This window comes from Schistocerca nitens, chromosome 11 (assembly GCF_023898315.1).
Source record: "Schistocerca nitens isolate TAMUIC-IGC-003100 chromosome 11, iqSchNite1.1, whole genome shotgun sequence".
Taxonomy (NCBI): Eukaryota; Metazoa; Arthropoda; class Insecta; order Orthoptera; family Acrididae; genus Schistocerca; species Schistocerca nitens.
The window spans coordinates 11,350,213-11,638,570 of NC_064624.1; the positions used below are offsets into that span (position 1 = coordinate 11,350,213).

The 288,358-nt window shown below is 42.8% G+C and overlaps 1 protein-coding gene across 6 annotated transcripts; it reads right to left on the bottom strand.

The window, feature by feature from the left end:
• Positions 1-2,037: 2,037 nt before the first annotated feature.
• Positions 2,038-151,054, bottom strand: LOC126213463 (uncharacterized). Of its 6 annotated transcripts, none has more exons than XM_049941236.1 (11): positions 150,699-151,054; positions 144,205-144,297; positions 121,979-122,128; positions 108,348-108,482; positions 91,814-91,891; positions 84,520-84,597; positions 69,836-69,889; positions 59,111-59,203; positions 40,799-40,900; positions 29,593-29,633; positions 2,038-6,684 (listed from the first exon to the last, which is right to left on the bottom strand). In XM_049941236.1, the coding sequence occupies exons 2-11, from the start codon at positions 144,229-144,231 to the stop codon at positions 3,120-3,122; spliced, it is 4,323 nt and encodes a 1,440-aa protein (XP_049797193.1). In that variant the 5' UTR covers positions 144,232-144,297; positions 150,699-151,054; the 3' UTR covers positions 2,038-3,119. The 6 variants fall into 6 exon arrangements, with proteins under 6 accessions (XP_049797193.1, XP_049797191.1, XP_049797192.1 ...); XM_049941234.1 differs by having other exon boundaries at positions 108,348-108,500; XM_049941235.1 differs by lacking the exon at positions 150,699-151,054 and adding an exon at positions 150,158-150,344 and having other exon boundaries at positions 108,348-108,500.
• Positions 151,055-288,358: the final 137,304 nt, after the last annotated feature.

Consider the following 288,358-nt stretch of genomic DNA (forward strand, 5'->3'; position numbering starts at 1 on the left):
GTCACTGGCTGCCGCGGTTTCCCACTCGTCGTACAAGAGAACTATATTCCTCGACTAAACCACGGTTTCGTTGTACACTTCTATTTCAGCTGAATTAATTTTGGAGGAAGGAAGTTTTCGTTTGAGGTAATGACTTTATTAATTAGTGTGTTATACAGTGATCAGCCAGAACATTACTACTGTCGATACAAACCTGTCCGGACGATACCGGCGTCACCTGGCGAGGAACGACTGCTCGTCAGACACGGGCACAGTGTACGTAGTTATCAGTGAGTGTGCTACCCGTGTGAAGAGGGGAAGGCACGCGATCCGTCTGGGTTCGGCCGAGGACAGATTGTGACGCCCGGAGGCTCGGCACGAACGTCGGAAAACTGTACGACTCGTGGGCCGTCCGAGGAGTGCCGCGGTAAGGGTCTTCGACACGTGGCAAAATGAGGTCAAACTGTGTCCGGATGTCGCGGCATCCGGCAGCCGCCCCTCGCTACAGGTGTCGGATGCCGTAGATCGGGCGGACTGTTAAAACGGGACAGGCGGTGTATTGTGGCAGAACTGACGCGAGACTTTAATGCTGGCCAGAGAACAAGTGTGTCCGGACACAGAGTGCACCGAACACTCCTACCGACGGTCCTCCGCAGCTGACGATCCGTGCACGTACCGACGTTAACACCGCGATGTCTACAACTTCGGAGACACACGACCGTCGGCAACGGACACCGGTGCAGTGGCAGAGCATTACACGGTCTGACAAATCCCGATATCTTATTCACCGAGCCAATGGGAAGGGTGCGAATCTGTCATCTTCCAGGGGGACAGCTCCTCGACACCTGTACTGCCGGACGGAGAAAAGTCGGTGGTGGCTCAATTACACTCCACGGGTGTAGTGGTGCTCGCGAGAGACACCGTGACGGCTTAGGAGTATCGTGCACCGGTTGCAGACAGCGTACCGCGACAGTCGCGTTTCCCAATGGCTGCAGCAATTTGCGACAAGATAATGTCCCGTGTCACTAGGCCAGGAGTGTGACGGAGTGGTTCGAGGAACTAAGTGGCCAGTTACAGTCGATGTGTCGGCCCCCCAACTCGTCAGATCTGAACCCGACCGAACACATCTGGGATGCGTCGGAGCTCATCGCCCCCCCTACCACTGTATTTTACAGTAATTAGATGACCTGTGTGGACAATATCCCCCACCAACCTACTGACGCCTCACTGCTTCCGTGCCTTGATGTGTCACCACTGTTGGACGTACCGGCTTATGGATACGTGACCATAATGTGCTGACTGATCAGTGTATTTTTCATTAATGTCACGAGCTAACAAGCTCTCTCCAATTCATATCTTTGATCATTTTCCTAAAATACTCAGTTTTTGGCAGATTAATTACTCACTTACACTCAAATTTTGTATACTTCAACCTGCACAGTATTTACACTTAGAACAAGAGTCGTATGTTATGGCCTGAAAGGCTGTCGATTAATGGTTTTGTGGCATGATTTTGTTCCTTTAATTTGTATATAAAGGTATTGTCAATGGCTATCTTCACTATTCTAGTTCGAAAGTTTACTGTAGGAGTTAGACTAAATGACAATGTTACTGTCAAACTTTTACTGGAAGAGTTTTGAAGAAGAGCTTCGTTAAAATCACCAGCAACCACATTTTTTTAAATTCTTAAATAGGATAGTAGGGCTTCTAGATGATTTACGAATATGTTATTTCTGGCATATACAATGTACAATATTGTTTGTATGTCACACGACACACAGACAATATTTCCATTTCAATGTTTGACACAAATGTCATACCCGGCCATATCTATCGTAAGCTTACAAACGGAAGTAAATATACAACACAAGTGCTAGTCTTTCCTGAAAGTGCAAAAAATGTCAGGCTTTGCAAATAACATATTGGGAGTGTGAGGTGCAGAGGCAGTAATTAAAAATATTTTGGGCTAAACGAGAGGAGAAATTACAACAGTCCCTTGCACAAATAATAATCTAGGAGTAATTCAGTTTTTTTTATAAAAAAGAATTTCTTTAATATATTTCTTTAATATATTTTCTTTGAAAAGATCATTATTTCTTCAGTCTCTCGAATTAGGACACGGTTGCTTCAGATATACAGATGACCGAGATGGATGTCATAAACACATTATAAGATTCCTATTCTATATCATGTTTTGATTAAATACAACATATCATTACAAGAACAATACAAAAGAGTGTTTCAAAATATATCATTTACACCATACAAAATAACTAGATCACAGTAACACAGTGAAAATTGTTTCTGCGGCAGGTTTCTACGTGTACGCATTATAAATAATTAGCAGGCACTTTACATTACAGAAGATAAAAATTAGGGCATATGCACAAGTTATGTGGAGTATAAAATGTTTCAGGAAGATCAGTATCTGGCTTAGTTACACCTGCCTTTCTCACGATCCAACTCTGGTCTCTTCCAATACAGTACAGCAGCTATCACAAACGAAAAAAAAGAAAAAACACCCCTCTGTGACATTAATTTCTTTGCAGCACCACGGCTCAGAGAGGATGTTTGTATCACATATAATTTTGCTAATTATTACTTATTTTGAAAGAGAAGAGTACTGCCATTTAAGACAGAACTGTTTTGTACACTTAATTACAATTTAAATTTGTTTTGTTTCAAAGCTCACCAACCTTGTCCAGTTTATCATAACCCTAATATTTCTTTAAAACTGTAACTCACACATTATAAGTGAGTGTAAGGAACATCATTTGTATGAACTTTTCGGTCTTTCATAAAAGCCTCAAGGAAACAGATACATATATTTCCAGCTCGACTGGTAATTTCCATTCGATGGTGTGGGAACTGCTTTAGATGAGAACATTTTAAAAGCAACACAATGCTGGCAGTGTCGATCCGTACGGACAGAGAGCGAAATCACAGAGATCAGAAATAGTAGCATTTCTTCAGAATTTTCTTCACGTATCACCATCACTCGTATTCACATTCGGTCAGTTTACAGGAACATCGACATTCACCCCGTGGCGGGAAGGTTCTCGTACAGTATCTCTGTGTGCGCAAGTGTGTTTTGTCAGAGCCCTAGAACTTCAGAACACACCGTTACATATTTTACATACTTACGAGGACTCCGGCGTATGTTTACGTTTGTGATCCCTGAGGTGACACGCCCAGCCAAAGGCTTTACCACAGACATTACATTTGTACGGCAGGCCTCCCGTATGGGTATACTTGTGCACTCTCAGATTGTCTGAACGAGCAAAAGATTTGCCACAGAAATCACACACATAGTTGCGCTCCCCCGTATGTCTGACCAGGTGTCTCTTTAAGCCCGAAAGAGAACAAAATAATTGCTGACAAAAATGGCAGGGCCATTTTTCTGTCTCTCCCGCTTTTTTATTGGATTTCTTATCACCGGGCTCTCCCGACAGAATATCAGGTACGCCATCACTTACAGTTCCCGGTGACATTTCCGGTACACTATCCCGAGGCTCTCGCAGTGGCTTTTCGGGCATTTTATCTCGAGGTTTTCCCGACGTAGTTTTAGCGTCTGTATCGGGAGGCTCTCTCGGTGTAGTTTGGGATTTTCTACACCGAGGTTTTCCCGGATTTTTGTTTTTACTTCCAGGAGGTCTTCCTCGTTTCCTTTTGGGTATGCCGTCGATAAAATTTCCCGGTGTTATTTCAGGTTTGCTGTCGAGAGGCTCTCGTGGTGCCATTTCAGACTGTCTACGGTAAAGCTCTCCCGGTGCCATTTCGGGTAGTAGAGGGAAAGATTCTCCCGGTGCCATTTCGAATAATGTTTGGAAGGGATCTGCTGATGCCATTTCGAATATTGTATGGAAAGGCTCTACTGGTACCATTTCAGATAGCCTGTGGAGAGGATCTCCAGATGCAATTTTGGATGGCCTGTGGAGGGTCTCTTCCAGAGCCATTTCGGATGGCCTACGAAGGGTCTCTCCCGGTGCTATTTTGGAAAGTGTGTGGAGAGGCTCTCCCGGTCCAATTTCGGGCAGTCCGTGGAAAAGCTCCCCCGGTGACAGTTTACGAAGAGCCTCTCCCGGTGGCGTTTCGGAGGATCTACCCGGGGTCTCTCCCGGTGCCATTTCGGGGGATCTGCGGAATGCCTCTCCCCGTGTCATTTCGGAAGGTCTACGGAGGATCTCTCCCGGTGTCATTTCACACGGACTACGGACCGTCTCGTCCGGTCCCTTTTCGGACAGTCTACGGAGCGTTTCTCCCGGTGCCATTTCGGTCAGTCTACGGTGGGTCTCTGTTGCTGCCACATCTGATAGTCTCTGGAGAGGCTTCCCCGGTGTCATTTCAGTTAGTGTACCGAAAGGCTCTCCTGATATTTTGGGTATTGGATCCAGAGGCAATCCCGGTCTAACTCCCTGACACTTAGATTCGAGGTCTGTATAGACAATCTCTACCGGAGTAATTTCGTGTAGCCTAGACAGGGGCTCTGCTATTGCCATTTTAGGTATTTTATCCAGAGGAGATTCTGGTGCACTTTCGTGCTTTCTATAGAGGATCTCTACTGGTGACATTTCACTAAGTCTGTGTACAGACTCTACCGTCGTCATTTCGTGCAATCTGTACAGTGACTCTCCCTGCGTCGTATCGTGCACTTTATCGGGAGACTCTCGTGGTGACGCACCGAAGTTACTGTCGAGAGGCGTTCCCGGTGCCATTTCGGGCAATCTGTAGTGACGTTCTTGCGGTGCCATTTCGTATAGTCTGTACAGGTGTTCTCCCAGTGTCATTTCGTGCAGTCTATCTGGGAGCTCTCCCGGTCTCAGATCGAACAGTCGATCGAGAAATTCTTCGGATCTCATTTCGTACTGTCCGTCCGAGAGTGCTCCCGAACTCATTTCGTCCGGAGGTGCTCCCCATGTCATTCCTAATAATCGATCTACACACTCTCCCGGTCTCATTTCTCGTAGTCCGTGGACAGTTTTACCTCGTGTCATTCCAGGTGTTTTGTCGAGAAGCTCTTCCGGTACCATTTTGGGTTTTTTACCACGAGGTTTGCCCGGTATTTTGTTTTTACTTCCTGGAGGCCTTCCTCGTTTTCTTTTTGGTTTGCTACCGATAAGACAATCTGGCGCCGTACCGGGTCGACTGCCGAAAGGTTCTCCTGGCATTATTCCCGATTTATTTTTGAGGGGCTCCGGTGTTGTTTCGTATTTACTGAGAGTTATTCTCGGTGCCACTTCAGACAATCTACCTACAGGTTCTTCCGGTGCCATTTCAAGTATTCTACCGATAGCCTCTCCACGTGCACTTTCCGATATTCTACCGAGAGTCTCTCCGTGTGCAGTTCTCGGCATTCTACCGAGAGTCTCTCCGTGTGCGTTTTGTAATATTCTGTCGAGATTCTGTCCGCGTACAGTTTCTTGTACACTATCGCGAGTATCTCCACACGCAGTTTCTGGTTTTCTGTCGAGAATCTCCCCACGTGCAGTTTCCGATATTCTGTCGAGAGGCTCTCTCGGTACCACTTCATTTATTCTATCGACAGACTCTCCTGATGAAAGTTTGAGTTTTTTATTGACAATCCGTCCTAATGGAATTTGAGGTGTTCTACTGACAGTATCTCCCTTTGTAATTTGTAGTACTCCATCGGCAGCAAATCCGGATCGAATTTCCGACTTCCTATCGAGAGGTTCTGCCGGTTTCATTTCGGGTATTCTTTCGACATATTCTTCCGACGTCACCGGCGGTAAGCTATTGCGGGGCTCTGCCGAAGTTATTGTGGGTTTCTTAACACGAGGTCTTCCCGGTTTTCTTCTGGGCATTTCACCCGAATTTGTTTCAGATTTTCTCTCGAAAGGTTCTCCCGAGGGTACGTCAGATTTTCGGTCCACGAGCCCTCCGACCGTAACTTCGGACTCCCCTACAATTATATCTGCATTCGAACGGAGGGCATCTCCCGACTGTATTTTGGGAGGTCTTCCCAGTTTTCTTTTGGCGTCGTTACGGGTAGTCTCCTGCAAAAGTTTTCTAGGTCTGCCCGGCTTTCTCTTAAAGTCGGTACCGGAAGGTTTTTGCCGCAATATTCCCAGAGGTCTTTCCCGTTTTCTTTCGTATTTACTACTGTGGCGATCTGCCAGATTATTGTCGATACGTACCTGAGGAATGTCACCAAATTTTGTCACCGGTACGGGCAGTCCCGTGCGGGCTGCGACGACGACCCCGACGTGACGCTCTGCCTCGTGAACTGCCAGTTGGCGTTTAGTTTCGAACGTCTGCTCGCAAGTGGTACAGAACCACACCTTCTCGAGAGTTCCCGCACGCTTTACCACTCGCACGAATGCGTAACACTGCGCTCTAGTACTCGTCTGGTGAGCTGCTACTTCTTCGTCACTAGCAAACACCTCTCCACACATGACACAGATGTGCAGAGGAGGTTCTACACCTTCGACATGAACGAACACGTGCCGGATCAGCTCGTACCTCGACGAAAACAGCTTCAGACACGAGCTGCAAGTGAGCTGGTACAGTGGCTTCCCCGCAGCCAGTTTCCGCCACCTCCCGCGAGAAGTGCCGCCGGACTGCCGCTTCCCGCAGGGCGCCGACTGCTGCGACGGTCTACTGACGGCGCTCCCCGTCACCTGTCTTCTGCGGGCACTCGTGTCCTCCGAGAGATCGGACGGTTCGGTGGCGCAGTCCTCAGACAATCTGTAGAATAAATAAAATATGTACAAAGAAACGTAGAAAAACTTAAAACACCAAAATAAATTGCCGACAGCCACTCGAGATTTCCCCGACGGAGCAAATATTTCTGAGGCACTCCGACGTCTCTCCTGTGGCGTCGCAGAAACTTTGCAGTGTTTCGACAGGGTATCCGCTCGTCACATTTGGTGCCGTCACCGACTGTCGGCGACGGTACGATTAAGTGTTCTGCGAGGACTGCCTGTGCCCCCACCTGTCTCCTGTCCACTCTCTGTCATCGAACTGAGACGAAAAGCTACGGTTCTATCAGATTATTACACAGTTTTGGATACACTGTCCAAAACTGTCCGAGAGCCTCACAAAAATCAATTTGAGCCAGCAAGCTCCTGCCTATCCGGGTTAATGCAGACCACAAGACTGCACGAACACATTATTCGAAACACACACGTAATTATCAGAAACTGCTTTTTTTTTTTTGTGTGTGTTTGCAAACTGTGCAACTTTTAAAATCTGTATTAGTTTTCCACTACTCACTGGAAACTGACAACCTATTTTGTAATATAACATTTAAATCACATTGTAATTCGTATCACTTGCATGGAGTTCACTTTTGAGAAATAACAGTCCAATTTTATCAGTTTCTGTTTCACACGGACTTTTTTACTGACGGTAGTTCTCATTTTTCAGACAACTGAAACACCTGTACAAACAAATGAATTTTGTTACGCTTATTCGAACAATAGCTCAATACACTTCAGTGTAGCAATTTAGGTGATCAAGGGGTTCCCCAATTGCCTCGTCTTTGCTTTCTATCTCTCTCACACTCTGCTCAGTGCACTCGGATCATTGTATCGTGCGACCTACCTACTCAGATCCTGGGATTCCAGTCCGTAAGCATCTCGTTTAACCACTTGCAGTATCTGGTCATCTACATCTCCACAATCACAAATTGTAATTCCAAACGAAAATGTCTGCCTGAATTACGTGGGAATACTGCAAGTTTCGATTTTTATCTTTTTTTTTTTCCAAAAACTGCCAAACAATTGCACTGATTATCTGCACCCAGACAGAGTTTGCTTTACCTGTAAGCACTGCATTATACAAGCATTATTCTTTGGAATGTTTACCAGAATGTAAACAGCAACACCACAGTCAACTGCTATTTGAGATTACAGGGCACACATTGTCAGGACAGCCTAGTTGCAAATGGCATTCAATAAGTTGGTACACTCAGCACACTGTGTAGAACATACGCTACTACTCGAAGAATTGGACTTCTATGGTGTTAGAGGTAATAGCCTTAAACTTTTTACAGAACCGTAAGCAAGCTGTCTGTGTTGGCAAAGAATTGTCCAGTGTAGGACAAGTTAAGGTAAGTGTCCCACACGGATCTGTACTGGGTCCTTTCCTGTTCCTGATAATGATTAACAACCTTCCGGCATGTATTAAATCAAAAACTGTACTATATGCAGATGATACAACTTTTCTGAACAGCAGTAATGACCTCAATAGCCTTAAAACTTGTGTTACAGAGACAATTGCTCAAGCATGATACTGGTTTAAAGCAAATGGATTTTTGCTTAATGAAAATAAAACTCAGCAGATAGTATTTAGTCTAAGACAAGCTAACATCTGATGATCCTAGTTATGTTAAGTTTTTAGGGGTATATTTGGATGACAAATTATCTTGGGGTCAACATGTCAAGTATCTTAATGGTAAGTTGTCTAGGGTGTTCTATCTGTTAAGAAGACTAATGGATTTTGTACCTAAAAATTATGTTAGAATATTCTCTCTCTCATTCTTCCAAAGCATAATAACCTACGGTATCATTTTATGGGGAAACTCCAGTTGTGTGCGTGACATCCTTCTACTGCAGAAGAAAGCTATTAGGGTAATTACAGGCTCATCATATAAGGCACACTGTAAACTTTTGTTTTCTGAGCAAAAAATTATGACGGTAGCATGTCTTAATTTATACGAAAAAGAAGCTACCCGAAGCTAAACGCAGAGAAAATATACACTGCTACAACACTAGGATGAATAGATGTATTTACACTCCATTCCACAGACACTCAAAATCACTAAACAGTTATGAACTAATGGGGCACAAATTATTTAATAAACTTCCACTAGCTATAAACGATTTACCAGAGCAACCATTCAAACAAGCACTGTACGACTGGTTAGTTGCCCACCCCATTCTACGACATAAAGGATTTCATCAGTTGTAATATTATACTGTAATAACAAACCGGTTACTCTATTGCAACAGGAGTTACATAGTAATATAAGTATGACATTGTAGGATTTCACCAATCGTAACATTACACCGTAATAACAAACCTATTGTTCTTTTGCAACATGAATTATATTGTATTATATGCATGACCTTGTCAACTGTAATATTATACTGTAACAACAAACCTATTGTTCTTTTGCAACAGGAATTATATTGTTTTATAAGTATGACTTTGTAATTTCATCAATTGTAATATTACGCTGTAATAACAAACCTATTGTTCTATTGCAACATGAATTATATTATATTATATTATATTATATGTATGACTTTGTCTATTGCCTTAATGGCCTAACGCCAATAAAATTATTCTATTCTATTCTTGCAGGGCAGGGTGGCTACTTAAACTCTAAAAAAGAAAGACAGACAAAAAGTATGAAAGAAAATCTGCGAGAATTCCCGATGTGAGGAGGAAGACTGTGTCAAGGAGTCCTGATAAATTAATGGTGAGTGGGGAGAGTGAGGGCAGCATACCCCCATAATGACTTTTCTTTCCTCTCAGCTGATCTATATATCAGACATAAGGAGAAGTTTAACTGCAGTTTTTAAACATCGATAATTTATGCAGAATAATATTTGTATAATTAACATACTTTGACATATTTAATATTTTAAAATTTGTCATTTATAAAACTCAATAAAATCCACTTGCAATGGTAGGTTAAAAAGGAGTATACCCAGAGATTTTATGAAATTTTCCCAGGTTTTTCAGAATAATTGCCACCCTGCCTCGTATCTGAAGCTATGCTGACAATTTTTACGACAAGCTTAGAAGAACATTTTTGTCGACACCTATTTCCAATTGTCTGATAACCTGCTCTCAATAACAGAAAGGTAACACTGGAACACTCTACAGGATGCTATTCAGTGTTACTAATATAAAATGTGACTACGATCAATGCTCGATGGTTAGTCTAAAACAGAAGAAACAAAAGTGAGAACTGTGATACCTTTATTTATATTTAAAGTTAATTTCCACTAACCCCAATACATTTTTGGCAAAGGGTAAAAAGCTGCTGTAAACTTTCGGTATTGGCTTCCCGTGGCCTGAAACTCTGTTACACATCTTCGGGCGTACAGTTCATCTGCAAAACGTGGCAGTTTCCTCGCCCCCATAGGAATCCTAGAAGACACTAGTCCGAAGGCTCCAGAATAAGCGGTTCAACTAATGCTGTGCTCAGCTGAGAAGCTGCACACGGGGACTCTAGTTGGGCGGTGTGCGTCATGGTGCGGGCTCCATTTCCGCAACCTGCAAAGCTCGACACATAGCAGTGAGTATTTGTCTCTTGTAATATTCAGGATTTATCATTCGACTTGTAGGGACAAACTCCCAGTGATACACACTGTCACTACCAATAAATGTGACCGACAGTGTCCCATCTTCCCGTGCCACTTCTGGTCGCACAGTCTCTAGGGCTTCCACAGCAACCGCTGAAGTACTACAGTTAATGGTGCGCCTTCATCGAGTGTGTTTTGTGCAGGTTTCTTTGTCTGTAATTTGTAATGTGGTGTGTACTTCACTACCAAATTATTTTTTATAGTCACGTGAACTCTATCCATTTAGCGAGTAATGCGAGTCGACGTGTGTCGTACTGTCATTAAGGACAATAACTCTGAATGTTGAATTGAGGACACAGTTTACAGTCACCTTCTGAAAGTCTCAGAGATCTGACAGAAATGGTTACCTGGTAGTAAACGAGAAGACAAAATTAATGTCAATTAACACAAAGATTTGTTCTCAACACACCTGACCATTTATTGCAAACAGGGTTCCTACACTGACTTTTGGGTTAACTTACTACCAGTAATACATTTTAACTAGAGGTAAAGAAACTGAAGAAATCATAAGCTGTCACACAGAATAAAATAGCTTAGTGGCAGAAATTATTGTTTCTATCAAAGAGTCAAAACACAGATGTTATATTTCAAAACAAAAAAAGTTGCACAAAAACATGAAACACCTCCCTGTTTAAATTAGAACTCACTTATCGTATGAAGAGTGAAGGAGACTCTCGATTATGACACCAGTGGTTTGACTCGCGTCAGTACGACACGACTCACGAGCCTTAATATACCTAGCGAGATACGTTCCATTCACGTACGTAATCACCGAAAGTTCTTTGGGAGAGACAACGGTAAAATGTCTCCCTTCATAAATTACCCAGCTAAATGAGACTCGATGTAATATATCCTTCAAGTGACTTTTTGTCAACAACTTCGAAATTACATTTGCTTTTCCTTTGGAGCAAATATTTCCCACTGTAAAAATGTCATGAAGACTTTAGCTCAGCACCTCGGATAATTTAACATTTTCCTAAACTAAAACAGACGCCACTGAGTTACATTTAATAGTAACACCTACTTAAATAAAAGACTTTCCATAATTTTTTAAACTCAAAGTATATACGCAAATAGGAAAAAAATTCTGGATTTACTGATTAGAAACACACTTTTTCCTGGGTGAAAATACTGCATAGCCCAGGTGCCAGTACATTTTCTTCCTGTTCTGCGACAATATACTTTCCCTCAGAGCTGTAAAACTTATCATTCTTTTGAGTGTTAAAGCTTTCATACAGTGGAATAGGTAGAACTTCCCAGCACTTTAGGAAACAAAGGCCAGCAAAAAACAACACATTTTGGCACGATCTTTGATGTGTGGCTACACGTGTCCTGCACACTTTCGTACTATGAAAGTATAAACATGAATTCCATCAAATACATAACAGTAGCTTCCAAACCACTGAAACTTGATTGTGATGCGCTTTGGTTAGCCAATTGTAGCTCAAGTCAGGTGATCTCACCATAATGACAGCAGATATTCAGACTGTAGGACACACGATGTAGTCACTGCTAATCAGTGCAAACACACAAACAGGAAAAGTTATGGTTCAATTAATACACATGCAGCGCACCTACGAGAAAAGGAGGTTAGGCAGGGCCCTAAGAGAACAGCTTAAATTACAGCACTTGACTATTTCTGACAAGCAAAATCATAAATTTAACTGCTGTGCACTGAACATTTCGTGTGTTACCTTGCCGAATACACGCTTCATCGAGCACTTCAACTTTTTCGTCGAAAATATGAAATTGCTTAAGAAATCAACTCGCATTTTTTAAAGGATAATTACATTTTTTCTCATGATTGTTGCATAATTTGTAATCTTTGAAAGAACTAAAATAAATATTAACACAATGTGCCAGTAAAATTTTATATAATGGCATAAATGGCTTCTCTTCTGAGCCCAAAACTTGTCTAAGTGGCTGGTCCTCAAACTGCTAAGTTTTTAACGAGAGTCAAATGCTCCGTGGTTTAAGAAATTCATTACACATTCTCACATTTAATATAAACATCTTGCATAAAAGGAAATTTACTTTAAAAGTAACACAATATTTTCTCACTACCTGTGAGAAATGAACACATTTGTGACACCCCGGTCACATAAAGCAGTTTGTTGTTACGAAGTAGTGCACAGTTTTCTCCCTAAGGCTTTCGGCACATTTTGCTGTTGGCAGACGCTAGTGTGTGCGCTGTGTCTCGTTGTTGCAAATGGAACATTTTCTTTGCAACTAAAAGTTCGATTTTGGTGTTATTCTCTTGTTTATATTTTATTACTACAGTAGCATGCTTAAGTAAAATTCTTTGTTAGAGCATCAGTTATTATTGGTCAAAATTAAAAAAATTCACCTGCAAATTACAATAAAACAATGAAACATTCCCAGAATTCTAAAAAATTCCCACATTTTTGCCAGATGAAAATGAAAAAATTCCCATGTTTTTATCAGATGAAAAAATTCCCATGTTTTTCACAGTTGTCCTAGGGTGTTATACCCTGAGGCTTTAACCTTGCTTCTCTGTCATTCCCCAAAACCCTCAATATGGAAACCACAGTCACACCTACAGAAGGAACTGCAATCCACCGCCTAGAAACAGATCCTGAACCCATAATCCTGTCTACAGTCAAAGGTTCCTCCCCTGTAGTTATGAATCACAGGGATTACCCTACCTGGCAGTGAGACTCCACCACCCCATTCCACAAATCCATCAGGATCTCCTAGGTCCGTACCAGAAACCCCCTTTCTCTTTTTCTAACCCCCCCCCCCCCTTACCACCACCACTCCTCACACCCCTACCTATTACACAGTTCCAAAGTACAAATACCCAATCAGCCAAAATGTTCCACTGTGGTTTGTTAGTGCACTCCAACAGAGAGAATCTCTGCCCTCGACTACCGGCACCTTCTGCTCGTGAACTGCAACCTAGCCGCCTGTGTAAAATACACTAACAATTTTGTCTTCCGTCTGTCTACAGTTCCTGTTCCTTTACCACACAGTGCCACACTTGTCACTGCCACATAGCTGCCAACCTTGAGAAGAGGCCGGAAGGAAAAATGATAGAGGGTCCAGGAGCCATACCCCAGAAAAGTTTAAAAATTAGAAGCCTGATTTAGGCCTTTAAATGCTGTATTTCAGACACTTTCTGACCCTAAATAAAAAGGATTTTCCAGGAGTAAAAACAGCTGTAAATGAAAACCATCAGGTTAAGTGGTAGAGGCTAAAAATTAGTTTGATAGACATCAAGGTGCTTAGATTAGATTAGTACTTGTTCCATAGATCACGAATACGACACTTCGTAATGATGTGGAACCTGTCAGGTTAATAAAAGGTGTCTATACAAGATATTTCATTACTCAAAATATTACATGACATTTAATATTTTTAATTTTTTTGTGGGGGTTGGGTAAATTACTAACTTACTATATCCAAAAATTTATCTAATGAGTAGAAGGAGTTGCCATTAAGAAATTCTTTTAATTTCCTTTTAAATGCTATATGGCTATCTGTCAGACTTTTGATGCTATTAGGTAAGTGACCAAAAACTTTTGTGGCAGCATAATTTACCCCCTACTGAGCCAAAGTTAGATTTAACCTTGAGTAATGAAGATCATCCTTTCTTCTAGTGTTGTAGTCATGTACACTGCTATTACTTTTGAATTCGTTCGGATTGTTAACAACAAATTTCATAAGTGAATATATATGTTGTGAGGCTACAGTGAAGATCTGTAGCTCTTTCAATAAGAGTCTGCAGGATGATCTTGGATGAGCTCCAGCAATTATTCTGATTACACTCTTTTGTGCAATGAACACTCTTTTACTCAATGATGAGTTACCCCAGAATATGATGCCATACGAAAGCAGAGAATGAAAATAGGCGTGGTAAGCCAATTTACTCGGATGTATATCTCCAAAATTTGCAGTGACCCTAATAGCATAAGTAGCTGAACTTAAACGTTTCAGTATATCTTCAGTGTGTTTTTTCCAGTTCACTCCCTCATCAATGCATACAGCTAGAAATTTTGAATATTCTACCTTAGCTACCGATTTCTGATCGAAGTCTATATTTATTAATGGTAGTAATGGTACTTTGACTTCCGCAAAGGTATAATTTACGATCGCGCACGCAGAAGAGCGGCGCCAGCGACCGATTTTATAAATAATTTTGTTCTTTTTTTTTTTTACTTTTGTGTAGTTTTTTTTGTTTTTTAAGAACTAATGGAGGTCTCTCTCTCTCTTGTCTTGATACGAAAGACGTGTATTTTTTTCGTGATGTGTTGAATGTGCTTTTGGTGAAAATTAAAATTACGTAACAAAGCGATGTTGTCTCAATAGCTAATGAGGAGAAGATAAAATAAAAGGTAACACTACATGGTGTCATTCCATTTGTGGAACTGTATGTACTGTGTTTTGTGAAAGTTTAATAAGATCCCATTCGCAGAGAACCACTTAATGATTTTCTGAAAAACATCGTTTACAATTTCACCAGTTAATTCTTGTCTGTTGGGTGTGATAGCTATACTCGTATCATTGGCAAAAAGTACCAGCTTTGCATCTTCGTGAATACAGAATGGCAAGTCATTAATATATATTAAGAACAGCAGAGGACCCAAGACCGAACCTTGCGGCACCCCATTCTCGATTGTTCCTCAGTTTAAGAAGTCACCAGTTTTTTTGCGTATTATGTGAACTGCTTATTTCAACTTTCTGCACTCTTCCAGTTAGATACAATTTAAACCATTTGAGCACTGTCCCATTCGTACCACAGTACTTGAGCTTATCTAGAAGTATTCCATGATTTACACAATCAAAAGCCTTTGAGAGATCACAAGAAATCCCAACGGGTGACTTCCGGTTACTCAGAGCATTTAATATTTCCATTAGTGAAAGTATATATAGCATTTTCCGTTAAAAACCTTTCTGGAAATCAAAATGACATTTTGTTAAAACTTTATTTTAACAAAGGTGTGAAGCTACTCTACAATACATTACTTTTTCAAGAATTTTGGATAAGGCAGTCAGAAGAGAGACTGGCCATAGTTGTTGACATCAGACGTATCCCCTTTAACAATGGCATACTTCAGTCTTTCTGGGAAAATACCCTGCTTTAGAGAGCTATTACATATGTGGCTAGGAATCCCACTTATTTCTTGGGAACAAGCTGTTATTATGCTGCTGTAAATGCTATTAATTGGAAGTGAGCTTTTATTCTTGAGAGAGTTTATTATCTTCCTAATTTCAGAAGGAGAGGTGGGTGGAATTTCAATTGTATCAAATGGTGTGGGTAGGGCCTCTTCCATAAACCGCCTCGCTTCTTTTAATGAACATTTAGATCCTATTTTCTCTACAACATTTAAAAAATGTTTATTCATAATGTTTTCGACTTCCGGTTTGTTGTTTGTCAAGTTTCCATTCGCTTTGATGGTGATGCCGTCTTCCTGTACTCTAGGTTGCCCTGCCTCCCTTGTAATAATATTCCAAATTGTTTTGATTTTGTTATCAGAGGTGCTTTAGGAACATTTCCGTAATCTTCAAATACTGCAAAATCAACACACGTACAAAATGTCCACAGTCAGTTCCAAAATGCCGTCAAAAGAGAACCGCTGCCGAGGACGATATAAGTTGACGCCGTAAGGGATCAGAATACGCACACCGACACGTGCGCGGCACACGGCTGTCTGTATTCGAGATGCCCAACGCTACTGTCTCCGTGAAGCGTCACACGAGGCTGGCAAAGTTCTTCAATGAGAACGGCCAATGCACCAGTAGCCTCGCAGACGTTTCGGATACTCGAGGGTACGAAAAAAGGCACCGGTCCAATGTCTGCTGAGGGTCTGCAGAAAATGATCACAAAATTCAAAAAGACAGGTCATTTTGTAGTGCAATGAGGCAGAGGAGGGAAAGCAGTCAGCTTCCTGCCGATCTGCCAGCAAGACACACGTCCGCTCTTGAATTTCTCGCTCGCACGGAAGTGGAAAATGAGAAGCCACAGAACATTTTGTGGACAGACAGAGCCCATTTCCATCTCCAAACTCGCACCAATACGCTCAATTGCAGGATAAGGCAACAAAATATCCACAGGCACACCAAACGGTACCGCTTCATTCTGCAGAGGTGACCGTAGGGTGCGGGTCGACGGCACCATTTATCATAGCGCTGTATTTTTTCGAGGAGACGAGTCCCGCCGGTCCAGTTAACCGTACCGTCACCGGTAAGTGCCACGAGAGGCTTTCGCTCACAGACACCCATCCGACCCTCCGACAGTGCGGGTGGGATCATTTTAATGGGAGAAGGCGCTCGTCCACACACTGCACAGCCGACAGAGCAGCCGCCGCAGAGGCACTTCGAAAACGGTAGAATTATCGGCCGTCATTTTCCTACGGCGTGACCGTCCGAATCACCTGATCTTAACCAGTGAGACTTCTGGGTTTTTTTTTTTTTTTTTTTGGGCGCAAAACTTCTATGGTCATAAGCGCCGAGCCCGTGACTTAAGAAACAGTAAAAAACCGAAATTGAAAACCAGCAGCAATGGAAACAGTCATAAAATTGGAGAAACTAAAAGCAGAAGGAATACTTAGACATCCACTACAGAAAGGGGTGCTTGTCCCCAAAAAGGCTTCAAATGACTGACGTCATTTCACTGTCACTAATAAACTGGAGAACGCGGTCGGCTGAGCGCGTGTCATCTGCTAAAATCGACGATAGATCAGGCAATAGCTGTAGACGGGAGCGTAACGGATTAAAATAGGGGCACTCAATTAAAAGGTGTCTGACCGTCCACAGCTGAGAGCAGTGGGGACAGAGTGGGGGAGGATCGCCGCTTAAAAGATGTCGATGGCTAAAAAGACAGTGCCCTATCCGGAGTCTAGCTAAAATTACCTCCTCCCGACGATGCGTTCGGGAGGAAGAGGTCCAACCGCAAGGAAGGGCCTTCACTTCCCGCAATTTATTACGGGGAAGTGTTGACCAATGCGCATGCCATAAATGAGCAACTTTGCGACATAAACCGCTCCGTAGATCGGTGAAGGGAAGCGACTGAATAGCTGGCCGAGGAAGAGAGACTGCAGCCTTGGCCGCTATATCGGCCGCCTCATTCCCACAGATACCAGCGTGTCCCGGGAGCCAGAGGAACGCCACCGAGACGCCCCCCCAGGTGGAGCAAGCGCAGACAGTCCTGAATCCGGTGGACCAGAGGGTGTACAGGGTAAAGAGCTTGGAGACTGAGGAGAGAGCTGAGAGAATCCGAGCAGATTACGTACTGTATCCGCTGATGGCGGTGGATGTAGTGGACAGCCTGGAGAACAGCGTAAAGCTCCGCAGTATAAACCGAACACTGGTCGGGAAGCTGAAAGTGATTTGGAGTGTCGCCAACAATATAGGCACTCCCTACACCTAACGATGTTTGCGAGCCGTCGGTGTAAATAAATGTGGCGTCCGTCATTTGTGCACATAGAGCAGCAAATGCCCGACGATAAACAAGTGTAGGGGTACCATCCTCGGGAAATTGACAAAGGTCACGGAGCAGGCAGATCCGGGGACGGAGCCAAGGCGGTGCTGTACCCCAAGTTGTCAAGAAGGTTTTAGGAAAGCGGAAGGAAAGAGAATGGAGCAGTTGACGGAAGCGGACTCCCGGGGGTAGTAGGGAGGAGGAGCGGCCTGCATACCCTACATCAAAGGAGGCGTCGAAAAAAAGGTCATGGGCTGGATTAGCAGGCATGGAAGACAGATGGCTAGCAAAACGACTCAGAAGGACTGCTCGCCGATTGGACAGCGGAGGTTCAGCAGTCTCAGCATAAAGGCTTTCCACAGGGCTAGTGTAAAAAGCTCCAGACACTAAACGTAATCCACAGTGGTGGATAGAGTCGAGACGCCGAAGAATAGACGGCCGAGCAGAGGAGTAGACTATGCTTCCATAATCCAATTTCGAGCGCACTAAGGCGCGATAGAGGCGGAGAAGGGCCACTCGGTCCGCTCCCCAGGAGGTACCATTCAGGACACGGAGGGTGTTAAGCGATCGCAGACAGCGAGCCGAAAGATAAGAAACGTGGGAGGACCAGCACAGTTTTCTGTCAAACATAAGACCCAAGAATTTAGCGACGTCTGAAAACGGAAGGTTGACAGGACCTAGATGTAAGGAGGGCGGAAGAAACTCCTTACGTCGCCAAAAATTAACACAAACGGTCTTACTGGGTGAGAAACGGAAGCCAGTTTCGATGCTCCACGAGTGGAGGCGATCGAGACATCCTTGAAGACGTCGTTCAAGAAGGCTGGTCCGTTGAGAGTTGTACTAGATCGCAAAATCGTCCACAAAGAGGGAGCCCGAGATATCAGGAAGGAGACAATCCATAATTGGATTGATGGCGATGGCAAACAGTACAACACTCAGCACGGAGCCCTGGGGTACCCCGTTTTCTTGGGAGAAAGTGCGGGAGAGAGTAGTGTTCACCCGCACCCTACATGTGCGCTCTGCCATAAATTCGCGAAGAAAAAGGGGCAGCTGGCCTCGAAAGCCCCAAGAGAACAGTGTGCGGAGGATGCCTGTCCTCCAACAGGTATCGTATGCTCTCTCCAGATCAAAAAATATTGCTACCGTTTGGCGTTTCCGGAGAAAATTGTTCATGATATAAGTGGAGAGAGCAACAAGATGGTCAACTGCAGAACGATGCTTTCGGAATCCGCATTGGGCTGGTGTTAAAAGACTGCGGGATTCCAGCCACCAAGCTAAACGGTAATTCACCATACGCTCCAAAACCTTACAGACACTACTCGTGAGAGAAATGGGGCGATAGCTAGAGGGGAGATGTTTGTCCTTTCCAGGTTTCGGAACGGGAACGACAATAGCTTCCCGCCATCGTCTGGGAAAGGTACTGTCGGTCCAAATTCGATTATAGAGGCGAAGGAGGTAACGCAGACTATGGGTTGATAAATGCAGCAACATTTGGACATGGATACCATCCGGTCCCGGGGCGGAGGAGCGAGAAGAAGAGAGCGCATGTTGGAGTTCCCGCATGGAGAAAACAGTATTGTAGCTTTCGTGATTTTGAGAGGAGAAAGCAAGATGTCGCACTTCCGCTGCACGTTTCTTCGGGAGAAACGCTGGCGGGTAATTTGAAGAGCTCGAAATCGCAGCGAAGTGCTGACCCAACGAGTTAGAAATTGCGACAGGGTCCACTACGGTATCATGCGCGACAGTGAGCCCAGAGACCGGGGAGAAACTAGGCGCGCCTGAGAACCGTCGAAGCCGACTCCAAACTTCCGAGGAGGGAGTGAAGGTGTTAAATGAACTAATAAAGAATTTCCAGCTTGCCTTCTTGCTATCGCGGATGACGCGATGGCATCGCGCACGGAGCTGCTTATATCGGATACAGTTGGCCAAAGTAGGATGGTGACGGAAAATGTGAAGAGCACGTCGCCGCTCACGTATTGCGTCACGGCATGCCTCGTTCCACCAAGGAACTGGGGGGCGCCGGGGCAATTCGGAGGTGCGTGGTATTGAACGTTCCGCAGCTGTAAGAATAACGTCGGTAATATGTGTGACCTCATCATCGACGCTCGGAAAGCGACGGTCATCGAATGTCGCGAGAGACGAAAAAAGTGTCCAATCGGCTTGGGCAAACTTCCAGGGTCGCGAGCGCACATATGGCAGTTGAGGCTGCAGTCTAAGGACACATGGAAAGTGGTCACTCGAGTGTGTATCGTCAAGGGCGAACCATTCGAAGCGCTGAGCTAGCGGAACAGTACCGACCGCAAGGTCCAAATGAGATAAATTTGTCGTGGAGGCAGACAAAAATGTGGGGACCCCAGTGTTGGGGCAAACTAGATCCGCTTGGTGGAAGACGTCTAGCAATAGGGAGCCACGTGGACAAGGATGTGGAGATCCCCAAAGCGGGTGGTGGGCATTGAAGTCCCCAACCAGCAAATATGGGGGTGGAAGCTGACCAAGAAGATGAAGGAGATCAGCTCGTGCCATTGGTGTGGACGATGGAATGTATACCGTACAAAGAGAGAACGTGTATCCAGAAAGGGAAAGACGGACGGCGACAGCTTGGAAGGAACTGTTTAAGGGGATTGGGTGATAATGGAGAGTATCATGGAGAAGAATCATGAGTCCTCCATGTGCTGGAGTGCCTTCAACAGAGGGGAGATCATATCGGACGGACTGAAAATGAGGGAGAACAAAGCGGTCATGGGGACGCAGCTTTGTTTCCTGAAGACAGAAGATGACCGGCGAGTAGGATCGTAAGAGGATCGACAATTCATCCCGATTGGCTCGAATGCCGCGGATATTCCAGTGGATAATGGACATAGGGTGAACAGAAAATGGAGGAATGTGACCAAGGGTGCTGTCAACTCAACGACTGCTCAGAGCTTGCGACCGAGAGCATGGAATGGCATTCAGCCAAAGGAAGAAGATCCTGATCCATAGGTTGGTCAGGAGCAGCTCCTGCCACCAGCGATTGGCCGGTTGACCGGCCACCGGCAGTGCGCCTCGGCGACACAGAAGACGGCCGAGGGTGATTTCCGCCAGGTGGTGCTGTAGAAGGGACACGCCTTGGCGGAGAAGGAGAGGAACCGTGTTTCTTTGTAGCCTTCTTGGAAGTATGATGTTTAGATGGAGGAGGAACCGATGGTTGTGAAGTTGCGGTACGTAAAAACTCTTCACGAGTATGCTCTTTTTTCGAAGACTTGTTGTCTGACTTTTGGGCTCGAGATTTAGCAGAACCCGACGAAGGGTGAGCCATAGAGTGGGCAGGCGAAAGTGGTGAGGTTGAACGGGCGATCTTTGCGCTGGCCGATCTGACGACCGTGGTACTAAAGGTGAGGTCGCAAGTCTGCGTGGCCGCCTCCTTTGTTGGCCGAGGAGAAGCAAGGACAGTGCTGTATTTTCCTGTCTGAGGCACGGTGGGCTGTCGACTGGCGAATAATTTTCGAGCGGGTCGACACCTTTTCCTTCACTCTTATTTCCTGGATGAGCTTTTCGTCCTTAGAAACGGGGCAATCTCGAGAGGAAGCAGCGTGGTCACCCATACAGTTGATGCAGCGAGGGGATGGAGGTGGACAAGCACCCTCATGGGCATCCTTGCCACACGTAACACATTTGGCCGGATTGGAACAGGACTGGCTGGTGTGATTGAACCGCTGACAGCGATAGCAACGCGTAGGGTTTGGGACGTAAGGGCGAACGGAAATTATCTCATAGCCTGCTTTGATTTTCGATGGGAGTTGAACTCTGTCAAATGTCAAGAAGACAGTGCGGGTTGGAATGATGTTCGTGTCAACCCTTTTCGTAACTCTATGGACAGCCGTTACGCCCTGGTCAGACAGGTAGTGCTGAATTTCTTCGTCAGACAATCCATCGAGGGAGCGTGTATAAACGACTCCACGCGAGGAATTTAAGGTACGGTGCGGTTCCACCCGGACAGGGAAGGTGTGGAGCAGAGAAGTACGCAGCAATTTTTGTGCCTGGAGGGCACTGTGTGTTTCTAACAACAGGGTGCCATTCCGTAATCTGGAACAAGACTTTACAGGACCTGCAATTGCGTCGACACCTTTCTGAATAATGAAAGGGTTGACCGTGGAGAAGTCGTGACCTTCGTCAGACCGAGAAACAACAAGGAACTGTGGCAATGATGGAAGAACCGTCTGTGGCTGAGACTCAGTGAACTTACGCTTGTGAGCAGACATAGTGGAAGGTGAGGAAACCATTGCGGAAGTATCCCCCACGATTACCGGCGTCTCCGATGGCGCGCTCCTCCCTTGTGAGGGCCCTCACTGAGGGCACTCCCGCCTTAGGTGATTGTTCACACCTCAGGTCACACCTCCCGACAAACGGACGGAGGGAAAATGGCTCTGAGCACTATGCGACTTAACTTCTGCGGTCATGAGTCGCCTAAAACTTAGAACTAATTAAACCTAACTAACCTAAGGACATCACACACATCCATGCCCGAGGCAGGATTCGAACCTGCGACCGTAGCGGCCGCGCGGTTCCAGACTGTAGCGCCTTTAACCGCTTGGTCACCATGGCCGGCCGGACGGAGGGACCAATCGGCACTTTCGGAAGGTATCAGCTCGGGTAATCACCCCTCCCTGGGCCTGGCCGTTACCAGGGGGTACGTACGTGTCCTACCTGTCTACCCGGGGCGGGGAATTACGCGTTACCCCGTCACCGGCTACGCATGGAAGTGCGTGGGTCGGCCTTCAGACACGCACAGGGAGGAAAAAAGGAAAGGGAAAGGAAAGAAGAGGGGGTCTCAAACGCCGCAGCGGAGAAAAGGGCAAAGAGAAGAGGGAAGGAAAAGAGAAGGACAGAGGAAGGACGAGGACTTGCAAGCGTAGAAAGCAAGGAATTTGGAACAGTTTCGAGCATCCGTCTCCGGACGTAGGCACAAACCATACTCCCAGAGGGGGAGAAAGGGAAGGAAAGAACCAGAGGTGAGAGGGGGGGGGGGCGAAGATGGGGGGGGGGGGGAAGGATGCGGAAAGGGAAGGTATGCAGCCCGGAAAGGAAGGAGGGCCACATTAGCTCGGGGTCCCGTGCTCGCTACGCACGTGTCCACAAAAGAGTTGTGGATCCCCTGGGGGGGAGACTTCTGGCTGCAGGATTATACGGAAGGTAAGCAGTGCTCCAATTATGAACACAGCTGAACTGAAGGCACACACTGCGCAGCACATTGTAGCGGGGCTTTGAATTTTGCCGCGCTACACTCGTTCCCTCAGATAAAAAATATCCCGTCGCAGCGGTATGAGCGCTCGACAGCAGAGAAAATACCAAAATTGTAACTTTTTTTGTTTTCTATTCGATTCAATTGTCTCTCGATAGCCGAAGCTAAAGGCAGACGTGATCTGATGCTGGTGTAAAAAACTTAATAGCTAGTCTTGATCTGATTTTAATGTGTAGACATATTGTGGAAATTGTTAAGAAATTCAGAGGATGGAAGTAGCAAAGTAAATTAAATTGCATACAGTATCAAGATGATTTTAATTGGTATAAATTAGTGATTCCTGGACGATTGCAAGATTTCGGAGCAGACTTTTCACGCAGAAATGAAGGAGATTTTTGAAGACCTGTACGCCGCCCGAAAGAAGACAAGTTAACCTGGTAAAGAATGAACTCAAAGCTACGCCATTTCCCCCTGTCAGTTACATTTTGTTGTTCTCTGTTCTTTTTCAAAAATTTTTGTAGTGGAAATTGGTTTAACTTTTGCTCAAAAACGCCACAAGGACCACCCCAACAATAGCTTTTCCGAATAATGAAGTCCGGTAGCTTTTCTGTAATACAAAGTCCGATTTGCTTTTCATTTTTCCCCTTTTTCACAGTCATTTACGATTATAAAACCCCTTTTTTTATTCATCATTTCTTCCCACATTTTCAACCTTTTCTTTTTCTTTTCTTCTCATTTTCTTTTTTTGTATTAACCACTACAACATTCTAAACGTGACCCCCTGCGACCCTGCGATCTCTTGTGGAACGTGCCGTTTCTCTATTTTAACTCGTGACAGGAAACGGCGGACAGCGTATCGAATGTGCCTCGCGTCAGTCTGACAGAAACGTACGACGTCGCCTTCGTCGCCCTTAATGTCTAACGACTAAGAGAGGTCATTTTGAATAGGGCTATCGGATATGTACCAAAATAGTGTAAAAAGAACCTAAAGCTAAACTAGCTTCTTAAAATCAGGTACTCGAGGTACTGAACCTTGGAGCTTAATCGAGTGAGGTCTGTGAACACATATAGCATATAGTTTATAGTTTAGCTTTATGTTCTTTTTACACTATTTTGGTACATATCCGATAGCACTATTCAAAATGACCTCTCTCAGTCATTAGATATTAAGGGCGATGGTGGCAACATTGTACATCCTTTCACGCAATTACATTCAGCCTGTCATACTAATTTAACCCTTTTCTGGTCAATAGCACTTAGAATTTATTACAGTAACTTTACACGCCTATCCGAGCGTAGTCACCAAATAGTCTCACCGATCCCAAGTAATTGAAAAATGGGTTATTCACCCCCACAGTTTTAGCCTGCTCCTAGATGATGGTATTTTGTCTGTCCTGCGTGCACGCGTTTTGACCGACCGTGTAATTTGCTATTCCACATATATAATTTTAGCCTATCCACGGTCTATAGTTCTATAAAATTGTGCTCGAGCTAGGACATTATACGTACGCACTCATTAACTTCCTGCGCCTTCGACCCTGTCATCGGATCACTTTCGTAACACATTTTATGCCAATCACGTGGAAGAAGACGATTTCTCAATTTGCGCACGCGCGTTCCTTTCCGACATTCTCACAGCCTAGCTGCCGGCGCCACATCAGTTTACCTGAGAGCCCACGGTCCACCGGACATTGGCCAGCGTGAGGAAACATGCTTCTGACGTCTCAGCTGAGTACAGCTATTGACACGGCACACACGTACCGTTTAGTTTACATTTCATGGGAGTCTTTTGCCCTTTTGGGCGTTCTGTATTAATGTTTGACCGTGCCTCTTTAGGCAGGTTGTAGTTTTAGTGTGTTCAGAAGAAGGCGTGGTTATCTGCGCCGAAACATAGGGCGACATTCGGTTTCTATTTGCAGTCGAGGCAATAATCGTAAAAATTATTCACGATTACTGACATGCTGCAATGTTAAAAGTTCTCAAAGTTCTCATTTTGTGCTAAGTTTTCCCTGACGGTTGTTTTGTATTGTCTGTCTTAACTTTGCCAGTGTTTCACAATACCTCTCTAAGGTAACTGTTGTGTCAAGTTCAAGGAAGATCGACAAGAATCACTCCCTTAGCTTCCCAAAACACGGTAGCCACAGTCTTTATTGCTAATGGCATTTGCGAACACTTCCTCAGTTTCTTGGGAGAATTTGTGTGTCCCCATTCCACCGACTGTCTCTCTGTTTTCCATATGGCACGCTTCACCCAGTCTCATCCTTTGTTATCGTACTATCAATAACTTTGTTACCATTTTTCTTGTTATCTTTGAAGGAGGTCAGTGCTGCTGCTAGCCCTCTGTTTTTGTGGTCTTCCTTTAGGATTTTGGAGCACGTCTTACACAAAATTTGTGGTAACCGAGCTTCTTCACCACAGTTTCACGCATCAAACTACACGAAATTTGGGGTACATGTAGTGTATGTTCCGTAGTTGTGAAATTTGTTGCCAATTTTCATCACCGGCCCATTCAGTCACAAGACTAGATCTACCACTGCGGCTGCATCGTGAGCATCGGTACGGACATTTTTAAAATCGACGCACCGTTGCCTCACTCTGCTTTCACTCATTATAGTTTTTCTGTACACATCACAAAGGTTGCAATAAATTTCAATCGCTTTGCAGTTTTTTGATAACAAAAACCTAATCGCAGAACGCATCTCACAAGTGGCGAGACTTTCTATCGCAGCACAAAAAGTAAAGCAGAAGAGACTCAAACGACTCACTACCACTGCCGTACGCATGTCGAGTGTAGGAATGTTACGGCACTGAGACAGCTGCTGTAGCCTCGCCTACTGCCACTATAAATCAAAGTCTGGTACCTTCTGGATAGTCCTCGTATGTTATACGGATGTGGGTCTGGAAACAATTTATCTCCACGTTAGCACAAAGATTCTACAACGCTTCAACGCGTTAATAATCTACTCTGAAATGGAGCCTCATTTCTGAGCAACAAAATGAGGGCTGACAATGCTGAATACACCATTTGCAAAAGTGAACTCTTGCGGAAAAGTCTGTTGCCGATATGTCTGCACGTGGCAAACGTACAGAAGGTTCTCGCATAGCACTCGCCAGATAAACGTGCGCGCAACATTACATGTTACACCTAACTGTGTTATACTGACACTAGCACTGTCATCAACTTCTTGAAGAAATTTCTATTACAGCTAAAATGTCTTCATCTTTCTAAGCCTGCCCTATCCGTGAGTAGTAGGCTCAAAAGATGACGCTCAACTGTTTCAAACGACGTCCTGTTGGGCCTCTGTCGTCCCGGAGATCTCTCCAGACATAAACCCTGGGCACCGTGGTCATTACCGACAGCTAATCCGTACACCAAATGGCCATCTGCCAACTCTGCGTTCGAGTAAAAACTTCCAGTGCACTGTACCGGATCCCGCATCCGTGACAAACACTAAACAACTGACGCAGCATTCTTTATACGGGTACAGCAATGAAGTTTGTCACATCTCACCCCGAGCAATGAAGTCTCGTGTCAACATTACTTTCCTCCAATTGGAACAACAAACCCTGATGGTGGACCTAAGAATTAGAGCTTACTGTACAATTTAACTGAATGAAGCCGCAATTTTATTTTAAACATACCACGTAATAGTGGTTCATTCTGTTCGTGTAATTATGAAGACGAGTAGAAAATGAGCTCTAACACAGAAATAAAGCATTTCTGGACCCGTTCCGTATAATACGTATTATTTTTCTACGCATTCCTTATAACACATTTTATCTCTTTACACACGAGGAACATTTCCCGAAAGTTTGGCCACCCTTTTCGTTGCACCCCGTACGTGGACAAAACCGCCAGCAAGCCGCCTGCCGGCACGAACAGCCACTGCCACGCCGTGGCTGAGAGACGGTCAGACCCTACTGTTGCCGAGCGAGTTGTGCACGCAATACGGGGCGCAGCCCGTGCTATCTCGATTTTCCCACGGGCACCAGTTTTTCACAATTGCACTGGGAGAGGGGGCAGAACCTTTTCTACGACATATCCTTCCTTCTTTCCCAAAATCGTCCCCGCCTCTATCTTCGCTAGTCCCTATCCTTCACCTGCCCCTATCCCTTTCCTCGCTCCCACTCCGGCCCTCCGCACGCCTCCTATACTGCCGACACTCCTGTGCAGTCCTTCCCTCTCCTTTACTTTCCTCCTCTCCTACTTTCTCCTCCCACTGCGAGCGCTCGCTGCTGCACCTAGTAACAAACCGTCGAGTTCCCGCCACATCCCGGCATGCTCACGGCCACCTTTCCCGTCCCTATCGTGCTACCTCTTCCCCCCTTCCCCTTCTGTAGCCCAAATACCTACACCAGAAGAGTTTGCTGCTACAGCTCGTGTAACTGTCGGGCCTCAAAACCCGGAGACAACTGTGTCCGTGTGTGTGTTTTGTACGTATCTGATGAGGGACTTAAGTCTGACTGCTAAATAATACAAGGTGTCCCACATAAGGCCGGTACACCTCACGTACCGGTTAATCGTCTCTAGTGAAGTGGCTACAGTGCATTTTATTGGGAAGTTGAGTGTAGCTGTACGTCCGTGTGTCAGTTGTTGTGAGAAGCTCGTATTCTCGAGTTGTTACAGAAACGGGGCAGTTTGCATTAGAATGGCAAATCGATATTACGGAGTGTTACCTAAAAACAGCCTCTTTCGAGGAACGTTTCGAGTGAATTGTCTCGGTAGGAAACTCCCCTCGACCGGAACTATTCGAGATATAACGAGACGTGGAGGGCTGTAGCATCCACTCTAAATGTGCAGAGGAATAGGTGACCGACAGTGGGGACTCCTGAAACTGTAGATAGAATTCGGACAGACATTACGTGAAGTCCTCACGAGTCGGTAAGGACGTTATCGCAGCAGACCGGTGTACATCTCGTATCTCCTGTCACCGTGTACTAGAAGATACGAAATTCCGAGACTACCGGGTGAGCGTGGTGCGAGAGTCGAAATTTGAGGAGCGGGAAAAAAATAGTTCGTCACCGTAACTGGCTGTGAACACCGATCGCTAACAGTTACTGAGATCCCTCGCTTTACTTCACATCGGGTGAGGCCCGGTTTGATTTCTCAGGTTACGTTAACTCCCAGAACTGCAGATACTGGTCGCAGGACGGCCCCTGTACTGTGCACGGAGAACCTCTACACTCGGAGAAGGCAGGTGTTCGGTGTGCGTCGTCCGGCACGCAAGTCACTGGCCCCGTATTTTTCAGTTACACCTTAAACGGTGCCGGATATCTGGAAATCTTTGATTCTTTCTGTGCACAGTTGACAGATGCAAAAGTATGGCCTAATAACCGACTTGTCAGTAGATGCCTCTGGGCCACACTGTCCCCAAACGTTACGTGATTTTTATTTACGGGGCACACTAAAAAGCACAGTGTACGCTGACAACAATTGCACAATCGACAAACTTAAATGGAACTTCACTAGAGAAATTAATGACACCGAGCCTACAGAATTACGGCGCGTTGCCGGTAACGTCGTCACGCGAAGTCGGCCGTGTCCGGAAGCCTGTAGCCACCACCTCCGGCATCTCTTATAAAAAGTAACCGCAAGTTTTTAATGATACCGTTATCTAGTATTTTTCAGTTAGTTAATTGTTACTCACATATCGTGTGTGAGGCACACCAGTTTTACGTGGAACACCTGGTATATAGCATTCTTGCCTCGTGTGCCTGTTTGCCTCTCAATGCCTCCTCATGTGGTGAGTAGCAATCTGTCGTTTTCATACTATTGTTATAACAACCCACATTCTTATTGCTTAAATTTGTTTCAATAGGAACTGAAGCCACAATTGAATTTTTTCCTCTAAAAACATCTCACTCAACCGTCCTCCCTGAAGAGTAGGAGTCTCCCGGAGAAATACTGCCTCTTCAATCTCGACGGGATCAGTTACGGCAAGCCCTTTTCCAGTTTTTGAACAAACCGTAAAAATGACCCTTCAACTCTTCATTCGTAGTCGCACTTTTTCACTGTTTTTCCAACTTTAAGTGTGCCCCTTATTGATTCACAAGTTCAACCCTTTTCAGTTTTTCCCCAATTTTTTCTACGTCTTTTTTACAGTCACTAACAGTAACACATCCGACACCGTAAAGTGAAATCAGTTTTCGAAGAGTCTTCCTCCGATCGGTCTCTTCGATACACTCCGCCCGTCTTCCGTAGAAATGGCTCGGCTTCCTTTTACTTGCCGTACTGACAGGAGACACAAAATACATCTGAGCAATACTATACCACAAAAATACACACAGGCAGGAAGCTCCCGGATTATGCCTAAGAGGTGACAATAGAAGGTGCTGTGGTATCCCGAAGGTACGGTACAGTAGGGATTCACACAGAAAGAGATGTCGGGCAATAAGAACTGCTAGATTGCTGAAAGTCACGTAACTGACACTGTACTGCAGCTCGTTGACAGTAAAAAGGTCGACACACTGACAATGATACTGTTATTTTGTAGTTTTCTGTTAGTAGAACACTCATCTGATGCTTGTGGACCAATCAGAACTATTTATGGATACAGCAAAGCTTTGTGCTGCTTTTATATATACTAATTTACTAAAAATAGAAGTGTCTCTCTTACCCTGGGCTACTACTGGATTCTCTGCAAACTGAAGCAGGCACCTGCAACAATTTCAGTGAACATTACTAACTACAGCAAAACCCAATAAACTTATCGACAGCAAAAACCTCATTCAAATCATTTTTTTAGCAGTAATTACCAGAGGATAATGACAGCTCATACAGCACAAATAGGATAAGGTGGCGTCTGAGCAGAAGACAAATTCATGCCGTCACTTCTGTTGGGGCAATATTCACTCTTCCTTTCATTCATTCATCAATCCCTAGATCCATCCATTTCTGTAGATTCCAATAAGGATATCTTTCACGGATTTGGTACAAGACAATGTATACATTAAGAAAAGAACAGAAAGAAACCCTAACAACTTAATCTGTATAGTGTATTAACCGCTACCCTCTGGGATGGAATAATGACAATATTATGAAAAGGATAGATTGCTGCTCACCATACAGCAGAAACGCCGAGTCGCAGACAGGCCTCGGCAACCGGAGACTGCGGACGCTCGTGTGTGGGTTGCATTTGCTCAGGTACATGTGCGTGTACATCGTCTAATTCCAATGAAGACCTTTTCGGCCGAAAGCTTACTTGTTTGACAGTCTTTACATTGTGCCTATCTGTGACCCGGTATCTCCGCTGTTTGATGATTAGCAATCTATGCTTTTCATAAAATTATGGTTCTATTTGTGCTTATTACAGCTAAACTGAATCGTGTAAATTAGTAAGCAATCTGCTGATCTGATAAATCTGGTGCCACCAAATTTTACTGTATAACAGCTGCTTATCTACACTCCTGGAAATGGAAAAAAGAACACATTGACACCGGTGTGTCAGACCCACCATACTTGCTCCGGACACTGCGAGAGGGCTGTACAAGCAATGATCACACGCACGGCACAGCGGACACACCAGGAACCGCAGTGTTGGCCGTCGAATGGCGCTAGCTGCGCAGCATTTGTGCACCGCTGCCGTCAGTGTCAGCCAGTTTGCCGTGGCATACGGAGCTCCATCGCAGTCTTTAACACTGGTAGCATGCCGCGACAGCGTGGACGTGAACCGTATGTGCAGTTGACGGACTTTGAGCGAGGGCGTATAGTGGGCATGCGGGAGGCCGGGTGGACGTACCGCCGAATTGCTCAACACGTGGGGCGTGAGGTCTCCACAGTACATCGATGTTGTCGCCAGTGGTCGGCGGAAGGTGCACGTGCCCGTCGACCTGGGACCGGACCGCAGCGACGCACGGATGCACGCCAAGACCGTAGGATCCTACGCAGTGCCGTAGGGGACCGCACCGCCACTTCCCAGCAAATTAGGGACACTGTTGCTCCTGGGGTGTCGGCGAGGACCATTCGCAAACGTCTCCATGAAGCTGGGCTACGGTCCCGCACACCGTTAGGCCGTCTTCCGCTCACGCCCCAACATCGTGCAGCCCACCTCCAGTGGTGTCGCGACAGGTGTGAATGGAGGGACGAATGGAGACGTGTCGTCTTCAGCGATGAGAGTCGCTTCTGCCTTGGTGCCAATGATGGTCGTATGCGTGTTTGGCGCCGTGCAGGTGAGCGCCACAATCAGGACTGCATACGACCGAGGCACACAGGGCCAACACCCGGCATCATGGTGTGGGGAGCGATCTCCTACACTGGCCGTACGTACACCACTGGTGATCGTCGAGGGGACACTGAATAGTGCACGGCACATCCAAACCGTCATTGAACCCATCGTTCTACCATTCCTAGACCGGCAAGGGAACTTGCTGTTCCAACAGGACAATGCACGTCCGCATGTATTCCGTGCCACCCAACGTGCTCTAGAAGGTGTAAGTCAACTACCCTGGCCAGTAAGATCTCCAGATCTGTCCCCCATTGAGCATGTTTGGGACTGGATGAAGCGTCGTCTCACGCGGTCTGCACGTCCAGCACGAACGCTGGTCCAACTGAGGCGCCAGGTGGAAATGGCATGGCAAGCCGTTCCACAGGACTACATACAGCATCTCTACGATCGTCTCCATGGGAGAATAGCAGCCTGCATTGCTGCGAAAGGTGGATATACACTGTACTAGTGCCGACATTGTGCATGCTCTGTTGCCTGTGTCTATGTGCCTGTGGTTCTGTCAGTGTGATCATGTGATGTATCTGACCCCAGGAATGTGTGAATAAAGTTTCCCCTTCCTGGGACAATGAATTCACGGTGTTCTTATTTCAATTTCCAGGAGTGTATTATTAGTAGCTTAATATTTACTTGATCAAAATGATATTTCTCAGAGGAGTATTTTTACACCTTTTAATACTGAGTCCTATTTATACTATATTATTACTTGTCATACAACTTCTTAAGAAACACTGCTGTTTGACTCAGAGTTGACAGAACTTTTCAATTCGTGACTCTAGGTGTGCAAATAATTTTTAGAAAGAGTGGCTAATGACATATGTTTTTAGTTTTTTTTTTTTTTAATTCATAGGGATTCACAATTTCTTGATTTATATTTGATCGGAGCCTGTTGAATTTCTTCCCACCAGAGTGTACAGCTTCATCCTGGAGACAAGATAAAGTCTAAATGGAAATTATTCTTGTGTCTTGTATTGTGATTGTGTTTATCACAGTGTAGCTGAAAACAGCTTTTCACTATCTGCAACATAAACCATTAAGGAAGTGAGTGTAAGAATTCCAGGATCCTTAGAAATAATTCTGCAAGATGTACAGTTATTTACTTTACACAATATCCTTATTGCCGAATTCTGCTGAACACACATTTTAGGTGCACTGCCCAGAAGATAATTCCATCAGACAACGGAGAGTCGACAACATACTAAATAAGCCAACTCTCCCACCTTTAGGTCACCACGATGCCAGATGCTTCGAAGAAGGTATAACATGCAAGGCAAATTTTAAATCCAACCTGAAATCACTGCTTCTGGCCAACCCCTTCTATTTGCAACAACAACACCACTTAAGTGTACTTGCAGAAGCAGAACTTAAAAAACAATATATTCATTAATGCTAACACTAATTATGTGCATATATCCAGTAAACTGACTCATTCAAATTATCTATGGAACAATTATCTAACTAACTAACTAGCTACCAAACAAAGTATCTCGATTAGTTAATCTACATATTCACTGCATTTTAACTTGTTATTCAACTCGACCCCAAAGTCTTTTACACACTTTGCTCTTAACACTTGAGCATGTGCACCAAGGTATGAAGTGTGCCAACCACAAATAAAATTGTCTTGTACCTTTCCACTATTGTTTTACAACTGTGACCCCATACCTATTTCTTCATTATTGTATCAGTTAACACAATGATAAGCTGTGTTGTCATACGTTCAAGTAAACAGTAGTAACATAAAATAAACTGCGGGCGACGTGAGAAAAAATTTACGATCCGTGCAAGAAAATGACCCAGATTAATAGCTAGCAGCACAGTCCCATAATGAGGCAGAGCACTTGTCTGCAAGATAATTAGAAATAAGTGGTCAGCTCAAATCTGAAAAATGGTTCAAAAATGGCTCTGAGCACTACGGGACTCGACATCTGGTCATCAGTCCCCTAGACTTAGACTACTTAAACCTAAGGACACCACACACATCCACACCCGAAGCAGGATTCGAACCTGCGACCGTAGTAGCAGCGCTGTTCCGGACTGGAGCGCTTAGAACCGCTCGGCCACCACGGCCGGCTAAATCTGAAGCAAATGTGCCATTTAATGCTTCGAGTGGGTCGTTACTGTGGGGCAACACTTGCACACATCAAAAGAGTGATATAAGGAAAGTTTATTCTGTTATTGTTTAAACAGCACTTTCGCCCATATAATGTAAATTTATTTAATCATTTTTGAATTAAACTAAGATTAAACTGTGATTTTGCTTATACACATTTACCTCGGTAACATAAAGAAAAATATTCTTTACACACGTACAAGGTGCGCCGCACACCGGTTCTTGTTACAAACACCGGTGCACCCTCTTGAGGGCTGATGTCTACTTTTGGTGCTAAAATGTTGTTAATTTATACTGAAATTGCACTAATATGCATACATAAACAATGGAAAACCTGGAACGGAATAACAACAATACGAATTAGGACAGATCATTTCTCGCCACACAGAGGAGGCGTCGAGTGGTAGACGAGCACATTTAGACGTACGCTCGAAAGCAGACTAAGCTATCGGCCCGTCTGCCACTCGACACTTCCTCCGAGTGGTAAGTATCAATCTATCCTCACTTGTACTGTCAATAATACAGGTGTCTGTGCGACTGAGGTTTAACCGCCTCACTCTGTCGAAGTAAGTCCTTCGAGCACCGTCACCACTGCAGCCGCATCTGTCCCGTGCGGTACAGTGCCAGACTCCCGAGGGAGAGGAGGTGCACAGTGAAAACTTAACACTCGTGCGTATGAAAATCTGTCTAATATCATAGTTACGGTGGAAGAGACTCCGTCTGTTCAAATGGCGCTTCTTCTATGACATCACGAGCTGCCTGCTCGTGACGGATCACCTGTAGGTCCATTTTTGCAGCTCGAACACCACATTCTGATGCACATCCTCCAACTACACTAGAGCATTGATTATCCCAAACAACTGGGACCGAAGGTGTTCAAATAACTGATACTTTATGACAACGGAACATCTACCAAAAAATGTTGTACCAGTATTCACTGGAATACGAGACAGAGAAATAATAGATTAGACCCAAAAATTTTGTATCGCACATCTTACAAATGGCACAGAGAACTGACCACACAGTCTAGTTCAGAACAATCCAAACGGTCATCAAAGCAGGACTACAGACCGGTGGGTCGGCTGCCAATTCGTGTGCGTCCGAAAGACATTTTTTCGGGAAAGGAAATTTAAAGTTTTATCCGACTCTAAATTCCTAATTATCTACTTCCTGAGTGAATTATGGCATAGCAGTTAACGTGTAAATGTAAACCTTTCAATTACAATGCATAATTCTACTGAAAACATTGTTTATCACACATGTAGCCTACATTATTAAACATTTTAGGTGGCACGAGTCTACCTGAATGATCCTTTTGCAATTCACCCCCACTTTCCGACCTTCTTCCAACACAGTGTCCCTCATACCTTCCAATCTTTTCAAACCGTGGAACTGTAGCAGTCACATCCGTATTTGTACAATCTTTAACAAACACATCACATCGTTTTAATCTCAAACCAGCACAAACCCAATAGTACTAATGTTTCACGTGCGGCAGAGCACGGAGCACACGAGTAATCGATGTTATCGGGTGGTGGTAGCACGCCTGCCTGCCACGAGTGCTCGGCTGTACACCACTCGATTTCCGAGGCGCTTAGCAGGTCAGTTCGGTGAAATAACATTCACTGCTCTCCGAGTGAACTACTGAACTGAGAACCACACCACTAGTCGGATACAAAGATCTGCTAGCCTAGCAATGATAAGAAGTAGTGTCAGTCCAGATTTCAATTTTTGTGACTTATGCCACACGGTAGCAAACCCACCCGGTCAGTTGTCCAAAATACGGTTTTGCCCCCCGAGCTTTTACTTGTTACTTTGCTGCAAAATCTCACGAACATTAAAGACGGCAAATATACAGCATCACACGGTTCGTACAGTCTGCATCTACATCTATACTCTGCAAACTTCCGAGAAGTGCACGGCAGGGTAAACATCCCTCGTGTATGGAGTCAGGGAAGAATGACTGTTTGAATGCCTCTGCAGCTGCAGTAATTATTCTAATAATCTTACCCTCACAATCACTACATGAGTAATACGCAGGGGGTTGTAGTATATTTATAGAGTCATCATTTAAAGCTGATTCCTGAAACTTTGTTAATAGACTTTCTCGGGATAGTTTATGTTTACCTTCAACAGTCTCCCCGTTCAGTTCCTTCAGTATCTCTGTGACACACTTCCACAGATCAAACAAACCTCTGGCCATTTGTGCTGCCTTTCTCTGTACACGTTCAACATCCTCTGTTAGTCCTATCTTGTACAGGTCCCACACACTTGAGCAATATTCTAGAACCGGTCTCACAAGTAATTTATAAGCAATCTCTTTTGTAAACTGACGGCACTTCCCCAGGATTTTACTAATAAAATGAAGTCTACCACTTGCTTTACCCACAACTGAATGTATGCGATCAATCCATATTGTATACCTACGAAGTGCTACACCCAACACAATAGGATACTACATTTTTTCATTTTGCAAACTGCAGTCCTGACCACTTTGCAGCCATCTTAAAAAAATGAATAGCTTCTTCACGGCACGGTTCCTTTTCAATATAGTCACCATCACCAGCCTCGTCCTCATTCTCGTGAGAATCTCTCTTGTTGACGACACTGGCAACATTTTCATCGTTCATCAATATTTGACTTTCGGGACAGTCTAGAATATTTTCACGACTGCACTGAAGATTCTTTAATCACCCATCCATTTCAGATACAAATACGCTGTTTGGTGATAGAGAGTAACAGCTTATTCTGAACTTCACACAGTACCTAAATCCTATTCATCATCATGTTTAGCCTCAAACATTTTGTACTACATCACAAAATGGCGTTTTCCAATTTTGGGTTCCCACTTGTCTCTACCATTTGTAGCAAGTTCCTGATTATTGAGATTAATGTGGACCTTAAATTGCACGGATAACCAAAAATCCAGTAATCCAAATTGGGCACAGTTTTACTGGAAACTGTCATTTACTGCATTCAGAGTACACATTTGAAAGTCCACTGCATTACTGTCACATTATTCGCAACGAACTGGCAACTTATTTAAAAGCTCACATTTAAAACACACCGTATTTTGTATTAAACAATGTAAAATACAGGATGGAATGTAACAATTGTATTTTGTATTACTTGCTTTCATTTCACTTTAGAAAACAGTCATCCATTTTTTTCCGTTTCGGCTTGCATTCACTTTTTCCCTGACGATAGTTCTCATTTCTCTGAGAAAATCAGTATATTCAAACGAGTGTTGTTTTGCATACTCTAACAACTGGTTGACACATTTCAGTGCCTCAATGTGCGCAACAAAAATTTCATAAATAACTCATCTTCAGTTACCTCTACTGAACACACATTGCTCAGCATACCTGCATCACTTAGCTGATCGAATTCCTCTCCACTGTCGTTATTGTTTAATCAGTCTGTGTTTCCACAACCACAAATTGGTTTCACAATATGTCAGACATGTAACAGCATAACATTCCTCGCTACTGTAGCTCCCAAAGACACTTTCAGTAGAAGCTGCTGCAAAACAGTGGGAGATGTTGCAACAGAAAAATATTTCAGTGATGTCCGAAGATAGGATTGGGGCCAGCTTTGTCTTCTAGCAACAAATCGTGAATCACATGTATGATAGTGTATTCTAAATGAAAATATTTCCTCAAACTGTATTAAAATACTTCAGACTTCATATATCTTCTTTGCAATTCCCGAATTATGTATGCATAATCTACAAACCAGGTAATTGGAAGCTTGTTGTATAAATGATCTGCCATATCATCCGAAAGCTGGAATAGTTATCTTTGCTGATGATGATGCAAGTATTAAAATTTAGTCCAATGGAGAAACTTCAACATTATGAAAAATAAATAACATTTTCTTCTAAATTATTAACTGTTTCTCAGCATATGGCCCATAGCTCATATAAAATACAATGCATAGAATTTCAAGGCCCTGGCAATACCATTATAAATAATGCTGAGGGTAGATCAATAAATGACAGAGAATATTCCGAACTCTCTCGTCTTTATCCTGACACGAACCTAAACTAAAAGATAGATATCATCTGGAATATCTAAGCTCTGCAAAGTTTGCCATAGCTGACTCTGAAAAAGTTATAAAGCTGGGGTTGTTGAGGACGAAAATGCTTGTTGCACAGAAGCAAGTAATAAGGATAATACGCTGTGTCTACACCGGAACCTCTTGCAGATAGTTTTTTAAACAGCAAAGCAAGCCTTCTGTATAACCTAAAATCATTTCTCCAAGACAACCTCCTCCTACTCAATGGGCGAACTTCTATTTAAAAACTGATAGTGGATAGTCCTGGTTTTTAAGTGTAGTTGCCTAAGTAGGACTAATAAATAAAGCATTTTTAAATCACAAATGATGTCTCCATACCCTGTAAACTGACGCATTCTACATCATTTCGATAAAATAGGTGCTCAAACGTCGAGCAACAAGTTACTAATTAATTAACTACTGACATCAGCCTTATTGACATCAGCCTCACAGTACATTTATAGTCTCGCTTATGATGTTTGTCAACAATCAATCAGAGTCTGAAAATAACTGTAAAATTCATAAATATAATACTACAAGGTGAAATGATTTACACAATCTGTGCCTCAGCTTTAGTGTTGCACAGAAGAGAGTGAGGTATTCAGCCTTAAACCCTCTGGCCACTTACTTGCCCAGGGATGTGAAAAATGTAATAGATAATAAAATTATCTGCAAATACAACTACTATTCCATAATATATTTTGTGTGTGTGTGTGTGTGTGTGTGTGTGTGTGTGAGAGAGAGAGAGAGAGAGAGAGAGAGAGAGAGAACAAAAATACAGGATTGCCACAGAAAGATAAATGACTGCCAAATACAGAGAAACAGCCTTGCGCAGTGGTAACACCAGTTTCCAGTTTCTGTCAAATCACCACAGTTAAGCACTGCTGTTGGCAAGTGGGATGCACTCAGCCCTCGTGAGGCCAACTGAGGAGTTACTCGGCGTGGCTCTGGTCAGAAAAACTGACACGAGTCAGGGCAGTGGTGTGCTGAACACACGCCTGTGGAATCTGCATCCAGTGGCGCCTGTCGACTGAGGGTGACACGGCGGTCGACCGGTTCCGTTGGCATTCTGAGCCCTGTTCACAAAGAATTTAGAAATAGAGGAAAATGAGGGAATGTATCCGATCCGATAAAATGAACAAAGAGGAAGTCTAAGGAAGAATGTAAAATTAGGCTTCGCTTACAGTCCAAATGGAACAGGTACGGCAATCGAGTTATATCCTATGAGGCCGAAACTGAGCGTTATAATTCATTTATGAAACCGGAACAAGTCTATGCTTTGGAGTGTCTTATTGCAAATAAGAAGGGATAGTTGGAAAAGCAAAGAAGGGAAAGCAAAAAGGTGGAAGGAGTATATAGCGGCTCTATACAAGGGCTATGTACTTAAAGGACAATATAATGGAAATGGGAATGGGAGATACTGCGTGAAGAGTTTGACAGACCACTGAAAGACCCAGGTCGAAACAAGGCCCCGGGAGTAGACAATATTCCATAGGAACTACTGACGGCCTCCGGGGAGCCAACCATGACAAAACTCTACCATCTGGTGAGCAAGATGTATAGTATCAGTTTAAAAAGTCATTGCTGCAAAATACTAACACGAATTCTTTACAGACGAACGGAAAAACTGGTAGAAGCTGACCTCAGGATAGATCAGTTTGGATTCCGTAGAAATATTGGAACACGTGAGGCAATACTGACCCTACAACTTATCTTAGAAAACAGATTAAGGATAGGCAAACTTGCATTTCTAGTATTTGTATACGTAGAGAAGGCTTTTGACAATGTTGACTGGAAAACTCTTTCAAATTCTGAAGGTGGCAGGGGTAAAATACAGGGAGTGAAAAACTATTTACAATTTGTACAGAAACCAGATGGCAGTTATAAGAGTTAAGGGACATGAAAGGGAAGCAGTGGTTGGGAAGTGAGTGAGACAGGGTTGTAGCCTCTCCCCGATGTTATTCAATCTGTATATTGAGCAAGCAGTAAAGGAAACAAAAGAAAAATTTGGAATAGGAATTGAAGTCCATGGAGAAGAAATAAAAACTTTGAGATTCGCCAATGACATTGTAATTCTGTCAGAGACAGCAAAGGACCAGAAGAGCAGCTGAACGGAATGGACAGTGTATTGAAAGGAGGATATAAGATGAACATCAACAGAAGCAGAACGAAGATAATGGAATGTAGTCAAATTAAATTGGGTGATGCTGATGGAATTAGATTAGGAAATGAGACACTTAAAGTAGTAAAGGAGTTTTGCTATTTGGGGAGCAAAATAACTGATGATGGTCGAAGTAGAGAGGATAGAAAAGTAGACTGGCAATGCCAAGGAAAGCGTTTCTGAAGAAGAGAAATTTGTTAACATCGAGTATAGATTTAAGTGTCAGAAAGTCATTTCTGAAAGTATTTGTATGGAGTATAGCCACATATGGAAGTGAAACGTGGACGATAAATAGTTTAGACAAGAAGAGAATAGAAGCTCTCGAAATGTGGTGATACAGAAGAATGCTGAATTTTAGATGAGTAGATCACATAACTAATAAGGAGTTACTGAGCGGAATTGGAGAGAAATTTGTGGCATAGCTTGACTGGAAGAAGGGATCGGTTGGTAGGGCATATTCTGAGGCATCAAGGGATCACCAATTTAGTATTGGAGGGAAGCACGGAGGATAAAAATCATAGAGGGAGACCAAGAGATGAATACACTAAGAAGATTCAGAAGGATGTAGGTTGCAGTAAGTATTGGTAGATGAAGAAGCTTGCATGGCGAGCTGCATCAAACCAGTCTCTGGACTGAAGACCACAACAACAATAACAAATAGTTGAGAAAATTTGAAAAGAGTTAAAAGAATACACTCAGGAAAACTCTGGCTCACCAGAAAACTTGGAAGAATATAAAAAACGAGGAGGTCCACAAGTACACTGTAAAGGTTGCAGAAACAATTTGTAAATAACTGTAAAAATTTTATGGACAACTATTGCGAAGGGACTAAAACTTAGTGAGCAAAAGATGTTCAATTGCATCACATTATTGCAGTCCAAGTGGGCAAAAGTAGTCAAAAGAGATGCACAAGAAACTGGCATTACACTACAGATGATTCAAAACAGAGAAAATTCAGAAGCAAAGTCAACAGCATAAAATCATTTGAAGAGAAACAACTAAAAAGAAGGCCCACACATCACATTTCTGAGCAGGAGAAAAAGGAAAGAAGTGAAAGAATGAGGAGGTTCTGGGAAGAAAGGAAACGAGTGGTCAAAAAACTTACGGGTCCGCACGGCCTGTAGTTGGCCGAGAAAAAAAGAAAAATAATAGGGCAGAAAGTCTGCGCCTTACAACTTGTAGGTCTTAGTGACTTGCCCTTTTTCTAGCCTTCTCCACCTTACCATTTTTTTCCTTACTATACGAGACTCTTAACTAATTACAATACGAACCTCTCTATTTGTCGTCGGTTCCAGAATCACGATGTCGCCCACTTCCTCTCTGTCTCTCTCGTCTGTCCTCACGACACAGGTAACGTCTGGGTGGTCAGCTCCCTGGAAAAAGACAGTAAAATGGCAGACAGAAGATAAGGCTCACGACTGACCTACATCTGATACCACCAGGTTACAACTGTTACCATTCTGACAATCACTACGAAGAAGTTTGCACAGTACAATCACGAGGCAGTCCACCTCACCGCGTGTAGTTTTTTCGTACTCTTACAGTTGCTCAACTGGTAGGGTTTCATTTAGCGTTTATGGCTGGCACTTAACCAATCTGTGTACTTGGTTTAAAATTATGAGCAAAAGTTGCTGATGTCAGTTACTTTCGAGAGATAATATTTCAGTATATCAAATACAGTGGTCAAAATAAATGTTGAACACTGGTGAAATTTTAATACTGGACACTGCGATCCACAAATACGCTACGATATCAGTACACCGGTTCCTCTGTAATGTAATTTTTGGCAGAAACCGTCCATATTTCTGCCAGGAGGGTGCATTACGTGCAGCCTTCGGCAACTGTGTCACCTGTAAACACTGCAGAACTCGTGCCGTCACTTCGACTCGGCTCGGACGACAGTGCCAAGTGGCTCAGAGGCTCCGTATACCCTCTCTAACGGAGCACGGACGAGACAGGTGGATGCCGCAGTGAATGTCACCGCAAATCGAAGTGACGTCTCGAGAATCTGAAACGAGTTTCTAGCGACAGGATCGGTCGACGACTATCACGTAACCGGCAATGGAAGAAAAATGGCAGCCGTGTTGGACGGATATCTGCATACGGTGGCAAGCGGACATTCTGTGCACTACACTACACACACGTGTGGCAGTTCCGAACGATTACAGGAGTGCAGGTGTCGACACAAATGGCACGGAATAGGCCCCGTGAGCAGGGCTTACGTGCCGGAAGGCCTCTCCGAGCTCCTCCTCTAAATTAGGCTCAGAAAGTGGCTCGTGTCGGACAGAACACTCTCTGTGGACGAGACGGCAGTGGGACACGAAGCACGTTTCCGATGAGACGCGTATCGCCGTCCTGAAAATAATGATATGCTTTTTTGAGTGGTGTTGCCACCATTTGACTGAAATAATTTTTATTTTACTGTTATGTGATACAGATTCCAGCTTAGGGCATTTTCAAGTACAAAAACTTATTTACATGTCAAATGAGATCAGACTGGTACGAATTACGAATCCTCGTCAAAAAAGCGTACCTGATCGTATAGGCCAATTTGTCATTAGTAAAAGTGAAATGTGTCTAAAACATATAAATATATTGCAGACTTTCATTTCGAGCACTACAGCACAACTGTTAAATGAAACTGCTAACCGATAAGACAGGTACGTGCCGTAATACTGTGTCTCGAGCGAGGATCAAATGGATCGCTGTGTCGAGAAGAAATGTACAGATACCACTGACCGAAGGCTGCCCCTATTTTGATTGTACTGAAGCTGGAAGTCTTCCTACATGTTGGTCAGAGAGCCTGAAGATGGCGTAATGTAACACAAACTGGTAGCACAAATAAAACAAAACTGGAAATTTACACGGCTGAAGGTCTTTTGATTTGACACTTTTTACTGAGATGTTCCACTTCCCTGCTCTCCATCAATTTACAAAAGATGTTCACAAGTTAGGGTATTTGGTAACTGGGAAGCACTCCACTTTGAGGCAGCGTTTTACAGTCTGTGCGGATCGGAGTTGTACCGATCCCGTGCTACCGCCGAGGCAGGCTGCGAACGGACACTTCTGCCTTCCGGGTGGAGTCATCTGTTCTCAGGTGCTGCAGACGAAGGGCACGGAGAGAATGTGATCTCTGTGACGTCAAAGAAAATACTCGCCAGAAAACAAATAACATCAAAATATACAAGTATTTGTAACGAGTGTTACTGTGGTGACGGACTCTCGACAGATATATATTCCCTCGCCGACTGATGTAGTCAATCTGGCACAGTCTAGAATTGTATATTATAGGCAAAACATCAGTTCGAGCTATCTCAGTTTGTTATTCTAGTCGATACATCGAATGACGGAAATCTCTTTCGGCAGATTTTGACGCAGAAGTAGTGGTAGTCCACTACGAAGAGCTGATCCGCAGTTAGAGGGGCACTGATTAGCAGTATCCTTTCGGCACGAGAAATACGGTGGCCCATACATACATTGCAAGTACTTTGAAGAATTGACCTACAAAAATTCTACAGATCAACTAATGAATTATTTTACATATCAACACCTATTACCAGGAAGAAACGTTTTAGACAGAATGTTAACGTTGCCTGGTTTGTGGGTGTTCCCGAAAGACTGCGGAAAGGACTTGCCTCTACCGGGCTGCCACATCACGGTAATAAGCCCGGCCACACATCTCTGTGTATCTGTGAGTTTCTGGTGAAACATAATGTGGCAACGCCACTCCACAGTCCCGACTTCGCAGGACACCTTTCAGACAGCGACGAGGCTGTCCGAACGGCTGTGACTCGAAAGAGATCCACAAAACGAGGCTTTCGAGGGGGAGCGCCGGGGACGTGCGAGTCTGTGGAAAAAATGCGTAGATGCTCGTGGACAGCACTCTGAAGAATGTTAATCATTTGTACACAGATTGTTCGTAATATTACATTAAAATATATATTTATCGAATTTCGGGACTCACCTCACCGAGGCCCCAGGATGAGGGGGGAACACCTGTAGCACCCGTAGTAAGGACGAGGAGACACCTACTGGAGAGAGCAAAGAAAAATAGAGCAGGGTGAACGGTTTCTGTAGACAGCCAAATTGGACACCAAAAGAATGTCAAGAAAACAACAGGCAAGTGTGCCATTAAATATACTGTCGAGAGCACCGGACACAAAATCGGACGGGAAGGAAATGGGAGTCAATCACTAAATAAGGAAAACGACACACTTTACGTTGGGGGCAACTGTAATAATGCAAACCTATGACAACAAGATAGAATAACAAATTAGTAGTTTAAGGCAATTGTACTTTAGTGGCATATACAGAGCACAACTTTCAACAGCTGAATTCAGTGAAGTTGCAATTATTGTAAACAAACATATTGTAGGACTTCCGATCCAGTCACAGTGTGCCGAAACACGTCAATCGTACTCTAGTAGGGAGGAAATATTGTCAAATTCTTCCTCCGAGCTCTGTTTCTTCTTACGCAGAGAACTAGAAGACAGTAAGCTGCTTCACGTTTTACTTTAGCACGAAAGCTGACTTCAGCATTATTGTGTTCATAAACACATGTCCTGACACTGTAGATGGACGTATCAATTTTGAGTAAACCATTATTACCGTCTGTAGTTGTCGGGTGTAATATTTTTTTCAGCAACACTTAAAGTTGTTCGACAATTTGCTGCTACACGTACGTTAAGTTCTTTAATCTGATAATTGTAGCAATTCAAGTCTGACAGCTAGCTGTTTACTACCATAAAAAAAATCTGCAAATTATTGACCAACTTTTAAGTGTTGCTGGAAAAAATATTACATCCAACATCTACAGACAGCAGTAATAGTGTACTCGAAGTTGACATAGGTCCATCTACAGTGCAAAATGGAGATGAAAAGATCGCCCCCCCCCCCCAAAAAAAAAAGAAAAAGGGGGGGGGGGGGGGGTTTGACAAATAAAGAAAAAAAGTTTCATCTTCGAACCATCGGTTACCTCTCATCTCGTGATCTGAAGGAACTGCCCTTCCTTCTAAATTTTCTCCACTGCAACCCTCTCTCCTCCCCAAAGAAGGAACTATTCGTTCCTAATTGTAGGATAGAGTTTACACACTACTGAGGCAGAACATTACAACCACTTGCACAATTGTGTAACACACCTTCGGAACGTAATACGGCAGCATTTCTGCACGTCACGAATTCGACGAGTCCTCGGTATGCTGTCAGAGGAATGTGGCACCACACGTCTGTGGTTTTTGAGTGTGGACCTGGTACCCGATAATGTACCAGACGTAGTCGATCGTGCTCAAACGAGCCAAATTTAATGGCCGAGATATCTGTGTAAGTTTAGTAATGGTGCTCCTCAAACCACTGCAGCACAATTCTGGCTTTGTGAACTAGACAGTTATAGTGCTGGAATAGGGAAGACACCTAGCACGAAGGTATGCTGGTGGTCCACAATAATGTTCACTTATAAGGAGAAGTCCTCAGCAGTGGGATCAACTGAAACAAACTACATGCTGATGTATGTTAGTCCCACCTATCACACCCTGCAGCCTATCACCCTGTGATTACTCTCAAATGAGACCTCCCCCCTTCTTGTATGCAAGTAATCAATGGAAAAAAATTTCACGATTTTGTTTGATGCTCTACAACAGGGGCGTTCAACCTTTTAGCTTAAATGGGTCACTTTCGAAGAAGATGAGTATTTTTGAGCCAGTTAATATACTTAACACTAACAATAACAGCTGGGAAAGGGGGGCAGGGAGGGAGGGAGGAAGAAAGAGAGAGACCCTCCTTTTGTCCTTTCTTTTGTCATTCACATGATAGATGCTCACTACTTGGGCTGCATATGGGCCATGGACTTGACAATGGACACCCCTGCTCTACAGCTTTAAGGAAGGAACATTTAACAGGCTGGTTGCACAGCATAACAGTTGAGGTACAGGCTTTCTATGCAAAAAGTTGTGGTTTTAAATCTCATCAGGTGCTTGGAAATTTTTTATTTTTAAATCTTTATCAAAATGAGTCTGGTCATTACTTTTTGTCAATGAATTAGGTTAAGTGTAATATTTTTCTTATTTCTATTCCTGTGTCACATCATTTTTATCACTGTAATAACTTTTTCAATTGCTCTTAGTTTTTCTTCCTCTCATTTTTCCCCCTCACTTTGAATTTTTGCGCTTGTGATAGTAATTTTTTTACCTATCATAACATTTAAACATTTGAGACTGCTAATGTATCCAGTACTTCCTGTCAGAAGGCTGTTGCTGATGGCTGAAATGTTTCACTTCGATGGAAATGGTGGATTTTTTTATCGATTCAGATGTGATGTGTTACAGATTTATTGATACTGCGGATGAGTGACACTATAACAGTAAAGGTGCATGAACTTGAAAATGCTGGAGCCCTAAAAAGAGAAGAACACTCTTGAAATTTATTAGTTCTGTCAGATGCAATATAATACAAAAAGTCGGTTGAGTGATGATTGTAAATAGGGGTTGCTGAGATACAAATGGAGAGAGGCAAGTTTGGAATTAGTAGGACACATAGGAAAACCAAAAATAGTACATAACATAATAGCATGCAGTTCGAGATGTATTTATTTATCTATTTATCCGTGTACTTCACCTCACAAGATTAGGGCATTGTGAACTTCTCTTACATCTAGCCACAGTGAGTCAACATTGCAATTCGTACAGTACATGAGTAACATAAAATGAAGATAATGTTGTTGTTCTTGTTGTTGTTGTTGTGGTCTTCAGTCCAAAGACTGGTTTGATGCAGCTCTCCATGCTACTCTATCCTGTACAAGCTTCTTCATCTCCCAGAACTTACTGCAACCTACTTCCTTCTGAATCTGATAGTGTATTCATCTCTTGGTCTCCCTCTACAATTTTTACCCTCCACGCTGCCCTCCAATACTAAATTGGTGATCCCTTGATGCCTCAGAATATGTCCTACCAAACGATCCCTTCTTCTGGTCAAGTTGTGCCACAAACTCCTCTTCTCCCCAATCCTATTCAATACTTCCTCATTAGTTATGTGATCTACCCATCTAATCTTCAGCATTCTTCTGTAGCACCACATTTCGAAAGCTTCTATTCTCTTCTTGTCAAAAGTATTTATCGTCCATGTTTCACATCCACGCATGGCTACACTCCATACAAATACTTTCAGAAATGACTTCCTGACACTTAAATCTATACTCGATGTTAACAAATTTCTCTTCTTCAGAAACACTTTCCTCGCCATTGCCAGTCTACATTTGATATCCTATCTACTTCAACCATCATCAGTTATTTTGCTCCCCAAACAGCAAAACACATTTACTACTTTAATCGTCTCATTTCCTAATCTAATTCCTGCAGCATCACCCGATTTAACTTGACTACATTCCATTATCCTCGTTTTGCTTTTGTTGATGTTCATCTTATATCCTACTTTCAATACACTGTCCATTCTGTTTAGCTGCTCTTCCAGGTCCTTTGCTGTCTCTGACAGAAGATAATATTAATTAATTTGTTTCTAGAGCTCCAGAATTTTAAGTTAATACATATTTGCTGTCAAAGTGTCACACATCTGCAATATAAATGAATATGTAACACATCAGATCTGAATTGATACAAAACCTGCCATTTCCATTGAAGTGAAACATCTCAGCCATATTAATAATTAATATATTATTATTATTATTATTATTATTATTATTATTATTATTACTGTAAGATAATGATAACAGTAATAATAATGACAAGTGAGAAAACACCCAGACAACTACCAATGGGAGGTACATTGGTGATATCACAACATGTGTGGCAGTGACGCAGATGCACCGTGAAGCCTGCAGGGGGCTTTATCCGATACGTATCGTCAGAAGCCAGTTGCTGACGGCTGAGATGTTTCACTTCAATGGAAATGGGAGGTTTTGTATCAATTCAGATCTGATGTGTTACATATTCATTTATATTGCAGATGTGTGACACTTTGACAGCAAATATGTATTAACTTAAAATTCTGGAGCTCTAGAAACAAATTAATTGATGTTCTAATGACTTACTTTGAAGGACAGTCAAGTAAACACTGAAATGTCACACAGTCCACAATCATAATAGAATTTGTAAAATGTGCCTTTCAGGACACGAATAAAGGATTTAAGTTTTAACACGATGGTGTGTTCGCCACTGACTTAACTAGTTAAAATAATAATTTCTACCATTGCAATTTTGACTTCTGTCATTTTCTAGTGGTTAAGGTGCTGAAAACATAGCGATTGTAAACATTATTAATATAAGTAAAAAGGATGTGAGCTTGTGTGGCTGATGTCAGCATTCGTCACATACAGAATAGGAATGTGACAGATGGAATTAAATCTCTTGAAACTGGGTTTGTCGTCTCTACCCATCATGAACACACACAGTGAACCAGCTTATAATTCTTCACACAATGAAGCAAGGATACATTATCGATATATACGGAAAAATATAAATTTATGTCCACTTGCAAAGATTCAGGGAACAAGCAGTGCACACTATGAAACAGAAGTTTCCTGGATATGAGTATATGCTGTCCCTTAAAGGCATTCCAAAATTTTGTGGCTGTAATGAAATGTTAATAAATTTGTCCTTCTCTTGTCAGCACTCCACATTCCACATTGTATCCATGCCACATTAGTGGGCTCTACAGTTGCCTGTGTTCTAACTTTTGCCCACTCGTGCACACTTGAAGCGGATGCACTGTCCACTGCAACTACAACAATTTTAATAAAACTGGACAATTACCTTTAGCATTTCACTGGAAAACCGTGCATTTTGAAAATTCGAAGAACACAATATAATTCCTTATAACACTAAAGCAAGCCAATGTAACATTAGATGGGAATGTCCAATATAGTCGGATCTACTTTGCGTTACGTGAGTGTAGGGGAGTCGAAACAAGTAGTGACCCAGGACGTCATATCAACTTGAGATTTTTTATATATGTAATTCATTTCTAAACTTTATTGATTATTTGCAGAGTAAATAATTTAATTATGTACATTTAATAGGTAACGAGTTTTAATGAGATAGATATAAATATGTTTTGGCATAGAAAATCACCTTATTGCGTTATGCAAGAACGAAAACTTCTGTGTTGCTCGAGTGCGCGATCGAGTAGTCATCGAATGCGGATCTTCTGTAACTTTCATGAATGGGCATAGAATTGTTAATTTACAACCCAGAGTTGATTTAAAAATTATTTAGGGAACCACGGCCCGACTTTGGAGCAAACAAATCGCGTGCAAACTCTCAAATATTGGCGTGGCGTTTAAGATACGCGGCTGGATATCGGGCGTTATCGTCGCGTGTGCGATTCAGTAACATTAACCGCAATTTGCGGACATTAGATTCATAATAACTATCAAAGATTTACACGAGCGGCACAGTAATTGTCTTGACGCTCAAAGCAAGAGAGAAGCAATTTACTGTCTGGGTACGACAAATATTAATCATTGCATAGCCAGCTCATTCGTACGTCACTTAGCAACTCGTAAACAAACAGTGATAGAATTACTGAAACAATCTTTTAAGTATCGACGACCACTACACACACATCAGAAACTAATTGCTCTAACTGTGAGTGACTTCTGGATTGGACGAGTTTTCTTTTATTTCAGTTAATTGGTATTAATAAAGTTCATTCGAGGTTGAAACTTCATCAATGGTGTCGTGCTTGTTCAGTTTAGTAGAGCAATAGATAGTACTAGCTATGCTACTATTTATAGTTTTAAAAGAAAAGAGAACACATACCTGTTTTCCTTTTGAGAAATGTTCGTACTTCAGTCACCAGTATTCTCAAACCAGAGGCACGAGTGATGCTCCCTCACAGCACTACAATATCGTGAATCACCGCACACGTGTGCCCCTTTTTCACTACATTTCTGCATTGAAAATCCTGAGATATAGCCGCGGTACGAAGAAGGAAGAAAGAACAGAAAAGATCAGCGAAAGAAACGGAGCAACGAGAGAAGAGGAGGCCACAGCGATACTTTCTATGTACGAAAAAGTACAGTATTTATAATCGTGATGTGGCCAATTATCCTACAATTTTATTGATCACATCACTATTAAATCTACCTGACCTTACGTTTGTTATCACCTGACTTTGCTTCAGCACATCACTATGTAAGCTACGTTTTTCTTCTTCTCCTTCTTCGTCTTTTCCTGTACTTTTGCTGTACATATTTAAACTTAAAAGTTTTCCACACTCAGATCCTACATTCTTGTCCTGTAAATTATTTAAATATTCATAACACCACTATGTACGACTTCTTGTGATATTTTCATTGACACTTCCAGATTTCAATAGAGAATGGCTTTAGTAACAAAGCTGGTTTCAGAGTGGAGTAAAATAAAGCAACTGGAGCAGTTATTTATCGATTCCAAACAGCTTGTCCGTCCCCCCCCCCCCCCCCCCCTCCCCCAGTACAAACTGATTTTTCATTTGGTATTTTGTGTGCACTTTCGATACAGCAGTTACCAAATTAGTACTGTGCGATTTCTGATCCGGTGGTGTACGTTTATACTTTAGAGGGACAGCAGAAGAGGAAGGGAAACCAGTTCTCCTGCAGCACTGACAGGCGACGCAGCACTCTCGACAGTACGGCACCGGAGACGGGCCCGGTCAGTCGGGCGAGATGAGACAAGCAGCTGTTTACCGATCCGGTGGGTGCTAGAGGACACTGTAGGACGTAAAGTTCAATTTAAAAGAACACGATCGATATCTGCACGTAGGTGATTAATAAAGTTGTGACAAGAAGTCTGTTGTTATTTCACGAGCCCAATGTAACAGTCTATCAAAGTGAAAACGGATTACCGACATATCGACGGCATGAGAAAGTGAAAGTCGAGGAAGTGACGTTACCCTGAAAAATTAGACGCCGATCATTTATTCCCTCGCTCCCTGCTCACGTGGAGTACGACCGAATTCGATCGAAATAGTGTCTGACCTCTGACGGTACATAAATCGCTGTGTGGCCGGTACTAATAGTTACTTCGTGAATGCACTTGCGGGGTGTCTATTTGTGCCGATGTGGAGTGGCCGTATCAGCTTTGGACACGGGCTTCTCTGTTCCCATTGCAGAAGCTATAGTGAAAGTTGGTCTGTACCGATCTGGCTAGTTTCTGTATCTAGGTATATTTCGTAAATGGTAAACTCGAGGTCATTCTGTAACGGCTGGACTCGAATTGAAACAACCTTCTGCCGGCTGTCGAAATTATGTCAGTGGCAAAGCAGAACTGTGTGCGAGGGATTTGAAGTTTTACTGCACCGTTGCAAATGAGACTACTTAATGCACAAAATTTTCTATTTGTGGCTGTTACTTACTTTGTTAGGTCCTTCCGACCACTAAGGAGTGCCACGTGATGCAGTTTGTGCTCTGTCAGTTTCATATTGAGGTAGCGTAGTCTAATAAAAATTTGTGCCCATTAGAATATTTTAATTATCTCTAGTGGCAGACGAAATGTCCTAATATCGTTAAAAAATATTGTTTCTCTTTAGACAGAGTGTCAGTCCCATTAATTTCACTGAACAGGAGCTGAAATTCTGAGATCTGTTGGTCGGTTTAAAAAGAAGGGGAGGAGGGGGTGGGGGGCAAGGTCCAAACTGCTAGGTCGTCGGTCCCTAAGAGATCTGTTGCATTCACTTGTCAGATAGCACTTAAAACTTCCTTGTGATAGAAAATCCAGCCATCCGTATTCTGAGAGGGACACCAGTGTGGGGCAAAGCAATTCGTTCGACAATCGCCAGTCGGTTATCACATTTGGCAGCAAAATGTGCAATATAAGCTGCCAGATGCCTGAATCTTCCTGCAGAGCTTGTAGAACATTATGACAAATGTTTAAACAAATATGGAAACCACATAGAAAATTAGAACAACATTTTAAGGAAATAAATGAAAACAGTCTTTTGAAAACACTGTGACGGTTTATGTTTGATAAGAAATTGGACCTTACTTTACAAATAACCCTTGTAATTTGTACACGTGATGGGGGACATCTGAAAAACCCACACTCTTTTTTTTACATTCTGTGAATTCAGGAAACATGAACTGATATTATCAATAGGCAGTTCGTTCCAGGCACATCGACTGTCAGGCCCGTGTTCAGAAATGACTGCAACAACACTGCAATGTATCTTATGAAGCGACGAATCTATTAAGTTTAGCACCTTCACTGTCATCTGAAATGAAGTCCATGAACCATAACAACAGGCACTTTAGTTTTTGTGGGCCTACAACAGAATCCTCGATTTCATCAAATGTCACATTTCCACTGACGTTCATTTCATCAAAACACACACACACACACACACACACACACACACACACAGACAATGTCAGAAAATGGCAGTCTCTTAGCTTTCGTCAAATTTGACGCATCATGCAACATTCCAGTTCCACAATGGAACAAATGCAAGGACCATGTCTTTAAAGTGGAAATTTCAGGGACTGGAAAATTGAATTTGTCCCTTAAAAAGGTATAGCACCAACTACAGAGAGGGTGAATAGTCACTGCTTTGCATACGTCCTCTCTTTTCCACTCAGCTTTCTTCTTTCAAAAGAGTGAACATTTTATTTGAGTTCCAGAGGAAACCTTCTTCAAAACATCCTTCTCTTCATTAGATATATAAGGGGCGTTCAAGAAACAAGCCAGAGGCATAATTACAGAAACCAGTACATGTACGTTAGAAGTACTGACCCTGGCTGTTGAGACACTTGTCCCACTGTGAGACAAGGCAGTGAATGGCTGTCTCATAAAATTTCCGGGGCTGCGATGTTAATCAGTTCCGCACGTACAGCCGGACGTCGTCGTCCGAGGTGAATCGTTTGCCCCTCAGAGCCTTTTGAGGGGACCAAAAATGGCATAATTGCAGGGAGAGAGGTCCGGACTGTACGGAGGGGAGCCCAGAACCTCCCATTTGAATTTCTACGAGAGTGACTGTGTTGGCCATACGAGGCTTTGCACTGTCGTGGAGCAGAATGACCCCACGGGTGAGATTGCCCGGTCGTTTCGCTTCGATCGCTCGACGGAGGGTGGTCGAGGGTTGCGAGTAATGCTGGGCATTCACTGTTGTCCCGTGCTGCAGGAAGTGAATCTGAAGGGGGCCATCTCGACCCCCTCAAAGAGGCTCTGACGGACAAACGATTCACCTCGGACAGCGTCATCCGGCTGTACTTGCAGAACCGGTTAACACCGCAGCCCCAGAATTTTACGAGACAGCCATTCGGCGTCTCGTGTCACAGCGGGTCAAGTGTCTCAACAGCCAGGGTCAATACTTCTAACATACAGGTACTGGTTTCTGTAATTATGCCTCTGGCTCGTTTCTTTTTGCACGCCCCTTATACATTATTTGTAGCCAATCGACTCTCCCTTTGTCTGTGATGAAAGACTTTCAGTTTCTCTCTCGTGTCTCTCTCTCTCAATTTCAAAACAATGCTCACAGTTTCAAGTTTTTTGTTCTTATCCTCTAATTGTTTCACTCGACCCCGAGTTGATGCAATTCTTCATTTTCCAAATTCGGCAAATCGGTTAACATATACTGATTGACCTTCAGTTTCTTGGGTGAGAAGTTCTCAAGTGTTTCAGTGTGCTTTACAGACTCACTATGCCTGACACCTGTCTTCCCTGCTTTCTTTTAATTGTATTTTAGCACGTGCACCAACACTGACACCAAATGGAAGATTCACACACAGTACAACACCTGGTTTCAGAACTTTTCTGGCAGGTATATCGACAGCTCTGCTCACGAGTCCCAGACACAATCATCTGACTGAAAATGCTGTTAACAAACAGTACCATTTGATACATTAATATGGTCTTTTTGGTAGCACTTTACTATTCACACTTGTTGAAATAACATGTCCCTGTGGAACTAACGGTAGATAATTTAATTTGTCTTCCTCTTTGTAAGACAAGCAACCGCTGACAACATACCCCAGCATTTTTGGTGTGAAACACGTGAAAAATGAAACAAAACTTTTCTGTGCACCACAGACAGGATCTAAGCTTCCAAAATAGCAGTAGCTTCTGTATTACTACAGCCACTCGCTTCAGTGACGGCACTGCACAACGATTTTCTCATTCAATCTGAGCCTTTCATTCTGGCCCCAGGGCCCCAACACCCTCCCCTGGGGCACACCAAAAGTTACTTCTAGGAAATACAGGCGGTTTCAAAATGAAGGCTTCGTAGCACATATTACATTCATCTTACAATTATGAATAATACAATAAATGAAACACAAACACAAACAGTTTCTCTTACGATTATTCGGTGTAAACACCGATCACATATCGAGTCGATAGGCGAAGTTGTTACGAAATCTTGAGAAATGTGTCTCGCGCCCAATCCGCCGGTCGGATACGACGTCGTTCGACCGGACGCGTACCGAGTTACGCCAGTGAGGTGGTGCACCACCTCGCTCCCAAATAAAGATGTGTCGTTCAGCTTCTTCCCATCGAGAAACGGGCCACAGCTGTAGCACATCAGGATAAGAAACATCAGTTACAGTCGATTCACTGAAAAAGAAAGGCCCACAAACTTTCCACGGGGATATTTCTCGGGGCTAAGCGTGAAAGACTCGCACTGGTCTGACACGTTTCTCAGTCACTCTTTGTCACTCTGTACTCTTCCCATTGCACACGGGTATACAAAGTAAACTGTTTCAGCTGCTCTTTCATTTGGTGTATTATTTACAATTGTAAGTTGAACATAATAAATGCTACAAATGCCTTAAAACCGGTACGTTCATTTTGAAACACCCTGTATAGTGCATCTATCCGACTGTCTCGATCCAAAGCTTTCAGTACATCGTATGAAAAATGTGTGAACTGGGTTTCAAGTGATCGACGTTTCTGCAATCCGTGCCGGTCGGCATTGAGGAGGTCGTTCTGTTCGAGATACCTCAGTATGTTTGAGTTCAGAATACGATCTAAGATTCTGCAACAAATCGATGTGAAGGATGTGGTAGTTTTGTGGATCACTTCTACTACCCTTCTTGTAGACGGGTGTGACCTGTGCCTTTTTGCAAAAATTGGGCACGGGGTTTTATTCGAGGGATCTACAATAGGTTACAGTTAGAAGAGGGGCTAATTCGACTGCAAATTCAGTATAGAAGCTGACAGGAATTCCATCGAGCCCAGGAGCTTCGTTCAATTTTAACGATTTAATCTCGTTTCTCGACACCACTGACAGTGATACTCATTTCATTCATCTTTTCGGTGGTGTTAGGATTAAACTGGGGCAATTCTCCTGGGTTTTCCTTTGTAAAGGAATGTTTGAAAAAAGACTTAATAATTTCAGTTTTTGCTTAGCTACCCTCAATTTCAATTCCTGTCCGATACGCTGGGGACCGATCACTAACTTCGGTACCACTAGCCAGAATTTCTTCGGGTCCCGTGAAAGATCACTCGACAATATTCTTGTACGTTAAGCCGATGAAGGCGTCGCGTATTGCTCTCTTGACAGCCTAACACATTTCGCGCAGCACATCTCCGTCTACGCTTTGTGTTACACCTATTGTGCACCAATTTGTTTCTTTAGAAATTTCTTTACAGGGACTGTAAATCACAGAAGGTTCCTCCCCTTATCAACTTCTGTACAGGGTGCATATCTATCCAGTGCGTGGTCAACTACTCTTTTAAACTTGAGCCACAGCTGCTCTACGAGCTCCTGCCCTGCGCTGAAAGTTTCTAGTTCCTCACTGAGATATGGCACTACTGATTTTTTATCTGGTTTACTCGACACTTATATCTTCGTGCTTGTTTCAGTTGTTGCCACAACTATATCACCGACACTGATACCATTTTCAATGCGGACATCCTCAAAGAGATCAGGTCTATTTGTTGCCATTAGGTCCAATATATTTTCATCGTGAGTGGTGTTCCTAACAATCTGTCCCAGGTAGTTTTCAGAGAAGGCATTTAGTAACATTCACAAGATGTCTTATCACACCCACCACTAACAAAACTAATTTTACAAATTAACTGTTGGATGACTGAAGTCTCCACCAATGATTACAGTACGATTGTGGAACTTGCACACGTATGATTTGAGATTTTCTCTAAATTTTTTGTTACGTCAGGAGAAGAATCTGGTGGGCGATAGAAGGATCCAATTATTTTATGCTCACCCCTGATACCGAGTCTGGCCCAAACAATCTCACAAGGAGCTTCAATTTCTATCTCAATGGATTAGAGTTTTTTGTTTATTGTGACAAATACATCAGTTCCATTTCCCATTTGCCTATTCTTTCGATATACACTCAACTTTTCCCCAAAAATCTCACTGCTATCGATTTCAGCTTTCAACCAGCTTTCTATACCCATTATTATGTGAGCTCTACTGCTTTTCAGGTACACTTCAAACTCTGTCGCTTCTATCCCGCAAATACCTACTAGCAAAATTTCGAGAAATAGTATCGAATGAATTTAGGAACGTATAGTATTAAATGATGAGTCTAGGAATATACTGTAGCTCTCTACATAGCACTCCCATAGTGATCGTGAAGATAAGATCTGACTAATAACAACACACACACAGAGGTGTTTAGGCAGCCCTCTTCCTACGTTCCATGTGAGACTGGAATAGGTAACAGGGCTTATAACCAGTATAATGGGACATACCCTCCGCCATGTGCCTCACATTGGTTTGGAGGATACTGATGTGGATAAAAAATCTGATGTGTATAGACAACCGGGAGAGCTGAGATGGATACATTCTTGAATGCTCTTGGCTTGGCAGACTTCCCAATCACAACTAGTTTTAGTTTGTGGTTTCCAGTTGCATTTGTGCTGTCATAACTGTGAGCCGCTCTTTGCTTTTTTTGTGCCCAGGAGCACTTTTTTCTTCACAAGATGCAGGTGTTCTCGCTGGTAATATTTTAAAATTTAGCCCAGTTTTGTCACAGATTTTTTTAAACTCGACGATAAATTTTGAAACGGCCTGAGCGTCACCAGAGAGTTTTTCTCCACGTAGCCGTCTAGTTGACGCACTCCGTACCTCTTCTTCCACACTAGCGGCGAAACTGTCATCTCCTTCCTGCAGCTGGTTTCTGAAAAACAAAGCTTTTTCCTGCAAGATTGGGCCAGAAATCGGAGCATCCTCCTGTCTCTGTCGGGTAAACCACATAAACAATGCCTCACTCATTTTTTCGAAGTCTGACTTCTTTATATGTACTTCTTCGACTGAGAGATTCGTGTGAGCATTTCTGTGAAGAAAACTGTTCCAATTTAAGTCGGTTTCTTCGCCAGTCACAAACAGTAACTTCACCGACACCATATTCGAGAGCAAGTTTTTTTATTGTTTCTCCTTTCTCAAGTCGTCATAGTGCTTCTAATTTTAGATGCAAAGGCACAAATTTCCTCTTTTTTGCTACAGCACTCATCTTCATAAGGTGTACAACGGAACACACGGTCAACAAACAAAATGACACACAGCACTGTACAGTACAGGTGCTGGGAACTACGGCAGCGTATGAACTCCCCAGTTTTGATCGGTAGCAGCCGGCAGCAGTCGGGGTATTGCGTGCCACACTGACGACAGATGTTCGTGCAACAGGGCAGCGAGCTAACCGTTGGTGTTGATTGCATTGTTGTCTGCTTTGTCACTGAGCTGTACTCTCCCTATCTATGTTTTGCAATGATGTTTTCATCATTTATCATGTGAGTAAAAAAAAGAAAGTAGACACTATCAAGTTTCTACTGTAGTTCCAAATAGTGGGAAGGAAGGAATAAAAATTAGAATTTAAAATCCTACCGACATTAAGGTCACCGGAGACGTAGCACGAGCTTAAATTGTTTCAAAAGTGGGGAAGGAAATCAGGTGTGCCCTTCCAGAGCCACAGATCACGAAGAGTATTCGAGTCGTTACGATATCAATGCTTATTACTGAAAGTACAAACATTTGGGGTATCAAACCGAATTTGTGATTAGACCGAGGATTTCTCGGTAGGGAAGAAGTGGCACGTTATCGCAGACGGAGAGTCACCGACAGATGTTGAAGTAACTTCGAGTGTGATGTGTCGGGTCACTTCCTTCTCGTGTTTTATATTGGATTCCTTCCTGCTTATATGTTATATTAATAGCCTTGCGAACAACACTAATAGCAAGCTGAGACTTTTCTCAGATGGTGAAGTACTGTCTGCAGAATACTGGGGAAATATTCGGTCGGATCTCGAATGACTTCAAAGTAGTGCAAACATTGGCAACTTGCTTTAAATGTCCAGGAATGTGAAATAGTGCACCTCACAAAAAACACACACACACAGTATCCCACAACTACAGTATCGACAAGTCACAACTGTCACCAGTCAACTCGTACAATTAACTGGGAGTGACACTTTATAGGACTACGAAATGGGATAATCGTGTAGGATCAGGTGTGGGTAAAGCAGGCGGTAAACTTTGGCTCGACGGTAGGATAATGGGGAAGTGTGATAGTCTACACAGAAACTGCTTACAACTGACTCGTGCAACCAATCCTAGAATACTGCTCAAGCTTGTGGGATCCGTACCAGATAGGATTGACCGGGGATAATGAACGTATACAGAGAAGGGCAATACAAATGCTCACAGATCTGTTTAGTCCCTGGGAGAGTATAACACAGACAATGAAGGAACTGAACTGGTAGATTCTTGAAGACAGGTAAACCATCCTGAGAGAGTCTATTAACAAAGTTTCAAGACCCGAGTTCAATCCCCTACGTATCACTCACATAGGGATCGTGAGGATAAGATTAGAATAATTACTGCAAGCACAGAGGCATTCAAATGATCACTGTTCCCACATTCCCATTCCATACGTGAACTGAATGTGAAGAAACCCTAATGACTAGTACAATGGGACATACGCTTTGCCGTGTAGTTCACAGTTTTATTTTAATGGGGGTAATAAAGCAACGAGTACCTACCAAAGGACTGCAACTCCACGCTCGAGTATCGACAGTGTGAGGAAAAGATAGATTGCTACTTGCCACGAAGATGACACATTAAGTTGTCGGCAGGCACGACTAAAAGACACTTACACATTAGCTTTCAGATACAGCCGAGAGGGTCCGAGCTACCGGAGGTGGCAGTCACATGTGCGTGAGCTGTGCTTGCTCGTGTGAATGAATGTGAGTACGTGTTTCTTTTCCTGATGAAGGCTGTGGCCAAATGCTGAAGTCTAAGTGTGTTTTAGTTGCGCCTGTCTGCAACTTAACGTGTCATCTTTACGGTAAGCATCAATTTATCTTTTCCCTCCAGTGTTAAGAATCTACTGACTTTTTTAAGGTGCACACACACACACACACACACACACACACACACACACACACACACACACACAGTGGGCTGCTACTGCACTGAGACAGGAAAAATCTACTTCCCATTCGGTACATATCTATTTCTAGTCTGTTTTCGCAAAATGTCTCACTGCGACGACCGATATGTGCCACAGAAGAGTACTGTAGTTACTGAACACGTGTGTCTGCGAGCACTGAGAGAGGAGCAAAATACTAGAGCCTCCATTTTCTTTAAAAACATGTGTGAACCAAACAAAAGAAGTGGTGCAGTAAATGTAGCTCAAACCTCTTTGTCGGAGAGCACCACCACGTCGTCGTCCTGCCGCCCTCCGTCGACAGCCCCGGCTCTCTGGAAGTCCGTCACTGGAACAGCAGTCTTCTGAAAATGAAAGGCCAGCAGGACAAGGCGGTACTGCAATATCTCAGCCGAAGTACTAATGACGGTACTGTTAAACAAGCGCCGTTTCGTCGGACAGACAGTAGGTACGGGCCCCTCTTCCTCGTACGTTCTCCTCCAGAGCATACGTGAAAGCGAGTGTGCACTGAGAAAGACGTGCAACTGTACTTTCCCTACACTGCAGTCCGACTAGGGTGAAGACACCCGTCTCAGATCGAAAGGTGGGGGAGAATGCAGAAGAGGAATAAGAGGAAACAAGGTTTAGCCATAAAGAACCTTCACAAGTAAAGTTAGTTAATTAATTTTTTTTTTTTGTTCACTCGTATGTGCCTGCAGTCCGTCAGTAAAGTGGAGCATCACGTGGCAATTAGTTTTCAGTATCTGAAGGGGAACGACACTGCATTAACCTACAGTGAGTTGCCGGAGGTGTACAGCAACGTCTTACGACACAGTGGTCAGGTGTCACAGTCACTTCCGGCGTGGTGAAACGAGTCCGAATGACGAAGAATCGGGGATTCTAACGGAAGTGGGACCCCGGCGTTTGGAAACCGGCGTACCTCGACAGAGGTGACAGTGGATACCATCGGTCGTAGATCAGTTTTTCACATCTCGCGTAAGATTTGGATGACGCAGTCCGGGTTCTGTAACTGATCCACACATTGAAAAAAGTCTGTTTGTGCAGTTTGAGTCTATGCACGGATTTTTTGTGGAAATGTCAGGGTAACATCATTACCGAGATCATCAAACACTTTCAGACAACAGTTACACCGAGCAGCACAATGGCTCCAGAACACACGGATCACAAGTCAGGACCGTCACTCGCCACTCTATGCCCGACGAACAGCTACGCGATCGCTCTGTACCATTTCTTCATTCCCTTTTCGATACCGCATTCACTCGCCACTATAATTCTAAGGCTTTACGGCTTCCTTCCGGAGCGAGCTTTCCTCTGGCTCGCCTTTCCTATAATTATGAGCAAATTTACAAGTTGTGCGAGATAGTGTCTTTCAGTATTTTATAATTTCCAATTTAATATCAATTTTCATTTACATTCCTTGTTCCTTTGAATATTTTTATTGTCTCCAATTTGGCAGTAGCAGAGCTCTGCAAGATCTTTACGATGACACCTAAATCCTGGCTAAACACGTATCCACACAACACCAGTTCATAAATTTACACAAAGCTAATTTGTTTTTTTCAGGCAGCTGTCAAAGGTATTGATGTACAGGGTGTTTCAAAATGAATATACGAGTTTTACCACATATTACACTCACCTTACAATTATAAATAATACACCAAATGAAACAGAAACACAAATAGTTTTTCTTACAGTAATTCAGTGTGAACACCGATCACACATAAGGTCGATAGGCGAGTTGTTCCGCAACCTCGATCAGTGTGTCAGGTAACTGTTGCAGTAACACTGTTTCTAAAGTGGGATAGAGCAGTTGGTATCGGAGGCACATACACGCAATTGCGTCAGATCCTGGGTGAAAGTGAAGGTCGCGCATAAAATGCTGCGTCAATCGGCCCCTCGCGCCCAATCCACCAGTCGGAGACGACGCCTTTTAACCAGATGCGTACTGAGTAATGCCAGTGAGGTGGTGCACCATCTTGCTCCCAAATAAAGATGTGTCGTTCAGCTTCTGCCCATTGAGGCACAGGATATAATTGTAGCCCATCGAGATAACAAACATCGATTACAGTCGATTCACTGAAAAAGAACGACCCACAAACTTTCCACGGGGATATTTCTTAGGGCTAAGCGCGAAACACTCACACTCGTTCGACACATTTTTCAGTCACTCTTTACGATTCCACACTCTTTCCATTGTGCGCAGGTATACGAACAAAACTGTTCGAGTTCCTCTTTCATTTGGTTTATTATTTACAACTGTAAGTTGAACATAATAAATGCTACAAAGCCTTAAAACTGGTATGTTCATTTTGAAACACCCTGTACTTGGAGAAACGTGTGACACACACCGTGCTGCCTTACAGTACATTTATTCACTACTGGTTTCGATCACTGGACCATCTACACAGTGGAAAAATATTTACTGTGACAATTTCACATTCCATACATGCTATTTAACCAGGAAAGTATACGCCATTGCTGACTTGAAAATATAAGGAAATTGCTACTTAATGCCTTTCACAGCAGTTGAAATGTATGACAAATGGTGGTACCCTTTAGGGAAATGGCAGCAGTGTGCACGTCTCGGGGCCTCATTCGGCGCGTAGAGGCTGTTCTGGGAGCCACTGAGGGAACGAGGTTCAACCAGGTGCAGACTGTGGTGCACGTCGGAACACGTGTCATCTGGGCTCCGAGGTTATTCCTCTGCCATTCCGGCGAAAGGCAAGGAAAGTTGAGAAGACGGCCTCGCCTGTAGAGTTTCAGTGGAGCTCACGATTTGCAGCGTTTTCCCCAGAACTGATCGTGGCCCTCTGCTTCGGAGTCGAGTGGAAGGACTGGACCGGGGACTCTGCGTCGTATGACGGACTGTCGTCATTATGCCAAAAAACAGTGACCGAGTTTTTGTCGTCTAAAAAGTAGGGATAAAATGTCCACTGTATTTTAGTAAGTTCGACAGCTTTTCTTTCGTTGTTATGCACTGTTTAAACCTAATGTTTTCTTGTTAGGGTTCAGATTAGTGGAACTCTGCTGTACCAATTTTCTTATTTTTTCAAATCAGCAATGGTGTATACTTTCCCAGTTAAACAGCAACTATACCGTTTGAAGTTGTCACAGTAGATATTTTTCCACTGTGTAGATGGTCCACAATCAAAACAGGCAGTGAATAAATGTACTGTAAGACAGTAAAGAGTATATCGTGTATTTCTCCGAGTAATTCGTAACGGTCGTCGGTAAGATGACATCACTGGCGAAAGAAATGCTGTGCGACAGACAGGTACAGGTGCGATCTATCCATTGTGGGATCCATCACTGTTTCTGCATTATTAGCCTTGTAGTTATCTGTGATTCAAATTTGACAGTATTCTGCCTCACAAGAAAGTTCCACCCGTGACCGTACAAACATTTTCACATCAAAAGCTTGCTCAAATGAGGCACTAGTGGAAATGTTGCAGTTGTGTCTCGCCAATCTAGACGACTTCTTTAGCTACCAAGTCAACACGGACGAGTGCCGGGTGTATCTCTGTGACCCGAGATAGATCGACAGAGCGAGCAGGGTAAACACACGAATTCACCGCCTTTCAGAACGACTACAGAGTGACTTACAAGGTGGACAGTTTCTGAACCGCCAAAACGCAGACTTCTACAACCGACGTCTCTGCCGAGTGATCCGTCGTCGATAAAAATTTAATTTACTGAAGTGTAAAGGTACGGTGAAGGTCTGACACCGTCACCGATCTCCACTGTCGTAGCTTGATCTTTTTCTCATAAATTAGAACTTTACGACTACCCCTTAGGAGACAGCCCAGACTTCGAGAGAAATAACTCTCGGGTCAAACACGAAAACTGTTACTGTTCTACCATTATGTGCTGTAGGAGGTACATTCAATGCTGTTTTACAAGCCATGCCAGAAGGAACTCACTCTTCAAAACATCTTAGTAGGACATACCTGTCACCGTAGTGCCCTTCGGAATTCGCACTTGTCCCAGAATGTGTGGTCATCGTCAATTTATCAGTACTGGGGCTTACTCAAAAATTTTTTGTGGTGGTAAGTACACACACTTCTACTGAGCTGACTGCCACTCATTTTCAGGATCAAAAAACAACGTCCGTGTCTAGTAAATCGTCACGGTCGACAAAAAGAGAGACCGACTCGTGCCGTAACGATACGTCGACGCACGCCGACGTGCCGAACACGTGGGCTCGAGATTGTCTGTCGGTATTTGTGGGAGCCGCCTGGAAGATACTTTTCACATTTTCGAGTCTCCGTACGGGATCGCGTACACAGATCCCACAGAAATGCTGACGCCTGACGTGACGTGTTCCACACTCGTTCGGCGATCCGGCAAAAGGAACTTTCTCGACTCGCTCGATCGTGTCATCGGAGGGACCGGTGAGATCGTCTCGGTCTGTAGTTGCACAATGTTCTGCCTTTTTTAACTGCCGCACCTGCGAACACACGTGAGACACGTCCGTGATATAGTCACTACATCTCACTCGACTGGTGACAAATTTCGATCAGTGTCACCGTACAAACGGAGAAAATGAATGATTGCACGCTGCCGTTTTAATGAAAAGTCTTCATTTTTAGTAACAGAAATTGAGCTCACTCTCACCACTATTGCTCAAGATGCCTGTGCCGTGCAGCACTCCCATCTCTGCCACACACTCACAACAAGCGCTTACATATTTTAAAATGAACTGTATAGTTCTATCTGTTTCCAGACATGAGGAAAGAATTAGAGGTGTTATAACCCGAATGCACCTTGTACTTGTTCCGATAGTATGAGGGCGAGGAGAGAACTTCAGTTCTGTCAGTTCAAAAACATCACCGTGCAAGCTACGGATGAAGACAGTTAGGAAGATGCAATATTTTGTGACTTCCAAAATGCACTCAATGTAGTATCACATGAACATTTATTATGAAATTACATTTACACGGTGTATCGAACTGAATTAGTGACTAGACGCTGGGTATCTCGGAAGTAAGGACACAGTATGTTATCTCGGATGGAGAGCCATTGACAAAAGTAGAAGTAACTTCGTGTGCACCGCAGGGAAGTGTGTTGGGACCCTAGCTATTAATGTTGTATATTAATGACCTCGCAGACAATATTAAGACTAACCTGAGACTGTTGCAGATGGTGCAGCTATCTACAGATTGTTTCACAATGTTTTGACGATTTCAGAGTTTAATAACGCGTGCTAAAAACAAGATACAGTGACGGTGGTGCTGTCTATTAGTAGTGCGGAGTGTCGCGTTTCATCCCACACACAGGCCAGTAATCGCATTTTAGTGGTCAGAGCAACATTGTGCGTTCACGGTAGAAAGCTCTTTTCCCTACGGCGAATCTATTGTGGACGTGCAGTGTGCTTTTCATAATCATTCTGAGAGTTAGCTGACATATCCAATTCCTGTTTATACTGAATGTGGCTACAAACTTCCATTCTCCGTAACACGTTTGGTAACTGCACAATTTCCGAAGGCACTCGTGTCGAACGGCCGCTTCGCTCGCGCCATTTAACTGTGCCGAACTTTCCCTTATGAGGTTATTTGAAGGTGAGAGTGTAGTCCGCCCAGCTGAGAAGGTTGCAACAGTTAAAAGATCAAATTCATTATGAAATTTCCAGAATTCCTCCAGCAGTTATGATATATGTTTCCAAAAACTGCATGAAATGCCTCAAGTATTGTGTAGATGCAAACGGTTGTCATTTGCCCAACGTAGTATTTCGTGAGTAAACTTGAATAAATGTACCTAGCGAGAAGTGTTTAGCTTTGTTTCGTTACTCTGTGTATTATTCAAATTTGAAATTGTCAAAATATTGTGAAATACTCGAAATATTGAAGTACTGTCTGAAAAAAATACACAAATATTTAATAGGATCTCAATAAAGATTTCAAAATAGTCCAAAGATTGACAACGTGCTTTGAATGTTCAGAAATGTAAAATTGTGTATTTATAAAATGAAAAAAATGTGGTATCCTACGACTGCTGTCACAATTTGAATCGGCCAACTCATATAAATACATTGATGTGACGATTTCCAAACAAAGTTTATTACCAATTAATTGTTGTCAAAGTCAAAAACAGCAGAGGAAATGGCAGTAAGTCGAGGAAAGGGAATTTTTTCTCTCACATTAGGAACTAATGCAAAATTGTCTCGACTGAAACCTCTCACAAACTGTTCTACCCGCACACCTCTTCCATTTGTACTTGTTGTCCCGTGAGGCATCTGCTCTATGTCAGAAGATCATAAGGCCTTTCCAGAAAAAGGAGTCGATGCATCATAAATATGTTTTTCAACTACAGATTATCAGCAGACGGGTGTTTTGTGGATCACGAATTTGGCACTTTAGGAAGATCTCCAACCAGACTACAGAGGTGTGTCGAGTTTGTTGACAATATAATTACAACGTTTTGTGCACCTCAGAACTATGCCAGGATTGTCTGACGAATGCAATATCGAGGATACACTGACGTATCCACGACAAGTATGTCTGTGCGCAGAACTAGAGGCGACACGAGCACAAAATTTGTCAGCGACCACTTTGCATACTATTTTTGTTCCACTCACAGTAAAATTTAAGATGTTTGCCCTAATCAAAATACGAACGAGAGCTCGATTGCACACGTATACACATATGTGAAGTAAAAAACTAAAACATTCTTGTACTTTTGGAAACTATAAACTTTATTTCCTTCTTCCAATTCCTACATCCCCCACCCACCAAATGTCCCCTGTAAGTTCTACATTACTCAGTCTTTGTATTCCTGCTTTAATGGTCCGAGTAACAAATATCGTTAACACATTTCACACAGGTATTTCTGTACCTACAGAATTATCAGCTTACTGTTCACGTAATCAAAGTTGTACACCATCACTTAAAACTTCAGGCTGGGAGTAAGTGATGGACTGAACATCACATGAAAAACTACTCATGTGGACACTCACTAAGCCAGATGGAATTCCTGCAGATAAATACAGGTAGGCACGGAATTTTAGTGCAATATTTACAGTCTGCCGTAGCGCGTCATCACAGGTTCACTGACTGACACAGAGTATACTGCACACACACAATAAGCAGAATTTAATTTTTTGCTATTCTAAGTGGTCAGAATTTTACCGGCCAGCAGTGAACAGGTAGATTGCAATTCGTGGCTGCTACATCCGTGCATTATTTGTAAAAGTTCATGTCTTCTCTATCATTTATTTCTATACTACCAAAACTGAAAATATGCAACATTTTCCCTCTGTCCGGGAGGGGTGAGCACAGTTCGAGGAGGGTTACAGAAAAAGGTCAGCTCACTCGGACGAAAGGGTCCCACGTACAGTTAGGACGAGATTAGGCACAGTGTATTAGGTCAGTATACGACACTATCAGATAGAACGTATCGGGACTCCCCTACGTAATGTCGAACTGACAGATGTGTGTCACTAGAGGTGGACCCACTGTAATGAAAGGAGACAGGGAGTGTCTCACTGTCAGCAGAGAAGAGTACGGGCAGATCGAGTCAGTCGGGTGACCCCGACAGCTCCGAATGCAGACTACAGTCGTCGAACGTCACTGGCGTAACAATTCCGTAGGGACATTTCGACGCTTCCAGAGGGGCCCGAATCGACAGTCGGCGGTGTGGCTGTGGAGTCGAAACGCGAAGGTACGACCACAGCTAAACCGAGACGGGGAAGTCCTCACGTACCGACGGAAAGGAACCGTCGAACATTCCGGAGAGAGATTAGATAAAATCGCACAAAATTGGCAGAAGGAATCACTCGCGAGTTCCAGAGTGCTACCGGCAGTCCAGCTGGCACGGTGACCGTGCACAGAAAGTTAAAAAGGACGGCGTATAACGGTCGGGCAGCTCCCCGTAAGCTACGCACTTCGGTAGTCGACACTACGCACTGGCGGCTGCGCAGAGAGCGACGCCACCGGACGGTGGACGACCGGAAACGAGTGGCACGGGGTGTTGACCTGCACTACCACCGTGCCGGTCTGACGGAAGGAACTGGGTTTGGCAAATGCCTGGAGAACATTACCTACCACCGCGTGAAGTGCAGAGGAGGTGGATTACGGTACGGTGGCGTTCGTCGCGGTCGGGACGTGACCCCTTTCTCGTGCTCGAGGAAACACTAAATGTGGGAGGATACGAACACATTTTACGGTGTCGTGTACTGTGCGCAGCAGAGCGGAGGCGGGCAAACGTTGCACGACGCTCACGAGTGCACAGCGCTGCACGTGTGCTGCTCGCGTGCAATCGTCGACCGTGGCGGTGGCGACAGCCGGCAGGTTGCGGGTAGTACCGGGCCGAGCTGCGGACGTCGATGCGAAGCGCGACCACTACGTAGTGGACGTCGTATTTCGTCGTGTCTCTCGTCTAACTGATTTAACATTTTATGGAGCACTGTTTCCAATTTTTCAGGACGACAACAACGATAGCCCAGCGGTACGTGCAAGTTATAAGATTGCGCTTAATTAGCGAGAGCTGGAAAACTGTTTGCTGAAGGTGCATTTATAAAGGAGTGCCACAGTGCAGGAGTTTATCGCATTTTCCATCGCACTTGACGAGTCTGTATATATTTTAGATACCGCGGAATTAGTGATTTATGCGCGCGGCGTGGACACTGCTCTGCACATAGCAGAGGATTTTTTAAATACGATACCTGTAAAAAGCACGACCACCAGTGTGGACATCCTAAAAGCAGTTGAAGAAGCTGTCGATTCAGCTGGCTTAAACTGGGAACGTTTGACAACAGACGGAGCACCTGCAATGAAAGTGGAACAAATGGGATGTGTCGGATTACTAAGAGAAAAGCCTCAGCGTACAGAAGAATCACTGTGCAGAATCCTCTGCATTTTGCACCAGAAGTACTCTGTGCAAAAGCAGCAAAACTGGGGGACGTCATGCTTGTGGTTATTCGGGCAGTTAATTATTTGAGATCCCACGGGATTACACACAGTTTCACACATATTTAGATGAAATTGGGCATGAGTACGCTGACATGCAATACCACAGTGAACGCCGCTGGCTTAGCCTCGGTAATGTACTCAAAAAAGTTTTTGAGCTGAGAATACCAATAAATCAGTTCTTAAAGGACAAAGGAAGGTACGATCCCAAGAGTGGGTTACCGACCTTGCATTTTTAGTGGACATTACCGGACACATGAATGCATTGAAGACAAGTTTGCAGGTAGAAAATAAGCTAATTTGTGAAATGGCTGAAAAGGTGCAAGCTTTCACTAGCAAGCTCGAGCTACGGGAATGGCAGCTCTCGTCAGGGAACGCACTGCATTTCCCTACTCTGTCTACTGTGTGAGAACAGAATTGCAAAGAATATGTTTCCGTACTTAGTGCAATAAAAGAGGAATTTCTCAGGCAGATCTACAGTGTAACTCTCGTCCGAGAGACAAGTTCCTTTCGGCAAGACGTCTAATAGACTCTTATCGAGACTTTACACGGCAAGTGTTTCCTCGCCTTCACCGTGAAGCCGCGAAGATAATGTTAATGTTTGGTTCGACATACGTTTGTGAGAGATTTTTTTCTGTTATGAAAATTAATTAAGTCTCTGTTAAAAGCAAACATCAGTGATGAAAATTTACGTAACTGTTTGCGTTTGTCTGTATGTAGAAATTTTGTTCCAGACATTACACATATTGTAAGCTCCACCTGTGATAATTAAATAAAACGTATCGTAGGTAATAGGTACTCTTTTGTAGCACGATTTCTTCCAAGCACTCCTACTAACCTTATGCCTTCATTCAATAAAGCAAGCTAGGAAACAAAACGCATTACAGAGGACGGAGTCGGAGACGGTACGGTGGGGAGGGGAGAGAAGTGGGTGGCCAGCTTGCCCCCGTGTGCACGCAGAACACCTGTTAACTGCACGCGTGCAAGTGCACCGCACACGTGCAGGATTCCTGCCCGCCCCTGCAGTAGAGGAACAGTTCGGAAGTAACAACTGCCCGTATCGGCATAACAGTGCACTGTCATAAAGCGGCACCCGTGATACGACAGTTCGTGGACAGTAACGTTCCCAAAATAGACTGGCCCGCCCAGAGTCCCGACGAGTGCCCGGCGGAACACTTCCGGGACGAGTCGGAATGCCGACTTCGCTCCGACCCGACGTCCGACGTCACTACCTCCTCTCGAGGACGACCGGGCTATCTCCTCCACAGAGACGCACACAGTTTACCGGAAGTGCCCCGGCACAGTTCGAGCCGTCAAAAGGTAGAGGTTCGACACACCCCACACTGGGCGACACACCCGTATCGGTGTCCACTAATAGGTGTTCACGTACTCTCGATCGGATACTGCGTATCCCTTACAGACTCGTGTCGGGTTTTAGTAATGTGACGCATTTTCGAGCTGCAGGGCATCCCTTGTACAAAACATTAATTTTTTATATTCGTTTTTCTCAAGGCCGTAACCCGGTTTGACTACCGGTGATCTTCTACGCACTGTAAATATACAAAAAGAGGAGACAAACAATTGTCACAAAATCCATAAACTCTGAAAATAACAATCTACCTAATAATAATAATAGTAATAATAAATAAATAAAATCATACCAAAGATAGAAGTAGAGTTTTCACAGGCAGAATGAACTCTCTGTCTCGTGCCCTTCCCTTTCTCTATCTGAAGATAACCACTGGCACATCAAACTGAATACGTATTTGCAAAATGCTTATTTGACTGTGACATATAAAATGTAAAAAAAAAAAAAAAAAAAAAAAAAAAAAAAAAAAAAAAAAAAACGAAAGGTTAGGGCGAATCGATAACTCGATTCCCACGTACGTCAACCTGTATAAAACACTGTCACTCGTTCCGGTACAGTTTTAAGTTCTAGTTCAAAACCGGCATCGAGCACGTGTAGCGTCAGTTCTTTCCCGTTGTAGGAGCCACAGTAACCTTCTACATCAGATTCTTCCCCCTCAGCCTTATTTCTACAGAACAGTACAACTTTGCCGTAGCAGTACTCACCTCTTCCCCACTGTCATCTTCACTCGGCAGCTCGATCACCTCGGGCTGTTTCGTCTGTAACCAAACAGCAGCCGTCACACAGTGCACCACGAAGGTAACAGGCCACGTGTACTCTTTGGAATTAACATTTCGTAGTAGACAATATGTGATATTCAGGGACAGTAAACTGTAGGGTCAAAATATACGAGGGTAATCCCAAAAGTAAGGTCTCCTACTTTTTTATAAGTACATAGACCTGTTTATTTTTACAATCGTTTACATCCGTTTACAGCTCGAACATTTAGCTATTTTTCGATATAATCACCATTTCTGTCGACGCATTTTTGTAGACCTCGTGGCAGTTTTTGAATGCCCGTGTCATACCAGCTCACCGCCGTGCCGATCAGAAAGTTATGAACCTATTCTTTCACCTCGTCGTCGGAGCTAAATTGCCGGGACCACAATTAACGCTGACAGCTACTGTGAGACTTTGAAAAAACTCAAACGGGCAATTCAGAACCGGAGAAGAGGAATGTTGAGCAAGGACGTACACATTCTCCGTGACAACACTCACTCGGCAAACCGTTGCTCTCCTGCAACAGTTTCAGTGGAACATAATCGCCCACTCACCCTACAGTCCTGACTTGGCGCCCAGTGACTATCACCTGTTTCCTAGGTTAAAAGAAAATATGGCCGGAAAGCGATTCAGCTGGGATGACGAGGTGAAAGAAGAGGTTCATAACTTTCTGAACAGCACGGCGGCGAGCTCGTATGACACGGGCATACAAAAACTGCCACAGCGTCTACAAAAATGCATCGACAGAAATGGTGATTGTGTCGAAAAATAGCTAAATGTTCGAGCTGTAAACTGATGTAAACGATTGTAGAACTAAATAGGTCTATGTACTTATAAAAAATAGGAGATCTTACTTTTGGGATTACCTTCACAGTCTAGTATAGTTGGAACAGGCTCTACGTGAGATCTAATGGGGCAAAATACGGTTATCAAAAGTGCAATGGAAAAAACTCGAGTAGAATTAAAATCGGCTCACGTGGTTTAGTGTTTTACGACAGAGGGACGGAACGGGGATCAATTACAGCCTTAGGATTTGTTATAAAGAAGAAAATCAAAATGTTACAGAGCCTCGAGGAATCTCAAAACAGAAAATGAAGCCTCGTTTTAAAAAAATTTTTAAAAATCTGTTTATGTACCTATTTTTTTAAATAAATTAATGAACTTTGTGGACCAGCATGCTCCAATGTGGGTGAAACACCGGCTACGAAGATTGTGAGCACTCCTTATACACTGCTGTAATGGGTCGCTTAAGAAGAACAGATTCCTCGTTGTTAAAAATAATTTTTGCCGCATCTGACATTTAGCCCATCCACAGAACATCTGCCAAATGAAATACAACATTCGAGAAACACAAGCATAATGTATAGTAAACATTATCAGTAAAAATATCAGAAGGTGTTTAAAAATAAAAATTACAAATGAGTCGTCATACCAAAGTATCTTCACACAAAGTACAGCACCACACTGTACAGTCTCGACAGTCGTGTTCGACTGGTGGCAAGTCATCATTACGTGACCTAACTGTGATCAATATATGCCACCGGATGGAATAGTTACATTGGAATTACAAGAATGCAAGGAAAATAAATAAGACAGATTAATAACAAAATAATATTAGAAAAATGTAAAGATAAACAGAGCCTAACAGCTGTTAGGAAAACTGAAAGGAAATGAATAAAAGCCTACACAAACAAAATACATCATCAACAAATCACACAATTCTTTTGAGGGTGTACGGGAAAGCAGGGAGGGGGCAGACAGTAGCACAAACATAAATACAGGGTGTACATAAAGTCTGGGAACATTTTCCAAGAACCAAACATCGTACAGATATCATACATATGACATTTTGAAGAGAAACCCTGAAAGCCCCTCCCTTCCCCCACGTATATTGCCGCAGCATAGTTTGACAATTTGCCGATAGTCGCAAACGTGGCGAGTTCAGGTGCGGAGTGAGTTTTCCGCGTGTCGAGAGTTCGACAAAAACGAGGGCGCTACAGCTGTTCGACGGATGTTTAGAACCGAGTACGGTAAGAAGCCACACGAAAGGCCATTTACCACTGGCACAACAAATTTATTACGACGGGTTGATTGTGCCCGGCAAAGAGAAGCGGATGACCCAGTACGAGTGAAGTGAATGTGGAGTGCATACGAGAGACATTCGTAAGGAGTCCAAAGAAATAGTTACGTCGTGCATCCCGTGCACCCCAAATGGCTCCAATGACAGTACGGAAAGTCCTGCGACAGAAGCTGTCTACGAAACCATTCGAATTGGAGCTAGTGCAGAAGCTGCTGCATCGACGGATCAGCTGTGCTACAGAAGGGGATAGCTGTTTCACGAAATGACCTCCCTGATCGCCACACCTCACTCCGTGTGACTTTCTTCTGCGGGGACACAGGAAGATCTGGTGTACGTACCGCCTCTACCGAGTGACGTAGCAGAGCTCCGGGAGAGAATACGGGAAGCGACTACCACAGTGTACGATGCCACACTGGGATGGGTACGGCAAGAGTTCTATTACCGTACTGACATCTGCAGGGTCACTCGTGGTTCGCGTATCGAACATATGTAAAAAAATCTTTCAGTTTTTCTGTTCAAAATGCAATATGTATGACATCTATACAATGTTTAGTTCTTGTGTAATAAATAATTGGAAGTGTTCCCAGACTTTATGCACAACCTGTATAGATAAAATATAAAAACATAAAGCACTGTCAAATCCAAAATTAAAGAAGGCAACACGACCTTAGTTTCTAAAAGAAATATACACAATCCGACTGGGTAGAGAGAGGAGGGCAGGCATCCGGCACGGGAAAACGCATCTTTGTTCGACATATAGTGCTCTTTTAGTAAAAGAATATTTTTTTAAACAACGAAATAGCTGAAATTTGTCGATACGGTAGATAAATTTCGAGACGGGCATCTACAGACTTCACGGTAGCTCTTCCGATGGCGTCCAGGTCTGACGGACGTGTAGAATTCTTGTAACTAGGTGTAGAGAGCCGTGTGGCCAGAAATGCGTTCTTAGGGAGATACACTCATTCGAACGTCTCTGAAGGTCTATTTTTCAAATGACTGAAAGCACGTATACTAGACAAGTGGGAACATTCAGCCAGTACTGGTGTCTCAGCAGTACACCGGCAGCAAGCCGACGGCAGCGGTTAGGCCCCGGTGTGCGGCTCCAGATTATCGGTGACGGAATCGTGGGATCGGTCACACTTTAACGACACCTCACGGGGGAGGCGTATCTTACCCTGCCTCCCCTGCCGGAAGACGAGCATTTAGAGGTACAGAGGGTAATGTGGTCACCGCACAACAGTGCTCCAGCTCACTCCTGCAATGCCGTGTGGACACTTCTCGAAAACATCCACCCCGACCACACATTTGGCTAAACTGGTGCTGGTGGTGGTGGTGGTTCACTGCCAACGTATCACCAAACCGTGAGTACTGACAGAAAGTTGCCACTTGTCTGGTGTATTGTTATGTGTGCTTGCAGTCACTGAAGCATCCACCGAGGTGACAAAACTCACAGGACAGTGGTACGCACACCTAACGACGGCGATACTATCGCGAACACGAGGTATAAAAAGACACTGGTGTAGCTGTCACCTGTACTCGGGTGATTCACGTGAAAATGTTTCTTACACAGACGGCTGCACAACGGGAACAAACCGACTCCGAACACAGAACGGTAGTCGGAGCTACACGTACGGACAGTCTATTTCGGAAATCGTTAGGGAATTCGATATTCCGAGACCCACAGTGTCGGCCGTGTGCAGAGAATAGCACACTTCGAGCGTTACCACTCGCCACAGACAGTGCGAGAGCCTACGGACTTCACTTAACGACCGAGAGCGGCAGTGCTCGCGTCGAGTTGTCAGTGCTAACAGACGAGCGACAGTGCGAGAAAAACTGCAGAAATCGAAGTTGGACGTACGACTGACGTACCCTTTAGGACGGGCGGTGAAATTTGGCGTTACTGTGACAGCACAGCAGGCGACCGACACGAGTGCCTCTGCCGACGTCACCTGCAGTTCCGCTACCGGGCTCACGACCGTATCGGTCGGAGCCCAGGTGACGGGAAAACTGTGGCCCCGTCAGACGAGATACGATTTCCGTCAGTGAGACCCGGCGGTATCGAGTGCGGTACAGATCCCACGGAGCTGTAGATTCGAGTTATCGACGAGGCACCGTGCGCGCCGGTGGTTTCTCCGCAATGGTGCGGGGAGAGCACTTGCGGCCATTCGTGGGCTTCACGTCTCCGGCAGGGCCAAAAGTTTCTGCAGGAGACTTCCGACGAATTGTCGAGCTCTCGTCGTGTCGAGTTGCTGCACTACGGCGGGCGAAAGGAGGTCAGACACAATGTCAGGAGGTATCCCACGACTTCTGTCACCTCACAGTGTACAGTCAAAGATCTACAAAAGTAGGTTTACCTCCCTCGAAACGCATTTCCGGCCGTACACCCGTACGACCTTTTTCGTCCCTTATGCTTTCGTAGACTGTTGTTGCAGTTTGCCCCCATTTAGCGAAATCCCCCTCCACACAATTTTTCTACACAGAGTCCAGCACACTCTACAGCCTTACGCCAGCCCTGCTTCGAGCACGTAAATCCCGTTAACGGAAGCTCTCGTCCTGTGCTCGTAGCCACGTTTTCACTGCACGAGTTACGCTCTCATCTTCTTCGAAGTGTGTCCCACGTAGAGTACGATAAACTGGACAAAACAGACGGAAATTGGAGGGCACCAGGTCTGGGCTACACAGTAGCCAATCACGGCACTCAGTTTCTGCATCACCTGAAGCCCGAGCATCCGCCACCGAATAGTACTCCAACTGCATCGTTACTACATACTGCACACAAATGTTTACAGATGTCCACTACAATTTCTTCTTCCACAACTGAGGGTTCCATCACAGCACGTCACGTTAACAAGTGTCTCACGTACGAGGGCCATTTTTTTTTTTCAACCTCCGATAGGCTATAAATATATATATAAACGTCGTGTGACTAGGGCCCCCTGTCAGGTAGGCCATTTGCCGGGAGCAAGTCTTTCGATTTGACTCCACTCTGGCAACTCGCGCATCGATGCGGACGAAATGTTGACGGTGAGGGCGACACGACACCCGGTCCCCGAACGGAGAAAATCTCCGACCCGTCCGGGAATCGAACCCGGGCCCTTAGGATTGACATTCTGTCACACTGACCACTCAGCTATGGGGGCAGACAGGCAATAAATAAAAGACAAGTTCATAGAAAACAATTATTTTCTTACCAAAAGTTTTGTACACTCGGTTACTTTTCAACATAATCACCGAATAGATTGAGACATTTATCATACCTGTGACAAGCTCTGGAATACCCTCTTCAAAAATATTGCTGCCAATGATTTCAAACGAGCGCTGACATTGTTTTGCAGATCTTCGTCGGTTTGAAAGTGCTGCCCTCCAAGCCGTATCTTCAGTTCAGGGAAAAGGTGAAAGTCGCCGGGTGCCAGGTCAGGGCTGTACAGCGGATCATCAAAAATGTCCCACTGAAATTGTTCGAGTAGCTGTCAGGTTGTGCCAGCAGTGTGTGGACGAGCGTTGTCACGGATCGACACAATTCCTGAGGTAAGCATTCCTCTTCGTTTGTTTTAATGGCTCTCCGCAAACGTCACGTTGTCGCGGATCGACACAATTCCTGATTTAAGCATCCCTCTTCATCTGTTTTGAATGGCTCTCCACAAAAGTCATAAAGTTTCACAATAAGCAGCTGCCTTGACAGTGGTTCTGGGCTGCATTAACTCTACAAGCAACACACCTTTTTGGTCCCAAAACACAGTAGCCATAACCTTTCTATTGTTGAATGTTTGAATTTTTTTTGTTTTGTTTGGTGACTTTGGATGCACCCACTGTTGTGACTGTCGTTTCGTTTCCGGTGTGTCACATCGGATCCAAGTTTCATCTCCAGTAACAATTGATTTCAAAAAGTTCTCTCCTTCATCGTGATATAGGTCCGGGAAATTCAAAGTAGCGTCATTCAGTGATTTTTGTGGGCGTCTGTCAACATTTTTGGAACCCGACGAGCACGAAGTTTTTTGTAGACTAAATGTTCAGTAATGACAGAGTATACGACAGATCTTGAAACTTCCGGAATTTCCATAGACAAAGCAGTTATAGTGAACCTATGATTTTCTCTAACCATTCTGTCAACTCACTCAACAAGGTCGGCTGCAATGACAGACTTGTTTCTCAGCCCCCTTCATGATCCACGACATTTTGGCCACCTTTAAACTTTCGGCACCATTCACGCACCACACTGTCAGTCACGAAGTTATTAATGATGGCAGACATGTTCACACGGTTGTAGTGCAACGCAGACTGATTGATGCCTTGAGGTCGGCAATGGTGGAGTGTGTAGTGTGAGAGTTGCACATTAGCCTACAGCGCATGTTCACTTTCTGCCACTCACATTGCTTCATACCTTCTATACTAAGCGATCGGATGTTGGTGTGTGTGAGAGGGGAGGGGGGGGGGGGGGGGGGGCTCGTAGAAGCCATGTGGATGGGTGGACGGTTCACTATGGCTCTTCCACTTGTCACAATTCTTCAAAACTTCACATATGTGGAAAAATAAACATCATATTTGCAGCACCTAAAATGACGTTTTTCTATATGTATTAATGGCTTTCAACAATAATTTTGGGGCCTTATTTATTTAATGACCCTTCTAAACAAAAATGCACATTTTCCTGATACGAAGGACTATTTGGTAATGCTCTCCAGAGATTTAATTGCCCATCAGAGGAGCATGCTGTAGTCAGATGCAGTTTTTATGTGGTATATGTCACGGGCTGAAAATATAGCAACTGCCAGTCTCACTAAATGCCACTCTGTCCTCAGAAGCATTTCAGCCTTTGTTTTAATAACAGACCCTTCCCTTCAAACAATTCCATATTTATTTGAAAGATATAGAAAGGACTACAATTTGCTACGTAAATTTCAATCGGAAAAACTCAAGAGATGCTCTGGATCCTACCGATAATTAAGTGGGGCCAGCTATTACGATATCCACATGCAAGTCTGGGAAAATAAAAGAAAATTAAGATTAAAAAATGATGTGCTATTTGCTGTTCATGCAAAGATAGACTCTAAAACTGGAACTCGTCCCCAGCAAATTCCAGATCATAACACTGATTTGTAATTCTTTCCAGAAGGTTTTGTTTTATTATTGCAAAAAAAAACTCTAAAAAAGATAACTTTATGGCTTGTTTAAGAGCTGTAGTATTTTCAGATATATAGATACACTACTGGCCATTAAAATTCCTACACTAAGAAGAAATGCAAACGATAAACGGGTATTCATTGGACAAATACATTATACTAGAACTGACATGTGATTACATTTTCACGAAATTTGGGTGCATAGATGCTGAGAAATCAGTACCCAGAACAACCACCTCTGGCCATAATAACGGCCTTGATACGCCTCAGCATTGAGTCAAACAGAGCTCGGATGGCGTGTACAGGTACAGCTGCCCATGCAGCTCCAACACGATACAACAGTTAATCAAGAGTAGTGACTGGCGTATTGTGACAAGCCATTTGCTCGGCCACCATTGAACAGACGTTTTCAATTGGTGAGAGATCTGGAAAATGTGCTGGCCAGGGCAGCAGTCAAACATTTTCTGTATCCAGAAAGGCCCGTACAGGACCTGCAACATTCGGTCATGGATTATCCTGCTGAAATATACGGTTTCACAGGGATCGAATGTAGGGTAGAGCCACGGGTCGTAACACATCTGAAATGTAACGTCCACTGTTCGAAGTGCAGTCAATGCGAACAAGAGGTGACCGAGACGTGTAACCAATGGCACCCCATACCATCACGCCAGGTGATACGCCAATATGGCGATGACGAATACAGGCTGTAAACAGAACCTAGATTCATCTGAAAAAATGACATTTTGCCATTCGTGCAGCCAGGTTCGTCATCGAGTACACCATTGCAGGCGCTCCCGTCCATGATGCAGTGTCAAGGGTAACTGCAGCCATGGTCTCTGAGCTGACAGTCCATGCTGCTGCAAACGTCATCGAACTGTTAGTGCAGATGGTTGTTGTCTTGCAAACGTCTCCATCTGTTGACTCAGGGATTGAGACGTGGCTGCACGATCCGTTACAGCCATGTGGATAAGATGCCTGTCATCTCGACTGCTAGTGATACGAGGCCATTGGGATCCAGCACGGCGTTCCGTATTACCCTCCTGAACGCACCGATTCCATATTCTGCTAACAGTCATCGGAACTCGACTGACGCGAGCAGCAATGTTGCGATACAATAAACTGCAATCGCGATAGGCTACAATCCGACATTTATCAAAGTTGGAAACGTGACGGTACGCATTTCTCCTCCTTACACGAGGCATCACAACAACGTTTCACCAGGCAACGCCGGTCAACTGCTGTTTGTGTATGAGAAATCTGTTGGAAACTTTCCTCATGTCAGCACGTTGTAGGTGTCGCCACCGGCGCCAACCTTGTGTGAATGCTCTGAAAACTAATCATTTGCATATCACAGCATCTTCTTCGTGTCGGTTAAATTTCGCGTCTGTAGAACGTCATCTTCGTGGTGTAGCAATTTTAATGGCCAGTAGTGGATATGCAGTCTCTCTCTCTCTCTCTCTCTGTCTCTCTCTCTCTCTCCCTCCGTGTGTGTGTGTGTGTGTGTGTGTGTGTGTGTGTGTGTTCGCATGTGGAGGGTGGGAGGTGGGGGGAGGCGGTGTGTGCTTTTCGTAAGAGAGAGAGAATTTTGTTGATCTCCACAAATATTTCTGACTCTGTGATGGAGAACATTCTTCCTGCTCAATTTGGCCCTATTTCCAAAAGTAATGTGACTTCCTCCTTTTCTGATGGTTGCTTAATGAATCTCTGATAGGAAGTCTGTCATTGATGGAGCTTGGTCTGTTGTATATTCTGGAGACTACAGTTTCATTCTTTCACTCCCTTCTCTAACAATTTTTCGCTTTGATAAAATTATTTAAGTGGACAGATAAAAAATCTGCTCACCAAGCAGCGGCAGAACACACATATACAAAACTGTTGTGATTGACGAGCTTTCGGAGTCAGTGGCTTCAGGCAGAAGGGTTGAAGGGGAAAGAAGAAGGGTGAAGGAAAAGGACTGGAGAGGTCTAAGAAAAGGGGTAGATTTTGGGAAAGTCATCCTGAACCACGGGTCAGGGGAGACTTACCGTACGGGATGAGAAGGAAAGACCGATTTATGGTTTTCAGCTGGCCTTCGGTGAGGACGAGATCGACATCGAGGGAAGTGGCACGGGTTTCGGAATAGGACAATGTAAAATTTAACTGGGAGAAGGTATTCAGATTCCAGGAATTTTAGGTCAGCCTCACCGTGAGTCCATATGGTAAATATGTCATCAATGTATCAAAACCAAACCAGGGACTGAAGACTTACAGATACCAGGAGAGCCCCGTCCGAGCAACCCACGGGAAGGTCGGCACAGGAAGCAGCTGTCCAAGTTCCCACGGCCGTACCCACGACCTGCCTGTACGTCTGCCTCTCAGAGGTGAAGTAGTTGTCGGTAAGTATAAAGTTGGTTAAGGTGAATAGAAAGGATGTCACAGGTTTGGAATCAGATGGACGCTGACTGAGGAAATGTTCAGCAGCAGACAGACCGTGTACGTGGGGATGTCGGTACAGAGGGAGGTGGCATCAATGGTGACAAGCAAGGTGTGTTGTGGGAGTGGGACGGGCACGGATTTCAGATGATCCAGGAAATGGTCGGTTTCTTTGATTTAGGAGAGGAGTGGGTTGCAGGTGTTGATCAACTGAGGCAGATATACGTTCGGTGGGTATAGGATGGCCAGGATGAGTGGGTTTGTGGATCTCAGGAAGAAGGTAAAAGGTGGGGGTGCGTTATTCGGGTGGGGAGAGAAGTTGTACCGATTGAGGTGTTAGTCTTTGTGAGGGGGCCTGAGGTTTTAAGGAGGGACAGCAGGTCAGTCTGAATCACAGGCATGGGATCTGGATGGCAGATGCTGCAAGTAGAGGTGTCAGGCAGCTGGTGTAGACCTTCACTAACATACGCCTTTCGGTCAAGTACTGCAGTGCTAGAATAGTGATGGAATCGTCAGCTTTTAGGGAGCGTAGAGCCTGGAGATCTGCAGAGGACAGGTTAGGGTCGTGTTGTAGAGACCTGAGGAAGGGATGTGAGGCAATGCTGGATGTCAGGAATTTCTGGAAGGCTCGTAAGAGATGAATTTGAGGTAGTGGTGGCAGATCGAGTTGGGATCGCGGTCTGAACTGTTCGAGGCACAGTTCTATGCCAGGTCTGCTGTCGGAAAGGTTTCGGTGTCGAGTTGCAAAGTGACATTTCCTATGGATATTACGTGTGGAGGAAAGGAGGTCCTTCACCAAAGCAGCACGATCAAATGCAGATTTAGGGCTGAAAGTGAGGCCCTGAGATAATACAGATAATTGAGGAGGGGAGAGTGCTTCAGATGAGAGGTTAAGGACACTGTACCGTTGTGACCGGTTCACGGGATTACAGGTTACTCTCAGTCTGGGAGGCAGTGGTGAAGGCTGTGGGACGTTAAGGAGGCTGGCCGAGGTCAGTTTCTAGGAGAGGAGTGGTGGCTGAAGGTGTGGCTGCTTAGGGAGCTGCAGAGGGACAGGGAGCGAAACACCACTGCTCAGGTAGTTTAGGAAAAGGTGGGGCAGCTTTTGTCTGGTAGAGTGGAAATTTGCTGATGAGGCATGTAAGAGCAAGAGACTGCTGTATTTGAAACTGTAAAGAGCCTGGTGTAGGGTAGGACTGCACCGAGAAATGGGGACTTTCAATGTTAGGCCTTATGGAGTAGCTCCGAGGGACAAGCAGGTTTCAAAAAACAGAGTCTGGGACCTCAGTTTCGATAGTGCAAAGGCACGTTTTCGAAAAGTACGGACGTAATAGGAGACGGGATTCATCGAGGCGAGAGAGGACTTCACTTTGTACGTAGATCTGTTTGCCGTTTCTGTCTTTACGAATGGAAAGGACAGGCATTTGCAATGTCTGTGATTCACGTATTTCCCTTTTTATTAAATTTTGTATCTGTTGCCCATAACCTTTGTTTCAAACGAAACAATTATAAATAATGGACTGCGTACAGTGTACAAAAAATTAATAGCACCAGGGATGTCTTCTACCTGGAAGCAGTTTGAAATGTATATTTACACCTTTGCTCATTTTTATTGCCTCCAGATACTCAGTAACAAGAGGTATTTCGACAAAGTTCTCTTTATTAGAAGGTTTACCACGGTGCGTAAATCGATACACCGACAAATACTATAGAACCTGTTCTGGCCAGCGCCGGCACAGAGATGAAGAAAACGAGAACACAGAAGGCTGCGAGACGCCAACAGCACGCCGACTAGAACCGCGCCACGACAACACGAGCGGCCTCTATCCGAAAAGGCTCAGCCGGACAGTAGAGGACGGACACTACTAGACCCGGACGAGAAGAGAGCACTAGAAGAGCTGTTACTTGTGATCCGTATCCATTACTTGCACAGACATTCTATGCAGTGAAAGACACTGATTATTTGCACGTCGCCAATAGCTCGTGACAGGACATTGTAAACCAAAGTTAAGTATTGTCAATCTACTTTATTGTAACAAAAACCATTAATGTGATTTGCTCGAATTATCGTACAGCTATCCGAGAAAGCGGCATCCTTTAGGCGTCCTATAAGAGACGAGTGGGCAGGACCCCACAGAACCCACTAAAGGCGTTAACTTCAACTCGCGTTACCGACACCTCGTACGTATTAAAAGTGCAGCTTCAAATTATTAAACAGTGTGTGAGGTGTCGCGCACTACCGATACTCTGCTCCCCCCGCACGTTCAGAAGTCGGCAGCGAACGTGTGACCGTGTCGCCAACCGGCAGCCGGTCCCGAAGCGTACCCTCCTCGGCCCGTGTGGCTGGCACCGTCACGGAGTCGACTACGAGAATGCCACACTGAACTCTAGGTCAGTTTGTTCGGCTCTGTCTGTCTAGTCTGAGTGTCGTCACTCGGCCTCTGTTCCTATCGTGGGTATCGGGCTCACCCTATCTCGAGGACTCGTTCCGGATACTGACCGGGCCTTGCAAATTAACTAAAATAAGTTTATTAAACACTACGTGTGCAACTTACTATTTTGCTCTCTGTCGTCCACTGACGAGACAAAGAAAGAAAAGGTGACGAGGAAAAACTACGACCGATTGCTCCTCACTTCTACCTCTTGCCGTACAGACAACTGGCGACGGCATTTATTGTGTGTATTTCTTGCAGAACTGTGGTCATTATACGTGCTCACGCACTGGACTGCTCCAGTGTCCTGTGTGTTCCAGAAAGTTCGTCCTGCAACTGACTGTGGTTTTTGCACTTTTCATAGGCTGACACTTATAGTGACTTTCATTCATACTTTCCTCCAGCATAGCTTAGTGATTGCGCTCTACTTTTGTACAAGCCTCCTTTTGCATGTGTGTGTGTGTGTGTGTGTGTGTGTGTGTGTTTTTTTCATCGTGGCCACCCCCGATCCCCACCCCTCTGAGAACTAGTAACTCAGATTGTCGAGTTCAGGCACAGAGGCTACAACAGTTATTGGACACAATTCCCAGACTGCTCACCACACCAACAGACAAGGCGGCGCCGTACCCGGCACCCGTGACACTGCCGCAGCGAAATGTGCCCGTTTCTGTACCGCCATTCCTCGCATTCGATTCTCGACAAGACGAACGGTTCGAATACTGTGCAGAGCTCGACTCGCACTTCACCGCGTATCACACTGACGGTAGGATCGGGCAACCTCGTTTTCTCGTGACAGTTTGTGTGTCTGTACACCCGTTAGTCTGCAAACTTTTTCCCACCACCCACCCTGAAAATGTTTTTTACAAAGAACTGATCGCTGCACCAGACAAATGCTATGACGAAGAGATTAATGCGGCGTCAGATCCTCGCATACGTGAACAGATTTTCAAGTTACGTGTATGCGTGGTGTCCGGTCTCTCGGACAAGTCCAAAAGAACTGACACCACGTGGAATCCGCAGCTGTGATACGTATTACATAAACTGAAGGTGAAAGAAAGAGAAAAGAAAGGTCACGCAAGGAACTATCGACGTCAGCTGCATTGGGATTTTATGCGGAATCGGCAGTGACGAGTGAAAAAATGTGTCGAAAAGGGATGCGAACCCAGGATCTCCAGCTCGCTAGGCAGCTGCGTCGACCACTGCACCACCCGGACACGGAGTTTAACGCGACTGCGCATACTACCTCGACACAACTTCCCCCCGACCTGCATTCCCACACAGCAGCATCTATCTGCAGTTCCCACCTGTGTCCTACGTGCTCACTATTTTAGGATTCCCGCAGGAGGTCCGACATAACTGTGTATCCCCACCGAAGGTGGTGGATTCGTTGCCCACCAAAGCAAATCTTTTGGACATCTCAGAAAGAACAGATCCCATGCAGAAACTGCAGCTGTGATACATGTAATGTAAATCGAAGGAGGAGGAGGAGGAGGGGGGGGGGGGGGGGCAGAAAGGAAAGGAAAAAGAAGGAACTGTTAATGTCAGCCCCACATCGGGACTTTATGCAGAATCAGCGGTGACAAGTGAACAGACACTACGCTTTTGTACAATCGATTTGCCTCGATGGACAATGAATGCACCTACCTTCAGTGCAGGAGCACAATTACGTTCGACCTCCTGCAGGTATGTCAGAGTAGCGAGCACAGAGGACACGGACACAGCTGTTAATGCACCCGCCCAGTAAGCGGGAGATCCCAGTCCAGCATAATTTTCATTCGTCACCACTGATTTCGCATAAACTTCCGATGCAGTTGACGTAAACAGTTTCTTTTCTTTTCTTTCCTTTCCTTTCTTGCCCCTCCACCTTAAATTTACATAATACATTCTTAAGTATCCCGACCCCACCTCGTAACAGGTTTTGGAATTAGTTGAGCATCAGGACTCGTGTGACAGTGTAGTGGTAGACTTTGATTCTGTTCCTATTTGCTAAAGGTGCAAATAAACATTTTATTCGAAAAAGTGAAAAGATTATCTCATCTGAAGAAGTTATACGTGATATATCCATTTTTTCTAATTTTAAATTTGTATGTCATCTGTATATACACTCTCCAAACCACTGCAAAGTAATAGGGAGAGGGTACTTCCCAGCGTACAGTGTATTAGGATTTCTTCCTGCTTGAACTTCATATAGAGTGCGTGACAAATGACATCTTAAATCGCTTCACGTTCTCTGCAATTAGTCTAAACTCGCCTTTGTGGTCTCAATGGGACCGATACTTTGGGGGATTAGCATATTCCGAGATTTATACTTTGTATCGGTTCCCGAAATGCTGCGAGCGAGCTTTTGTGGGACATCTGGCACCTACCTTCAAAGCATCTTCCTTTCGGGTACTTCCGCACTCTCTGTAGTGCTCTTCTGTGGATCAAAATAATCTCGGCTTGAGCCTAACAAACCACACACTAAAGTGCAATAAAAGATCTGTATCCGGTCCTGTTGGGTGCTCTAGAACTGTACCTTGAAAACAGAAATAAAATGGACAAGGAGGAAAATGAATAAGTGACTGGGAATATGAGGACTTCCCTACCTGTGGAGGGTCCAGCTCTCCAGGTTGCACATCATCGTCACACGGTTTCTCTTTCTGCACTGTAACACACTCGGGTTCCTGTGACATAACATAAAGTGCTACATTAAAAAATCATCAACAAATTATATTATTTGCTTTGTAAGCAACATAGCAAGTAATAAACACCAGGAATGATAAGGACAAGCTCTCACATGTAAACAAGAATTCCAATTGCACAATAGATAACATCATCGAAGTTTTGTACAAATGATGTTTTACCGTCACCACTTTGATAAATTATCAGTGAGGAAACTCATTTAACATACTTAGGACCAAAGACAGAGGGAAAACCTTTCACAGAATTATTTCATCCAGGGCCTTCAATCACTAATAGTGAGAAGCTAAACCTTCCAAAGTATCTTCTTCCAAATGCCATCAGAGGAGTTAATTTGTTTCCTAGGAATGGAACAAGATGTCCAAACATTATGCAATGTATTTCAAATGGTGGCATTCAGATTGATCGTCAACACAGGTTACTAGGGAAGGGTTTGTTTTTGGCACTGCCACCAGAAGAAAGACAGTGATAATGTCTGCTAACATCTGAAGACAGCTTATTCTTGCCACACTCATTTGCGTTACATTTTACACGAGGACTTGGATATCTTCTTTTCCTATTAGAGTTCTTCCACAGAAAAGGCCAAATATCTGAAACCTAAAAATGATTTATGTTTTACATTACCTGGAAAATGAAAAAGCCTATGCTGTGAAGAACTTTGGAAAGAAATGAAAACATTTTCATTAAAAAAAGAGAGAGAGAGAGCTTTCATTAACACTGGAAAAGTTGGCACTATTAAGGACATTAGGGGAGAAAAAACTACAGAAGATAAAAGTAAAATGTTGTTATGTACCAATTTCTAAATCATGTTTGCTCCAGTTCTGTTACACAGTGAAATACCCCTAGCACAATTTGTGGTTTCTGTTCCATGTTTACCCTAGGGTAAATACAATTTTTATTTAACACCACATTTCTTCCTAACTGCGTAAAAGCATTTTCTGCAAACAAGGTGTGTAGATTTTGGGCTCTCTTCTCACAACGGTTTTCCAACTATAGTGCACGTTCTGCAATAAAATACAGAGTTTCACTAAGTCAATGTGGTGTTTACTTAGAAGTAATGTGTTAATATTCCATTTATTTTATAGACTTCGTGAAATCTTAAAATGTCATACAGGTGTAGTGCCCTCCGACATCGAAATACTGACTCGAAACCTGGAAGGAGGACTATATTTTCACCGCCAACTGACGTCAGTCGACAAAGAGTCCGACGGACTTTTCCGATTTCAAACATCCCGGGGCACGGCTAAAACATTTCTCTGCATCGCATATCATTAAAATCGACTGTTGTGGACAGTCCTAGGAATATGGCTGAATTGACTGAAAATGCTGTGCCAACTATCTTTCCACAGACACCATCCTCCTGTTGAAAATCCAACTTACATCATTTCCTAAATCACTACCAAAATTGTGATTTGTCACAGTGATAACACTCCTGATACACAGTCCAGTGACAGTAACGTGTTCACCGGCTATATTCGATGCCGACGTGCAATAACCACTCTCGGATGACAGGTGGCAACCCTAGTGCGGAAGGCAAATAAAGCATGTCAGGGACGGGGGGATGGTGACTGGAAATAGTGCATTCCTCTTCGTAATGTGAATACAGAGTGATTTGTCTCCAGTCCAAAAGGGCACCGTCACTGGCTTTTGGGCCAAGGTGAAAGCATTTTGGGCCAAGGTGAAAGCATTTCTGAAACACCTAAGTCCGTAAACTGTTTGCGTGTCGCCACGGTAAAAGCGTACTGCGCATGGGAAAATAGTGCTGCCCAAACACGTTGCCGTGGCAACTGTGTTCCTCCGAGGGCCGCAGACGGTAGGGACAAACGGCGGCCGCAGAGACGTCTACGGGCGAAGTTACGTCCGAATGTCGAACAACTGACCGTCCAGTTGAACCGAGGCACTACTGACAGTGTCGCCCCGACAACCGTACGTCGCAGGACACGGGCCTCCGCGGCAGGTGCCCGATTTGTACGCCGTGCCAACTGCCGTCCATCCGTGACGGAGCCTGGAATTCGCGAGTCAATATCACAACTGGACGTGTACCGAATGGTACAGGCGGTCTTTCCAGACGGTTCACATTTTATGCTTCGTCAGACAGGTGGCCATTGGCGCACACGGCGTAAAACGTCTTAAAGCGAAGGATCAGAGCAGAGGAGGGAGCTTTACTGTCTGGGGAATGTTTTCGTGGCATACCTCGGCGATCTCGTCACTCCGGAAGCGAGTGCGCACCTATCCTCGGGGACCGCGTCCACCCCTAGCTGCCGCAGGTTTCCCTCGGCACGACGTCATCTACTGGCAGGGCTGTGTGACGTGTTCGCAGCTCGCAGCGTACGTGTGTGGGTCGAGGAGCACCGGGACGAGTTTACCGTAACCCACGGCTACCAAACTCCCCAGATTTAACACCAGTCTTTAATCTGCACGACCAACTCGATCGGTCTTTTTGTGCCGCGGATCCTCGATCGAGAAATCTAGTGTGGCTGGCCGCTGCACCGGAGTCGGCGTCGCTTCACATCCGTGTCGGCGCCTTCGGAACCTCGCCGACTATCTTCCCGCACGTATCGCCGCAGTCCCCACTACGAAAGGCGATTATTCGGGCTTTTGACAGTGTAGCCTATCCCCCGTGTTATTCAATATGTACACTGCACAACCAGTAAAGGAAACCAAAGGAAAATTTGGAGTAGGAATTGAAGTTCAGGAAGAAAAAATCAAAACTTTGCAGTTTGCTTATGACACTGTAATCCTCTCGTAGACAGCAAAGGACTTGGCACAGCAGTTGAACAGAATGGACAGTGTCTTGAAAGGAGGATATAAGATGATGATCAACAAAAGCAAAATGATAATGAAATGTAATCAAATTAAATCGAGCGATGCTGAGGGAATTAGATTAGGAAATGAGACACTTAAAGTAGTAAAGGAGTTTTGCTATTTAGTCAACAAAATAACTGACGACAGATGAAGTAGAGAGGATATAAAATGTAGCCTGCCGATGGCAAGAAAAGCTTTTCTAAAGAAGATGCATTGTCTGGTACCGAGCGCAGCGAATTTTGAATCCGCGCCGGACGGCACGGAACTAGACGACCGCTAGAGGTCTCTGCAGCAGTCGCGCCGTACGTCGTGGCTGCGCGCGATTCCGGCCCCGAGTCTAACGTGATGACGCCACTGTGGAGCACGCGGTCCCGGCGGCCGGTAGCGACATACCCTGTCGGGTATTTAGTCGGCCGCCTCTCACTCGGCGAAGCAGTCGGGTATTCGCGTCGAGTCTGTCAGTATTTCGCTTACAGACATCGTGTTTATGTCGCGTGTGCTTACTTACTGTTTACGAGTGGACGTCGTTTTAATTTCGTGAGGTCACCTCTCGACCCCGTCGCTTAACACTTCACTGTCGATCTCGGTGTCCGGCTCAGTCGTCCGTCCTCGCGCCTGTCCTCCCGTTCCCGTTCGTCCGTCTCGTCTGTTCGCAGGCCGCTCCCGTCCGGTCCCGTCGCGTTTTCATTAGCGGCAACCCCGCGACCGTTCCTTTCACCGTTACGACACATTTGGTAACACTGAATTTAGATTTAAGTGTCAGAAGTGTTTTCTTCAGTTATTTGCCCGGAGTGTAACCTCATACGGAAGTGAAAAATGGACGATAAACAGTTTAGATAAAAAGAGAATAGAAGGTTTCGAAATGTGACGCTACAGAAGAATGCCGAAGATTAGATAGGTCGATTGTGCAACTAATGGGGAAGTACTGAATAGGGTAGGCGAGAATTTTGTGACACAACTCGACCAAAAGAAGGGATCGGGATAGGGCACGACACGTTCTGAGACGTCAAGGGATTGGAGGGAAGTGTGGGAAGGGAAAAATCATAGAGAGAGAGCAAGAGACGAATACAGTAAGCCAATTCAGAAAGACGTACGTTGCTGTAGTAATTTGGAGATGAAGACGCTCACACAGGAGAGAGTAGTAAGGAGAACTGCATCAAAACAGTCTTCCGACTGAAGATAACAACAACAACAAGAGTTAAAAATTATCGATCATATTGATCGACCTTTTTTTTTTTTTACATACAGAATGATTTTGCTAAATAAGGACAAACTGCAAGAAAAGAGAGTAAAGAACAAACACGATCATACGATCGTACGGCCAGAGATGCATTACGAGGAAAGTACGCCCACTCGAATGTGGCGGTGTTAAATCTTTGAGAATGAACGTTTCAACGATTGGAAGGACACACGAGAAACGTCAGGCAAACGGGGACACTGTGTGTGTACCGGCGTTCTAGTGGTACGGCAGTGTGCGGCGACCGCCTCGTGTGACCGGGCACCCTTCCACGACAGGCCCGTCTGCACTGCCTCCCCTGCCGGAATATGCAGTACAGAGGGCAATTCGGCTCCTACACTGCAGTTCTCCAGTTCACTGCCTTCTAGAGTGTGGAGCTAAAACGGCGACAAGTGGCAAATCTCGGTCCTAATCCCGGTCTGCCGTTAAACCTGGGACGAAATAACAACAATGCTGGTAAGGGTAGATTGCTATTAACCACAAAGAGGTGACACTGAGCAGCAGACAGGTACGCTTTAAAGCACAATTAAAAGTAGGCTAAACTATCAAATCGAGTCTTTCTTCCGTTAGTGCCTGGAGACGACAGTGGCCTCGTGTGTGTGAGTGAGTAGTGCTCCTATGTGTTTGTTTAGACACATGAAAAAAGATTTCAAGTGGAGAAAGAAGGATAGGAAGAAAAATGAAAGCAAATGAAGAAGTTGGTATTATGTTAAAAGTTGTGTGATGAAGGACTGACATTAAAAAATTACGTTTAAATCAATTATCTGAATAATAATGACGACCAAAGTCATTTTGACAAAAATTTAAAAATAAATAAACTTACGGCACCTGACAAGTTTCGAACGTATAACTTCCTGCATGTGAAGCTGTTATCCTGTCCATTATACCACACAACCGCACCACACAATGAGACTATTTTAGGGCTACCGAGTGTCGCACAAAATATCGAATTTTTTTTCTTCGATTACTCGCAAACGAGGGTCCGTGATGGTAAATGGCTGCAGTGTATGATACCTGGGGATCTTAACCTACATCAAACGTACAGATAGTTTCAGAAAGTTGATTGCACTGCTAGAGACCTCTCTTTGTCAGACTACACTTAGGGTCTTCTTAGCCGTCGTGTGTAAGTGTAAGTGATACTCACACGAGCAGTCACGAGTCCCATCACGCGTTTACTCTGTCTCCATTCCGGTTCAGAATTATACAACTTCTGTTTGAAACACAGCTTCGGCATCGGCAGCGTGCCACGTTTTTGGACCGTACTCCAATATTCTACGTGCTGCCTCCTGATCTAGCTACTAGTACAATATTCTACATGCTGTCTCCTGATCTAGCTGAATAGTTCAGATTTTAATATTGCCTTAGTGACGCTTACGACATAAGAGTCATCATGACCATCTGTCTTGGCCGGTCCATGAGGGTGGTTTGATAAGCCTGGTAAAACAACAATAAATGTTTGTTTTGTAAACAACTCACCTTACACCTACACACAGTCTCCTTTGAGGGGTACACACTCGTTCCAGCAATCCTCTGGCTTTTTCATCCCATCGAAAAATTGGTTCCGTCAAACTCTGCAAAACACTTGTTAACTGCATTTATCACTTCCTCATTTTATGAAAATTTCTTCCTACAAAGTCAAAGTTCCAAGTTACAGAACACGAAGAAGTTGAACCTCGGTCTTTTTTCGGCCAACGTAAGTTTCGAACAATCCGATAATGCGGTACAATAGGATCCAGTTACGGTTCTACATTTTCCAGGAAAACTATGAGGATCATTCATTTGGAATCCGAAAAAGCAGTTGCCGTCACCGTACCGGCTGACGAAACGGTCTCTGCCTTCTTCGGTGCACTTTCACCGACCTTTGCCCACTGTTCTGACCGATGTTTCGACTCTGGTTTCAACGACAGCCACAAACCGGCACGAAAGGTCTTGCGGATTGAGATTCGACATCACCAGACATTGTGCCGAATCGCCGAGTCGGATTCACTTTCTGTCGACGGTATGCGTGCACCTCGCATACAGCTTCTTCGCAGATAATCCTCCGTGCAGGATATTGTGCGCTTGCTCAGTCGAGATGCCCACGGTCTCAGCCACTCTCAATATTTTTCAGCTGCCTCGCATTACCACTATTGCAGATTTTACGAACGGTTTCTTTTGCGGTGACCTCAATCCGATAGCCGGAGTGCACTCCGTCTACGGTTCTTGTCCGATCCTGTTTAAATTTGTTAATCCGAAAGCAAAAGATCTTCAACGACTGAGCAGAGTCCGAGTGAACTTTATCCAATTCTGTATTGAATTGTGAGGCAGTCCAATGCTTCAAATGAAAATTTTAATAACACCACAAAACTCTGTTTCCTGCACTTTCGATCACAGTCGACACACTGATCGATTTGAACAGATCGGGCCAACTAATCACAAAGGCACATCAAAAATGTAAAATTCTTTCACGAAAATTTACCGGGCTTACGAAACCACCCAGGTATTAGTTTGTCATTGCCAGTAATTCTGGAATGAAACTAACCCTCACTGTCCTCCAAGCATTAGCTGTACTAATGAACAAAACAAGCTATATCCCATACCAAATATTTGATGAATGAATGCTTAATAAATAAACTAATTAATGATGCTTCTGCTCACAGACATACAAACTTGCCACTAAGCACTTCTACAAAGTGAAGTCACTGGTATCTACCACTGTCCTTCACCAGACACGGCAATACGAACGGTGCACTGGTCGGCACACAGATTTTGTTCTCAGCGGTCACGTGGTAGTTACGTTACTGATCGAGGTGGGCCATTACGATCTTAAATATCTTACCACGTTACACTGTGTACGGGGCTAGTCCCTGTTCGTTCTTCAGCATTACACTTTCATAACGTATGCCATTTTACGTATTTCACTTTATTGGTGATTACATTTAGAGGCCTATGTTTATACAGTTTCAATTTTCTAGTCTCGTCTATAAAAAATGCCTGGCACCAGACATTGAGACATCAAGAAAAGGAATGTGTGCTTTAAAAACTCTCACATAAATAAAAACTTGTATGCATCACTCTTAGAACTTCTGAAGGTTCCTTTGGTACAGAAAAGCAATTAAAAGAAGAGCAGGACGTACAAGTGCCGGTGTGGAAACAAGACTATCGTGCAGTCGCCTTACCTTGGACATCAGGTCACCGACGAGCTCGTCTCCGCAGTCGTAAAATTCGGGCGACTTCATCGTGTCACTCCAGGTGACCTGCAGACAAAACAAACACACCCTGTAGCACAATGCTTTTAACGACGACAGCTGCTTAACTACTATGCACGCCACAAAATTCCACTACATTATTTAACAATATACACATAAAGAAGTACAGTAGGGTCATTCCGTGCCAAGTGGAGCACGGGTCTCCGCTCTACCACCTCTGAATCCGATGAAACTTCTCGGGAATGTTCCCCTATGTCTCTGACAGATACGTACAAACTTTCGGCTCGATAACTCCTCCGGTTCCATTTCTACAGCCTATCGTAGTGAGATATACGAAGCCTACGCCTTCTACACGTGTGACGAAGTGCCGCCTTCAGATAACTTCTGTGAAAATATTTGAGAAGGAAAGTTGCTACTCACCATATAGGGGAAATGCTGAGTTGCGATAGACGCAACAAGAAGATTCACACAATTATAGCTTTCGGCCTTTAAGGCCTTTGTCAGCAATAGACATACACACACACACACACACACACACACACACACACACACACGCACACTTGTGTGTGTGTGTGTGTGTGTGTGTGTGTGTGTGTGTGTGTGCGCGCGCGCGCGCGTGTGTCTATTGCTGACAAAGGCCTTAAAGGCCGAAAGCTATAATTGTGTGAATCTTCTTGTTGCGTCTATCGCAACTCAGCATTTCCCCTATATGGTGAGTAGCAACTTTCCTTCTCAAATATTGTTACATTCCATCCTGGATTTTACATTGTTTAACTTCTGCGAAAGGTACTTTTTTAACTTACAAGTCCCTGCTTTTGTACATTTAAACAAATTTCAGTGCTGAATTACAGTATACTGCTAATGAGATTTTTAAGTGTGTATGGTGACAGCTGTACATCTCCAAAAATGAGAAAAAATTCATTGTGCATCTTTAAGAGCCCATCTTTTATCAGGTGTGAATCGTAATTTTTGGACCCTTCAGTCAAGAAAAGGTAATACGATACACAGTCGTGCTGTCTCCTTGTGCTTTTTGTACGACAGCTTCAGTCCATCCCTATAGAAACACATGCGCCTGCAAATTTGGTGAAAATGTTATGGGTGCCAAATTCTGGGTAGTTCTGAGAGCCCATTATCTCATCTGTTCGTTCTTTAATCTTCTTTTATCTCGAAATACCTAAAAAGAGTAGTCTCTAGACCTCCGACAGTATATAGTTCAATTTTTGACCAGTGCCCGTTTAACGGCTGAAAAACATTGCTCAAAGTTACTACTTTTCATACACGACGTATACGCTCGAATGCGACATTAAAGTGTAAACAAAGTAAAATCAGTGAAAACTGCTTCAATATCCGTAAAAATACAAGTGTAGTTGTCTAAAAATCAACTTCGAGCAGAAAATCCACAGAGTTAGAGCTTTAAAACACGATTCTTTTCCACTTCAGAATGAATAAATTGCTAATACTTTCTCATTGAGATTTAGAGTCAATGGGCACTTTTACTATCATTTTTACTATTTTAAATGAGTGGTACTCTGGAACCCAGTATTATCTTTAAAAAATGGCAATGGAAGGACAAACATTGCAAATTGTAACCGCAGCAGCAGACAGAACTCTGACACGGCGAGGAAAGCCGTTACCGAACCATCGGGCCACAGATGTGTGGCTCCGAGTGCAGTCGGAGACGGCACACTGACACGAGTTGACCGTGTATGAGCGTAAATAACCCTCATTTGAGCACAGTCCAGCAGCGTCTACAGGGACGAGAGGGCCACGCCGGAGGACCGACTGGACACGGGGCGGCACGCGGCTTCTACGAGCCCGGGCTTCCACCGCCGCAGCTCGCATTAGTCCCGACTCCTCCTCTCGGGACTCTGTACTTCTCCGTCGACTGTCTGCCTCCCGGCCCACTGTGGCGGCTCCCGAGGGCAGTGGAACGGGACCCGGGCAATACGGTGGCCCGTCCTCCCGTGACGGAGCGGGCGCCCGGGTGTCGTACTCCGTTCCTAGACCTGTGAGTATAGTACCTTCTACGCAATGTCTTGCATAGCTTTAATTTGCAAACGGATAGGATTCAAAAGTTTCAGACTAGTATTGTAATCGTAAGCCAATAACTATCCACTTTGTTTTAAAACCGACTGCAGGGAAGAAAACAAAAATGACACATAGATGAGTACACAATTTTTCTTTAAAATTATATAGAAGGGAAAAGTAACAATATTATGAAAAGGAAAGTTGCTACATGCCTTATAGCGGAGATGCCGGGTTACAGATAGGCACGGCAAAAAGACTGTCACAAATTGTCTTTTTGTTGGGCCTATCTACGACTCGGCATCTCTGCTATACGGTGATGAGCAACTTTTGTTTTTGTAATACTGTTACATTCCATTCTCAATTTTCCGTTGTTATATAAGGGAAAAGAATATGCAGGATGTACACAAAGTCCAGGAACACTTTCCATTATTTATTGCTCCAGAACAAAACATTGTACAGATGCATATTGAAAAGAAACTCTGAAAGTCGTTTCTACAAACATTCGATACGCGAACCACGAGTGACCCGGCAGATGTCAATACGGTAACTGAATTCTTGCCGTACCCGTCCCAGCACGGCACCGTCGACTGTGGCAGTCGCTTCCCGTACTGTCTCCCGGAGCTCTTCCACATCACGTGCTAGAGGCGGCACACGCATCAGATCTTTAATGTGTCCCCACAAAAAAAGTCACACGGAGCGAGATCTGGTGATCGGAAAGACTATTTCGTGAAATAGCTGTCCCCTTCTGTAGCACGGCCGATCCGTCAATGCTGCAGCTCTGTGTTCAGGTACCCACAAACTTCGAGACAAAAATGGGGTGGAGCCCCATCCTGCTGAAAGATGAAGGGAGAGTCCGATTGTATTTCAGGTATCAGCCATTGCTGTAACACGTCCAAGTAGAAATATCCAGTGACAGTGCTCTCGGTGAAGAAGTTTTCGACGCGTCGAGGCACAAAAAACATTTACCTCTGGGGAATCATGCTCGAATTCAACGCATTCGTGTGGATGCTTTGTATCCCAGATTCGACAATTATACCTGTTCACTTTCCCACTAGTGTGAAAAGTGATTTCGTTGCTAAAAATTAAGAGATCAACAATGCCATCACTATCCTCATTCAATTGTTGCAACTGCGAACAAAACTCAAAATGCTTGTCTTTGTCATCATCACTGAGCTTCTGCACTAGCTCCAATTTGAATGGTTTCACTGACAGCTTCTGTCGCAGGACTTTGCATACTGTCATTGGAGCCATTTCGAGTTCACGGGATGCACGACGCACCGATTTCTTTGGACTCCTTACGAATCTCTCTCGTACGTGCTCCACATTCACTTCACTCACACTGGGACGTCCACATCTCTTTGCCAGGCACAAGCGACCCTACATAACAAATTTGTTGTGCCAGTGGTAAATGACCTTCCTTATTGGTGACTTCTTACCGTACTTGGTTCTAAACATCCATTGAACAGTTGTAGCACACTCGTTTATGTCAAACTCCAAAACACAGAAAGCTCGCTCCGCACCTGAACTCGCCATGTTTGCGACTAGTGCTGACTGTCGGCAAATTACCAATCTATGCTGTGGTGGTATACATGAAAAAAAAAAAACTATCAGGGATTCTCTTCAAAACGACATATGTATGACGTCTGTACAATGTTTGGTTCTTGTGCAATAAATAATTGAAAGTGTTCCCGGACTTTATGCACACACTGTATATGGGAACAACAGTTTGTCTAATGGTTTTAATGCCCTGTAATTGCAACTAAAACTTGCTGCAAGAAAGAAAATGAAACTGCACATTTGCACTGCACAGAATTTTCTTTCTTGCAGCTGATTTTAACAGAAAACCTGTACAATGTGGGTTAAAAATTATATAGCCTATGTCCATCTAAATGTTTACATGAGTACAATGTAAAAATTTGAAGTTAATTGGTCAAAACCTGTTAAGAAATTTGCTAACAACCTTTACCATTTTTATATTTGTTTATTAAAGTATAGCGTAAAAATCTGAAAATAACTAGTCAAGAACTCTTGGAGATCTTTTTATATGTTGTATATACATTTAGTTACAATGCGAATTTATAAAAATTTAGCCTATGTCCATCCAAATATTATTAGACTACTGTGCAAAAATTGTGAAATAAAGAATTTGAGAACTTTTCAAGATTTTTATTAAAAATGCTTCCCCGTGATATGGTATATATATTTATATACCATATATTTTAAAGAAATATATGGTCGATGTCCAACTGAACATTTAGTAAGTATTTGAAATAAATTGGTCAATAATTTTTCAAGATATTGCTAACAATGTTTCCTCTTTATATCTTTTGCTTGTGCCTTTTTCCCGCAGTGACGCAGGGTCAGCATGGTTAATCGGATTTGGCAAAGTTAATTTGAGGGGTGGCCAGATGCTCTGCCTGCCACCAGATGTTTCCCCTTTTATAAGATGATGTGACTTACCGAACGAAAGTGCTGGCAGGTCGATAGACACACAAACAAACACAAACACACACACAAAATTCAAGCTTTCGCAACAAACTGTTGCCTCATCAGGAAAGAGGGAAGGAGAGGGAGACGAAAGAATGTGGGTTTTAAGGGAGAGGGTAAGGAGTCATCCCAATCCCGGGAGCGGAAAGACTTACCTTAGGGGGAAAAAAGGACGGGTATACACTCGCACACACACACACATATCCATCCAGACATATACAGACACAAGCAGACATATTTAAAGACAAAGAGTTTGGGCAGAGATGTCAGTCGAGGCAGAAGTGCAGAGGCAAAGATGTTGTTGAATGACAGGTGAGGTATGAGCGGCGGCAACTTGAAATTAGCGGAGGTTGAGGCCTGGCGGATAACGAGAGGAGAGGATATACAGAAGGGCAAGTTCCCATCTCCGGAGTTCTGACAGGTTGGTGTCAGTGGGAAGTATCCAGATAACCCGGACGGTGTAACACTGTGCCAAGATGTGCTGGCCGTGCACCGAGGCATGTTTAGCCACAGGGTGATCCTCATTACCGACAAACACTGTCTGCCTGTGTCCATTCATGCGAATGGACAGTTTGTTGCTGGTCATTCCCACATAGAAAGCTTCACAGTGTAGACATGTCAGTTGGTAAATCACGTGGGTGCTTTCACACGTGGCTCTGCCTTTGATCGTGTACACCGTCCGGGTTACAGGACTGGAGTAGGTGGTGGTGGTGGGAGGGTGCATGGGACAGGTTTTACACCGGGGGCGGTTACAAGGGTAGGAGCCAGAGGGTAGGGAAGGTGGTTTGGGGATTTCATAGGGATGAACTAACAGGTTACGAAGGTTAGGTGGACGGCAGAAAGACACTCTTGGTGAAATGAGATCCATCCTTCATGAAATCCTCCCTATGTTTGTGCAAAAAAATAAATTACACTATCCTGTAAAAATTGAAGTAAACCAATCAAGAACTTATCGAGATTCTTGCAACAATGTTAAATGACAACTTGTCTTTATATATTACTAAACATTATTGATCATAACAGTCCGCAGCTCGTGGTCTCGCAGTAGCGTTCTCGCTTCCTGAGCACGGGGTCCCGGGTTTGATTCCTGGTGGGGTCAAAGATTTTCACCTGCCTTGAGATGACTGGGTGTTTCTGTTGTCTTCATCATTTCATCATCATCATTCGTGGGTGGTGACAGGAACAGCATTTGGCCACCCCACCAACTAATCCCACCAAATCCGTTGATAACACAGAAGACCCCACAAGTCGGGATAAGTGCTTGGAAAGAGAGAGAGAGTGTATACATTATAACACTGCTTCTACAAGCCACGTAATTAACAAAACATTTTTTCAATTCCTGAATCTGGATAATCAGATAGGTTGCAGAAGCAGTGACTAATGACGGGGATTCCCAATTTCTTGTTTTATGCTAGATGGCAGGTTAATGAGTACCCCTACCGCCACAATACTGAGCGATGGACAAGAAGTCAAAGTCAACATGAAAATTGTTGTTGTGTCTCGCATTGCCACTGTATATCATAGCTCAAAGATACGGAGAAAGAAAGACGAAAGGATGTGGGTTTTAAGGGAGAGGGTAAGGAGTCATTCCAATCCCGGGAGCGGAAAGACTTACCTTAGGGGGAAAAAAGGACAGGTATACACTCGCACACACACACATATCCACGGATATGTATCGTTCAATTCAAATTTTGTTACCTGTATTTTGTGACCATTGTGGCTTTGGATGTCTCTCGAACTTCTGCTCCACCTGTTATTGCATTGAAATTTATAATTGCTGCACCACATTTCTACAAAATAACTTGCAAAATTCCAGCTGAGTTAACAGCACATGTATTCACAAAACATACTTTATCCAGACTACATCCATAACTTCTCAGTTCAGTTCAATACACCAAATCGGAATGAATAATGAAGATCACTTTAATGTTTATAGTGAACTAACTTATTTTGTTCACATACTGTACGTACGCCACAGGTGGCAACCGGTGGCCCACAGGCCGGATTCGGCCCGCAATCGCAGAAGAAACTCGTGGGACAAAGTGAGGCACTCACACTGTACTCTGCCCAGCACGCAGTTTCGCATATTTCCGCCGTCGACACTCGACTCGCCTCAGGTTGGTGGCTCGTAATGCGGACCGGTGAAAATTTGCTTACTCTACTGTTGCCGGATTTGAACGTTAAAGGAAGACACGTCACCAGTCTGACCGTGAAGTTATGTCCCGTGTGGGAACACCTCACTACGTCAGAGGGGTACAGTGAGAGCATTTTTGCCTCTGGATCAGTGCTGACAGTGCACTTACACACTTACTGCCTACTCTGTGCCACATACTACTACATCGCATACAACAATAGGAGGTGACGACGACACGGAAATTATCGAGTACTCACAAAATGGGCGGTTTGAACAATGGACACAGGGGCCTAGAAACAGGGGTCTTAACCCGGTGAACAAACTAGTTATCTTTGTTCCCAGTGGCATCAATTTTACTGTTTTTTGGGGGAAGATAAAGTGAATGTAATTTCAAAAATGTGTGTTTTGAGGGATAATTTGTTAGTGTGGCTTTTCAGAAAAGGGATTCCATTTGATATCGGTTCATTAGCCTACTATTATTATTATTCTCGTGTCAGAAACATACAGGTACACGCATGTACTTTTGACCAAAACTTGGCCACTTTGAGTGCATTTTCTGTCGCTTGTTGACGATCGTCTTCTGTACAGGAGACTGGGCACAATCGACACCAAAGTAAGTGCCGAACTGTCTGTTCTTCTCCACCGTCACACCGAATATCATCTGTATCAGTGTATCCCCATCTTGCCAAGTTAGCTTTTCGTCTTCCAACTCTGGATCTCAGTCTATTCAGGGACTGCCACGTCGACCATTCCTCGTCATGGCCTGGAGATAAAGCTACGACAATTCTTTTCCAGCCAGGGGAAGGTGGGTCGTAGCCCTCCTTAGCTGTAAACTAGCTTTTTCAGCAGTGGTTATAAGTTCCTCTGATGACCTTCCTCGACTTTAGTTGTTGCAGATGCGGTTCGTGCCCTTACAGAGGATGGGTAGTTTCCCGTTCCACTGCCTTTCTTTCCTTGTTCGCAGCTATCTCTCTTCGAACAGGTGGTGGTGCTATTCCTGTGAGACGGTAAAGCCGTTCGACTGGAGTGGATTTCGAGCAGCCTGTTATAATTCTGCAGGTTTCGTCTAGAGCTACATCTACAGGTTTGGCACGAGTTGAATTATACCAAACAGGACAGGTATACTCTGCCGTAGAATAGCATACTGCCACTGCAGATGGTCGGATTGTTGTGATCTGGCCAGTTTCTGTAGGAGATTGATCCCGGTGGAAACTTTCAACTTCCATTTCGTGCAGTGCTTTCTGAAAGTGAGACACGTGTCAAGTGTCAGTCCTACATATTTTGGAGTCCCGTAGTGTTCCAGTTCGACCCCGACCGTACTATTTCCACCTTGCTAGTGCCCTCCTGGTTTCTCAAATGAAAAGAACACACTTTAGGGACTCGAGAGAATTTAACAAAAGCCCATAAAACCCCACAGAGGGTACATTTTTGACTTTATATTCTAGGAGTGTTACTGTCACATGACGAGGAGCCCCACAAACTTAATGAAGTACACGAATGAGGCCGGCGAGTCACCGGAGGTCGGCCACGCTTCACCTGTGCTTTGGAACACTGCACATTTCCGAGGTGCTGCCATCACTGTCATGCATAGTGACACACTCTGTTCCTCAATATAACTCTCTACATGCAAAACAAAAATAACACCCCAACACAATATCTACACCTTTCCAGTTGACATCTTATTTTACAACTTTTAGCTACAAGTACCATCCATCAGTAAGTAGATGTGCAGCTACACATCCCTCCTCTGTAGTGGTACACCGTGTGATCAAAGGAATCTGGACACCTGGCTGAACATGACTCACAAGTTCGTGGCACCCTCCATCCGTGAATCTGGGATTCAGTACGGTGTTGTCCCACCCTCAGCCTTGACGACAGCTTCCACTCTCGCAGGCATATGTTCCGTCAGGTGCTGGAAGATTTCTTGGGGAGTGGCAGCCCATTCTTGACAGAGTGCTGCACTGAGGAGAGGTATCGATGTCGGTCGGTGAGGCCTGGCACGAAGTTGGCATTCCAAAACATCTCAAAGCTGTTCTATAGGATTCAGGTCAGGACTCTGTGCAGGCCAGTCCATTACAAGGACGTTATTTAAAAGGAGAGACAGCATTGGTCGTATTTTTTGTTTTATTAACCACAAAATCGATTTTCGGTCACTTAGTGACCATCCTCAGTGCTGTAATATATAATATAAATTGGTAGGCACTGGTGTCAACAAACTTAGCAACAAGCTTAGTTCTCAGTTTATGTGATCGCTCTAAGCTTGTTGACACCAGTGCCTACCAATTTAAATTATATATTACAGCACTGAGGATGGTCACTAAGTGACCGAAAATCGATTTTGTGGTTAATAAAACAAAAAATACGACCAATGCTGTCTCTCCTCCTAAGTATATCCACTATCTGGTCGTGGTGCACAGGACACTCCATGGAGTCGCCAATCAATAAGGACGTTATTGTCATGTAACCACTCCGCCACAGGCCGTGAATTACGAACAGGTGCTCGATCGTGTTCAAAGATGCAATCGCCATTCCTGAATTGCTCTTCAACAGTGGGAAGCGAGAAGGTGCTTAAAACATCAATGTAGGTCTGTGTGGTGATAGTACCGTGCAAAACAACATGGGGTGCAAGCCACCTCCATGAAAAACCCGACCACACCATCACCACTGCCTCCAAATTTTACTGTCGGCACTACGCACACTGGCAGATGACGTTCACCAGGCATTTGCCATACCCACACCATGTCATCGGATCGCCACATTGTGTACCATGATTCGTCACTCCGCACAACATTTTTCCACTGTTCAATCGCCCAATGCTTATGCTCCTTACACCGAGCGAGGCACCATTTGGCATTTACTGTCATGATATGTGGCTGTGAACAGGTTGTTGACAATGAAATCGAAGTTTTCTCACCTCCCACCTTACTGTCATAGTACTTGTAGGGGATCCTGATGTAGTTTGGGATTCCTGTTTGATGGTTTGGACAGATGTCTGCCTATTACACATTACGACCATCTTCAATTGTCGGTGGCCTCTGTCAGTCAACAGACGAGGTTGACCTGTACATTTTTGTGCTGTAGTGACCCTTCACATTTCCACTTTACTATCACATTGGAAACAGTGGACCCAGGGATGTTTAGGAGCGTGGAAACCTCGCATACAGACATATGACACACAATCACCTGACCACGTGCAAAGTCCGTGAGTTCCGCGCAGCGCCCCATTCTGCTCTCTCACAATGTCTAATGAGGTCGCCGATATGGAGTACCTGGCAGTAGGTGGCAGCACAATGCACCTAATATGAAAAACTTATGTTTTTGGGGGTGTCCGGATACTTTTGATCACATAGTGTACGTACCACCACAAGCCTCTGTCTTACTTAGCTGCTATTTGTTTCTACTACTGCATACTAAGCAGTCTATGACTTAACTGATTTCAAAGACCACTGTAGAATGCCTATATACTGAGAAAGTTAAAAATAAGTGATAAACAGAATTCTCATAAACTTTTAGAAAGAGCCACTAATGAGGTACTTTTTTTCCGTCTGGTGTTGTTCTAGTTCCCTGCTCGATGTCTAGCAGCGATTTATTAAAAAGAATTTTTGCACCAGCATATGAAACTCCATTCTGAGCTATACAAAGGGATTTATACCCCATATGGAAAATATTTTTACTTCTCATAGTGTAGGAGTCTGTACTACATTCACTGTTTTCATTAGCTGTAAATACCATCTGTGCAAAGTCTTCATGTGGATGTTGCTGAACAGTTTGATTTTTGTTGTACAGCCAGTTCTAATACAAGCACGAGCAAATTTCAGAGCAGGAGAAAGACCGTACATCTCAAGTCCTCAACATCATTCAGTTACTGGGGATTGCTTCGAAATCCAGCTTTTATCAACCTGACAGCTGCTTAGGACACTGTCAGTCGCCGTGTACTGTCACAGTAGATCTACGAGATAATGAAAGATTACGAATTCGCCAAACTCGTCGTAAGTTTGCTCCAAAACAGGAGATATAATGCGGACTTCCAGCATACTCAAGGGATATGTCAACGACGTGGCTTCCCATAAAGAAATGGTCTTTCACGACTGTTATTTAACATCTATACTAAAGATAAATCACTTCCGGCAAGAAGTTTCCTTTATACCGACAATCTGGTCTTAGCGAGTCAAAGAAATTTTTTTGAATATTTGATGCCCACCTGACTGACCCACTGAGAATGTTGAATGTCTATTACTCCAAAAAACAACTTCGTCCAAAACCCGGCAGAAATCCAACTTCATGACCTTCATCTTATGCACAAGCAGGTACATCCAAACTCATCATACAGCATGAGGTACAATAAGTACATATAAGCAGCACTGTGAGAATACAAGAGTGGAGGTGGAAGCCAGGAACCAGATCACTGGTAGCACTTGCGGCTCTCGACCAGAAACCGATGACACTGTCGACGTGTAACAGTGCTGCAGAATAAGCCTGACCAGTCCGGTACAAATCGACCCACAAAAACATACAACATTCGAAGAAAGTTTACGAATGGGAGTAAATTTTGCTAAATTCACTTGTGTCCCTAAAGTAAAAGCATTTCAGTTATTGTTTCGCATGATATCAAATACCACAGCTCTAGCTCTAATATTTTTGGAGATTTACCTTTTATCTGTTCTGTAAGCAGAGCTACAGAATCCCTGTTTTTCTCACTAAAATGCTCCTAATCGTACAGCTACGAAATTTTTACTGTCATTTTATCACAGCAAAGCAATCGTAAAAATAATACAACACGGGAAAAATAATTCCTACTCATTTGTCTCATTTTTGATGGGTCCACAGTCAGAACAGGTCTAAGTGTAACTAATTGGGAGTTATCACGGAATGAAACTGCCCTATTTTGCCACCGAATTTGCTGGAGAAACAATTTCGTGTAATTCCAAAATTGTGTCGGTATCAGGATCAACAACTCAATATATTTGTAATATATTAACCCTTTTGCTGCTGTGGGCACGTATATATCTCCTGCTACGCCATTCCGCAGGTGTTGTGGACGTGTATGTGCACCCCGAGCCGTTGACCTCCCACTGCTGTGGACAAGTTACTTCCATACCACCGTGAATAAAACAGTTTCAATTATTTATCGTACGACATAAGTGACCCAATGCGTGCTACCATTCACAGAAAACCTTGCATCAATATCTCGTATCGTTTATGAGATATTACAGTTGTTACGATAAGACAATTCACGATGAGCAAGGATGTGATATAAACCCCAATAACTCGAGAAAGAAATGAGATATCCTTGTGATCACAATCGTACATAAAATTTCGGTATCTTGCCTACATTTTGTTCACAACAATGTGTGAGCTAAAATCAACTGTACACAAAGTTTATGTTACGTGTTCTTACCACTGCGAACTATCTAAAATTCTGTGCAATGTTTTAATTAATTTGATGCAACGCAGTAAGTACGATGGATAACAAAAACAAATTCAGTTCTTTATCGAATGAAGGTATCTTACTGTACGACGTGCAAAAGTCAATTTTTTTCACCAAATAGTTTTCACAAAATCGGGTGATAAGTATTTCATATCACCCGAAATGCCATTTCTTAACATACGTACCAGCATTTGGAGAGCAATACAGGCATAACGAAAGCTGCCTCAGCACGGAATACAAAGAGCTCATCTGAAGTGGCAAAAGGGTTAATTAAGCTTTCCACCAGAATCATTCCATGTTCCAACAGAGTTCCATATAATATTTTCTTTAGTGACTAGTTTCAAACATTTTCACTCATTCTCACTGTAACCTTCATTAGAGGGTATGATCTCATTAAGAAAATGCGAACTTCAAAATTTTCAAAAATTTTGTGTACACAAATTACAACAGCGTGATGAACCTTTAATGACATACCTGCATTTGTAATGTTTGACTGTACATAACCACAGAAGATCACATGGATATACCAAGTAACTAATGAAGAAGTACTGAATTTAACCTGGGGAGAAAAAAATAAATGAATGGCACAACCAGACAAAAAGAAGGGCTCTATTGACAGAACACATTCTGAAGCATCAAGTAATTGTCAATCCGGTACGGAAGTGAAGCGTGGGGTAAGAACTGAAGAGGGAGACCGAGGGATGATTACAGTAAGCAGTTTCCAGGAAAAGACCATTTACATGCATCTGAAAGAACAGATTTATAGAAGCCTATGACAGTAATAATGTTACACGGAGAGATCCCCAGTGGTGAGGTCGGCTTTTTTAAATCATCTGTAGAGTGATGTACGTACATACGACCCGCACGACCGGTCAGGTTGGCCGTGGCAAGCTGAGTTATGCGAGTAATGCATGTCGTGCCTACCTCGTCAGCTCCTCGTGTAATGAAACACAAAGTCCTAATTATCTAGTATTCTAGATGTGTCCATCCACAAACAAGAAACATTTGCAAATTCCTCCTCCGTTGCTGTTGTCCGTCTCCAGAACAAAATACCGTGCACTCTTTGCACAATTCATGCTGTGTCAGCTTTAATTCACCTGCATGCAGTTTCCCCAAAAAAGTAATGTGTGTGGCCTGTTTCTTCTCTGTCAAACAGTACGGGTAATAATCCAATCTTCTGTCGGTTACCCTTCATTATCTTTTCATTTATAAACCAGTCACGTTACTTCATTAATTGTATTTTATAACATTGCTTTTTCCCTCACTCTATCGCCCCTCTCTTTATCGTTCAACAGTGCTAGTGGTCACAGTTTAAACCGACACTATGTGATCAAAAGTATCCGGACACCCACAAAAACATACATCTTTCATATTAAGTGCATTGTGCTGCCACCTACTGCCAGGTACTCCATATAAGCGACGTCAGTAGTCATCAGACATCGTGAGAGAGCAGAATGGGGCACGCCACAGAACTCACGCACTTCAAACGTGGTCAGGTGATTGGGTGTCACTTGTGTCATACATCTGTACACAAGATTTCCACAATCCTAAACTTCCCTAGGTCCACTGTTTCCAATCTGACACTGAAGTGGAAACGTGAAGGCACACGTCCGGCACAAAAGTGTAAAGGCCGACCTCGTCTGTCGACTGACAGAGACCGCCGACAGTTGAAGAGGGTCGTAATGTGTAACAGGCAGACATCTTGCCAGACCACCACACAGGAATTCCAAACTGCATCAGGACCCACTGCAAGTACAATGACAGCTAGGCAGGAGGTGAGAAAAACTTGGATTTCACGGATGAGCGACCGCTCAAAAGCCACACATCACGCCAGTAAATGCCAGCCAAATGATGCCTCGCTTGGCGTAAGGAGTGTAAACATTGGATGACTGAACAGTGAAAAAACGTTGTGTGGAGTGACAAATCACGGTACACAATGTGGCCATCCGATGCCGGGGTGTAGGTATGGCGAATGCCCGGTGAACGACATCTGCCAGTGTGTGTAGTGGCAACAGAAAAATTTGGAGGTGGTGGTGTGACGGTGTGGCTGTGTTTTTCATGGAGGGGGCTTGCACCCCTTGTTGTTTTGCGTGGCACTATCACAGCACAGGCCTATATTGATGTTTTAAGCACCTTCTCGCTTCCCACTATTGAAGAGCAATTCGGGGACGGCAGTTGCATCTTTCAACGCGATCGAGCACCTGTTCGTAACGCACGGCCTTTGGCAGAGTGGTTGCACGACAACAACATCCCTGTAACGGACTGGCCTGCACAGAGTCCTGACCTGCAACCTATAGAACACCTCTGGGATGTTTCGGAACACCGACTTCGTGCCGGGTCTCACCGACTGACATCGATAGCTCTCCTCAGTGCAGCACTCCGTGAAGAATCGGCTGCCATTCCCCGAGAAAGCTTCCCGCCCCTGATTGAATGTATGCATGTGAGAGTGGAAGCTTTCATCAAGACTAAGGTTGAGCCCACACCATATTCCAGCATTACCGATGGACGGTCCCACGAACTTGTAAACCATTTTCAGCCAGGTGTCCAGATACTTTTGATGAAATAGTGTACGTACTTGTCATTCATAGTTATTTGTGCACTTAACATGAAAGAATGTAAACTGTATGACTCTGCAATCTCTAAATGTTGTCTTTCATATTAGGTGTAACTTGTGACATTTCTCACAATATCTTTGTCTTTGGTGTATTAAACAGGCTTCAAAAGGCGACTCTCCATCTTCTACAGCTTCTCTTCTGATTGTGCCAGCACTGCTCGACCGTAGTCTTCGTCCTTCCTGCTCCAGTTACAGTACCTCTCGTATCATTCGTGGCTCACCTACGATTGTTCTCCTTACGTGTCGAGTAGCTTCGGTGACAGTGAGCATCCTTATTCCAGGAGATAGTCTGTCCCTGCATCGTCTGTCACTCGGGACTCGAGCGTCACCCCTTCTCTGCCAAGTGGATACGACATCGTGATTTTCTTTTCGTCGAGTCTAGGACCGAATGGCTCTTCCCAGACTCCCTAGTACGTTCAGAGAAGTATCGTAATACACAGTCCGGTCACATTACTGTGAGCTACGGTCGACATCGGCGTGCGAGAAGAGCTCGCAGGTGGCAGGACACACGTCTGGTGATAGAGGGTACGTAAAGGTGTCTGCACAATGTGGGAAACGGTGCAGTTGTCACAATAATGCAGAAACGGAGCAATTTATCTGACATCCGAAAGGGTACGATTATCGGCTTCTGGGCCGAGGGTCGAAGCGACTCCGAAACAGGCAAGTTCGTAACTTTTTGCGAGCCGCCGTAGTTAAAGTATACCGTACGTGGCCAAATGATACTGAGAAAAACGGGTGCCGAGGCAATTGTGGAGTACCACGGGCCGTAGACGACAGGGGTGAACGACGGCTACAGACGTGTACAGGGGAACAGACGAGCAACTGTCGTGCAACTGAACACCCAGACGAACCGAGAGGCTAACGACAGTGTCTGCCCCACGATCGTTTAGAAGATGTCGCCGTGTAAGAGCGTCCGAACCAGGCACCCGGTTCCTGCACCCACACCGACTGTCATTTGGTGGCTAGAATTTGCACGCGGATACCTCAACGTGACGTCTGCAGACACGTGGCCTTTTTGAACGAATCGCGTCGTCGGGATGTACGGCGTGCAACGTCCGAAAGCGAACACCCCGCAACAATCGACGGACGGGTACGGGCCGGTATAGGGAGCATTACGGTCTGGTGAAAGTTTGTGGTTTTTTGTGGCGGTCTTGTCACTCTAGAATGCACATCGGATAAATACGAATACGCAACTATCCTCGAGGACCACACGCGCACTTACGTGGAGTTCCTTTTTCCTCGGCACGATGGCACCTACCGGCGCGACAATGTAACGTATCACAGATCGAAGTGTGCACGTGTGGTTCAGAGAGCACCGGCACGAGATTACCGTACTCCCTCGGTCACCGAACTCACCGAATTTGACCCGAGTCGAGAATCTGTGGGATTACACCGATACGGCTGTCGGCGCCACGTGTCCTCGACCGAGAAACCTATCGCAGGTGGCCGCGGCACCGGAGTTGAAATGGCTCCGCACCTCTGTCGGTGCCTTCCGGAACCTCGGTTAACTCTCTTCCTTAACATCTCACAGCAGTCCGCGCTGCAAAAAGTGGCTACTCGAACTATCGACAGGCGGTCAAAATGAATGTGAGTGGACACTGTACACGTCGTGTAAAATACGTAGATTGCCAAGTTCGGGTGTGCGAGAGTTGCTGACGGCCCTAAACTGGCCACGTTAAATAAATGCCGTCGAGATGGAACAAAAATCTGAGACTGTAATTTTTTATTGGAAGTGCTACGTAAGCTCCCGCAGTCACGAGCGGGTCGACCAATCCTTCAAATTTACACGTATATTTACATCTCCGATACTCACGATGGCACTTCCCGTCGGTTCGGAGACTTCCGGACTGCGGTCCGGGCCTGACGGGGAGTTCGACTCGAGTTCGGCTCGCTCGGGACTGCCCTCCGGAAGCCCCGACAGCGGCACGCGGGAAGAGGTGCCCCGGTACTGAAAAACCACCCCGTGCTGTGAAACACGAGCACAGAGTAAAATAAGACGGCGCACTTCCTTTAAATGCTGTACGATTTTATGATAATGTGAATATTATTTCTATGCCCGTGACGTCTAGTTCTAAATTAAATTGCAAACCTGAAGGTATCGGTACTGTGATAGTCTAGTTGTGGGGTGCACCACATCACTAGTACCGCATGCTGCAAAGCGCTCACTGTGATTACGTACGGGTCACAGAAAAAAAATATTGTTATGAGGCTTGTTCAGAGAGTAAGTGTGCTAGATTTTTACGTTTTTTTTTTTTTTTCCCAGAAAACGTGTATTTGGAAAAAAAAATACAGGACATTGTTGATACACTGGCTGACTATTTTTGCTGTTCAGTGCACGTAGTGAACTGTGGCACGAGCTTCGAAAAACTCTCCGGTCAGATCCTTCCCCTACTCCGTAACTGCTTTCCAGTCTTTGGCTGAAAATTTAATTCCACTCGTGTGCACCTGCAGGGAGGTGAAAAGATGTTAATCTCTCCTACAGCATTTCCAACACTTCTTTTGAGGTTTTTAGGGCATCACAATATTATTGTGTCCTGACAGTATCTCGGAGTCAGACATTTGACCAAAATGATTCCTTTTCATCTACATCTACATCTACGTGATTACTCTGCTATTCACAATAAAGTGCCTGGCAGAGGGTTCAATGAACCACCTTCATGCTGTCTCTCTACTGTTCCACTCTCGAACGGCACACGGGAAAAACGAGCACTTAAATTTTTCCGTGTGAGCCCTGACTTCTCTTATTTTATCTTGATGATCATTTCTCCCTAAGCAGGTGGGTGCCAACAGAATGTTTTCGCAATCGGAGGAGAAAACTGGCGATTGGAATTTGATGAGATGATCCCGTCGCAACGAGAAACGCCTTTGTTTTAATGATTGCCACTCCCAATACACGTATCATGTCTGTGACACTATCTCCCCTATTTCACGATAATACAAAACGAGCTGCCCTTCTTTGTACTTTTTCGGTGTCATCCGTCAGTCCCACCTGATGCGGATCCCACACCGCACAGCAGTATTCCAGAATAGGGCGGACAAACATAGTGTAAGCAGTCTCTTTGGTAGATCTGTTGCACCTTTTAAGTGTTCTGCCAATGAATTGCAGTTTTTGGTTTGCTCTACCCACAATATTATCTATGTGATCATTCCAATTTACGTTATTTGTAATTGTAATCCCTAAGTATTTAGTTGAATTTACAGCCCTCAGATTTGTGTGACTTATCGCGTAATCAAAACTTAGCTGATTTCTTTTAGTACTCACGTGAACAAGTTCGCACTTTTCTTTATTCAGGGTCAACTGGCCAGTTTTCGCACCATATCGATATTGTATCTAAATCATTTTACAAGTCATTTTGATCATCTGATGACTTTACAAGACGGTAAATGACAGCATCATCTACAAACAATCTACGACGGCTACTCAGATTGTCTCCTATGTGGTTAATATAGATCAGGGACAATAGAGGGCCTACAACACTTCCTTGGGGAACGCCAGATATTACTTCTCTTTCACTCGATGACTTTCCGTCTATTACTACGAACTGTGACCGTTCTGACAGGAAATCATGAATCCAGTCGCACAACTGAGGCGATACTCCGTAGGCAATGAGGCCGCACTTTTTTTTGCCCAAAATTGTGGTTTTGTATTTTACGGCAGATGGGGAATGGATCTGATGCCACTGTGACAACTATCTTTTTGTCTCAGGCACGTAATGAGCCACCCACATTTCATCGCCGGTCACAATTGAGCTCGGAAACTCCTCACCTACCAATTCGAGTTACTCGAGGAACTCGCGGGCACTACTGACCCAATTTTTCTCGTGCTGCTCTGTCAGCTGTTTTAGAACCCATCCTGTGCACAGTTTCCAGTATCCCAGCAATTCTGTGGATGTCTCGTACAAGAGAGCTCTGGAGAGTTGCGGAAATACTGCAGAAATTTTGTCCACTATCAATTTGCACTCTTCCGGAACAGGTCTTCCAGTCGTCTGTTACTCGTGAACATTTGTTCAGCCTCCACTAAATTCCCTAGACCACTTAAATACATTCATTCTGTTCATAGCGCCTATGCCGTAAACCGTTTCGATTTGCCAGAAGATTTCAGTATGTGTTATTCCTTTCCTAAGTAAAACGTAGGTTACAGATCCCACTTGTCAGGATTTCTTACCAACATCTTTCACGCAACTGGACATTACTGCACGAGTTTACATACTACCGTGTTCCCGAAATGCTCACTCTGGTCGGGAGATCCCCCTCTACCGCTCAGCTTTGTTGCCAACCCACAAAAACCAAAAAACCACAATCCGTTATGGTCACAGTACACTTAATTTGTGAACATGTCTCGTGCTATTAGTTCACACCATTTGTTTCACAAATCTTCCGTTTAAGTTATATACTTTCTTATATTATTATCGACTGAGATAGTAAACTTAATGCTTACACGTTCACAGAAATAAATGCATAAAATTGTTGGATACCCTCGTCAAAAAAAGTTCAATGCACAAATGAGCAAGCTGAAGGAGCTCACTGACATAATATATGTTCTGTCGAATACACAAACCACTGACGACTGAACAATGTCGTCCCCTGCAGGTCCGTGTATAGCTCTTATTGCTGTGACCGAATTGTTGCGCAAGTTCAAAAATAACATGCTGTGAGAGTTGTTATTACAGATTGGCATCCAGGTGCTCCAATCCCACTTAGACTGGTGTGTGTCAGAAGAACAAAGTTCCACAAGAGCCTGCCCTCACCTTTTTCAGAGGGATGAAGGAAAAAAATTTGCAACAAGGAACACTAAAGAGTGGGCCACTGTGAAATGAATGGCCGACCGCATGCAGCTCACGGTCTATGCATCCCCGGTCTAGATGAGTGATGACCTGTATTCAGCACTTAAATGTGTGCAAAACCGAAATAATCTTGCAAGTAAACCTACCCGAGGGATGCACTTCAATTTCAATCAGATTTGAATATGCTGTAGTGTAGAGCAAAATAAAAAACATATTTGTTTATATGTGCCCATACAGCCATTAACGAGGTGAAGCACCTCCTTCAACAATCTATGTGCATTCGGCATTTTTTTGACCTGAACAATTCTGCACTTTCTCATTACTGTTCAGATTTATAATAGTGTTACAACAATAACATACAAACAATTTGAAATATAACATAATTAAATCTGAAAAGGTTACAACTTGAAAACAAAAAAATGCATGAAATATAGAAAGAAAACAGAAATACAAATCTCTCTGTCTGTGTGTGTGTGTGTGTGTGTGTGTGTGTGTGTGTGTGTGTGCGCGCGCGCGCGAGTGTATACCTGACCATTTTTCCCCCTAAGGTAAGTCTTTCCGCTCCCAGGATTGGAATGACTCCTTACCCTCTCTCTTAAAACCCACATCCTTTCGTCTTGCCCTCTCCTTCCCTCTTTCCTGACGAAGCAACCATTGGTTGCGAAAGCTTGAAATTTTGTGTGTGTGTGTGTGTGTTTGTGTGTTTTTTTTATTGTGTCTATTTACCAGCACTTTCCCGTTTGGTAAGTCATGGAATCTTTGTTTTTAAGTGACATATATAGGGCACATACAGCTACATAGATATATTGATATCTTATCTGACAAACGTATTTTTGGAATACCACTTCATCATATATTACTGACTTTGTTATTAATGATGCTATAGATTTTACTGATAGTCAAATATTGAAATGAAAAACAAGGTAGAGGGGCACAGAGATTTAAAAGAAAACGGCTTTTCGAGAAATTTGGTTGCGCTACTGTAATGTCCATTAAATACCATAGAAGTTTTATTTAAAGGTTGACTTTTTTAAAATTATTACTGTTTCAACAGTATTCATTCAGAAACATTAAACTCAGTTTTTTGCAGGGAGGTGTTTCATGCCCTTAATGGCCCAAAAAATTTGTATCTCTTATTTTGCTCTACACTAAAACATATTCAAAGTCGGCCAGAATTAAAGTGTATCCCTCGGGTAGGTTTACTTGTCAGTATTCTGTCAGAAATTAATACGTTCAGAATTCTGCGAACGACCGCCTACCGTTCTTCTCGACAGTATTCCGATACCTCGTCACAAAATGGTGAACGACTCGAGTATAACTACGGAGAAGCGTGTCGACTGGGTAGAAAATACTATTGCCACGTGAAGGAAGACTTCTGCTTGCCTCTAAGCTTTCAAAAAATTTTGGAAGATATTACCACAGGATGTGAAATGCAAACTTCTCCAATCAGTCATTCTACAGAACCTCTATTATTGTGATGTAATCCACCACACCACTAGTAGTCAAAACTGTAGACGTACAGAAGTAATCACAAATACCGAAGTGCATTACACCTGCAATAACCGTCTACACTGCCCGACAAAGAAACTGGAGCAAGCAGAAGGGGAGGGGGACACAAAATGAAACATACAGGGAGGGTACGTGATGTCGCTTCAGTGATTACAAAATAGAGTCAAACTTGTGAAGAACCTGAGAGTGCGAGCCCACTCGTCGATACGACGTCACACACGATCGGGCCCATATGTACGCACTAATTCGTTCGAGAAGTGCACCGTGCAGCTACCGTACTCTCTCCAGAGGCAAAGTGGCTCAGGACTGTCGTATCCGGCCCTCGACTTCCCGGATACCGACACCGGGACGGGCCGACGTACGAGCCGGTCGCACCTTTCCTGTCGCGGACAGAGCTGGCAATCTCGGCTGCAGGAAAGCCCCTACACGGCACGAGCGGTCTGCGGAGACACTCGTCGCGTGCAGACGGGCACCGTCCCGTCGAGCGATTCTGCTTACGTACCTTCACGTGAGACGTAACGCACGAGTACGCGGGGTGAATACAGTGTACCGTCACACCACTCGAGCCCCTCGATCGACTCCGGCCGTGATGTGAAGTCGTACCCGGTAGCTCCTCCTGGCCCGACACAGAGAGTAACAGTGCACCGGAAGAATAGGACCTCTCCCTAGGTAGCCACCGACGGTCGTCCGGAGCGGTAAAGAATGGCGATTCGCCGCTAAAAACGGTGCGGTGCCATCCGTCGGCACTCCGTGCTTTCCGGTCACGGCACCACTCCGAACGATAGTTCTGTGTCGTGTCCTTAATGCCCGCCTGCACGCGGGACAGAATTCCCCAGTCTCTGACCGGCAGTGCCGGACGACTGAGACTGTCGCGAGGATCCCATTACTCGTTTTTGAAAGCCGGGCACACACCCGACAGCGCGACGATGTCTTTGGAGCTCGTACAGTGATTGTCTCTCGTGACGACCACACACTGATGACGAGTAAGCCCGGTTTCACATTCTCGTACAGTCTAATGTCGGGCCACTGCCACTTTCGACACCCCACGAATCGGGATACTGCACAATTCGACCGGCTGCCAACAGTAATCTGTGTAGAATCTGCTTACAAATTCGAGAAATGGGTGACGAGGCCCTCGCAAATTCTGTGAGGTGCCTGTAACACTGTCCCTAGGTGTGAGAGACCACTCGACACGTGACGCTGTTTGTCCCCTGGTATATTCTTCCGGGCCAGCTGACAACACTTAACACGTATGACAGTATTTTACTCCACTGTCCATTCTACTTGTCACAGAGAATTGCAATTCTAACCATTTACATAGATGGAAATGGTGCGTACACATACTGAGTTCTCGAGTCCATTTTTTCTCGTACAGTGTACCTCTTCTGTAATACATATACCGTACGATAGTAATCAAATTAATAAATCCAAAGAGAAAACAGAAATGCCAAGTACAGTAACTGAACGACGACATACGATCTTTGCTTTTGGCCTATAAAAGCGGTAATATTATTAAGGTTGAGCTCTCTTTGATTCTGACTCTGAAGCTGATTAGATTCTTGTATTTCTTTGGATGTCGCACTTTGTGTAGGTGATTAACATTACTGAAATAATAATCGATTTTTCTTAAATATGTGTTGTATTACTGAATTAAAATTACCCTCCCTGTCAGTACGACGACTTTCCGAATAACTGTAAAAGTGGTCACCTTCCACAAATGGTATCGATTCGTAATTTTAACAAAGTCAACGTCGAGTGCATTTTGCTCCATTTTCACTTTCTCGGTATTTCAGAAGTAGAGCCTGCCAAATTTTGTTAAAGATGTCCCACTGCCTTTCAGATGAAATTCATTTCCACAGATTATCATTTTGTGATCGCACACGTATACAATTTCACAACGAATCGATCCTGAACAGGTGTCGAGCAAGCTGTGAATATTAATGGCATGTACAAGCCGTCACAAATCGACTTGTAGCAAAAGGAGAGGAGACCATTATTTTTTATCTATTGTTGGCTAGCCATCTCAACACAAATTTCAATTAAAAATGGGGAGGGGGCATACAAATCTCAGTGAGTGATAACACAAAATCTTATGACGCAAAGTGTCAGAAAACGTGAACCTAGTATGTCGAAATGAATGGCAAATCTAGTGTGAAATGTGGAAACGACAATTCTTGGCACTTGCCTTATCTGCAGTGAGGGTACAACATACCTTGCTTCGTGTGTGCGAGATGAACGAGCAGTGCCCACGAACCGTCTCCCCCACATCTAACTGTATTGTCTGCTACGTGCAGCCATTTTTGAAACAGACTGTGCCAGCGGAATGTGGCGATACTCAATGCCTACTTCAAACTGTTGTCGCACTACGTTAACTGTGTGGAAATTTAAAAATTCAAAGCTTCACGAAAAACACTCGCAAAAGACAATTACACACTGTGTACCTAGGCAGTAATCGATACAGATGAAACGAGCAACAATGACAAATGAAGAGGCAATACACTAATATGCAAATCGGATTTGAGATAGGTGCTTGAAACGACAACACAAACATAGAAATCAATAACCCACAACCACAATGAATAATTAACAAACTGAACAAACGACACTCCCACAATTATTATGTATCAATGTACAATGAAATATCCAGGAAACTGTAATAACAGGATAACTAAAAGTATCAAACATTTGATAGTAAAAATTAACTGAATACCCATGAGAACCTGAAGAACATGTAATTTCACCTATGTAAAGCAACTGTTGAATAATGTTGTTGCTATGGTTGAATTTTGTGAATGAGACAAGCAAGCATATCTATTCACAAAATTCAAGGGGGCATTCTAGCACCCCCTTTTTCGTATATAACATATATAATTTTTAAGATAAATATCATATGACAATAATCAAGGGGGTGAAATAGGGGATTGAGGTCTTTTAAAAAAAAGAAAGGTCACTATTCAGGCAATTTTGAAGCGAGACCTATGAAAATTGGTATTTGGTTTCTCAGTCATAAATAGAGAAATACCTGTTACAGAACTTTTGGAAATTTAACGCTATGTGGGTGAAATACTGTATGAAAGCTTCTTTTGAAAATATATCGTTATTAAAGCACCACAGAATTTTTTTTTTTTTTTTTAAATGCTGTAGTAATAGAACACTGGTGCATGACCTCTTGCTTACAAACAAAAGGAAATACTAGTTCAGTGTTTCTGTGAAGCTGAACCTAAGGGGATGAAATAAGGGATGAGATATTTGGATGAAATATTTTATTATGAAAGCATTTTTAAAGCCATATCAACGAACATTTAAATTTGGCTTACAAGTTAAGAGATAAAAAAGTAAGTGTTTCATTGTTTTTTGAAATTCAACACCTACCGGGGTGAAACACGGGATGAATGTTTTTATGGAAATATTTCCGAGTTAGAAATATACGAAGGCGTGGTGGACTGCAGATTGGTGACGCTAGACGGGAGTGTGGGTCGAGCGAGATAGTCTGCGCAGTTGTGATTAGCACTGTGGTCCAGGTAGCTCGGTGGATAATGCAACTGCCTAGTCAGTGGGAGATCCCGGGATCAAATCCCGGCCCGGCACACATTTTCACTCATCACCACTGGTTCCGCTTCGTGTCCCAATACAGCTGACTACAATAATCCCTTCATCCCTCCCCTTCCCTTCCTTTACCTTTCTCCCCTCTACAAATTCAATTTAAAAAAAAAATGTGTTTCTATGTTATTGGGGACTCAATCCCTGTGGGAGGTGAAATGGGGGATTGAAGTTTTTTTGGAAATATTTCATTGTGCAAGCATTCTTGAAGCTAAATCTATGAACATTTGTATCTGACTTCTCTGTTAGAAATAAAATATAGGCATCATACTGCTTTTGGAAATTCAACCTCTAAGGGGGTGAAACAGGGGTTAAAGTTTTACGAAAATATTTCATTGTAAAACAATTTTTAAAGCTAAATTTTTGAAAATTGGTGTCTGCCTTCTCAATTAAGAGATTAAAAAAATAAGTGTTTCACCAATTTTGAAAATTAAATCCCAAAGGGGGTGAAATGGGGTCAGACTGATTCACTGACTCATCATAGTTCATCCCAAACCGTTAAGGATAGGAACTTGAAGTTTGGAGAGGGTGTGGATCTTATACTGTAGGCATCATTTACTAAAGGATTGTCTGAAATTCCACTCCTAAGCAAGTGAAGTAGAGGATGAAAGGTTTTTTGAAAGTATTTTGCTATTGAGGGAATTTTGAAGCTAGGACTATGAAAACTAGTATTTGGTTTCTCAGTCAGAAAATAAAAAATACGTGTTTCAGCTTTTTTGAAAATTCAGCTACTAAGTGGGTGAAAGTTTTTTGAAAATAAACAATTACTGAAGAACCACTGAATGATTTTTAAGGTTACATCTATGATAACTGATATCTGACTTCTTAGTTAGACATAAAAAAAATACGATTTTCAGTGTTTCTGGACATTCAGCCCCTAAGGGAGTGCTATTTTAAGAAAGTATTTCACTACATTAAAAATATTTTAAAGCTACATTCATAAAAAATGGTATTTCACGTATCAATTAGATATTTAAAAAAATGCTTGTTACAGGATGAAAGTTGCTATGAAAATAACCCACAAGAACGCAAAAGACACGATTAACAAAAACTCTGGACTCCAGCTACCAGAATCGCCTTTTGGTCAGAAGTACATTAGAAAAAGACTGTGCTTATATGGCCTTAATTAACATGGCAAGCTTAGAAAGTGTTGCAATTTGTGAACAACATAAAATTTTGATTAAATAAAAACAAAAAAATCTCTGCAGCCCATACAGTCTACTCGAGCGAAGCAGTGGATGTTAACCTGGTCAGCGTAATAAACCCTATGAGATAATAGGACAAGCACAGTACACGTAACTGAACAACAATAAAAAAATCTTTGTTTTTGGTCTATAAAACCGATACCATTATCACTGTGGTGCTCTCTCTGGTTCTGACTCTGAAGCTGATTAGACTCTTGTATTGTCTCGGGTGTCATCCTTTGTGTAAGTGATTAAACATTATTGAAATAACAAGCGTTTTTTCTTAAATGTGTGTCACGTTACTGATTTAAAGTTACATTCCACATCAGTACAATGATTTTCTGAATAAATTTAAAAGCTGCCATCTATCATAAACAGTATCAGTTCGTAATTTTAACAAAGCCATTGTTGAGTACTAGTTAATTCCATTTTCACTTTCTTAGTATTTTAGAAATAGAACCGGCCACATTTTGTAAAAGAATACTGATTGTCTTTCAGATTAAATTCATTTCCACAAATCAGCATTTTGTAATTGTGTGTGTATGCAATTTCAAAACAAATCGATACTACACTGACGATGACCCTAGCTTCGAATATTAAAAGCACATACAAGTTGTCACGCGTCAACTTTTAGCAAAAGCAGAGGCGAACATTATTTTTTCAACATCTTCAACTTTTGTAGTCCTGTCTTCCTCAGTTGCATGTAATATTATGGTATATTGATAATTGTTACTTTTTGGACCGCCTGACTACAACTGAATGAAACACAGTTTTCGTGCCATACGCGTTTCGCCTTAATTCTGTGCAAGGCATCTTCAGTGGCAGGTTGCGTGGACATCAAAACAAGTATTCAGTTCCTAGTACTGTGAAAAGTGGAAAAAACCCCAAGCAGCAATTATATGAAGAGAAACAGCACCAAAAATGGAACGGAGACATAATATGCAGAAAATCATCGAAGCAAGCTGCCACTGAAAATCGCTTGCTGATAAAAAGGCGAAACGTTTATGGCACGAAAACCGTGTTTCATTCAGTTGTAGCCGGACAGTCCAAAATTTAAAAATTATCAGGATACTGTAATTATTTTTTTTATCTATTGTTGGCTAACCACCTCAATGTGAATTTCAATTAGAAACTTGTGGGAACTGAAGATCTAGTAGCATTCAAGCCAAAGAATAGAAAGTTATGACATCAGACCACGTCTTCCGGGTGTGTCAAAGAGCCACTTTTTTTGTCGTCTACTATATAGGACCGTGTCAGTGCACCACGTGCCAGGTTAGATCGGTTGCGGCCAGAGAAGTTAAGTGACCACCTCGAGCTGTGTTTACCCTATGACATCTCAATGCACAAGCTCCCCAGTACCCCTTATCACAGCTCGAGACCGAGCGAGGTGGCGCAGTGGTTAGCACACTGGACTCGTGTTCGGAAGGACGACGGTTCAATCCCGCATCCGGCCATCCCGATTCAGGTTTTCCGTGATTTCCCTAAATCGCTCCAGGAAAATGCCGGGATGGTACCTTCGAAAGGGCACGGCCGACTTCCTTCCCCGTCCTTCCCTAATCCGACGAGACCGATGACCTCGCTGTCTGCTCTCCTCCCCCAAAACAACCCCAACCCAACCCGACAGCTCGAGATCTTACTCATCTAGCGTGCTCGTTGTGCCTGTCCGTAAAGAGGGAACATCTCGAAACACTTTTTCTGTTACTGTAATTTGCCTCTGAAGGAAGTTACCCTGCACTCTGTGCACAATTTCGTACCCTGTTACTTTTAAGAAGCAGCTGAGGCACTTCCTTACACCGACCTCGTAACGATTCTCCGAAAATTAATGGTTACAGCCCATTTTCTCCTCTGACGAGTTACACTTCTGACTCTTTCTATTTATTGATAACTCCCATTATTTTCTTTTTGACTGCCTTCATCACTCACATTATTCTCGCTCCCCCTCCTTCGGCCATTCTCTCGTGCCCAGGCTGCCACTGCTCGTACTTTAAACCTACCGTCATACAATTTGTTACGCTTATTGTGAAACAACGTAGACTGTTTGATTTTGTAATTTCTAAATGTTGCACTCTGTAGTTGATGTAACTTATAGCATGTTATATGTAGAATAATGTACACTATGTGATCAAAAGAATCCAGAAACCCACCAAAACATACATTTTCCATATTAGGTGCGTTGTGCTGCCACCTACTGCCAGGTACTGCACATCAGCAACCTCAGTAGTCATTAGACATCGGGAGAGGTCAGAATGGAGCGCTCCGCAGAACTCACGGACTTCAAACGTGGTCAGGTGATTGGGTATCACTTGTGTCATACATCTGTACAAGAGATTTCCACACTCATAAACATCCCTAGGTCCACTGTTTCTGATGTGATACTGAAGTGGAAATATGAAGGGACACGAACAGTACAAAAGTGTACAGGCCGACCTCATCTGTTGACTGACAGAGACTGCTGACAGTTGAAGAGGGTTGTAAGGTGTAATACACAGACATCTATTCAGACCATCACACAGGAATTCCAAACTGCATCAGGATCCGGTGTAAGGAATGTAAACATTTGATGACTCAACATTGGAAAACATTGTGTGGAGTGACAAATCACGGTTCACAATGTGGCGACCCAACGGTAGGGTGTGGGTATGGCGAATTCCCAGTGATTGTCATCTGCCAGCATGTGTAGTGCCGAAAGAAAATTCGGAGGAGGTGGTGTTGTGGTGGGGTCTTGCACCCCTTGTTTTGTATGGCTCTGTCATAGCACAGACCTACATTGATGTTTTAAGTACCTTCTCGCTTCCCAATGTTGAAGAGCAATTCGACACGATCGAGCACCTGTTGATAATGCACGGCCTTTGGCGGAGTGATTACACGACAATAACATCCCTGTAATGGGCTGGCCTGCACAGAGTCCTGACCTGAATCTTACAGAACACCTTCGGGAAGTTTTTGAACGTCAACATCGTGACAGGCCTCTCCTCGGGGCAGCAATCCTTGAAGAATGCGCTGTCTTTCCACAAGAAATCTTCCAGCACCTGATTGAATGTATGCCTGTGAGAGTGGAAGCTGTCATCAAGGCTAAGGGTGGACCAACACCATATCGAATTTCAGCATTACCGACGGAGGGTGTCACGAGCTTGCAAGTCATTTTCAGCCAGGTGTCTGGATACTTTTGATCACATAGTGTATGTAAAATGTCTGGTCATATGGCCCTAATCTTGCCAAGTTAAATCTATATCTATCTATACTAATAACACAACTGTAAAACTGATGTGTCTGTCTGCTTGAACACACTACTCTGCAAAACTATTAGACTAATTTTCACTGCGTTTTCACGGGTAACTCGATGTACCTTGGGGCTACAAATAAGCTTTAATCAGAATCTAAACAGGAAAAAAATGTGATTAAGGTTTTATCTAAACCTGTCACATCTATTTGGATGCACTAATCTCCAAAACCGTTACAGGAGTTTTCACAGATAACTTGAGCGTGGCTCGGGGATACGTATAGGTTATATTTCATCAAAACACAATTGTGGAAAAAAGGTACTGTAATACAATAACACAGTGAAACATATTTACTCTCTGAGAAAACTGTTAACCCTCTTATGTCCAAGCCGCATCATATTTGTGAAAATGCTTTTATCAATACATTTGTTCTATATAATACGATTTAACGTAAGGAATGCAACACTTATTCGGTCTCTGACATGTTTCATCCGTACTTCCAAACTAATAGTATTAAATGTGAAAGTAACTCTGTCTGTTGCATTTTCCCAACTCAGCTGCTAAAATGATTTCAATGAAATTTACTAAAGAGAAATCTGGGGCCCTGAGGAAGAGCATAGGTTACTTTTAAATGAATATATAAAAATTAAAAAAAAGTAATCAGAAGGAAACAAGTGACCCCTAACAGAGGTAAGAAGGGGATAGAACACTTAAATTTGTACATCAGTGAACCTAACTAGGTTAAAATTTATGAAATTTGTTGCAGAATATCCACATCATATGTTGTACAGTTAAAACCAGTAGCACAATGCACATATGAACACTACTGCCCCCCCCCCCCCCCACACACACACACACACAGCTCGGCAGCAACAATGCACATGCTGCCACGTCACGTGTCAGTGCAGCTGAGTGGCGTCGGTGGGCTCCCGTCACGAGCTATGCTTACCAGAACAGGCGGACACGTGAGAGCAGCTGACATCACTGCACGTACACTAACTCGCTAACTCACAGTCACTCGTCATAACGAAACTACTGATATCCGAGAGCAACTGCGGGTCATACCCAGTAAGTAACAGGGACAAACATTTCAACAAATCTAACACTGCAAATTTTTACATACATATTTGTGAATTCGATACTTACATCGGTGTTTCCTGTCGGTTCGGAGGCTTCCGAATCGCGGCGCGGTGACGAGAGGATGTCGAACCCGACGTCGGCTCTCTGGAAGCTGCTGTCTAGGAGGCCGGGCAGCAGTGGGTAGGGAGAAAGGGCCACCGAAGCGGCACCGCGGTCCTGAAAAGCCGCCCCACCACTGCCGTAATACCTGTCAGCTGCGGACTACACGTGCAGGTGCAATCCACTGTTGTAACCGTTTATAAGATAAGATAATTTTATCGTCATTAGACAAGTTTTTTATACAGTATAATCATTACACTAGTAAACAGGACAGTGCAGCATGTTAGTTATTAGCTTACAACTCCGTGTTGCAGTCAAAAAACTACTTTAATTAATAGAAGGGGTTGGCAACAAGCCATTTGTTTAAAGTTTTGTTAAGTGTATACCCTGGAAGATCTCGTACCATCTGCAGAAGCTTAGTAAATCACTTCTGGTGCACTTCCTCATAGCTAGTCTACGGTATGACACACAGTTTGTCTTATGATCGTGAATTTTGTTTTTATGTTTTACTTTGTGCAAATTCTTTTTTGTATAGATTTACACTTTGCATATATACACACATTTATAACAGTAATTATTTCACAGTCAGAGAAAAAGGGCTTACAATGTGTTTTGTGTTGAGAACGTGTCATGACTGATTGCTTTCTTCTGCAGAAATAATATGTTCTGAAACAGCTAGTTTCCCCACATTACTTCCATACAACATAATACATCAAACAAACAAAAAAATAAATATACGACGTTTTCCATAATGTGACGTTCTCCATACATTGCAGGTACAGATTTCATAAGACATCTGAGTACGTAAATTTTTCTAGACAATTTAACACTAATGTATTTCATGTGTTGCTCCCAGGACAATTTGTCATCTAAGTATACCATCCAAAAACTTCATATAACTGGGAGCATTAAATGACTCTTGTCCTTTAGACTAATACATTTTTTTGTGTTTTATTATTGTTCAGGAGAAACACATTTGTATTGGTAACCAAATCTATTAGTTTATTCAGATCACAGTTATAATTCACACTGTCATTTGTAAACAGCACCATACTGGAGCTTATAAAGGAGGGTAGGTCATGCATCATTCCCAAAAACAAAAATGGTCCAAATACAGATCCCTGTGGAACTAACACCTTAGTTTGTTTCTCAGTAGACTTTTCTGTGTCAATACACAACTTGCCTACAGTTTCGGAGATAAGAGGTTAATACTTTTAGATTGTCACTCTTGATGCCACAGAAATTGAACTTCTGTAGAGGTGTGTCAGGCCTGTAAAGGCAACAGTGATGAAATCTAAATGGAATTTTTATGTTTTATGAAGTTGCCAAGACCGTTAATAGTTATAGTTCATTACTGATAACATGATGTAATATCTTTAAAATTTTTGTTTGTTTGTTCTTTGGTAGCAAAGATGTGATGATTCTGGAATAGCTGCTAAGTCAAGTCAATAAAGAAGTCTTAAGCAGGCCAAGTGGCGTGTGTTCTTGGTGATTTAAAATTACACTAAATATTGTCAAGCAACACCTTTTGGGAACTGCCACAAATATTACGTTACAGCAGTTATATTTGGTGACCCCGACGTGATAATAAGAAGATATGACGACAAACGAGAGCGTTTCCGAAGATTGCCTGGAAGCAAAAAAGGTTAGCATCAAAATTCCGCCTTTTTGGAGTGAAAAATCCGAAATTTGGTTCTATCAAGTAGAAGCACAGTTCAACATTTGCAAAATTGTCACAGAAGAAACTAAATTTAACCACCTAGTGTCACAATTAGAACAAAAATACATTGAGAATATTTGGGACATTATTTGTGGCACAGATGCGAATAAATATTCATTGGCTAAGGAACGTCTACTGAATATTTTCAAAGAAAGTGAAGATAAGCGTATTAAGAGATTAGTTACTGGAATTGATTTGGGAGACCAAAAACTTAGTCAGTTATTACGCAAAATGCAAGCCTTGGCAGGGGTAGATGTGGCAGAAAAAGTCCTAAAGTCACTTTGGCTAGAAAAACTTCCGGATTCTATAAGGAACATTTTAATTGTCAGTGACAAGGGACTCGAAAAGGTGGCTATAACGGCTGATAGAATAACAGAAATAAATCCCCGTAACGAATTGTTCGTCACAAAAATTGGTGCTTGTAGCCAACAGGATGTTTTGATAACAATGGGTGACTAGATGACAAGAATTTCAGGGCTAGAGTAACAAATGGCCGTGCTGTCAACTGGTTATCGAGGCAGGTCTCGTAACAGATGAAATCTAAATGGAATTTTTATATTTTATGAAGTTGTCAAGACCGTTAATCGTTATAGTTCATTACTGATAACATGATGTAATATCTTTAAAATTTTATTTTTTTTGTTTATTCTTTGGTAGTAAAAATGTGATGATTCTGGGATAGCTGCTAAGTAAAGTCAATAAAGAAGTCTTAAACAGGCCAAGTGGCGTGTGTTCTTGGTGATTTAAAATTAGACTAAATATCGTCAACAACATCTTTTGGGAACTGCCACAAATATTACGTTACAGCAGTTATAGGTCCTATACAGTCAAATGGTTTACCCAGGTCACAGAAAATGGCCTGAGCAAAGTCCTTCTCCTCAAACACTGTAAAAACATATTTAATTACGGAGTCTACTGCACCAATTGTTGATAACTTTTTTCTACAACTATATTGTGTACAATTAAATATCTGAAGTTTTTTAAAATAAGTGAACAATTGATGGCAAATGATGTATTCTATTATTTTGGTCAGGACCGGAACTACTGATACTGGTCTGAAACTTGCAGCGTTGTGTTTGTCATCCTCTTTATACACAGGAACCACCCTACATATTTTCAGCTCTTATGGAAAGTAGCCCTCTGATGTACCGAGTACCGAGTAGTTATTATTAAATTTTCCCTATTTAACACATTATAACACGGACACTAATTATACTGTACGAGGACCAAACTTGGTACCATTAATGTCGAGGACACGGGGAAGAGAAATAATGCAGATCAATTAGACTGAAACACTTTTAATGTGCTGCTACGGAACATCATACCATTTAGATACCGGTACCATTACCGCTACAAAATGGGCTCGATATGGCACCCACCAGTGTCCAGAGGAGTCCGAGCGCACGACCGCATACTGCACAGCAGAACGAAGCACGTTCGTGAGTATGCCAGTTACCTCTCTCGATACGCTGCGTTTCAGATTAGCGCACATGTGCGAATGTTCTCCCGGTAAACCCAGTCCTTCAGGTAGCACCACAACCAGAAATCACAGGGAGTGACATAAGGTGATCGTGCCGGCCAAACAATCGGAAACGATCGCCTGATAATTCAATCGTTTCCAAATGTGTTTCCGAGAAGCGGGTGAACTTCACGAGCGATGTGCGGTGGGGCCCCATCTTGCGTGAAAACTGTAATGCTGGCCAGTCACACTGCACGTCTTCGCTCCTCGAGTGCCGACCTGTTCAAAAAAGAACGGACCAGTGACGAACGTAGCCGCGAAGCCACACCGGACAGTGACACGTTCACCGTGGAGAGGAACTTCGTGCACAGTGAGTAAAGGTGAAGATTCCCACACTCAGCAATTCTGCGTGTTCACCTCACCCGTCAGAGGAAAACGAGCTTCGTCTGTCCACAGGATGGTCCAGGGCCAGCCCCAGTTAACTTTAATCCTCGCGAGAAAGCGGAGAGCGAAGTTGTCTTTGTGCGTCCCGTGGTGCAAGCTGCTGTACGATAAGGGTTTTGTAAGGGTACCATTTGAGGGTACCATTTGAGAACGGTTCGAAAGACCTTCCGTACAGTGGACCACGGGATGCTCAACTGTCGTGACACGGCACGCGCACTGCCCGACGATCGGGAATTGCGCGCAGCATCGTCTGTCCTAGCAACGGCAATTTCGTCAACCACCTGTCGTGCAACCGGACATCGGCCTCCACCCGGAGCGACACCCAGTTCTCCAGTCGATTCGAACTCCTTCACCGTTCTCCGCACAGCAGGTGGAGGAAGAGGACCCTCCCGTAATCCTTTCGACCGGCAATATTCTCGATGTGCAGCTGCAGCATTACTGTTGTTTTGAAATAGAGCTTCGCCAATAATGCCCTGTTTCTTATGTCCGAGCTCGTGTAGACACGTCAACAAGTGCAGCGTGACTGGTCAGGTGTGCGAGACTATGAATCACGACGACTGATCGTGGCACCTGGTGGCTGTAACTGGAACTGGAGAGTGGCACTGTGATGCACGGAAATCGTGCACCCCGTACTTTGGACGTTAATGCTACCAAGTTTGGTACTCGAACAGTAGTTAGTTTCCACGTTTTAAAGTGTTAAATAAGGAAAGTTTAATTATAACCACCCATTCGTTTACGTATTGAGTCAATAGATACACAATAGAGTCAATTATTTTCTTAAGCAAGTTGCAAGTGTAACACAACTGTAAAGGTAGTTACGAGGCTTGCACGGGCTACACGCAACTTTTCTAGCAATAAAACAACTATACAACTATTGGTTCTCATTTTCTTTAAAATGTCGACATAAGGTAGGACACACAGTTCTAAATCTTCAAATATGGCATTATATTCCAAAAAGAGCCCCCTGGATACACTTGAAGAGCTTAAAATATATACTTGGATAAAAAAGACACCACACATATCAGTTTTTAAATCAAACTGCTTCCTATTACGGAACCCTTTCTGAAAGTACATTTCGATCTGTTACGATGTCTCTTCTCGCTGTTTTCGAACTTTTTAACTTAGATGGGGGCTTCTTTTACTACTGTCTTGCTCTTGTCTACTAGTAGCTCTATTCATGAATCCTCTGGTGCTGGTGCCTGTTTAGTGTGGCTACACTTGCGACCAGCAGCTACACGTTTGCTATTCGAATATCAAGTCTGCTGGCAGGTGCTATCTATCCTGCTTCTACAATAGTGCACGTCTAGCTTATCTATAGTTTTTACTCTTTTTCACATTGAAAAGGCTTCACTCACACTCACTTTTGTATTGGGAATACCAGTTACCAACTTTACGAAGGGCATTTGAAAAATCCGGGGAAAGTCTTAGAGATGGTCATGTTTAGTTCGGAGCAATCTTCGGAAAGAATGCACACCGAGTTTCAGCCATATTGGTCTATTTCTTTGTGTTTGGCATTCGTGTGAATCAAGGAAGTCAAGTGATTATCAAAAAATGGACAAAAAAGAATTTCGTTTGGTGATTAAACATTACATGAAAGGCAAAACGCCTCAGGAGACTAAAGAGAAGCTTGAAAACATTACAGTGACTCTGCACCTTCGATTAGAACAGTTTATACGTGGTTTCAAAATTTCTGGAGTGTCCATATGGGCACAAGTGATGCTGAAGGTTCTGGACACCCTGAGTAGGTTATGACTCCAGAAATCATTGATAAAATACATGATATGGTGAGGGATGACAGAAGAGTTAGGAGACGTGAGATTGCTAGTGATGTGGGCATCTCCAATGAACGGGTACATAATATTTTGCATAAACATTTGGACACGAGAAAGCTATCCGCAAGATGGGTTCTGCGATTGCTCACACTTGACCAAAAACAGAATCGTGTGAAGTGTTCCAAGGACTGTTTGCAGCTGTTCAGGAAGAATCCAGAGGTAGCATCGTTTCGCCACTGTGGATGAAACACGGATACATTACTATACTCCTGAGATGAGACAACAATCTAAACAATGGGTTACCAAGGGAGAATATGCATCAAAAAGGCGAAGACCATTCCTTCGGCAGGAAAGGTTACGGTGACTGTCTTTTGGGATCCGCAAGGGATAATCCTCATCGACTATCTGGAAAAGGGTAAAACTATTACAGGTGCATATTATTCATCATTATTGGACCATTCAAAAACTGAGCTGCAAGAAAAATGCTGACGATTGGACCACAAAAAAGCCCTTTTCCATCACGACAATGCACCAGTACACACCTTAGCAGTTGTGGTCGCATAATTAATGGAAATAAGATTCCAACTCATTTCACATTCCCCCTATTCTCCAGGCTTGGCTTCCTCAGACTACTAATTGCTCCCCAATTTGAAGAAATGACTGGTGAGTCAAAGATTTTATTCAAACGAGGAAGTGATTGCAGCAACTAATAACTATTTTGCAGACTTGGACAATTCCTATTATTCAGAAGGGATCAAAAAATTAGAACGGTGTAAGATGAAGTGTATAAGTCTAGAAGTAGTTTTTATTTTTGCACGGACTTTTCAAACGCCCCTCGTATGTACTATTACCGACTTGCCCCAGATTAACACTGTTAGCACTAACAAGAGGAAGGCGTCAGACACAGCTGACTAATTCATCTCATATTTGTCAGGTTGCTTACATACAACCTAAAATGAAAAGCTGTAGATATTTTGGTTCAACCCCCTACCCCCACCAACCCCAGAGTTTAAGAACACCATTCCTAAAGTTCATGACTCACAATTGACTCAAAATTTAGCATTTTTCTTCATCATATATAGGGTCTGCTTATGTACCCACAGCATAACCACCGTTTAGTGGAAGTGCCTCTGGCAAAATGGCTAAGATATGTGGCTCGAGAGCAGAGGACCCACGTTTGATTCCCATATGCATTTTGCAGCTTTTTTTCATTTGTGCTTTTATCTATATGAAAACTGGTACAATTAGGACGGTTAATAAGGTAAGTGGGACACTAAGGAACAACAACAACACAGGCAAATAAATTTCTTAAACAACTTCTTCCTTTACAGTGGACTTTTCACTCGCTCTCTTCCACGTCCTCTCTTTCCTTCGAACAACTACCTGGATGGTACTTGTCATATAAACATTTGAAGCAAATATACTTGCAGCATCAAGAACATGTAACGAATGCAATCTTAGGGCAACTACAGTGTTCCTTCTTAAGATTACAAAAATCAGTGCTGACTGTTGACCACGAATTATGCTACATATCTTTATTTGCTAACCCCCCCCCCCAGTTGGTCAATTCATGCTGGGTTTCCAGAAACACATCGTGACTCTGAAGCCTCAAAATAAAGCTCTGTCCCGCATCTGACTGTAAACACGTGTCACGTGAGATGAATTTGCACCAGTCTCACTAGGGACTGTTTTCGTACAATGAGTCTTAAAATTTTAATTCTTTACTAAACCGGGCCATCTGAGATATTTATTTGAGTACCTTGCTGTTATTCCTTATAGACAGGAAGGAAGTCAGCAATCTGTCGGGATTAAATCTGTACTTTATGGCAGATCTAGATTTCAGCTACAATACAGCTATCATCAGTGCACATGAAGTGACTCTTATAGACTCAACAGACTAGTAAATGCACATATTATATGACCGTAGCAGGTACATAGCTTAATTCAAACTAATTGAATTATGTTACATACATTCTAAGGCAGACAAGTCTGTGGAATCTATACAACACACTGCATAAGCACTGATGATAGCTATACTGTAGCTGAAATCTAGATCTGCCATAAAGTACACATTGAATTGCAGTAATTCCCGACTTCCTGCCTGTTTGAATTACATCACCGTCACCGTGCACAGCAGTTCCAATGGAAACCAACCTGATGAAAATTCCTTATTAATTTACTTACCTTATTAACACTAGAACAGCGGAATGGGTTATGACACTAGAACAGCGGAAGGGGTTAAAATGACCCCGTCATACATTTTTCATTCATCGTCATATACAATTTGTTTACTTCGTTAATGAAATTATATGACTTTTCTAAATTTTTCTCCTCTTTCTGAAGCTGTTTTAGTATTTACAAAATATTTCAATTTTCTTCGACATTTCACTTAGTATCCCAAGTACGGCGGAAGGGGTCAATTTGACCCCACTTTAATTTCTCTTCTGAATATAAGTAAATTATCCAACAATACAGTGACAACAGTGAGCAGTAACGCGGAGCAGTTGCTCCTCAGTGTTACAACTTGGCACGTGTACATTCCAGCCCACCACAGCTTGTGTCGTGTCACTCAGGCAATCTTTGTCCGTGAAACACGTTTTCGAACACGTATCGTCAGCGTAGATTTTGTGATGAAGAAGTGTTACATCTCTTAAAGAATTCTGAAGTTGAATCAGAAATTGATTTCAGTGACGAAGATGACGATTACGTACCTGACACAAGTGAAGATGAAGACACTGTAAACGAGGCACGATTAGTAGAAGAGGATTCAGATGCTGATATATATCAATCATCACCTCTTTCACTACAGCAGGTACAGCCGGAAGCATCTACAATGATGATTGCAAGGGATGGAATCGTGTGGGGGATTGGAAATTATTCATCTTCTAGAAGGCAGCCAGCTGTGAATGTCCTGAAGGAGAGACGAGGTCCCACTGCTTACGACTGTCAACGATTAGACAGCTCTGTCATTAATGCCTACAGTCTTATTTTTGACGAAGCAATGCTACGTCTCGTGAAGAAATAAACTGACTCAAATGCTCAAAAAGTACTCTAAAAAACAATGACTGGCCTGTGTCACTTGAGGAGCTGGAGAAACTGATAGCCATCGTGCACGTTCGGGGTGTATCGTGCAGAAGAGGTATGCCTGCGGATGATTTCTGGTCGCACTCTCGGGGGCCTGCTTGTATCGAGGAGAGATTTCAGGAGCTTCTCAGATTTCTCCATTTTGATGAAAAATCACCCCGAACTGACCGCCTGGCAGCCAACAAATTCACTCTCGTACCTGAAATTTGGGGAAAGTTCATCGAAAACAGTACTCGCACTTACTGCCCAGGAGAAAATATAACCACCGACGAGCAACTGTTACCAAGTAAAGCAAGATGCAGGTCCAACAAACCAGACAAATATGGTCTAAAATTCTGCTTGGCCGTTGATGTAATGACAAAGTATATACGTAATGCTTTCCCGCACCTTGGCAAAGAGGACACGCGTAGAGAGAATCGACCACTTGGAGAGTACATCGTTCTGGATCTCGTGGAGCCGTTTGTAAATCGAGGAAGAAATGTGACCGCAGACAACTTCTTTACATCTCTTCAACTTGCTAAAAATCACAAAGAAAAGAAAACTTCATTAGTTGGTACAACGAACAAGATCTGCCGTGTAATTCCCGGTGAAATGAGGAAGCCGAATGCTGAAATACACTCCACCACAATACTGCCCAATAGTGGCAACACAGACTGCACCTTGTCTGTATACCAAAGAAAGAAGAATAAAAATGTCATTCTTCTGAGTACACTGCATGCTGAAGTAGCAATCACCAAGGAAGGAAAGAAAAAACCTGAAACCGTAATGTTCTACAATGCGACAAAGTACGGGGTGGATGTGGTTGATCAAATAACCCGTACATATATTTGAAGGTTGCACGTAGGAGATGGCCAATGCACACCTTCTACAGCATACTGGACATGGCGGCAATAAATACACGAGTCATCTGTAACATAGTAACGAACGAGAAAATGGAAAAGCAGTTCATACTTCAACTGGCAAATGAACTCGAGGAAACGGCAGAGCAAGAACGTCAGGCAAAGGAAGGAGATATGAGACTGAAATCACCTAGAAAGTGGAGGAAGTGCAAAATCAGCCTCTGCAAAGGCAACAAGAGCAGCGAAAATTGTGTAAAGTGCCACAAAGCTGCGTGCGGAAAATGTGCGCGTAAAACAGAAATCGCCTGCGCTAAGTACATCTAGCAGCTTCAAATGACTCGAGTGAAATGTAATACACAGCTGTTTGTAAAACACATGCGATAGTAAAATGGATAAAATATATTAATGTATCTAAAAGGTTGTATGAATAGTTAATAAATTAAAATCTATAGTTAAGAAATTTGTCAGCAGTAGCAACAATAAATTTGTATGATACATTGTAACAATACCAGAGAATGAAAGTTGCTACTCACCATATAGCGGAGATGCCGAGTTGCGATACGCACAACATAAAGATTCACACACACACACACACACACACACACACACACACACACACACACACACACACACACACACACCTGCAGTCTGAGAGAGCTGAAACCACACTGCGAACAGCAGCACCAGTGCACGATGGGAGTGGCGACTGAGTGGGGGTAAGGAGGAGGCTGGGGCGGGGAGTGGGAGGTATAGTATGGTGGGAGTGGCAGACAGTCAAGTGTAGCAGTTTAGACGGAGGGCAGGAGAGAAGGTGCACGGGGGAGGGGGGGGGGGCGTAAGTAGCGGAAAGGAGAGAAATGAAAGAACTTAAAACAAGATTGGGTTTGGCGGTGAAATCACAGCTGTGTAGAGCTGGAATGGGGACAGGGAGGGGTCTGGATGGGTGAGGACAGTGAGTAACGAAGGTTGAGGCCACGAGTGTTAGGGAAACGTAGGCTGTATTGCAGGTACAGTTCCCACCTGCGCAATTCTGAAAAGCTAGTGTTGGTAGGAATCTTATTGACTGCTTCACAGCCTGTGCCATATGGATCCTTCCCACCAACACCACCTTACAGCCGATGAGGCTCACAAGATTTTTGTACAGAGTTTGTCAGATACTCTTTAGCACTCCACGAAAGTGTAGATATTACTGGCGAAGAAAGTGTAGAAAATATAGGTTCGGTGCAGAATTTATCAGTTTGTGTCTACAAACAAACTGCCAGTTATTGGAGGGGGGGAATCAGGATTCATAGACCAACGGAATGGGAAAATGAAAAAAATCCAGTGCCCGATGTGCTCTGATCCGTAGCTTGAAGTAATCGATGTCATATTGCAACGAGGAACTTGAAACTTTCAGCACAGGGAAGAAACATGTAGAGGAACTACGGCTCAAGTTTCAAAAAACAGTTGCAAATGCACTGGGTAGATATGTATCCAGTAGAACAGTTCATGAGGGGAGCGAACCTCTGTGGTATACAGTCACTGTAAGGAAACTTCTAAAGAAACACAGAGCACTGCACGAAAGGTGTCAAACAAAGCGTAGGGTTATAGATAGAGAGATGCTTAATGAAACGTGTTTGGTTGTCAGGAGAGCAATACACGAATCCTTCAATAACAACAGTAGCAGAATACTGTCAAATGATCTTTCACAAAACCCCAAGAAATTCTGATCATATGTAAAGGCTATTAGTGGCTCTAAAGTTAGTGTACAGGCCCTAGCACACGAGACAGTACCAGAAACTGAGCAAGCGAAGCAAAAGCTGAAATGCTTAATTCCGTTTTCAAATGTTCCTTTACAAAGGAAAACCCAGGAGAACTGCCCCAGTTTAATCCTTGTACCACTGAAAAGATGAGACAAATAAGAGGTGTTGAGAAACAACTGAAATCGTTAAAATTGAACAAAGCTCCAGGGCCCAATGGAATACGTATGAGATTCTACAGTCAATTTGCAGCTGAGGTAGCCCAACTATAATCTGTTGTCGATCCCTCAAATAAAAAACCGTTCCCAGTTCTTGGAAAAAAGCACAGGTCACATCCCTTTACAAGGATAATAGAAAAGATCCACAAAACAATTGTAAAATATCCTCGACATCAATTTGTTGTGGAATCTTAGAACATATTCTCGGCTCACACATATACCCGTGTCACCCAGCACGCATTCTGAAACCACTGATCGTGCGAAACCCAACTCACATTTTTCTCACACGACGTGCTGAAAGCTTTGGATCGAGGCCGTCAGGTAGATGAATTATTTCTTGATTTCTGATAAGCAATTGACTCAGTACCACACTTACACCTATTGTCAAAAGTATGACCATACGGGGTTGTTGTTGTTGTTGTTGTGGTCTTCAGTCCTGAGACTGGTTTGATGCAGCTCTCCATGCTACTCTATCCTGTGCAAGCTTCTTCACCTCCCAGTACCTACTGCAACCCACATCCTTCTGAATCTGCTTAGTGTATGCATCTCTTGGTCTCCCCCTACGATTTTTACCCTCCACACTGCCCTCCAATACTAAATTGGTGATCCCTTGATGCCTCAGAACATGTCCTACCAACCGATCCCTTCTTCTGGTCAAGTTGTGCCACAAACTCCTCTTCTCCCCAATCCTGTTCAGTACCTCCTCATTAGTTATGTGATCTACCCATCTAATCTTCAGCATTCTTCTGTAGCACCACATTTCGAAAGCTTCTATTCTCTTCTTGTCCAAACTATTTATCGTCCATGTTTCACTTCCATACATGGCTACACTCCATACAAATACTTTCATAAAAGACTTCCTGACACTTAAATCTATACTCGATGTTAACAAATTTCTCTTCTTCAGAAACGCTTTCCTTGCCATTGCCAGTCTACATTTTATATCCTCTCTACTTCGACCATCATCAGTTATTTTGCTCCCCAAATAGCAAAACTCCTTTACTACTTTAAGTGTCTCATTTCCTAATCTAATACCCTCAACATCACCTGACTTAATTCGACTACATTCCATTATCCTCGTTTTGCTTTTGTTGACGTTCATCTTATATCCTCCCTTCAAGACACCATCCATTCCATTCAACTGCTCTTCCAAGTCCTTTGCTGTCTCTGACAGAATTACAATGTCATCGGCGAACCTCAAAGTTTTTATTTCTTCTCCATGGATTTTAATACCTACTCCGAATTTTTCTTTTGTTTCCTTTACTGCTTGCTCAATATACAGATTGAATAACATCGGGGAGAGGCTACAACCCTGTCTTACTCCCTTCCCAACCACTGCTTCCCTTTCATGTCCCTCGACTCTTATGACTGCCATCTGGTTTCTGTACAAATTGTAAATAGCCTTTCGCTCCCTGTATTTTACCCCCGCCACCTTTAGAATTTGAAAGAGAGTATTCCAGTCAACATTGTCAAAAGCTTTCTCTAAGTCTACAAATGCTAGAAACGTAGGTTTGCCTTTCCTTAATCTTTCTTCTAAGATAAGTCGTAAGGTCAGTATTGCCTCACGTGTCCCAGTATTTCTACGGAATCCAAACTGATCTTCCCCGAGGTCGGCTTCTACTAGTTTTTCCATTCGTCTGTAAAGAATTCGTGTTAGTATTTTGCAGCTGTGGCTTATTAAACTGATTGTTCGGTAATTCTCACATCTGTCAACACCTGCTTTCTTTGGGATTGGAATTATTATATTCTTCTTGAAGTCTGAGGGTATTTCGCCTGTTTCATACATCTTGCTCACCAGATGGTAGAGTTTTGTCAGGACTGGCTCTCCCAAGGCCGTCAGTAGTTCTACTGGAATGTTGTCTACTCCCGGGGCCTTGTTTCGACTCAGGTCTTTCAGTGCTCTGTCAAACTCTTCCCGCAGTATCGTATCTCCCATTTCATCTTCATCTACATCCTCTTCCATTTCCATAATATTGTCCTCAAGTACATCGCCCTTGTATAGACCCTCTATATACTCCTTCCACCTTTCTGCTTTCTCTTCTTTGCTTAGAACTGGGTTTCCATCTGAGCTCTTGATGTTCATACAAGTGGTTCTCTTATCTCCAAAGGTCTCTTTAATTTTCCTGTAGGCAGTATCTATCTTACCCCTAGTAAGATAAGCCTCTACATCCTTACATTTGTCCTCTAGCCATCCCTGCTTAGCCATTTTGCACTTCCTGTCGATCTCATTTTTGAGACGTTTGTATTCCTTTTTGCCTGCTTCATTTACTGCATTTTTATATTTTCTCCTTTCATCAATTAAATTCAATATTTCTTCTGTTACCCAAGGATTTCTACTAGCCCTCGTCTTTTTACCTACTTGATCCTCTGCTGCCTTCACTACTTCATCCCTCAAAGCTACCCATTCTTCTTCTACTGTATTTCTTTCCCCCATTCCTGTCAATTGTTCCCTTATGCTCTCCCTGAAACTCTGTACAACCTCTGGTTCTTTCAGTTTATCCAGGTCCCATCTCCTTAAATTCCCACCTTTTTGCAGTTTCTTCAGTTTTAATCTACAGGTCATAACCAATAGATTGTGGTCAGAGTCCACATCTGCCCCTGGAAATGTCTTACAATTTAAAACCTGGTTCCTAAATCTCTGTCTTACCATTATATAATCAATCTGATACCTTTTAGTATCTCCAGGGTTCTTCCATGTATACAACCTTCTATCATGATTCTTAAACCAAGTGTTAGCTATGATTAAATTGTGCTCTGTGCAAAATTCTACCAGGCGGCTTCCTCTTTCATTTCTTAGCCCCAATCCATATTCACCTACTACGTTTCCTTCTCTCCCTTTTCCTACACTCGAATTCCAGTCACCCATAACTATTAAATTTTCGTCTCCCTTCACAATCTGAATAATTTCTTTTATTTCATCATACATTTCTTCAATTTCTTCGTCATCTGCAGAGCTAGTTGGCATATAAACTTGTACTACTGTAGTAGGTGTGGGCTTCGTATCTATCTTGGCCACAATAATGCGTTCACTAAGCTGTTTGTAGTAGCTTACCCGCGTTCCTATTTTCCTATTCATTATTAAACCTACTCCTGCATTACCCCTATTTGACTTTGTGTTTATAACCCTGTAGTCACCTGACCAGAAGTCTTGTTCCTCCTGCCACCGAACTTCACTAATTCCCACTATATCTAACTTTAACCTATCCATTTCCCTTTTCAAATTTTCTAACCTACCTGCCCGATTAAGGGACCTGACATTCCACGCTCCGATCCGTAGAACGCCAGTTTTCTTTCTCCTGATAACGACATCCTCTTGAGTAGTCCCCGCCCGGAGATCCGAATGGGGGACTATTTTACCTCCGGAATATTTTACCCAAGAGGACGCCATCATCATTTAATCATACAGTAAAGCTGCATGCCCTCGGGAAAAATTACGGCCGTAGTTTCCCCTTGCTTTCAGCCGTTCGCAGTACCAGCACAGCAAGGCCGTTTTGGTTATTGTTACAAGGCCAGATCAGTCAATCATCCAGACTGTTGCCCTTGCAACTACTGAAAAGGCTGCTGCCCCTCTTCAGGAACCACACGTTTGTCTGGCCTCTCAACAGATACCCCTCCGTTGTGGTTGTACCTACGGTACGGCTATCTGTATCGATGAGGCACGTAAGCCTCCCCACCAACGGCAAGGTCCATGGTTCATGGGGGGGCCATACGGGGTATCAAGTGAAATTCGTGACTGGACTGAGGACTTTTTGGCAGAGAGGCCACAGCATGTTATCTCAGAGAAAGAGTCATCATCAGACGTAGAAATTAACTTGGGTGTGCCCCAGTGAAGTCTGTTGAGATTCTTGCTGTTCGTGTCATTAACGGCCTTCTGGACAACACTGATAGTATTCCCAAACTTTTTGCAGATGATGCTGTTAGCTACAATGAAGCTGAAAGAAGCTGCAGCGTAAATATTAATGCAGCTCGTAATAAGATTTCGTAGTTGGCAACTTGCTTCAAATGTTCAGAAATATAAAACTGTGCACTTCACAAATTGAAAAAATTGTAGTATCCTATCACCACAATAGCAATGACTCAGTCGTGATCTGCCAACTCGTACAAATATGTGGGTGAAGCACTACGTACGGATACGAAATGGAATGATCGTACACTATGTGATCAAAAGTACCCGGACACCTGGCTGAAAATGACTTACATGTTTGTGACGCCCTCCATCGGTAATGATGGAATTCGATATGGCATTTGCCCACCCTTAGCCTCGATGACAGCTTCCACTATTGCAGGAATATGTTCGATCAGGTGCTGGACGGTTTCTCAGGGAATGGCAGCCCAATCTCCACGGAGTGCTGCACTGAGGAGAGGTATCGATGTCAGTTGGTTGGGCCTGGCACCAAGTTGGCATTCCAAAACATCCCAAAGGTGTTCTATAAGAGTCAGGTCAGGACTCTGTGCAGGCCAGTCCATTACAGGGGTTTTATTGTTTGTAACCACTCCGCCACAGGCCGTGCATAATGAGCAGGTGCTCGATCGTGTAGAAAGATGCAATCGCCATCCTCGAATTACTCTTCAACAGAGGAAAGCGAGAAGATGGTTAAAACATCAATGTAGGCCTGTGCTGTGATAGTGCCATGCAAAACAACAAGGGGTGCAAGCCCCCTCCATGAAAAACACGACCACACCGTAACACCACCGCCTCCAAATTTTACTGTTGGCACTACACACCCTGGCAGATGACATTCACCGGGCATTTGCCATACCTGCACCCTACCATCGGTTCGCCATATTGTGTACCGTGATTCGTCACTCCACACAACATTTTTTCCACTGTTCAATCATCCAATGTTTGCACTCCATACAACGAGTGAGGCATCATTTGGCATTTACTGGCGTCGTGTGGCTTACGAGCAGCCGCTCGACCGTGAAATCCGAGTTTTCTCACCTCCCACCTAACTGTCATAGTACTTGCAGTGGATCCTGATGCAGTTTGGAATTTCTGTGTGATGGTCTGGATAGATGTCTGCGTATTAGACATTACGACCCTCTTCAACTGTCAGCAGTCTCTGTCAGTCAACAGATGAGGTCAGCCTGTACTTTTTTGTACTGTATGTGTCCCTTCATGTTTCCACTTCAGTATCACATTCGAAACAGTGGACCTAAGGATGTTTAGGAGTACAGAAGTCTCACATACAGAAGTACAAAACCAGTGAAACCCAATCACCTGACCAGGTTCGAAGTCTGAGTTCCGCGGAGCGCCCCCTTCTGCTCTCTCACGATGTCTAATGACTACTGAGGTCGCTGATAAGGAGTACCTGGCAGTAGGTGGCAGCACAATGCACCTAATATGAAAAACGCACGTTTTTGTGGGTGTCCGGATACTTTTGATCACGAAGTGTATACGTTCAGTCGCGAGCAAAGCAGGTGGCAAACTTCGGTTTAGTGGTAGAATACTAGGGAAATTCGATCACTCTACAAAGGAAACTGGTTAGAAATCATTTGTGTGACCACCTCAGAATACTACTCGAGTGTGTGGGGCCTGCAGCAAATATGACTAACTGAGGATGTTCAACACATACAGGCAATGGCATCAGGAACGGTCACAGGTTCGCCTGACCTGTGGGGAAAGTCAGAAAGGTGCTGAAGAAACTGAACTGGCAGACCCCTGAAAAAAGCCTACTTACATGTCTCTAGAAATTCACTACAGCCCCTAGGCATCTTCTACACTGGGATTGTGAGGAAAGGATTACATCAATTACAAAACGCACAGAGGCATTTAAACGATCATTCTTCCCGTGGTCCGTATACGAGTGGAATGGGAAAAACCCTACTGACGGGTACAGTGGGATGCACCCTCTGCCACGCACTTTACAGTGGTCTGCAGAGTGTGGATGCAGATGTGCAATGTGGCAGAGGATATAAAGACAATCTAGGTTTCTTCGAGCACTCCCCTCAGGAGCAATTTCCTTGTTTACACGAGTCTCCACACGGGGTACAGTGCTCACAGTTCACAGGCCTGCTCCCACTGACTGCTTGCAGAGCAGAATGCCCGTTATACATTCTCTGTAATTTTTATAGATGTATTGCTATATTTATTTTACTTTGAACTGCCCTGCATTTTTGTAAATCCTTTCACAGCTTTTCAAAATCTCATTTCACATGCCTGAATCTTATTCTGCTCATTTATACAGAAGTACAGTAACTCCCACAGTTTCACATTATTAAATCTTAATTTAAAAAATAGTATGAAAAAGAAGGAATGCTGCTCACAGTATAGTGGAGATGTTGAGTCACAACAAAAAGACTACTAAAAGCATAAGCTTTTGGCCGGAAGGTATTCTTCCGAAATAGACAACATTCACACACATTCATACAAACGCAGCTCACACATGTGACCACTGTCCTTCACTTTTTGTGTGTGTGTGTGTGTGTGTGTGTGTGTGTGTGTGTGTGTGTGTGTGTGTGTGTGTGTGTGTGTGTGTGGAGGGGGGGAGACAGTGACAGAGAGATGCATTTGCACGAACATTTGTGTATGTTGCCTATTTCAGAGTAATGCCTTCCAGTCGACAGCTTACGCTTTTAGTAGTTTTTGTTGTGCGTGTCTGCAGTTCAACATTTCCACTATTAGTCCAGTAGAATTAGCATTCAAATTGGAAATAATTGCTACAAAAGGTTATATTGTTTTAATGGGTTCCTTTGTGTCCCAGTATGACTATCCTAGGTTTTCCCCCTCAGCGAAGTTGTGGAAAAGTGGTGGGGGGCAAAGTTTTGTGATTATATGTCGTAAGTGACTCACAATATCGAAAATGTAGTGGAATTAAAAATTGTAGGGCATGAAGTTCTGCATTGAATGAGACCATCCATATATTTTTTGGACCACCTGTTTCCATACTAATGCTCTTCAAAATTGGACCAATTTTACATGTTCATGAAAAATTTTCGTTTTTACCTCAGTTTTTTGGTAATATTGTTGAAACTAACCCACCTATCAATAATGTCATTCATAAAAAAGATATGGAGAGATAAATTCTGCATTCAATGAAACCAAAAGTGAATTTATTGGACCACCCATTTGTGTACAGCTCCTCATTGAAGTTGGACCATTTCTCATCATCAATTAATACAATTTCAAATGTAGTTCTTCAGTAATTCTTATGTATACTCTTTTAAATACAGAACTATAGCAACCCATTGTGTTGTACTTATTTAATATAGTAATAGAATAAAATATTAAAAATTTGTAAAATTTGAAAAATAATATTAAAAAAGTTTTTCATATATCGAGAGTTAAGAACGGAGACCTCGCATCTGACAGATGTCAGGAAACGTCCTGGCTCAAAAAAACTTGTAAGTGAAAAAATATATTTTATAACAAAATGAAGCAAAAAAGACAATGCACAACCTGAGAGTAATAAACGATTATGCTCTAAATAAAAAATCGAAGCAATCAAAAATTTTATTAAAAAGTTACGTTTTTTAGTCCCCTGTAAAATTTGTCTTTTGTCCGATACGTGGTCTCCGTTCTTAACCCTCGATATAATATAGTGATACCCATTCAACTGATATCAAGGAGGCAGGAAGAGAGTGACAGTCCTTGAAATTAAGTAGTGGTTATTATATTTCCTAATTACAAAATTTTACATAAATGTATGAGATGAAAAGGGAAAAAGTAGGTATGTACACAAATTTCACATGCGTCGACGTTCGACTGTCACTGCACCACTCGGCTCCTCAAAGTCTGTAATTTCCGAGTCCGACGCCCCGTCACTCGGCTCCTCAAAGTCAGTAATTTTCGTCACCTCATATATACAGTCCAGGTCTTCGTCAACATCTGGTTCGTCAGTTTCATCTGGTTGTAGGGAGTTAGTGCACGAGTTCCCCTTGCAATCGACACAAATTAATGAGCACTTAATACCAGCCTTCCGACACTCACAACTACCTGCACAGCCCTTGTTGCATTTGCAGGAAACTGTTGAGAGAAGAGACTGTGGATCTGGTTCTTTGGAGGTAGGAACGGAGCCGAGACCAAACTCTGAAGCCTGCCATCCCCAGAGGAGCGGATCCATCTGGTGTCCTATCCACATTTGTACTTGTAAGTAGGTCCTCAAGCAATGCTGGCGAACTGCTTCTGATGTCGGTGGTAGGGATGATAGGGTGAATCTGGAATTTGGAAAACAGGACGAATCGCAATTTGTCTAAAGTGTCTCCTGCCGTACCTCCATAGAGGGTTGTTAAAAATCGGAGGCCAGCTTCGACAATAGCTTCAGCTTGAGTGTCATTCTCTAAGAAAGGTTTGATATCTTCCAGAAGACATTTATTTTTGACCAGTAGATTGACCACCTTCTTCTTGCCCTGACCGAAGAGTGCCGAAGTTGTGTCACATCCACTTTTGGCGTGGAGAAATACGAGTGGCCTTCTGATGTTGTTTGCCAGTTTGAAACTGCTGGAACCAAATACTTTTGATGAGGTCTTTCCCCTTCCAGGTTTCAAGAAACATATATTCGCTGATGGTGTGGCTAGGCCATTGACCACAATGAGAAGGTCCGTATCCTCACCGACAATCACAACCTTCTCATGTTCCTGTGATACCTCGAGCACTGTGGCGACAATTAGGTGGTCTGTGTCTTCATTAGCTTGCTTTACTGAGAAGCCTTCACCTTCAAGTCGCGAAATAAGCAAGCTAATGAGACTCGCTTTATTTCTGTCATTGGAAAGGAATTGCTCCCGTGTCAGAGTCACCATCATTAACTCGGTAAAGATGACCTCAGGAGTAGTGCGTCTTTTGCTTCGGTGGAGGCGCTCGGCATATTTGATGCTCTCGGTAGGCAGGTCTTCTGGGTAGCCATCGAACACCACACTTGTCGCTCTTCCGCTGTAGTGTCTTTTTAAATATTCAATGTATTTGGTTAGCATTAACTGGAATGTTTCACCACTCTTCCATACAACTTGGTGGAAAAGAAATCCACCATTGATGACAAATGCTGCTTCTTCCAGGTTTACATCATCATTCAGTGGTGTGAACAAGTCATATAATACTAACTTGGGAGTCTTCCTCGATGCATCGAACAGAGAGAGAGAGAGAGAGAGAGGATAGGGTGCCAGCTCATATCAGAAGAATTCTTTAAGCTGAAACTTCCTGGCAGATTAAAACTGTGTGCCAGACAGAGACTCGAACTCAGGACCCTTGCCTTTCACGGGCAAGTGCTCTACCAGGCTGTGGCTAAGCCATGTCTCTGCAATATCCTTTCTTTCAGGAGTGCTAGTTCTGCAAGGTTTGCAGGAGAGCTTCTGTAAAGTTTGGAAGGTAGGAGGTACTGACAGAAGTAAAGCTGTGAGGACGGGGTGAGTCGTGCTTGGGTAGCTCAGTTGGTAGAGCACTTGCACGCGAAAGGCAAAGGTCCCGAGTTCGAGTCTCGGTTTGGCACACAGTTTTAATCTGCCAGGAAGTTTCATATCAGCGGACACTCTGCTGCAGAGTGAAAATCTCATTCTGGATTCTTTAAGCTGTTCGGCAGATTTCTTGAGGAGTGCTACCCGGTGGAATATGGTTTCAGGGTTCCGTGACAGTCATCTCTGATGATTCCTGTGCTGATGGACGTAACAAATTTAGTAACAGGAAAAGGATCATGGGATTGAAACAACTCATTAAATTTCTGAAGGTCTGCATTGTCATGCTGAACTCTAGCATCCCTCGCATCAACATGTTGCTCTGAGGTAGTGAGCAAAACTCTTCAACCTGCTGGGTCACTGTAGAAACAGTTGGCATGGTCAGAATTAAACTTTGAATAGTTCTTTAATTTTTTTTCAATCTTTACTCATGATAATGTAATTTTTGAGTTATCTGCATAAAATTGATCTAGAAACCTAGATTTGTAAATGTGAAGAACCTTACATGCATAGCAATGAAAGTACAAACTTAGGTGTACAGGAACGGGTGGTCCATTTCACTTTTGGTCTCATCAAACACAGAATTTATTCCTACATATCACTTGTAAGAACCACTTCATTGATGGGTTAGTTTCAACGATATTACAAAGGACAGATGTCACAACTAAAATTTTTCATGAACATGTAAAATTGGTCCAATTTTGAAGAGCACTAGTATAGAAATGGGTGGTCCAAAAAATATGCGGATGGTCTCATTCAATGCAGAATTTTGTGCCCTACAATTTTTAATTCCACTATGTTTTCGATATTGTGAGTCATTTACGAGATATAATCACAAAACCGAAAAAATACCCCTTTTTCGGGTACATTTTTGCCCCCCACCACTTTTCCACAACGTTGCGAGGGGAAAACCTAGGATAGTCATATTGGGCCACAAATGAAGCCATTAAAACAATAAAACCTTTAGTAGGAATTATTTTCGATTTGTCTAATTTTTACGTTTAACCCTACTGGACTATACATGGTGAGTGGCAACTTCTCCTTTTCATAAATATTGTCATTATTCCATCCTGGGTTTCCCGCTATTTAACTTTAGTTTCTAACCTCATCCAAATTTTTTAAAGTTCTGTACCCTACACATAAAACACAATTTTTAAAATTCTTTATTTACAACTTGATCATCTAAACAACTTATACAATTTCCAAGACAATTCAAACATTTTACTTGTTGCATTACCTTTGCACATCACAACCAACAATTCACATGTATGTGACAAATATTTTTAAAAAATTGCTAACATATGAAACAATTCACCAGCAAAAATTACTTGTTGGAATTGTAGGCTGCTAGGAGTATTCTAGAAATTGCTTGCGAACTGACAAATTTTATGAAATTTGCAACAGTAAGTTACATTACAAACACTATCAAGTACTGTACCTGCCTGTAGCAACATTAGATAAGTAGCCTAGTGATAAAAAGTATTAAAACACACTATTGAGACAAGTATTATAGAGAAAACTGATTATAGCTTACCTCAGCCTCCGGAACTACACGAAGCATTTCCTTCCCCCTCCCCAGTTGACAGCAGTATACCTCTTGTATAGATAAAATTTAGGGGCCGGACCCCTGAAACACAATAACTTAACTTGGGACCAAAATTCAAACTTGGTTACAAATCATTCAAGAACAATGCTATTATCAAACAAACTACCTGGCCCACACTTCCATCCCATCAGTAGCTCTCTCCTACTTTATTAGACACTAAAGCAGTTCTGCCGCATACCTCGTGGGACTAGCACACTGTCCAACAATAAAAGTGAATCACCCCACCCAGAAGACATGAAAAAGTACCCTACATGCTTGTGTGTACAGTTCCAGTTTATATATTTTGCCCAGTGGCTACTGGTTTCAGTACATAGTACCATTCTCAGGCCATGCTATGTTCAAAAAAATTCAATTACATACTCAGAACTGTAGTACAAGAGCAATTTACAAATATATTATCCTTTATTCCAACAAACACATCATACATAGTGAAACTTAAAATGCATAGGTAACACCTTACCCCTGACATGCATCACACTTACTTTCCAAGTACGTGCATCAACCACTAAAAGATTTTGTCAGTGTTGGGCTTTAAATATATGTAAATTGCAACCAGCAGCAATAAAAGTGCCCCTAAATACAGAGTTCATTTTATTTGTTATTATTATTATTATTATTATTCCATTAGAACTACTGATAGCCTCGGGAGAGCCAGTCATGACAAAACTCTACCATCTGGTGAGCACGATGCATGAGACAGGCGAAATACCCTCAGACTTCAAGAAGAATATAATAATTCCAATCCCAAAGAAAGCAGGTGTTGACAGATGTGAAAATTACCGAACTATCAGTTTAATAAGTCACAGCTGCAAAATACTAACGCGAATTCTTTACAGACGAATGGAAAAACTGGTAGAAGCGGACCTCGGGGAAGATCAGTTTGGATTCCGTAGAAATGTTGGAACACGTGAGGCAATACTGACCTTACGACTTATCTTGGAAGAAAGATTAAGAAAAGGCAAACCTACGTTTCTAGCATTTGTAGACTTAGAGAAAGCTTTTGACAATGTTGACTGGAATACTCTCTTTCAAATTCTGAAGGTGGCAGGGGTAAAATACAGGGAGCGAAAGGCTATTTACAATTTGTACAGAAACCAGATGGCAGTTATAAGAGTCGAGGGGCATGAAAGGGAAGCAGTGGTTGGGAAAGGAGTGAGACAGGGTTGTAGCCTCTCCCCGATGTTATTCAATCTGTATATTGAGCAAGCAGTAAAGGAAACAAAAGAAAAATTCGGAGTAGGTATTAAAATTCATGGAGAAGAAGTAAAAACTTTGAGGTTCGCCGATGACATTGTAATTCTGTCAGAGACAGCAAAGGACTTGGAAGAGCAGTTGAACGGAATGGACAGTGTCTTGAAAGGAGGATATAAGATGAACATCAACAAAAGCAAAACAAGGATAATGGAATGTGGTCGAATTAAGTCGGGTGATGCTGAGGGAATTAGATTAGGAAATGAGACACTTAAAGTAGTAAAGGAGTTTTGCTATTTAGGGAGTAAAATAACCGATGATGGTCGAAGTAGAGAGGATATAAAATGTAGACTGGCAATGGCAAGGAAAGCGTTTCTCAAGAAGAGAAATTTGTTAACATCGAGTATAGATTTAGGTGTCAGGAAGTCGTTTCTGAAAGCATTTGTATGGAGTGTAGCCATGTATGGATGTGAGACATGGACGATAACTAGTTTGGACAAGAAGAGAATAGAAGCTTTCGAAATGTGGTGCTACAGAAGAATGCTGAAGATAAGATGGGTAGATCACGTAACTAATGAGGAGGTATTGAATAGGATTGGGGAGAAGAGAAGTTTGTGGCACAACTTGACTAGAAGAAGGGATCGGTTGGTAGGACATGTTTTGAGGCATCAAGGGATCACAAATTTAGCATTGGAGGGCAGCGTGGAGGGTAAAAATCGTAGAGGGAGACCAAGAGATGAATACACTAAGCAGATTCAGAAGGATCTAGGTTGCAGTAGGTACTGGGAGATGAAGAAGCTTGCACAGGATAGAGTAGCATGGAGAGCTGCATCAAACCAGTCTCAGGACTGAAGACCACAACAACAACAACATTATTATTATTATTATTATACTTGTTAAAATGTCACAATGTAAAAAATATGAAAAATGGCATAGTATTTGAAATTAAGAAATAAACTGTATGTAACAATAAAAATGTAAACTTGGGTAAACATATCTGCAATTCTGTTGGGGCACTGTTGGCTACAATTTACATATATTTAAAGCTTAAAACTGACCTTATCTTTTAATACTCAGCACACCTACTTGGAAAGTGTGGCAACTGCATGTCAGGGGTACCTAAGATGCTAGCAATGCATTTTAAGGTTCACTATACGTCACGCATTTGCTGTCACAAATATTTTTGTAAATTTCTCTTGCACTGCTGTAGGCCTACTGAGTAAGTAGGCCTAACTGGATTTTTGATCACAGGATGGCCCGAGGACAGTACCGTGCATCTCAACTGGTAGCCACCAGGCAAAATAAATAAATTCCGACTGTAGACACAAACGTCCACTTTTTCAGTAGGGGATCGATTGCCATTCCACCGACAATGTGTCAGCAATATACAGAACGTGGTCAGTCGTCAATGTAACTTCATACATGAAAACAAAGATGATGTGACTTACCAAACGAAAGCGCTGGCATGTCGATAGACACACAAACAAATACAAACATACACACAAAATTCAAGCTTTCGCAACAAACTGTTGCCTCATCAGGAAAGAGGGAAGGAGAGGGAAAGATGAAAGGATGTGGGTTTCAAGGGAGAGGGTAAGGAGTCATTCCAATCCCGGGAGCGGAAAGACTTACCTTAGGGGGAAAAAAGGACGGGTATACACTCGCACACACACACATATCCATCCACACATATACACATGTCTGCTTGTGTCTGTATATGGGGCACCCAGCCATGGCAAAAAAAAAAAATTATTGCTCAGAAGAGAGCTACACATCATGAGGTGTGCATCCAAGGCACTCGTGCAGGAATCTGTCTAGGAAACTACAGGTATTTACGATGATATCTCAGTACATATATTCCCTTGTATGTTTCATTAATAAAAAACACTCTCTCTTCAAAACCAATAGTGAATATCATGGTCAAAACACAAGGTGAAAAGAGGACTTTCATAGTAACAAGTCAAACTGGAACGGAAAGTGGTGTCTACAAATCAGAGATCACTTGCATAAAATATGGCTTGCCCCAGGGCACATATATTGACTCCTTAGCAACTAAGTTGTCAAAAATATATTTGCAATCAGTTCTACCAGTAAGTTCTGTAAAGACACTGTAGTCCTAAAGACTGCATACCATGCTCTTTTCTCCTCTCACTTGAACTACAGTATTGAAATTGGGGGGGGGGGGGGGGGGGCAACAACCAAAGCTAATCTAGATAAGCTACTCATTCTTCAAAAAAGGGGTGTGGAGAAAAACATAGGGAATCTTGTCGCAACTTGTTTCCAAAAACAGAGGTGTGAACTGTTATAAACACATACATTCTAAAAGCCATATTGCTCGTGAAAAGACTGAACCCAAACACTTACTCAGATTTCCACCAGTACAATACTAGAAATAAAGAATAATTTTACATTGGCAGCCACATAACAGCACTTTACGGAAAGGGGCCTCAGTATGCAGGTACAAAATTAGCTAATACACACTGCCTAGTGCAGTCATGGCTCTTCCTACAATTAAACTGAATTGTCAGCTTAAGAAATTTTTAGTAAAACACTCTTTTTACCCATTAGAAGAGTACCACACTTATATGAAGAACAACAAATGCTTTATGAAATTATGTGAATAGAAATCAGTAAACATCTTATTGTAATTTTGTTGTAAATTAATGACGTATTCAAAAGAATGTGTCTTGTGTATTGTACAAATAACTTTAATCATTACTGTTTCTTTGTACATGTGCAGTGTACCATTCGATGTTGAATAAAGCTATTATTATTATTATTATAACTATATCCTTGTACAGAAAGGAGAAAGTTATACAAGAACCAAAATTTACAATGCTCTACCTAGTGTCATCAAAAGTCTTGCTCCTGAAACACCAAAATTCAAGAGCAAACTGAACGAATACCTAATACAAAAGTCATTTTATTCAGTTAGTGAATTTTTTTGTGCATACGAGCAAGTTTTTATTATACAACTGAGTTAGCCATGCAACGTAAGCATAAATATAACTATTTGTTGCTGTAACATTATATTGTTGCTCAAATAGTTTGATGTTGTTAATCTGAATGTGTACATATAAGTATCAACTATGATGTACGTAATATGTTTTTAATTCTTCTAGTGTCCTATGTAGTTACTATGGGTCTAGTCATGAATAAACCATATTGTGTGCTGATGTATTGTTAACACTGTAAACATACTGACTTAATCCACATCCTTGCAACTCCGTTGCTATCAGGATCAACGGAACTCGGAATAAAATAAAATAAAACAAATAAGATAATGAACCACACTTCCAGTACATTACTACTTCTTATGCAGCTTTACTACAAACACTGCTACATATATTTTTATTTATTCACCAAAGTAGTTAGCTTAACAAATTTTCAGTCCCGTGAATATATATTATTTGTTGAAAGAGTGGCTAATGAGGTAAGCTTTTAATTTTCTTTTCAATTGGTGGTGGATTTTAAACTCTTGGTTTATGCTGCGTGGGATCTTGCTGAATATCTTCCTACTAGATTACTTAGCTCCATTCTGCACTGTAGACATGGAGGCAAGGTTTACACGAAAGTTCCATATTTTTGTATTTTGTATTGTGACTGTGTAAACCGCTGTTCAGCTCAAATTTATTTTACCATCAGTAACGAAAACCATTATGGAGTAAATGTACTGAGAGTTAGAGGAATAATTCCAAGTTCTTTAAAACGTCTTCTGTAACAAGTACAGTTAGCGTACCACTTTACACAATAGTCTCGTTTTTTGCTTCTCCAAAATAAATACTTTTATTTACTTTAAATGCACTATCGCAGACGAAAATTCCATAATACAACAGGGAAAGTTTACAATGTAAAAAACAAAATGTTTGTCAGTAACAGAGCGAGCTTTAATATTATTGCTGTTGTTGTTGTTGTGAAGACGATAGCATTCGCTTCTGAACACGCTAAATAATTAAAAAAAAATCTACACTCAGTAATGCGAAACTAAAAATTTTTTACTCTGTAGATTATATTTATCATTCAATTTTAGTAAAATTTCACTCCTAAAATTGTGCGGTTTTAAGAAAATTTATGCACTGTTTTTTATTACAGTTGAGTTGTTAAAATATACATGCTGATACAACTCGCAACCTGCTTTTCTAAATCGTATGTAAGCTACTTCTTTCGTAAAGACACCGGCAGTGAGAACAAATTTTGAATGACCTGTCGTGTTTGCAAATCATTCCAGTATTTTCTATTACGTAAACTACAGAAAACTTAAATTAGGGTGGCCGAAGATATATTTTAACCCACTACTGTACTAGCTGCCAGATAAGGACAGCACTAGCTTTAATGTTCGTCAACAAATGTTAAGTCCGCATAAACGAGGAAACGATAAGTCAACTGAAAACCTGCGCTGCTATTTAAACGCCAACTATGTACTCAGTTAACAGAAACCGGGCAGATTACACCCACTGAAATAACTGCGGCTTAATTTCAACATGTCCTCAAAGGAATAAACATACCATAACAAAGACAGCAGTATATTACGTATACCAATTTCATTCTCTATGTAGCAACGTTTGTGCGTCTTTCTGCGCGTTTTTTCTGATTCGATATTGTCAAATTAAAGGTGTTTAAATTAGCAAAGTCTGGGCGGAATTTTATATATGAAACATATTTTAAGAGAAACGTAAATCTTATTACATACACACACTATCCAAGCGCTCTTCTGATATGTCTACTCTCACTTTAAACAGAATTCACAAATAGGCCTATTGCACGACAATGTACAGTCCGCCCCTCCATCCGTGACCTATGAAACAAAGAAAAGAACGTCATTGTTGTCAGGATCTACAACACGCCGAATTCTATGTTATAATGAAATCTTAGTACTAAATTCAATCATCCATTGTTTTCATTCAGAGTCGATACTGATAACGATCGAGTGGCACCTGCGATGTCAGATAATGGCCACGCCTCAGTGCGCTGCTGACTTTCCTGTATTATAGGCATTATAGGCGAGTCCATTTGCAATACGCGTCCGTAACTAGATGCGCATGCACTGATTACTATCACAATTTGTTCATTTTGAGAACCATGCAGTTTTTACGTCGTTCGCGTCGATTGTTATGTTTATTTTCTATTAATGTCTTCTGTTAAAACCGGTTACCGGTGTCTACACGACAAAATTAATACAACTGCAGTAAACTATTCGCCGCCAATTTGGTTTTTTGTAGGTGAAGAATTACCTGTTCTGCAACACGTCTTTACATCCTGTGTGCTTCAAAGAGCGTTTCAGATACAAAATTGTCCCGCAAAATTGCAATACAACAAAGAAAAACACTCTCAAACACGATATACACAAATAAACCCAGACATTTGTTTACTTGTACATTGTTCGCAAACTTCCGGCTTCTGGTATCACATTAATTTCACTAAGAAAGACGACTAGATTGGAATACCACGTCTCCCGACACGTTTTCTGTAAGTGAACTGTTTTCCCGCAAGATAAACTACGGTATTTTCGCCGGCTCTAAGGCCACTGATATGGCGAAGCGGGAGAAGCAGAAGAAAAACATTTGCGACAGTCTGATGGCAACCAATCTTTACGACTTGTGTACGGATTACTGCGACGGTGGCGCTACGTCGGAAGTTCTATTAACTACACAGTGGATTCTGTGCCGCCTGGCGGCAGTGTCTTCCAAAAACAAAAAAAAACAACAACAAAAAACTGATGTAAACGCTTGACGCAACCATTCGCTGCCCATTTGGATGCATCGGTATCATAATTTTATCATCCCATTGCGTACACTCATAAATCAAGGATTCACTGTGCAGGAGACACGTCATTTTAAGTATATAACTGGGACACATACAAAGCTTCAAAAACACTTTAATCATATTTACAACAATCGGTACAAGTTTATTACATTACAGTACTCCAAACTATTAACTAATAATAGTCATTTAAAACTTCTGTAACTGAATAATAACATTTTTGCACTAGGATGGCATATAACTTATGGTATATGTACACACAAACGAAAAAATTTTAATATATGCTATATAACATTTACTTTTACAATTATTTAAGTGTTGTTTACATGCTTCTAATGTATTTTATTGCACTAAACAAAGCTTTCAGCATTTTATTATTTATCGCACAATAGCACATAATTTTGTGTGGTTCTTTTAAATAGTACACGTAAATAGACTGTTAGAGTAATGAACTTTACATATTATACAATATCTGTACCAGATATGTTTCCAAATAAAATTAAATTCCAGGGTTTAAATTTGCGCATAAAAATTCCACCCGACAGGTACAAAAAGAAATTCTGTCAAACTGACATTCATTGCTGGGAACTACATTTTTATCACCACTCAGAACACATTCGATTTTAACAAACACTAAGTATTTCATTGAAAAAACAGACAGATCCCCATCACAACTTTCCTGGAGTTCTTCCTCTGAATGATATTCTTGTTCAAGAGCAGAACTGTGATCACTGTCTAATGAAAATCCTCGTCTTTTTCGTTTATATCTTGATCTATATCACTGACACCTTCCTCCATAGACCGACTAACATTTTCATCAAACTCGGGAAAGCTAAAAATGACACATCCGTGCCAACACATTTTGAGCTATACGGTAGCCGTAATAAAGAAAACAGGTACGCATTTCACGAGGCGCGGCCTAGGAGACACCAACACCTATCAGTAACACGTGTCAACATTAAACACAGAAGGCAACAGCAAAACATCGTAGGCCTGTCAATTTAAAGAGGGCACGGGGAGTATAGAAGCATTACACCACAACTGGCCTTGGAGAGCGAGCTCGAAAATTTTCGCGAGGTCTGAGAGACCGCACCTCTTGAGTAGGGTGACCATACATACGTCCCGATTAATCGCGATTGTCCCGTTTTTTGAGGCTCAAAAATTTGTCCCGACTTTTTTTAAAAAACAAGCAATTTGTCCCGATTTTCAAAGATTTTTTTCAGACATTTACAAAGTGGTTAAAATATGTTCTGAGTGTCGATTTTATAAACCATCAATTGAAACTGACATACCGTACATCGGTACCCCCTGATAATGTACAGCTTAAGCACTATAATTGTTGCGTACTCTTTATTTTCTTTGCTTTTGCTTGCCATTGTTGTCAGTTTCGTGAAGTGCTAGCACATCGTGGCGATGCCGAAACGAAAATCAGTTTTCGGAAGAGCTTCAGAGGAAATTTACTTGCTTCACTGCTACAGACAATGACTGTTCAGCAAAATGTAACGTATGTAACTGTGCTGTATGCGTGTCTCATGGTGGTGCTGCAGATCTCCAGTATCGTATGGAATCAGAGAAACACAGGAAGAATCTTCGATCGGCAGGTTCCTCGCAAAAAATGACGAGATATTTTGTAACTTCAAATACACATGAACAGAAAAACGTAGCTGCAGCAGAAGGAACCCTGTCGTTTCATGTTGTTAAACGCCACCAAAGCTATCGTTCCAATGACTGCAGTGTTCAACCAAACAAAAAAAAGTTTCCTGATTCTAAGATTGTAGAAAATGTTTCGTGTGGAAGAACACAGTGTGAAGCAATTATCAACAATTCCAGAATGAGATTTTCACTCTGCAGCGGAGTCTGCGCTGATATGAAACTTCCTGGCAGATTAAAACTGTGTGCCCGACCGAGACTCGAACTCGGGACCTTTGCCTTTCGCGGACAAGTGCTCTACCATCTTAGCTACCGAAGCACGACTCACGTCCGTTCTCACAGCTTTACTTCTGCCAGCTCAGATGGTAGAGCACTTGCCCGCGAAAAGCAAAGGCCCCGAGTTCGAGTCTCGGTCGGGTACACAGTTTTAATCTGCCAGGATGTTTCATATCATCGCACACTCCGCTGCAGAGTGAAAATCTCATTCTGGATCTAGAGATAAATATCTCTGCTTAGCAACGTAAACAGAGATCGCAGTTTGGTTCGAATTGTGAAATAATTTAAAAATATAGTTGTATTACAGACAGTTATACTTTGAGCGGTTTCCATTATCGTTCGTAGCCTTCTGACAAGCAATTACACAAAAGTTTCGTTTATCTGGGACCAGAATATCGGCTTTTCCGGCCGTCCCGAGCGGACGCGCTGTGCCGCTTCTGTTTGGATTTCATGACTTTGCGTAACAGTGTTGTGTAAAATTGTGATTGTGGTGATGCAGCATTTTAGTTTCCTTGTTTTCGCGAGCTGTTAACTGCTGACATGGCAGCAATGTTTCCCAGAAAGCTTACCCCAAGATTTGGATTTGACAAAGCAAGCCGTAATGTTCAGCCAAGTTCACTGGAAATTCATGACTGGATCGTTGACGTTATTGGCATTACTTCGGATCGGACGCACACTGCTTATTATGACTTGGAGCAATGCTGCTTTTTTGTGAAGCTGCTTTCCCCGTTGGTGCTGGAACGGATTTTGCAGCAATTTGAAGGAAAAGCTGAATTCCGCCATCGCGATAATTCTGTGAGTACAGTTACCATTTCAAATGCTGATGTTGATTATAAACAAGTCAGAGAATTTAATTTGCTCCCTGAGGTAGAAAACTGCTACTTAAAAGACGCATTATCTAAATACTTTGACATCAGGCAAATTCGTAATGAACGATGGTCAAGCCAGCATAGATTGCAATGCTTTAGTGGTGTTCGTTCTGTCGATATGCATGTCAAACAAAACATTCCATCTCATATTTTGGTTTGTGGCTACAAGGCGCACGTTATATACAATGGACAGACTTTGACTTGTCATATATATAATGAAAGTGGGCATTTCCGGCAAAACTGTCCAAAAAAGGTGTTTGTATTGCAGAATAATTTACAACAGCGTAAAAGGTTAACATTGGCTGATCTTGTGACTGAAAATCAGACGACGGGTGCTGAAGTTTCCAGCATTTCGGGGAATGTAGACGACAGGCCACAAAATACTCTTGAAGCATTTCCACCTTTACTCAGGAAAGACACTGTAGACAATCCGGCTGGAAACAGTAGTATAGCCACTAACAAGAGACGTCGAACTTGTGACGGCAGCAGCACAGATGAAGAAGCTGAAAGCTGTAGGTGGCATTCAGAAAACAGTACTGGAAACTGTTTCAGACGATATTGTCAGGATAGATTCGAACTCTGAGTCAAGTACATCAGTAGACAGATCGAATACGCTACCATCACCCGAACAGGTCGAAGTGACATCAGAGTCCCATTCTGTAGCGCTGGACGCGCCAGTAGATGGCAATGCGCTGCTCTTGGTGACGCCACAACCCAGCGCTGCAGTACCCGTACGTCAATCAGTGCAGACAGATTCACTCGCGGATGCAACTGAAAGCAAACGTGACGAGGTAGCGAGAGATTGTCAACAACAGGCGACATCACAGCCCAGATCCCAAGACGAAGAAGCGGAGTTTTACAGCAATAACACACAAACAGCAAACGAAAGTGTTCATAGAAGTGATGGGGCATTGGAAGAATGTTTGCAAACTGCTTCTGCGTCGCCTTTGGCAGACGAGATGGTGGCACACGACTGCCCCTCAGATCCGCCGACACCGCTCTCGGTGGAAAACTGGTCAGGGGGTGGGCGGAGCAGACATTCGGCGAAGGCCAGTGTCAATGCAAACCGCAAGAAAAGTAAAAAGAAAGGTTCTAATGCAAACCGTGACGGTGGTCTCCACTCAGATTCTCAGGACGTATCCGGCATGGAGTGGCATGAAATGATAGACTAACGGGAAAAAGGTCGCTCCCCTATGTTACAGTCATATACGATTACCACGTTAAACATTAATAGGATACAGTCGGATGTTAAAATAGCTGCTCTGAAACAGTTTCTGTATGAGTCAGCGACGGATATTGCTCTCCTACAGGAAAGAAAGCACGTGCTGACAGATGTGAAAATTACCGAACTATCAGTTTAATAAGTCACAGCTGCAAAATACTAACGCGAATTCTTTACAGACGAATGGAAAAACTGGTAGAAGCGGACCTCGGGGAAGATCAGTTTGGATTCCGTAGAAATGTTGGAACACGTGAGGCAATACTAACTTTACGACTTATCTTAGAAGAAAGATTAAGAAAAGGCAAACCTACGTTTCTAGCATTTGTAGACTTAGAGAAAGCTTTTGACAACGTTAACTGGAATACTCTCTTTCAAATTCTGAAGGTGGCAGGGGTAAAATACAGGGAGCGAAAGGCTATTTACAATTTGTACAGAAACCAGATGGCAGTTACATGAGTCGAGGGACATGAAAGGGAAGCAGTGGTTGAGAAGAGAGTGAGACATTGTTGTAGCCTCTCCCCGATGCTATTGAATCTGTATATTGAGCAAGCAGTAAAGGAAACAAAAGAAAAATTCGGAGTAGGTATTAAAATTCGTGGAGAAGAAGTAAAAACTTTGAGGTTGGCCGATGACATTGTAATTCTGTCAGAGACAGCAAAGGACTTGGAAGAGCAGTTGAACGGAATGGACAGTGTCTTGAAAGGAGGATATAAGATGAACATCAACAAAAGCAAAACGAGGATAATGGAATGTAGTCGAATTAAGTCGGGTGATGCTGAGGGAATTAGATTAGGAAATGAGACACTTAAAGTAGTAAAGGAGTTTTGCTATTTAGGGAGTAAAATAACTGATGATGGTCGAAGTAGAGAGGATATAAAATGTAGACTGGCAATGGCAAGGAAATCGTTTCTGAAGAAGAGAAATTTGTTAACATCGAGTATAGATTTAAGTGTCAGGAAGTCGTTTCTGAAAGTATTTGTATGGAGTGTAGCCATGTATGGAAGTGAAACATGGACGATAACTAGTTTGTACAAAAAGAGAATAGAAGCTTTCGAAATGTGGTGCTACAGAAGAATGTTGAAGATAAGGTGGGTAGATCACGTAACTAATGAGGAGGTATTGAATAGGATTGGGGAGAAGAGAAGTTTGTGGCACAACTTGACTAGAAGAAGGGATCGGTTGGTGGGACATGTTTTGAGGCATCAAGGGATCACAAATTTAGCATTGGAGGGCAGCGTGGAGGGTAAAAATCGTAGAGGGAGACCAAGAGATGAATACACTAAGCAGATTCAGAAGGATGTAGGTTGCAGTATTTACTCGATGAAGAGGCTTGTACAGGATAGAGTAGCATGGAGAGCTGCATCAAACCAGTCTCAGGACTGAAGACCACAACAACAACAACAACAACAGGAAGTGGTATCCCACAATTAAATTTTTCCAATTACGTTGATTTTTACAATATTTCCACTGAAACGAATGTTGGCACGGCCATTTTAGTTAGAGAAGGCATCCCCGTACATGACGTTGATAAATTAGAATCGGGGCGAGGTATTGGAATAAATGTAGCAGGAGTTACTATAGTCAATTTATATGCTCCTTCTGGCAGCAGTAATAGAGCTGCAAGAGCCACATTCTTTAATGAAAGCGTAATTTATCTACCGAGGAAAAACCCCCTCCAACTTATAATAGGGGGAGATTTTAATTGTGTATTGAGTCGAAAGGATCAAATCCCCAACTTCAATTACTCAACTGACTTGAGGCGTCTTGTTGTTGATTTAAAATTAAAAGATGCGTGGGAAATAAAATACCCAACAATGGTGAACTTCACTCATATTGTTGCGAATTCCTGTAGTAGAATTGACAGAATTTACGTATCGGAAAATTTAGCAGATAAAGTACTGAAAACAGAAACTGTTCCCGTTAGTTTTTCCGATCACAGTGCGTTGTTGACCTGCGTAAATTTAACACCACAACCTACCCGAAGAGTAAGAAGCCAGTGGATTCTAAATATATCGTTATTATCAGAAGAAGACTTACAAGATGCCCTAACCAGAGCTTGGGAAATGTGTCTCCGTTCACTGAACAACTTTCCAAGTGTGATAGAATGGTGGACACAACGAGCGAAACCGAAGCTAAGGAAAGTTTTAACATCTTTTAGTATAGATATGGCCAGAGGAAGGAAAGAGACTGTAGAATTACAGCGTGCTCAGGGACCTCTACGATCCTACAAGATTAAAAGACATCAAGAAAATAAAAGCAAAGTTAATAAGTCTGAAACGTAAGGAACTGGAGGGACTTAAAATAAAATCCAAAGCAAAGTCAGTCACTGAAGATGAGACTGCTGCATTGTACCACCTTGTCAGACACGCCAAGAATAGAAGAAGAAGTATCATGGATGAACTTCAAATAGATGATGGTACCATAATCACCACCCAGAAGGAAATAATTAGAGATCCCAGCTTACTATGGACGTATGTATGCGGCAGGGGAAACAAACGAAGAAGAATACGGTGAGCTCTTTGGTAAACATCTTCCACGAATATCGCGGGATGGTGACGAGAACATTTCTTGGGACATCACCAGGGAAGATGTATTGGAAACCGTGCGCGCAGCTCCCCCGCTAGGAAATCTCCAGGACCTGACGGACTGCCCATTGAATTCTATAGACGATTTTGGACCCTAATAGGAGAAAAGCTCACCGAAACTGTCAGTGAAGTCTTACAGGGAAAGCCAGTGCGTGCAGAGTTCAAACAATGCAAAATCGTGTTGACCCCCTAACAGAGGCTGCAAAAAAATAAATAGCCAACGGTCGATTTCGCTTTTAAAATTATAGCTCGAGTAATTAATAAGCGCTTTATAGCATGCACCGCTGATATGACAGGCCAACAGCAGAATGTGCTTTCAGAAGGACGATGTTACAAACTGCGGCTTTTTACCGCAATGTCATTTCGCTGACACAGGCAAATAACATAAACTGTGGACTGCTTTTGTAAGACTTCCATAAGGCATTTGATCAAATTAATCACAAATACCTGACAGAGACAATGCGCCGAATGGACTTCCTGCCAAAAACCATCGACATCATCAAGAGCATTGCAATGTGTGTTACTGCACAAATCTCTGTCAACTATCAACTCACAAAACAACTTGATATAAAGAGGGGTGTTACCCAAGGAAGGCTCTTACCCATGCTGGAACCTTTCCTGAGACAGCTACAGCGCAGGCTGACAGACATTACCATTCCAGGAACCAAGACCGTGGTAGGTGCTTACGCGGACGATGAAGGCGTAATCATCAGAGACCAAACAGATGTGACACAACTAGAGATGATACTCGCAAAATACTGTTCCGCATCAGGTGCGAGGGTAAATGAAAATAAAATTAAATTTCTAAATATAAAGCTGCTTGCTAACTTACGCATTGAGTGGGCGAACCATGTTAACGAACACAAAGCTCTTGGAATGGCCTTGACAACGTCCCTTTTAAAAATAATAGCAATAAATTGGCGGGAGGTGGCAAGAAAAATCAAGGGAGCTTTGATTGAAAGCTGTCAACGTAGCATAGACCAGTTCCAGAGAATACTGTTTATCAACACGTATGTTTTATCCAAGGCCTACTACATAGCACAGGTTCTCCCCATCCCATCCTGGGTGGCGAAGACGATCATGTCCACCTTAGCAAAGTTTTTTGCGGAAAGGCGAATTGTTTCGAGTGCCGATGAAGACAGCAGTTTTGGATCCAAGCAATGGAGAAATGGGTCTAACGGACATAAAGTCCAGACCGATGGTACTGTATGTCGAACAAACATGGTGAATAATGCGTAACGATCCAGGGTGCATTACAGCAAAACTATGCGTCATTGTCAGGCTAGAAGGTGTAGAGCCGCCGATAAATATACAAAAAATAAATTTTAAACTAAAACGGGTTAGGGAGTTTTAACTTGAACTAAGCTATCTCAGTAAAAAGTTTTTAAACTCCAAAAACGTTACAGCAAAGGCAATTTTAGCTGAAAGACGGAAACATGAAATGAAAAATAACAAAGAAACCAAATATGCTGGAATAGCATGGAATGTGGTCTGAAAAACATCAGTAGTGATGTTCTTTCATCTGACGTGAGAACAGCGTGGTACAAGGTAGCCAATAACATCATCAGCACTAATGAGCGTCTCTTTGCCATCGGTTTAAGCGACACTAACCTCTGCAGCAAATGCAGCCTCGTTGATAGTGTGCCTCATCGTTACACATGTGGAGATCGGATTATCAACTGCAGGTGGACCAGGGAGAAAATTGCTCAAATAACAAGAACTTCAGCAAACAATGTACCGACTAACATTTTCTTTAGACCAGAGGAAAGTTACTACCCTCAGGCAAAAAATAACGCAGTGATTTGGTTAATGGGCAAATATACAAGTTATGTTTTTAACAATATTGGGAGCGATGAACATATTGAATACAAGATGCATACGGAAAATGAATTCGAGAAAATACTGAAATATCAGAATCACAATAAGAAATACGGTAACATGCTCCGAATTGTCTTCAACCGAATGGGTATAGGTTAGGAACTGGATTCCTAGTAGAGAGGGAATGGATTGGGTCACGTTCCCGACCCTAACCTCACCTGCAAGTCACACATGAAAAATAAATCAGCAGTACAGCAGATACAAGAATATGGCGAGAAACATCTGGTGTCTGATATAAAGGAAGATCTTGAACTCCCTATAGATGCGTTTAGAAGGCTGGAACTGACAAAAATAACGAGGCAGTGAAATATTTTGCGATGTCGGTGTTCGGGACTTCTGTCCACGTAATTTACCCTGGAAGGAACACACATCAAGGATTTACTGAATGATTAATTTGGGAAATGATGAGGAGGAACCTCAGGCTGCAGAAGAAGAAGATGTGCATGCTGAACTGCCGCCAGTTGAAGGTGACAGTGAAGATGCTAAATTGTGCTACTGCTGAGGACTCATTCTTTGAATGCTGTAATTTATGACTGCAATTATCTGTCACCTTACTTATGTCATTTCAATGTAGGCATTTTTGTTACTGTTTTTGGTGAAAAAAAATGGTAGAGCACTTGCCCGCGAAAGGCAAAGGTCCCGAGTTCGAGTCTCGGTCGGGCACACGGTTTTATTCTGCCAGGAAGTTTCAATTATCAACAATGTTATAGGTCCGCATTCCCAGAAACAGGTAATAGCTGCTGTAAACAGTGCAAAATACTTTTCAATATGTACTGATGCTGGCAACCATGGGCATCAGAAAATTTTTCCTGTGATAGTTCAGTATTTTTCTGTAGGTGTGGGTGGACTGCAGACGAAATTGCTTGATCTTGATTAATTGCAGAACGAAAAGTCCGAATCAATTTCCAATTGTCTTTCTCATGTTATACAGTCATTCACTATCATCTCAAAGTATTTGCATTTGGTGCAGACAATACTAACTGTAATTTTGGGGTTTAGTGAAGAAAGAGGGTAATAATGTTTTCACACATCTGAAAGAAAAATTAAAAAACTCCAACATTGTTGGCATAGGTTGTCCAGCACATGTTGTTCATAACACACTTCAAAGTGCTTGTGATGTTTTACCTGTTAACATTGACTGCATTGTCATGAAGTTGTACAACCATTTTCATATTTTTTCTATTCGTGTTGCAGAATTCATTGAATTCTGTGAATTTCTTGGTGTCACTTACAAAAATTTTCTTTCCTTTTCCAAAACAAGGTGGCTTTCATTGTTGCCAGCCATAGAAAGGATCTTGAAAACGTATGATGAACCTTTGAAATCTTACTTTTTGTCACAGTCTAACTCAAACTGCCCTGCAATCTTAAAGAGTTTTTTCAGTGATCCTATAAATGAATGTTATTTACTTTTTGTACATTCACAAATGAGTGTTTTCCAACAATCCATTCTGAGCATTGAGAAACAGAATAATTCCCTATGTGAAGTATTAGCAGTCTTAAATAAAGCTATGACAAGTCTAAATTCAAGGAAAAATGAACATTTTGTACCACTAAGTGTAAAAAAACTGCTGAATGATTGTGATGACTAGTCTGTTAAGAAATTTGACATAGCAGTATCAACGTTTTATGATGCTTCAGTAGACTATTTATCCACATGGTTACAGGAAATAGCTGCGTTTTCTGTATTCTCATGGATGATACTCACAGAACCACCAGAATGGTCAGTAGTTGAAAATACTTTAATGTGATTAAATGAAAAGGGCATTCTAGTAACTGACAGCCTCTTTTTTGATGAAATAGTTCATATACAGTCATTTGTAAAACAACGAGTGGAAACAGACAGTGAACATGAAAAATGGTGTAGCTTTTTCAGATCTTGCCAGTGTAATAAACAGTTCAGAGAATCGCTTAATATAGCGCAGTAATTCTTTTCACTCCCTGCCCACAATGCAAATGTTGGAAGAGTTTTCAGCTTACTATCGTCACAGTGGACAGATGAAAGGAGCGTTAAGTATATTTTACTGACCTGTTTAAACTTCAGTAAATACAGTTGCACTGACTTCTACTAGGTAAACCTGAGTTGCTGAATGAAATTTCATCTTCGAAGAAACATGATTGCAGTGTGGAATCCACAAAACTGCAAATTCCTTGTGTTCACTAAGAACTTTTTTTGTAGTGATTGTTACTGTATGTCTTTCTACATTCTCTGTTATAAATGTCACATTTCTTAATAAGTAAATTTCTGAAAACTAGAAATGTACTTCTTTCCAGTCTTTCCATTCTTTGTTTGGTTTTGTACACACACACACACATACACACACACACACACACACACACACACACACACACACACACACACAAATATCAGTGAAGGCTATATTTGCAGAGGAAGAAGAAATTTTAGCATTAAAAGTGATATTTATCGAGAAATAAAAATTGTCCCACATTTTGGCCAAGAAAATGTATGAAAGTCCCACTTTTGTCCGAAGAAAATATGGTCACCCTACTCGTGAGTTAAGGGTTAATTAGAACAGAGGTTCGACAGTTTGGGTAAGTACAATAGAAAAAGTAAAAAAGAAGTTGTTGGCTGTCACTTCTTATCCTTTTACCGAGAAAACGTGAAGAAAGTGGACTCTGAGCTATGATACTGTGACGAAAAAACACAATACCATTACTCTGACACATCTTTAAGCCGACTTCAGTTCGTGGCATGAAATTTTGCAAAGTTTCACTGTTCTTCTGAAGGTGATCTACGTGTAGCAGCAAAATAATAACACTCATAACACGTGAAGCGCTGTGTAGAGTAAAATGCGCCGTTCCAAAATCACATGACTTGAGCTGCAGGAGAAACCGCGGACAGAATTGTTGTGCGCATCCGAATGCTCACTCCACAGCCATGGATTTTTCGCGTGATATGACGGAAATTTGATACGCTTTGTCGAGAGCTGACGTTAAGTGACCAATGACGGTACTGTGGCAGACAACACGTTTTGCATCCCTGAATTTAAAGTCACGTCATAATCTAACCACAACCTCGTGATGTGCAAGGTGTCCGAGAAAATCTGCGGCAGAACTAAAATCGCTCTAGCTTCATTCACAATGATTAAAGTTAACTTCTACGAGCAAACATAAAGCGCTAAAAGCAACCTGTAATTTCTCGCTGCCGTTGGGTACCTCAAACTATGCTCACAGTGGCCACACGCGATGCCGCATTACCAACACACGAGTAGTCCTGATTGGCGCTCGGTTGTAAATTATAGGCGGCACAAGCAGATTCCAAGCGAAAAATGAACCATAGGAAAAAATTAGAGAACATAAAAATGTGAATACGATACTGAAAATAATGCCGCAAAATATTAAAAATAAGAAGTAACTTGTAAACCAATTGATTGAATAAAAATAATAATCAGTGTCTTTTTATTGTATTTACAAATAATTAAAGTTTCACTGCACGTGATGAGATTCAACTATAACCTTCTACGTTTCAATGTTATACGCTAGCCACTGTGCTACACCTCTATATTGCATTACATCAGGGGTGCATGCACGCCAAAGTACGTATTAGTACAGCCTAAAAAGTGAGCATCTATCACATAACAGGTAAAAAAAAAAATCCATAAAATTCCCGTTGTTTGAAGTTATGACAAACTTCAGTTTGAAAATCCTACCACACGATGCAATTCTGTCATGGTCCACACCGTTTCTCTCTCTTTTTCCCTCCGTGGTTAGTGTTATGTATGTTATGTGCAACACAAAAATACTCTTTCTCTTCCATTGTAACCCTAAAAAGCTAAAAGCTTGGATGCCCCTGCATTACATTGTTATATTTATGACTGTTGCCAACCAGCTGCAATGACGAATTTCAGTCTTCAAAAATGAGGTTACACACAATATCGTGTGAAGCTTAGTGATTGTAGTAGCCGGCCGAAGTGGCCGTGCGGTTAAAGGCGCTGCAGTCTGGAACCGCAAGACCGCTACGGTCGCAGGTTCGAATCCTGCCTCGGGCATGGATGTTTGTGATGTCCTTAGGTTAGTTAGGTTTAACTAGTTCTAAGTTCTAGGGGACTAATGACCTCAGCAGTTGAGTCCCATAGTGCTCAGAGCCATTTGAACCATTTGATTGTAGTAACTGTACATGGTTACGCTGACTTGTGTCTTGTAGTGGTGTTTGGTCGGTGCTGTGTATGCAACGTGTGTATTGTTAAATGATCTTTCACAGAACACAAAGAAATTATTGTCGTATGTAAAGGCTGCTCATGGCACCAATATTATAATCCGTTCCTCATAAGGATAAACCTGATGTAAACAAACACAAACCCGCTGACTGGTCAGAAGCCGTAGCACACGTACACTGGTGTTGCTACGCTCTTGGAAGTAGCTCCTACTTATGCAGTAGATATCTTATTACTGAGTTACGTTAAATGAAACTTTAGAGTATTCAACTGTATTAGCGGCCACCAACGTTTTTTCTTAATCACGCTTTAGCTACGTAGTATTTATTTCAAAAATCGTATACATTTACAGCACCTGCAGCGTTGTGCCCTGATTGTCGCGATGTTAATGCGCATTATAAAAGTGGCAGAGGCTGCTTTCTGTTCCGTAGTGAAACACGCGCGTGGAACACGGTTCAAAAGTGCCGAGAAATGGTCTGGTCTTAACGTTTTTCATAAATTTATGGAGATAATCGGCTCTGAAGTTTTCCCAATGCTATGTATATTGCAGTTGATAAATATTCTCACCTTGAACGTGTAGCGCAGTTGGTAGCGAAATGGTATGTGAACCAAATGGTTCAAATCTTCCCGCTATCATTTTTTTTATCGTTCAATTTGAAATACCTACATCTCTTAATTATAAAACTCATCATCATTTTTTATGAGTAAGGCACATCTTCTTGTTTCTAATCGTATATTAGACGCGAAGTTCCTGTTTCCATTTCAAATACAAATTCTTTATTATCGATGTTTTATGAAAGACAGTTCATAAAAGTTGTTTAAATTAAGAAAACATAACAATTTAATTCTTTAAGGCAAAAATAAAAACCCAAATCCTCTTTATTCGGAATATGTCCATCGCTTTATATCACAGAGGTAGATAAGTATCGTAGAAAGATGAAAAACAATCATTTTCACAGCATCGAGCACTTCACACACACGCTGCACCTTTACATTTGCTGCTGTACCATTACAAAATGAACCCAACAGAACCGATCTGCAGCCAAGCTGTGGGATTTGACCCGACAAGTAACAAGACTGTCAAGCAGCGAGACTTACTGGAAATAACGCACGCAGGTTCTTCACACGTCACTGCCGAACACTGGCGGGATATAGGGCGGCTCGTCATAAAAGAAAAAGAGAAAATGCTGCGCATGGTTGGCTTCGTGGATTCTGTTGTCGATAGGGTCGTTATCAATTTAGCAGGTGACACTTCCAGAACTGAAATGTATTTCTCGGATTCGGATAAGGAAGGAGCTAAGAGATTACCAGACGACGGACTGTAAGTAATACCTTCGGTGGCTGCAATATTTAACTATATGGTGAAATCGAAAATACTCTCTTACGTTACACACTGCTTACACATAAAAATTTCCGGCCGGAGTGGCCGTGCGGTTCTAGGCGCTACAGTCTGGAGCCGAGCGACCGCTACGGTCGCAGGTTCGAATCATGCCTCGGGCATGGATGTGTATGATGTCCTTGGGTTTAATTAGTTCTAAGTTCTAGGCGACTGATGACCTCAGAAGTTAAGTCGCATATGCTCAGAGCCATTTGAACCATGCAGAAAAATTACCCTGTGGTTAAGTCAGGAATTTTCATCATTCTTGTTTTTAATTACAATAGTACGTTAGCTAAAACTATAACGTGTTGCGGTTTTCGTCTAGTCGTCTCAGGAGTATTGTGGGAGATTTGCAGTTATTATTCCTTTCTGCTTAAAAATTACATTACATCCGAAGCTGTATTGCTCCTCTGTTCGTCTCTTTTTAGGTGTGAACTGCAGCTGGCCACGTCATTGCAGCCGACTGGCCAGCGCTGCCCAAGTTAAATGCGCCGGTAAAGCTGTTGTCCCGTATTATCGCTTAGTTGATGTTCGCGTAACGCACAGCACAAAACGCACCCTTATTATCGTACTTGACCGTACTCGAGACAGCTTGGCTGCAGTCCCACCTGAAACGGAAATCCAGTGAGGTTCCAGCAAACGCGGAAGAAAACACAGTGCAATGTTTACACCAGGAACGGTAATTGAGGATAGCAAAGCAAAAGTTGAAATGCTTAACTCCGTTATCTAATGTCCCTTACAGGGGAATACCCAGGCGAACTGCCCCAGTTTAATGCTCGTACCACTGAAAAGATGAGTGAAATAACGGTTAAGTGATGGTAGTATTAAGAAACAGCTGAAATCATTAAAACTGAACAAAGCTCCAGGCCCAATGGAATCCCCATCAGATTCCACACTGAATTTGCAGCTGAGTTAGCCCCTCTTGTAACTGCAAGCTACCGTTGATCCCTCGAACAAAAAACTGTGTCGAGTTCTTGGAAAAAAGCATACGTCACATCCCTTTACAAGGCTAACAGAAGTGAGCCGCAAAACTACCCTAAGATATCCTTGACATCGATTTGTTGCACAATCTTAGGACATGTCCTTAGCTCACACATAATGAGATATCCATGTCAACTAGCACAGATTCTGGCGAAACCCAACTCGCACTTTTCTCACATGACATACTGAAAGCTTTGGATCAAAGAAACCAGGTATATGCAATATTTCTTGATTTCCAAAAAGCGTTTGACACAGTACCACACATACACTCATTGTCAAAAGTAGGATCATTTGTGGTGTAAGGTGGTAGATTAAATGAATGTCAATTTTGCACCTTACGTGAGAGCTTTTATACATCGTAACAGGATGGTGAATATGTCACCTGGCATAAGTCGGCGAAAATAAGCAGATTTGCCTATTAAAATGTACAGTATGCAATGCAAAGGGATGACACTCAGTCGACAGTATTAACACACCGAACCTAAATCCTGCATGTCGATGAGCAAGAGAAGAAAAAAGCTGCGGGAAGAAACGTTTTAGTTTGGGAGCAGATGCGGCCCGAGTACAAGAGACCCATGGCGAGGGACAACGAAGGCGCTGTGTGACTCATCGAAGCGGGCCAGAGGCAGCGTGGTACGGAGGGAATCTTTGGAAAACTACGTTGGTGAATTTCCAGATAGACACAAACAGACCAGCGACGCAGTTGATCACGTGAACGGCACGTGATGTACGCGTGTAACTTTTAGGCGTCTGGAGCGGGCACTTAATGACCGATTGGCTGAAATGGACTAGGAAGGAGTAAAGTGCCGAAATTTCGACGCAGTTTGGTGGTAGGCCCTTTGCGATTGGCAGAGACAGTTTCCTCAAGATGAAAGGAACGCTCCTAATGGTTAGAAAAAGCCATGACATGAAGCACGAAAGTACCCACGTGGGGGACAGTTTTGCTATGAGAGAGACAAGACCGAAAACCTCCTCTGAACCGGCGTCAAGTGCAAAACGGGGCGCGTAATGCTCTGTTTTCACACAGAGGAGGAATTTTGTGTGAACACTGCATTCACTTCGGCTGACATTCAGCTAGATATTAGCTGTAGTGTCACTGAGCTCCAACAGTGGAGAAACGAAACAGCCACGTAGTTAATTGTGCTTGCGAGAACTGAGAGGGCACTGAAATATGCATGCTGCTCCAACCATGCACGTGCATATCACCATATTTCAAGACTAGGGATGAGTGAATGTTTTCTCGCCTAACGAGACACATACGACAGTTTCTGCTGATAAAATCGGTAAAGATTTTGATTAGCTTTTAAAGGACTTACAGACGATGAAAGCAGCCATGCAGCCGACAGCTCATCGCAGCTGAGGTAAATAACGCTAGCAGAGGCGTAAACTTGTTGGTTCACCAGCTTGCGTCCACTGTGAACCCGAGCAACCTTGAGTAATCTTTTGCTCAGCTTGTCACAGAAAACTAACTTGATTGTCATGCTAAATAGTACAGAACTTAGAACCGGAATCGCATGATTAGTCGTAATATTGGCCAACTTCGTGATGTGGTAGTGAGGATAATTTTGTAGAGAACCTTCTGGTTAAAATCGTTCAAATGGCTCTGAGCACTATGCGACTTGACTTCTGAGGTCACCAGTCCCCCAGAACTTAGAACTACTTAAACCTAACTGACCTAAGGACATCACACATATCCATGCCCGAGGCAGGATTCGAACCTGCGACCATGGCGGTCGCGCGGTTGCAGACTGCAGCGCCTAGAACCGCTCGGCCACTTCGGCCGGCCCTTATGGTTAAAATTTAATATTGTTGTGTTCAGAGTTATTTTGATTAAACAGGACGAAATGCGTTATCTTGACAACTGTCCTAACTTTGTCTTGTTGCAACCCATCTAAGTTGGTGTACTTCTTTGACAATAATCTTGAATTAAAAACGATTTGTGTACAGCTACACACTGTTGTGCTCTACCATAGAATAAGGGTCCACTCTAAACGCCAATCATTTATTCTATAGATGTTAACGCACTCAGAGGGTGTTTTTGCTGATGTCTGACGACAGAGAAAAGGAGTGGAGTGTGAGAGTCGTATCAAGTGAAATTTGTGACTGAGGACTTTTTGGTAGGGTAGCATGTTATCTCGGACAGAGAGTCATCTTAAGATACAGAAGTAATTTCAGGTGTGTCTCATGGAAGTATGTTGGGATCCTTGCTGTTCCTGTTGTATATTTATGACCTTGCAGATAATATTAAGCTGAAGAGACAAAGAAACTGGCACACCTGCCTAATATCGTGTAGGGCCCCTACAGCACGCAGAAGTGCCGCAACACTACGTGGCATGGACTCGGCTAATGTCTGAAGTTGAGCTGCAGGGAACTGACACCACGAATCCAAAAATCCGTAAGAGTACAAGGGTTTGAAGATGTCTTCTGAACGCCACATTACAAGGCATCCCAGATATGCTCAATAATGTTCCTGTCTGGGGAGTTTGGTGGCCAGCGGAAGTGTTTGAACTCAGAAGAGTGTTCCTGGAGCCACTGAAAGGTGGCTACACTGAGCCACAGCGCCAGAGATCGCGCCAGAGAGTATTGTTCTGCCGCCTTCACTGGCAGTGCTTGTCGAGAAGTCGTAGTAGTCAGTGCTTGTCGAGATGTGGAGGTAGTGAGTCGGTGTTGAGATGTTGTAGTAGCGAGTGGTTGTTCCATGTTGTATGCAGTTGTTTGATGGGCTAGACAGCAGATGTTGTTCGAATGGAGATATTGTAATGATCAGAGTGCTTTTCGTCAATATATATGAAGGTAAAAAAATTCCCTTTTTTTTCATTATTTCAATGTCTTAAATAATGCGTCATCACAGGTTCAGTCAACAAAGCATCTGGCTCGTGTTGTTGTATTAGAGTGTAATTCTGGTTTCCTTACGCAATTATAGTATTTATATTTTTTTTAATTACTTCAATATAAATGGTATTTAAAATTTCTTGTCTTATTGAAGAAGAACCGTGCCAGACATACTTTAGAGAAACTAACAGCTACACGTAAACATGCAGAGAATACAAGGATACCGCGCTGTGTTTTGGCGGCGGCACATACTCAAAGCAACAGTCAAGTCTGCGCGCCGCCCAAGGCAGTCGACCGCAAACAATTACTTCCTACGTCACGCGCCTACAGCTGATCGAGCGCTCAGTGCGAATGCACTGACAGCCGTAAACAAATACACAGTCTAATTTCTCCGATTAAATTCAGTACAAAGCTATAGTGACTTGATAAATTATGTTATTAACGTTCAGTATTTTTCAGGATACGGTTGTATAAAATATTTAAGGCCTTCAGGTAAATTCTGTGTGTCCCACGTTAAGAGGACTTGCTATCGAGAAATTTTCAGGAAGAAACTAATAAACTAAAAAGGTAACTATTAATTGAGTTCATTTTTCAGGTAACGTATTTCCACTTAGGTACGTACTTTAGACGTAATTTGCTGCTCCCGATTACGTGATTCATACTTCGTGCTAAATTTCATGTTCTATGAATTTACTTGTGAAGCGACGTGCTTGCGTACATTAACTGATTTTGACGATGATTGATTAATGAACAGGGTTGTTACTTATGTATATTATGCATCGCTTGGCTGCTATGCTTTTTCACTGACGTCATATTTTTTTTATTATGTGCCTGCTGTGCTTATTTATTTAAATTATAATTGTCACCTGATTAATTGTGCTGATATGGTTATGTATGTAAGTTATACTTTGTGATTTATCTGCTTGCGCCTTCATGTTTACTTATTAAGATTACATATGAACATTTATTTGCTTATGCTGATATGATGCTAATGACCTGTTTATTACGTAAGATATATATTTGCTGCTTTGCGTATGGATTGCATATTTATACATTTCTGTTTGTTGTCATAACTACTCTTTAATTTGGTATATAGAAATGCTGATATACAGTGTACGAACATAGAATTTAGGTTACACTATGGTATTAATTATTGTTCGCTTGGCAGAGCCTCGTTGTAGGAATTGTGCTGCATCCACATGTTGACATTCTGTTCTCTACTGGTATATTTACTCGCTAATGCGTGTTTTGCTTACGCTCAGTGCTTTATATTTTAAGATAAGAAAATGAACTGCAGTAATTCGACGAACGACATTAGTACAAGAAACGTCATAGAAGTCACATGAGCTGGAGGTTTTATGGAAGCTTTATAAGGTTATGCTAATAGGAAGGAAGCTAACGACATGACATACCAACACTAGGTTTAGACCATTGACAGTTATTATTCTTCGTGAGCAATTGAAATAGCAAGTGACACTTGACACAAGAAATACTCCACATGTTTGCTTCTGTTTTGCCATGATTCTTGAAGTGGTGTACACGCTGTGAATTATTACTATCATTCACACTCCATACTCGTACTTAATTACTGAGAGTTATTCAAACTAAAGGCTGTTAGAGGTCATGTATGCATTTCTTTCATTTAATGATGGACAAGGTAACCAAAATGTATTTCATAATTCATAATCAGTAGAAGATTTGGCTCAGGTGGACTACACAGAGGTTGTGTGTGGACATTGTGTCTTCGGATTGCATGGGATGATAAATTGCAGTTTGCACTAGGATTTTATCTGTACTTGTTCAAGGAGACTGACTAGAGGAAAGAGTTGTTATGGAAATGAAATGATATTGATGCTAAGGTTTATATGTATCGACGTATTGAAGAGGTATTATTGAGGTATTGAGATTATGTGAAGTTGATGATCATTGGAGTTTTGGTGGACAAGAGGTAAGGTAAATGATATTGATGATAGGGTTTATATGTATCGACGTAAGAGGTATTATTGAAGTATTAAGTTTATGTGATGCTGATGATTATTGGAGTTTTGGTGGATAAGAGGTAAAGTAAGTGAGGAGCATACTTTTTGTTGGTTTATATGGAACAAGGAGGATGAAGATGGCAGACTAGAACACTCAAGTGGAAGGAAGATTGTCTACACACACACTTTGTTAAATCACTAAGCAGTGTATACTTTTTTTTGGAGAGAGGAAGTATTTGCATATCTTGGCTCACTGACAGTTGTTCAGCAACCGTACATTTTGATCTGGCTTGGCAAACATTGGTCTTGACATGATGACTATGACGTTGACTAACTATTATTGACTGTTATACATTGCTGCCACTACTACTTGATACACATGATGAACATCAAGTTTTGACAGAATTGCATTTACACAGTTAACACTATTCAATTACACAGTAGTACTTAATGTGGATGAAAGATGAGTGAGCGTGTTTTGTGTGTTTTCCTTTCCTAATCCCAAATAATTGGTACCGACCTATCTCCTAAATATTATTTTACTTGTTTGTAGTGGCTTGCACTGACACCCATAAACATTATAGGTTTACTGTTATTTGTGTATTGTAATAGTTAATATGACAATTATCTGATATCATTTGTGTGTTTATTATGATTTGTATGTTTAGTGTAAGAGCATTGATAATAATTTTGTAAAAGCAATTGTGTGTGCATTCAAACTGTTGCTCATGCATGAACTGTCTGATTGTTGTTGTTGTTGTGGTCTTCAGTCCTGAGACTGGTTTGATGCAGCTCTCCATGCTACTCTATCCTGTGCAAGCTTCTTCATCTCCCAGTACTTACTGCAACCTACATCCTTCTGAATCTGCTTAGTGTATTGATCTCTTGGTCTCCCTCTACGATTTTTACCCTCCACGCTGCCCTCCAATGCTAAATTTGTGATCCCTTGATGCCTCAAAACATGTCCTACCAACCGATCCCTTCTTCTAGTCAAGTTGTGCCACAAACTTCTCTTCTCCCCAATCCTATTCAATACCTCCTCATTAGTTACGTGATCTACCCACCTTATCTTCAGCATTCTTCTGTAGCACCACATTTCGAAAGCTTCTATTCTCTTCTTGTCCAAACTGGTTATCGTCCATGTTTCACTTCCATACATGGCTACACTCCATACAAATACTTTCAGAAACGACTTCCTGACACTTAAATCTATACTCGATGTTATCAAATTTCTCTTCTTCAGAAACGATTTCCTTGCCATTGCCAGTCTACATTTTATATCCTCTCTACTTCGACCATCATCAGTTATTTTACTCCCTAAATAGCAAAACTCCTTTACTACTTTAAGTGTCTCATTTCCCAATCTAATCCCCTCAGCATCACCCGATTTAATTCGACTACATTCCATTATCCTCGTTTTGCTTTTGTTGATGTTCATCTTATATCCTCCTTTCAAGACACTGTCCATTCCGTTCAACTGCTCTTCCAAGTCCTTTGCTGTCTCTGACAGAATTACAATGTCATCGGCGAACCTCAAAGTTTTTACTTCTTCTCCATGAATTTTAATACCTACTCCGAATTTTTCTTTTGTTTCCTTTACTGCTTGCTCAATATACAGATTGAATAACATCGGGGAGAGGCTACAACCCTGTCTCACTCCTTTCCCAACCACTGCTTCCATTTCATGCCCCTCGACTCTTATAACTGCCATCTGGTTTCTGTACAAATTGTAAATAGCCTTTCGCTCCCTGTATTTTACCCCTGCCACCTTCAGAATTTGAAAGAGAGTATTCCACTTAACGTTGTCAAAAGCTTTCTCTAAGTCTACAAATGCTAGAAACGTAGGTTTGCCTTTTCTTAATCTTTCTTCTAAGATAAGTCGTAAGGTTAGTATTGCCTCACGTGTTCCAACATTTCTACGGAATCCAAACTGATCTTCCCCGAGGTCCGCTTCTACCAGTTTTTCCATTCGTCTGTAAAGAATTCGCGTTAGTATTTTGCAGCTGTGACTTATTAAACTGATAGTTCGGTAATTATCACATCTGTCAACACCTGCTTTCTTTGGGATTGGAATTATTATATTCTTCTTGAAGTCTGTGGGTATTTCGCCTGTCTCATACATCTTGCTCACCAGATGGTAGAGTTTTGTCATGACTGGCTCTCCCAAGGCCATCAGTAGTTCTAATGGAATGTTGTCTACTCCCGGGGCCTTGTTTCGACTCAGGTCTTTCAGTGCTCTGTCAAACTCTTCACGCAGTATCTTATCTCCCATTTCATCTTCATCTACATCCTCTTCCATTTCCATAATACTGTCCTCAAGTACATCGCCCTTGTATAAACCCTCTATATACTCCTTCCACCTTTCTGCCTTCCCTTCTTTGCTTAGAACTGGGTTTCCATCTGAGCTCTTGATATTCATACAAGTGGTTCTCTTCTCTCCAAAGGTCTCTTTAATTTTCCTGTAGGCAGTATCTATCTTACCCCTAGTGAGACAAGCCTCTACATCCTTACATTTGTCCTCTAGCCATCCCTGCTTAGCCATTTTGCACTTTCTGTCGATCTCATTTTTGAGACGTTTGTATTCCCTTTTGCCTGCTTCATGTACTGCATTTTTATATTTTCTCCTTTCATCAATTAAATTCAATATTTCTTCTGTTACCCAAGGATTTCTATTAGCCCTCGTCTTTTTACCTACTTGATCCTCTGCTGCCTTCACTACTTCATCCCTCAGAGCTACCCATTCTTCTTCTACTGTATTTCTTTCCCCCATTCCTGTCAATTGTTCCCTTATGCTCTCCCTGAAACTCTGTACAACCTCTGGTTCTTTCAGTTTATCCAGGTCCCATCTCCTTAAATTCCCACCTTTTTGCAGTTTCTTCAGTTTCAATCTGCAGTTCATAACCAATAGATTGTGGTCAGAATCCACATCTGCCCCTGGAAATGTCTTACAATTTAAAACCTGGTTCCTAAATCTCTGTCTTACCATTATATAATCTATCTGATACCTATTAGTATCTCCAGGATTCTTCCACGTATACAACCTTCTTTTATGATTCTTGAACCAAGTGTTAGCTATGATTAAGTTATGCTCTGTGCAAAATTCTACAAGGCGGCTTCCTCTTTCATTTCTTCCCCCCAATCCATATTCACCTACTATGTTTCCTTCTCTCCCTTTTCCTACTGACGAATTCCAGTCACCCATGACTATTAAATTTTCGTCTCCCTTCACTACCTGAATAATTTCTTTTATCTCGTCATACATTTCATCAATTTCTTCATCATCTGCAGAGCTAGTTGGCATATAAACTTGTACTACTGTAGTAGGCATGGGCTTTGTGTCTATCTTGGCCACAATAATGCGTTCACTATGCTGTTTGTAGTAGCTAACCCGCACTCCTATTTTTTTATTCATTATTAAACCTACTCCTGCATTACCCCTATTTGATTTTGTATTTATAACCCTGTAATCACCTGACCAAAAGTCTTGTTCCTCCTGCCACCGAACTTCACTAATTCCCACTATATCTAACTTTAACCTATCCATTTCCCTTTTTAAATTTTCTAACCTACCTTCTCAAGGTATCTGACATTCCACGCTCCGATCCGTAGAACGCCAGTTTTCTTTCTCCTGATAACGACGTCCTCTTGAGTAGTCCCCGCCCGGAGATCCGAATGGGGGACTATTTTACCTCCGGAATATTTTACCCAAGAGGACGCCATGATCATTTAATCATACAGTAAAGCTGCATGTCCTCGGGAAAAATTACGGCTGTAGTTTCCCCTTGCTTTCAGCCGTACTGTCTGATTAGTGATGGCGAATATTATGGACTGTTACCTGCACTTGTTCAACATAATGGGTGCCACTTGGAAATGTTTAATTTCTGCTGATGAACAGTGTGATTAGTGATAGTGAATATTATGGACTGGTGTCTGCACCTGTTCAACATTGCTAGGTGTCACTAGTGGAACTGCTTATACTGAAATGATGTCGCTTGTTGCTGTCTGCACCTGTTCAACATTGCTGGGTGCCACTGATGGAACTGCTTCTACTGAAATCGTGTCACTTGTTGCTGTAGCACCTGTTCAACATTGCTGGGTGCAACTGATGGACTGCTTCTACTGAAAAGATGTCACCTGTTGATGTCTGCACTTGCTCAACATTGCTGGGTGCCACTGATGGAACTGCTTCTACTAAAATGATGTCACTTGTTGGTATTTGCACCTGTTGACCATTGCTGTGTGCTACTGCTGGAACTGTCAACTACTTGTTTTTTGAACTATGGAAATCATTTATGTGAATATTTGTATAAACTGATTTTTTGTGTATTACTGTTTGTGAAATGTTATGAGACTCTTACCTGCACATATTCGTCATTGATGACGCTATTGATTGAATTGTTTAACCACATAATACTTGTGTAAACTATTATGTAAAGTCACATGTATGAAAGAATTTGTATTCCTTACTGTATTATATATATTAGGTTATTGAAAGGTCAGTGCAAAGCCAAAATTTATCTAATAACGTGATATTTACTTTTTAATATTATCTTTTATTTTTTGTCTGTAATTTTTTTTGGACGAATTTGCTGGTATTTTCACCACCAATGCTGGCAAAAATACCATTAAATTCTAGCCCGTGGAGGAGGGGCATATGAAAGGTGGCTACACTGAGCCACAGCGCCAGAGATTGCGCCAAAGAGTTTTATTGCGCCGCCTCCACTGGCAGTCCTTATCGAGAAGTCGTGGTGGAGAGTGCTTGTCGAGATGTGGCAGTAGTCAGTGCTTGTGGAGTACTAGTAGTGAGTCGGTGTTGAGATGTTGTAGTAGGGAGTGCTTGTTCCATGTTGTATGCAGTTGTTTGATGGGCTAGACAGCAGATGTTGTTCGAATGGAGATATTGTAATGATCAGAGTGCTTTTCGTCAATATATATGAAGGTAAAAAAATTCCCTTTTTTTTCATTATTTCAATGTCTTAAATAATGCGTCATCACAGGTTCAGTCAACAAAGCATCTGGCTCGTGTTGTTGTATTAGAGTGTAATTCTGGTTTCCTTACGCAATTATAGTATTTCTATTTTTTTTAATTACTTCAGTATAAATGGTATTTAAAATTTATTGTCTTATTGAAGAAGAACCGTGCCAGATGTGTACGTTGAATCACGCTTCCACACACAGAACAGTTACACTTTTGCTTTGGTTTCGTACGTTTTATAGTTGCTGGGGACTCAATAAATTAATTGTGTTAACGGAAATTTTCATTTCATTCTTTGTTGTTATTCTATGCACTCAGATTGCGTACTAAAACTAGTCAGGGCCAACCGTTTACGAGACTTCGTAATCGGACAGACAACTACTGAAAATTAAAAGTATTTGCATTCCATATTTATATAATTAAGCCCCCATGCACGGCGCCTACAGCACGCAGAAGTGCCGCAACACTACGTGGCATGGACTCGACTAATGTCTGAAGTAGTGCTGGAGGGAACTGATATCACGAATCCAAAAATTCGTAAGAGTACAAGGGTTTGAAGATGTCTTCTGAACGCCACATTACAAGGCATCCCAGATATGATCCATAATGTTCGTGTCTGAGGAGTTTGGTGGGCAGCGGAAGTGTTAAAACTCAGAAGAGTGTTCCTGGAGCCACTCTGTAGCAAATCTGGACGTGTGGGGTGTCGCATTGTCCTGCAGGAACTGCCCCAGTCCGTCGGAATGCACAATGGACAGGAGTGGATGCAGGCGATTCTTACGTACGTGTCACCTGTCTTAGTCGTATCTAGACGTATCAGGGCTCCCATATCGGCCCAACTGCACACGCCCCACACCATTCCAGAGTCTCCAGCAGCTTGAACATGCAGGTCCCATGAATTCATGAGGTTGTCTCGAAATTTGGTAGAAAATCCGAAGAAATTGTGGTCATATGTAAAGTACACAAGCGGCAAGACGCAGTCAATACCTTCGCTGCGCAGTGCCGATGGTACTGTTACCGACGACTGTGCCGCTAAAGCGGAGTTATTGTACGCAGTTTTCCGAAATTCCTTCACCAGGGAAGACGAATGGAATATTCCAGAATTTGACACACGAACAGCTACTAGCATGAGTTTCTTAGAAGTAGATACCTTAGGGGTTGCGAAGCAATTCAAATCGCTTGATACGGGCAAGTCTTCAGGCCCAGATTGTATACCGATTAGGTTCCTTTCAGATTAAGCTGATACAATAGCTCCCTACTTAGCAATCATATACAACTGCTCGCTCACCGATAGATCTGTACCCACAGAGTGGAAAATTGCGCAGGTCGCACCAGTGTTTAAGAAGGGTAGTAGGAGTAATCCATCGAACTACAGACCTATATCATGGACGTCGGTTTGCAGTAGGGTTTTGGAGCATATACTGTATTCAAACATTATGAATCACCGCGAAGGGAACGATCTATTGATACGTGATCACCACGCTTTCAGAAAACATCGTTCTTGTGCAACGCAGCTAGCTCTTTATTCGCACGAAGGAACGGCCGCTATCGACAGGGGATCTCAGGTTGATTCCGTATTTCTGGATTTCCGGAAAGCTTTTGACGCCGTTCCTCACAAGCGACTTCTAATCAAGCTGAGGGCCTACGGGGTATCGTCTCAGTTGTGCGACTGGATTCGTGATTTCCTGTCAGGAAGGTCGCAGTTCGTAGTAATAGACAAATCGTAGTAATAGACAAATCGTCGAGTAAAACTGAAGTGATATCAGGTGTTCCCCAGGGAAGCGTCCTGGGACCTCTGCTGTTCCTGATCTTTATAAATGACCTGGGTGACAATCTGAGCAGTTCTCTTAGGTTGTTCGCAGATGATGCTGTAATTTACCGTCTAGTAAGGTCATCCGACGACCAGTATCAGTTGCAAAGTGATTTAGAAAAGATTGCTGTATGGTGTGGCAGGTGGCAGTTGACGCTAAATAACGAAAAGTGTGAGGTGATCCACACGAGTTCCGAAAGAAATCCGTTGGAATTCGATTACTCGATAAATAGTACAATTCTCGAGGCTGTCAATTCAACTAAATACCTGGGTGTTAAAATTACGAACAACTTCAGTTGGAAAGACCACATAGATAATATTGTGGCGAAGGCGAGCCACAGGTTGCGTTTCATTGGCATGACACTTGGAAGATGCGACAAGTCTACTAAAGAGACAGCTTACACTACACTCGTTCGTCCTCTGTTAGAATATTGCTGCGCGGTGTGGGATCCTTACCAGGTGGGATTGACAGAGGACATAGAAAGTGCGCAAAAAAGGGCAGCTCGTTTTGTACTATCACGTAATAGGGGAGAGAGTGTGGCAGATGTGATACGCGAGTTGGGATGGAAGTCATTAAAGCGAAGACGTTTTTCGTCGCGGCGAGATCTATTTACGAAATTTCAGTCATCAACTTTCTCTTCCGAATGCGGAAGTATTTTGTTGAGCCCAACCTACATAGGTAGGAATGATCATCTAAATAAAATAAGAGAAATCAGAGCTCGAACAGAAAGCTTTAGGTGTTCGTTTTTCCCGCGCGCTGTTCGGGAGTGTAATGGTAGGGAGATGGTATGATTGTGGTTCGATGAACCCTCTGCCAAGCACTTAAATGTGAATTGCAGAGTACGCATGTAGATGTAGATGTAGATACCCGTACACGTCCATCGGCTCGATACAATTTGAAGTGAAACTCGTCCGACCGTGCAACATGTTTCCAGTCATCGGCAGTCCAATGTCGGTCTTGACGGGCCCAGGCGAGGCGTAAAGCTTTGTGTCGTGCAGTGATCAGAGGTAAACGAATGGGCCTTCGGCTCCAGAAACCCATATCGATGGTGTTCCGTCGAATGGTTCGCACGCTGAGACTTGTTGATGACCCAGTGTTGAAATCTGCAGCAGTTTGTGGAAGGATTACGCTTCTGTCACGATGAGCGATTCTCTTCAGTCGTCTTTGGTCCCGTTCTTGCAGGATTTTTTTACGGCCGCAGCGATGTCGAAGATTCTGATGTTTTATCAGATTCCTGATATTCGTGGTATACTCGCGAAATGGTCGTACGGGAAAGTTGCCACTGTATCGCTACCTCGTAGACGCTGTGTCCCATCGCTCGTGCGCCGACTATAACACCACGTTCACACTCACTTAAATCTTGATAGGCTGCCATTGCAGCAGCAGTAACCCATGTAACAACCTGCATCAGACACTTGTGTTATTTTGGGTTTGCCGGCCGCAGCGCCGTCTTCTGCCTGTTTACATATCACTGTATTGGAATACGCATGCCTGTACCAGTTTCTTTGGCGCTTCAGTGCCTGCCAATGAAACGCAACCTTTGGCTCGCCTTCCCCATAATATTATCTTTGTGGTCTTTCGAACTGAAATTATTCGTAATTTTAACATCAAGGTACTTAGTTGAATTGACAGCCTTGACAATTGTACTATTTATCGAGTAATCGAATTCCAACGGATTTCTTTTGGAACTCGTGTGGATCATCTCACACTTTTCGTTATTTAGCGTCAACTGCCACCTGCCACACCATACAGCATTTTTGCAAATGGTGGAGTTATCTATAATGAAGTACTATCAGAAAGAAGCTGCATAAATATCCAATCCGATCTTGATAAGATTTCAAAGTCGGGCAAAGATTGACGCTTGCAATGTTCTGAAATGCGAAATTGTTCACAGAACGAAAAAAACGTAATATTCTACAACTATAATATCAATGAGACAGCGTTGGATTCAGCCAGCTCTTACACATATCTGGGCGTAACACTTTGTAGGGATATGAAATGGAATGATCACATAGGTTCAGTTGTGGGTAAAGCAGGTGGTGGACTTTTGTTTATTGGTAGAATACTGGGCAAGTGCAATCAATAAACAAAGGAGACTGCTTACAAATCACTCGTGCGACCCATCCTAGAATACTGTTCAAGTGTGTGCGACCTATACCAGGTGAGACTGACAGGGGATACTGTAAGTATACAGAGAAGGGCACCACGAATGGTCACACGTTTCTTTAATCCGTGGGAGAGTGTCACAGAGGTACTGGAAGAACTGAACTGGCACACTCTTGAAGACAAACGTAAACCATCCCAACAGAGTCTATTAACAAAGCCTCAAGAAACGGGTTTAAATGATGACTCTAGGAATACGTGACAATGTATCAAATGGTTCAAAGGGCTCTGAGCACTGTGGGACTTAACATCGGAGGTCATCGGTCCCCTAGAACAAGATCTACTTAAACCTAACTAACCTAAGGACATCACACACATCCATGCCCGAGGCAGGATTCGAACCTGCGACCGTAGCAGTCGCGCGGTTCCAGACTGTAGCGCCTAGAACCGCTCGGCCACACAAGCCGGCGACAACGCATTGCTCACATAGGAATCCTGAGGATGAGATTAGAATAATTACTGTACGCATTGAGGCATCCGGACAACCATTCTTCCCGCTCTCCCCACATGAGTGGAACGGAAAGGAAACCTAATAACTGGTACAACGGGGAATACCCTCTGCCAAGCACGTCACTGTTGTTTGCAGAGTATAGATGTAGATCTGGACTTGTATTTCGAGACTGTGTGATGTTTTTGGTGTGGTTATCATGGTGATGAAATACGAAATAAAAGAGTCAGACCCAGGATTCGGGATGCAAACACATCAAGAAAGAAAGCCGGTGGAAGTGAAGGGTCGGCTACGGCAAACGGTTTGGAGGTGGGATTTAGCGCTCTGATTGGAGGAAACCAGCTGCAATGCGTGAAGTGTCAACTATGGACTAGTTTTAATCGGACTATACATTATGTCTACATACATACACCGCAAGTTGTTGTATTCAGTCCAGATACTGGTTTGATGAAGCTCTCCATGCTATTCTATCCTGTACAAGCTTCATCTCCCAGTACTTACTGCAACCTACATCCTTCTGAGTCTGCTTAGTGTATTGATCTCTTGGTCTCCCTCTACGATTTTTACCCTCCACGCTGCCCTCGAATGCTAAATTTGTGATCCCTTGATGCCTCAAAACATGTCCTACCAACCGGTCCCTTCTTCTTGTCAAGTTGTGCCACAAACTCCTCTTCTCCCCAATTCTATTCAATACCTCCTCATTAGTTATGTGATCTACTCATCTAATCTTCAGCAATCTTCTGTGGCACCACATTTCGAAAGCTTCTATTCTCTTCTTGTCCAAACTATTTATCGTCCATGTTTCACTTCCATACATGGCTACACTCCATACAAATACTTTCAGAAACGACTTCCTGACACTTAAATCCATACTCGATGTTAACAAATTTCTCTTCTTGAGAAACGCTTTCCTTGGCATTGCCAGTCTACATTTCATATCCTCTCTACTTCGACCATCATCAGTTATTTTGCTCCCCAAATAGCAAAACTCCTTTACTACTTTAAGTGTCTCATTTCCTAATTAATTGCCTCAGCATCACCCGACTTAATTCGACTACATTCCATTTTCCTCGTGTTCTTCTTATACCCTCCTTTCAAGACGCTGTCCATTCCGATCAGCTGCTCTTCCAAGTCCTTTGCTGTCTCTGACAGAATTACAATGTCATCGGCGAACCTCAAAGTTTTTATTTCTTCTCCATGGATTTTAATACCTACTCCAAATTTTTCTTTTGTTTCCTTCACTGCTTGCTCAATATACAGATTGAATAACACTGGGGATAGGCTACAACCCTGTCTCACTCCCTTCCCAACCACTGCTTCCCTTTCATGTCCCTCGACTCTTATAACTGCCATCTGGTTTCTGTACAAATTGTAAATAGCCTTTCGCTCCCTGTGTTTGACCCCTGACACCTTTAGAATTTGTAAGAGAATATTCCAGTCGACATTGTCAAAAAATTTCTCTAAGTCCACAAATGCTAGAAACGTAGGTTTGCCTTTCCTTCATCTATCTTCTAAGGTAAGTCGTAGGCTCAGTATTACCTCGTATGTTCCAACATTTCTACGGAGTCCAAAATGATCTTCCCCGATGTCGGCTTCTGCCAAGTCTGTAAAGAAGTCGTGATAGTATTTTGCAGCTCTGACTTATTAAACTGATAGTTCAGGAATTTGCACACATGCTTTTTTTGCGATTGGAATCATATTCTTCTTGAAGTCTGAGGTTATTTCGTCTGTCTCATACATCTTACTCGCCAGATGGTAGAGTTTTGTCATGGTTGGCTCTCCCAAGGCTATCCGTGGTTCAAATTGAATGTTGTCTACTCCTGGGGCCTTATTTCGACTTAGGTCTTTCAGTGATCCGTTAAATTCTTCACACAGTATCATATCTCCCATTTCATCTTCACCTACGTCCTGTTCCATTTCACAAATATTGCCCTCAAGTACATCGCCCTTGTACAGACCCTCTATATACTCTTTCCACCTTTCTGCTTTCTCTTCTTTGTTTCGAACTGGTTTTTTATCTGAGCTCTTGTTATTCATATGAGTGGCTCTCTTTTCTTCAAAGGTCTCTCTTAATTCTGCTGTAGGCAGTATCTGTCTTACCCCTAGTGATATATGCCTCTACATCCTTACATTTGTCCTCTAGCCATCCCTGGTTAGCCATTTTGCACTTCCTGTCGATCTCATTTTTGAGGCGTTTGTATTCGTTTTAGCCTGCTTCATTTACACCATTTTTGTATTTTCTCCTTTCATCGGTTAAATCCAATATCTCTTCTGTTGCCCAAGGATAAACCTCCATACGAACTCTAATTTCTATTTTGTCTTCCCACCCTTGGACGAAGGGTACGTTGGCGGCAGTACAATCGTTCTGCAGTCGGCCTCAGATATCGATTCTCTAAATTTCCTCAACAGTGCCTCACATAAAGATTGTCTGTCGTCTTCCCTCCAGGGATTCCATTTGAGTTCAAGAGGCACGTCTGTAATACTTACGTACTCATCGAATCTGTCGGTAGCAAATCGAGCAACACACGTCTGAAATGCTTTTATTTCGTACGTCAATCCGACCTGGTGGGAATCCCAATCACTCGAGCAGTACTGAAGAATGGGTGGCACGAGCGTCCTATATAGTGGTGTACTCTTTATAGATGAGCTACACTTTCCCAAAAGTCCCCCAATGAAACAAAGTATAATTTTACTTGTATTAAAATATTATATTGCAATTGTTTGGAGGTAGCCGCCAGGTTCGGCGAGAGCGCTAACGCGCTGCTTCCTGGACTCGGGTAGGCGCTCCGGCCCCGGATCGAATCCGCCCGCCGGATTAACGACGAGGGCCGGTGTGCCGGCCAGCCTGGATGTGGTTTTTAGGCGGTTTTCCACATCCCTCTAGGTGAATACCCGGCTGGTCCCGACGTACCGCCTCAGTTACAGGACTCACAGACATTTGACACACATCCGCACTTGTCCATGATTTACACTAGACGCAGACAGATGGGGTACTGTGAGTCCATCCTGGGGGCTATGGGGAGGCAGCAGGAAGGGCATCCAGCCACCCCTTCACATTAACATGCCAAATCCGATTTAACCACGCCAACCACGTGCACAATGCGGGACACAGGCGCAAGCGGTAGATAGATCTGTAGATAGAATTGTTTGGAGGTGGGGGAGTTACTTCTAAGTATTGAGTTTAATATTAGCTGTGAAAGTTAATTTCTGGTAACTTCTTTAAATATTCCTTATTGAAATTAATCAAACATCTCAAAAGACACTCACTGATTGTTAAAAAGTTAGTAATTAGTGTTATAAAACTTTTAATCAGGTCTTGTGGTGGCAAAGCTTCTGATATGGTAAAACGATGCATAGATAATTTTTACTAGCTTAATAATTGATAATAATATATTAATTATTATTCATTATTTTAATCACATTTATAATAATATAATATTAATTAACGCCAATTAAATATTAATATTATTAGTATTAATTGCGTCCATCGTCCAGCATCAGAATCCCGTCAGACTGACGAGAACGTATTGTTCAAAGGCCAGTGACTGATCTCAAAATTACGCAGATTGCGCAATTATATTGCCCGGATACTAAGAGAAAAGATCGGTAACAGAGATCTCAGGGGCGCTGAAACGAGTTTGATAAAGAAAACGCCGATTCAACAGTAGCAACATTCGGCTACGGCCACCAAACAATTCATTGGCAACACTCCTTCGCTGCAGCCTGAAAAAGTTCTAAAATGCAACATAAGAAACTGACACATGGCATTAATGGAAGAAGAAATTAGGTTTCTCGGTGCAAACACGGCTGTTACCATTAAACAAACGTAAATATTTAACCAAACGTTACTGATGCGAGAGCGACACTTAAACTTTATGAGACAGCAGTCAATAACAAACGAGAGAGAGAGAGAGAGAGAGAGAGAGAGAGAGAGAACAGGAGCGCTGATCCTGCTTTTATACAGTCAAAACAAATTACGGCGACTGCCTTCAACTTGCTTTATAGAGCGTCTTTTATCAAGTTTCGTTACATAAACATTTCTCTGGAACATTCTTTATATGAACAGTAATAATTCAGGGTGCGTCGAAAAAATGCGTACACACTTTGAAGCGTTATAGAAAATTTATTTCCCGTTCTACAATGTTAAATTTCTGTAAATTCCGTACATCGTACCCAAGTGTCCAATGAGATTTCTGCGCACACCGCCTGAATCTCATTCCAAAGTGTGTCCAGGTCACGTGGTTTACGTTTGTACACCTCATCTTTTACTGTGGCCCATAAGAAGAAATCCAGCGGCGTGAGGTCTGGAGAGCGTGCAGGAAACTCGATTGGTCCCCTGCGTCCTACCCGCTGGCCTGGTACATTGTGATCCAGGTATGCTCGTACGTCCCTATGATAGTGCGGCAGGGCGCCGTCTTGTTGGAAATAAAACTCATCATTACCGTATAATGCACGAATGGCAGCGAATATGGAGTCAGCAAGCACTGTTACGTACGTTTCTCCAGTAACAATACCTTCAAAGCGGGAAGGCCTAATGAGTCCCCTTGCAGACAAACCACACCACACATTTACAACAGGCAAATTCACAGCCTTTTCAACTGTAATGTGGGCATTATCTTCAGCCCAGTACACACAATTGTGCCTATTGACAGTTCCATTGAGTTTGAATTGGGCTTCATCCGACCAAATTATACTACCCATGAATCCCGGTTCACGTCTCACCATCTCCTGAACCCATTCACAAAATTCTAACCTTCGATCTGGATCGTCGTCACTTAGCTGTTGCACCAGCCTTGGAATGTGCACACGAAACTTGCCTTTCTTCAGAATGTCTACTAGCACTTACATTACTCTCACGTGCCGCTTGCCTCGAAGATTTTTGAGGCGAACGCTGAAACAGTTCCAAGACCGCAGTTGTGGAATCATCACTTGTAGCTGTACGAGGTCGCCCTGATCGACCTTTATGAACATCACATACTGTTCCATGAATTTAAAATTTGTCTCGTAGACGTGTAATTGTTAACCTTGAAGGTGGTTCTGTACCATACTCACTTGTCCACTGTCTTCGAACCGCAGCTACATTCTCAAACTTCCAGAACCACTCAATTATCTGCTTCCGCGCTTCAAAGCTCAAACGCACGTCCGCCATGTTGCAGTTTTACTTGTCCACTGCCTTCGAACCGCAGCTACATTCTCAAACTTCCAGAACCACTCAACTATCTGCTTCCGCGCTTCAAAGCTCAAACGCACGTCCGCCATGTTGCAGTTACTTCCTTGCCACTGCTGCCACATGTTGAAGAAACATAACATTACCTTCTCACAGATATTTAACCTTGTAGAACGGGAAATAAATTGTCTATGACAGTTCAAAGTGTGTATACACTTTTTTGACGCACCTTAGTTTATAAATTTATTTACACAGAGAAAATTTATTCTTAATGCATTTTAGCATTAATTAACGGAATTGTCACTGGCGTATTTGCTTGTTCTGCACACTACTGATCTTGCTTCTGTCCTCACTCAGCTTGGAAGTGTGGCGATGTCTTTGCATTGCACCGGTCTCTGGCTTTCAATCAGTGCTTTGGATTTAACTAAATTTGTGTATACGCAAACATTTGGGACACATGGAGCGAATAATGGACATAACAACATCGACAGTTCATCGCCATCATTATAAAGGCAAGATCTACTACAAACAAGATTGTGTGTGGATACTTCTCTCCACCTGTGTGTGTTGGCAACAACTGAGACGTGTCGCGAACGCAGTCCGACAGCAGCGACTTGGTACAGACAAGGCGTGAAGTGGCGTTTACGCTGGAGGCGTATAGCGCCTGTGGCGTGGCGGAGCGCAGCGCGCGTTTTTGTAACATCACAGGTTCAAATGGGGCCGCGGAAACTGCGACGTGACGCGACTGGGACGCGACACGCGCCTGCGCCAGGTCGCGCGGCGTTGTGGTTGAGGCACAGTTTCTCGCGCCGCGCGTCGCGCGTGCCTCTCTAGCACCGGGGGAAATTTGAGGAGGGGAGCGGAAAAGTAGCCCGGCCGTATGATCACATCGGAACGACGCATATCAGCAGTGGTAGTATTGCCAATACGATAAATATTGCCTTACTGTGTACTGAATTTTATTGCCTTTGTGTAGTGTTCCTTTTTTCTCCATTTAAACGCTCCAGCTTTTTTCGTTAGTACATTATACATTTGTATCTGTATAGTTTTGCTTTGTTTTGTTTTTCTTCTGTCAAGAAAAATACATATTTCAGTAAATGGTGAGCCATTGGCCACTGGAATTCCACCATATGCCTCCGCAATGTTTTCAGATCGCAAGAAGGGACAGAGGGTAGTGTATGAGGAAGCAAGGAGTATTATAAAATCATATGATTAAGAAGCAAAGCAGGAAAGTAAAACAAGGTTATCTTCTCGCTGCCTAGTAGATTAGATTAGTACTTGTTCCATAGATCATGAATACGACACTTCGTAATGATGTGGAACGTGTCAGGTTAATAAAAGGTGTCTATGCAACATATTACCTTACACAAAATATCACATGACACTTAATATTTTTAATTTTTTGATGTGGGGGGTGGGGAAATTACCCACTTACTATATCCAAAAATTCATCTAATGAGTAGTTGTCATTCCGAAATTCTTTTAATTTCCTTTTAAATGCTATATGGCTATCTGTCAGACTTTTGATGCTATTAGGCAAGTGACCAAAGACTTTTGTGGCAGCATAATTTACCCCCTTCTGAGCCAAAGTTAGATTTAGCCTTGAGTAATGAAGATCATCCCTTCTCCCAGTGTTGTAGCCATGTACACGGCTATTACTTTTGAATGCGTTCGGATTGTTAATAACAAATTTCATAAGTGAATATATATATTGTGAGGCTACAGTGAAGATCCCTAGCTCTTTAAAAAAGTGTCTGCAGCATGATCTTGGATGAGATCCAGCAATTATTCTGATTACACGCTTTTGTGCAATGAACACTCTTTTACTCAATGATGAGTTAACCCAGAATATGACGCCATATGAAAGCAGAGAATGAAAGTAGGCGTGGTAAGCTAATGAGATGTATATCGCCAAAATTTGCAATGACCCTAATAGCATAAGTAGCTGAACTCAAACGTTTCAGCAGATCTTCAGTGTGTGTTTTCCAGTTCAACCCCTCACCAATGCATACATCTAGAAATTTTGAATATTATACCTTAGCTACCGATTTCTGATCGAAGACTAAATTTATTAGTGGTGTCATTCCATTTACTGTGTGAAACTGTATATACTGTGTTTTGTCAAAGTTTAATGAGAGCCCATTTGCAGGGAACCACTTAATGATTTTCTGAAAAACATCGTTTACAATTTCATCAGCTACTTCTTGTCTGTTGGCTGTGATAGCTATGCTTGTATCATCGGCAAAAAGTACGAGCAGAATGACAAGTCATTAATACACTACTGGCCATTAAAATTGCTATACCAAGAAGAAATGCAGATGATAAACGGGTATTCATTGGACAAATACATTATACTAGAAGTGACATGTAATTACATTTTCAAGTAATTTGGGTGCATAGATCCTGAGAAATCATTACCCAGAACAACCACCTCTGACCGTAATAACGGCCTTGATACGCCTGGGCATTGAGTCAAACAGAGCTTGGACGGCGTGTACAGGCACAGCTGCCCATGCAGCTTCAACACGATACCACAGTCCATCAAGAGTAGTGACTGGCGTATTGTGACGAGGCAGTTGCTCGGCCACCATTGACCAGACGTTTTCAGTTGGTGAGAGATCTGGAGAATGTGCTGACCAGGGCAGAAGTCGAACATTTTCTGTATCCAGAAAGGCCCGTACAGGACCAGCAACATGCGGTCGTGCATTATCCTGCTGAAATGTAGGGTTTCGCAGGGATCGAATGAAGGGTAGAGCCACGGGTCGTAACACATCAGAAATGTCCACTGTTCAAAGTGCCGTCAATGCGAACAAGAGGTGACAGAGACGTGTAACCAATGGCACCCCATACCATCACGCCAGGTGATACGCCAGTACGGCGATGACGAATACACGCTTCCAATGCGCGTTCACCACGATGTCGCCAAACGCGGATGCGACCATCATCATGCTGTAAACAGTACCTGTATTCACCAGAAAAAATGACGTTTTGCCATTCGTGCACCCAGGTTCGTCGTCGAGTACACCATCGCAGGCGCTCCTGTCTGTGATGCACCGTCAAGGGTAACCGCAACCACGGTCTCCGAGCTGATAGTCCGTGCTGCTGCAAACGTCGTCGAACTGTTCGTGCAGATGGTTGTTGTCTTGCAAACGTCCCCATCTGTTGACTCAGGGATCGAGACGTGACTGCACGATCGGTTACAGCCATGCGGATAAGATGCCTGTCATCTCGACTGCTAGTGATACGAGGGCGTTGGGATCCCGTTTCGTATTACGCTCCTGAACCCACCGATTCCACATTATGCTTACAGTTATTGGATCTCGACCTACGCGAGCAGCAATTTCGCGATACGATAAACTGCAATCGCGATAGGCTACAATCAGATCTTTATCAAAGTCGGAAACGTGATGGTACGCACATCTCCTCCTTACACGAGGCTTCACAACAACGTTTCACCAGGCAACGCCGGTCAACTGCTGTCTGTGTATGAGAAATCGGAAACTTTCCTCATGTCAGCACGTTGTAGGTGTCGCCACCGGCTCCAACCTTGTATGAATGCTCTGAAAAGCTAATCATTTGCATATCACAGCATCTTCTTCCTGTCGGTTAAATTTCGGGTCTGTATCACGTCATCTTCGTGGTGTAGCAATTTTAATGGGCAGTGGTGCATATATTAAGAACAGCAGAGGACCCAAGACCGAACCTTGCGGCACCCCATTCTTGATTGTCCCCCAGTTTGAGAAATCACCAGTTTTTTGCATATTATGTGAACTGCTTATTTCAACTTTCTGCACTCTTCCAGTTGGGTATTTAAACCATTTGAGCGCTGTCCCATACATACCACAGAACTTGAACTTATCTAGAAGTATTCCATTATTTACACAATCAAAAGCCTTTGATAGATCACAAAAAATCCCAATGGGTGACTTCCGGTTACTCAAAGCATTTAATATTTCATAAATGAAAGTATATATAGCATTTTACATTGAAAAACCTTTCTGGAAACCAAACTGACATTTTGTTAGAACTTTATTTTTACGAAGGTGTGAAGCTACTCTACAATACATTACTTTTTCAAGAATTTTGGATAAAGCAGTCAGAAGAGAGATTGGGCCATAGTTGTTGACATCAGACGTATCCCCTTTTTTATGCAGTAGTTTAACAATGGCATACTTCAGCCTATATGGAAAAATACCCTGCTTCTGAGAGCTATTACATATGTGGCTAAGAATCTCACTTATCTCTTGGGATCAAGCTTTTATTATCCTGCTGGAAATGCCATCGATTCTATGTGAGCTTTTATTCTTGAGAGAGTTTATTACCTTCCTAATTTCAGAAGGAGAAATGGGTGGAATTTCAGTTGTATCAAATTGTGTGGGTAAGGCCTCTTCCATTAACTGCCTTGCTTCTTCTAATGAATATTTAGATCCTATTTTCTTTACAACATTTAAAAAATGATTATTCAAAATACTTTCGACTTCTGGCTTGTTGTTTGTCAAGTTTCTATTCGATTTGATGGTAATTCCGTCATCCTGTACTCTTGGTTGCCCTGTCCTCCTTGTAATAATATTCCAAATTGTTTTGATTTTGTTATCAGAGGTATTGATGTCAGACATGATGCACATGATTCTGGACTTTTTAATAACCTTCCTTAATGTAGCACAGTAGTTTTTATAATATTTGACTGTTTCTGGGTCATTACACTTTCTTGTTGTTAGGTACAGTTCCCTTTTGTTGTTACAAGTAAGTCAAAGTTTTTTGTATGGTGTTTTTATAATTCTGATTTAACTGCTTTCTTGGGGAAACAGTTTTCAAATTCTCTTACAAGTGTATCATGAAATAAGTTATATTTTGAATTAGCGTCAGGTTCCTTGTACACCTCATTCCAGTCTAACTGCTGAAGATTTTCCCTGAAATTTCTAATTGTTATTCATTAATTGAACGCACAACTTTGGAGGGTGGTTTTGAATTACAGAATGGAGCTATGTCGTGTACTGTAACTAGCTGAGCACCATGATCAGAAAGGCCATTCTCAACAGGACAAGAATTTATGTTTTTAAACTTATCTTGGTCTATAAAAGTGTTATCTATCAATGTGCTGCTGTCCTTTACTACCTGAGTAGGAAAATCAGTGACAGATGTCAAATTGAAAGAACCGAGAAAGACTTCCACGTCATTCTTCCTATTACACGCTTTCAGTGAATCAATATTGAGGTGCCCACAAATAATAATTTGCTTTCCCCTATCTGACAGATAGCACAACAAGGCATCCAAGTTTTCCAGGAATAAATGAAAGTTTCCTGAAGCGGACCTGTATACTGTCACAAAAGAGCCCTCCTTCAGTTTAAGCTGACAGGCACATGCTTCCATGTGTTGCTCTAGACAAAACTTTTTTGTATCTAAGGTTTTTACACAGTGACAACTTTTGACATATATGGCAACTCCTCCTCTCACCTTATTCTTTTTACTCATATGTGCAGCTAGTTTATAACCACTGATATTTACCTTTTCCATATCAGACACAATATGATGCTCAGACAAGCATAGTATATCTGTTACATTATCAGATTCAATGTCATCTGAACAAACCAGGAGCTAATCTACTTTATTCTTCAATCCCAGAATATTTTGGTGAAAGATGGTAACATTATTTTTTACTTTACTTTTGTGAGAATCTACTTTTTTCTTTAATCCACCAATATTTTGGTTACATTTGGTAACATTGTTATTTACTTTACTGTTGTGAGAATAATGTGAGTTTTCGACCTCTTTAGCACCTGCCTGCCTGAACTTCTCATTGGACACTGATATTAGTCGAAAAAAGAGGTGCATCCATGAGTACTAGTGTCCCCCCTTACGGATTTCGCTAACAACCCTGCCAGTTTACCCTTCCCTTTCCTATTGAGGTGTAGGCCGTGCCTCGTGAAATCCCCCCCATGAATAGCCTCGACAGGAACCAATCCAATGTCTGACTGTGTGGCCGTCCTACACAACTGATACAACTCCATATTTATCCTCCTGACAGAGCGGTTCAACTGGGGCCGATCATGCCGCACGAAAGCAGGCACCAGCCCAACACTGGTATGGGTCGTTGCTGAGGCTATTTTCACCAGGTCACACTCAATAGTGTAGCCCTGATCCCTATCAATACTGTTTCCCACTCCACCCACTGTCATCACATGATCCTGATTTGTGAATCCCTTGCACAAGGAACCTATATCCTCTACCACCTGGCTAAGACATGCACTTGGCTTGAAAAAGTTTGTGACCTGGTACCTGTCGCCTAATTTTTCCTGCAAAATCTGGCTCACACCTCTTCCACGGCTGCTACCTAGCAACAGAACTTTCCTCTTACTTTCTACTTTTTTTGAAACAATTGGTTTCCTAGTGAGATTGTGTTGCATCTTAACTACATCTGCTTCTACTGGAGCCTCTTCCTTACTTAACTGTGGTAGTAAGGCATATCTATTGGTTGTGCCAATTGGGACTGTCCTCTTTCTGTGGCCCCTGTTCCCAGCTACCACTTCCCCTACCGCTGTTTGCCCTCCCCCCCCCCCCCCCCCCCCCCTTAGCCTCTTCAGTTCCTCCCTCGCTCTGTTCAAATCAGCCTGAAGGCCAGAATGAGATTTTCACTCTGCAGCGGAGTGTGCGCTGATATGAAACTTCCTGGCAGATTAAAACTGTGTGCCCGACCGAGACTCGAACTCTGGACCTTTGCCTTTCGTGGGCAAGTGCTCTACCAACTGAGCTACCGAAGCACGACTCACGCCCGGTACTCACAGCTTTGCTTCTGCCAGTATCCGTCTCCTACCTTCCAAACTTTACAGAAGCCTGAAGGCCTCTAATTTTCTTCTCCTGTTGCTGGCGTATCTGTACGATCTGTTACAAAAATTTGGAAAGGGATAATCTCCACAGGTCTGACCTCTTTGTGCTCCTGATAAAAAGCGTCCAAGATCTGTAGAAGTCGCACTGTGATTACTTGGATATGAATGTAATAATGTAATACGACACACTGTACCACATGCATGGGAACATCACATTTCCACTTCAAGCTGGAAACAGTTGAAAAGTAGTCACAAATAATGTTTTAATTGGTTCGCCGTGATGAGAAAAAGCATTTCAATTGTTGTATGCACATTATCAGCATTAATAAACTAATTAAACAATAGGCTACACAAATGAAGAAAATGGTCGGTATTATTACGAAAATAGAAATATCCTAGAAGAGTGTCATCGTTAGATATATTTAATTTGTAGAAATGAACTGCTGACAAAGGCAGATATACTTTCATGACAATGTTTTTCGAACTTCAGGTCACAAGGCACACATGGTTAGCTGGTGCATTCCTGTTGCGTGCATTATCCTCCGCTGCTGACAATACACTGACCATTGTATTGTGCGCCAGACCAATTGTTTATTTTTCTGGCATGTGCCTATCACTCCACCTGAAGGAACGCTCGTCATTATTTTAATACTGCTCAGATCAAGAGAAGGAATAAAATCCTTTGGTAAGTTTCCATGCCAGTCGCTCAATGTTAAAAATACGATGAGTTATGGGGATTCCAACAAAATTCCAACAGAATGGCGATTTATTTTTGTGTGAATTGTTAACCTTTTCTCATTCGAAAAGCATCACCATTTACGAGTAACGGCCACATTTCTATTGTTCACAGGTTTGAGAGTACTTCTTTTGCCAAAACACACTACAATTTGCACAAACTCATTTTTGCAGCAGCTATTATAACTGAATTCTGAAACAGAGTGTCTCATTAATCAAGTAATAGTTTACGAAAAACCTCACTGTGTCGGTTTGTGGTAACATAAGAGAAGAAATCTCGTGTTTATTCTCATATAAGGAAACTCTTGTGTCACTAGCTGTCGATAATTCTTAAAGAATTACAGTCACTGGAATGAAAAAAATAAAATAGATAGTACAACTTCTGATATATCGTCACAGGTAAGGAAGTTCAGTGTGTTTACGAAATGGCAAAGGACTCTCCTCCTTGTATGCCGTCATTCGCCAAAATCTCGATTCGATGTCTCGAGCGGTTTAGGAGATATGACGGCTGTTGAGAATATTTCATTCCCGTGGGCGTGAGATCGGGAGTGAATGCGCTACATAGGATCCATTTTCTGGAGATCGGAGACAGAGACCTCCTCCCAAGTCTAAACAAAAATCCAATATGTTCGCTAAATTTCATACACAGCAACATATGGTGTTATACGCACCAAACCCAAAATCATAGAGACCCCTATTTTTCATTGCAAACTTTTTGAGTTTTGCGTAGCGTCTTACTAAAATGTGTATATCACAGTAAACATGACCATTAGCGAGATGGTGAGCACTTCGCCACGAAGCTGACATATAACGCTACAAGTAAGGCAAAAGTCAGCCCGCCGGATTGGCCGTGCGGTCTAACGCCTCAGCTGCACTATGTCGGCGATTGCTGCGCAAATAAGTTCTCCACGCACGCGTACACCACTATTACTCTACCACGCAAACATAGGGGTTACACTCGTCTGGTGTGAGACGTTCCCTGGGGGGTCCACCGGAGGCCGAACCGCACAGTGACCCTGTGTTCGGTGTGGGGCGGCGGAGGGGTGAAGTGCACTGCGGTAGTCGTCGTGGGGTTGTGGACCACTGTGGCTGCGGCGGGGACGGAGCCTCTCCGTCCTTTCTAGGTCCCCGGTTAACATAACGTAACATAAAATAAGGCAAAAGTCAAACATTTTCAGTGAATAGTTTCTGTAAAATCGTTTGAGGAAAATAACAGGTTGCGCGCTTCGGTTCTGTCAGGGCAGAGCGTCGCCAATTGGTGCGCCTTGAAGTACACTATGTGATCAAAAGTATCCGGGCGCCCCCAAAAACATAAGTTTTTCATATTAGGTGCATTGTGCTGCCACCTACTGCCAGGTACTCCATATCGGCGACCTCATTAGACATTGTGAGAGAGCAGAACTCACAGACTTCGAACGTATTTTCAGTGAATAGTTTCTGTAAAATCGTTTGAGGAAAATAACAGGTTGCGCGCTTCGGTTTTTCCATTCGTCTGTAAAGAACTCGCGTTAGTATTTTGCAGCTGTGACTTATTAAACTGATAGTTCGGTAATTTTCACATCTGTCAACATCTGTTTTCTTTGGGATTGGAATTATTATATTCTTCTTGAAGTCTGAGGGTATTTCGCCGGTCTCATACATCTTGCTCACCAGATGGTAGAGTTTTGTCATGACTGGCTCTCCCGAGGCCATCATTAGTTCTAGTGGAATGTTGTCTACTCCCGGGGCCTTGTTTCGACTCAGGTCTTTCAGTGCTCTGTCAAACTCTTCACGCAGTATCTTATCTCCCATTTCGTCTTCATCTACATCCTCTTCCATTTCCATAATATTGTCCTCAAGTACATCGCCCTTGTATAGGCCCTCTATATACTCCCTCCACCTTTCTGCCTTCCCTTCTTTGCTTAGAACTGGGTTGCCATCTGAGCTCTTGATATTCATACAAGTGGTTCTCTTATCTCCAAAGGTCTCTTTAATTTTCCTGTAGGCAGTATCTATCTTACCCCTCATGAGATAAGCCTCTACATCCTTACATTTGTCCTCTAGCCATCCCTGCTTAGCCATTTTGCACTTCCTGTCGATCTCATTTTTGAGACGTTTGTATTCCTTTTTGCCTGCTTCGTTTACTGCATTTTTATATTTTCTCCCTTCATCAATTAAATTCAATATTTCTTCTGTTACCCAAGGATTTCTACTACCCCTCGTCTTTTTACCTACTAGGTCCTCTGCTGCCTTCATTACTTCATCTCTCAAAGCTACCCATTCTTCTTCTACTGCATTTCTTTCCCCCATTCCTGTCAATTGTTCCCTTATGCTCTCCCTGAAACTCTGTACAACCTCTGGTTCTTTCAGTTTATCCAGGTCCTCTCTCCTTAAATTCCCACCTTTTTGCAGTTTCTTCAGTTTTAATCTACAGTTCATAACAAATAGATTGTGGTCAGAGTCCACATCTGCCCCTGGAAATGTCTTACAATTTAAAACCTGGTTCCTGAATCTCTGTCTTACCATTATGTAATCTATCTGAAACCTGTCAGTATCTCCAGGCTTCTTCCATGTATACAACCTTCTTTTATGATTCTTGAACCAAGTGTTAGCTATGATTAAGGTGTGCTCTGTGCAAAATTCTACCAGGCGGCTTCCTCTTTCATTTCTTAGCCATAATCCATATCCACCTACTACGTTTCCTTCTCTCCCCTTTCCTACTACGAATTCCAGTCACCCATGACTATTAAATTTTCGTCTCGCTTCACTATCTGAATAATTTCTTTTATCTCATCATACATTTCTTCAATTTCTTCATCTGCAGAGCTAGTTGGCATATAAACTTGTACTACTGTAGTAGGCGTGGGTTTCGTGTCTATCTTGGCCACAATAATGCGTTCACTATGCTGTTTGTAGTAGCTTACCCGCACTCCTATTCTTTTATTCATTATTAAACCGACTCCTGCATTACTCCTATTTGGTTTTGTATTTATAGCCCGTCAATGGCATATGTGTGAGAATTGGGTAGCAACCGCGTGATCTCAGAATTCGGTAACATTCCCTGGCCCTCTAGATCGCCAGATTTATCCGCTTGATATTTTTGTTGTTGTGGGGCTACCTCAAGACCAAAGTCGACACGACTCGGCCACGAACCCTGGATGAGTTAAAACAGAGAATTCGGGACGCAATTCACAGGATCCCAGCTGAGATGTTTCACTGGTCAACGAGGAAAGCAGATTTCACGAATGTATTCGTACAAGAGGACGCATTCAAAGGACCCAATTTTTGAAAAATCATAAATGCCACCAATTTTTCGTAAATGGCAAAGTTGCAAGGTTTCAATTACTATGAATGAAGTTTCTTTCCTTCATCACTTCTACTTTTTTTGGTTTGTGGAAATATTCCCGTTTTTCTGTGTCACCCTGTATTCTTCATCATCTAGCCATCCAGTACAGCTGCATGTCCTCATGAAGCACACCGTACTGACACATTAAGGTGACCGCCGGCCGAGAGCCCGAACAATCGCCTTTTGCAGCAGGGAAGGCTGTGAGGCGAGCAGGAAGAAGAGAAGTGAGCTTCTGGGAGGGGTGTGGAGCCCTGCCTACTCCAGTGCTAGGGTTTTCTTTTTTGGGGGGGGGGGGAGGGGGGAGGGTCATCAGTCTTCTGATTCGTTTGATGCAGCCCGCCACGAATTCCTCTCCTGTGCCAACCCCTTCGTCTCAGAGTAGCACTTCCAATTGTATTCCCTCTCTGTCTTCCTCTACAATTTTTGTCCTCTACAGCTCCCTCTAGTACCATGCAAGTCATTCCCCGATGTCTTAACAGATGTCCTACCATCCTATCCCTTCTCCTTATCAGTGATTTCCACACGTTCCTATCCTCTCCTAATCTGCGCAGAACCTCCTCATTCCTTACCTTATCAGCCCACCGAATTCTCAACATCTGTAGCATCTCAAATGCTTCGATTCTCTTCTGTTCCGGTTTTCTCACAGTCCATGTTTCACTACCATACAATGCTGTGCTACAGACGTACATTCTTAGATATTTCTTCCTCAAATTAAGGCCTATGTTTGATACTAGTAGACTTCTCTTGGCCAGGAATGCCCTTTTTGCCATTGCTAGTCTGATTTTGATATCCTCCTTGCTCCGTCCGTGATTGGTTACTTTGCTGCCTAGGCAGCAGAATTCATCTGCTTCGTGACCATCAATCCTGATGTTAAGTTTCTCTCTGCTGCTTCTTATTACTTTCGTCTTTCTTCATTTACTCTCAAACCATACTCTGTACTAATTTATTCATTCCATTCAGCAGATCGTGTAATTCTTCTTCACTTTCACTCAGGATAGCCATGTCATCGGCGAATCGTAACCTTCATATCCTTTCACCTTGTATCTTAATTCCACTCCTGAACCTTTCTTTTATTTCCGTCATTGCTTCTTCGATGTTCAGATTGAACAGTAGGGGCGAAAGACTATATCCCTTACACCCTTTTTAATCCGAGCCGTTCGTTCTTGGTCGTTCACTCTTATTCCTCCACCTTGGCTCTTGTACATATTGTATGTTATCCGTCTGTCCACATACCTTAACCAGATTTTTCTTATAATTTCGATCATCTTGCACCATTTTACGTTGTCGAGTGGTTTTTCCAGGTCGACAAATCTTATGAGCGTGTATTGGTTTTCCTTTAGTCTTGCTTCTATTATCAACAGCCGCGCGGAGTAACCGATTGGTCTTAGGCGCCTTGCCTTCGCGCTACTTCCCCCGTCGGAGGTTTGAGTCTTCCCTCGGGCATGGGTGTACGTGTTGTCCTTAGCGTAAATTAGTTTCCAATATGCTGCTCCAGGCAGGTGTAAAATGAATGTGTGCAACAGAGAATAATAAACGCTAAAATGAAGATTTGGCCCTGTCTGACTACCCCTTGAAGCAGATCTTAGGATCTCTTAATTTTATAAATTACAATGTAAACATAAACGAATGACGAAGGCAACTAATCCTACCAAATGATAAACGTTGTTCCTGCTTATATGTTTATTGTAGATTTAAAAAACCTTATATTACAAAGTTTACATTTCCTAAGTAAAATTACTAATCAATTGCCCAACTCTGCCCCTTATTATGAGTGTGCGGTCTAATATCAATAACGCGAAATGACTGACATTATCTACGTACCAAACACTAGAAGACACTGCTTTCAAAGATGACATACGGTGGTGTGGAACCTCAGTGGAAATAAACTACCGTGATCACAGCTGTTTAGCTTTATAGCCCTAATAAGCCGAAGGAATTTGCGGTATCGCCGTATGTACTGCGTCTCGTGCGTCGGAGTTGTGGTTCTCGTATTCGTCTGCGACGATGGAAGAACTCCAGCCACAAAAATAAAAACTCTTTCAGACACTGGGACGGCAGAAGGCGGTCCTCTGACTAATATATTCTAATACTATCTTTTCCCCTCTGTGTTCTACGGACGAGAAACGCGAACCTCCAGCCACAAGGACTGAGTTCAGATAACGTCCCAACGTAAGGATAGGCAGAGGACGTGCTCTCAATTACTGAACGCTGCGTCCTCAACTTCGACTTCCAACCCGGAGGTGAAGTCCAGAATCGTATAGGTTCGCAGCAGTGCAGTACCTAACTGTTCTAACAGTAAACTGTCCTGAGAGCAGAGACAGCAAGTCCGTCTGTACCAACAGAAGCTGATATCGGGCGACCGTCACACACGGAAGGCCTCGTCTCTCCACCGCTGTCTTCCCAGCACGGCTCGGCTCCCCACCATCGTAATTCCGAAAACGAATCATATTCCCGAAACCACGGAATATTCTCCCTCCCTACAGATTCTTTCGAACGCCTACCAACCATATTTTAGTCTTTTGTCGTCCAACGCGGAAGTTTGCGAGGAAAAGCCTGTACTCGCACAATGGTACGCTTCTGAGTAAAAATTCTTGGAAATAACCCAGCCTGCGTGGTTTCCGAGGTGCCGCTTCTTCGTTCCTCTTACCTGCGTCCAAGATTTTCAGCGTTTCCGAAGTATAATCCCTCCGGTCCTGCTACAATATCGGCCGGTCGCGGCTCTATTGTGCTCCAGTACTTAGGTGCTGCCACGTCCGTCTTGCTGTTTCCTGTGTTTAAGCAGGACCAGCACAGCTGTGTGGACCTTCCACCCAGGGCTTCAGTTCTGCCTGCCGTTTCATCTCCACTGGCGTTCCAACCTCTACTACTATAGGCAATCATTCATTACGCCTTTTTAAAGACACTCCGTCACCTTTCATGCAATAAACGTTAACAATTATTTACAAGACACACGTGACAATGTCAGTCTCCTTTATATATTCATATATACGATCTACAACCTATCACATGATACCTAATTCTGTTTGTAGATCACGGCAAAGTATGTGGATGAGTGTTTGTAAGGCGCGAAACTATAGCCACCTTACAAGTTTAAGTTAGATTAAGTAGTGTGTCAGCCTAGGAACTGATGACCTCAGCAGACTTACCACAAAGTTCCAATTTCCATTATCAACTGCAACTTCAGAATTGTCTCTCTGCTGCCTATACCTTTCCTAAACCCAAACTGATCGTCATCTAACACATCCTCAATTTGCTTTTCCATTCTTCTGTGTATTATTCTTGTCAGCAATTTGAATGCATGAGCTGTGAAACTGATTGTGCGATAATTCTCGCACCTCTCATCTCTTGCAGACTTCGGAATTGTATGGATAATATTTTCCTGAAAGTGAGATGGTATATCGCCAGACTCACACATTGTAAACACCAACGTGAATAGTCGTTTTGTTGCCACTACCCCCATTAATTTTCGATATTCTACATCTAAATCTACATCTACATCTACATCTACATCCATACTCCGCAAACCACCTGACGGTGTGTGGCGGAGGGTACCTTGAGTACCTCTATCGGTTCTCCCTTCTATTCCAGTCTCTTATTGTTCATGGAAAGGATTGTCGGTATGCTTCTGTGTGAGGTCTAATCTCTCTGATTTTATCCTCATGGTCTCTTCGCGAGATATACGTAGGAGGGAGCAATAAACTGCTTGACTCCTCGGTGAAGGTATGTTCTCGAAACTTCAACAAAAGCCCGTACCGAGCTACTGAGCGTCTCTCCTGCAGAGTCTTCCACTGGAGTTTATCTATCATCTCCGAAACGCTTTCGCGATTACTAAATGATCCTGCAACGAAGCATGCTGCTCTCCGTTGGATCTTCTCTCTCTCTTCTACCAACCCTATCTGGTACGGATCCCACACTGCTGAGCAGTATTCGACCAGTGGGCGAACAAGCGTACTGTAACCTACTTGCTTTGTTTTCGGATTGCATTTCCTTAGGATTCTTCCAATGAATCTCAGTCTGGCATCTGCTTTACCGACGATCAACTTTATATGATCATTCCATTTTAAATCACTCCTAATCCGTACTCCCACATAATTTATGGAATTAACTGCTTCCAGTTGCTGACCTGCTATTTTGTAGCTAAATGATAAGGGATCTTGCTTTCTATGTATTCGCAGCACATTACACTTGTCTACATTGAGATTCAATTGCCATTCCCTGCACCATGCGTCAATTCGCTGCAGATCCTCCTGCATTTCAGTACAATTTTCCATTGTTACAGCCTCTCGATACACCACAGCATCATCCGCAAAAAGCCTCAGGGAACTTCCAGTGTCATCCACAAGGTCATTTATGTATATTGTGAATAGCAACGGTCCCATGACACTCCCCATTCTGATGGAACGTTATCTATCCCTTCTGACTTATTTGATGTTAAGCCCTCCAAAGCTCTCTTAAATTCTGATTCTAATACTGGATCCTCTATCTCTTCTAATTCGACCCCTGTTTGTTCTTCTATCACATCACACAGATCTTTCACCTCATAGAGGTCTTCAATATACTCTTTCCACCTATCCGCTCACCGAGCGAGGTGGCGCAGTGGTTAGCACACTGGACTCGCAGTCGGAAGGACGACGGTTCAATCCCGCGTCCGGCCATCCTGATTTAGGTTTTCCGTGATTTCCCTATATCACTTCAGGCAAATGCCGGGATGGTTCCTTTGAAAGGGCACGGCCGATTTCCTTCCCCATCCTTCCCTAACCCGAGCTTGTGCTCCGTCTCTAATGACCTCGTTGTCGATGGGACATTAAACACTAATCTCCTCCTCCTCCTATCCGCTCTCTCCTCTGCATTTAACAGTGGAATTCCCGTGTAAGTAGGCTGTTTATGTTTTCTTATTGGCAACGTTACGTAGCGCTCTGTATGAAAATCGCTGGCTGTGCTGTGTGCAGTCAGTGGCTAGTTTGCATTGTTGTCTGCCATTGTAGTGTTGGGCAGCGGCAGCTGGATGTGAACAGCGCGTAGCGCTGGGCAGTTGGAGGTGAGCCGCCAGCAGTGGTGGATGTGGGGAGAGAGATGGCGGAGTTTTGAAATTTGTAAGACTGGATGTCATGAACTGCTATGTATATTATGATTTTTCAACACTATAAAGGTAAATACATTGTTTGTTCTCTATTAAAATCTTTCATTTGCTAACTATGCCTATCAGTAGTTAGTGCTTTGAATCTTTTATTTAGCTGGCAGCAGTGGCGCTCGCTGTATTGCAGTAGTTCGAGTAACGAAGATTTTTGTCAGCTAAGTGATTTGTGAAAGGTATAGGTTAATGTTAGTCAGGGCCACTCTTTTGTAGGGATTATTGAAAGTCAGATTGCGTTGCGCTAAAAATATTGTGTGTCAGTTTAAGCACAGTCGTGTATAATTGTTCAAAGGAGACGTTTCATATGTCGACCCTTAGCCGAGGATACCTCACTGGAATCTTCTGATATTTTTCTTGTAGTTTGTGTAATTAGTGTAGATTTTGTTTATTGCTAGCGCGTAATTGTAGAGAGAATCTCCTTTGTAGTTGCAGTCTTTCATTGTTGTACAGTAAAACAGGTGTGGCACGCATGTAAATTTGCACCAAGTATTTTGCAGCTTGCAATTAACTAGATATTATTTTCAGCGCTATGTTAATGTGTTCTCTTATTTTCTGTGTTATCGTGTGAAATATTGTGACAATAATGGCGTGTGAAAAACTTAACACTAGGCTCCAAAGTAAACTGAGAAATAATAGTGACGACGAGCGTAGCTTATCAGCACCACTGTGTAATGAATTAACAGACATTCAAAGCAGTGATGTGGTAACTGTGCATAGGGAAATGGAGCGGGCTGCAAATAATGGTGTAGACAGTGAAACAGGTAGTGAACAGGGAAGCGTTATCGATCGATCGGTCGGCAACAGCTCGCCTCAGGAATCCGAAATAACAGGACACAATATTGCAAATACTGTACTCAGGTTTTGGGTTCTCACTGGTTTCTCAAATGAGTCAAGACACATTTTCCGCTTGTCAAAATGTGAATGTTGCCGGTGCAAATTCACTGCCGAAAAGCACTGAGGAACATGTTTCAGACACCAGTGCATTGTTATTACAATTAATGCAACAAATGGGACAAAAGCTTCAACAGTTAGACACAATGGAACAAAATCAGAGACAAACACAGCAAAAGCTTCAAAAGTTAGACACAATGGAACAACATCAGAGACAAACACAGCAACAGTTAGACGCAATGGAACAAAATCTTCACACCACACTTGAACAAACACGTGAAGATTTAACTACTGAGTTACATAACATCGAATCGAAATGTCAAAAAGTCTGTAACGACGTAAAAACACAAATTTGTGAGCATTTTCAACCTATTTTTTCGCGGCATTGAAATGCATTACAGAATCACGAAGCTGCCATAAAAGAACTGCAAACTATTGTTCATGAAAATCATGAGACCTTGCAAGCTAAAATTGACTCAGTTGCATCTACCGATTCGGTTACGCAACTTGCAAAAACTCAAGAAAACTTGAAGGACACAGTAGATACTCTGAAAATTGGTTCAGAAGGACACATGGAGGAAATTAGTTCATTATCAGAGAAAGTAGTTGAACTTTCGGATCAGCTAAATAATTTATCTACGAAGGTAGATGATAATGTGAATGACACAAAACCGGTAGTCTTTAATGAAACAGAAGAGTGCGAACAAATTAGGAAATTCAAACAAAATCAGAATCAAATTAATACGCAACACAAAAAAGAAATCCGGGAAGTACAAGATCAGCTGACACAAGTAATACAAAAGTTACATATTTCAGAGGACACTCGCTCTCCAACACGGGAAGAGGGACTTAGAAATACGGAACAACCACAAAATAATAACACAGGACACTTCGGAATTATGAAAGAAATTGACAAGGCACACCGAATTTTGAGATGGAACCGCCGAAACGACGTAACAATGACCGACATGCGACTCGCCGACATGATGATTTTGACTATAAGCTGTTCATTACTACACGTAAATTCAAAACATTTAAGAATTCTGCCAACGACATTCATCCACAAGCATGGCTCCATCAATTATCTCATTGTTTTCCTCCCAACTGGTCGTTAGAACACAGATTAGAATTTATGTGTGGCTATTTAGAGAATGGACCAGCTGTAAGAATGCGATCGGTCATTCACGATTGTCACAGTGAAGGAGAATTTTACCATGCCTTCCTCTCAGTGTATTGGTCTCAAGCTACACAAGACCGAGTAAAACATAGCATCATAATGATGAAAAGTTTCGAACAATCTGAATTTTCCAGTCTTATGAAATATTTTGGAGACATGTTGCATAAGAATCAGTATCTTTCAAACCCATACAGCCCTTCAGAACTCATCCGCATTTTCTTAATGAAATTGCCTGAACATTTAAGAAATATTATTTTGGCAGGACGTTGCAAAGACGACATTGAAGCTTTTCAGGGACTCTTACAAGAATTATAAATTGACACAGACAGTCGCGGGATGCGAAATCAGGAAAACAATCACTACAGGTCACATCCGTCACAATTCCGTGATGACAGAAACAAGAACTGGACACGACAAGGCTATTCTTACAACGCAAACCGTGACCAAAACAGACACCACCCATATGACAACCACTGGCAGAGTAATAATAGTTACAGAGAAAGATCGCATTCCGTAGTAATGAATATGACAGAGATTACCATAGAAACAGACAATATGGGAACAAAAACAATTATTATCAAGGGAGACAGAATAACTTCAGACGCAACAGTTCAGCACGCAGTTACGATTCAGGAAGAAATTCTCCACCACATGACCAACAAGAAAGAAATTATGGAATCTACCGACATGACGACAGACGAGATAATCATAACGACAGACCTGAATTTCATCAGAACTGGCGGGATTCAAACAGAGCAGGGCACTTTCAACAACGTGAATTTGTAGAAGTTAAGTCTCCTAATCCTAATAACGACGCGCGCCAAAAAGAGATAGCAGACAATGACTCGCACCGCAGGCAGCCACGTGCGCCGGCTGGGCTTGAGAAAAATAACATATACGCTAACCTTGAGAAAAATTCCAGTATTCTTTACCGACGTATACCGCATGATAATTGCGTTCAAGTTGAAACTCTGAGTACTGTGAAGAGTAAAGGATTGCACCACATTTCACATGTAAAACCGTTTATTGAAAGATAATCTGCTTTTTAACTTTGTCTTTGCCATAAAACTTTTCACTTCACGTTTCTAGTATGCATTATTAGACATAGAAACTGTTAGCATGCAACTATGTTTTAAAGTTAACTATCCAGTCAAGAACCAAGAGAACTTATTTAAACAGAAATTACGAATGCATTGTTATAGTGAACAGACGACACAGTGTTATTGTGTGTGTACATTCTTGCTTGTTAGTTGCATGATTACGTAACGACTATAAGGCTCAGATACTTAGGACATTTACCAGTACCATTATTTCTACAAGGACTGCAGTGGGTCTGCACCTCTGGTGGCCCACCAATACCGTAATCTCTACCAGGACTACAGTGGGTTTGCTCTGTGATGACCTAACTACCAATACTCTTCAAAATTTCGACTGACTCTGCTGTGGGTTTGCTCTGTTGTGGACCAATACCTGTCTGCATGTCAAGAGTCAGCACTGTCTTTCCGTTGGATGGACAACACTACTTCTTCAAGACTGCATGGAAATCCACTACTTCCGTGTGCATTTTCTTTTACTGCTCAGACTTTGAGAAAAACACTGCAATGTTACTGTGATGAATGATCAGGACTGTCTTCAGGGACTGTGAGAAAATTTTAGCTTTTGACCAACATTGTATCAATAAGTGTGTGCATTTGATATCTTTGTTATTGTAATTATGAAAAATTTTATCAAATCACTATTGGCCACTGCCCAAAACAATTTGTAAAATTTTTTGTGGGGAGCATGGAGGTTATGTAAGTAGGCTGTTTATGTTTTCTTATTGGCAACGTTACGTAGCGCTCTGTATGAAAATCGCTGGCTGTGCTGTGTGCAGTCAGTGGCTAGTTTGCATTGTTGTCTGCCATTGTAGTGTTGGGCAGCGGCAGCTGGATGTGAACAGCGCGTAGCGCTGGGCAGTTGGAGGTGAGCCGCCAGCAGTGGTGGATGTGGGGAGAGAGATGGCGGAGTTTTGAAATTTGTAAGACTGGATGTCATGAACTGCTATGTATATTATGATTTTTCAACACTATAAAGGTAAATACATTGTTTGTTCTCTATTAAAATCTTTCATTTGCTAACTATGCCTATCAGTAGTTAGTGCCTTGAATCTTTTATTTAGCTGGCAGCAGTGGCGCTCGCTGTATTGCAGTAGTTCGAGTAACGAAGATTTTTGTGAGCTAAGTGATTTGTGAAAGGTATAGGTTAATGTTAGTCAGGGCCACTCTTTTGTAGGGATTATTGAAAGTCAGGTTGCGTTGCGCTAAAAATATTGTGTCAGTTTAAGCACAGTCGTGTATAATTGTTCAAAGGGGGCGTTTCACCCGTTGCACTCTTAATGTTACCACCCTTGCTTTTAATTTCACCGAAGGTAGTTTTGACTTTCCTTTGTGCTGAGTCAGTCTTTCTGACAATCATTTCTTTTTCGATTTCTTCAGATGTTTCATACAGGCATTTCGTCTTAGCTTGCCTGCACTTGCTATTTATTTCATGCCTTGTGTTTCTGTATCCCTGAATTCCCGTAAACATTTCTGTACTTCCTTCTTTCATCGATCAGCTGAAGTACTTCTTCTGTTACCCATGGTTTCTTTGCAGATACCCTCTTGGTAGGAAATTAGACACTTAAAGTAGTAAAGGAGTTTTGATAATTGGGGAGCAAAATAACTGATGATGGTCGAAGTAGAGAAGATATAAAATGTAGACTGGCAATGGCAAGGAAAGCGTTTCTGAAGAAGAAAAATTTGTTAACATCGAGTATAGATTTAAGTGTCAGGAAGCCGTTTCTGAAAGTATTTGTATGGAGTGTAGCCATGTATGGAAGTGAAACATGGACGATAAATAGTTTGGACAAGAAGAGAATAGAAGCTTTCGAAATGTGGTGCTACAGAAGAATGCTGAAGATTAGATGCGTAGATCACATAACTAATGAGGAGGTATTGAATAGAATTGGGGAGAAGAGGAGTTTGTGGCACAACTTGACAAGAAGAAGGGATCGGTTGGTAGGATCCTTTCTGAGGCATCAAGAGATCACAAATTTAGCATTGGAGGGCAGCGTGGAGGGTAAAAATCGTAGACGGAGACCAAGAGATGAATACACTAAGCAGATTCAGAAGGATGTAGGTTGCAGTTAAGTACTGGGAGATAAAGAAGCTTGCACAGGATATGGTAGCATGGAGAGCTGCATAAAACCAGTCTCATGACTGAAGACCACAACATCAACAACCCTCTTGGTACATATGTTTTCCTTTCCAACTTCTGTGATGGCCCTTTTTAGACATGTCCATTCCTCTTCAATTTTATCGCCTAGTGAGCTATTCGTTATCACTGTATTTATAGCCTTAGAGAACTTCAAGTGGATCTCGTCATTCCTTAGTACTTCCCTATCCGACTTCTTTGCGTATTGATTTTTCCTGACTAATCTCTTAAACTTAACCTACACATCATCACTACTATATTGTGATCTGAGTCTACATCTGCTCCTGGGTACGCCTTACAATCCAGTATCTGATTTCGGACTCTCTGTCTGACCATGATGTAATCTAACTGAAATCTTCCCGTATCACACGGCCTTTTCCAAGTATACCTCCTCGTCTTGTGGTTCTTGAACAGGGTATTCGCTATTACTACCTGAAATTATTGTAGAATTAGTCTTTCTCCTCTCTCATTCCCAATATTCTGCTGTAACCATTTCTCCTACTCCCTTCCCTACAACCACGTTCCAATCCCCTATGACTATTAGATTTTTATCTCCCTTTAAGTACTGTCTTTCGCTGCAGCATCCTCATACACTTTCTCTATCTGTTCATCTTCAGCTTGCGACGTCAGCATGTATACCTGAACTATCGTTGTCGGTGTTTGTCTGCTGTCGATTCTGATTAGAACAACCCTGTCACTGAACTGTTCACAATAACACACCCTCTGCCCTACCTTCCTATTCATAACGAATCCTACACCTGTTATACCATTTTCTACTGCTGTTGATATTACCCGATACTCATCTGACCAGAAATCCTTGTCTTCTTTCCACTTCACTTCACTGACCCCTACTATATCTGGATTGAGCCTTTGCATTTCCCTTTTCAGATTTTCTAGTTTCCCTACCACGTTCAAGCTTCTGACATTCCACGCCCCGACTCGTAGAACGTTATCCTTTCGTTGATTATTCAATCTTTTTCTCATGGTAACCTCCCCCTTGGCAGTCCCGTCCTGGAGATCCGAATGGGGGACTATTCCGGAATCTTTTGCCAATGGAGAGATCATCATGACACTTCTTCAATTACAGGCCACATGTCCTGTGGATACACGTTACGTGTCTTTAATGCAGTGGTTTCCATTGCCTTCTGCATCCTCATGTCGTTGATCATTGCTGATTCTTCCGCCTTTAGGGGCAATCTCCCACCCCTAGGACAAGAGAGTGCCCTGAACCTCTATCCGCTCCTCCGCGCTCTTTGATAAGGCCGTTGGCAGAATGAGGCTGACCTCCTATACCGGAAGTCTTCGGCCGCCAATGCTGATTATTAATCAAAGTTTAAGCGGTGGCGGGTTTCGAACCCGGCACCGAGGACACTTTTATGACTAATGAAAGATGCTACCCGTAGACCACGGGTGCTAGGTTTAATAACTGAGAATCCACGACATGAACAACCCGACTGTGGTGGTCCTGCAGATTCTCAGCTGGGGAGGTGGGTCGATAAGTGAGTATCGCAAACTCATGCTGGTGCTCTTCAAACTCCGCACATACTCTATGAGCTGTGTGAGACGTTGCATTGTCCATTGTGCCGAGGAAAAAGAAACTGCCTGTAGGGGCGGACATAGTCCTCAAGGACAGATGCGTACTTGAGTTGATACACTGTGCCCCCGAAAATGACGAGATCGCGCAATCCACAAAGAAATTCCCTAGAGTACGCTGAAGAGCCAAAGAAACTGGTACACCCGCCTAATATCGTGTTGTGACCCCACGAGCATGCAGAAGTGCCGCAACACGACGTGGCGTGAACTCGATTAATTTTAGAAGCAGTGCTGGATGGAATTAACGCCATCAATTGTGCAGGGCTGTCCTTTAATCCGTAAGAGTGCCACGGGGTGGAGACGTCTTCCGAACAGCACCTGTCTCTTTGAAAAAATGTGGCCCTGTGATAAATGATGCCGTAAACCCGCACCGATCACTGACCTTTTCAGGATGAAGTGGTACTGGTTGATTTGCGTCTGGATTTTCCGTTGCCCATGTCGACATATTGACATATCCTGTCAAATGGAAGTGGGCTTCATCTGTTCACAAAATCTTCCACGGCCAATCATTGTTCTCTTCCATGCTAGCAAGAAATTCTAAAGCATAGGTCTCTGGCAGGTCAACAGGGAGCAACTCGCGCAGATGGAGAATTTTGTGTTGGTAGCAAAGAAGGCTGTTTCGTAGCATTTTACGCACCGTGTTCACGGGTGTGTCCACTGTTCGGGCAGTTCTCCGTGCACCACACGTTTGCACCCCACCACTCGCCTCCTCCCGCACTGCTCTGTCCGCTGCTTCCACTGACGTCGAATCAACTCCTTTCTACATCTACATCTACATGATTACTCTGCAATTCACATTTAAGTGCTTGGCAGAGGGTTCATCGAACTACAATCATACTCAAAATATCCACGGGTGTACTGACGGTCTACAGTGTCCAACGGGCACAATATTTCGGCGATCATACATGTCGCCATCATCAGGTGAACTGACGGACTGAGCTCCTGTGAACGTGCCGGCACGGAGATCCGTACACTATGGCTGCTCAGGGGGAACTGGGTTCGGTCGCGGCGGCGGCCGATTTAAATACCCTCCGCCCGCGGCGCGCTCCCTCTGCCGTCCGCGCCCCGCGCCACGGTCGCGCGGTGGAACAGATTGCGACAGCGTCTGAGATGACGTCGGTGTGATGGCTCTGTCCGCCGTGGTCGTCACAACTATACATTTGCTCGAGCAAATGTATGATGGGACCTGGATAAACTGACTAAACCAGAGGTTGTACAGAGTTTCAGGGAGAGCATAAGGGAACAATTGACAGGAATGGAGGAAAGAAATACAGTAGAACAAGAATGGGTAGCTCTGAGGGATGAAGTAGTGAAGGCAGCAGAGGATCAAGTAGGTAAAAAGACGAGGGCTAGTAGAAATCCTTGGGTGACAGAAGAGATACTGAATTTAATTGATGAAAGGAGAAAATACAAAAATGCAGTAAGTGAAGCACGCAAAAAAGAATACAAACATCTCAAAAATGAGATCGACAGGAAGTGCAAAATGGCTAAGCAGCGATGGCTAGAGGATAAATGTAAGGATGTAGAGGCTTATGTCACTAGGGGTAAGATAGATACTGCCTACAGGAAAATTAAAGAGAACCACTTGTATGAATATCAAGAGCTCAGATGGAAACCCAGTTCTAAGCAAAGAAGGAAAGCAGAAAGGTGGAAGGAGTATATAGAGGGTCTATACAAGGGCGATGTAATTGAGGACAATATTATGGTGGTTCGGTAAGAGCATACAAAAATTTAACAAGACGTGAGAGGAAACTACACTGAACAGTTTGAAGTAGGGAACCTAGGGTCGGAGAAGCCGGCTTAAGGAGACGATAGGAATAAAATAACATTATTGAGTACTTTGTAACGTTCTTTAAAAAAATGAGATAATAAACTTTACGATTACGTTGAGTGAATGTCTGATCTGTGGAATGAGTACTGAACTCGAATTGTCGTATAGCGTGTTGTAAGTGCAAGTGGTGTGTTTACTCCGAGTTATTGTTAGCAAAACTTTACACGAATTGATTGGGCAATGCAACTCCCAATACCGATAAGGAAATACAGTCACTGCAAAATACAATCCTCTGGTCCTGTTCAAAGGTGATAACTTTGGTCCCTGTGCACATAACAAATAAATTTAATTGTGTTACCTGTAGAGCAGCAACGGAGTAACGCGATATATTCTGGTCTCTCACAAAAGATATGAATATGCTAGCTACAGGCTCAGCGGTGTGCAACGCTGGCTGTAATACTTCGAAATGCACACGAAATTCTTGCGGCTGATAAATGAAAACGTTTATGAAAATCCAACTTGTTTGAAAAATATACACTACTGCGCATTAAAATGGCTGCACCACGAAGATAACGTGATACAGACGCGAAATTTCACCGTCAGGAAGAAGATGCCGTGATACGCAAATGATTAGCTTTTCAGAGCATTCACACAAGGTTGGCGCCGGTGGCGACACCTACAACGTGCTGACATAAGGAAGGTCTCCAACCGATTTCTCATACACAAACAGCAGTTGACCGGCGTTGCCTGGTGAAACGTTGTTGTGATGCCTCGTGTAAGGAGGAGAAATGCGTACCATCAAGTTTCCGACTTTGATAAAGGTCGGATTGTAGCCTATCGCGATTGCGGTTTATCGTATCGCGACATTGTTGCTCGTGTCGGTCGAGATCCAATGACTGTTAGCAGAATATGGAATCGGTGGGTTCAGGAGGGTAATACGGAACGCCGTGCTGGATCCCAACGGCCTCCTATCACTAGCAGTCGAGATGACAGGCATCTTATCCGCATGGCTGTAACGGATCGTGCAGCCACGTCTCGATTCCTGAGTCAATAGATGGGGCCGTTTGCAAGACGACAACCATCTGCACAAACAGTTCGACGACGTTTGGAGCAGCATGGACTATCAGCTCAGAGACCGTGGCTGCGGTTACCCTTGACGCTGCATCACAGACAGAAGCGTCTGCGATGGTGTACTCGACGACGAACCTGGGTGCACGAATGGCAAAACGTCATTTTTTCGGATGAATCCAGGTTTTGTTTACAGCATCATGGTGGTCGCATCCGCGTTTGGCGAGATCACGGTGAACGCACATTGGAAGTGTGTATTCGTCATCGCCATACTGGGGTCTCACCCGGCGTGATGGTATGGGGTGCCATTGATTACAAGTCTCGGTCATCTCTTGTTCGCATTGACGGCACTTTGAACAGTGGACGTTACATTTCAGATGTGTTACGACCCGTGGCTCTACCCTTCATTCGATCCCTGTGAAACCCTACATTTCAGCAGGATAATGCACGACCGCACGTTGCAGGTCCTGTACGAGCCTTTCTGGGTACAGAAAATGTTCGACTGCTGCGCTGACCAGCATTCTCCAGATCTCTCACCAACTGAAAACGTCCGGTCAATGGTGGCCGAGCAACTGGCTGGTGACAATACGCCAGTCACTACTCTTGATGAACTGTGGTATCGTGTTGAAGCTGCGTGGGCAGCTGTACCTGTACACGCCACCCAAGCTCTGTTTGACTCAATGCCCAGGCGTATCAAGCCCGTTATTACGGCCAGAGATGGTTGTTCTGGGTACCGATTTCTCAGGGTCTATGCACCCAAATTGCGTGAAAATGTAATCACATGTCAGTTCTAGTATTATATATTTGTCCAACGAATACCCGTTTATCATCTGCATTTCTTCTTGCTGTAGCAATTTTAATGGCCAGTAGTGTATTTAACTGTGTGAAAGAAACATCAGTCAGTTACATACTACGGCGGGCACACACTTTATTCAACATGTAAACGTCACTACAGATATTCGGATTTGGGTTATGACATGTTCGATATGGCTGCCACCATTGGCGATGATGTGGCGCAGACGAATAGCGACATTCTGCATGGCTCGCTGACGTGTCGGAACGTCGATGGTGCCGATGACTTCCGGAATGGGTGTTTTCAGCTCAGCAATGGTTTTGGGGTTATTCCTTTACACCTTGTGTTTAATATAGCCCCACAAAAAGGAGTCGTATATGTTCAGATCCGGAGAATATGGCGGCCATTCGAGGCCCGTCCCAGTGATCTCTGGGTACCCCAGAGCCAGAATGCGGTCCCCAAAGTGCTCCTCCAGGACATCACTCATCTTCTTCAGTGGGGTCCAACTCCGTCTTTCATGAACCACGTCGAAATCAGGGTCACTTTGGATGTTGGGGATAAAATGATCTTCCAAAATCTTCACATGCCGTTCGGTAGTCACTGTACCATCGAGGAATATGGCACCGATTATTCCGTGACTGGACACTGCACACCACAGAGTCACCCGTTGAGGGTGAAGAGACTTCTCGATCGCGAAATACGGATTCTCAGTCTCCCCCAAATGCGCCAGTTTTGCTTACTGACGAACCCATCCAAATGAAAGTGGGCTTCGTGGCTAAACCAAACCATACATCACATACTAACTCCCATCATGCCCTGTGCCTAACTGTACAGTTTTAATGTTCTAACTCGAATCGTTCAGAAGTTATGACGAATTTTATTTCATATACGAGGGTGGTTTGAAAAGTTCTCAGAACAGTATAGAAAAAAAGTACTTACATCACCGAAAATTTTTTATTTTTCAATGTATTCTCCGTGTAGATTAATGAACTTGGTCCAACGATGTTGCAGTGCCTTGATCCCATCTCGAAAATGAGTTTTCTTCAGGCCTGTAAAATAGTTGTCAACTCCGGCTATCAATTCGTCGTTTCATCTTCGTCCACCCAGAAAAATTTTCAGTTTTGGGAAGAGATAGAAGTCTGAAGGAGCCATATCAGGTGAAGAAGGCAGGTGTGGCCACAGTTCATACCTTAGTTCGTGTAATTTTGTCATGCGGGACGCACATGTGTACGGGCTCGCATTGTCTTGATGGAAGATGACTTTCTCCCTTCCTAAAGCTGGCCTTTTTTCGCGTATGTTTTGTTGCAATTTGTCCAGGAGGTTAGTATAGTATTCTCCAGTAATTGTTTTCAAACGGTTCAAATGGCTCTGAGCACTATGGGACTCAACTTCTGAGGTCATTAGTCCCCTAGAACTTAGAACTAGTTAAACCTAACAAACCTAAGGACATCACACACATCGATGCCCGAGGGAGGATTCGAACCTGCGACCGTAGCGGTCTCGCGGTTCCAGACTGCAGCGCCTAGAACCGCACGGCCACTTCGACCGGCAGTAATTGTTTTACCAGTGGGGAGATAATCTACAAACAGAATCCCCTTCGCATCGTGCAACAATGATGCCAAGAACTTTCCAGGCGAAGCAATTGTCTTTGCTTTCTTTCGTGGCGGAGAATCAGCATGTTTCCACTGCTTTGACCGTTGTTTTGTCTCTGTTGTATAGTAGTGCACCCAAGTTTGATATGCGGTCACAAACTGGACAGAAAATCTTGTTCGTTTCACCTAAAACGGACCAAACATTGTTCCGATATGTCCATTCTCGTGCGTTTTTGATCCAGCGTCAAGAGTCGCGGCACCCATCTCGCAGATAATTTTTTTCTAATTCTTCAGTTAAAATGTGATACACCCTTTCAGATGACATCTGGCAAGCGCGAGCAATTTCACACACTTTCAATCGGCGATCCTCCTTGAACATTTTGTGCACTTTTGATTTCTGGAGCAGTGACACATCTCGGCAGACCACTGCGCGGATCATCATCTGAGCTCCCCCGACCAAATTTAAATTCATTTGTCGAGTTGGCAACAGTTGACTATGAAGGAGCAGAGTCCCCAAGTGTATTCTGGAAATCGGCACGAATGTCCTTTGCTTTCATACCTTTCTTTCCGAAGTACTTAATCACTGCTCGAATCTCGATTTTTTTCCCATCTTTGCAAATCACTACTCGGGAACAACAACAGAACCACGTCACCGCCACAGCTCCCTTCCGAGAGCACTGACGTGGCACGTGTTCACAGGCAACAGTCCAATGAATATCACGTGAACAGCTCGTTGCGCTAGCGCTGACCTCTCGTGGTGATTCCGAGAACTTTCCAAAGCACCCTCGGAGTTCAGTAATTGTCAGCCTGCACATGTAAATAAACAGCACAGCACGTGTAAACGTGTACGCACGCTAGTTGTAAATAAGGTGGACATCAGTAAAGCCAGACAAAGCGGTAGATAAGTCTACTTCTGTATCTGCTTAAGCCGGCTTCTCCAACTCCAGGTTTGCTACCTCAAATTGTCGGGTCGAGCCTCCTCTATGTACTATTAAGATTTTGCATGCTCTTGTGGAAACTCCCAGTGTATCCTGCACTGCTAGTGCTGCCGCCTGCCTTCTGCGGGTCACACTACTGCGACGAGCGTGCGGACAGTCGTTCGCAGCAGCAACACAGCGAGGACAGAGCCGTCAACCGTGCAGACTGCCACTGTGATGAATCGTACTATTCAAACTGCCTGGCAGATCAAAGAAAGTTTCATATCAGCGCACACTCTTCTGCAGAGTGAAAATATCATTCTGCAAGCGTATTATTATTTTTTATTCGTTTTCTTTTCTTTTTATGCATGTAAAACACGCCATTCAAAAAAGTTTTACACAGTCGTCTCTATTTTTTTTAATTTTTAGCAGGTGCAGTTGGTGTGCAGAATATATTAGTCTGGCGATATACCATCTGACTTTTGGAGAAGCATCATCCACACAATTCCGAAGACGGCAAGAGCTGACAAGTGCGAGAATTATCGCACAATCAGCTTAACAGCTCATGCATCGAAGCTGCTTAAAAGAATAATATACAGAAGAATGGAAAAGAAAATTGAGAATGCGCTAGGTGACGATCAGTTTGGCTTTAGGAAAAGTAAAGGGACGAGAGAGGCAATTCTGACGTTACGGCTAATAATGGAAGCAAGGCAAAAGAAAAATCAAGCCACGTTCATAGGATTTGTCGACCTGGAAAAAGCGTTCGACAATATAAAATGGTGTAAGCTGTTCGAGATTCTGAAAAAAGTAGGGGCAAGCTATAGGGACAGACGGGTCATATACAATATGTACAACCAAGAGGGAATAATAAGAGTGGACGATCAAGAACGAAGTGCTCGTATTAAGAAGGGTGTAAGTCAAGGCTGTAGTCTTTCGCCCCAACTCTTCAATCTGTACATCGAGGAAGCAATGATGGAAATAAAAGAAAGGTTCAGGAGTGGAATTAAAATACAAGGTAAAAGGATATCAATGATACGATTCGCTGATGACATTGCTATCCTGAGTGAAAGTGTAGAAGAATTAAATGATCTGCTGAACGGAATGAACAGTCTAATGAGTACACAGTATGGTTTGAGAGTAAATCGGAGAAAGACGAAGGTAATGAGAAGTAGTAGAAATGAGAACAGCGAGAAACTTAACATCAGTATTGATGGTCACGAAGTCAATGAAGTTAAGGAATTCTGCTACCTAGGCAGTAAAATAACCAATGACGGACGGAGCAAGGAGGACATCAAAAGCAGACTCGCTATGGCAAAAAAGGCATTTCTGGCCAAGAGAAGTCTACTAATATCAAATACTGGCCTTAATTTGAGGAAGAAATTTCTGAGGATGTACGTCTGGAGTACAGCATTGTATGGTAGTGAAACATGGACTGTGGGAAAACCGGAACAGAAGAGAATCGAAGCATTTGAGATGTGGTGCTATAGACGAATGTTGAAAATTAGGTGGACTGATAAGGTAAGGAATGAGGAGGTTCTACGCAGAATCGGAGAGGAAAGGAATATGTGGAAAACACTGATAAGGAGAAGGGACAGGATGATAGGACATCTGCTAAGACATGAGGGAATGACTTCCATGGTACTAGAGGGAGCTGTAGAGGGCAAAAACTGTAGAGGAAACCAGAGATTGGAATGCGTCAAGCTAATAATTGAGGACGTAGGTTGCAAGTGCTACTCTGAGATGAAGAGGTTAGCACAGGAAAGGAATTCGTGGCGGGCCGCATCAAACCAGTCAGTAGACTGATGACCCAAAAAAAAAAAAAAAAAAAAGCAGGAGGAGAATGAAATTTTTTGTGAGCATACTTGGAACATTTATCTATAAGGTGGTGTATAAAAGTATTTTATTTGATTTACAGGTGAGCCATAATGGACCGTGAAGTAGATGTCAGGTTGCGACAATGGTCAGTGATGAAGTTTCTCTTCAAGACTGGCGATGACTCTGCCACATCGATTGACAGGAAGTTGCTCCCTGTTTATGTGGAAGACACAGTGGATCGCAGCAGTATCCAGCGGTGGTTGCAGAGGTTTAAAGAAGGTGATTTCTCTCTACTGGACAATCCACGAAGCGGTAGACCATCGACGGCAGTGAGTGATGTGAATAAGGAGACCAAATCATCCAAAATGACAGATGTGTGACGATATGACAGCTTGCTGAAATTCCTCGTCAGTGGGTAGTGTGGTATCACTGGTACAGCCACTAGGGTACAGAAAAATCTGTGCACGTTGGTGCCTGGACCACTGACAAGTGAAATCAAGACGATGAGGAAGAATGTGTGCGAGGGTCTCGTGAAGACCATTACTGGAGAGTGGAAACAATGTTTTAACGGCGTCATTACGCTGGTTGAAACACGGTTGTTTTTGTCCGAACCTGTTAGCAAAACCCAATCTGCGGAATGGCGTCACCCGGGTTCCCCTCAGTACAACAAAACGAGACTCTCACGAACAGCAGGCCGAAAGGTGATGGCCTCCTTCTTCTGGGACCAGTGCGGTGTCATTTTCATTGACTTTCTGGAACCCAGTTCCACAATTAACTGGGACGGTTACTGTTTGTCATTGGACAAGCTGCGACATGCTATCGAGACCCACAGACCACAGCTTCAGGGCCAGCTCATCAGACTACACCGTGACAATGCCAGACACCGTACAGCCCTTATGACGCAGGAGAAAATCACGAAAATGGGTTGGAAAATTGTTCCTCACCCTCCCTACAGCCCGGACTTGGCTCTGTCTGATTTTTACCTCTTTGGTCGTCTGAAGGCCCGCCTGCCCGGTAAAACATGTGACAGTGAGAAGGACCTCATTTCCTGCGTCAAGCGGTGGTGTAAAAGGGAAGCCCCAGAATTTTACCAAAGTGCATTTACACCATGGAAAGAACGTTGGGCTAGATGCGCCACAGCTGATGGAGGCTACATTGGTTCAAATGGCTGTGAGCACTATGGGACTTAACTGCTAAGGTCATCAGTCCCCTAGAACTTAGAACTACTTAAACCTAACCTAAGGACATCACACACACCCATGCCCGAGGCAGGATTCGAACCTGCGACGTAGCGGTCGTGCGGTTCCAGACTGTAGCGCCTAGAAACGCTCGGCCAGGAGGCTACATTGAGTACGCTCAATGTATAGCTAAATGTTCCAAGTATGTTCACGAAAAATTTCATTCTCCTCCTGCAAAAAATGAAAAAAATTAGAGACGACTGTGCAAAACTTTTTGAATGCCCTTATACAACGCCAACTGTAAAGTAACAAGTTGTTTTGTGGCAAAGATAATAAGACAGACTGGAAAGAGGTAGGATTCACAACACACTCGGTGTGAAGCAAAAGTGTATTATTAAGCTACTCATTGTTCCCGTGGTAAGACCTCCAAAACATATTTCACAGACTCCACCTTGGGGTTGAAGCTCACTCTTGTAGCCGTGTTTGCATACAAATAAATTGCTTTTCGGGGTGAGATCCGCCTTGAGCACACACCAGACGCATCTATAATTACATCTACGTCTACGTGATTACTCTGCTATTCACAATAAAGTGCCTGGCAGAGAGTTCAACGAACCACCTTCAAGCTGTTTCTCCAGCGTTCCACTCTCGAACGGCACGCGGGAAAAACGAGCACTTAAATTTTTTGTGCGAGCCCTGAGTATCATGTCTGTGACACTATCCCAGCTATTTCTCGATACTACAAAACGAGCTGCCCTTCTTTGAACTTTTTCGATGTCATCTGTCAGTCCCACCTGATGCGGATCCCACACTGCACAGCAATACTCCAGAATAGGGCGGACAAGCGTGGTGTAAGCAGTCTCTTTAGTAGACCTGTTGCACATTCTAAGTGTTCTGCCAATGAATCGCAGTCTTTGGTTCCAGCTTACGTTATTTGTAATTGTAATCCTCAAGTACTTAGCTGAATTTACAGCCTTCAGATTTGTGTGACTTATCGCGTAATCGAAATTTAGCGGATTTCTTTTAGTACTCATATGAATAACTTCACACTTTTCTTCATTCAGGATCAATTTGCCTCTTTTCGCGCCATACAGATACCTTATCTAAATCATTTTGTAAGTGGTTTTGATCATCTGATGACTTTACAAGACGGTAAATGACAGCATCATCTGCAAACAGTCTAAGACGGCTACTCACATTGTCTCCTATGTCATTAATATAGATCAGGAACAATAGAGGGCCTATAACAGTTCGTTGGGGAACGCCGGATATTATTTCGCACAACTGGGGCGATATTCCATAGGCACGCAGTCTGATTAGAAGACGTAAGTTTCTGCTGCTCCTTACCCACACGTGTTTCGCTGAAGTTACAGTATCGTCAGTGAGTTTTTTATTTTCGTTCTGTTAAATAACGGTAAGAATTGTTTTATACTGTCTGTACATTTAGAATACCAGTTTTCAAGTAGATTGTTCACGAATTCGAAATTTTTTGTCTAGACTTCGTTTACACATCCTGTGGAATCTGTGTTTTTCTTTGCGCTAGGGCTGCTTTCTTCCACAGTTTGTCATCTGCAACCACAGAGAAATTAAGACAGGAAACTTAATTGCTTCAAACATTATGACAGGAAACGTTACACGTCTGTGATCAATATTATTTTATTCTATGTGAAGCATTGTGTGTGTGTGTGTGTGTGTGTGTGTGTGTGTGTGTGTGTGTGTGTGTGTGTGTAGTTTCACAGTCAATTTAACTCGGAAACCTGCGAAAATAAATGTAAGCTCAGTACAGACACACATACACACACAAATGTTTCACTCAGAATAAAATAACATTGGCCACAGCAATGTAGCTTTCCCCGTCGTAAATGTTCTCTATGGCTGCAGATGATAGACTACCGAAGAACAACAACAGTCGCAAAATAAAGAAAAACACGGAAACCACAGCACGTGTTCACGAAGACCAGGTAAAAAATTTCGAATTTGTGAGTAATCTGCTTAAAAATTGGTATTCTATACGTACAGATAATATGAAACAATTTTTCCTGTTATTTAATAGCAAGGTAATAAAAAAACCACTGATTATGCTGCAACTTCAGGGAAAGACGTGTGAGTAAGAAAGAAGAAAAACTTGTGCTTGGAATTTGCTCAATGCGGATCATATGGAAAAACATAATAGGTAATAAATTGCAATTTAGTTCCATGCAATTTTGTCATATATAGACATTATTGAAGAGCGTGGCTGTTGTATAAAATAAATTGTTGATGGGGAACAACAACCAGCCACATATTGATTTTAGGTCACTTTATTCAAAAAGTGCATGTACCGTTTCGAATTATTTTACAGTTCATCATCAGACGGTTTTTTTTTCATGCTTTCTTCAATAGAGATTACACGTTCGTTTGTTGGCGTGAAATGTCCATCTGGCACATTTGTGTTAGCAGTTTTCTTGCAATGAAATACATTCTCGAGGATGTTTGCATTTTCACAGTCACAAACGTTGCACTGCATTGTAAATCACTTTTGTTCGGTCGGATTTATCATGTTGATGTTTAAGGGGTGGCCAGATGCCCTTCCTACCGCCACCCCACACCCCTCGAGATGGAATTAGTGTACCCCGACTGTCTGCGTAGAGTGCAATCCGTGGAATAGTGTGAAAGTGTTCAGACGCCTGCTCGCCGTGTAACTGAGGCGGGACATGGGTACCAGCCAGGTATTCACCTAGCGGGATGTGGAAAACCGCCTAAAAACCACATCCAGGCTGGCCGGCACACAGGCCCTCGTCGTTAATCCGCTGGGCGGATTCGATCCGGGGCTGGCGCACCCACCCGAGTCCAGGAGACAGTGCTCTCGGCTAACCTGGAGGGTTACCATTTATTATCAGCATACTAGGCTGTAAATCAAAACATCCTCGAGAATGTATTTCATTGCAAGAAAACTGCTAATACAAATGTGCCAGATGGACATTTCACGCCAACAAACCGACGTGTAATCTCTATTGAAGAAAGCATGAAAGAAAAAACAGTCTGATAATGAAGCGTAAAGAAATCCGAAACCGGTAACGGAACTTTTCGAATAAAGTAATCTAAAACCAATATCTGGCTGGTTGCTGTAGACCATCAACAATTCATGCAATTTTATTTATTTAGTTTTTTGCAAGTATTAGTCAACACAGAGGTACCATCCTACCATTGCTGCTAAACACAGCAGTATATTTTCCACAACATAACTGGACGACACGCTAGCGTTCAAACCGCAGTTGGCAGATTTAAACTGTGTAGCAGAGCGAGATTCGAACTCGGCACCTTTGCCTTACGCCAACAGGTGCTCTTCTGGCTGAGTTACCCAAACGCGAGTCACGACACGTCCTCACAGCACTTCTGCCACTACCTTATCTCCTACCTTCAAAACTTCACATAAATTCTCGTGCGTAACTTGCAAGATTAGCACGCGTATAAAAAAGGATATTGCGGAGACATGGCCTAGCAGCAGCCTGGGGGATGTTCCCAAAATAACATTTTCGCTCTAGCCGAGTGTGCGTTGATACGAAACTTACTGACACGTTGAAACTGTGTACCGCACCGAGATTCGAACTCTGGACCTTTAGGACAACAGCTCTGCCGTAAAAGCCAAAGGTCCCGAGTTCGAGTCTCGGTCCGGCGCACAATCTGCCAGGCGTTTCGTATCAGCGCACACTGCGCTGCAGAGCGAAAGTGTCATTGTATCGGTTGAAACTGCTCAATAAATGCCTCGCGTGTGGCAAGGTCGCAGCGAGCGACCGATTTCGGGTGAAAAGTGATTCGAGATGTCTCTTTAAAAACTTGTTTTGCAACGATTTTCTTGGGAACTGTAGGTGCTGCTACGTTACACCATGTCCCACATATTTCACTGTCGCCAAGTCTGTGTGTCGCAGATACATATGAACATCATCTTAAGGCAGTAGCTGCTAGGCTGAATACCGTAACACCCACAACCATCAAAAAGAAACGCAAAGTATATCTATTTAAAAAAAAAGCTGATAAAAATGCTCTTAACGCCTTTTTAAGAGACTGTCTTCACTCCTTCCGATCTGATCATGTAAGTGTAGAAAAGTTGTGGAATGATTTCAAAGAGATAGTATCGACAGCAATTGAGAGATACGTACCACATAAATTAATGAGTGATGGTACTGATTCCCCCATGGTACACAAAACGGGTCAGATCGTTGTTGCAGAAGCAGCGAAAAAAGCATGCCAAATTTAAAAGAACACAAAATCCCCAAGATTGGCAAAGTTTTACAGAAGTTCGAAATATGGCGCGTACCTCAATGCGAGATGCTTTTAATAATTTCCACAACGAAATTCTGTCTCGAAATCTGGCAGAAAAGCCAAAGAGATTCTGGTGATACATAAAGCACAGCAGTGGCAAGACGCAATCAATACCTTCACTGCGCGATAACAACGGTGAAGTCGCTGATGACAGAGCCACTAAAGCAGAGTTACTAAACACGGTTTTCCGAAACTCCTTCACCAAAGAAGACGAAGTAAATATTCCTGAATTCCAATCAAGAACAACTGCCAAGATGAGAAACATAGTAGATATCCTCGGAGGAACGAAGCAGCTTAAATCACTTAATGTAGGCAAGGCCTCCGGTCCAGATTGTATACCAGTCAGGTTCCTCTCAGAGTATGCCGATACAATACCTGCATATTTAGCAATTATATACAACCACTCGCTCACAGAAAGATCCGTACCTAAAGACTGGAAAATTCCTCAAGTGACACCGATACACAAAAAGGGAAGTAGGAGTAATCCGCTGAATTACAGGCCTATATCACTAACGTCGATTTGCAGTAGGATTTTGGAACATATACTGTATTCAAACATTATGAAGTACCTCGAAGAAAACGATTTATTGACACAGTCAGCATGGTTTCGGAAAATATCGTTCTTGTGATACGCAACTGACTCTTTATACTCGTGAAGTAATAAGTGTTATCGACAAGGAATGTCAAATTGATTCCATATTTTCAGATTTCCATAAGGCTTTCAACACCGTTCCTTACACGTTTCTTCTAACCAAACTGCGTGGCTATGGAGTATCGCCTCAGTTGTGCGACTGGATTCGTGATTTCCTGTCAGAAAGGTCACAGTTCGTAGTAATAGACGGAAAGTCATCGAGTAAAACAGAAGTAATATCCGGCGTTCCCCAACGAACTGTTATAGGCTCTCTATTGTTCCTGATCTATATTAACGACATAGGAAACAATCTGAGTAGCCGTCTTAGATTCTTTGCTGATGAAGCTGTCATTTACCGTCTTGTAAAGTCATCAGATAATCAAAACCACTTGCAAAATAGATATGATATCTGTATCGTGGGAAAAGTGACAATTGACCCTGAATAAGGAAAAGTTATTCATATGAGTACTAAAAGAAATCCGCTAAATGTCGATTACGGGATAAGTCACACGTATCTGAAGGCTCTAAATTCAACTAAATACTAACAATTAAAAGTAACCTAAATTGGAACGATCACATAGATAATATTGTGGGTAGAGCAAACGAAAGACTGCGATTCATTGGCAGGACACTTAGAAGGTGCAACAGGTCTAGTAAAGAGACTGCTTACACCACGCTTGTCCGCCCTATTCTGGAGTATTGCTGTGCGGTGTGGGATCCGCATCAGGTGGGACTGACAGATGACATCGAAAAAGTACAAAGAAGGGCAGCTCGTTTTGTATTATCGCGAAGTAGGGGAGATAGTGCCACAGACATGATACGTGAATTGGAATGGCAATCACTGAAACAAAGGCGTTTTTCGTTGCGCCGCGATCTTCTCACGAAATTTCAGTCAGCAGTTTTCTCCTCCGATTGCAAAAACATTCTGTTGGCACCAGCCTACATGGGAAGAAATGATCATCACGATAAAATAAGAGAACTCAGGGCTCGCGCAGAAAAATTTAAGTGCTCCTTTTTCCCGCGTGCCGTTGGAGAGTGGAACGGTAGAGAGATAGCTTGAAGTTGGTTCATTGAACCCTCTGCCAGGCACTTTATTGTGAATAGCAGAGTAATCACGTAGATGTAGATGTAGATCCTCTCAGTTCCTTTTCCATTATTAGTCCCTTTAGTTTTAGTACAAATCTTGGATCCCATCAAAGAGAAGAGCGAGTGCAGACAGCCTCACAAGAACGCACTACACAGAAGAGCCAACGAAACTGGTATAGGCGTGCGTATTCAGATACATAAACATGTAGACAGGGAGAATACGGCACTGTGGGCGGCAACGACAATATAAGACAACAAGTGCCTGGCGCAGTTGCTACATCGGTTACTGCTGCTACAGTGACAGGTTATCAAGATTTAAGTGAGTTTGAATGTGGTACTATAGTCATCACACGAGCGTTGGGCCACAGCATCTCCGAGGAAGCGATGATGTGGGGATTTTCCCGTACGACCGTTTCACAAGTCTACCGGGAATATCAGGAATCCGGTAAAACACGAAATCGGCGACATCGCTGCGGCTGGGAAAAATTCAAATGTTCAAATGTGTGTGAAATCTTATGGGACTTAACTGCTAAGGTCATCAGTCCCTAAGCTTACACACTACTTAACCTAAATTATCCTAAGGACAAACTCACACACCCATGCCCGAGGAAGGACTCGAACCTCCGCCAGGATCAGCCGCTCAGTCCGTGACTGCAGCGCCCCAGACCGCTCGGCTAATCCTGCGCGGCGCGACCGGGAAAAGGTCCTGCGAGAACGGGAACAATGGTGAGTGAAGAGAATCGTTTAACGTGACAGAAGCGCAACCCTTCCGCAAATTATTGCAGATTTCAGTTCTGGGCCATCAAAAAGTGTCAGCGTGCGAACTATTCAACGAAACATCATGGATGTCGGCTTTCGGAGCCAAAGGCCCATTCGTCTACCCTCGATGACTGCACGACGCAAAGCTTTACACCTCGCCTCGGCCCGTCAACACCGACATTCGACTGACTGTACAACTTGACTAGAAGAAGGGATCGGTTGGTAGGACATGTTCTGAGACATCGAGGGATCACCAATTTAGTATTGGAGGGCAGCGTGGAGGGTAAAAATCGTAGAGGCACACTCAGAAGGATTTAGGCTGCAGTAGGTACTGGGAGATGAAGAAGCTTGCACAGGATAGAGTAGCATGGAGAGCTGCAACATGCCAGTCTCAGAACTGAAGACCACAACAACAACAATGACAGGAAACACGTTGCCTGGTCGGACGAGTCTCGTTTCAAATTGCAACGAGCGGACGGACGTGTACGGGTATGGGGACAACCTCATGAATCCGTGGTCCCTGCATGTCAGCAGGGGGCTGTTCAAGCTGTTGGAGGCTCTGTAATGGTGGAGTGATATGGGACCCCTTCTACGTCTAGATACGACTCTTGGCAAACGTAAGCATTCTGCCCGATCATCTGCATCCATTCACGCCCATCGTGCATTCCGACGGACTTCCGCAATTCCAGCAGGACAATACGACACCCCACACGTCCAGAATTGCTACAGAGTGTGAGCATGCTGGGATGCCTTGCAAGTGCTGTTCAGAAGAGATCTCCACCCGCTCCTACTCTCACGGACTTATAGACAGCACTGCAGGATTCATGGTGTCAGTTTCCTCCAGCACTACTTTAGACATTATTCGAGTCCATGCCGCGTCGTGTTGCGGCACTTCTGCGTGCTCGCGGGAGCCCTACATGATATTAGGCAGGTGTAGCAGTTTCTTTGGCTCTTCAGTTCATAAATACATATATATATTACATAAAGGAGAAAATTTGTTACCAAACATCTCGAGAATTACTTGACCGATTTACTTCAAAGTCTTGGCCGATTTACTTCAGTATTCAACCTTGTGAAACATTGAAGGAAACTCATGAAAAATTATTGTAGATGCCTAACAAATGAAATATATCTTGATGAAATTCACTGTAATTCCTGTCCCGAGAATAAATTATAGTGGCTACACCCGTGTTGGAGATCCAGACGTTACTAGATCTCACGACGAGCGAAAGCTTGAGAATTTGACAGAAACTTGATTGCAAACTCTTTTTTTTATACACTACTGGCCATTAAAATTGCTACACCAAGAAGATATACAGACGATAAACGGGTATTCATTGGACAAATATATTATACTAAAAATCACAAGTGATTACATTTTCAAGCAGCTTGGCTGCATAGAACCTGAGCAATCAGTACCCAGAACAACCACCTCTGGCCGTAATAACTGCCTTGATACGCCTGGGCATTGAGTCAAACAGAGCTTGGATGGCGTGTAGAGGTACAGCTGCCCATGCAGCTTCAACACGATACCACAGTTCATCGAGAGTAGTCACTGGCGTATTGTGACGAGCGAGTTGCTCGGCCACCATTGACCAGACGTTTTCAGTTCGTGAGAGATCTGGAGAATATGCTGGCCAGGGCAGCAGTCGAACATTTTCTGTGTCCAGAAAGGCCCGTACAGGACCTGCAACATGCGGTCGTGCATTATCCTGCTGAAATGTAGAGTTTCGCAGGGATCGAATGAAGGGTAGAGGCACGGGTCGTAACACATCTGAAATGTAACGTCCACTGTTCAAAGTGCCGTCAATGCGAACAAGAGGTGACCGAGACGTGTAACCGATGGCACCCCATACCATCACGCCGGATCATACGCCAGTATGGCGATGACGAATACACGCTTCCAATGTGCGTTCAACGCGATGTCGCCAAACACGGATGCGACCATCACGATGCTGTAAACAGAACCTGGATTCATCCGAAAAAATGAAGTTTTGCCATTCGTGCACCCAGGTTCGTCGTCGAGTACATCATCGCAGGCGCTCCTTTCTGTGTTGCAGCGTCTAGGGTAACCGCAGCCACGGTCTCCGAGCTGATAGTCCGTGCTGCTGCAAACGTCGTCGAACTGTTCGTACAGATGGTTGTCGTCTTGCAAACGTCCCCATCTGTTGACTCAGGGATCGAGACGTGGCTGCACGATCCGTTACAGCCGTGCGGATAAGATGCCTGTCATCTCGAGGCCGTTGGGATCCAGCACGGTGTTCCGTATTACCCTCCTGAACCCACCGATTCCATATTCTGCTAACAGTCATTGGATCTCGACCGACGCGAGCAGCAATGACGCGATACGATAAACCGCAATCGCGATGGCTGCAATCCGACCTTTATCAAAGTCGGAAACTTGATGGTACGCATTTCTCCTCCTTACACGAGGCATCACAACAACGTTTCACCAGGCAACGCCGGTCAACTGCTGTTTGTGTATGAGAAATCGGTTGGAAACTTTCCTCATGTCAGCAAGTTGTAGGTGTCGCCACCGGTGCCAACCTTGTGTGAACGCTCTGAAAAGCTAGTCATTTGCATATGACAGCATCTTCTTCCTGTCGGTTAAATTTCGCGTCTGTAGCACGTCATCTTCGTGGTGTAGCAATTTTAATGGCCAGTAGTGTAGATTAGTTGGCGTTACATACGCAACGGAGCAAGGCTGACGGTGGAGAACCTATTGCTGAACGTAATAGATGACATCATCACAGGGTACGCCGCAGGTGAAGACGCATTCATTACTCGCATTCCACTGATACCCACTGAATTAAATACGGTCTTCAATTTAAGGCAGTTGCAGTTTCTTATGTGGTTTGGATTCGCTTCACCAACAGGGCACAGGGCGCATCACTTTGTAACGCATATAAACATCCGAGGCAACGCCGTCCACTGCAGCTAGTCCTGAATAAAACGAACCTGCTTTCAGAAAAAAACTCCGTTGCATTACTTATGGAACGCCCGTCGTATAAAGCACTAAAACTGGTTTCAAATGAGCGGCTTGCTGGTCAGAATCGGCTGCTCGCAGTGTGTGCGCGTTTCGTACTTGGGTGCTATAGATTGTGCCGAGTGTGGAATTCTAAATATCCGCGTATGCGCAGGGACAAGGGACTACGGCCGCCTCTGCTAACATCGAAAGTTAGAACCTATTCAACTCGAGCTCACACCTACTGAAAAAATGGGTTTTCTGTTTTCGTAACTTCTTAATCTTTAGTGTGTTGTTTGTTTTGTTTTCTTCCTACTGGTGTTCTACAAGAGAGACGAAATATCTGAAAGAAAAAAGTATTTACGTTACACAAGGTGGTCCATTGATCGTGACCGGGCCAAATATCTCACGAAATAAGAGTCAAACGAAAAAACTACAAAGAACGAAACTTGTCTAGCTTGAAGGGGGAAACCAGATGGCGCTATGGTTGTCCCGCTAGATGGCGCTGCCATAGGTCAAACGGATATCAACTGCGTTTTTTTTTTTAATAGGGACCCCCATGTCTATTACATATTCGTGTAGTACGTAAAGAAATATCAATGTTTTAGTTTGACCACTTTTTTCGCTTTGTGATAGATGACGCTGTAATAGTCACAAACGTGCGACTCACAATTTTCGACGAACAGTTGGTAACAGGTAGGTTTTTTAAATTAAAATACAGAACGTAGGTACGTTTGAACATTTTATTTCGGTTGTTCCAATGTGATACATGTACCTTTGTGAACTTATCATTTCTGAGAACGCATGACGTTACAGCGTGATTGCCTGTAAATACCACATTAATCCAATAAATGCTCAAAATGATGTCCGTCAACCTCAATGCATTTGGCAATACGTGTAACGACATTCCTCTCAACAGCGAGTACTTCGCCTTCGGTAATGTTCGTACACGCATTGACAATGCGCTGACACATGTTGTCAGGCGTTGTCGGTGGATCAACTTTCCCCACAGAAAGAAATCCGGGGACGTCAGATCTGGTGAACGTGCGGGCCACGGTATGGTCCTTCGACGACCAATCCACCTGTCATGAAATATGCTATTCAATACCGCTTCAACCGCACGCGAGCTATGTGCCGGACATCCATCACGTTGGAAGCACATCGCCATTCTGTCATACAGTGAAAGATCTTGTAGTAACATCGGTAGAACATTTCGTAGGAAATCAGCATAAATTGCACTATTTAGATTTCCATCGATAAAATGGGGGCCAATTATCCTTCTTCCCATAATGACACACCATTCATCAACCCGCCAAGGTCGCTGATGTTCCACTTGTCGCATCCATCGTGGGTTTTCCGTTGCCCAATAGTGCATATTATGCCGGTTTACGTTACGGCTGTTGGTGAATGACGCTCCGTCGCTAAATAGAACGCGTGCAAAACATCTGTCATCGTCCCGTAATTTCTCTTGTGCACAGTGGCAGAACTGTACACGACGTTCAAAGTCGTCGCCATGCAATTCCTAGTGCATAGAAATGTGGTACGGGTACAATCGATGTCGATGAAGCATTCTCAACACCGACGTTTTTGAGGTTCCCGATTGTCGCGCAATTTGTCTGCTACTGACGTGCGGATTATCCGTGACAGCAGCTAAAACACCTACTTGGGCATCATTATTTGTTGCAGGTCGTGGTTGACGTTTCACATGTGGCTGAACACTTCCTGCTTCCTTAAATAACGTAACTATTCGGCGAACGGTCCAGACACTCGGGTGATGTCGTCCAGGATACCGAGCAGCATACATAGCGCACGCCCGTTGGGCATTTTGATCACAATAGCCATACATCGACACGATATCGACCTTTTTCGCAATTGGTAAACAGTCCATTTTAACACGTGTAATGTATCACGAAGCAAATACCGTCCGCACAGGCGGAATGTTACGTGATACCACGTACTTATACGTTTGTGACTATTACAGCGCCATCTATCACAAAGCGTAAAAAGTGGTCAAGCTGAAACATTCCTATTTCTTTTCGTACTACACGAATATGTAATAAAAATGGGGGTTCCTATTTAAAAAAAAACGCAGTTGATTCCGTTTGACCTATGGCAGCGCCATCTAGCGGGCCAACCATGGCGCTATATGGTTTCCCCCTTCAAGCTAGACGAGTTTCGTTCTTTGTAGTTTTTTCGTTTGACGCTTATTTCGCTAGATATTTCGCCCGGTCACTATCAATGGACCAACCTGTATAGAGAAAGGACCTACCCTATGAATAGATAAGAACGCAAATACATAAACGTTTTATAATGAAAACTATTTCAACGGTGAAAAACTCAGAATTACTGTACGAGAAAAATAATTTTCGTTTTTATTTGCACCCAGAAAAAAAAAGGATATAAACTATAAAGGACTGCGTTTGTGCATACTGTCTGGTGTGGTTGCAAGCACAATCGAACGAATAAATGTATGTGTTGTGGAATGTTAGGATGACACTTTCCCTATTCTTTCAGTTCTCAGGAGTGTGAGCAATTCACCACACGATTTTTGACAGGAACTTCCACTATGAATTCTGGTTTGGTCGTTAATGAACACTGCTTTTTCCTAAATTCGTTACTCTATTCCGATTTTTCCGTAAAAAGGATAATCACTCATAACCTCACTTTCGGCATTCAGGAGCAAAACTGGAGAGCAGACAGGATTCACAACATCGTCAATTTTGGCTCTGACGTGTAAACGAAAATGACCACTCAAAACAGAGGCTCAGTGCGTGAATAAAGCGCCAGGGGTGGTGCAGTAGACGCACTTGTCTCGCTTGGTCAACTGCGACAAGAAAATCGATCGTATAATAGGGTATTAACACTTGACAGACGAAACACGCCACAGTGCGGCAGAAAATGGGGTCTGCAGCCGGGTGAATATTTTTGGGACGGCCAATACCACCGACCGCTGGCGAGGACGTAAAGGGGGGGGGGGATGAGGGGACCGCTCCGCATTACATCCCTCTCAGGGGGATGGCACGTGACCTGCCTACTTCCAGTACGTGAGTCCCTACTAGAAAAAAAGCCCCTCCGCTGGCGACAGTAAACACAAACTACTCCAGCAGAGTGGCATTTCGTCCAACGACGCCTACATGATCACTCTGCAAATCTTACTTAAGTGTCTGGCAGAGGACAATGAAACGCCTGCTACCGAACAGGCGACAACAGGCATTCGATTGTAAGTGCACGAGTCCTAGAGTTGTGGCGATTCGTGAATGAGTCGTTCATTTGAACGACTCTAATTAAGAATCGTAAGAGTCGAATCGTGATACGTACGAATCGACGTTCAAACGAATCGTAAGAACGATTGCGTGTTTCCGAGTCGTGACGATTCCAAGTTCCAACGATTCATCGATTCTTTGTACGCTATGCTTCGAAGGCAACTTCCGAATCATGCCGAGTAGTGCCGAATGATTACGACCGCCAGATGGCAGTTAAGTGGAGGATACATGTGAACAAAGGAAGCTCGGAACGAAATTCGTGGACCGTAATATTACTCGTGAAAACCAAGCTGACACTTGGCGGTAGAGATGGGTCGAACTCTACATTCCCGTGAACTACTTCATTCATTTCACTGTTTGCCGTGAAGCGTTCAAATGAAGTAGTTCATTCATGAAGTACGGAAGCCTGGCGAAGTTGCCCAGTTCGCCGCTCAGCTGCGGCTACGCTCGCTTCACCTCGCTCGTACAATAAAGCTTCGTAATACTTCATAATTTTACCAACAGATGGCCGAACTAAGCAGTAACGTGCACGCAACGTTTAACGCTCTTACAGCGTGTGAGTTAAATAGAGCATGGTCGAAGGGGACAAAGGAAAGATAAACAGAGAAGCCTGTCACATATAAAGAAGGTATTAAAAAAAGTCTATCAGCCAAATGAAACATTATTTGTTGTATTCATGGACTGAAAACTTGGGCTACCAACGAAATGCAGTCCAATTTTATGTTACTTTTAACATTTAATCCAAAATAGAATGAGTCACTGTCACAAAGTCTATATACCTACGTTAAGTAATTATTCAGAAGTTTTCCTGCAGATTTTATTTTTGTTGAGAATAATAACCCTCCAGATTCAAAACGTAAACTGTACCTGTAGTCATTGGTACGATTTCAAGTAAAATCCCTCTTTCAGTGTTATTAACAAACCTTTTATTTTCATGTTGGCTGTGCGTGCTCACACAGCCAGCCTCTTCGTTTGTATCTTTAATATTCATTTGTCTGCAAGCGCTGCCAACGGTAGGCTACCCGTAGACGCGAAGTTTAACTGCACAAATAGCCACGGGTAACGATGTCAGCACTGCAGGAAGCAATGACTGCGCTTTCGCCTCGCCTCACCAACCCCTCGTAAACCTATCTTTCCCCACAAACACCGCGCGATTCGTCGACAGGCAGTAGCGGGAGAAGTGAAGGGAGGATGAGTGACGTAGCGCCGATGTAGTGAGAGAGGGAGAGGGGAAGAGTGTGAGTGAACCAAGGTCCGTAAAAAAAATGAGTGAACTAGAACAAAAGTGTGGAGTATGCTATCTGTGAAGTGCCAGTTCATTGAAATTGAGTGGTTAGCTCACACTTCACTGGAGTGAAGCGTTCATTTGAACGACTCATTCACGAGCTCCCCATCACTACTCGGCGGTGGCTGACGGGAACGGGCGTAAAGGCGTCTCCCATTTACTGTCGCTACCATCAGCCACCGCGCCGACGTCAGCTTAGTTTGCACAAGTAATACACGAACTAGTGATGACAGAAACGATATACAGCGAGTACACAGCTCCCAATACACATGATTAAAATCAAGAAATCCAAGTATGATGAATAAATACGTACCTCTTAATTGTTGCAGATGCAATGCAAAACACCCACACACCTTCTTTACACACGAGCAATAGCACTTGGATTATGTATTATATTTCGCGTATCTCGAAAACGGCCCTAACGAGTCGGATGAAATTTTGTATTTAGACTGGTTTTTGCTTTTTGAGTTCACCTACATAGTTCCATTCTTTCGTAAAAAGTCAGTTTTACAATATATATATCCTACATAGTTCCATTCGTAAAAACGCAATTTTATATTATAAAAACGCTATTTCACTTGTTTTTATAACGCCATCTCGTAAAACTTTGTTAGTACATATTGAATGCAGTTACGGTTTTGGTTTTTATGGTTATCTGTATATAGGTGTCTTTCCTTACAGCACGCGATTTTACACAAAAGATTTTTTAAATAAAAACACGAGTCCTCTTTCCTGGCATACTGAAATAAAACAAATCAAACGTGACCTTTCATCAATTAAGACATTACACGTATAAATCGAGAATCACACTTGTAACGTCATATGCATGTTTACTCATAAATAAACTATTTCTGGCACATCTTATGACACAGTTCGATTCTAACCCCATTGACAATTTCAGACATGTCCTGCCATCTGTGAGTAAGATCTAAAACTTTTTACATTCCGTAAGGATCGTGCCATCGCAGACCAGAATGAATCGTGAAAGAATCGTGAACGAATCGTAGGAATCGATTCGCAATGTGAGATTGAATCGTAGGAATCGAATCGGGAAAAAGAATCGTGTTGCCCGACTCTAACGAGTGCACGACTATTTAGTGGTGGACAGGAAATCACCCGTTAGAAATCACAGTGACTGAGAAGTCACAGATATCACAATAACAACTTTACGGAATATAACTGCTATTTCAGTCGCAATTAGCAGTCGCCAGTAGCATTTTACATTCAACGCCGTGTGCCATCTGTTGGCCGAATTTCGTACTGCTTTCTGTAAACCTGGTGTTATGCTATGGAATTAGCTGCGATTTCAGTGACAAGTAGCGGTTATCCTGTGTTCATCAGGTCTTTGTTTCATCATAAGAATAAACCTGATGTAAAGATTACGCCATGTATGCTTCCGCGTCTGCTTGGATGTCATTGGATTTCGTTTCACGTGGAGCGGAAGCCAAGCTGTGACCAGTACAGTCAAGTACGATCATAAGGATACGTTTTATGTTGTATTACACGCACGTAGACTCAACGATAATGCTTTACCGGCGCATTAAGCTAGGACAGCACTGGCCAGCTAGCGGTCCAACTAACCTGCAATGATGTGAGCAGCTGCAGTTCAGACGTAAAAAGAGACGAGCAGAGAAAAAATATAGCTTCGAATGTCTTTCGATTTTTAAAGAGAGTGAAATAATATTTGGAGAAACTCCAGACTACCACGCACTTCTTAGGTGACCGGACTCGTTCTCGCCTGACATAGAATTCTAATTACAAACAAGAGTGATGAAAATTTCTAACTTAAAGATAGGGTAATTTTTCTGAACGAGTTGTTTGTAATGCAGAAGCATGCTGCAGGGATTGAATACTCAAGCCACTGAAGGTATTAATTACAGTCAATCGTCTGCTAATCTCTTAGCTCCTTCCTTACCCGAATCCGTTAATACATTTCAGTTCTGGAAGTGTCACCTGCTGCATTGATAACGAGCCCATCAACAACAGAATCCACGAAGCCAACCAGGCGCCGTATTTTCTCTTCTTCTTTTATGACGAGCCGTTCTATATCCTGCCAGCGTTCGGAAGTGACGTGTGCAAAAGCTGCGCGTTTTAGTTCCAGCACGTCTGGCAGATTAACAGTCTTGTTACTTCTCGGGCCAAATCCCACAAATTGGCTCCAGATCAGTTCTGTTGGGTTCATATCGTAATGGTACAGTAGCGAATATAAAAATGCAGCATTTGTATGAAGTGCTCGATGCTGTAAAAATGATTGTTTTTCATGTTTCTACGATACTTGTCTACCTCTGTGGTATAAAACGATGGAGATAGTCCAAATAATGAGGATTTGGTTTTTCGTTTTTGCCTTAAAAATTAAATTTTCTTTATTCAATCAACTTTTATGAACAGTCTTTCATAAAACATCGATAATTAAGAATTTGTATTTGAAATGGAACAGGAATTTCGCTTCTAATATGTAATTACAAACAAGAAGACGTGCATTATTCATAAAATGATGATGAGTGTTATAAAATTGAACGACAAAAGAAATGATATTGGGGAGCTTTGAAGCAACGAATCATTACCTGTTCAAAATGGTTCAAATGGCTCTGAGCACTATGGGACTTAACTGCTGAGGTCATCAGTCCCCTAGAACTTAGAACTACTTAAGCCTAACTAACCTAAGGACATCACACACATCCATGCCCGAGGCAGGATTCGAACCTGCGACCGTAGCAGTCCCGCGGTTCCGGACTGAGCGCCTAGAACCGCTAGACCACCGCGGCCGGCGAGATCGATGTACTGCGTGTGCATACTATACGACGACATGCACATTCAGCACCAGTTATGGTTGGTCAAACACAGCTGTGACTCTGAATATCAATAAGAAGCAACATTGCATTTTTCTCCTGAAAATATCATTTAGAGACAGCTGAAAAATGTGTTTGATTCTGCTTCCAATATGACAGTTGTGGTTAATACTCCACATGCCTACAGGACTTTGCAATGTTAACTCAGCAGAACTCCGACATCTGTATAAGTGTAATGAAATGAAAACAATATTATTGAGTCATATGAACGCCTCACGTTTGTTCCGAGATAGTTCAAGATACTGGAGAAAAATTATACACCTGGTGTTTTACATAGCAACTGCACGCACAAGAACTTTTTGCGACACTACAACCACCTACATAAGTAAGCTTTTCCTTGGTTACCTTCAAGTAATGCACTTAAACTATTCCTGATTTAACTGGAAGATCCGTACTTCCCACTTTCATATCAACAGCCTCAAAATGCATACCCTGGACCTCGGGTTATGTTATGTTACAGGTCAGTGCCACCACACCAAGATGGGGGAGGGGGGGGGCATGTCACTCCCCAACAAGTCTTCGCCAATAATTAAATGGGAAATGGGTGTAGAACGGCTTAACATGGGAAAAATGAAATTTAACATCAGATAAAAACTTCAATTTAACACAGTTCAGTCACTCATTCTGCAAACTTATTTCATAATTATGGCACTTTTAAGGTGCAAGTGTTGTCTTGAATCTTCACGGTTCTCTCTAAAGAGCCTTGATGTGGATACATACGTACAGCAACCAGTAATCAGAGTCGGATCTGCATCTGCAAAATCACACGGATTATTAAACATTTTTGCTGTCATTAACTACAAGCAATGTAATCGACAGAGTAGTATTGCTAATATTTCCTGTAATGAAAGCCACTGAATGGAGCATGTTTCACATTTGCAAGAACGATCACACTTAAGTAATTAAGTTCATCGAAACACTTAGGAACTAACCTCTCCTCTGACGAAGTCAGTCTAAAGACGCAGTGGCAATTTCTCCACATGCGTTGATAATGGTATGAATTATCGCTATACTGAGTGACTGAAACGTAGTTCAGGTACCTGTGAATATAACAATAGGTTAGATTTCGTTTCCTAAACACGAACTATAACGGTACTGTAAGGATACTTACGTATTTATTACACTATTAATATTTTCACAATTGTTCGTTTAATGCAAAATTAACGCCAACTGAAGGACAAATGTAAAACGTGCTTACTAATGACAGTTTTCTTGAGATGCAATTTTCTGTATAGACAAGAGTAACTTTTTCATACAGTGATAAATCGCAGAAGTCGCAGAAATAGCAGCGGTGGAGTGCGGAAGGATACAACAGCTGGATTCGTTAACTGCGATTCTCGACTGCGACAAATCACTGTTAAGAATAACAGATTCTGAAAAGTAGCATTCACAGAAATCACTGATACCGGAAAATGGCAGTTTATCTCATCACTATGCACGACTGTCTGAGGCACATCTAAGCGCGCAGGTAAGCCGAGTGAAGTTTAAACGTCTTCCTATACTTCATTCATAGAAGAATAAATAGGATGTAAACAAACACAAGCGCGATAATTGGTCAACAGCCGTAACTCTCGTACACTGGTGTTGTTCCGCTCTTAGAAGTAGGTCCGACTTATGTATTAGATATCTCATTACTATGCCGTTGTAAATGAACCTTTGCGACATTCTGCGCTATTAACAGCCATCGACGTTTTTCTTAATCATATTTCAGCTAAGTATTTTTTGTTTCAAAAATCTTGTACAGTCTCAGTCTCCGTTAACGCTACTTATGCTCTGATTGCCACGCTGTTCCTACGTACCGTAAAATTGGAAGACACTGCTTCCTGATTCGTAGTGAAATATGCGTGCCGACACTGTCAATGGCGAGAAACAAATTTTTCTTAATGTTTTTCACATGCTTTCAGAGAAATATCAGCTCTGACGTTTCTCAAGAAAAGCTGTGCAATAAATAGCAAGGCAATTCAAATTGTGTGCGAGGCGCCATGGGCAACGTTGTCGAATGACAACTATGTATTGTATGAGGCGAAAGCTCCAATCTCGTTGTGGTCTATAATTTTTGTGCGGTTTGAATACCTACATCATTTGAATATCAAATTCAAAAAATGGTTCAAATGGCTCTGACCACTATGGGACTTAACATCTGTGGTCATCAGTCCCCTGCAACTTAGAACTACTTAAACCTAACTAACCTAAGGACATCACACACATCCATGCCCGAGGCAGGATTCGAACCTGCGACCGTAGCAGTCGCGCGGCTCCGGACTGAGCGCCTAGAACCGCTAGACCACCACGGGCGGCATCAAATTCATCAATATATGTTAATTAACTCATACTTAAGCAGCATTTTTTAAAAACATGCTCGCCTTCTAGTTTTTAATTGCATTTTGCACGCAAAATTCTGGTTTTCATTGCAAATATAAATGCATAAGTATCGATATTTTATAAAAGATTGTTAAAGATAGCTGAAGTTAAGAAAACATTACACGATCAAATTTTTCGGAGAAAAATGAAGAACCAAATACTCTTTATCTGAATATGCCCATTGTTTTGTATGGCAGATGTGATCCCACAAGGGCCACAATGATGTAGAAACGCGGAAAACAATCATTTTCATGGCGTAGAGCACAATGTACATATGCCACATGTTTACAGTTGTCACCATACCACTGCTATCTGAACCCAATAGAACTGATCTAGAGCCAAGTTAGGGATTTGTTGCGAGAAATAAAACATTCAAGCTGCCAAACGTACGGGAACTAATGTACGAAGCTTTGTGACGCGTCACTGCCGAATTATAGCAAAATGCAGAACAGCAAGTTCGTAAAAGAGGAGAAGGAAATGTGGATTTTGTTGTTGTTTGGGATTCTGCTGCTGATAGCCTGGTTTTCTACGTAGCAGTACTGAAATGTACTCCTCGGAGTCCGATATGGAACGAGTTCAGGGGTTACCAGACGACTGACTGTAACACCTTCATTTGTCTTCAATATTTAACTACATGGTGAAATCCCAGCAGTGCGCTTTTACGCCACACGTAATTCATGGAGAAAAATTACCCTTGTTAAAGTCCGGAATTTTCACCACTCTTGTTTTTAATTACAATACTACGTTAGCTAACATCGAGAGCATGTCATTTTTTTACGTCCGGTCACCTAAGAAGCGTATCATCTGAGTTTTGCCACAAATTATTTCCTTCTGTTTAAGAATTAAATGAGATTGAAAGCTATATTGTTTCTATGGTCGTTTGTTTTTACGTGTTTATTGCACCTGTTCACATCGCTGCTGGCCACAGTTGTCCAAGTTTAAATGCGCCGGTATTGCCGTTGGCCCGTATCGTCGCTGAGCCTATGTTTGCGAAACGCACAGCATAAAACGTATCCTCATTGTCTTACTCGAGACAGCTTGGATTCCGTTCCACGTGAAACTAAATCCAATGACTTTGCAGCAAGCGCCGGGAATACAGATTGTAATGTTTACATATCGTTTGTTCTTACGATGAACCGGAGTAGAGTACGGATGGGAAAAACCGACTGGTTAAAACCGGCACCGGTATTTTTGTTCGGAAAACGGGTATTCTTCGGTATTAGTTTGGTCTCGGTTACAAATAGCATTTTTTTATTTTTTACTAATAACCGAGTAAAAAACCGAAATATAATCACAGCAGCAGTGTTAAAAAATTTTCGTTTTTAAATAAATCTTTCTGAAAAAGAGCAATTTTTATTCGTAAATTTTTAGTTGTTTGAAATATTGCGTTATTACAGAAAATTGGAAAAGCGATGAATGCTATTTTAAGAATGATGCCGATAGAAAAGAGCAACAACACACATGGTATTTGGCCTACCATTCCTGAGACAATTAATGTGCTTGTTGCTGTGTGTCGCGGCTTAAGGTAACGCATGTAATTTCAGCGTAGAAGACACGCCATCACCTGATATCTACTGCAGTTTCTCGCCGTCCTCGGCGGACATTCGCTGTATTTCAGAATGGCACCAACCCTGGTCTGGTTTTATGAAGTGACGTAAAAATGAAGTAGAAACGATTCATTTGCTTTAGAAGATTAAATATTTTTCTGCCATTTCTATGAAATAATAAGGGAGGGGGGGGAAATTATGGGTCAGTAACAAATTAAAAACTTAACAGCAGTTCATTCATAGTACGCAATAAAAATATAGAGGGTAGATGATCTGCTGCCTGTGCCTACACAATATGCCTTTATCTGGTTGAAGCCCTTGAAAACGGGCAAATTACCACGAAGATCACTTATTCAACCTCAGTTTTCACGCTTCAACATTGACTATTCGTAATGCCCACATACTGGTACGATCCCCTATTAAAACATGATTTTTGAGAAGTTTCATAGAAAAGCAACGAAGTGTAGACGGACTAAGTTTTCTTTTATTTGCATACTTAATTTAATATATTGATTATATGTATTTCGAAACTGAGAGCCAAAAATGTTCACTGTTTCTTCGATTTATCCGTTTATTATAGGAAGTAACTGGAATGAGAAAACCGAAAACCGGTTATATCAGAAGCGGTTAATTTGAGCGGTTTTAACAGTCATGTAAAACTGGCTTGGGGGAAACCGATATAACCGAAAACCGGTATTTTCGGCGATAACCGCCATCCCTGTTTACTACGCGCACAAATATATTGCACCGCGCTACCATTGATTATAAATATCCATGGAGTGAGCATTCGGATGGCAGAACGAGAATACTGTCCTCAACATTTCCTCCAGCTCAAGTCACATGATTTTGGGTCGGCGCACTTTAGCCCGTATAGCCCTTAGCGTCCCCCCCATGAACCATGGACCTTGCCGTTGGTGGGGAGGCTTGCGTGCCTCAGCGATACAGATGGCCGTACCGTAGGTGCAACCACAACGGAGGGGTATCTGTTGAGAGGCCAGACAAACATGTGGTTCCTGAAGAGGGGCAACAGCCTTTTCAGTAGTTGCAGGGGCAACAGTCTGGATGATTGACTGATCTGGCCTTGTAACACTAACCAAAACGGCCTTGCTGTGCTGGTACTGCAGCCGGCCGAAGTGGCCGTGCGGTTAAAGGCGCTGCAGTCTGGAACCGCAAGACCACTACGGTCGCAGGTTCGAATCCTGCCTCGGGCATGGATGTTTGTGATGTCCTTAGGTTAGTTAGGTTTAACTAGTTCTAAGTTCTAGGGGACTAATGACCTCAGCAGTTGAGTCCCATAGTGCTCAGAGCCATTTGAACCATTTTGCTGGTACTGCGAACGGCTGAAAGCGAGGGGAAACTACAGCCGTAATTTTTCCCGAGGACATGCAGCTTTACTGTATGATTAAATGATGATGGCGTCCTCTTGGGTAAAATATTCCGGAGGTAAAATAGTCCCCCATTCGGATCTCCGGGCGGGGACTACTCAAGAAGACGTCGTTATCAGGACAAAGAAAACTGGCATTCTACGGATCGGAGCGTGGAATGTCAGATCCCTTAATCGGGCAGGTAGGTTAGAAAATTTAAAAACGGAAATGGATAGGTTAAAGTTAGATATAGTGGGAATTAGTGAAGTTCGGTGGCAGGAGGAACAAGACTTTTGGTCAGGTGATTACAGGGTTGTAAATACAAAATCAAATAGGGGTAATGCAGGAGTAGGTTTAATAATGAATAAAAAAATAGGAGTGCGGGTTAGCTACTACAAACAGCATAGTGAACGCATTATTGTGGCCAAGATAGACACAAAACCCATGCCTACTACAGTAGTACAAGTTTATATGCCAACTAGCTCTGCAGATGATGAAGAAATTGATGAAATGTATGACGAGATAAAAGAAATTATTCAGGTAGTGAAGGGAGACGAAAATTTAATAGTCATGGGTGGAATTCGTCAGTAGGAAAAGGGAGAGAAGGAAACATAGTAGGTGAATATGGATTGGGGGGAAGAAATGAAAGAGGAAGCCGCCTTGTAGAATTTTGCACAGAGCATAACTTAATCGTAGCTAACACTTGGTTCAAGAATCATGAAAGGAGGCTGTATACATGGAAGAAGCCTGGAGATACTGACAGGTTTCAGATAGATTGTATAATGGTAAGACAGAGATTTAGGAACCAGGTTTTAAATTGTAAGACATTTCCTGGGGCAGATGTGGATTCAGACCACAATCTATTGGTTATGAACTGCAGATTGAAACTGAAGAAACTGCAAAAAGGTGGGAATTTAAGGAGATGGGACCTGGATAAACTGAAAGAACCAGAGGTTGTAGAGAGTTTCAGGGAGAGCATAAGGGAACAATTGACAGGAATGGGGGAAAGAAATACAGTAGAAGAAGAATGGGTAGCTCTGAGGGATGAAGTAGTGAAGGCAGCAGAGGATCAAGTAGGTAAAAAGACGAGGGCTAATAGAAATCCTTGGGTAACAGAAGAAATATTGAAGTTAATTGATGAAAGGAGAAAATATAAAAATGCAGTAAATGAAGCAGGCAAAAAGGAATACAAACGTCTCAAAAATGAGATCGACAGGAAGTGCAAAATGGCTAAGCAGGGATGGCTAGAGGACAAATGTAAGGATGTAGAGGCTTGTCTCACTAGGGGTAAGATAGATAATGCCTACAGGAAAATTAAAGAGACCTTTGGAGAGAAGAGAACCACTTGTATGAATATCAAGAGCTCAGATGGAAACCCAGATCAAAGCAAAGAAGGGAAGGCAGAAAGGTGGAAGGAATATATAGAGGATTTATACAAGGGCGATGTACTTAAGGACAATATTATGGAAAAGGAAGAGGATGTAGATGAAGATGAAATGGGAGATAAGATACTGCGTGAAGAGTCGAAACAAGGCCCCGGGAGTAGATAACGTTCCATTAGAACTACTGATGGCCCTGGGAGAGCCAGTCATGACAAAACTCTACCATCTGGTGATCAAGATGTATGAGACAGGCGAAATACCCTCAGACTTCAAGAAGAATATAATGATTCCAATCCCAAAGAAAGCAGGTGTTGACAGATGTGAAAATTACCGAACTATCAGTTTAATAAGTCACAGCTGCAAAATACTACGGCGAATTCTTTACAGACGAATGGAAAAACTGGTAGAAGCGGACCTCGGCGAAGATCAGTTTGGATTCCGTAGAAATGTTGGAACACTTGAGGCAATGCTAACCTTACGACTTATCTTAGAAGAAAGATTAAGAAAAGGCAAACCTACGTTTCTAGCATTTGTAGACTTACAGAAAGCTTTTGACAACGTTAACTGGAATTCTCTCAAATTGTGAAGGTGGCGGGGGTAAAATACAAGGAGCGAAAGGCTATTTGCAATTTGTACAGAAACCAGATGGCAGTTATAAGAGTCGAGGGGCATGAAAGGGAAGCAGTGGTTGGGAAAGGAGTGAGACAGGGTTGTAGCCTCTCCCCGATGTTATTCAATCTGTATATTGAGCAAGCAGTAAAGGAAACAAAAGAAAAATTCGGAGTAGGTATTAAAATTCATGGAGAAGAAATAAAAACTTTGAGGTTCGCCGATGACATTGTAATTCTGTCAGAGAGAGCAAAGGACTTGGAAGAGCAGTTGAACGGAATGGACAGTGTCTTGAAAGGGGGATATAAGATGAACATCAACAAAAGCAAAACGAGGATAATGGAATGTTGTCAAATTAAATAGGGTGATGCTGAGGGGATTAGATTAGGAAATGAGACACTTAAAGTAGTAAAGGAGTTTTGCTATTTAGGGAGCAAAATAACTGATGATGGTCGAAGTAGAGAGGATATAAAATGTAGACTGGCAATGGCAAGGAAATCGTTTCTGAAGAAGAGAAATTTGTTAACATCGAGTATAGATTTAAGTTTCAGGAAGTCGTTTCTGAAAGTATTTTTACGGAGTGTAGCCATGTATGGAAGTGAAACATGGACGATAACCAGTTTGGACAAGAAGAGAATAGAAGCTTTTGAAATGTGGTGCTACATAAGAATGCTGAAGATTAGATGGGTAGATCACACAACTAATGAGGAGGTATTGAATAGGATTGGGGAGAAGCGAAGTTTGTGGCACAACTTGACTAGAAGAAGGGATCGGTTGGTAGGACATGTTTTGAGGCATCAAGGGATCACAAATTTAGCATTGGAGGGCAGCGTGGAGGGTAAAAATCGTAGAGGGATACCAAGAGATGAATACACTAAGCAGATTCAGAAGGATGTAGGTTGCAGTAGGTACTGGGAGATGAAGAAGCTTGCACAGGATAGAGTAGCATGGAGAGCTGCATCAAACCAGTCTCAGGACAGAAGACCACAACAACAACAACAGCCCTTAGCGTATTTTGAGCGTTATCGCTTCGTTGCTACAGACAGATCTCCTTCAGAATTACAGTGAAACTTCTTATACCGTTTTACAGACAGCTTAAAAATTTCATACCATGAGCTGAAGGGGGAGGTTTACTATCGTTTGGTTCAAAAAATCGATTTTTTTAAAAATTGTATTTTTGGATCCATAAAAGTGTTTAAAATCCACCCCTGAAACGGTTTCTCCGAATACGGAACGGAAATGTTCGTTATTCGCGGTTGAACAAAAGAATGCACCTGCCGAAAATCGGTTTTTTTCGCGCACCAGATTTTTTTTTTCGGAGGACGATTTATTGTACCGGTGCTTGGGAGGAAACACACAAAAAAGTTTGAACGCGTGTGTTTGGAAGTTAGCCCCCGAGCATTTGCATTCTGGTTCGAAGACTGTGGAGACTGCGACTTTCCTGGCACTGAGCAGCTTCAACGAAGGGCATTTAGGTATTCTGAAGACCATGACAACTATGGACGTCACCCTGGGACTCTGTTCGACGCAGTTCGCCAAGCATTCGGACGACCACCGGATTCAAGCCGCCGAAAACCGCTTGTCCCTGCCGTACGAGCGGCTCTGGAGCAGCGCAGGATGGCCCAGATAGAGCAGAACGCCCTCTGTGAGGAAGAGGGAGGACTAGTTTATGGACCAGGAATAGCAGACTGAAAGTAAGTTGCATAATGTTGCATTTATATGTAGTCAAAAAGAAAAGGCGTTTTTCTCCAAATGACTTTTTTTTTTGAAACTTCCTGGCAGATTAAAACTGTGTGCCCGACCGAGACTCGAACTCTGGACCTAAGCGTTTCGCGGGCAAGTGCTCTACCATCTGAGCTACCGAAGCACGATTCACGCCCGGTACTCACAGCTTTACTTCTGCCAGTATCTCGTCTCGCACCTTCCAAACTCCGCTGCAGAGTGAAAATCTCATTCTGGAAACATCCCCCAGGCTGTGGCTAAGCCGTCTCCGCAGTATCCTTTCTTTCAGGAGTGCTAGTTCTGCAAGGTTCGCAGGAGAGCTTCTGTAAAGTTTGGAAGGTAGGAGACGAGGTACTGGCAGAAGTAAAGCTGTGAGTAGCGGGCGTGAGTCGTGCTTCGGTAGCTCAGTTGGTAGAGCACTTGCCCGCGAAAGGCAAAGGTCCCGAGTTCGAGTCTCGGTCGGGCACACAGTTTTAAACTGCCACGAAGTTTCATATCAGCGCACACTCCGCTGCAGAGTGAAAATCTCATTCCGGACTTTTCTTTTTTATCGCGCGGTATGATAACTTTAAATCCACTGAACGGATTGGCGTGATTCTTTGTTTCCGACGAAGCTAACTAAATTGTCTACGAGCTGTACCACTTTTATTCCGATCCATCAACTATAAATATTTTTACTTGGCCGACAAAGTCGAAAAATCGATGAAAAAGACCCTATTTTTCTTCAAATTGCCGCCATTCTGTTTCCTATCATCCAAATAAGCGAGGTATATCTGCTAAAGAATCTTATATACTTCGCTAACGTCAACTCAGTTTTAGTTTCAGACGAGCCGGCTGACCTGTGACATACCGCGCGTGGAGGTCTGCATCGAAATTTTGTTTCGTTCCGGCGGCACTTCCACCTTTGCTCTTCGACATTTCCGGTCGAAAAAATTCCAGTTTCTACAGGAAATATCAATAAACATTTTGACCAAATTTGACATTGATATATATAAAACATCCCGAGAAAACGTATCAAAGAAAATGCTTTTTTCGGGCCAAAGATGGTAAACATCCCCTTAAAAATGTATTAGAGCAATGGTATTGTGCTTTTTCACCACAGTATCGTAGCTTATAGTAACAGGATAAGAAGTGACAGCCAATAATTTTTTTTTTTTTTTACGTTTACACTCTAGGAACCTCTTTTCTAATTAACTTTGTTACAATGACAATATGTTGTTGTTGTTGTCTTCAGTCCTGAGACTGGTTTGATGCAGCTCTCCATGCTACTCTATCCTGTGCAAGCTTCTTCATCTCCCAGTACCTACTGCAACCTACATCCTTCTGAATCTGCTTAGCGTATTCATCTCTTGGTCTCCCTCTACGATTTTTACCCTCCACGCTGCCCTCCAATGCTAAATTTGTGATCCCTTGATGCCTCAGAACATGTCCTACCAACCGGTCCCTTCTTCTTGTCAAGTTGTGCCACAAACTCCTCTTCTCCCCAATTCTATTCAATACCTCCTCATTAGTTATGTGATCTACCCATCTAATCTTCAGCATTCTTCTGTAGCACCACATTTCGAAAGCTTCTATTCTCTTCTTGTCCAAACTATTTATCGTCCACGTTTCACTTCCATACATGGCTACACTCCATACAAATACTTTCAGAAACGGCTCTCTGACACTTAAGTCTATACTCGAAGTTAACAAATTTCTCTTCTTCAGAAACGCTTTCCTCGCCATTGCAAGTCTACATTTTATATCTTCTCTACTTCGACCATCATCAGTTATTTTGCTCCCCAAATAGCAAAACTCCTTTACTACTTTAAGTGTCTCATTTCCTAATCTAATTCCCTCAGCATCACCCGACTTAATTCGACTACATTCCATTATCCTCGTTTTGCTTTTGTTGATGTTCATCTGATATCCTCCTTTCAAGACGCTATCCATTCCATTCAACTGCTCTTCCAAGTCCTTTGCGTCTCTGACAGAATTACAATGTCATCGGCGAACCTCAACTCCGAATTTTTCTTTTGTTTCCTTTACTGCTTGCTCAATATACATATTGAAAAACATCGGGGAGAGGCTGCAACCCTGTCTCACTCCCTTCCCAACCACTGCTTCCTTTTCATGCCCCTCGACTCTTATAACTGCCATGTGGTTTCTGTACAAATTGTAAATAGCCTTTCGCTTCCTGTATTTTACCCCCGCCACCTTTACAATTTGAAAGAGAGTATTCCAGTCAACATTGTCAAAAGCTTTCTCTAAGTCTACAAATGCTAGAAATGTAGGTTTGCCTTTCCTTAACCTATTTTCTAAGATAAGCCGTAGGGTCAGTATTGCCTCACGTGTTCCAATATTTATGCGGAATCCAAACTGATCTTCGCCGAGGTCGGCTTCTACCAGTTTTTCCATTCGTCTGTAAAGAATTCGCATTAGTATTTTGCAGCTGTGACTTATTAAACTGATAGTTCGGTAATTTTCACATCTATCAACGCCTGCTTTCTTTGGGATTGGAATTATTATATTCTTCTTGAAGTCTGAGGGTATTTCGCCTGTCTCATACATCATGCTCATTAGATGGTATAGTTTTGTCAGGACTGGCTCTCCCAAGGCTGTCAGTAGTTCTAATGGAATGTTGTCTACTCCCGGGGCCTTGTTTCGACTCAGGTCTTTCAGTGCTAATGACAATATAGACATCTTCTTTCAAGTGCCGCCAGAAAACAAAGCATTTGGAACTATGGAATTATTATAATAAACACAGTAGGAGATTTGCACCATTTGCTTGTCCATTTTTCTTTACTTATCCTTCCGCTTTTTATTTATTTATTTACTTGAGTCACCAGTCTTCTGACTGGTTTGATGCGGGCCACCACGAATTCCTTTCCTGTGCTAACCTCTTCATCTCAGAGTAGCACTTGTTGCAACCTACGTCCTAAATGATTTGCTTGACGTATTTCTATCTCTGTCTTCCTCTACAGTTTTTGCCCTCTACAGCTCCCTGTAGTACCATGGAAGTCACTCCATGATGTCTTAACAGATGTTCTATCATCCTGTCCCTTCTCCTTGTCAGTGTTTCCCACATATTCCTGTCCCCTCCGATTCTGCGCAGAACCTCCTCATTCCTTACCAGTCCATCTAATCTTCAACATTTGTTTGCAGCACCACATCTAAAATGCTTGGATTCTCTTCTGTTCGGTTTTCGCACAGTCCAAGTTTCACTAGCATACAATACTGTGCTCCTTACGAACTTTCTCAGAAATTTGTTCCTCAAATTAAGGCCTATGTTTGATACTAGTAGACTTCTCTTGGCCAGCCATTGCTGGTCTGCTTTTGATGTCCTTCTTGGTCCATCCGTCATTGGTTATTTTACTGCCTAGGTAGCAGAATTTCTCAACTTCGTCTACTTCGTGACTATCAATCCTCATGTTAAGTTTCTCGCCGTTCTCATTTCTACTACTTCTCATTACTTTCGTCTTTCTTCGATTTACTCTCAATCCATATTTTGTGCTCATTAGACTGTTCATTCCATTCAGCAGGTCATGTAATTCTTCTTCACTTTCACTTAGGATAGCAATGTCATCAGCGAATCGTATCACCGACATCCTTTCACCTTAAATTTTACGCGGGTCACTCCAAAAGAAATGCACACTATTTTTGTAAAAATACAGGTTTCATTCTGCATGTGTGAAAGTTTTACAGTGTGTAGATACATCCTTCCCGTTTGTTTTCAAACTTAGTTCAACCTGCTCCCGTGAGTGGCGCCGTCACAGCGTGTCTTAAAGATGGCTGCTACACTTGACGTCCGTCAGAAGCAACGTGCTGTCATAGAATTCCTGTGCTGTGAAAACGAGACAGTGGGAGACGTCCACAAGAGGCTGAAAAAGGTGTACGGAGATGCTGGTGTCGATCGCAGTACAGTTAGTCGGTGGGCAAGCAGGTTACGTGACGAAAGTGGGCACGGCAATATTGAGGATTGTCCTTGCAGCGGCAGGTCTCGTACTGCACACAATCCAGACAATGTGCAGAGAATTAATGAATTGGCGACTGCTGACAGACGCATCATAGTGAACGAATTGTCACGCTACGTTGGGATAGGGGAAGGAAGTGTTTGCAGAATACTGAAAGTGTTGGCGTTAAGAAAGATTTGAGCCAGGTGGGTTCCCAGGATGTTGACAGTGGCTCACAAAGAAACAAGAAAAACGGTATGCAGCGAACTTTTGGAACACTACGAGAATGGTGGAGATGAATTTCTTGGAAGAATTGTGACAGGTGATGAAACATGGCTCCATCATTTTTCACCAGAGACGAAGAGGCAATCAATGGAGTGGCATTGTGCAAATTCACCCAACAAAAAAAATTCAAAACCACAACTTCTGCTGGAAAAGTTATGGCTACGGTGTTTTTCGATTCCCAAGGACTCTTGCTTGTGGACATCGTGCCACGTGGTACCACCATAAATTCTGATGCATATGTGACGACACTGAAGAAACTTCGAGCTCAACTGAGTCGTGTTCGACCACATCGGCAAAAGCAGGATGTTTTGCTGTTGCACGACAATGCACGGCCACATGCCAGTCAGAAAACCGTGGAAGCGATCACAAAACTCGGATGGACAACACTGAAACACCCGCCTTACAGTCTTGACCTGGCTCCATGTGACTATCATCTCTTTGGGAAACTGGAAGACTCTCTTCGTGGAACAAGGTTTGAAGATGCTGACTCCCTTGTGCACGCTGCCAAACAGTGGCTCCAACAGGTTGGTCCAGAATTTTACCGTGCGGGTACACAGGCGCTGGTTCCAAGATGGCGTAATGCAGTTGATAGGGATGGAAATTATGTGGAGAAATGAAAATATTGCTCCTAAAGGATGTATCTACACACTGTAAAACTTTCAAACATGTAGAATAAAAGATGGATTTAAAAAAAAATAGTGAGTGTTTCTTTTGGAGTGACCCTCGTAATTCCACTCCTGAACCGTTCTTTTTATTCCATCATTGCTTCTTCGATGTACAGATTGAACAGTAGCGGCGAAAGACTACATCCCTGCCTTGCACCCTTTTTAATCCACACACTTACTTCTTCCTCGTCCACTGTTATTATTCCCTCTTGGCTGTTGTAAATAACGTGTATTACCCGCCTCTCCCTTACAGCTTACGCCTATTTTTCTCAGAATTTCGAACGTCTTGCTCCATTTTACATTGTCAAATGCTTTTTCCAGGTCGACAGATCCTATGAACGTGTCTTGATTTTCTTTAGCCTTGCTTCCATTATCAACTGCAAAGCCAGAATTGCCTCTCTGGTGCCTTTACATCTCCTAAAGCCGAACTAATCGTCGTCTTCACTTCTTCTTCTTCTTTCGCTTATGCCATAGTCCCGCAGCGATCGCAGGTTCGGAGTGGTTAGAGCAGATGTGGCAAGGTTAGTTTTAGGGGTGGCCGGATGCCCATCCTTCCGCCACCCCGTACACCCAGGGATGGAATCAGTGCACCCCAGCTGTCTGTGTCTAGTGTAAATCGTGAAATAGTGTGAACGTGTTTCAAATGTCTGCGACACGTCTAACTGAGGCAGAACGTGGCGACCAGCCCGGTATTCACCTAGCAGGATGTGGAAAACCGCCTAAAAGCCACATCCAGGCTGGCCAGCACACCGGCCCTCGTCGTTAATCCGCCGGGTGGATTCGATCTGGGGCCGGCGCGCCTACCCGAGTCCAGGAAGCAGCGCATTAGCGCTCTCGGCTGCCTTGGCGGGTCAATCGTCATCTTCACTGACCCCTACTATATCTAGATTGAGACTCTGTAATTCCGTTTCCAGATTTTTCTAGCTTCTCTACCACGATCAAGCTTCTGACATTCCACGCCCCAACCCGTAGAGCGTTATCCTTTCGTTGGTTATTCAAATTTTTTCTCACGGTCACCTCCCCCTTGGTAGTCCCCCCCCCCCCCCCCTGAGATCCGAATACAGGACTATTCCGGAATTCCAGATTCGAATCTGCTCTAGTGAATTACGTTACAATGAGACTGCATAGGAAAATGTCTCATGTAGAAATTCTTAGATACACACAAGAATTTGAGAACCTGCACAAATCGGAGGAAATTAATCAGGCTGTCATAATTTGATCTGCCTATGAACGTAGCAGCAATATGTATACGCTGACTAGCAGTTTGCTCACACACACACACACACACACACACACACACTTGCAAACTTACCTAGCACTTGTCTAGACATAAAATCGCAGAAATTATCTCTACAATATGAGTCCTTATAATACCGTGTCTCGATATTTTTCAGCCGGCCGGAGTGGCCGTGCGGTTCTAGGCGCTACAGTCTGGAACCGCGTGACCGCTACGGTCGCAGGTTCGAATCCTGCCTCGGGCATGGATGTGTGTGATGTGCTTAGGTTAGTTAGGTTTAAGTAGTTCTAAGTTCCAGGGGACTGATGACCACAGTAGTTAAGTCCCATAGTGCTCAGAGCCATTTGAACCATTTGATATTTTTCAACATATAAAGGGGCTCATATCAATATGACAATTATAATGTTGTGTCTAGTTTATACAGCATAGACACAATGAGGTAGCTAGGTGCACGCTAAACTAACGCAGACGGGCGTGAAGTCTGGAACATGAGACTTATTAATGAATAAGAAGAAAAGTATGTAGTGTTTTTAATACTTATCTTTAATTCTCTTGTTGGAATACATCTCTCTTGAATACTAGTAAGCTATAAGCACTGATACAAATGGCGCCTTGCTAGGTAGTAGCTATGGACTAAGCTGAAGGCTATTCAATCTGTCTCTCGGCAAATGAGAGGAAAGCTTCGTACGTCTGGTCGCAAGCTATGTAGTCCGTACAACTGGGGCGAGGTCTAGTCCGTGTCTTGTGACCTGCCATGTGGTGGCGCTAGGATTGCGATTACACAGTGGCGACACGCGGGTCCGACATGTACTACAGGACCGCGGCCGATTTAAGTTACCACCTAGCAAGTGTGGTGTCTAGCGGTGACACCACAATAATTACACACTTGTTGTATTTACTTATGAAAAGCAACTGGTCCTCCTTTCATATACTTCTCTTTACATCAGTAGCAACGAAAATACTGCGCTACAGCTGTCGCTACAACTAAAAAGTGCAGAAACGTGTACAAAACAAAACGAATACTTGTTCTAGTCAACTTTCGCTATTACCGCAAACTATAGACAAGCAGTGTCATACCAAAATCACGTGAGTAGAGTGGTGCTTTCAAAAAAAAATTGTATTTTGATTGAATTATTATCTTGTGAAAATTCAGATATCTGTTGTGAGTTTTGCACCACTTCTTGGCGGGAAGAGCAGAGACTTTTCAAAAACTTAACTACTGCATGTGATAGTTTATATGTCACCTGAAATCGTTTGCAGAAGGCGTAGCGTTCTCAAGTTTAACAACAGAGTTCGCATTGCCACTTAATTTATTTGTCTCGTGATCATGTTCTATCACGGACGGATATGAGACATAGCAACTACGAACAGAGAAACCTATGGGACCAGACAGAGTTGGAAATTTTCTTTGCTATACTACACCACACGTTAAAAGAAATTGATTTAAATCACAAACAAGGTAAATAGCAATGAGCCTCCTGCCTTAACTACGACGTTTGCCGACATGCGGTCGGTCCCTGGTAGCTGTATGAAAACATAAACACCGTTATTTCTGTTGCCATTAATAGGAGGTGGATAGTATAGAAATACTTTAAGTACTAAGCAGGCACTACAGCATTTGAGAGCACAATAACCAATTTAATTACCTTAGTCAATATTGCTACAACAGGCTCCGTACATTTCAATTTTATATCTTGCTGGCTGTTTCTTTAAATAAAGTCCTTTAGCATTTTCTACATTTCATCTTAGCTGCACACACAAATTCTTACATAGCACTGCACAATAGTAATATTTTATAATAACTAATTAGTGATTGCGGACCACGCCATATAAGCGTCCGCCGTCTTTAAAAAATATATCAGCACTGTGGTAACAGGAGAGCATTACAATTCTTCAGCTGTCAAAAAATAAGAAACACAAAATATCGCTATCGATACAATTTATGAACAATTTGTATTCTGCGCCGTGGCGCGTAGGATATTCTTTGAAATATCAGGTGGTCGCTGCTCAGCCACGCTCTTAGAAATTTTTACACAAATTGTATGGCTTTTATGAGCCTGCATGGTTAGATTATCGAATGTGAGTTTATTTAAGCTATCGAATCAGATACTAATATTACAGTAACCCGGTTTCACGTTGAGAACATGCGCAATACACTGTGCTCACTACACAGATATACACCGAAAAGCCACAGAAACTGGTACACCTGCCTAATTTCGTGTAGGACCCCGCGAGCACGCAGAAGTGCCGCAACACGACGTGGCATGGACTCGACTCAGGTCTGAAGCAGTGCTGGAGGGAACTGACACCGTGAATCGTGCAGCTCTGTCCATAAATCCGTGAGTGTAGGAGGGGGTGGAGATCTCTTCTGAACAGCACTTGCAAGGCATCCCAGGCATGCTCACACTCTGTAGCAATTCTGGACGTGTGGGGTGTCGTATTGTCCTACTGGAATTGCCCATGTCCGTCGGAATGCGCGATGGACATGGATGGATGCAGATGATCGGGCAGAATGCTTACGTACATTTTACCTACCAGAGTCGTATCTATATGTATCAGGGGTCCCATATCACTCCAACTGCACACACCCCACACCATTACTGAGCCTCCAACAGTTTGAACCGCCCCCTGCTGACATGCTGGTCCGTCCACTCGTTGCAATTTGAAACGAGACTCGTCCGACCAGGCAACATGTTTCCTGTTATAGTCAGTCGAATGTCGGTGTCGACGGGCCCGGGCGAGGCGAAAGCTTTGCGTCGTGCCGTCATCCAGAGTACACGAGTGGGCCTTCGGTTCCGAAAGCCCATATCGATTATGTTTCGTTGAATAGTTCGCAGCTGACACTTTTTGATGGCCCAGAATTGATATCTGCAATAATTTACGGAAAGGTTGCACTTCTGTCACGTTAAATGATTCTCTTCACTCGTCACTGTTGTAATGTTGTTGCATTAATTTGTTATGAAAGCGGTGCTGATAGACAATAAAAGCGGGTTAAAAGCTGTGAGCTGTCTGGGGAAGTCAACCTTGCATTACTGAGCAAGTGTTTCACCAGGTATCCAGTCCAGCTTACCAAATTCCCAACCAGACTAACATTAATTATAATCTTTTAGTACTCATCTTACGATAACCGGTGATATACATATAAAAAGACAATTTAAATAAAAAGAAGTACATCAGTTTATATTTGGACATTTATTTTAACATTGATCATTGTTCCGTTAAAATTTCAGCAAATCAAACTTGATTCATAACTAAACTGGTGGCTTATTTAGGATTGTGAAAATGTGAGTTTGTAATCTTACGGAACACATCAAATAGGGAGCCAAGATTGGGAGACTGCATACAACACTGCATTCATAAAATAACACACGAAGAACGTTGAAACATATTCAAGAGGAAATTAACCACAACCAACCGATTCAATTTTCACCCAAAGAAGTTACGTTCGTAGCGCAATCTTGTCCGTCATGAAATTACCACACACTGGTATACTAAATTCATACTAACTCTCTGTGAAATCTTCCCAAAAAGAATAGCTGAGGGCTACTTTGATGAATACACCACATGCTTCACGTGGTCAACATGGTTTACACAAAGAGTCCACAACAATTTTGATAATTAAAATAAATTACGTCGAAACGCAATTTAGAAAAGAAAAAGTTCGAACTGGTTACTATCGTCTTACTGTTAACCTGACGGGTCAAACAATTGTATAAGCACGTGGTACTGGTCTCATAAAGTACACCCCACGTGGGTTGAACACAAAGAAAAGTTGCTATATTGAAAAATATTGTCAAGACGAGACGTTATAATCTCACGCACATTCGCATTGAAGATTGATGATCTTAGTTAGAGTTACTGATCAACACGTGGTTCCACTTTACTCACAAAGTAGTGACAAAGCAACTACCGGAAGATATTCTGAACTTCACACGAGAATTACACTGCGTTGCAATTTAAGATAACATTAGATATTTTAGAGCTAAACCTGAAATAAAGGTGATTAAATTTTCAGTTAGGCTGAACTTAAGAAATCCATTGTCCTACGGACTCAGCAGACACGCGCTTAGCCGGAGATCTTACCACTTCAGACGCTCGCCGCGGACAGACTGAACTGCTGGGCTCCTACCGAGGGTGCTTCACAGATACAAACGGAAGTGACCAGAGAGGCAGCTTCCTATACCAACATGACAAGGGACGGACAGGACCATACTAAGAATAGAAACCCTCTCTGCTTTTAGAAAGCGTAGCTACCTGTTCCGACGTTGGCCCTAGTGTTCTCTAGCAGACAGGCTTGTCTGCTACCCTCAAACATGCAACTAGAAATACATTTGCTCATTCATCCTCTCACACAGAAGGGAAGGGGGATGACAGTATCTTATCATATACAGTATATAAAAGAAAGCGGATGTAGGTTCCTTATGAGACTGTGTGACATGAGTTACATATAAACTGTGTTTTAAAGTGTAGTACTGTGACAGATCGTTCTTGTTTATGTGTAAAAGTAACACGTTCCACTGCTCAGTCTCCTCCCAGATAGTCAGAAACACCACAGTAACTTTAGAAGAGGAATTTATGCCGTAAATGACAACAGATTTAAGAAATTAACATGAAAGGAATCCAACAGAGACCTTTCACTGTTCCCGTTCTCGCAGGACCTTTTCCCGGCCGCGCCGCGCAGGATTAGCCGAGCGGTCTCAGGCGCTGCAGTCACGGACTGAGCGGCTGATCCTGGCGGAGGTTCGAGTCCTTCCTCGGGCATCGGTGTGTGAGCTTGTCCTTAGGATAATTTTGGGTTAAGTTGTGTGTAAGCTTAGGGGCTGATGACCTTAGCAGTTAAGTCCCATAAGATTTCACACACATTTGAACATTTGAATTTTTCCCGGCTGCAGCGATGTCGCTGATTTCGTGTCTTACCGGATTCCTGATATTCCCGTTACACTCCTGAAATGGTCGTACGGGAAAATCCCCACATCATCGCTACCTCGGAGATGCTGTGGCCCATGTGTGCGCCGACTATAACACCACTTCCAAACTCACTTAAATCTTGATAACCCGTCATTGTAGCAGCAGTAACCGATCTAACGACTGCGCCAGGCACTTGCCTCACACAGGCGTTGCCTACCCGTGGTCCGTATTCTGCCTGTTTACATATCTCTGTACTTGAATACGTATGCCTCCGCTGGCGCTGCTGCGTGAAAAGTTTTCTTAGGCGTCACAACGTCTACAATGAAACTGGTGTTATAATTTGGCACTTCTAGCGATAGAATTACGCGAGAGCTATACCCGGGCCGCTGAAACATGTCACTTCAAGGTCACTCCCCAAACGCCGTAGAATTGGTAGTATAACTAACAAACAAGAGAGGAACGGGAGGTGCCGCGTCTTCTGAACCAATAAAAGCACCGAACAAAAGCCGCTTCCGTGTAAACATTGTACGCGAGTGCGCCAACGCCTGCTGTTGTGTTGTGTTACCGCCTCGACTACAGTTTTTGTTTGTTAAACAATGTCACTTAATCGATGTCGTTCACCGAGCGACAATCTGTTGCGCCGTGGAGTGCCATTAAATAGTCAGGCTTTGGAATTGCTACGGAGGACGCGGTACTTTTACGAGCAAGATAAAGGATTTGTATCTGTTCATGGGCCTGCGTCGATTTCTGCCGATAAAGTTTTAGAGCGTACCTCGAAAACTCTAGGATTCAGTGAAAGGAAAGACAGTGAAGTAAACAGTGTGGAAGAAAGCCCTTGTGGAAGAAACTGTGTGTTTCTAAGTACTCCAATCCGATGCAATTTGTCGGCACATATACGGATACTATAAAAAGGAAAGAATACCCCACAATAGCGAAGTTGCTAATTTCTTTAAAAGAAAGTGAACTTTTCTCAGGGGGCAAAACATCAATTAAGATGATATACTGTTCTTGATATACATTAATGACTTACCATTCCACATTGATCAAGATGCAAAGTTAGTTCTTTTTGCTGATGATACAAGTATAGTAATAACATCCAAAAACCAAGAACTAAGTGATGTAATTGCAAATGATGTGTTTCACAAAATTATTGAGTGGTTCTCAGCAAACGGACTCTCTTCAAATTTTGATAAAACACGGTATATACAGTTCCGTACAGTAAATGGCACAACTCCAGTAATAAATATAGACTTTGAACAGAAGTCTGTAGCTAAGGTAGAATTTTCAAAATTTTTAGGTGTGTCCATTGATGAGAGGTTCAACTGGAAGCAACACATTGATGGTCTGCTGAAACGTCTGAGTTCAGCTACGTATGCTATTAGGGTTATTGCAAATTTTGGTGATAAGAATCTCAGTAAATTAACTTACTACGCCTACTTTCATTCACTGCTTTCCTATGGCATCATATTCTGGGGTAATTCATCGTTGAGTAGAAAAGTATTCATTGCTCAAAAACGTGTAATCAGAATAATTGCTGTAGCCCACCCACGGTCATCCTGCAGACATCTATTTAAGGATCTAGGGATCCTCACAGTAACCTCACAGTATATATATTCACTTATGAAATTTGTTGTTAATAATCCAGCCCAGTTCAAAAGTAATAGCAGTGTGCATAGCTATAACACCAGGAGAAAGGATGATCTTCACTATGCAGGGTTAAATCTGACTTTGGCACAGAAAGGGGTAAATTATGCTGCCACGAAAGTCTTTGGTCACCTACCAAACAGCATCAAAAACCTGACAGATAGCCAACTAACATTTAAAAATAAATTAAAAGAATTTCTAGATGACAATCCCTACTCATTGGCTGAATTTTTAGATATAAATTAAGGAAAAAAACAAAAAAAAAACAACTTAAACATTAGTGTCATGTAGTGTTATGTAATGTAATATCTTGTACTGACGTCTTTTACTAACCTGACACGTTCCACATCATTACGAAGTGTCGTATTCATGATCTATGGAACAAGTATTAATCTAATCTAATCTAAAAAGTATGGGCTGTGAGTAGCGGGCGTGAGTCGTGCTTCGGTAGCTCAGTTGGTAGAGCACTTGCCCGCGAAAGGCAAAGGTCCCGAGTTCGAGTCTCGGTCGGGCACACAGTTTTAAACTGCCACGAAGTTTCATATCAGCGCACACTCCGCTGCAGAGTGAAAATCTCATTCCGGACTTTTCTTTTTTATCGCGCGGTATGATAACTTTAAATCCACTGAACGGATTGGCGTGATTCTTTGTTTCCGACGAAGCTAACTAAATTGTCTACGAGCTGTACCACTTTTATTCCGATCCATCAACTATAAATATTTTTACTTGGCCGACAAAGTCGAAAAATCGATGAAAAAGACCCTATTTTTCTTCAAATTGCCGCCATTCTGTTTCCTATCATCCAAATAAGCGAGGTATATCTGCTAAAGAATCTTATATACTTCGCTAACGTCAACTCAGTTTTAGTTTCAGACGAGCCGGCTGACCTGTGACATACCGCGCGTGGAGGTCTGCATCGAAATTTTGTTTCGTTCCGACGGCACTTCCACCTTTGCTCTTCGACATTTCCGGTCGAAAAAATTCCAGTTTCTACAGGAAATATCAATAAACATTTTGACCAAATTTGACATTGATATATATAAAACATCCCGAGAAAACGTATCAAAGAAAATGCTTTTTTCGGGCCAAAGATGGTAAACATCCCCTTAAAAATGTATTAGAGCAATGGTATTGTGCTTTTTCACCACAGTATCGTAGCTTATAGTAACAGGATAAGAAGTGACAGCCAATAATTTTTTTTTTTTTTACGTTTACACTCTAGGAACCTCTTTTCTAATTAACTTTGTTACAATGACAATATGTTGTTGTTGTTGTCTTCAGTCCTGAGACTGGTTTGATGCAGCTCTCCATGCTACTCTATCCTGTGCAAGCTTCTTCATCTCCCAGTACCTACTGCAACCTACATCCTTCTGAATCTGCTTAGCGTATTCATCTCTTGGTCTCCCTCTACGATTTTTACCCTCCACGCTGCCCTCCAATGCTAAATTTGTGATCCCTTGATGCCTCAGAACATGTCCTACCAACCGGTCCCTTCTTCTTGTCAAGTTGTGCCACAAACTCCTCTTCTCCCCAATTCTATTCAATACCTCCTCATTAGTTATGTGATCTACCCATCTAATCTTCAGCATTCTTCTGTAGCACCACATTTCGAAAGCTTCTATTCTCTTCTTGTCCAAACTATTTATCGTCCACGTTTCACTTCCATACATGGCTACACTCCATACAAATACTTTCAGAAACGGCTCTCTGACACTTAAGTCTATACTCGAAGTTAACAAATTTCTCTTCTTCAGAAACGCTTTCCTCGCCATTGCAAGTCTACATTTTATATCTTCTCTACTTCGACCATCATCAGTTATTTTGCTCCCCAAATAGCAAAACTCCTTTACTACTTTAAGTGTCTCATTTCCTAATCTAATTCCCTCAGCATCACCCGACTTAATTCGACTACATTCCATTATCCTCGTTTTGCTTTTGTTGATGTTCATCTGATATCCTCCTTTCAAGACGCTATCCATTCCATTCAACTGCTCTTCCAAGTCCTTTGCGTCTCTGACAGAATTACAATGTCATCGGCGAACCTCAACTCCGAATTTTTCTTTTGTTTCCTTTACTGCTTGCTCAATATACATATTGAAAAACATCGGGGAGAGGCTGCAACCCTGTCTCACTCCCTTCCCAACCACTGCTTCCTTTTCATGCCCCTCGACTCTTATAACTGCCATGTGGTTTCTGTACAAATTGTAAATAGCCTTTCGCTTCCTGTATTTTACCCCCGCCACCTTTACAATTTGAAAGAGAGTATTCCAGTCAACATTGTCAAAAGCTTTCTCTAAGTCTACAAATGCTAGAAATGTAGGTTTGCCTTTCCTTAACCTATTTTCTAAGATAAGCCGTAGGGTCAGTATTGCCTCACGTGTTCCAATATTTATGCGGAATCCAAACTGATCTTCGCCGAGGTCGGCTTCTACCAGTTTTTCCATTCGTCTGTAAAGAATTCGCATTAGTATTTTGCAGCTGTGACTTATTAAACTGATAGTTCGGTAATTTTCACATCTATCAACGCCTGCTTTCTTTGGGATTGGAATTATTATATTCTTCTTGAAGTCTGAGGGTATTTCGCCTGTCTCATACATCATGCTCATTAGATGGTATAGTTTTGTCAGGACTGGCTCTCCCAAGGCTGTCAGTAGTTCTAATGGAATGTTGTCTACTCCCGGGGCCTTGTTTCGACTCAGGTCTTTCAGTGCTAATGACAATATAGACATCTTCTTTCAAGTGCCGCCAGAAAACAAAGCATTTGGAACTATGGAATTATTATAATAAACACAGTAGGAGATTTGCACCATTTGCTTGTCCATTTTTCTTTACTTATCCTTCCGCTTTTTATTTATTTATTTACTTGAGTCACCAGTCTTCTGACTGGTTTGATGCGGGCCACCACGAATTCCTTTCCTGTGCTAACCTCTTCATCTCAGAGTAGCACTTGTTGCAACCTACGTCCTAAATGATTTGCTTGACGTATTTCTATCTCTGTCTTCCTCTACAGTTTTTGCCCTCTACAGCTCCCTGTAGTACCATGGAAGTCACTCCATGATGTCTTAACAGATGTTCTATCATCCTGTCCCTTCTCCTTGTCAGTGTTTCCCACATATTCCTGTCCCCTCCGATTCTGCGCAGAACCTCCTCATTCCTTACCAGTCCATCTAATCTTCAACATTTGTTTGCAGCACCACATCTAAAATGCTTGGATTCTCTTCTGTTCGGTTTTCGCACAGTCCAAGTTTCACTAGCATACAATACTGTGCTCCTTACGAACTTTCTCAGAAATTTGTTCCTCAAATTAAGGCCTATGTTTGATACTAGTAGACTTCTCTTGGCCAGCCATTGCTGGTCTGCTTTTGATGTCCTTCTTGGTCCATCCGTCATTGGTTATTTTACTGCCTAGGTAGCAGAATTTCTCAACTTCGTCTACTTCGTGACTATCAATCCTCATGTTAAGTTTCTCGCCGTTCTCATTTCTACTACTTCTCATTACTTTCGTCTTTCTTCGATTTACTCTCAATCCATATTTTGTGCTCATTAGACTGTTCATTCCATTCAGCAGGTCATGTAATTCTTCTTCACTTTCACTTAGGATAGCAATGTCATCAGCGAATCGTATCACCGACATCCTTTCACCTTAAATTTTACGCGGGTCACTCCAAAAGAAATGCACACTATTTTTGTAAAAATACAGGTTTCATTCTGCATGTGTGAAAGTTTTACAGTGTGTAGATACATCCTTCCCGTTTGTTTTCAAACTTAGTTCAACCTGCTCCCGTGAGTGGCGCCGTCACAGCGTGTCTTAAAGATGGCTGCTACACTTGACGTCCGTCAGAAGCAACGTGCTGTCATAGAATTCCTGTGCTGTGAAAACGAGACAGTGGGAGACGTCCACAAGAGGCTGAAAAAGGTGTACGGAGATGCTGGTGTCGATCGCAGTACAGTTAGTCGGTGGGCAAGCAGGTTACGTGACGAAAGTGGGCACGGCAATATTGAGGATTGTCCTTGCAGCGGCAGGTCTCGTACTGCACACAATCCAGACAATGTGCAGAGAATTAATGAATTGGCGACTGCTGACAGACGCATCATAGTGAACGAATTGTCACGCTACGTTGGGATAGGGGAAGGAAGTGTTTGCAGAATACTGAAAGTGTTGGCGTTAAGAAAGATTTGAGCCAGGTGGGTTCCCAGGATGTTGACAGTGGCTCACAAAGAAACAAGAAAAACGGTATGCAGCGAACTTTTGGAACACTACGAGAATGGTGGAGATGAATTTCTTGGAAGAATTGTGACAGGTGATGAAACATGGCTCCATCATTTTTCACCAGAGACGAAGAGGCAATCAATGGAGTGGCATTGTGCAAATTCACCCAACAAAAAAAATTCAAAACCACAACTTCTGCTGGAAAAGTTATGGCTACGGTGTTTTTCGATTCCCAAGGACTCTTGCTTGTGGACATCGTGCCACGTGGTACCACCATAAATTCTGATGCATATGTGACGACACTGAAGAAACTTCGAGCTCAACTGAGTCGTGTTCGACCACATCGGCAAAAGCAGGATGTTTTGCTGTTGCACGACAATGCACGGCCACATGCCAGTCAGAAAACCGTGGAAGCGATCACAAAACTCGGATGGACAACACTGAAACACCCGCCTTACAGTCTTGACCTGGCTCCATGTGACTATCATCTCTTTGGGAAACTGGAAGACTCTCTTCGTGGAACAAGGTTTGAAGATGCTGACTCCCTTGTGCACGCTGCCAAACAGTGGCTCCAACAGGTTGGTCCAGAATTTTACCGTGCGGGTACACAGGCGCTGGTTCCAAGATGGCGTAATGCAGTTGATAGGGATGGACATTATGTGGAGAAATGAAAATATTGCTCCTAAAGGATGTATCTACACACTGTAAAACTTTCAAACATGTAGAATAAAAGATGGATTTAAAAAAAATAGTGTGTGTTTCTTTTGGAGTGACCCTCGTAATTCCACTCCTGAACCGTTCTTTTTATTCCATCATTGCTTCTTCGATGTACAGATTGAACAGTAGCGGCGAAAGACTACATCCCTGCCTTGCACCCTTTTTAATCCACACACTTACTTCTTCCTCGTCCACTGTTATTATTCCCTCTTGGCTGTTGTAAATAACGTGTATTACCCGCCTCTCCCTTACAGCTTACGCCTATTTTTCTCAGAATTTCGAACGTCTTGCTCCATTTTACATTGTCAAATGCTTTTTCCAGGTCGACAGATCCTATGAACGTGTCTTGATTTTCTTTAGCCTTGCTTCCATTATCAACTGCAAAGCCAGAATTGCCTCTCTGGTGCCTTTGCATCTCCTAAAGCCGAACTAATCGTCGTCTTCACTTCTTCTTCTTCTTTCGCTTATGCCATAGTCCCGCAGCAATCGCAGGGTCGGAGTGGTTAGAGCAGATGTGGCAAGGTTAGTTTTAGGGGTGGCCGGATGCCCATCCTTCCGCCACCCCGTACACCCAGGGATGGAATCAGTGCACCCCAGCTGTCTGTGTCTAGTGTAAATTGTGAAATAGTGTGAACGTGTTTCAAATGTCTGCGACACGTCTAACTGAGGCAGAACGTGGCGACCAGCCCGGTATTCACCTAGCAGGATGTGGAAAACCGCCTAAAAGCCACATCCAGGCTGGCCAGCACACCGGCCCTCGTCGTTAATCCGCCGGGTGGATTCGATCTGGGGCCGGCGCGCCTACCCGAGTCCAGGAAGCAGCGCATTAGCGCTCTCGGCTGCCTTGGCGGGTCAATCGTCATCTTCACTGACCCCTACTATATCTAGATTGAGACTCTGTAATTCCGTTTCCAGATTTTTCTAGCTTCTCTACCACGATCAAGCTTCTGACATTCCACGCCCCAACCCGTAGAGCGTTATCCTTTCGTTGGTTATTCAAATTTTTTCTCACGGTCACCTCCCCCTTGGTAGTCCCCCCCCCCCCCCCCTGAGATCCGAATACAGGACTATTCCGGAATTCCAGATTCGAATCTGCTCTAGTGAATTACGTTACAATGAGACTGCATAGGAAAATGTCTCATGTAGAAATTCTTAGATACACACAAGAATTTGAGAACCTGCACAAATCGGAGGAAATTAATCAGGCTGTCATAATTTGATCTGCCTATGAACGTAGCAGCAATATGTATACGCTGACTAGCAGTTTGCTCACACACACACACACACACACACACACACACACACACACACACACACACACACACTTGCAAACTTACCTAGCACTTGTCTAGACATAAAATCGCAGAAATTATCTCTACAATATGAGTCCTTATAATACCGTGTCTCGATATTTTTCAGCCGGCCGGAGTGGCCGTGCGGTTCTAGGCGCTACAGTCTGGAACCGCGTGACCGCTACGGTCGCAGGTTCGAATCCTGCCTCGGGCATGGATGTGTGTGATGTGCTTAGGTTAGTTAGGTTTAAGTAGTTCTAAGTTCCAGGGGACTGATGACCACAGTAGTTAAGTCCCATAGTGCTCAGAGCCATTTGAACCATTTGATATTTTTCAACATATAAAGGGGCTCATATCAATATGACAATTATAATGTTGTGTCTAGTTTATACAGCATAGACACAATGAGGTAGCTAGGTGCACGCTAAACTAACGCAGACGGGCGTGAAGTCTGGAACATGAGACTTATTAATGAATAAGAAGAAAAGTATGTAGTGTTTTTAATACTTATCTTTAATTCTCTTGTTGGAATACATCTCTCTTGAATACTAGTAAGCTATAAGCACTGATACAAATGGCGCCTTGCTAGGTAGTAGCTATGGACTAAGCTGAAGGCTATTCAATCTGTCTCTCGGCAAATGAGAGGAAAGCTTCGTACGTCTGGTCGCAAGCTATGTAGTCCGTACAACTGGGGCGAGGTCTAGTCCGTGTCTTGTGACCTGCCATGTGGTGGCGCTAGGATTGCGATTACACAGTGGCGACACGCGGGTCCGACATGTACTACAGGACCGCGGCCGATTTAAGTTACCACCTAGCAAGTGTGGTGTCTAGCGGTGACACCACAATAATTACACACTTGTTGTATTTACTTATGAAAAGCAACTGGTCCTCCTTTCATATACTTCTCTTTACATCAGTAGCAACGAAAATACTGCGCTACAGCTGTCGCTACAACTAAAAAGTGCAGAAACGTGTACAAAACAAAACGAATACTTGTTCTAGTCAACTTTCGCTATTACCGCAAACTATAGACAAGCAGTGTCATACCAAAATCACGTGAGTAGAGTGGTGCTTTCAAAAAAAAATTGTATTTTGATTGAATTATTATCTTGTGAAAATTCAGATATCTGTTGTGAGTTTTGCACCACTTCTTGGCGGGAAGAGCAGAGACTTTTCAAAAACTTAACTACTGCATGTGATAGTTTATATGTCACCTGAAATCGTTTGCAGAAGGCGTAGCGTTCTCAAGTTTAACAACAGAGTTCGCATTGCCACTTAATTTATTTGTCTCGTGATCATGTTCTATCACGGACGGATATGAGACATAGCAACTACGAACAGAGAAACCTATGGGACCAGACAGAGTTGGAAATTTTCTTTGCTATACTACACCACACGTTAAAAGAAATTGATTTAAATCACAAACAAGGTAAATAGCAATGAGCCTCCTGCCTTAACTACGACGTTTGCCGACATGCGGTCGGTCCCTGGTAGCTGTATGAAAACATAAACACCGTTATTTCTGTTGCCATTAATAGGAGGTGGATAGTATAGAAATACTTTAAGTACTAAGCAGGCACTACAGCATTTGAGAGCACAATAACCAATTTAATTACCTTAGTCAATATTGCTACAACAGGCTCCGTACATTTCAATTTTATATCTTGCTGGCTGTTTCTTTAAATAAAGTCCTTTAGCATTTTCTACATTTCATCTTAGCTGCACACACAAATTCTTACATAGCACTGCACAATAGTAATATTTTATAATAACTAATTAGTGATTGCGGACCACGCCATATAAGCGTCCGCCGTCTTTAAAAAATATATCAGCACTGTGGTAACAGGAGAGCATTACAATTCTTCAGCTGTCAAAAAATAAGAAACACAAAATATCGCTATCGATACAATTTATGAACAATTTGTATTCTGCGCCGTGGCGCGTAGGATATTCTTTGAAATATCAGGTGGTCGCTGCTCAGCCACGCTCTTAGAAATTTTTACACAAATTGTATGGCTTTTATGAGCCTGCATGGTTAGATTATCGAATGTGAGTTTATTTAAGCTATCGAATCAGATACTAATATTACAGTAACCCGGTTTCACGTTGAGAACATGCGCAATACACTGTGCTCACTACACAGATATACACCGAAAAGCCACAGAAACTGGTACACCTGCCTAATTTCGTGTAGGACCCCGCGAGCACGCAGAAGTGCCGCAACACGACGTGGCATGGACTCGACTCAGGTCTGAAGCAGTGCTGGAGGGAACTGACACCGTGAATCGTGCAGCTCTGTCCATAAATCCGTAAGAGTACCAGGGGGTGGAGATCTCTTCTGAACAGCACTTGCAAGGCATCCCAGGCACGCTCACACTCTGTAGCAATTCTGGACGTGTGGGGTGTCGTATTGTCCTACTGGAATTGCCCATGTCCGTCGGAATGCGCGATGGACATGGATGGATGCAGATGATCGGGCAGAATGCTTACGTACATTTTACCTACCAGAGTCGTATCTATATGTATCAGGGGTCCCATATCACTCCAACTGCACACACCCCACACCATTACTGAGCCTCCAACAGTTTGAACCGCCCCCTGCTGACATGCTGGTCCGTCCGCTCGTTGCAATTTGAAACGAGACTCGTCCGACCAGGCAACATGTTTCCTGTTATAGTCAGTCGAATGTCGGTGTCGACGGGCCCGGGCGAGGCGAAAGCTTTGCGTCGTGCCGTCATCCAGAGTACACGAGTGCGCCTTCGGTTCCGAAAGCCCATATCGATTATGTTTCGTTGAATAGTTCGCAGCTGACACTTTTTGATGGCCCAGAATTGATATCTGCAATAATTTACGGAAAGGTTGCACTTCTGTCACGTTAAATGATTCTCTTCACTCGTCACTGTTGTAATGTTGTTGCATTAATTTGTTATGAAAGCGGTGCTGATAGACAATAAAAGCGGGTTAAAAGCTGTGAGCTGTCTGGGGAAGTCAACCTTGCATTACTGAGCAAGTGTTTCACCAGGTATCCAGTCCAGCTTACCAAATTCCCAACCAGACTAACATTAATTATAATCTTTTAGTACTCATCTTACGATAACCGGTGATATACATATAAAAAGACAATTTAAATAAAAAGAAGTACATCAGTTTATATTTGGACATTTATTTTAACATTGATCATTGTTCCGTTAAAATTTCAGCAAATCAAACTTGATTCATAACTAAACTGGTGGCTTATTTAGGATTGTGAAAATGTGAGTTTGTAATCTTACGGAACACATCAAATAGGGAGCCAAGATTGGGAGACTGCATACAACACTGCATTCATAAAATAACACACGAAGAACGTTGAAACATATTCAAGAGGAAATTAACCACAACCAACCGATTCAATTTTCACCCAAAGAAGTTACGTTCGTAGCGCAATCTTGTCCGTCATGAAATTACCACACACTGGTATACTAAATTCATACTAACTCTCTGTGAAATCTTCCCAAAAAGAATAGCTGAGGGCTACTTTGATGAATACACCACATGCTTCACGTGGTCAACATGGTTTACACAAAGAGTCCACAACAATTTTGATAATTAAAATAAATTACGTCGAAACGCAATTTAGAAAAGAAAAAGTTCGAACTGGTTACTATCGTCTTACTGTTAACCTGACGGGTCAAACAATTGTATAAGCACGTGGTACTGGTCTCATAAAGTACACCCCACGTGGGTTGAACACAAAGAAAAGTTGCTATATTGAAAAATATTGTCAAGACGAGACGTTATAATCTCACGCACATTCGCATTGAAGATTGATGATCTTAGTTAGAGTTACTGATCAACACGTGGTTCCACTTTACTCACAAAGTAGTGACAAAGCAACTACCGGAAGATATTCTGAACTTCACACGAGAATTACACTGCGTTGCAATTTAAGATAACATTAGATATTTTAGAGCTAAACCTGAAATAAAGGTGATTAAATTTTCAGTTAGGCTGAACTTAAGAAATCCATTGTCCTACGGACTCAGCAGACACGCGCTTAGCCGGAGATCTTACCACTTCAGACGCTCGCCGCGGACAGACTGAACTGCTGGGCTCCTACCGAGGGTGCTTCACAGATACAAACGGAAGTGACCAGAGAGGCAGCTTCCTATACCAACATGACAAGGGACGGACAGGACCATACTAAGAATAGAAACCCTCTCTGCTTTTAGAAAGCGTAGCTACCTGTTCCGACGTTGGCCCTAGTGTTCTCTAGCAGACAGGCTTGTCTGCTACCCTCAAACATGCAACTAGAAATACATTTGCTCATTCATCCTCTCACACAGAAGGGAAGGGGGATGACAGTATCTTATCATATACAGTATATAAAAGAAAGCGGATGTAGGTTCCTTATGAGACTGTGTGACATGAGTTACATATAAACTGTGTTTTAAAGTGTAGTACTGTGACAGATCGTTCTTGTTTATGTGTAAAAGTAACACGTTCCACTGCTCAGTCTCCTCCCAGATAGTCAGAAACACCACAGTAACTTTAGAAGAGGAATTTATGCCGTAAATGACAACAGATTTAAGAAATTAACATGAAAGGAATCCAACAGAGACCTTTCACTGTTCCCGTTCTCGCAGGACCTTTTCCCGGCCGCGCCGCGCAGGATTAGCTGAGCGGTCTCAGGCGCTGCAGTCACGGACTGAGCGGCTGATCCTGGCGGAGGTTCGAGTCCTTCCTCGGGCATCGGTGTGTGAGCTTGTCCTTAGGATAATTTTGGGTTAAGTTGTGTGTAAGCTTAGGGGCTGATGACCTTAGCAGTTAAGTCCCATAAGATTTCACACACATTTGAACATTTGAATTTTTCCCGGCTGCAGCGATGTCGCTGATTTCGTGTCTTACCGGATTCCTGATATTCCCGTTACACTCCTGAAATGGTCGTACGGGAAAATCCCCACATCATCGCTACCTCAGAGATGCTGTGGCCCATGTGTGCGCCGACTATAACACCACTTCCAAACTCACTTAAATCTTGATAACCCGTCATTGTAGCAGCAGTAACCGATCTAACGACTGCGCCAGGCACTTGCCTTACACAGGCGTTGCCTACCCGTGGTCCGTATTCTGCCTGTTTACATATCTCTGTACTTGAATACGTATGCCTCCGCTGGCGCTGCTGCGTGAAAAGTTTTCTTAGGCGTCACAACGTCTACAATGAAACTGGTGTTATAATTTGGCACTTCTAGCGATAGAATTACGCGAGAGCTATACCCGGGCCGCTGAAACATGTCACTTCAAGGTCACTCCCCAAACGCCGTAGAATTGGTAGTATAACTAACAAACAAGAGAGGAACGGGAGGTGCCGCGTCTTCTGAACCAATAAAAGCACCGAACAAAAGCCGCTTCCGTGTAAACATTGTACGCGAGTGCGCCAACGCCTGCTGTTGTGTTGTGTTACCGCCTCGACTACAGTTTTTGTTTGTTAAACAATGTCACTTAATCGATGTCGTTCACCGAGCGACAATCCGTTGCGCCGTGGAGTGCCATTAAATAGTCAGGCTTTGGAATTGCTACGGAGGACGCGGTACTTTTACGAGCAAGATAAAGGATTTGTATCTGTTCATGGGCCTGCGTCGATTTCTGCCGATAAAGTTTTAGAGCGTACCTCGAAAACTCTAGGATTCAGTGAAAGGAAAGACAGTGAAGTAAACAGTGTGGAAGAAAGCCCTTGTGGAAGAAACTGTGTGTTTCTAAGTACTCCAATCCGATGCAATTTGTCGGCACATATACGGATACTATAAAAAGGAAAGAATACCCCACAATAGCGAAGTTGCTAATTTCTTTAAAAGAAAGTGAACTTTTCTCAGGGGGCAAAACATCAATTAAGATGATATACTGTTCTTGATATACATTAATGACTTACCATTCCACATTGATCAAGATGCAAAGTTAGTTCTTTTTGCTGATGATACAAGTATAGTAATAACATCCAAAAACCAAGAACTAAGTGATGTAATTGCAAATGATGTGTTTCACAAAATTATTGAGTGGTTCTCAGCAAACGGACTCTCTTCAAATTTTGATAAAACACGGTATATACAGTTCCGTACAGTAAATGGCACAACTCCAGTAATAAATATAGACTTTGAACAGAAGTCTGTAGCTAAGGTAGAATTTTCAAAATTTTTAGGTGTGTCCATTGATGAGAGGTTCAACTGGAAGCAACACATTGATGGTCTGCTGAAACGTCTGAGTTCAGCTACGTATGCTATTAGGGTTATTGCAAATTTTGGTGATAAGAATCTCAGTAAATTAACTTACTACGCCTACTTTCATTCACTGCTTTCCTATGGCATCATATTCTGGGGTAATTCATCGTTGAGTAGAAAAGTATTCATTGCTCAAAAACGTGTAATCAGAATAATTGCTGTAGCCCACCCACGGTCATCCTGCAGACATCTATTTAAGGATCTAGGGATCCTCACAGTAACCTCACAGTATATATATTCACTTATGAAATTTGTTGTTAATAATCCAGCCCAGTTCAAAAGTAATAGCAGTGTGCATAGCTATAACACCAGGAGAAAGGATGATCTTCACTATGCAGGGTTAAATCTGACTTTGGCACAGAAAGGGGTAAATTATGCTGCCACGAAAGTCTTTGGTCACCTACCAAACAGCATCAAAAACCTGACAGATAGCCAACTAACATTTAAAAATAAATTAAAAGAATTTCTAGATGACAATCCCTACTCATTGGCTGAATTTTTAGATATAAATTAAGGAAAAAAACAAAAAAAAACAACTTAAACATTAGTGTCATGTAGTGTTATGTAATGTAATATCTTGTACTGACGTCATTTACTAACCTGACACGTTCCACATCATTACGAAGTGTCGTATTCATGATCTATGGAACAAGTATTAATCTAATCTAATCTAAAAAGTATGGGCTGTGAGTAGCGGGCGTGAGTCGTGCTTCGGTAGCTCAGTTGGTAGAGCACTTGCCCGCGAAAGGCAAAGGTCCCGAGTTCGAGTCTCGGTCGGGCACACAGTTTTAAACTGCCACGAAGTTTCATATCAGCGCACACTCCGCTGCAGAGTGAAAATCTCATTCCGGACTTTTCTTTTTTATCGCGCGGTATGATAACTTTAAATCCACTGAACGGATTGGCGTGATTCTTTGTTTCCGACGAAGCTAACTAAATTGTCTACGAGCTGTACCACTTTTATTCCGATCCATCAACTATAAATATTTTTACTTGGCCGACAAAGTCGAAAAATCGATGAAAAAGACCCTATTTTTCTTCAAATTGCCGCCATTCTGTTTCCTATCATCCAAATAAGCGAGGTATATCTGCTAAAGAATCTTATATACTTCGCTAACGTCAACTCAGTTTTAGTTTCAGACGAGCCGGCTGACCTGTGACATACCGCGCGTGGAGGTCTGCATCGAAATTTTGTTTCGTTCCGACGGCACTTCCACCTTTGCTCTTCGACATTTCCGGTCGAAAAAATTCCAGTTTCTACAGGAAATATCAATAAACATTTTGACCAAATTTGACATTGATATATATAAAACATCCCGAGAAAACGTATCAAAGAAAATGCTTTTTTCGGGCCAAAGATGGTAAACATCCCCTTAAAAATGTATTAGAGCAATGGTATTGTGCTTTTTCACCACAGTATCGTAGCTTATAGTAACAGGATAAGAAGTGACAGCCAATAATTTTTTTTTTTTTTTTTACGTTTACACTCTAGGAACCTCTTTTCTAATTAACTTTGTTACAATGACAATATGTTGTTGTTGTTGTCTTCAGTCCTGAGACTGGTTTGATGCAGCTCTCCATGCTACTCTATCCTGTGCAAGCTTCTTCATCTCCCAGTACCTACTGCAACCTACATCCTTCTGAATCTGCTTAGCGTATTCATCTCTTGGTCTCCCTCTACGATTTTTACCCTCCACGCTGCCCTCCAATGCTAAATTTGTGATCCCTTGATGCCTCAGAACATGTCCTACCAACCGGTCCCTTCTTCTTGTCAAGTTGTGCCACAAACTCCTCTTCTCCCCAATTCTATTCAATACCTCCTCATTAGTTATGTGATCTACCCATCTAATCTTCAGCATTCTTCTGTAGCACCACATTTCGAAAGCTTCTATTCTCTTCTTGTCCAAACTATTTATCGTCCACGTTTCACTTCCATACATGGCTACACTCCATACAAATACTTTCAGAAACGGCTCTCTGACACTTAAGTCTATACTCGAAGTTAACAAATTTCTCTTCTTCAGAAACGCTTTCCTCGCCATTGCAAGTCTACATTTTATATCTTCTCTACTTCGACCATCATCAGTTATTTTGCTCCCCAAATAGCAAAACTCCTTTACTACTTTAAGTGTCTCATTTCCTAATCTAATTCCCTCAGCATCACCCGACTTAATTCGACTACATTCCATTATCCTCGTTTTGCTTTTGTTGATGTTCATCTGATATCCTCCTTTCAAGACGCTATCCATTCCATTCAACTGCTCTTCCAAGTCCTTTGCGTCTCTGACAGAATTACAATGTCATCGGCGAACCTCAACTCCGAATTTTTCTTTTGTTTCCTTTACTGCTTGCTCAATATACATATTGAAAAACATCGGGGAGAGGCTGCAACCCTGTCTCACTCCCTTCCCAACCACTGCTTCCTTTTCATGCCCCTCGACTCTTATAACTGCCATGTGGTTTCTGTACAAATTGTAAATAGCCTTTCGCTTCCTGTATTTTACCCCCGCCACCTTTACAATTTGAAAGAGAGTATTCCAGTCAACATTGTCAAAAGCTTTCTCTAAGTCTACAAATGCTAGAAATGTAGGTTTGCCTTTCCTTAACCTATTTTCTAAGATAAGCCGTAGGGTCAGTATTGCCTCACGTGTTCCAATATTTATGCGGAATCCAAACTGATCTTCGCCGAGGTCGGCTTCTACCAGTTTTTCCATTCGTCTGTAAAGAATTCGCATTAGTATTTTGCAGCTGTGACTTATTAAACTGATAGTTCGGTAATTTTCACATCTATCAACGCCTGCTTTCTTTGGGATTGGAATTATTATATTCTTCTTGAAGTCTGAGGGTATTTCGCCTGTCTCATACATCATGCTCATTAGATGGTATAGTTTTGTCAGGACTGGCTCTCCCAAGGCTGTCAGTAGTTCTAATGGAATGTTGTCTACTCCCGGGGCCTTGTTTCGACTCAGGTCTTTCAGTGCTAATGACAATATAGACATCTTCTTTCAAGTGCCGCCAGAAAACAAAGCATTTGGAACTATGGAATTATTATAATAAACACAGTAGGAGATTTGCACCATTTGCTTGTCCATTTTTCTTTACTTATCCTTCCGCTTTTTATTTATTTATTTACTTGAGTCACCAGTCTTCTGACTGGTTTGATGCGGGCCACCACGAATTCCTTTCCTGTGCTAACCTCTTCATCTCAGAGTAGCACTTGTTGCAACCTACGTCCTAAATGATTTGCTTGACGTATTTCTATCTCTGTCTTCCTCTACAGTTTTTGCCCTCTACAGCTCCCTGTAGTACCATGGAAGTCACTCCATGATGTCTTAACAGATGTTCTATCATCCTGTCCCTTCTCCTTGTCAGTGTTTCCCACATATTCCTGTCCCCTCCGATTCTGCGCAGAACCTCCTCATTCCTTACCAGTCCATCTAATCTTCAACATTTGTTTGCAGCACCACATCTAAAATGCTTGGATTCTCTTCTGTTCGGTTTTCGCACAGTCCAAGTTTCACTAGCATACAATACTGTGCTCCTTACGAACTTTCTCAGAAATTTGTTCCTCAAATTAAGGCCTATGTTTGATACTAGTAGACTTCTCTTGGCCAGCCATTGCTGGTCTGCTTTTGATGTCCTTCTTGGTCCATCCGTCATTGGTTATTTTACTGCCTAGGTAGCAGAATTTCTCAACTTCGTCTACTTCGTGACTATCAATCCTCATGTTAAGTTTCTCGCCGTTCTCATTTCTACTACTTCTCATTACTTTCGTCTTTCTTCGATTTACTCTCAATCCATATTTTGTGCTCATTAGACTGTTCATTCCATTCAGCAGGTCATGTAATTCTTCTTCACTTTCACTTAGGATAGCAATGTCATCAGCGAATCGTATCACCGACATCCTTTCACCTTAAATTTTACGCGGGTCACTCCAAAAGAAATGCACACTATTTTTGTAAAAATACAGGTTTCATTCTGCATGTGTGAAAGTTTTACAGTGTGTAGATACATCCTTCCCGTTTGTTTTCAAACTTAGTTCAACCTGCTCCCGTGAGTGGCGCCGTCACAGCGTGTCTTAAAGATGGCTGCTACACTTGACGTCCGTCAGAAGCAACGTGCTGTCATAGAATTCCTGTGCTGTGAAAACGAGACAGTGGGAGACGTCCACAAGAGGCTGAAAAAGGTGTACGGAGATGCTGGTGTCGATCGCAGTACAGTTAGTCGGTGGGCAAGCAGGTTACGTGACGAAAGTGGGCACGGCAATATTGAGGATTGTCCTTGCAGCGGCAGGTCTCGTACTGCACACAATCCAGACAATGTGCAGAGAATTAATGAATTGGCGACTGCTGACAGACGCATCATAGTGAACGAATTGTCACGCTACGTTGGGATAGGGGAAGGAAGTGTTTGCAGAATACTGAAAGTGTTGGCGTTAAGAAAGATTTGAGCCAGGTGGGTTCCCAGGATGTTGACAGTGGCTCACAAAGAAACAAGAAAAACGGTATGCAGCGAACTTTTGGAACACTACGAGAATGGTGGAGATGAATTTCTTGGAAGAATTGTGACAGGTGATGAAACATGGCTCCATCATTTTTCACCAGAGACGAAGAGGCAATCAATGGAGTGGCATTGTGCAAATTCACCCAACAAAAAAAATTCAAAACCACAACTTCTGCTGGAAAAGTTATGGCTACGGTGTTTTTCGATTCCCAAGGACTCTTGCTTGTGGACATCGTGCCACGTGGTACCACCATAAATTCTGATGCATATGTGACGACACTGAAGAAACTTCGAGCTCAACTGAGTCGTGTTCGACCACATCGGCAAAAGCAGGATGTTTTGCTGTTGCACGACAATGCACGGCCACATGCCAGTCAGAAAACCGTGGAAGCGATCACAAAACTCGGATGGACAACACTGAAACACCCGCCTTACAGTCTTGACCTGGCTCCATGTGACTATCATCTCTTTGGGAAACTGGAAGACTCTCTTCGTGGAACAAGGTTTGAAGATGCTGACTCCCTTGTGCACGCTGCCAAACAGTGGCTCCAACAGGTTGGTCCAGAATTTTACCGTGCGGGTACACAGGCGCTGGTTCCAAGATGGCGTAATGCAGTTGATAGGGATGGAAATTATGTGGAGAAATGAAAATATTGCTCCTAAAGGATGTATCTACACACTGTAAAACTTTCAAACATGTAGAATAAAAGATGGATTTAAAAAAAATAGTGTGTGTTTCTTTTGGAGTGACCCTCGTAATTCCACTCCTGAACCGTTCTTTTTATTCCATCATTGCTTCTTCGATGTACAGATTGAACAGTAGCGGCGAAAGACTACATCCCTGCCTTGCACCCTTTTTAATCCACACACTTACTTCTTCCTCGTCCACTGTTATTATTCCCTCTTGGCTGTTGTAAATAACGTGTATTACCCGCCTCTCCCTTACAGCTTACGCCTATTTTTCTCAGAATTTCGAACGTCTTGCTCCATTTTACATTGTCAAATGCTTTTTCCAGGTCGACAGATCCTATGAACGTGTCTTGATTTTCTTTAGCCTTGCTTCCATTATCAACTGCAAAGCCAGAATTGCCTCTCTGGTGCCTTTGCATCTCCTAAAGCCGAACTAATCGTCGTCTTCACTTCTTCTTCTTCTTTCGCTTATGCCATAGTCCCGCAGCAATCGCAGGGTCAGAGTGGTTAGAGCAGATGTGGCAAGGTTAGTTTTAGGGGTGGCCGGATGCCCATCCTTCCGCCACCCCGTACACCCAGGGATGGAATCAGTGCACCCCAGCTGTCTGTGTCTAGTGTAAATCGTGAAATAGTGTGAACGTGTTTCAAATGTCTGCGACACGTCTAACTGAGGCAGAACGTGGCGACCAGCCCGGTATTCACCTAGCAGGATGTGGAAAACCGCCTAAAAGCCACATCCAGGCTGGCCAGCACACCGGCCCTCGTCGTTAATCCGCCGGGTGGATTCGATCTGGGGCCGGCGCGCCTACCCGAGTCCAGGAAGCAGCGCATTAGCGCTCTCGGCTGCCTTGGCGGGTCAATCGTCATCTTCACTGACCCCTACTATATCTAGATTGAGACTCTTTAATTCCGTTTCCAGATTTTTCTAGCTTCTCTACCACGATCAAGCTTCTGACATTCCACGCCCCAACCCGTAGAGCGTTATCCTTTCGTTGGTTATTCAAATTTTTTCTCACGGTCACCTCCCCCTTGGTAGTCCCCCCCCCCTGAGATCCGAATACAGGACTATTCCGGAATTCCAGATTCGAATCTGCTCTAGTGAATTACGTTACAATGAGACTGCATAGGAAAATGTCTCATGTAGAAATTCTTAGATACACACAAGAATTTGAGAACCTGCACAAATCGGAGGAAATTAATCAGGCTGTCATAATTTGATCTGCCTATGAACGTAGCAGCAATATGTATACGCTGACTAGCAGTTTGCTCACACACACACACACACACACACACACACTTGCAAACTTACCTAGCACTTGTCTAGACATAAAATCGCAGAAATTATCTCTACAATATGAGTCCTTATAATACCGTGTCTCGATATTTTTCAGCCGGCCGGAGTGGCCGTGCGGTTCTAGGCGCTACAGTCTGGAACCGCGTGACCGCTACGGTCGCAGGTTCGAATCCTGCCTCGGGCATGGATGTGTGTGATGTGCTTAGGTTAGTTAGGTTTAAGTAGTTCTAAGTTCCAGGGGACTGATGACCACAGTAGTTAAGTCCCATAGTGCTCAGAGCCATTTGAACCATTTGATATTTTTCAACATATAAAGGGGCTCATATCAATATGACAATTATAATGTTGTGTCTAGTTTATACAGCATAGACACAATGAGGTAGCTAGGTGCACGCTAAACTAACGCAGACGGGCGTGAAGTCTGGAACATGAGACTTATTAATGAATAAGAAGAAAAGTATGTAGTGTTTTTAATACTTATCTTTAATTCTCTTGTTGGAATACATCTCTCTTGAATACTAGTAAGCTATAAGCACTGATACAAATGGCGCCTTGCTAGGTAGTAGCTATGGACTAAGCTGAAGGCTATTCAATCTGTCTCTCGGCAAATGAGAGGAAAGCTTCGTACGTCTGGTCGCAAGCTATGTAGTCCGTACAACTGGGGCGAGGTCTAGTCCGTGTCTTGTGACCTGCCATGTGGTGGCGCTAGGATTGCGATTACACAGTGGCGACACGCGGGTCCGACATGTACTACAGGACCGCGGCCGATTTAAGTTACCACCTAGCAAGTGTGGTGTCTAGCGGTGACACCACAATAATTACACACTTGTTGTATTTACTTATGAAAAGCAACTGGTCCTCCTTTCATATACTTCTCTTTACATCAGTAGCAACGAAAATACTGCGCTACAGCTGTCGCTACAACTAAAAAGTGCAGAAACGTGTACAAAACAAAACGAATACTTGTTCTAGTCAACTTTCGCTATTACCGCAAACTATAGACAAGCAGTGTCATACCAAAATCACGTGAGTAGAGTGGTGCTTTCAAAAAAAAATTGTATTTTGATTGAATTATTATCTTGTGAAAATTCAGATATCTGTTGTGAGTTTTGCACCACTTCTTGGCGGGAAGAGCAGAGACTTTTCAAAAACTTAACTACTGCATGTGATAGTTTATATGTCACCTGAAATCGTTTGCAGAAGGCGTAGCGTTCTCAAGTTTAACAACAGAGTTCGCATTGCCACTTAATTTATTTGTCTCGTGATCATGTTCTATCACGGACGGATATGAGACATAGCAACTACGAACAGAGAAACCTATGGGACCAGACAGAGTTGGAAATTTTCTTTGCTATACTACACCACACGTTAAAAGAAATTGATTTAAATCACAAACAAGGTAAATAGCAATGAGCCTCCTGCCTTAACTACGACGTTTGCCGACATGCGGTCGGTCCCTGGTAGCTGTATGAAAACATAAACACCGTTATTTCTGTTGCCATTAATAGGAGGTGGATAGTATAGAAATACTTTAAGTACTAAGCAGGCACTACAGCATTTGAGAGCACAATAACCAATTTAATTACCTTAGTCAATATTGCTACAACAGGCTCCGTACATTTCAATTTTATATCTTGCTGGCTGTTTCTTTAAATAAAGTCCTTTAGCATTTTCTACATTTCATCTTAGCTGCACACACAAATTCTTACATAGCACTGCACAATAGTAATATTTTATAATAACTAATTAGTGATTGCGGACCACGCCATATAAGCGTCCGCCGTCTTTAAAAAATATATCAGCACTGTGGTAACAGGAGAGCATTACAATTCTTCAGCTGTCAAAAAATAAGAAACACAAAATATCGCTATCGATACAATTTATGAACAATTTGTATTCTGCGCCGTGGCGCGTAGGATATTCTTTGAAATATCAGGTGGTCGCTGCTCAGCCACGCTCTTAGAAATTTTTACACAAATTGTATGGCTTTTATGAGCCTGCATGGTTAGATTATCGAATGTGAGTTTATTTAAGCTATCGAATCAGATACTAATATTACAGTAACCCGGTTTCACGTTGAGAACATGCGCAATACACTGTGCTCACTACACAGATATACACCGAAAAGCCACAGAAACTGGTACACCTGCCTAATTTCGTGTAGGACCCCGCGAGCACGCAGAAGTGCCGCAACACGACGTGGCATGGACTCGACTCAGGTCTGAAGCAGTGCTGGAGGGAACTGACACCGTGAATCGTGCAGCTCTGTCCATAAATCCGTAAGAGTACCAGGGGGTGGAGATCTCTTCTGAACAGCACTTGCAAGGCATCCCAGGCACGCTCACACTCTGTAGCAATTCTGGACGTGTGGGGTGTCGTATTGTCCTACTGGAATTGCCCATGTCCGTCGGAATGCGCGATGGACATGGATGGATGCAGATGATCGGGCAGAATGCTTACGTACATTTTACCTACCAGAGTCGTATCTATATGTATCAGGGGTCCCATATCACTCCAACTGCACACACCCCACACCATTACTGAGCCTCCAACAGTTTGAACCGCCCCCTGCTGACATGCTGGTCCGTCCGCTCGTTGCAATTTGAAACGAGACTCGTCCGACCAGGCAACATGTTTCCTGTTATAGTCAGTCGAATGTCGGTGTCGACGGGCCCGGGCGAGGCGAAAGCTTTGCGTCGTGCCGTCATCCAGAGTACACGAGTGCGCCTTCGGTTCCGAAAGCCCATATCGATTATGTTTCGTTGAATAGTTCGCAGCTGACACTTTTTGATGGCCCAGAATTGATATCTGCAATAATTTACGGAAAGGTTGCACTTCTGTCACGTTAAATGATTCTCTTCACTCGTCACTGTTGTAATGTTGTTGCATTAATTTGTTATGAAAGCGGTGCTGATAGACAATAAAAGCGGGTTAAAAGCTGTGAGCTGTCTGGGGAAGTCAACCTTGCATTACTGAGCAAGTGTTTCACCAGGTATCCAGTCCAGCTTACCAAATTCCCAACCAGACTAACATTAATTATAATCTTTTAGTACTCATCTTACGATAACCGGTGATATACATATAAAAAGACAATTTAAATAAAAAGAAGTACATCAGTTTATATTTGGACATTTATTTTAACATTGATCATTGTTCCGTTAAAATTTCAGCAAATCAAACTTGATTCATAACTAAACTGGTGGCTTATTTAGGATTGTGAAAATGTGAGTTTGTAATCTTACGGAACACATCAAATAGGGAGCCAAGATTGGGAGACTGCATACAACACTGCATTCATAAAATAACACACGAAGAACGTTGAAACATATTCAAGAGGAAATTAACCACAACCAACCGATTCAATTTTCACCCAAAGAAGTTACGTTCGTAGCGCAATCTTGTCCGTCATGAAATTACCACACACTGGTATACTAAATTCATACTAACTCTCTGTGAAATCTTCCCAAAAAGAATAGCTGAGGGCTACTTTGATGAATACACCACATGCTTCACGTGGTCAACATGGTTTACACAAAGAGTCCACAACAATTTTGATAATTAAAATAAATTACGTCGAAACGCAATTTAGAAAAGAAAAAGTTCGAACTGGTTACTATCGTCTTACTGTTAACCTGACGGGTCAAACAATTGTATAAGCACGTGGTACTGGTCTCATAAAGTACACCCCACGTGGGTTGAACACAAAGAAAAGTTGCTATATTGAAAAATATTGTCAAGACGAGACGTTATAATCTCACGCACATTCGCATTGAAGATTGATGATCTTAGTTAGAGTTACTGATCAACACGTGGTTCCACTTTACTCACAAAGTAGTGACAAAGCAACTACCGGAAGATATTCTGAACTTCACACGAGAATTACACTGCGTTGCAATTTAAGATAACATTGGATATTTTAGAGCTAAACCTGAAATAAAGGTGATTAAATTTTCAGTTAGGCTGAACTTAAGAAATCCATTGTCCTACGGACTCAGCAGACACGCGCTTAGCCGGAGATCTTACCACTTCAGACGCTCGCCGCGGACAGACTGAACTGCTGGGCTCCTACCGAGGGTGCTTCACAGATACAAACGGAAGTGACCAGAGAGGCAGCTTCCTATACCAACATGACAAGGGACGGACAGGACCATACTAAAGATAGAAACCTCTCTGCTTTTAGAAAGCGTAGCTACCTGTTCCGACGTTGGCCCTAGTGTTCTCTAGCAGACAGGCTTGTCTGCTACCCTCAAACATGCAACTAGAAATACATTTGCTCATTCATCCTCTCACACAGAAGGGAAGGGGGATGACAGTATCTTATCATATACAGTATATAAAAGAAAGCGGATGTAGGTTCCTTATGAGACTGTGTGACATGAGTTACATATAAACTGTGTTTTAAAGTGTAGTACTGTGACAGATCGTTCTTGTTTATGTGTAAAAGTAACACGTTCCACTGCTCAGTCTCCTCCCAGATAGTCAGAAACACCACAGTAACTTTAGAAGAGGAATTTATGCCGTAAATGACAACAGATTTAAGAAATTAACATGAAAGGAATCCAACAGAGACCTTTCACTGTTCCCGTTCTCGCAGGACCTTTTCCCGGCCGCGCCGCGCAGGATTAGCCGAGCGGTCTCAGGCGCTGCAGTCACGGACTGAGCGGCTGATCCTGGCGGAGGTTCGAGTCCTTCCTCGGGCATCGGTGTGTGAGCTTGTCCTTAGGATAATTTTGGGTTAAGTTGTGTGTAAGCTTAGGGGCTGATGACCTTAGCAGTTAAGTCCCATAAGATTTCACACACATTTGAACATTTGAATTTTTCCCGGCTGCAGCGATGTCGCTGATTTCGTGTCTTACCGGATTCCTGATATTCCCGTTACACTCCTGAAATGGTCGTACGGGAAAATCCCCACATCATCGCTACCTCGGAGATGCTGTGGCCCATGTGTGCGCCGACTATAACACCACTTCCAAACTCACTTAAATCTTGATAACCCGTCATTGTAGCAGCAGTAACCGATCTAACGACTGCGCCAGGCACTTGCCTTACACAGGCGTTGCCTACCCGTGGTCCGTATTCTGCCTGTTTACATATCTCTGTACTTGAATACGTATGCCTCCGCTGGCGCTGCTGCGTGAAAAGTTTTCTTAGGCGTCACAACGTCTACAATGAAACTGGTGTTATAATTTGGCACTTCTAGCGATAGAATTACGCGAGAGCTATACCCGGGCCGCTGAAACATGTCACTTCAAGGTCACTCCCCAAACGCCGTAGAATTGGTAGTATAACTAACAAACAAGAGAGGAACGGGAGGTGCCGCGTCTTCTGAACCAATAAAAGCACCGAACAAAAGCCGCTTCCGTGTAAACATTGTACGCGAGTGCGCCAACGCCTGCTGTTGTGTTGTGTTACCGCCTCGACTACAGTTTTTGTTTGTTAAACAATGTCACTTAATCGATGTCGTTCACCGAGCGACAATCCGTTGCGCCGTGGAGTGCCATTAAATAGTCAGGCTTTGGAATTGCTACGGAGGACGCGGTACTTTTACGAGCAAGATAAAGGATTTGTATCTGTTCATGGGCCTGCGTCGATTTCTGCCGATAAAGTTTTAGAGCGTACCTCGAAAACTCTAGGATTCAGTGAAAGGAAAGACAGTGAAGTAAACAGTGTGGAAGAAAGCCCTTGTGGAAGAAACTGTGTGTTTCTAAGTACTCCAATCCGATGCAATTTGTCGGCACATATACGGATACTATAAAAAGGAAAGAATACCCCACAATAGCGAAGTTGCTAATTTCTTTAAAAGAAAGTGAACTTTTCTCAGGGGGCAAAACATCAATTAAGATGATATACTGTTCTTGATATACATTAATGACTTACCATTCCACATTGATCAAGATGCAAAGTTAGTTCTTTTTGCTGATGATACAAGTATAGTAATAACATCCAAAAACCAAGAACTAAGTGATGTAATTGCAAATGATGTGTTTCACAAAATTATTGAGTGGTTCTCAGCAAACGGACTCTCTTCAAATTTTGATAAAACACGGTATATACAGTTCCGTACAGTAAATGGCACAACTCCAGTAATAAATATAGACTTTGAACAGAAGTCTGTAGCTAAGGTAGAATTTTCAAAATTTTTAGGTGTGTCCATTGATGAGAGGTTCAACTGGAAGCAACACATTGATGGTCTGCTGAAACGTCTGAGTTCAGCTACGTATGCTATTAGGGTTATTGCAAATTTTGGTGATAAGAATCTCAGTAAATTAACTTACTACGCCTACTTTCATTCACTGCTTTCCTATGGCATCATATTCTGGGGTAATTCATCGTTGAGTAGAAAAGTATTCATTGCTCAAAAACGTGTAATCAGAATAATTGCTGTAGCCCACCCACGGTCATCCTGCAGACATCTATTTAAGGATCTAGGGATCCTCACAGTAACCTCACAGTATATATATTCACTTATGAAATTTGTTGTTAATAATCCAGCCCAGTTCAAAAGTAATAGCAGTGTGCATAGCTATAACACCAGGAGAAAGGATGATCTTCACTATGCAGGGTTAAATCTGACTTTGGCACAGAAAGGGGTAAATTATGCTGCCATGAAAGTCTTTGGTCACCTACCAAACAGCATCAAAAACCTGACAGATAGCCAACTAACATTTAAAAATAAATTAAAAGAATTTCTAGATGACAATCCCTACTCATTGGCTGAATTTTTAGATATAAATTAAGGAAAAAAACAAAAAAAAAACAACTTAAACATTAGTGTCATGTAGTGTTATGTAATGTAATATCTTGTACTGACGTCTTTTACTAACCTGACACGTTCCACATCATTACGAAGTGTCGTATTCATGATCTATGGAACAAGTATTAATCTAATCTAATCTAAAAAGTATGGGCTTCCGTTTTAAAAAGTGAGATGGACGAAAACTAGTACTAGGAAAAGCTCAGGTCGTTGCAGCTCATACCATTTTCTTACACAAAATTGTAGGAAAGGACATTCATATGGCTAGACGAAACCTGGGTCAACGCTGGAGAATCAGTTGAGATATGCTGGACACATGATACTCCGAATAGCAGCGGTCATCAGCCGACAGGAAGAGGATTACGGTTAATTGTGGCCCATGCAGGATCTTCAAACGGCTTTGTGCCTCAAGGACTTCTAGTTTTTCGATCGAAAAAAACCGGTTACGATCATGAGGATATGGACCACCCACGGTTTCTACAGTGGTTTAAAATTTTGTTGCACCAGTTTAGTGTTCCGACAGTTTTTGTGATGGACAGTGCACCGTACCATTCTGTGATTTTAGATAAAACTCCGACCACTAGCGACCGTAAAGAAACTACGGTGCAGTGGTTGCAGGCGAGGGACATGAGCATGACAAAGCTGCTGTTATACTCGCTAGTGAAACAAAATAAGGCAGTGACGCCTAAACACATTGTAGATGAAATTGCAAGCGAACAGGGTCACTTGGCAATTAGGCTACCGCCTTATCACTGCCATTTTAATCCAGTTGGATTGGTTTGGAGTGAAGTCAAGGCGTACATTAGAAGTAACAACAAGACTTAACTGTACAGAAGTGGAAAGCCTGCTACGTGAAGGTCTTGCTTCTGTAGACGCTGCGTCAGTACACCATATTGCTAAACTAATAAGAGAAATGGCTCTGAGGACTATGGGACTTAACTTCTGGGGTCATCAGTCTCCTAGAACTTAGAACTACTTAAACCTAACTAACCTAAGGACATCACACACATCCATGCCCGAGGCAGGATTCGAACCTGCGACCGTAGCGGTCGCGCGGTTCCAGACTGTAGCGCCTAGAACCGCTCGGCCACTACGGCCGGCTACTAATAAGAGAAGCACAGACGATAGACGGCATTATAAATGAAAACGAACAATTAACGATATCTCTTAATGATGATTATGATGACGAAGACAACGGTTTTGGCGCCGATTCCGATAACAGTAAAGAACTGGATGGAATTGCACCATTGACATCGTAAATTGGTGAGTGTAAATGTATACAGAATTAATTCTTTTTCTCTCTGCAACCGGGTAGGCTATGCATGTTTTGCTTTATTTCTTTCTATGAGTGTGGATAGAGTGCTATTTGGTACGCTTAGGTTACGTTATTATACGACGTTGTACATGCAGCTATTACTGTAACAGTTTGGAACGACTTTTCGTACATATTGTCATTAACTTCAGGTGTTTTTATTTCCCGGTTTCATATACTATCATACGCTTAATCTCCGTCGCCGTTCCCTCCATTGTTAGGAAAACGTACTTTGTTGCACTTACGTATAAACGTTGATTGTAGCTTACATTTTCAAAACGTACTTCGGAGTTGTGGGCGTGTGTGGTGGCAGCTGTTGCAACCTCGCAATTGCAGTATAGCCAACCACACGGGAGCTGTCAAGTGACACGTTTCACGGCCGGGTGTACCTTCTGACACGTTTCCCTAATTCACAGAAAATTTTGTGCTGTTGAAATAGAGAAATATTTAAGCTTAAAAATGTGGATGAACAATCACAACCAGAAGAAACTTCTCTTTTTGTGAGGTTACTGGTTTCGGTCTGCTTTAGACCATCTTCAGACATGCCACCAGGATGGTAGCCGGTGGTGGTGACCTCATAAAAAAGAAGTTTCTTTTGGCTGTGACTGTTCATGTTCATTTTTATGTATTAAAAAGAAACTGCTGTTTTTTCAAGTGAAATGTTCTGAAAAGTTATTAAATATTTAAGCTTTTAAGACAAGTTGATTTTCCTCGCTGTTCAGTATACTCTGACGGAATAAATATCGCGACACTAAGGAGGAATGGTGAGACGTACACGAAATAATAAGCACCAGTTTGCTTTTGTTCTACAGTATAACTTTTACTGTTAACCAGTTTTCGGCTTACAAGGCCATCTTCAGACATTTACTGACTATTATCACCAAAGAAGTTAAATGTTAGCAGACAACATTTGAGGAGAAGTAACACGTCTAGACTGAAGTAGAAACACACAATAACATCTTTGCAATGAAAAAGTAAATATTGAACAGTACATAAATAACAATGGAGTAGACAAGAAAACCTTTAGCACAAAATAGGAATACCATGCCTATATAACAGTTTGTATTAATAAACAAAACTAATAATATAAAATAAAATTAGTACTAGACAAGTCTACATCTGGAATTATGAAACATGGAGAGTGGTACGCAAACCAATTAAAAGAAGAGACAATTATCCATGTAACTACAGAATACATAAGGAACATAAGCAATATCAATAGGATAAACGGAAATAAATAAATGCAGGAAAATGGAGGTGTTTGAGGGTACCTACAGTTTGAAAGTGTGGTGGTACTGCATTTTAACATTAAATGTAATGAAAACTGAAATTTTTCCCAAGGGCATGCAGCTTTACTGTATGGCTAAATGATGATGGCGTCCTCTTGGGTAAAAATTCCAGAGGTAAAATAGTCCCCCATTCGGATCTCCGGGCGGGGAATACTCAAGAGAACGTCATTACCAGGAGGAAGAAAATTGGCGTTCTACAGATCGGAGCGTGGAATGTCAGATCCCTTAATCGGGCAGATGGGTTAGAAAATCCAAAAAGGGAAATAGATAGGTTAAAGTTAGATAGAGTGGGCATTAGTGAAGTTCGGTGGCAGGAGGAACAAGACTTCTGGTCAGGTGAACACAGAGTTTTAAATACAAAATCAATTAGGGATAATGCAGGGGTAGGTTTAATAATGAACAAAAAATAGGAGTGTGGGTAAGCTACAACAAACAGGATAGTGAACGCATTATTGTGGCCAAGGTAGACACAAAGCCCACACCTACCACAGTAGTACAAGTTTATATGCCAACTAGCTCGGCAGATGACGAAGAGATTGATGAAATGTATGATGAGATAAAAGAAATTATTCAGGTAGTGAAGGGAGACGAAAATTTAATAGTCTTGGGTGACTGGAATTCGATTGTAGGAAAAGGAAGAGAAGGAAACGTAGTAGGTGAATATGGATTGGGGGAAGCCGCCTAGTAGAACTTTGCACAGAGCATGGCTTAATTATAGCTAATACTTGGTTCAAGAATCATGAAAGAAGGTTGTAGACGTGGAAGAAGCCTGGAGATACTAAAAGGTATCAGATAGATTATATAATGGTAAGACAGAGATTTAGGAACCAGGTTTTAAATTGTAAGACATTTCCAGGGGCAGATGTGGACTCTGACCACAATCTATTGGTTATGAACTGTAGATTAAAACTGAAGGAACTGCAAAAAAGTGGGAATTTAAGGAGATGAGACCTGGATAAACTGACTAAACCAGAGGTTGTACAGAGTTTCAGGGAGAGTATAAGTGAACAATTGACAGTAATGGGGGACAGAAATGCAGTAGAAGAAGAATGGGTAGCTTTGAGGGATGAAGTAGTGAAGGCGGCAGAGGATGAAGTAGGTAAAAAGACGATGACTAGTAGAAATCCGTGAGTAACAGAAGAAATATTGAGTTTAATTGATGAAAGGAGAAAATAAAAAACGCAGTAAATGAAGCGGGCAAAAAGGAATACAAACGTCTCAAAAATGAGATCGACAGGAACTGCAAAATGGCTAAGCAGGGTTGGCTAGAGGACAAATGTAAGGATATAGAGGCTTATCTCACTAAGGGGAAGATAGGCACTGCCTACAGGAAAATTAAAGAAACCTTTGTAGAGAAGAGAACCACTTGTATGAATATCAAGAGCTTACATGGAAACCCAGTTCTAAGCAAAGAAGGGAAAGCAGAAAGGTGGGAGGAGTGTATAGAGGGTCTATAGAAGGGCGATGTACTTGAGGACAATATTATGGAAATGGAAGAGGATGTGGATGAAGATGAAATGGGAGATATGATACTGCATAAAGAGTTTGACAGAGCACTGAAGGACCTAAGTCGAAACAAGGCCCCCGGAGTAGACAACATTCCATTAGAACTACTGACGGCCTTGGGAGAGCCAGTCATGACAAAACTCTACCATCTGGTGAGCAAGAATAATGAGACAGGCGAAATACCCTCAGTCTTCAAGAAGAATATAATAATTCCAATCCCAAAGAAGGCAGGTGTTGACAGATGCGAAAATTACCGAACTATCACTTTAATAAGTCGCGGTTGCAAAATACTAGCGCGAGTTCTCTAGAGACGAATGGAAAAACTGGTAGAAGCCGACCTCAGGGATGATGTTTGGATTTCGTAGAAATATAGGAACACATGAGGTAATACTGACCCTACGACTTATCTTAGAAGATAGATTAAAGAAAGGCAAACGTACGTTTCTAGCATTTGTAGACTTAGAGAAAGCTTTTGACAGTGTTGACTGGAATACTTTCTTTCAAATTCTGGAGGTGACATGGTAAAACACAGAGAGCGAAAGGCTATTTACAGTTTGTACAGGAACCAGATGGCAGTTAAAAGAGTCGAGGGACATGAAAGGGAAGCAGTGGCTGGGAAGGGAGTGAGACAGCGTAACGAAATAAAGGAAAAATTCGGAGTAGGTATTAAAATCCATGTAGAAGAAATAAAAACTTTGAGGCTCGCCGATGACATTGTAACTGTCTCAGAGACAGCGAATGACCTGGAAGAGCAGTTGAACGGAATGGACAGTGTCTTGAAAGGAGGATATAAGATGAACATCAACAAAAATAAAACGAGGATAATGGAATATAGTCGAAATAAATCGGGGGATGCTGAGGGAATTAGGTTTAGCAATGAGACACTTAAAGTAGTAAAGGAGTTTTGCTATTTGGGGAGCGAAATAACTGATGATGGTTGAAGTAGAGAGGATATAAAATGTAGACAGGCAATGGCAAGGAAAGCGTTTCTTAAGAAGAGAAATTTGTTAACATTGAGTATAGATTTGTCAGGAAGTCGTTTCTGAAAGTATTTGTATGAAGTGTAACCATGTATGGAAGTGAAACATGGACGATAAATAGTTTGGACAAGATGAGAATAGAATCTTTCGAAATGTGGTGCTACAGAAGAATGCTGAAGATTAGATGGGTAGATGACATAACTAATGAGGAGGTATTGAACAGATTGGGGAGAAGAGGAGTTTGTGGCACAACTTGACTATACTAAGGGATCGGTAGGTAGGATATGTTCTGAGGCATCAAGGGATCCCCAATTTAGTATTGGAGGGCAGCGTGAAGGGTAAAAATCGTAGAGGGAGACCAAGAGATGAATACACTAAGCAAATTCAGAAGGATATAAGCTGAGTAGGTACTGGGAGATGGAGGAGCTTGCACAGGATAGAGTAGCATGGAGAGTTGCATCACACCAGTCTCAGGACTGAAGACCACAACAACAACGACATCAACAATAACAACAGATTCTATTGTTGACTTATAAACAAATATAAATTCTGTACTAATTATAAACATGTGGAAGAAGAACTAACGTATTTATTTGACTCTATTCGAGAACATATTAGCAACGCCAGCCCTTAATTAATTACAAAATAATTGTAAAGGTTTGTCAAAAGCATTATTTGCATAACTATATCTGTGAGTTTCATTATTTAAGCAAATAAGTCGGCCTAACCTTTGTGATAGAAGCAACTGTTAAAAAGGAGGAATCCTTCGATGTATTCAGCTAATTGAATGAATTATGTTTTAATTGTAATTTCTGTAAATTAAACGTCGAGCAATGTATAGTTTCAGTTCTTAGTATTGTGAGGATATATAAAGGCCCGATTATCGGTCACGAGAAAGTCAGTCCACGGCCGATTTTCAGGCAGGAAGTCTGTATCAGAGTAACAACAATGATTTAACTTAATGGTGGAATTAGTGTAACACAAACAGGCCGTGTGTTAAAACTATGACAGTGTCTGTTCAATTTATTTGAAAAATGGTGTCAAATCAATCTTATTATTAAGCAAGAGCTGTGAACTGTATGGTTAAGTATTTACTGCTCATAGATG

Coding starts and splice junctions, on each gene's coding strand:
- LOC126213463 (XM_049941234.1), bottom strand. CDS start 144,231: ATGCTTCGTGTAGTTCCGGAGGCTGAG. Junction 122,129..144,204: donor GTGTAGTTCCGGAGGCTGAG/GTAAGCTATAAT, acceptor GCGGCTTTTCAG/GACCGCGGTGCCGCTTCGGT. Junction 29,634..40,798: donor AACCGACGACAAATAGAGAG/GTTCGTATTGTA, acceptor AAATTGTTGCAG/GTGCCTGCTTCAGTTTGCAG.